General features: G+C 44.0%; 4 protein-coding genes across 12 annotated transcripts in view; 2 read left to right on the forward strand and 2 right to left on the reverse strand.

Moving 5' to 3' along the window:
- The first annotated feature begins 70,195 nt into the window (after positions 1–70,195).
- Positions 70,196–151,676, forward strand: LOC148518169 (uncharacterized). Of its 4 annotated transcripts, none has more exons than XM_088477485.1 (11): positions 70,196–70,322; positions 123,157–123,280; positions 124,862–124,948; positions 127,397–127,936; positions 129,556–129,681; positions 129,850–130,053; positions 133,730–133,825; positions 136,271–136,318; positions 137,052–137,187; positions 149,880–150,003; positions 150,967–151,676. In XM_088477485.1, the coding sequence occupies exons 2-11, from the start codon at positions 123,260–123,262 to the stop codon at positions 151,097–151,099; spliced, it is 1,515 nt and encodes a 504-aa protein (XP_088333611.1). In that variant the 5' UTR covers positions 70,196–70,322; positions 123,157–123,259; the 3' UTR covers positions 151,100–151,676. The 4 variants fall into 4 exon arrangements, with proteins under 4 accessions (XP_088333611.1, XP_088333612.1, XP_088333613.1 ...); XM_088477486.1 differs by having other exon boundaries at positions 137,052–137,178; XM_088477487.1 differs by having other exon boundaries at positions 129,862–130,053.
- An 8,293-nt stretch (positions 151,677–159,969) lies between these two features.
- On the reverse strand, positions 159,970–200,607 carry FAM161A (FAM161 centrosomal protein A). 3 transcript variants are annotated; one of them, XM_088477491.1, is made up of 7 exons: positions 200,206–200,372; positions 194,467–194,705; positions 181,418–182,572; positions 180,515–180,676; positions 165,811–165,910; positions 163,553–163,713; positions 159,970–161,015 (listed from the first exon to the last, which is right to left on the reverse strand). In XM_088477491.1, exons 1-7 carry the CDS (start codon positions 200,356–200,358, stop codon positions 160,874–160,876), a joined length of 2,112 nt encoding a protein of 703 aa, XP_088333617.1. In that variant the 5' UTR covers positions 200,359–200,372; the 3' UTR covers positions 159,970–160,873. The 3 variants fall into 3 exon arrangements, with proteins under 3 accessions (XP_088333617.1, XP_088333616.1, XP_088333615.1); XM_088477490.1 differs by lacking the exon at positions 180,515–180,676 and having other exon boundaries at positions 159,971–161,012; positions 200,206–200,607; XM_088477489.1 differs by lacking the exon at positions 180,515–180,676 and having other exon boundaries at positions 159,971–161,015; positions 200,206–200,607.
- An 8,463-nt stretch (positions 200,608–209,070) lies between these two features.
- CCT4 (chaperonin containing TCP1 subunit 4) lies at positions 209,071–229,470 on the reverse strand. Its single transcript, XM_088477204.1, has 14 exons — positions 229,142–229,470; positions 226,298–226,350; positions 226,120–226,209; positions 224,487–224,595; positions 223,854–223,996; positions 222,566–222,687; positions 215,060–215,192; positions 214,596–214,735; positions 213,013–213,109; positions 211,735–211,845; positions 211,506–211,636; positions 210,575–210,809; positions 210,373–210,486; positions 209,071–209,217 (listed from the first exon to the last, which is right to left on the reverse strand). Exons 1-14 carry the CDS (start codon positions 229,248–229,250, stop codon positions 209,203–209,205), a joined length of 1,602 nt encoding a protein of 533 aa, XP_088333330.1. The 5' UTR covers positions 229,251–229,470; the 3' UTR covers positions 209,071–209,202.
- An 11,263-nt stretch (positions 229,471–240,733) lies between these two features.
- Positions 240,734–288,358, forward strand: part of COMMD1 (copper metabolism domain containing 1) — a 160,335-nt gene continuing 112,710 nt past the window's right edge. For 2 of the 4 annotated variants that reach the window (XM_088477205.1, XM_088477208.1), the window contains exon 1: positions 240,746–241,009. In XM_088477205.1, the coding sequence (XP_088333331.1) occupies positions 240,779–241,009 (231 nt within the window). In that variant the 5' untranslated portion in view covers positions 240,746–240,778. Of the gene's footprint in view, positions 241,010–288,358 lie in introns of all 4 variants that reach the window. The other 2 variants (XM_088477207.1, XM_088477206.1) reach the window with 2 other exon arrangements.

The raw sequence follows: 288,358 nt of genomic DNA on the forward strand, positions 1-288,358 counted from the left end.
TACATCAGGGGGGAAAAAAAATCACAGAATTTGTGAATTGTTTTTTTGAGATTGCTTATGTAGTGAGCCTTTATTTCTAGTTTTGTTTATAATTGTTTTTTTGTTTATGCATGTATATCTGCTTGTCAAGTTTCTTAAGTGCCCATTAGTGATCGCAAAATACACGCTGTATCGCTTATTTACACGCTACAGGAAATGAGGGACTCACTTTTTAAAAATGAGCTGGTCCTGCAGGACGCGCTGTGTGCGCTCCGCAGCAGCCGGCTCAGTAACTTTCCCCAGCATCTCCCTAATCAATTGGTGCGGACGGCAATGCCTCCTTGTCCAATGAGGGAGATGTGTCCCCAGCTCGCTGCCCGCTATCTATGGATGACACAGTGTGGCAGTGAGCAGGAGCAGCGCACACATATCCAAGCACATAGACCTGCACCCACATCTGTCCCTAGGATCCCAGTCTATTCCACAGCCTCCCACGCTGCTTATTCCACCACACGATTTTGCATAGTGATTCTGGAAGGAAGGGTGGGCAGTCCAGCATGAGACAAGGATGATGCCAGTAAGAAAAGGTCCAGAGAGCAGATAACCCCTGCACTGTCTGGTGTGGCACAATTAATACCGGGAGCTTGAGAAGGAGATTTTGGAGAAGCAGGTGGCTTTTATTTCATTTTTATCCCCCACCGGTGGCTGGAAATGCTGCCTGAGCACAGGAGGCGGCATGGGTGGCTGGCAGATAATTTTGTCACTAACACGCATGTGATCTGCTGGTAAATAATGACAGGTGACATAGAATTCTACAGACTGGTCATTGTGCTAGAGGAGTGTGGGGTGCAATTTCTGCATGGGCACAGACCGTGTTTATGGCTTGTTAGCTCACAGCGCTATAGACTTATTCTTTCATTTTTAACATTGCATATGATGTCATGTCAGTATTGTAAACTAGTCGTACATTTTTTTTTTTTTTTTTCCATTCACCTATTGTTTTTTCTTTCAGGAATTGTAGTCACACACACACCCCAGCATGTCATCACTGCCCCGTGACCCTCCACCTCATCATGTCATCACTGCCCGTGACCCTCCACCTCATCATGTCATCACTGCCCCATGCCCATCCACCTCATCATGTCATCACTGCCCCGTGTCCCTCCACCATAATGTCATCACTGCCCCGTGCTTCACCATCCATGATGTCATCACTGCCCCATGGGACCCTACTGTGCAGTGCCAGTGTTTTCTGGAACACATCTGTGCAGTGCCAGAGTACTGCCAGTGTGTGGTGAGACCCTTCGGTGCAATACCATTGAAAGCCCCTAACCCCCTCCTTGCTCCCTAGTACTGTGCCAGCTATCTACCCTCGCCCAATCCCTACCCCAAGAACTGCCTGCCCCTAGCGCCCTCTTTGCCGCTGTCTGCACTTTCCCCCCCCTACCCCCAGCACTGCCTGCCCTTACTCCCCTCTACTCCAACTTCTCCCTGCATTTACCCCGGGTTGGGTATGAAATGCCGACGGCCGGGAAGCCGTCTGACAAAATCCTGACCCTGCAAGCCCGAACGCTGAAAATCCCGGCTGGGGCTGGTAAGTACCCTAACCCTCCCCTCACCCCCCACTAGCCATAACTGTCCCTTAGCGGTGTCTAACCCTAACCTCCCACCCGGTGGTGCCTAACCCTAACATCAGTATTTAGACGCTAGGATTTAGACAGATGGCCTCCCGGCCACCGGCATTTTGACTGTATCCCATGCTGGATTTTATTGTTTAATAGTTGATTTTATATTGTAACTATACAAATTTGGGTAATTTTGCAAACCCGCTGTAGATGGGGTGGTCTAGTTTGGGCTGAGTTTGCCTAATTTGCAAACATGAATCTTGGTAAATTTCTGTATACTGTTGATTCCTATTAAAAGTACTTCCGAGTTTGGCCGATGGTGTGTTTGATCGTATTTGCGTGAACACCCGTTTTGAAGTTTGAATTGATGCAACACTCCCATGTTTTACCTTTAGTATGAGATTAAAATAACAATACCCACTGCAAAAATGGGAAGATATGCCTGAGATTGCAAACACGGACCTTCATAAATTTACCTCTAAGAGTTTGGAAGCAAATGGGAAAGAGACATGGGGCGATAGTTTGAGAGGGATTCAGGATATATTGAAAGTTTATTAAGGATGGGACAGATAAAGGGCAGTTTAAAAGAGGGTGCAGTACCCACGGAGAGATGTTAATAAAGTGGGAGCAAGTGAGAGAAAGTGGAGGAGATGACAGGGAATGGGGTCAAGATGGCAGGTAGAGGGGGAGGACAAAGAATGAATGCTTTGGTACCAGTGACTAGAGAGAAGAATGAAAGGGTGGCTTGTACAGCGTTACAGGGTGTGTGCAGGGGAGAATAAGAGGCAGAAATGTCCTGACAGATTGTAGAACTTTTGGTGGAAAAGTAAAGTTGCAAAACCAAGTACTGTAAGAACAGAGTGGAATTGAAGGTGGCAAAGAGGAGTCTGGGGTTGGAGGATAGAGAGGAGTTTAGAGATTTGAAGTAAGATTGTTTTCAGAGAGCAGAGCTATAAGAGTTTAGCATGAATGAGTCCTATAGGAGGATCATCCACTACCAAAAATCCAACCTAGAACCTGCCAGTGGATTGTTTTTCTGTGGCAGCTGTTCAACATCTGAAAACAAAAAGTGTCCTTGCAAGAAGGAAAGATAAACTAATTACAGGGGCTAGTGAAATCTGTCTGATGCATTTTACATGAAGGTCTTAAGGATTGTCTCAACCTTCGTGGTTGTGCAATTTGCACAGTTCCATTCAAGGGCATTCCATTGGAATTCATTTCAAATTGAAACAAGTCACAGCATTACTTGACCGGCCAAGTTATCAGGCTTGCTTGAAGAGTACATCAGTCACCTCAATAAGGTTTGTCCCTACACCTTTTGATACTGGAGGATTGTGTCAATGAATGACCAACATTTGTTGTAATGGGAGAGCAAAAATGGCTGCTGAAAGCCATGTTTTGTTCAGTGCTTTTATGAATGTGTCAGGCATTAGGTGGTACAAAAAAATGTGAAAACTAAACACTTCATATACCTCCAAGGCATTGTCTTTAGTATCTATGCATGCATTAGTTTGTTAAAACTTTCTTATCAGTATTTAACCAATAGTGTAGTTGGAAACAGATTTATACCCATATATGTAAGTTGTGTTCGGAGCTCACTGGCAGGATGGTATAAAAGTTCAAGACAAGGCAAATTCATCAGCCTTTGCCTGATACTGATCTGCAGACCGTGACCAGGAATTGTTATCTTTGACTCCAGCTCCAAGTATGGAGATTGAGGCTCCTGGATCCAGTGTTTAACCATTTATATCCTAAGTGGTTGCACTAATGAGCAAGTTAAGTGACATTTTATAATACAGATGTGCCCAGCTAGTTTGTTGTTCAAGGCGTGCCATTTAGGGCTCTGAGTCGCACCATGGAACGTTACGTGATGGCTGGACTTGTGGCATACCGTGGTATTCTTCAACTAAGGATACGCTACGGCATGTAATATAGCGCTTAACCACTGGCTGGCTAGTGCTCCACTGTTGTAATTTATACTGAATACCAAACTGTTAAATTGGATGGATATCACATTCATGCACTGTACAGTATTTGCATGTTCGCACAACCAATATTTTTAATATCACATACATACAGTAAGCTCTTAGAACGGGACGCAAATTAGTACACATACTGTACATAACTGTACAGTAGTGAAGTTACCCGAGTTGTTATCACGGTATAACCGATACTGTAGATTAATGAGATGCACGCACAGCTTTCACTGAGATGGGATGAATTATTCTCTAATGGTGGGGTACTGTGTATATATGTACTAGTACTGTATAATATTTGGAAAGGAAGACAATTTTTTTATTATTAAAAACAGCAGCGGGTGGGTGGAGTGCACAAGGATGAACCTGCTATGTGCGGTTCTTAATATAGCTGGCTAGTGGTTAGGTGATCGCTTTGCAACAATGCTGGTCCCGGGTTCGAGCCATGGAAAATAATATTATTATTTTTTTGGCACTGTCGGCTCTGGACACTAGTGAAACTATTGTAGTAGTGTTGTTTAAAAGGCTGTTTAAAAGTAAGGCATTACAAACTGTGCATTTAAAAAGTGCAAACTTGCGTCAATGTCAGCGCTGTGGTGGCTGTCAGCTGCGAGGGGTTACAATGGGATTTCTGGCGCATGCCCAGTGGAGGGGTTACAATGGGATCTGTGGCGCATGCCCAGTGGAGCCAAGTCATATGCCATGTAGCGCTATGCCATGGCGTATGGAAGATCATCACTGCGCATGCTCAGTTGTCTATTACTATGCAGTTGAATTTTCATACTAGCACCACTCTGCGCTGTCCCAGACTTGTACACTTTAGCGATTTCATGAGTTCAGTAACTGGTAGTGGGCTCTGTTTGTGAGAGTGATCTCTGTATTACAAACTGACTGTGCGTTTAAAGCGCAAACTTGCATCAATGTCGATGCTGTCCCAGACTTGCACACTATAGTGATTTAATGAGTTCAGGAACTGGTAGTGGGCTCTGTTTGAGAGAGAGGTCTCTGCATTACAAACTTACTGTGCGTTTAAAGCGCAAACTTGCGTCAATGTCAGCACGGTTGGCGCTGGGTTGCTGTCAGCCAGCTCCGAGGGGTGAGTGGGCTCAGTTTGAGAGAGAGGTCTCTGCATTATAAACTTCCTGCGTTTAAAGCGTAAACTTGCATCAATGTCGATGCTGTCCCAGACTTGTACACTTTAGTGATTTCATGAGTTCAGTAACTGGTAGTGGGTAAGCTCTGTGTTTTGAGAGAGGGTCTCTGTATTACAAACTGACTGTGCATTTAAAGCGCAAACTTGCGTCAGTTACAATGCTGTTCCAGCCTTCGACACTATAGTGATTTTTCATGACCAGTAACTGGCAGTGGGCTCTGTTTGAGAGAGAGGTCTCTGCATTACAAACTGACTGTGCATTTAAAGCACAAAATTGTGTCAGTCAGCACACTTGGCGTTGTGGTGGCTGTCAGCCAGCTCCGAGGGGTTATAAATGGCATCTCTGGTGCATGCCCAGTGGGAGGGTTGCAATGGTTTTTCTGATGCATGTCCAGTGGGTCGGGAGTCACACACAGTGCATCAGGTCCCTTCCCCCGAAGCAAGCAAGAGCCTCTCATTACCATAATAAAGGACGCTCTGTTAGCCATTTACTGTAAGCAGTCAGCTCTGCCCTTGTGTCCTGAAAAGGCTACGAATAGTGACCATTGCCAAGGACACCATCCCCCATCTGCTAGGACAATTAGTGTGCCGCTATGAATGTGTCTGTACTGTATATAAAAAACTGTGCGGTTGAATTTGCACTCTTGCACCACTCTCTGCGCTGTCCCAGACTTGGACACAATAGTGATTTCATGACTTCAGAAACTGGTAGTGAGTCGGCTCTGTATGAGAGAGAGGTTTCTGTATTACAAACTGACTGCGCGTTTAAAGCGCAAAATAGCATCAATTTCAGTGCTCTCCTAGACTTGGACACTATAGTGATTTCATGACTTCAGTCTTAGTCTGGGACAGTGCCGACAGTACTTACATTGGCGCAAGTGTGCAATTTCAACCACACAGTCAGTGTGTAATACAGAGCTTAATGATTTAAAACTTTATTAGACATTCTTCTACTGCTTTATTATACATTCCTGATTCCATGTGGAAAACGCTGTACTACTGTATAGTGTACCGAATCACCGCTTCTGTCATCCAGTCATCGGGCGGTGATACAGAACATGCATTGGAAATCAGACGCATGCGCTATGTAGTTTAGGAAAAGTGACACCTGGTGGGCAAAAAGTTGTATTACACGTTATGACTTTTTTCCAGTGCTACGCTACATTACGATACTTTCTGTTTGGCGCGATTCATGGCGTGGTGTGTGGCGCGCCTTACGTGGTGCGCTTCATAGCGTATGGAGCAACAAACTATCTGGGCACATCTGTATACTTTGTTTTGTAATAAATATCTTTTTAACTGAGATTGTTTGGATTGATGAAAGTCTTCGGATCCTGGAATCTTATCTTGTTCCAACAGAGAACATTCATGGCTGTCACTCTTCAGTGTCATTTTCTGGGAGGATTCAAGGCTCCTGATAAATATTCTTAACTGAGAGTGGTATTAAATGCTCTTGCCAATGGACATTATCTGTTGCATAGTTGGCATACATCAGCCATCAGGAATGTACCAAGAGCTCCACTGCCATCAGCAGAATTTAGTGTTGGGCGAAACAAAATGCTTCAGCGGTTTTAATGGGTTTCATACCAGGAGTGGAGTACTGGGAAGTCTCTCAGCCTGCATGCCTTATTACTCTGGGAATGGTCTCTTCATCCAAAAGTGTTTCAATGGTGAAAAAAAAGTAAGGTCAGCCAGATAGCAACACAATGGTATCTTTGTTGAGCACCTGTGTTCAAGGAAGATGCAATCCAAAGGCATTTTTTTGTAGGTACTATGTTGATTCCCAGTAATTTGATTTACCTTTTCCCTCTGGTAGCAATGCTACATGTTGTAAAGAAGGTAAAAAAAAGATATAGTATTTAGGGAATTCTGGGGACTCTGAACTAGTAAAGACAGTTGAGGTACATTTTCTAAGTGGCAGAGGGACCGTGGGAGTGTCTTCCTCTAAAGACTTGTTGACAGGGACTTTTTCAACATGTTACTTTAGCAAGGCTGGCTTTAATGGTATTACTGTTAAGGCCTTCATTCTTAAGGCAAAAGGGCTTATTTGAAAGTGTGGTAGGGACTATGCTACAGCTAGAAAGATAGTTTTGGACAAGAATTATCATAGTGTGTTGAAGATTTATATTTCCTGGTTCAAAAAGAGTGTATTCTCTTTTTCTTTTCAGTTGGACCTTCTGTTTTTGCACCCTTCTGTGGTTTGAGACAGTTCCTTATTGGTTAATATCTCGGTTCTGTAATTTTTCTAAAAAAAAAGCTAGTACTTTTACTGAAGGTCAAGGGTTTTTTTTGTTTTTGCAGGGAGTGGTGTATGTGCAACCTCCATACATTCTTCCAATAGCCTCTCGGAATTTGAACCTATTCCTAACGGCTTCACAGCATCCTCCTTTCAGACATCCTTCTTTCAAACCTTTGGATTCTGTGGAGGTGAAGTTTTATACAGTGAAAGGAAGCCTTTCTTTTAACTATACAGAGAAGAGAGTACAGGGGTAAGGGTAAATCTCATTCAGGTCACCATATCTAATATTTCATGCAGATAGAACTGTTCCTGGGACAAGACCCTCTTTAGCCAAAAGTTAACTACAGTTTCCACTAAAATCAGGATATTAGGATTCCTACTTTAAACCATAGTGGAACTCCAGGAAAAAAAATAATATTCCCTTCACTTGTTGGATGTTGTCAGCGCTTTAAAAACTTATGTAAATAAGACACTTGAAACTTGCAATATGTTGGCCTGTGCTGGATGGATTACTTTAGGTTATTATAAATATTTTGATCATCAATGTGCACCTTCATTTTCCTTTTTGCTGCATTACTTTAGTAATTTGATAAGTTTACATTGGGACTGCAAAACATGTTCCTAAAAATATTAGGACATATCTGCCGGTGCCGCCTCAGCAGTATGGCAAGGATGCTCTGCTGAGCAGTTGCGTTGAGCAACTATTCTATAGTCATTCCTCATGTCTACAAAGTTTCTCAGATTCAATGTCTTTGCATGCCAAAATTTTAGATGTGTTGCACAGTGCAACGTCTTAACGTACTTATCCATAGACGCATCTTTTGGAACATTTGGATTTTATACTTGCATGAAATCCTTTTTTCTGAATCCAGTGGGGTACATTGAGCACCCACCTTTGTACTTTTTACAAGCACCATCATGCCCTGGTATCCTTGGATCACTGGGACCCAGGGGCGCAGCAAAGGCGGAGCAACCAGAACTTGTGCTCCAAGCAATAGCTGTTGGACGCTCCACACGCTCCTGCTCAGCTGAGAGTCTGAATCACAGCTGAGTAGTTTAAGCAGCGGTGCTCAGTGATCTCCTTTCTGCCCCTTTCCTCTGTGCTGTTTTGTACCTGCGTCCGGTGTGCATGCTGCCACCCTTGCCCTGATGTCAGCTGGCCTGGGTCAGTTACACAGGAGGGGAGAACATGGTGGCTGTGTTCCTACTGCTGAGGGGAGGCATCAGCTGAGTGCTGCTGCAGAGAGCCCAGGTCCCGGCACCCATGACTGGGAGGAATCTGCAGTGAGTCTGGTTAGGTCATGACTGCACATGCCAATAAGGGGCATTACTGTGGCATAATGTGAATAAGGGGCACTACTGTGTGGCATAATGCAAGAAATGGGCACTTTATTGTGTGGCATAACATGAAGTGCGGGCATTACTCTGTGGTGTAACATGATTAAGGAACACTACTGGGGCTTCCATAGCATACACTTGCTCTGGGCACCGTGACTCCAGGCTACGCCTTTGCTGGGAACTGTAGTGCACTGTGAATAACTACTGTTATAAACAATAAGAACATTGTGAATATATTTATTACAAATAATTACTCCCTCCCTCACACAAAAACTCATAAACCAATTTATTTCTCGCCAAATTTCTGTTATGTGGGTAGGGGGTCTTCTTGGCAATTCATGGGTTAAAAACAGAAAAAGCTCGCAGGACACAGACCACTTGCTGTAATAGGAGTGTTAATCCATTTATTACAACTGAGTTTTCTGTGTGTCCTATTATAGCTTCAGCCCCACGTCTTGTTATTGAAGAATAGGGGAAACCTTTTTCAGGTTTTTTTACTTTATAGGTGGGAGGGGGACACCAAGCATTTTTTATTTTTAATTGTAATACTTTGTTAACTTTTTAACCTAACAAAGCCTGCACAGATGATAGAGGAGTACTTCTGTTGGGACAAGTTTGTTGTCCTCTTTTAACTTTTTTAACTATTTGCCATTGGTTCTGAACTGAAAAGTCAAATACGAAGGACTTTAGAGCTGCAAAAAATGACTGATATCGATGTCAGGTTTAGATTGAAGCTGAAACTCGATGGATGATAAATACTGGTTTTTTTTTAGACAGCTAAACGCCATCGATGTCCATCGGTATTCGTCGGTTTTGGTTTAGACTGTTAGTAAATTTCCCTTTACGACTCATTTATAGGTCTGTCACAAGCCGCTGCGTTGCTAGGAGATGTGAACGCTGGGCTATCAATCACTGAACTCCTGCCTGTCATTCCTGGACTAACCTGAATGGCTCCTGTGGCTTTTTCTATCTTGTCCGTAGGTTGCTCAGGTGCCAGTGATAGCGTTTCACGTGTTTTCGGTTCTGGTAGTTAGTTCCTGTTTAGTCGAGTGTTCATTACCTCTGCCTGTCTTGTATTTCTCCTGCTGTTTGTGTCATCTAGGCGGCACGGACCGAGCCTCTGTATCCTGCCGTTTGTGTCATCTAGGCGGCACGGGCCTACACCTCGGCGTCCTGTCGCTTCTGTCAACCCGGCGACACAAGGCGCACACCAGTGTCACCTGTACGCGCAATCCAGTGTCCCTGCTGCTTGTCATCTAGGCGGCACAGGCCGCACCCCAGCGTCCGGTCGCTTGTGTCAACTCGGCGGCACAAGTCGCACACCAGCGATTCCAGTACTCACTATCCTTGTGTCAACCAGGTGGCACAAGTCGCACTCCAGCATCATCTTGTCAAGTATCACCATACCGCAAGGCTGTTGCTGGACTTTGTTCTTTATCAGCCCTCAAGGCTGCTACAACGGCCCAAAGGCCACATCTCGCCAAGCGTCCCCAGCCCTCAAGGCTCTAGCTGGACTTTGCTCTTTTGAGATACCCCTGTGTCATAACAAGGTCAAGTGCAAAAACACAGTATAAAAGCTTTTTTTTTTTTGTGACAATCTCCTTTGCACAAATTCAGTTTTTATAGACAAGCATGTGTTAGCAAGCCAAGGTGTTGTCGCCTGCATGCAAAATTGTGCCTCTTCTGACGGGAGACACTGGAAGGGTCCGTGGCCTTCTTTGCAGAGGGTAGATAACACCTATACAGTAAATGTGCATACTCAGATTGCATTTTGAGGAAAGAGAATATTTAAATGTGATACAGGGATTGAGAAGTTGCATGTAGGGGATCATTCCCTGCTTCCCAGAATAGGACACAATATTCTCCCTGCAAAAGCACTTGATTTTTCCACATCCTTTGAACTGGCGGAGAAGGAGACATGCCCTAAATTTTCAAAAGGATGCATTTTGCAACTTCAATCTCCACTTTTGAGGAAAAGAACATTTCTTGTCGTAGTTCAATCAATGTAATCAAACATTTGAAAAAAAAACAATGGCAAATGTAATACGGACAGATGCCCCTGACTCTCATAATTTAAGGTTTGAGGGAATCTAAGCCAAACAAAAGTTTTCTCATCATATTATGGAGCAGGGAGATGTGTATTTACCTTGAAATACACTTGGCAGACACATAGGTCTACATTTTTGCAGTTCATTTAATGACTCCTTATTGTCTAGAAGAACTCATATAACATTACCTAATGCTGTTAAATATAAAGAATCTCTCTTTGTACAGTCATTTAGGGAACTATTTGTCTCCTTTTGTTGGTTGGCATTTGTTTTTTCCTTTCTGAATTTATTTGCAGTTATTATATAAAAGTAAAATAAATGAGTATTGTTTCACAGGGCAGACATTGTTAGAACATGCCAACTCATGTCCCTTTCGCATCCTGATCACCTGTTGCATGGCAACCGGGATGCTGAATTATACCCTGCAACGGTCAATTACTTCGCCTGAAGACTCCTGTGTAGGAAGGTTCCGTTTGGGTCCTTTGAGTTTAAAAGGCGGGATTAGACATAAGCATTAAATAGCTTTAAGGGGAAGGTGGCTGTTATAAGTGAAAATTTGGGTTCTGCTTGTAAAGGTTTAGACATGCCCATCAACACTGTGCTTTATTTAGTGGGTGTGAATTATACAATGTAAATAGCTACAAAATTAATGCTTGCTGACAATTACCTACAGTATAATGTGGAGGCTAGAGCTGGTATTTATACACAGCTGCATACTATGCCCAAGCCCCAATCCATAAAGATATAAAGCTCCATTAAGAATGTATTCACAGATTCAGATATTCGGGGGTATCCAATTAGCAGCAATAACAATAAGTTTTCTCCAGAGAAAACTTTTTGGACCCATCACACTAATTTGCCGGTTATCACATCCTATTGCAAAACCAGCGATAACACATTTGCATGATAATTCTTGAAGGGATGACAGGTGAAAAGTACAAGTGAAATCAGCCTGTACTCCTAAAAAAGGTAAACTAATATTTGGCAAAAGTTTAGAAGTCTGTTAGTGGCCATAATCAAAGGGTTTGTGGTTCTTATATTGTGTCAAACAGCTGCTATATGCATTTTTCTATAACAATGAAAAATTATAGAAAGATTTTTTTTTTGGCCAAAGGTAATGCTCTAATTAAATTAGGGTTACATAAAATGGGGGTAAGTATATTTTAGGACACTTTTTATTTATTTATTTTTTAAATACACCTGTCACTGACTCCTGCAATGTTTAAAACACCTGCCCCATCCATACAGCCCCGCAAAATAGCTAACCCACTACTTTGAACCCATTTTCCTGCACTGTTTCCTTGTTCAACCCAAAAATAACATCATTATTGCCCCAAATAAGCTAATTAAAAAAATATTTTTTCCTAGTTAGTCATTAAGGGGAATGTCCCAGGGGTTCTACACCAAGTCCCAACATTTTCAGCCAAAAATGGGGATTTTGCACAACTTTTCAGATGGCGAAAACTGATTTGCTATAATTGATATGGAAAACTTTTCTGAAAAAAAAAAAACGGGTTGTTGCGGCTAATTTGATACCTCCCATTGTAAGGTAAGGTACACTTTACTAGAGTATCAAACTACGGGCCTGATTCAGCAAGGATCGCAGTTGCTTATACGCACGCAATCAGCCGATTGTTGCGTACTACGTATGCAGTGTGGGTGCGCGAGACGGTCGTTGTGATCGAGACTGTGACCGCAGAGGATACGCAGACACATGGCTGAGTGATTGACAGGATGTGCCGTTTCTGGGTGGTGATGGGGGGGTGAACGTAGGCCTGCCAGTGCGTTGGGACGGCATTGCAGGGGCTTGCATAAATTAGCCACTGCGAAACCAAACGCCGCCTGAGGCCTCATAGAGTGCGCTGAAGTAAGCAATTCCTGAGTGAGGTCTGACCTGCCTTAACTGTGCGTATGGGTCCGATGTTACTCAATGTAACCGATTGTCTTGCTAAAGTATACGGATATGAATAAGGGGAAGTGGTCGTCCTTATGCGATCGCAATGCGAATGCAATTATTTACATATCACCGCTGATATTAGCAACTGCATTGCGTGCGTGTAAGCAGAATCCTTGCTGAATCAGACCCTAAGACTGCAATACTCATAGAGGGTTGCACTGTGTTTGCAAAATAGACCATATACACCTACAACAATTATAAGAGAAAGCCAGATGTATGAACATCCTTTCATATACAGGTGCATTTCATGTTCCTATTCTTGCATCAGTAAACTGCCCCTAAACCACGATCAATGTATTTGCAGCCAATATCTGTAAGACTCAACATCAAGGGTGCCGAGAGGTATGTGCGGGAGGGTAGAAAGTGTACAGGCCTGTCTGGGGCTCATGGCGGCCAGGTTACTTTCATTTGATGAGCAGGTAACAACTATATCGCTACAAAGGGGCCTTGCTTTGCAGGTCCATCTGCTTCAAACATTTCAAGTGCTAATTACATTCATTGACTTTCATTTAAGATTGGATTCTTTTTATTTAAGTTAATTCTTATACTGCTGCTTATTGCCGTTTATTGGTTGAAGTGGTCAAAATTGTGGGACTTTTAATACCTACTTTTATGATTTCCGGACTATAATTTGTTTAGTGTCATTTATGCGTAATACAGTTTTTATTGAATACTGCTTCAATTTTATGATTTTGCTTCACAATAAACATTTTATATTATGTTACTGATTTGAGTGCTTTTATCTGTCTCCGTCAGACTCTGTAGCCCTCTCTTTAAGGGTAGTCAGCCCAGTTTCCTGAGCTCGATTATTGGAGAAACCAGTTATGCTCTCAAGCTTCCTGTTTACAGTGAATCCTTGCTCTTGTCTTGTTTCTCTGAGCCTGATTCAGAGGTACACGAAATGTCAATGCCACACGAAAACGGCTGATGTATTCAGTCTGAGCATGCATCCCGGTGGTTACCGCCAGGAGACGCATTGTGTATTTGCTTTAGTGTGCATTTCTGGGTGGTAACGGGGGTAGCTAGCCTGATGTGGTTGCCGTGGACAGCAACTGCATCTATGATGCAGTTGCACTGAACCTTGTGGCCATTTACAGGCGAGAAATGTCACCTCCATAGGGCTGGTGGATTTTCCTATATGCGTCTTAATATGCACAGGTGGATGATACATTTGACTGCGCATGCAGTCTCGCTGCGTAAAAGGACATAGTTGTGGCTGCAAGAGCATCTGCTTCTAACTCAGGCCCTCTGTATACCGAAGCCCAGCTGTGTATACCTTGTCTGTATGTCTCAAGTCTGCTTAACTCTACATGTACTGAAGACTTGCTCTCTAATCCTTGCCTGTACCTCACCAGCATTCGTTTGAACTTGTACTTAAACTACATTGGTTCCAGCCTAAAGAGTCCAACACCATCACCCTACTCACCACATGATAATAAAGCTGTCTTCAATCTGTTCGGCCCACTGGGGATTACAAATGGAAAGGTGCTAGTGAGCCTCTTGAAGACAAGAACTATGCAGTTTTACTAGCGTAAAATAATGTATATCTGGAAATATCCTTTAACACGTTTTAAAAAGCAGTGTCAAGTAATGATTGTGTTAATGTGTTTATTTTATTTCTTAATGTATATTATTATAAATAAAAATGTATGAGGGAGTGGCCTGGCAAGCCCCTCCCCCATACGGGGTGGCATCTTGCTTGGGTTCCTGCTATTGCACTGCCTCACTGTAAGAGGCTTCCTCATCCACCATCGACATCCACTTGTAATGCACTCCATACACGCTAGAGCCCGTGCTCTCCTCTGATGCCGCTTCTGTCCCACTCGGACTTCCTCCGGCAACCAGGTCCACCTATAGGCCTCAGAACACGGCCTGGCTTCTGGGACTTGATGTGCCGCCTCCTGACTCCCCTGCTGTAGTGGCTGTCTCTTATCTGTTATTTCGGATCTCTTGCTGACCCCAGCTGACGTCCTCTCCTGCCCATTCAGCTGTTGTACTCACTGCTGGTTTGCCCAGTGGTACACCTGCCATCTTGGGGGGTCAGCCATGGTGATGGTCCCAGGCCTCCTGGTAACCCTCAACCCTGCTTTGCCGGGGGCCTCTGCATCCACTGGAGTTAGTTGTGGGCATTTGCATCTGGTATTACAATGGTCTTCTGCCCTATCCCTTTGGACGTGCACTATCAATGAATACCCTTTGACATTGCTGGTTTGGGGTTAGTGAAATCAAGTACCCTTATGTTTCTGCTCCCATGCTATTCTGGTGAGCTTATGCTGGTTTGGGGTTAGTGAAATCCAGTACCCTTATGTTTCTGCTCCCATGCTATTCTGGTGAGCTCAGTCATAGTACATGTCTGACACGCGCAACACCAGGATACTAATCAAACATCTGTCAGCTTACCCTAGTGTCTGTTCTAATGAATATCTAATGCTCTTTGTTTATCACTTTATACTGCTTGACATATTTTTGTGAGCTTGCCCGAGCCATGGTCTCTATCTGCCTCCATTTGACTGCCGTAATGCTTTACGCCGCATACAGACTAGACTATCATTAACGTTCATCGTGTTCAATATCGTCCAGTGTGTATGCAAGACATCATTAACGATGCACACTCCCGATGTCTTTCAATGCCTGTCCTTGCAGGGCAACCTGACGATATCAGGTTCTGCAAGTACGGAGTTGAGGGAGGGTGCCGTCACTGAACGATATTGTTCAGTGTGTATGCTCAATGTTGTTAACGACATTGAGCCTGGAAGTGCAGGGGAAACACTTTACAGTATGCTCCATGAGCAATATTGTTAAGTGTGTACGCGGCTTCAGACCATTCAATGGGGACATGTTACCTCTACCAACCTCAGTTTTAGCCGTGTTCACTACTATTGCAAAACTTTTTGCCAAGCCTATCTGATGCAGAAGGGGAAAAAAATCCTTCATAAGGGAGATCTTAAGAGACCTCACGGCCAACCCCCTCCTTTTGCCTTATCCCCTTTTTTGGAAACCACTACCAACTCGGAGAACACAAGATCCTTCACTATTAGATCCAGCCTCTCCCGCACCAATGGCACAGGCCTCCACAACAACTGATCCACATCCTTTGATCCTTAACTATAGTGAATGCTCAACGATTTTAGATCCCTCCCCTCCATGAAGGACAGTCTCAACTCTCAAATGTCCATGCGTATCTTACATCTAGGTGCCACGGTCTCTACCTTGGAGGAGGAAAGGGACAAATCTGTTGAGCTGCTTTTGCAGCTACATTATACTATTATGCAACAAGTACTTCAATGATGGCTATATAATCGAAATCTAAAGATTTAATTTTATTGAACATTTACATTTGTATTCCCGGAAATGGCTGGATAGTGGCCCCAGTGCATTGCTTTGCCCAGGGCCTACAATGCTGTGCTGTGGGCTCCATAGCAACCGCACCCACTGTAATTACTCTCCTGCAAGCTGCCATCTCCTCTTGATACACGTAGACAGGGATTCCTAGGCTCTCAGAGGTAATAGCTTAGAAACACCTTTCTCCAGGATGTAGTTATAATACCGATGTTTGGGATGCCGTCTGTTGTAATCCCGACCCGGGATTTAACATAGGCGGCTAAATCCCGTCGCCAGCCCAGTATGCAGTCGGGAGCCGGCGGACGTAATCCCGACAGCCGGCTTCCCGACTGCTTTATACCAGCGAGAGTTAAATTATAGGCATCTAAATGTAGACGCCTGTCATTTTACCGATGCCGGTAGACCGGCGCCCAGCATCCCGATCGAAGTGATGCAGGGCGCTGCTGCGGACAGTTTAGGGCTCCCGGGGGGGACTTAGGGTTAGGCTAGGGTAAGGGAGGGTTAGGCACCCCCGGGGGGGACTTAGGGTTAGGCACCCCCTGGGGGACTTAGGTTTAGGTGGCGGGGAAGGGGGGGTTAGGTTTAGGCACTTAGAGGGTGGGATTAGGGTTAGGCACTGGGGGGAAGGTTAGGTTAGTTAATACTTACCTTGGGACGATCAGGATTTTCAGCCATGTCAGCCAGCCACTGTCGGGATTTGAACCGCCAGACGATTCCGCCAACCCACAGACCAATGTTGAAATCCCAACTGACGGCATCCCGATCAAAGGTAAGTGGGGCACTCTTAGCTGTTAGTGGCGGGGGGGAGGGTTAGCATTAGACACCATGAGGGGTTAGAGTTAGGCTTTTGGGGGGGGTTATGTTTAGGCACCAATGGGGGAGGGTTAGGATAAGGTTGCAAGAAGGGAGGGTTAGGGGGAAAAGGGTTAACATACTTACCCGACCCCTGTCGGGATTGCCTGCATCTGGATGCTGCTGTCGGCATTTTGACAGTAGGCATCCTGACTGCCGGGATTTCATACCAACCCTCTTTCTCCTTACGCAATTTAGAAGAGGCTACTAAATCCACTCCTTCAGGTAAAAGTCTCATGCCAGATGGCTTCAAAATTAGCTACTACAAAGCTTTTTCAGATCACCTTGCCGCTCTATTACTACAGTAGATGCCTGTAACATGATTTCCGAGCAAACTCACTTTGGAAGCCCACATTTCAGTGATGCCCCATATATCTTCTTAATGTTGAACATTATGCCACTTCACTGATTAATAGACTGAAAGTACTACTCTCCAGCTCATACATAGTGACTAGGTGGGCTTTGTCTCGGAACAAGTTGCCCGTGATAACACCAGCAAGGTCATATCACTTTTCTAATTCCGGCTTCCCGGTGATTCTGTTATTGACTAATGCCAAGAAGGCTTTCAACAGAGTGGTTTGGGATTTTATGATAGGGACCAATCCCATGTGATCAAGCACACCTAATTGTTATAAGGAGTTCATCATATCCATTCAATTTTTGATTGTAATTTTAGCACCTGAATTAGTTTTTGTTTATTGTATCCTTAGCACATTATTGCTGGCCCTGGGACCGAGACTTCCTTGTATCATTTGCCCTTTTTATTTTTATGGTTACTGGTTACATACTCTATATCGCCTAGGCCCAATTAAAAGCTCTGTCTACTCCTTGTTCTACTCACCTCACCCTTGTCCTGGACCTATAACCCCTCCTGGCATTTACTACTTTTGTTATTACCTCTGCTTTGCCTTTTACTGATGGTGTAACTGTAAGATTATAAATTCTCTACTTTTATGTATGAAAATCAATAACAATTTGTACTAAAAAAAAAAAAGTTTATTGTATTAATGTACTCATGTATGACTGATATGATTGCTTGGTCTGATGGTGAAGAGGATTGACCTCAGGGTTTGCTGTACATGTGTGCCGGATCCTACAAGATACAACTAGAGTAGTGAGTCTATAATAGATTCCAATTGGATTTGGATTGGGCCCATACTTTGATTTGCATATGTTTTGGTCTGAAATGGTCTAACTGGCTGTTAAAATTGTTTCGTGGACATCTTCAGGATAATGTTTTCATTTTGAATTAAGAAAGATCTCTTATGTCCATGAAGGTAACTTTTCAATAAAAAAAAGTGATAAACGTTTCTATCATTCATGATATATAATTCAGCCGTTAGATGTAAAACATGATGATGTTTAACTAATTTGCCCCAATGCATATGGCAGTGTTCTATTTTATAATACCCTTCATCATCCAGTCTAATCTCTACAATGTAATGGTACAACTCCTATGAAGCTGCAGGACCATTATATTTTCACTGGAGCCAACAGAAATCCTATTGTGGCTATTTTTGAGTTTAATGATTACTAGAGCTGAGGTTGGATAACACTTGCAGTTCCACCAGTCTACCACCTACTCCATTCGATGTAATTAAAAGTGATCTTTCATCCAAGCAGTATAATTGCTTAGGTGTTCAGAATGAGAAGTGCAGAGATGGCTGCTGAGCATGATTCACTGTTTTACATATATCCTTGTGTCAAACATCTAAATTGTAACCTCTCTGCTGGGTACAACCCCTAGTTTGCCCTGCCATCTTAATATGTTCAGTAACTTGCTAAGCTGAAAATAAAAACATATTGTCAACTCCTTTCCTTCATTGTACAAACGTGATTAAATTCGTAATGCAGGCAATTTGGCTACAACAATTCTTTTTATACATAAAATATAATCCAACTCTCTTTGTCAATGTCAAGTTTCTTCTGAAATGTAATTAATGGAAACTATAGGACATTCTACCTTTGCTGTTGTCTCACAGTCCGACAAAGTTGCACATGAACTATAGTCACATTTTGCTGCAACAATAGAAAATGTGCGCGGACCCCTGTGTTTTGGATCTGGATTAATCTTCATGTTTTGATTTTGCAAAACCACCTACAAGTGTTTTGGATCTGTTTTTTTTTTTATTTAATTAAATAAATAAAAGTTTTTAAAAACAGCTAAAATCGTGTTATTTTTGCAATCTGGATTTAAAATCCTAATACCGAACTGCCGAAGAACAGAACCGCAACTCTGATTTATCCGAATCCTCTCAGGAGATCAGAATCACGACCCTGATCTGTCTAGATTCACGAAATTCGTGAGGATTCGGATTTCTGGAGAACTGAACTGCACATCTCTAATAGAAATGTTAATGAATATTGCAGAAGTTTAAAAAAAAAAAAAAGGTTAAATCTGTAAATTGCATGCAGTTACATGTTATACTCACATGTAATTTGTTGCTTTAGCCTTTAATTTTCTCTAAATATGCTATAGTTTGAATATGTTAACTTCTTGGAGCAGATAATGTAAATATTTTAAAGTAAGGCAAAGGTGAATTCCACCCATCTGGAAATCTTGTGCCATCTTTCCTGTTACTCTGTCGCCATCATGTGGGGACACACAAGGACAGATAGAGAGGCTGTGTTCGCTTCAATATGTTGAGAATAAACAATGCATATGAAAGCCCTACGCTATCTGCTGCTCCCTGTCTAAACCTAGAGCTGCTGACATGTGTCTCCAATATCCAGTTCTGTTTTACACAAGTTTATATCATGTAATAACAGCCTCAAATATAATACTATAATATTGGCAGACATCAACTAAACAACAGTAAATGGTGAACACTAAATTTTGACTAGTCACCAGTAAATTATGTTGGCTCCATCACTCCACTTTGGACCTTTCTGGAGGGCATTGATCCAGACATGATGATATCTTAAGACGTAACTATAGAAGCTCGTACCATTACAATGATATTTGGGAAGAATGAGGCTCTGCCTTGGTTACTCTTTTATGAAAGTCGTACTAATTTGCTTTCTGAGGGTATGGGCCAAATATGAGATCTTAGCAGTAAACTCGCACACTTTTTAAACTCAAACAATGTAATAGAGTCCGAGAACATGCAAACTTCCATGTTTTTAGGCTAAAAAAACCTCACGATTTAAACGCTCATCCAGATGTTTTCCCATTTTGAAGATAAAACCTGACCAATGTGAGAGTTTACTGCTAAACTCACATGTTCTAAACTCTCACCCTATTACATTTGACCCTAAGACGTTAAAATTTACCTTTCTGAAAGGTAAATGTTACCCAAATGTCATTATTGTATTTCATTTGGTTCTATTTTGGAGTTGTCGGTTTAGATAATATAAATTTAAAAATAAATAATACTTCTGTTGCCCACATTGTCTATAAGAGTTTTATTTGTAATTATTTGCTCATAATTTGTATTTCATTCTGGCATCAAGGTACAGTATTTTTGGTAAATTATTCTGCTAAATAAAGAGATTTTTTTTTTTTTTTTTACCCAAATGTGGGTACATTTTCTGGTATGCCTACTCCTGGGAAGATTGGCAACCGTTTTCAGTGGTCTCTCTTTGTTAAAGATCTTTTTAATTGTGGAAGCCAAAAATATGGTCAGGACAAACCAGGATCAGTGTCATGAGATGTGATTGAGGTGAGAAACAAACCAATGACAGGAGCACAGAAATAAATCACAAGGGAGCTGCAGAAATCAGACATGCTAGAGTTTGGGGACCTAACACTCAGGTAGAGAGTAATGCAGGAAACACTGAATAAAAACCAAGGCATACTTCGCCCCCTATATCAATATATAATGTAAGAAGACTGCATAAGGAGGTATCTGCCTCTCTCAGAATGGGAGCTGAAGAGAAGGCCTATTTTAGGAGACTGAATGCTTGAGGTGCATCACAAAGTGATTTTCCAGATCAATTCAGTGATGAAAGTGGCTGGAGAAAAAAAATCCCTTGATGGGCTGCCAATAGTAATTAGCAGTCCCAAAAAATATTGGGTCACCTGGAGTGGGTTGGTGCCAGGTCCAGATAGCTTTTACTTTGTGGTGATCTTCTGGAGACCGGAACCATACACAAAGTATCCCAGAAAAGATAATGGATGTTGTTCAAAGAACCACTTTGCCAGCTTAGAGTATAAATTATTAGTTCTAACGGGGTATATTTGCTATGCCATAGCATGTCAAAGCCACTGATAATAAAAGGAGGATATAATTTCTCTGCCTTCTATTTACTGAAGATGTCAGCAAAGGATGTACACTGTAAGATAAGAGATTAGCATTTTTGTGATAGAAAAACTCAGGAGCAAGGAACCACCTTATGCAAATGATAGCTGGGATCCCAAGAAAAACCTGTGTGGACCTGACAGTTGAGCACTGAGGAATACTGGCACAAAATTAATAAACCATGTGCTGTATTGTTGCGATCCTCAACAATTGCTGTGAATCATTAAGTCCTGCCTTATGTATTCAGCAGTGTGTTGGAGCGATTTATGGTCACTGTATCCAGCGTGCTGTGGTAGTCACCATCGACGTGTTTTTCAGCACAATGTTTTTTTATTTTTTTAGGACTAAGGCTGGGTACACACCTAAAGATTTTCTGTCTAACTAGTTGATTGGTTGGAATGACAATCTGGTAAGGTATGAAAGCAAGTGACAATCAGCAATTTGCACCCAAACGCCGGAAAATGGAGAAAAACTTGTTTTAACAAAGTATTTAGATCAAACATTTAACAAACTTGTCTGACGACCATGTTCATCTGTTTTCTGGCATTTAGGAGCAAATTGCTGATCATCAGTTACTCCCATACGTTACCAGATTTTCATTCCAACCAATCAACTAGTTGGATGGTTGGACAGAAAATCTTTACGTGCGTATGCAGCCTTAATGATAAGAGTGGCAACTGAGATAGCAGGACCATATAGAAGGCTGATAGTGGCCATAAGGAAAGTACTGTAGGTTCCTAAAGGTGTCCAATGGCTGATTTTCAATTTTTTTTATTAATGGTGGAAAAATTATAGCAAACAAGTGTTTTTCTTTAAAGTCTTTCCTGCATCTTGAGATACATTTAACCCATTATTGAGCTTCTCAGTAAAATTAACCTGAAAATGGACATGTCTTTTTATTGGCCAAATTATGCTATTTAAACCCCTCCAAGTGTGTGATTAGTCACTGGGAGGGTGTACCAGAGTTTTTGCATAGTGTCCCTACATTTTTACATTAAAAAAAATCCCTATTTTTTTCACCTGCTCAGTGGAGTGCGGATATAAAAAAATTAAATACACACAATCTTAGGAACAAAGGCCCTCATTCAGAGCCACTCGCTATTTGCGGTCGTTCGTTCTAAAACAAGGGGTGGCTATTCAAATGAACCGTTCGCTGTTTGCGGTCTGTTCACGCCTCTAGGTCTGAACGAGCGAACAAAACTTGCGTTCGTTTTTTGGAAAAATACGCCCCCTGGCCGCTCGCATCCTACGTCATGTCCGCTATTTATTAGATTAATCAAGTACATCGACCAGGGTATGAGCTGCTCGCTATTCTTGTGGTTGGTTTTTGCTACCACAATTTTGCGAGCAGTTCTGGCTATAAAAGAACCCAGTGACGTGGTCAATGACGCTGCTGTTTTAAATATGCACACCCATAAAACGCCCGTTTTGACCTTTAAGCACGCCTGCGGTCGGATCTCCATTCCCCGTTTTCAAGCACCTTCCCCTGTTACCACCCACATACGCCTCTTTCTGTCACTCAAATTATCAGGCATTCGCTATTTTGCGAGCACATGAATTTCGGCCGCACTGAGTGGTTCGCACATGCGTATAACAATCCGTACGCATGCGCAGTTGGGCAAACATCACTCGGAGCGAACGAGCAGCCACTTGCATACAGCTCTGAATGAGGGCCAAAGTTCCTTGTTTTCAGGTGGTCATGTAAAGAAACCAATTTATATTAGCAGCAGTCACCTGTGGAGAGCAAACTATTCAAAAAAGAAAACTTGGTACTGCGCGTATAAAAAGATTCTACTATGGCAGAAATTACCAACACCAAGACACAGGTATGTATATAAATAAGGGAACACTTTTATTCCATCTAAAAATATATAAATGTAATGCATATATAAAAAAGATTGCACATTAATTTTTCTAATAATCAATGTCTATAATCAAAAAAGTACAATACATATTTTAATATTCAACCAGGGAATTATTGGAAAAAAAAAAGGAGTTCCATAAAATTGAATTATCCAGAAAGCGGTGATAAATGGATTTCAAGATATAAATTCTCTTTAGTGTGGTTAAAAAGGTGCTCCTCAAACAAACAATACGATATCCACAGTCCACGATCTATGGAGCTGCAATGATGTGAACATAAATAGGAACTGTCCCAGCATATAGAGGGCTCAGCCGTTAGTAAGTAAGCGGCATTCACTAACAGGCTGGCCGCAAATCAGTACAAACTGTTACCTGGCTCTCCGGAGATAATGGCAGTGTTCAGCTGAGGTCCCAGCCGTCTGTTGTTTATGGGCTTTATCAGAGTGATGTCAGCACTGCCATAGTATGCAGGTATTGAGTAGTAAAATCTTTAACGTGTCTGTAGAAATATAGCCGGGGTCCTTTAAATCAGTCCAGGCAATGAAGTCCTATTCCTCTGACATGTTTCATTCCTATTATGGTAGCTTTATTAAAGAGTGAGGGACTTCTAAACTAGTGCTGTTTATATACCAGCACTCCTTTTGTTATTGAGTAATTATTGATAGCGCCTGTCACTCCAGGTATACCCAGTTGGATCATTTGCTGCTCTGGACAAACTGAATTAAAACCTGGACATAGTAATAAGAAACACATTTACTATAACATCACTTTTTGTATATGCTATAAAATGTTTCAATATACACCTATTTGATTTGTAACATCACTGTGTCTTGGGTATTATTATAATAAAAAGAAAGAAATGCAGAAAGGAAAAAAATAAACCAAATGAAAATAGAGACATTCAAAATAAATATAATTCCTCCTGACCTACATCGAACCTATGTTGCATACATTCTAGTACAATGCACTACCTCTATTCTATCCGAGCTGTGTGTATTTGTTAGAGAAATTCCCATATAGTAAGAGATAGCCAATATAAACAAAATTAAAAATAAACACAAATATATCTTAGCCTCTTATTGGGAACAGAACTCAGGTTTCCCACATGTGTAGTTGAAACCTTACACTACCTTTAGTTAGCATAGCAGTGTAGTAAATATATGGAATAGAATGTTGGAATGGATAAGAAAAACTAGATAACAAATAGTAAATATAATAAAAAAAACATGTAATTATATATACCCAAACCTACCTGTATTCAATATAATACGAAGAATCCAATATAAATAAGACAAAAATTGAACATGATAATAAGTTAGCCCCTTACTGGGAATAGAACTCAGGTCTCCCACATATGTCATTGAAACTTTACCTCTACACCAGTGGTTCTAACACTGCGCCACAACACCCTGGGGTGCCTCAGGTTGCTGGTCCAACTTCAAATCAAATTCTCTATGGTCAATGTAATGTAATTATGTGGGCAAACAAGGGCAAACCTGTCCAATACTATATAACGAAACCTTAAAGCTGCATACACACACAATGATTTAGTTAATGAACGATTTTAGTAAACAATTTTTTCCCTTGAAAAAATTAACTAAAATCGTTTACTAAAGTTGTTCATTTCCTAAATGTAATGAACGATTTTTTTTAACTACAAACGATTTTTGCATATTAACTTACTGAAAATCGTTCAGTTGACAAGTCTGACTGAACTACAAACTACAAATGTGAACGCGAATGAACGATAATCGTTCGACTCAGAAAGTGAACGATTTTTACAAATGATTATCGTTAAACGATATCGTTTAACGATCATTTATCAAAAAATCGTTGTGTGTGTATGCACCTTTAAGGTGCATACACACACAACGATTTAGTAAATAAACGATTTTAGTAAACGATTTTCATAAATTTTTTCAAGGGAAAAATGAACGAAAATAGTTTACTAAAATTGTTCATTTACCAAATGTAATGAACGATTTTTTTGAACTACAAACAATTTTTGCATATTCCCTTACTGAAAATCGTTGAGTTGGTTAGTCTGACTGAACTACAAACGTGAACGTGCATGAACGATAATCGTTCATCGTTTTAAATCAGAAAGTGAATGATTTTTTCAACGATTGAGCAATAAACGATATAGTTATCGATAATCATTCAAAAAATCGTGTGTGTATGCACCTTAAGGACGACAGGTAAGCACATTTTATTTCACTGTACTACTTTACTACATTTTTTCTGAATTTCTCAATAACAAACTTTTGGCTTAGGGGTGCCGTGAAAACAATGCTGATACTCTAGGGCGCCGTGATTCAAAAAAGTTTGGGAACCACTGCTCTACACTAACAGCCCCTTCAGTTGACACATCAACTTAATAAGTAATATCTTTGAATTATTTCGTTGAATTACACTACTTCATTAGAAATTTATGCAGAAAAAGGTATTTTGCCAGCAAATGGATTAACACAACTGAATAGTCACCAATCATTCTAGACAGTGGTGATTCAAGTTCATTAGAGGTATTAGAAGAATCATGGGAAGATGATCATGTTGAAACATCACCAAAGATTAAACCAATATACAATTATAACAGTATCAGTCGGGAAAAGTTTAAAATGAAATCTTTTAATACAGTTACTCATAAATCCAGTTCAATAATGTATTTTTATTTAAAAAAAAACACAAGATGATTTTTAAAATATTTGTTCTAAGAAATCCAAGTGATCAAATTTGTCATATCATGAAAAATTAGCTGTGAAGAAAGTAGAAAAGGACAACTCAATAATTATCCGCAGTGCCGACAGGTGGGGGAGTAATGCTCATGACTAAAGAATACTATCTGGAGGAAGCATTCTTCAAACAATTGGATGATCCACTGTTTTATTGTAAAATTTTACAAGATCCAACCAATGAATTTAAAAAAACTGTTGGATGAAGGATGGCAAATAGAGGTTATCTGGATGAGTATAAATTTTTGTATATTAAATTTCCTATAACACCAATTTTTTATCACATTCCCAAAATTCACAAATCACTCACTTCACCTCCTGGGTGTCCTATTATTTCAAGTATGGGTCGTATTTTATGTCAGTTGCATAAAATTACTGTTTCATGTACAGGAGCACCACTCTTCACACTTAGGGTTAAATTAACTAAGAATCGAGTCTGGGAGAATTTGCAAACTCTGGAGAGTTTGGGCATTATTTCCCACTCGCAAATTTACTAATGCAAAACTCGGGAGAGAGATCTCCTCTGCTACATGAAAATACTGGCGAGTTAGCAAACTCTCTTCAAATCACCATTGGCAAAACTTGAGAACTTTTTCACTAGTGAAGATAGGATTCGGGAATTTACCAAGCAGAGAGTTTCTAAACTCTCATGAGAAGGGAGAACTCTCCTGTAAAAACTCGTGAAAAAAATTCACCTGCCTGTGATCTGCGAGTTTGTCAGAAACATACAAAGATCACTGTGATCCATGTATGTTTCTGCCTGTAAATAGAAAAAAAAGGTTAAAAGTTTTTTTTTAAAATGACATAGGGTCTCCCCCCTAAAGCTTAACCAGCCCCGGACTTGCCAGCCAGTCCTGGTTTCTAAAATTATGGGGAAGAAAATGTTTAGGGTTCCACCGTAAATTAGAAACCAACACCAGGCTGCAAGGCCAGTCATGGTTTAAAATATAGGGGGAAAAATGCGTAGGGTACCCCCTATATTTAAAACCAGCAACGGACCCAAAACGGCTGGGCTGTGATGCCACAGCCTGGAGACCCTATTACCGGGGCTCCATGGCCAAAGCATTAGCAGCTGATAAATCTGTTATTAAACTATCCACATAAGACTCCATCTTGTCACAAGATGGTGTGTGCCTTTAAGTATTCATAGCTTTAAATGTATAATATTACAAAGACTTATTTCTGCTGAGCTATGAGCTGAAGAACCTTGAAATGTATAAACATGCAGATAGTGTTATGAATAAGACTGTGTATCCTTACCTCCCTAACACTCCCACATGTACAAATAACAATGACTGCTATAGTGAGATATAATGGGTGAATATTCTGATATGTTACAAAGTAGGAACGCTGTGCTTTATATTATTGTGCAACATGCAAATATATCCAGAGGGAATCTTGAAGCCAAAACTGATGTTGTGTTGATTCCATCTCCTGAGATCTCAGTAATGCAAGGGTCTGAAATACACTAATGAACTTAGACTGGTGATTAATTACAATAGTTTGGTTCCGATCTATCACAGCCCAAGCCACTCAGGCCAAGCCGGGGATCTCAGGGGAAGTGGGGTCCCCCCAAGTAGCCCCCCCCCTGGAACCCCAGGCTTGGACTGAAGCACCCCTGGAGCATTGGGTACGGGGGTAATAAGTGAAAAATAGAATGAAACTATTGTATTTTACAGTAGGACTACAGGTGCCAGCATGCCTGCCCTTTGGCACTTGTGGAACTACAAGTGCCAGCAAGTGGCCCGGCACCTGTACCCCCACTGTAAAATATATAGTTAAAAAAAGACAAAACACACACACCGTGACAAGTATAACTTTATGTCATACCCCTACCCACTCACACATACTTACCTGCTGCTAGATGTTTCTGTCCTCCAGTAGAATCCTTAATGAATGGCCCTGCAAAAAAAATTGCATAGTCAAATATATCCTGGCGCTGGTCTCCATAGCATCCCCGGGACTTGGCAAAACAAAAAACGACTTACCTGAGCCACAGACCAGTATCTGTATGTGTGTTGCCACACATACAGATAACTCGCGAATGCCAGCTGACGGGACTGCACGAGGTTTGAACGTCCCACCAGCCAATCAGTTAGCGGCCGCTGATTGGACTTGCTGATATGTGCAGGCTGCTTGCTCGGGAGAGTTTTGCAGAGAAGACACTGCAATCTCGGGTGAGTAATCTCCTGCAAAACCTGCTACTCAGGGAGATACCTCGTTCTGCTTCACTCTCAGCTAAACTCACTTCTTGGTAAATTTGAGAGTATCGGTGAAGCTAATCGAGTTGAAAAAAAAGCAAACTCTCCCAGACTCGATTCTTAGTAAATGTACCCCCTAATATGAACTTCCTGCAAGTTTTTGTTTTTAAGGAGCAAACTAGGGGCCTGATTCAGCAAGAATCCCTGATGCGATTGAGACTGCAATCGTATACGCAGTTCTGCTGCGAAAGTATGCTAATAATTGCAATTGCAAAGCACTCGTATGGACAAAATGCGCTTCCCCTCTCACATCCGTAATACTTTGCAATACATCCAAAACATCAGTAACATCGAAGTACATCGGAGCCTCTCGCACAATTACAGCAGAACAGACCTCACTTATAAATTGCTAACTTTCCTGTACGCAGTGAGCACTCAAGCTGCATATGGCATCGCAATGGCTAATTTATGCACTCCCCTATAACGGCGTTCAAACGTACTGGCATGCTTGCATTTCTCCATCATCACCCCCAAGCGCTTTCTGCCTGTCGATCACCCTGTGATCGCAGTGCGTGATCGCAATGCAATCGCAGTAAAGAAATAGTGCACGCGCACTGTGATGCATGAGCAGTACACAATAATCATCCGTCTCTGTATGCGATTGCAATAGCGATCCTTGCTGAATCAAGCCCTAAGAACAATGATAGTCAAAATAATCCTGATAAACTCTACAATTAACATGGAGTATAAATGAGGTTCTTAGTACATGTTTGGCCAAAAATGTTTTCCCATCCACCACGTCAAGGTGAACCCCATCAGATGGGTCTCTAACATCCCAGTTGTGGATTTGCAATTCTCTAGCTTGATACTGAACTTTTGCAGACAACCAACCATTTTTTGGAGCATGCTTCTTTTTCTCTATATTTCTCCGCACACATCAGGGGCAGATTGGGCCACCGGGAAATCGGGAAGGTTCCCGTTGGGCCGGTCCAATGCTCTTCTCTGCCGGGCCGGCTGCCACTGCCTGTCAGCCTGGGCAGACTCATATGTTGCCGGGGCCGGCTGCCGCGCTTCTGGGATTTGCATTCCACTGTGGAACTCAAGCTGGAAATTCCCAAATCCTGTATCCCCCCCCTCAGTCTCTGCCACTTGTCCAGACACCCCCTGTCTCTGTGGTATGTTACAGTAGGTCCCCACAGGGGCTGTGCAGCAGGACAAGTCACGTGTCCTTCCCTGTGATGTCCGCCGCCTGTGAACTGTGTGGGGATTTCCTGTGAAAGGAGCCCAGTAGCATTGCAGCAGCGGCAGCAATGAGGGCATGATGCCCACATCTTACACAGCATCGCTACCTGGTGTCAGCGGCCGATCCCCGGAGCAGTCTCCCTGCTACTGCTCTTTAGTCAGCAGGATAGTCTCCTGTCATCAGGTGATGCCGCATGGTGCTTACATGGCATGCAGTACTGCCTTCTGCCCGACCTCACAAGTAATAGTAGGGGTGAGGGCACACAGCCCAGTAACTCATGAGAAGCCAGGGGGGCTCTCTATAACATGTTATGCATATATTGTAGAATTTATTCTACATCTTAAGAAAACTGCAGTGCCAGTCTATAGAGCACACTGGGCTTGGTGATGCCACTTACAGCAGCTGCTGATTCCTGTATTTCAGGAAAGGGTCAAGCAGAAAATTGACTCATATACTGTATCAGGTAAGATAGCTCACTAACCAGCCCTACCCCCTGGCCTCACAGTACAGTTCCCACCCCTAACCACTACCCCCACCTTTGGAACATACCAGTAACCCCCCCAGCTCCCTAGATATACAGTATCCACTCTACAACCCCCCTAGACACAGTCCCCCCAACCCAGGAATATACACTCCCCCCCCATCTTTCAGACACAGTACATCTCCAACCCAGGGACATACACTATTTTTTATTTCCTGTCGGGGGTCAATGTGTTTTTTTTCTCCTTTTCTGTGGGAGCCGAGGTGTTTTATTGTTTTCTGTGGGGGCCAATGTGTTTTATTTTTTTCTTGTTGCGGTAATTGTGTTTATTTTCTGTGGTGGCCAATGTCCCGCCCATTATGTTTATTTACTGTGGGGGCCAATGTGTTTTTAGTTTCCTATGTGTTTGCACATAGAAGGCCCTAGTGTTTGTTTTGTTTTGTTTTTTTCCTGTGGGGGCCAATGTATATATTTTTTTCTTGTGCAATACTTTTTGTCTGCGCATGTGTGTGAGTTGCACAGCGGATGCATCCTGATGCTGTTTGTACAGAGTAGCAGTATGGATTTAGGTGCAGGCACCAAGAAGTGTTGGGCGTTCCTGAGCAGTTATAGGGGGTTGGCTAATCAGACGCAGATGTAGAGTAGTACGGGTGGGTTACTGGAGTGACATGGGTGCATTACTGAAAGTGGTTGCTTATACTATAGAGATGCTGAATCACTCACATTAGAGGCCATACTCAGATGAATGATCTGCACCTAGCATAGGGCTGGTGCAAGTTTCAGTGGTGCGACCATTGACGGCATCTAAAGATGCACAAAGCATGGTTGCACAGTCTGTACACACTGACAGTGAGCATCACAGTCCTTGCACATTTTAATGTACACCAGAAAAGGGCAGACGCAACTGCTGTAAAAGAAGCACGGAAGAACGCAACTGCACCCAACTCAGTATCAGGCCCTACAAGGAGGGAGTATCCAGCCCCCCTCAACAAACCCCACCCCTTCAGAGCCAGAGGCGTCACTTACCTTACTGACACCTGGTGCAGGGATTCTTTGTCCTTTTGTGAGCTGAAGGTGCATGCTCATGGGAGGGGCTTGGCTTCACGGGAAATGGGGCGTGGCCGTGACCCGCAAAGCCATGCCCCATTGTGTGCCAAACTTGGAGGCATTACCGCCTCCCGTTCTCGGCACATAGTGGGCTTCCCCAGTGCTCCTGCAGCTGCTGGGGCAGCTCACAATCTCTCCCTGCCTGTCTCCGTGTCTTGGCTTCACGGTGACACCAACCGAAGGGGTGACACCAAAATAGCAGAGCAGCTCTGCTATTTTGGTGTCACCCCCTCAGATGGTATCACCCTGTGCGGCCCGCATCCCCCTAGTGATGCCAGTGAACAGACCCCACCCCGATTAGGGCTGCTTCCATAAAATTCCCGGGCTGGTTTTCCATCCCAATCTGTCCTTGACACACAATATATACAGGAACAGCTTTTCTTGTTTTAAAGTATCACATTTTGCTTTCAAAAGAATTGTCAGCACAGCAAACCACTTTACTTGACACTGCAGATATGGCACTACAATTACCAGCATGTGTCACAGTAACTGTCCCTTTAATTGTCTTTGCAAAGTATCTTGCACTGCACCATACACAACTCTGATGAGGCAAATTAAAACATTTGATTTCTTCAGCAGAAATACATCACTTCACAAACACTTGCTTTTATTTGCAGCGACTCCTGAACTACTTTAATGACACATTTTATTTTTCTCTCCAAAGAAAAAAAGTGTCTATTTCACACTTGTGATTTAACACACTTGCTTACTAGCAAATTCTGCATGATCATTTAGGCATACTTGCCTACTTTATTTTTTCTCTTCCTGGGAGAAGCCCGAGTAAGAGAAGCAGGAGGGTGGCGATGGGGGCGGGGCCTGACAATTTGAGTCATTAAGTCCCACCCCCTCACTGCAAATTGGCGCACATTTAAATAGGGGGAGGGGCTAAATGACACAATTAACTAATCACGTCATTAAGCCCCGCCCCCTACATGGAGGAAAATGGCCCGGCTGCCATTTTCCCTGCGATTTCCCAACTGCACATGCACAAAACATCGGAAAATTGGCAGTGGCAGCCATATTCCAGGCGTTTTATGCATATCTGCAATGGCTGACGTGGTGGTCGAGGTGAGTATTAGAAAATATGGGTGCACCGCACACCCTGTACCCATTATAGATACGCACCTGATCTTACCACTTTACAACCACCTCTGTACTTAAAATAAAAGTTGGGGGTAACGTTGGGGGGGGGGTTCTTTTTGCGCAAAATTAGCTAATCCATTTCGCAATCACAGTGAAGGTGCAACAAAAGTTAATTCCATGGTGTGTGTGTCTGCTTCTGTTTTTCTTGACCTGAGTGGCAGGCTGTGCATATTTATAAAATATGTCTGTTATGTAAGTAACATATATAGCTGACCAACCTTATTTTCACTGACTCCCATTTCTTTTACGTCTCGTGCATAATATGCAGAGCACAGGTTTGATAATTATTGCATATGATGGAGGCAGCTAGATTTCACATTGAAGTTTCATTACTGCAGATTTATTTTATAAAAACAACAAAACTATGTGGGCACATTAATATTTTGCCTCAGTCGTGCCTTTGAAAGGTGTTCGAAAACAATTAAGGTTTCAACAACCTTTTAATCAACAGTGTTAAAGGTTGTTTCTCAATTAAAAAAATGACAGGTGTGGTTATGTTTAGTAGAAATGTATTGCTTTATCCAGAAATGAAACTAAACACTATGGGGTAAATTTACCGAAAGCTCTAAAACAGACAAGAGGCGGTGTTGCCCATAGCAACCAATCAGCGTCTGCCTATCATTTTTCTAGAATGCAATAGAGAAATGATCAGTTACGGGTCCAAGAGTGGGGCTGCAGTGCACAGGGCCGGATTAAGGGGGGGCGACAGGGGCAGTCGTCACACATGGAGGCGCCCCCACACAGGGTCGGTGTGACCCTGCTGAGAACAGGTGTCCAGTGGCACCTGTTCCCGGATTGAGGCTCGCTTCCGCGATCCACAATGCCGCTGCATACAGCGCAGAGCAGCTCCCGAGTCCTCTCACCAGTGCCACGTGACACATTACGTCCGTGACGCTGATGAGAGGACCAGGGAGCAGTTCTGCTGGGAGGTCACGCCCGCATGCCGTCACTCAGGTAAGTCAGTAACCGAGCAATAGGTTTTGGGGGTAGGAGGGCAATAGGCTTAGGGGGAAGGGGGGGCTCCGTGTGGCTTGAAAGGGGCCTCCACAATTTAGTTGCCCTGGGGCCCTACACCAGCCTTAATCTGGCCCTGGCAGCGCAGTCCAAACTTCAAATAGGAGAGCCACACTAACTGCCAGTGAGTCCCAGCCATCTATATTTGGCACTGCTTGAAATGGCAGTTGGTGGGGCTCCCCTATTTGAATCTTGGACTGCGCTGCAGCCCCACCCCTGGAGCCGCCACTGGAAATGATAGCTAAAATCTGATTGGTTTCTATGTCTGTTTTAGAAGCTTTAGTAATTCTACCCCTATGAAACAGAAACTTGCTATCAAAACAAAGAGCATTTCATTCACACATATACAGTGCCCCCTTCCTTATTTCTTCTATTTTTGCATATTTGTCACACTTACAGTATTTGTTTAACTTTCTGTCTGCTCCCAGCTCATCTGCTCGCATTACATAATGATAGCCACATCAACCCTAACAGGTTGTGTCATCCAGGTTGCTATCACCGCTTACTCTGCTAATAGGTCATGGGCCCTCAGCCACCGGCTAGCAGACATCATCCCTAGACTAAACATCTCTCTAACCACTAGGTTATTGCGAGTGGGATCTGTACCAAGGACATCACTATGCACAAATCCGGCTGCCAAAACTCCAGATACCCTTGGTGTGGAGTTTTGGCAGCCAGATTTGTACATAGATCCACATCAAGGAGCAGTGAAGCCACTGATTTACGGATCAGCTGTCTCCGCACCGGAGCAATGGTGAATTGTTCTGGCGCTCACGGCAAGTTAGTATGTTATTTATTTGGTTCTGTTTTGACCCTGATAATTAACATAATGAATAGACCCCATAAACGTAATGTTATTTATCTCTCAACAATTGACTTCAGTTGGCATCACAATAGATGAAGAGAATGCTTTGGTGATGCTGCAAAATCTTATGCAAAAGTACGACATCTTAATAGTAGCATTCAAGTACTAAAAAGCTGACTATAGAGACTGTACATGCTAAATTATTACAGTTTCAAGAATGCATACCTACTAAAATACATACTGAGAATTTGGTTCTGTTGTCTAAAAGTTAAAAGCACAGAAAGCCTAAGATCAGATATTTCAAGTCTCACAAGTTGGGACATAAGACCTCAGATAGCATATCAAATGTATCAAGTGGCACCTTATCACTTATGTGTGAAAGCAGGAATGAGTCACCCTTAAATGTAGCAGCACCATAAGAACTGCTGGTTCATGGACTAAGGAGCCAAAAGGTATTTCAGCTGTAATGAAAATTGGTTCAAGTCATTAAAGCTACAGTATGTGAGTCAACCAAAGTCCGAGGTATAGGAGGGAAGGTTCTAAATGCCATTGAAGTCAGGACAATAACACTATGCTTAAAAGTGAGAGGCAAGGAAGTTGTCATTGACGTGGAAGACGTACTATTTGTGACTTGATTAGGAACTAATTTAATTGCAATAAGTGTTTTAGAAAGGAGAGGATACAGAGTCCAGTTTGCTAAGGGTTGCTGTGTTGTGTACAATCAAAGAGCGACTGTTATTTCTGCAGCAACCCGGTATCAAGAACTGTATACCCTAGAATCTGTGGGATGTAGTGCAATGGTTGCAAAGGAAGCCACTTAATGGAACTGTGGCACAGGCAGTTGGGCAATCTAGCCTATGGCAATGCACAGATGCTTTGGAGTGGTATGGTGACTGGGATGTCAAAGGACAGTCCTGAAAGACCATCATGTGAGAATTAAGTGAAGGACAAACAAACTTGTTGCTCCTTTCCTAAGTTTGAATCCAGAAATGCCGTTGGCGTTAGTGCATTCTGACGTGTGGAAACCAATGGAGGTTGGCTTCAACAGTGGCAGGTGTTACTTTTTTGACATTCATTGATGATGCTACAATGATGACACAAAAGCAAACAGGTCAAAAGTTGAAAGTTCTAAGATCTGGCAATGCCGGAGAATATTAGAATGGAGAGTTAACTAAGTATCTGAAAGAAAATGGCATACAACATATGCTAACTATTTCCTATACAACAGAACAAAATGGCATTAGTGGAAGAGCAAATAGAACAATAGTTTAGAAAACACGAACTATGCTGAATGATTCAAATCTGTACAAGAAATTTTTGGGCTGAAGCAGCAACAACAGCTGTTTAACGTAACAATCTATCTCCTCCAGTGGCAGTCAGGGAGATGGCACCATTGGAAATGTGGACTGGTAAAAAGTCAAACAGCAACCAACTACGTGTATTCGGAAGTAAAGCTTACACTCACGTACCTAAGGAGAAAAGATACAAACTTGATTTCAAGTCCATTGAGTGCATCATGCTAGGATACTTTAATCAGGGCAAAGATTACCATCTTTGGAGCCCTAACAATAAAAAGCTCATACTGTCATGGGATGTTGTTTTCACAAGACTACTGCAGTTAGTGTTAACAGGAGTATCATACAGCCACAGGGGCATGTGTCACTGGATATGCCTGCAGGTGGAAGCGTGTCAGAAAGTGAAATACCTAAAGGGAACAACCATTCGGATAACAGGAGTTTCATGAGGAGCAACAAGGGGAAACCCCCAAGAAAGTTTAGTGAGGAGCAGCAGCGGCTCCTGCCCTTTTACCTGAGCAAATGCACCAGGTATAGATGTGTAAAGTGGCTAAACCCGTGCAAAGTAATGGGCGTGCTGCCCAAATAACAGCTTGTGTACCCAAAAGCCTGACTTTTCACAAATTTCTGCTCACCACCTATGAAGGTGCAAGCAAAAATATTGGGCTCCTGTGCCACTTGCGCCCATTAGCATAAACAATGGAATAGTTCCTGGTCATTTTAGTTGGGAGATCGGGCACCCAAAAACAATTGAATTTCCCGCAATGTATCCAGTGAAATGTTGACCAAAAGTCTGATTTTCCATGTCTTTTCTTGCAGGAATGTGAACTGGAATATATTTGAATTGTTAATACTTTTTTGTTGAATGTCATTGCCTAACCCTCAATGTTTTTCATTAGTGGAGAGAGCTGTCAAATGCTCATTGTGTCCTGTGATGGATGGAGGCCTTGAGCAAGGGTGGGAGTTGGAAGGTGTGCACTCCTGCGCTGCTTCCTTCCAGCACCCTGACAAGGTAGGCTGACTTGGGGGTCACTAGGAACTGCCGCAATCAGTTAGACAGGCGGCATGTGCGGCATCTCGGTGCTTCTTTACTAGTCTTTGGAGTTCCATGGGGATGGTCAGACCCAGGATACTTACAGCATACAGAGCCATACAGAGCAGCAATACCTAACAGCAAGAACACTGTCATCTAATGGTTAAGCTACACCACGTGTGGACTAGCCAGCACCAACAACTTCGTTACATATTTAACACCACATGTACATTGCCCAAAGTTTTCCAAGTATTGGAAAGTATTGCCCAAGTATTAACTTTCAACAGGACTACTGTTCCCAGCCAAAGCCGCCAATAGGGGGGGGGGGGTGAGCGGGTGCTAATTACCTGGGTCCGGCTTCGCCCCTCCCCCCCTCCCTCTTATCTCACAGTCACAACAACCCAGCACATGCTGCTATGTGCTGGGCTGCAATGGGAGACTGCTCGGGGCTACTGAGCAGCAATGGCAGCAGTCTCTTATGCCTGTGGGGGGAGCGATCACATTAATCAGGCCCCCCCTGGCTTTGCGCCGGGCTTGGGGGCTCACAGTGCCCTCTCCCCAGTGTGTGTGCTGCAAAATGTGTTTTATATTTATTTTTTTATCCTAAGAGGGTATGGCCACGTCTCCTGCAATAAGGCCATGTTCCCTTCCCCGGGCCTGGCACGGCTCTCAGTGCCCCTGTTTCCAGCAATCCACTTGCATTTCACATTGAAAGCCACATTAACCCTAACAGGTTGTGTCATCCAATACGCTATCACCGCTTACTGTGCTAATATTAATTACTCTGTAATCATGCATAAACTGCAGTTTGGTTCACTTCTCCACCAGCCCTCACAGTGCACATACGCGGCATACTGTAAGCTGCATATTATTATTATCATTTATTTATATGGCGCCACAAATGTTCCACAGCGCCTTACAAAGTACATAAACAAGTTGTAGACAAGCGACTTACAGAACAATACAATACAGGACCAGGACATGGATAATATATATTTCTACATTAGTGACCATAACACCCAGATAAGCAACAGAGCATAAGCAGCCAAGTGTTAGGTGCCCTAGTGGTGAGTAAGAAGTAGGGATGTGCAGGCTCGGATAGGTTCGAGTTTGCACGCCGAGTTCGGATTTTTTCCTCCAAAAAAACGGGACTCAGAAAGAGGCAAAACGTCATCTTGCATGGACAAACATCATCATTCCTGGCATTTTTTTTTAGGGAAAAATCCGAACTCGGCGTGCAAACTCGAACCTATCCGAGCCTGCACATCCCTAGTAAGAAGTAGATGAAACTAAAGTAGGGAGAAGTAAAAGAGGTTAGAGGGCCCTGCTCATAAGAGCTTACATTCTAAAAGAATACACTAGACAATGTCTGTATGCAGAGACATCGTCAGCGGTAGGCCCGGTGGGGGCTGACCAGCGACGAACGACGGTGGAGGGTGCATTCAGCAGCATGGCATCACTCACGATATCCCCAGATTGGGCTGCATGTACAGCCGACAGGGGATATCGTTAACGACCGGCGGGAGCACGCATCTTTGGTCGTTCGGACCAAACACGCTTGACGATATGAACGATATATCGTTGATTATCGTTATCGTTCATATTGTTCAGTTTTATCGTCTAGTGCAGTGGTTCTCAAACTCGGTACTCAGCACCCCACACAGGTCACGTTTTCCAGGTCTCCTGGCAGGTGTACAGGTGTAGTCATTACTCACTGACACATTTTAAAAGATCCACAGGTGGAGCTAATTATTTCACTAGCGATTCTGTGAGGAGACCTGGAAAACATGCACTGTTTAGGGTCCTGAGGACCGAGTTGGAGAACCTGTGGTCTAGTGTATAGTTACACCCCTTTAGATCACACATACGTAGCAATGCTGCCAGGATGGAGCCCAGCAGTGTAAACTTTTGCTGCTACAATTAGCATTGAAAGTGTAACTGTTTGGTTTAGCCTTTACAGCTGCTTATTAGACCAGCTGTCCCAGCACCAGCCAATGGTAAATTCTCGCAAAATGTGTTCCAAAGTCGCTGTGAATGGCGGCAAATAGAACTAAAAGTTTTGGTGCATTTATCACTATTTTGAAAAATAGGCCCCTTAGTGTATCTGCATTTGTGATTATAATTGTAGGGGTACTTAATTCATACAGAATTACAAATAATCTGAATTATTACACCACTGAACACCACAGTGTTGTTTGGCGTACTCTAGTGGTGGCCAGTGGTGTTACAATCAAAATAATGTTTAAACTTGTCAAATTACTTTAAAAAATATATATACTTTGAGGTTGATTCAGTTAGATGCGAGTTGGGTTTGGTGAGCTGTTCTCATGGCGAACTCTCACTTTAGTAAATATACCCCTAAGAGTATTAATGTTTGTGTCACCGTCAGCATTTTGCCAAAAACATTCTCATATTATACATTTGCTACTTACTTCGAAACTCGCATCTCTTTTTCTGGGGAAATTCACGATTCTTAAGTAAGGAAAAATATTTAAGGTAAAAATGAGGGACACAATGCAGAGCCTCTGGTACACCCCTCCCAATTACAGTAATAATCACGCACTTGAAGGGTTTTAAGTAGTTTTCTCCTATAAATACTTGTTAGTTTCATGGGGAATTTCTCTAAAATGCTCAATAATAGGTTAAATGATGTGGAACAGGTAAGTGGAGGTGTAAATGATGTGGGACAGCTATGTGGAGGTGTAAATGATGTACAGCAGGTATGTAAAGGTGTAAATGATGTGTGGCAGGTACGTGGAGGTGTAAATGATGTGGGACAGGTATTTGGAGGTGTAAATGATGTGGGACAGGTAGGTGGAAGTGTAAATCATGCGGGACAGGTATGTGGAGGTGTAAATGATGCGGGACAGGAATGTGGAGGTGTAAATGATGTGGGACAGGAATGTGTAGGTGTAAATGATGTGGGACAGGTATGTGGAGGAGTAAATGATGTGGGACAGGTATGTGTAGGTGTAAATGATGTGGGACAGGAATGTGGAGGTGTAAATGATGTGGGACAGGTATGTGGAGGAGTAAATGATGTGGGACAGGAATGTGGAGGTGTAAATGATGTGGGACAGGAATGTGGAGGTGTAAATGATGTACGGCAGGTATGTAAAGGTGTAAATGATGTGTGGCAGGTACGTGGAGGTGTAAATGATGTGGGACAGGTATGTGGAAGTGTAAATCATGCGGGACAGGTATGTGGAGGTGTAAATGATGCGGGACAGGAATGTGGAGGTGTAAATGATGTGGGACAGGAATGTGTAGGTGTAAATGATGTGGGACAGGTATGTGGAGGAGTAAATGATGTGGGACAGGTATGTGTAGGTGTAAATGATGTGGGACAGGAATGTGGAGGTGTAAATGATGTGGGACAGGTATGTGGAGGAGTAAATGATGTGGGACAGGAATGTGGAGGTGTAAATCATGTGGGACAGGAATGTGGAGGTGTAAATGATGTGGGACAGGTATGTGGAGGTGTAATTGATGTGGGACAGGTATGTGGAGGTGTAAATGATGTGGGACAGGAATGTGTAGGGGTAAGTGATGTGGGACAGGAATGTGGAGGTGTAAATGATGTGGGACAGGTATGTGGAGGTGTAAATGATGTGGGACAGGTATGTGGAGGTGTAAATGATGTGGGACAGGTATGTGGAGGTGTAAATGATGTGGGGCAGGAATGTGTAGGTGTAAATGATGTGGGACAGGAATGTGGAGGTGTAAATTATGTGGGACAGGTATGTGGAGGTGTAAATGATGTAGGTCAGAAATGTGGAGGTATAAATGATGTGGGGCAGGTATGTGGAGGTGTAAATGATGTAGGTCAGGAATGTGGAGGTGTAAATGATGTGGGGCAGGTATGTGGAGGTGTAATTGATGTGGGACATGAATTTGGAGGTGTAAATGATGTAGGACAGGTATGATGAGGTGTAAATTATGTGTGACAGGTATGTGAAAGGTGTAAATAATGTGGGACAGGTATGTGGAGGTGTAAATAATGTGGGACAGGTATGTGGAGGTGTAAATGATGTGGGACAGGTATGTGGAGGTGTAATTGATGTGGGACAGGTATGTGGAGGTGTAATTGATGTGGGACAGGTATGTGGAGGTGTAAATGATGCGGGACAGGTATGTGGAGGTGTAAATGATGTGGGACAGGAATGTGGAGGTGTAAACTATGTGGGACAGGCATGTGGAGGTGTACATGATGTGGGACAGGAATGTGGAGGTGTAAATCATGTGGGACAGGTATGTGGAGGTGTAAATGATGTGGGACAGGTATGTGGAGGTGTAATTGATGTGGGACAGGTATGTGGAGGTGTAAATGATGTGGGACAGGAATGTGTAGGGGTAAGTGATGTGGGACAGGAATGTGGAGGTGTAAATGATGTGGGACAGGTATGTGGAGGTGTAAATGATGTGGGACAGGTATGTGGAGGTGTAAATGATGTGGGACAGGTATGTGGAGGTGTAAATGATGTGGGGCAGGAATGTGTAGGTGTAAATGATGTGGGACAGGAATGTGGAGGTGTAAATGATGTGGGACAGGTATGTGGAGGTGTAAATGATGTAGGTCAGAAATGTGGAGGTATAAATGATGTGGGGCAGGTATGTGGAGGTGTAAATGATGTAGGTCAGGAATGTGGAGGTGTAAATGATGTGGGGCAGGTATGTGGAGGTGTAATTGATGTGGGACATGAATTTGGAGGTGTAAATGATGTAGGACAGGTATGATGAGGTGTAAATTATGTGTGACAGGTATGTGAAAGGTGTAAATAATGTGGGACAGGTATGTGGAGGTGTAAATAATGTGGGACAGGTATGTGGAGGTGTTAATGATGTGGGACAGGTATGTGGAGGTGTAATTGATGTGGGACAGGTATGTGGAGGTGTAATTGATGTGGGACAGGTATGTGGAGGTGTAAATGATGCGGGACAGGTATGTGGAGGTGTAAATGATGTGGGACAGGAATGTGGAGGTGTAAACTATGTGGGACAGGCATGTGGAGGTGTACATGATGTGGGACAGGAATGTGGAGGTGTAAATCATGTGGGACAGGTATGTGGAGGTGTAAATGATGTGGGACAGGTATGTGGAGGTGTAAATGATGTGGGACAGGTGTGTGGAGGTGTAAATGTTGTAGGACAGGTATGTGGAGGTGTAAATGATGTGGGACAGGAATGTGGAGGTTTAAATGATGTAGGACAGGTATGTGGAGGTGTAATTGATGTGGGACACGAATGTGGAGGTGTAAATGATGTGGGACAGGTATGTGGAGGTGTAAATGATGCGGGACAGGTATCCGTAGGTGTAAATGATGCGGGACAGGTATGTGGAGGTGTAAAGCATTGTGGGACAGGAATGTGGAGGTGTAAATGATGTGGGACAGGTATGTGGAGGTGTAAATGATGTGGGGCAGGTATGTGGAGGTGTAAATGATGTGAGACAGGTATGTGGAGGTGTAAATGATGTAGGACAGGTATGTGGAGGTGTAAATGATGTGGGACAGGTATGTGGAGGTGTAAATGATGTGGGACAGGTATGTGGAGGTGCAAATGATGTAGGGCAAGTATGTGGAGGTGTAATTGATGTGGGACACGAATGTGGAGATGTAAATGATGTGGGACAAGTATGTGGAGGTGTAAATGATGTGGGGTAGGTATGTGGAGATGTAAATGATGTAGGACAGGTATGTGGAGGTGTACATGATGTGGGGCCGGTATGTGGGGTGTTGTATTTATGGGTAAGAGGTTTTAGAACTTGCAGATGAGAGGTAAAAGTGTTAATTCAAACTTTTTACAAACTTCAGACATTTGTCTGTACCCCAAAATACTTTAATTTGAAGGAAAAAAACACTTGCTGGCTATCATTTTTCAAACAATAAAAAAACGCAAAAATCAGCCATTTGACACTTTCCTTACGGCCACTAACAGCCTTCTATATGGTCCTGCTATCTGAATGATATTGTATTACGATCATGGAAATTTGCAAAGAAAATAACGTATGTTTTAATGGGAAAATAAATAAAAAACCCTTTTTTTTATAGATGTTTATTTTTCCTTAGAAAAAAATTTCAGAAGAGTTTTGGCCAAGTTAATGGATAAACAACACTAGTATTTATTTTTTCAACAGTTCATAATATTATATTTCCCCAATCTGTGGACCAAATATTCAAATTATTTCATACTGTAGCAGGCAGATTAAATAATAATTTGATCTATCTACTTCATATTAAATGATCAGCTATTGAAGTTATTTACAAACCAGTACAGGACACAAGGACACTAAATTATATAAACATCTTGGGCCAAATGTCATAGGGTGAGAGTTTAGAAAATGTGAGAGTTTAGCAGTAACTCTCACACTTTTTAAACTTGCGCAATGTAATAGAGTCCGAGAACATGCAAACCTCTCATGATTTAAACTCTCATCCAGATGTTTTTTCCATTTTGAAGATAAAACTCAACCAATGTGAGAGTTTACGGCTAAACTCTCACCCTATTACATTTGGCCCCTTATGTGAGGAATGATGCATGATGGATATATTTTTAACATGTGTCATCAGTACCGTAAGTGGGTGTTATGGCGCCCTGTGGAAGCCACACCCCCAGCACATGGTGTCATGCTGAGAGGGGCTGGGCTGCCAGCGCCCAGGAGAAAATGAGGGGTCTATTTACTAAGCAGAGTTAGGAGATGGAGTGAAAAGTGATAAGAAAGTGATAAGGTGCCAGCCAATCAGCTCCCAACTGTCATTTTTCAAACACAGGCTGTGAGATGACAGTTTGGAGCTGATTGGCTGGCGTCTTATCACTTTTCACTCTCTCCTAACACTGCTTAGTAAGTAGACCCCTGAGTGCCCGGAGCATCCTCAGGATGCGTGTTCTGTCGGGCAGCACCTCACATATACCCCTAGTTACGGCCCTATGTGTCATCTCTTACACACAGTGGTGGCAGCCATTTTGTGGGCTTACCCAGAATGAAGATTATCAATCCAGTAGGAAGTAATGATGCAACTGAGGCACACTGCAGGCCTGCAAAGTCAAATAGTTCCATTGTTTGACATATAAAAAAACATACATTACACACAACTTCACCAAAATTAATGCAAATATAAATAGTAGAATAACTAAGGACCTGATTCAGAGCCACTAGCTAGATGTGATCGCTCGCATCCAGCGTATGCAAATTTTTCAAAGTGACGCCATGGGAAGCAATCGCTGGCCAAGGCATAAGCACACCCACTTAGGCTTTGCGAGCGACAGCTCTGTGTATGCAGACACACATTAGCGTATGTAGAGATGCCCACTAGCGCACGTCATCTCCAGGAAGTGTATTAAAACATCGGTACATCGAGCACCATCGGGAGCGATCGCAGCGCTTGTGGTTGCCTTACCCTACCGCAGGCACTGCGAGGACTTTAGTGTAAAAAACAGGCAAGTGACGTGTACTATGACGCTGCCTGTTAATTATGCACGCCTTAAAAACGGCATTGAAACACCCAGGCACGCCTGCGTTCGCACCTCCACTCCCCCGTTATCAGCGTCCTGCCCCTGTTACAACCCACAAACGGTCTCTCCTGTCACTCATTTCACTGGGCTGTCTTTGCTGGGCGAGCGAGCTGCCTGCGATCTCACAGAGTAGTTCACGCACGCGCAGAAGGAAACATACGTATGCGCATTCGCAAACCATCGGGCCGATTGCGCACAGCGCTAGCGAGCGGCTCTGAATCAGGTCCTAAGAGTATTAGCAATGCTGCTTTCCAGCGCCAAATTTGCACAATTCTTATATATCGTCTGATATACAGTCTGTTTTTTTATTTGTTTTTTGTTATTTTTTATTCCAGCCGGTCTATTGGCCAAACCGAGGACCTCATTCAGAGTCGGTCGTTGCGGTCACACGGTCGTACGCCACCGATGTTCGCTAAACTGCGCATGCGTAAAGTTTGCAATGTGCGTGCGCAAACTAGCTGCTGCGCTCAGAAATTTCTCTCTCCTTGAACACAGCCAGGTCGGTAGTTTGAGTGACAGAATGAGGCATTTATGGGTGGTAACAGGGGAAGGTGCTTGAAAACGGGGGAGTGGAGATCCGAACGCAGGCGTGCCTAATTATGCGAACAGCGTTTTATGGGAGTGCATAATTAACAAAGTAGTGTCATGGCACACGTGACATGGGTGGTTTGTACACTGACCTGATCGTAGTGCTTAAGAGAGGGTATGGTCAACCTTAAGCTCTACGACCAGTTCCGATGGTTACCGATGGTCTCGATTAATCCTTATATGGCCGGAGATGACGTGTAAAGCGTACGAGAATGGGGCGTATTTTTTGTCTTACGGCCGCATCCTCCCCTTGGTCGGCCAGCTAACGATTCGATCTTAAGGACGCAACTTGCGAGTGCATCATTTGCATATCCGGCCCCTTTTCCCTTACGACCGTGTGGCTGCAACGACCGACTCTGAATGGGGTCCTAAGTCCCTGGCATAATCTTCATCGCACCCCACCCCCTACCCCTATGCCTTCACAATTGTTCTGCCCTCTACTTATCCATAACCTCTGATGTGAACAGGGAACTAGGATAGAGAGGAACAATATATATATGCATAACCCATCCCAGATGCCAATGGGATTAGAACCATGTCAGGCATGAGGCTCTATTATATAGTCTTATATACCCCAAATTGTGGTTTATGGAGCATAAGAGGCTATAACATAAGGGTGATATGAGACTATATGGTGACATCTCTTCTACTGTAATCAGTTAGCAAGAGAGCAGCGTGCATATGTAGAACGAAGTGGGCGAACGGGAGTGTAATGGGAGATAAGGTCAGAGATGTAAATAGTGAATTCATTTTGTGGTGTGCAGTACACTACATATATTATAATAATAATAATAATAATAATAATAATAATAATGTTATTTAAATAGCATTTTTCTTCCAATAGGACTCAAAGTGCTTTCCATTTGCATTTAAAACACAAAATAATCAGAAAAGAGAAACATTTGTGAAGAACATTAGTGAAATGTGTGAATAAATAGGTGAGTCTTGAGTCTGTTTTTGAAAGATTCTGGAGTGGAGGCTTATCGAACTGTGCAGGGAAGTGAGTTACATAGAGTCGGAGCCACAAAGCTAAAATCTCAACCCCTCAGATGAAGTCAGGGAGACTCTAGGTACTGCCAATAGTCCTTCATCTCCAGATCACAGTAATCCAGCAGGCCAGTAAGGAGTGAGAAGCTGCTTCAGGTGCATTGGACCCTGGTTATGTAGGGCTTTGAGAGTCAGTAAGACAATCTTAAAATAGATTCTCCATCTTACATGCTGCCAGTGAAGGGAATAGAGAATGGGTGTTATGTGGCTGGAACGGGGCTGGTTGGTTAATAGCCTGGCAGCTGCATATTGTATCTGCATACATATATCATTTTTGTCCCATGTTAACATTGTCTTGTTAATTTGATACATTCATTTTGCAGAATGTTACGGCATAAAAGTCTGGCTGCGTGCTTCACAAGCCATATTAGTTGCCATATTAGTTGTTCTTGTTCTTGCAATTAAATAAGCAGAGGCAGCCGGGCTTACTTCACAATGATGATCACACTGTAGAATAATATTGAATTTGGCAGGTATGCTCTTTGTACCTCATGCATGAGGTCATTGCCTCATAGTGTGAAGCCAACAGGTACACTTTAAAATAATAATTTATCAGTGTGGTAAAGGAACAGATCTTAAAATGAATCTGACTGCTATGAAAATATATAACGCATAAGTTATGACAAAAGTGTAAGTATTTGTTATAGCTCCATTGTAAACACATTAGTGTTACTCTATGGCTGGGTTTCTTTTTATTCTTCCGATTCTCAGACATTTTGCAACTATAATATTTATTGATATTACTGAATAAAATGACTTCACCAAAACTTATCTTAGCCCAAAATAAAGGACCTGTTTTTCTAGACTGTACTAGATAATGCAATATATGGTTTGCAATGTGGGGATATGTTTCTGCAAATGCTTACCTACTCATATTCCAATTTTTGGAACTTGGATGGAAGCAAATTTAACCCATCGCATGAGCAGGAGTGACTATCATGGTCACATACTCTGGGGGTTATACCTATTTACTCTGAGGCACTGGTTGCTTCTAACCCTTTCTGTCCCCTGAAATCACTTTTGAACTGCCACACACACCAATGGCAGATGCACGCCCACCTGCCCAGTGCTCTACTTGGTCGAGCAGTATTCCCAGCAGTCGGGACAAGCATTCCTAGTTATGGGGTATAATGAGCAGTTTACCAGAAGCAGTATGAGTATGTGATTTAAAATGGGATTGGAGAGTGTATGCGTCTCTTAAAGGGAGAAATGTGCTAAGCTCTGGAAAGTGATAAAATACCAGCCAATCAGCTCCTAACTGTCACATTGCAGGCTGTGTGTGAAAAATGACAGGAGCTGATTGGTTGGTAATTGGTAGTTTATCACTCTCCAATTTATCACTTCCCAGAGCTTAGTACATCTGCCCCTAAATGTGTCTCCGACTATTTAGCCTCGATATTTGATGTTTTCACTGTTACCCTCCCCCTCCCTAGTTTTTCTTTCTGTATCCTCTACCTCTTTATTGTTGTTTTTGTTTATGAAAAGTTCTTCATGAAAACATTAAAGCTAAAACAATATATATATATATAAATATATATATATATATATATAAATATATATATATATTATTAATAAACATATTATGCGCCCCTAACCATTGGCACACCAGTTAACTGCTTAGGGACATCTCAGCATAGCTGACGACAGGAGTCAGGACCTCATTCAGAGTCGGTCGTTGCGGCCGCTCGGTCGTATGCCACCGATGTTCGCTAAACTGCGCATGTGTAAAATTCGCAATGCGCATGCGCAAACTAGCTATTACGATCAGAAATTGCTCTATCCTTGAACACAGCCAGGTCGTTAGTTTGAGTGACAGGATGAGGCATTTGTGGGTGGTAACAGGGGAAGGTGCTTGTGAACGGGGGAGTTTAGATCCGAACGCAGGCGTGCCTGACTATGCAAACGGCGTTTTATGGGAGTGCATACGGATTATGGGAGTGCATAATTAACTAAGTAGTGTCATGGCACATGTGACATGGGAGGTTTTTACACTGACTAGATCGTAGTGCTTAAGAGAGGGTATGGTCAACTTTAAGCTCTACGAGCAGCTCCAATGGTTCCCGATGGTCTCGATTAATCCTTATATGCCCAGAGATGACGTGTAATCCGAACGAGAAGGGGGCGTATTTTTAGTCTTATGGCCGCATTCTCCCCTCACTCGTCCAGCTAACGATCCCATCTTAACGACGCAACTTGCGAGCGCTTCATTTGCATATCCGACCCCTTTTACCTTACGACCGTGCGGCCGCAACGACCGACTCTGAATGAGGTCCTCAGAGCACTGTGTGAATGATGCCACTCTATTATAACTGTGCAGCCTTCCACGAACATCCTGCTGTAGAAATAAAATGTGACTTCTCCCTGCAGAGCATTGGTGGAACTCCCGGAGGCAGTGGAGTCATTGGCCAACTGTCAGGGTGGCCGCAGGGCTTACCAATCACCAAAGAGGTCTGAGGACAATGGGGGAGATGTACTAAGCCTTGGAGAGAGATAAAGTACCAACCAATCAGCTCCTAACTCATATTACAGGCTGTGTTAGAAAAGTGACTGTTAGGAACTAATTGGTTGGTACTTTATCTCCATCCACTTTATCTCTCTCCAAGCTTTGATAAATCTCCAATGAGAGTTTCTCTCCTTTTGAAGGGGTGAACGTTTGATTCAAAAACAATACCAATGCAATACTAACATTAGTTATAGTTAAGCTGTACTAACATTCATTTAATGAATGTCTGTCCAGATTTAACACTATCAGACCCTCCAACATGACCCGTTCCATTAGGCTCTGTTCCTGGACTTCTCTCTTAATTTATGATTGCAGACATCTGTCTCATCAATTACCTAGTTCAACACAGGTGACTGCAATCATAAATTAGGTGGGAAGTCCAGGAGCAGAGTGTTTTGTACCTAATGGGACGGGTCATGTTGGAGGGTAGGCACTATCTTGGGATAGCAAACATTGTTTATTGCCTCTCACTATTCTAAATTCAACATTGCATTGGCTAGTAAATAATTCTCATTGTCTGTGCCTGGGCTACATTCACTAGTTTTTATCCTAAATTCAACATTGTGGCAATGACCTTTGCCCTTGTATGTACTAGAACTATTGGAATAACCAGATCCATAACAGGGCACGGCTGTGCCCTGTGCCGGCCCCGCCCACTGAGCATGGTGCCCGTCTGGAGCAGGACGCTAGCTGCAGGGTGCCGCTCACAGAGCCTCTCCCCTTAAATGACAAACAGGCCTTCTCTCCTTAGGATGCTAAATCTTATCCTTGTGACACAAAAACTTGCCTGATATAATGCGGGAACTTGAGGCTAAACATGTACACATTCAGGAGTGTGCTGAATTCAACAAGAGAGACTCGATCCACCAATTAACCACCGTGTTCTTGGACGGTCCTGACTCCCTGACCTATAGGAGACTGACCTGTGTACCTGAAACCTGATGTTTGCAATGATGTAATTTATGGCCCTATCTCTATGTATATATTGTACTATTCTGGGCGGCAGAGTACCTCAGACCTCAGAGACGGTCCTGTGCTAGGGGGATGTAGTTTAAATCCCAGCTGTCTGGATGCCGGTGCTGGAATCCCGACACCAGTCGGAATCCCTGTGCCAGCATCCTGATCACCGGCATCCTGACGGTAATTAGTGTGGTTAGGGGGAGGGTTAGAGTTAAGCACTAGGAGGAGGGTTAGGGTTGGGCATTAGGGGAGAAGGTTCGGTTTAGGCTGTGGGGGGAGGGCTATGTTTAGGCTGCGGGGAGGGAGGGGTGTCGGTATCCTAACAATGTCGGTATGCCTGCACCGGGATCCCGAGCACCGGCATCCTGTACCCATCTCGTGCTAGGCTAGTGTGCATGCTAGTATTGGTGACATTTTGTTCTGGTCATTCGCCCTTTTTTCCTGCGTCTGATTATTCTCGTAAGATCTGTTTGCTTTGAGTGTGCGATCCCCTCACATCTTAATAATTTGTTTTGTGCTTTGAAACCACAGCAATCAGGTCAATCACGTCTTTGCCTTTAATAGAACTCTTATGGCATTCAGGGAAAAGTTTAAACCAATGTTCAGCTCAACCTCTTCTACAACATTTCATGTTTTTATGGTTAAGGGGGAATTTAGTAAATAGTGACTTGTAGAAATTGGCATGAAATCCTCTGTTTTCTTTCTTCTCAAATAGCTGAATCTATCAAAGGAAAATGCCATTAAAAATACCACTTTTGGAAACCTCAACATCTAAAAATTTTGGAACATTGCAAAATCACAGAAACCATTCACTTCTGCACTGCAAGGTATAGGCCAAGGGCAATCTGGTACACAGGCATTTAGTAAATGTCTATGGAAATCACCAAATATGATCTCAATAGTTTCAGTCAGTTTTGTCTCAAAACCAATGAGATAAGCGAGCTGTACAAAAAAAAGAACAAACAAACCATTTCCTGCATGTACCCTACTTTTCCCATTCATTTCAATGGCCCAACTGACCATTTCAAGGTGATTTGCACATACTTCAAACACAAGTTAAATAAATGATCCATTTAAGGAGAAAGCTCCTAAATAAATACAGTACCCTCCCCCATGCTCCCAAATACTTCAACCAGAGAGCTTGGGATGATTTCCACACAAAAAATCAGCCCTGATTTCCACTATAATGAAAACCACCCCCAGGCTAGACTGTAGCATTCCCCTCTAGAGACTACCAGCCTAGGGCTAAAAAGCATAGTACTTTCTCCACCCCCTGGATTGTAGAATCTGTAGTGGCAACTTTGCCACCTCAGTGATTTCAGAAAAATGAAATGAAGTCCTTAAGACCCCTGTTCATTATATTGAAATGACAAAAAAAATTTAACCTCTTGTCACTGAGAAGATAGTATGAGTTATATGAGTAGCCAGTGTCTTGATCTGTTGCAGTACTACTGGTCTACCAGTGGTGCTGTTCTCCCCAGTGGTGTAACTCCATCATATTCTAGACCAAGGGTTACTAAACTTGGTCCTCAAGCTACCCTAGTCCAGGTATTAATTAAGTTAACTATGCTTAAGTATGGATAACCTGAAAACATGGACTCTTAGGGTGCCTTCTGGACCGAGTTTGGGAACCACTGTTCTAACCAGTCTGATCCTATGCTGTCTGTGATTGTTGCAAGTCTGGGTTAATTAGCTGATTCAGCAGCTGTGGGCTGCACCTGTGACTGCCTTATTTAAACCTGCTTATTAAGTCCATATGGGCCGGATCATCATGTCAGAACTTTGGTGTCAGACTCCTGGTCTCTGACTCTCCCTGTCTGGCTCACAGATCAGTACCTTAGCTCCTGATTGTAGCTGCTATTTCCAGTCTTTATTTGCCTTACCAAGTGCATCTGTTAATCCAGCCTCCAGGCTTGTCTGAAGCTACCAACTGCTATTTCCTTGTACATTTCCATTCCTAAGTGCATTTTGCTATATTTTACAAGACTCTGAGCAAACCTACATTTCCTTTGCAGTCTTTCTTTACTGTTTTTTACAAGTTTATGTTCAAACCAGCATATCCATCAGCATTGCTCTGGTATTTAAGTATCCCCTGCTGCCACTCACGGCAAGTTGGATACTCACATTATGGGCCATACAGCCCCCAATGATGAATAGGTCCTTAATCACAGCTCTGCTTCTCTGTATTCATCATAACTGTCACTCAAAGCTCTACATGATGTTCTCCACAGACTTTCGTGCACTTCTGCTGCCCCAGTCCTTCCTCACTTAGCACATCCCACCCTCTTTTCCTCTGTTATAGAGCTTCCATCTTCCTATTTAATGTAGACACATTGCCTCTGCAATGACCCTTTACTGGTTGCTGAGGGCTTCTACATCTGGGTCTCTCCCCCTCTTTAGTCATAATGTGGGCATAATCTGTTCTGCGAAACGAAAAGAGCAGGGAAGTTGAATACTTTCCTACTGTCTGCCTGGCACTCGACATTGTCTCTGCCTCCTTTAGCCCAGCTAAAGGAGGGATCCCCTGTAAATTCAATAACCAGCACCGTACTCTTTTTAGCGGGGGCTGGGGGGGGTAATGCCACAGCTAGGGAAACCCTTTCACAGCTGGGGAGGTGGGGACCCCCCAATAAAGGATCCCCCTCTCCAGGGCACCGCAGGCCTAGTCTGATAGCCCAGAGCTATCCCCAGCACCCCTGGCCGGTGGGTGCCGGGTTGATAGTGTTAGTGTTTTGTAAAAATTGGATGTGAAAATATTGTCTTTAGCTGTGGAACTACAGGTCCCAGCAAGATTCCCCTGCATGCTGGTACTTGGAGAACCACAAGTACCAGCATGCAGGGTATTACGGGCCTGCTGGTACCTGTAGTTCCACAGCAAAATAAATAGGAAATGGTTACTTGAGGTGAACCTTGTAGTTACATCATTGGATACAATGTAGCGGTTTTCACCATAGACTTCAATGGAGATTTCACCCCATTGAAGTCTATGGAGGAGACAGGCTGACTGCGCACAGCCAATCAGCGGGAAGCTCTGACGGAAACACCCACTGATTGGCTCCTGCAATGACTGGGCACACGTGAGCCCCAGTCATTTTCGTGGAGGAAGGGTATGTGTATACACATACCTTTCCTCCTGTCCAACATGGTTTCGTGTTTCTGCGTTTTTTTAATTTTAACCCCCTGGATGTCTACATGGACCGAAGAGGACATGAACGCATAGGAGAGGTGAGTATGGATTTTTTATTACAGGTATCCTATGGATTCCTACTGGACAAGGGGACATGATGGCATCAGGGATACTAGGTGAGTATGTGTGAGTGTGTGTGCATGTATGTTATAATAAACTTTTACTGTCACAGTGTGTGTGTTCTGTGTTTTTTTTAAGTATTTCCTTTGCTGTGGAACTACAGGTACCAGCGGGCCCGTAAATCCCCGCATGCTGGTACTTGTGGTTCTCCAAGTACCAGAATGCGGGGGATACTTGCTGGGACCTGTAGTTCCACAGCTAAAGACAACATTTTCACATCTAATTTTTACAACACACTAACACTATCAACCCGTGCCCACCGGCCAAGGGTGCGGGGGATATACCTGTGCTATCAGCCTGGAGTGCCCTGGAGAGGGGGATCCCTTTATTGGGGGGGTCCCCACCTCCCCAGGCCTGGGCTGTCTAGCTGTCAGGGGTAATGCTTTGGCCAGGGAAACCGGTGAAAGGGTTTCCCTGGCTGTGGCATTACCCCCTCGCTAGAAAGAGTCTGGTGCTGGTTATGGAAATTACAGGGGACCCCTACACATTTTGGCCCATGTATTTTAAAAACCAGCATAGGTTGTACAGAGCTCAGGACTGGTTATACTTCTGGGGAGGGGGTGCACAACTTTTTTTTTTTAGAAAAAAAGTATTTTCATATGTACACACAGAAACATGCATGTATCTCATGGATACAGTATGTGCATGTATCTGTGTTACTCTGACCTGCTCAGGATAAACTCGCTATCCTGAAGCTGGTCACTTGTTTTTGCGAGTGATATGTGCGAGTGAAGCACTTGCACTCTATTACATGCAAGTGCCTGAGTTCTATCTAGAGAATGGGAAAACATCTGGATGAGAGATGGTTTTTTTGCGAGTTATAGTAAAGCCATCAAATTGTGAGTTTTACTATAGTCGCACCCTATTATATTAAATTGCGAGTGAGTAAAAAATGCGAGTTTAGTGCTAAACTCGCATTTTTTACAAATTCGCAACCTATTACATTTGGCCCATAGTGTTGGATACAGTGTGGGTTGGATACAGTGTGAGTCGGTTACAGTGCTAGTCGGATACAGTGTGTGATAGAGAGCGGGTCTGATACAGTGTTGGATACAGTGTGGGTTGAATACAGTGTAGGAAACAGTGTGGGATAGAGAGCGGGTCTGATACAGTGTGGGATACAGTGTGGGATACAGAGCGGGTCTGATACAGTGTGGGATACAGTGTGAGTTGAATACAGTGCAGGGTACAGTGTGAGTCAGTTACAGTGCAAGTCGAATACAGTGTGGGTTACAATGTGGGTTGAATACAGTGCAGGGTACAGTGTGAGTTGGTTATAGTGTGGGTTGGATATAGTGCAGATCGGATATAGTGTGGGTTGAATACAGTGTGAGCCGGATACAGTGTGGGTTTGATACACCAATAGTGCACTTACTGTGACAGCAGTGCGGGGTGCTGGCAGTGTCCTCAATGGGAGAGTACCAGTGGTGTCCTTGATGCGGGGGTGCTGGCGGTGTAGGCAGTGAGGCGGTGTTGGCAGAGTGGGGGTGCTGGCAGTGTCCTCAGTGAAGGGTGCCAGCAGTGTCCTCAGTGTACGTGTGCCAACAATGTTGGCAGTGCGGGGGGTGCCGGTGGTGTCCTCAGTGTGGGAGTGCCGGCAGTGTGGGATTGCTGACGGTGTCCTCAGCACGTGAGGAGTGTGAGGGTGCCGGCGGTGTCCTCAGTGTGGGAGTGCCGACAGTGTGGGATTGCTGACGGTGTCCTCAATACGCGGGGAGTGTGAAGGGTGCTGGCACTGTCCCCAGTGCAGGGTGCCGGTGGTGTCAGCAAAGCGGAGGTGCTGACAGTGTCGACAGTGCAGGGGTGCCAGTGGTGTCCTCAGTGTGGGAGTGCTGGCAGTGTTAGCCGTGTGGGGTTGCTGACGGTGTTCTCAGTACATGGGGCAGCAGTGCAGGGGTGCTGGCAGTGCCCTCAGTGCAGGGTGCCGGCGATGTTGGCAGAGCGGGTGTGCCAGCGGTGTCCTCAGTGTGGGGGTCCTGGCAGTGCATGGGTGCCACCAGTGGGGGTTGGGTGCCGGTGGTGTCGGCAGCGGGGGTGCCGGCGGTGTCAGGCAAGGGTGATGGGCGGCATCTTCCTGCTTTCCTGTGCCCATTGAATTCAATGGGCTTAACGCTGATTGGCTGAGAGCCATAACAGATGGCTTTCCCAGCATATAAGCATTAAGCCAATTGAATTTAATGGGACTTTCTAAAATGGCTGCTCGAGGCAAAACCACGAGATCCAACAGCGGGATCGTGAGGATTTGCCTCGATTAGGGATCCGGGGCAGGCAGGGAGATCCGAGCTGTATCCTGGATCCCTGAAATTCGGGTGGGTCCGATTCCCGAAGAACCGGACCCGCTCATCTCTAATTTAAAGGCATTTAAATAAAGTACTCCCCAAATAACCCCCATTTCCACTTAGAGAAAGAACTTTTATATTTCTTAATCGATGAGAATTCAAATTGTTTATTTGTCCTTAATCAACTGGAACTAGAAAATAATCTTCTGTTTCAATTCATAGTAATCCAATGCAGTAAAAATAACATCCAAACACTATCGCTGCCCACTGGCATACAATTAGTCAGGAGTCTATACTTTGCTACCAGCCAATCCAAAGCGGTTTCCAACAATGTCTGCTTATGATTGGCTGCCTCTCTGTTTGACTCATACCACACTTGTTAACATTTTTATAATTTTCTGTCCCATAAAGTAAAATGGGTGAAATTTACAGTATTTTGGAAGCTGAATCCAAATTTGGTTTTAGATTTTTTTTTTCTATCAGGCATTGTTTTTGAAAATGAATGGAATTTTACAATCAGTGTACACTTTTTTTTTTTTGCCAATATGGCTATTATTACATATAAAATATATATAAATTTACATTCAAAATGAAAAATCATACGATTTTCGCTTAGATTTCACTGCAGGAACATCTCTTTTCAGTGTCCAGCAATAGTCTGCCAACATAGACAGGCTCCACTTTTCTTTGTACCACTTTTCCATGTCGAATATATCCTGATGAAATCGCTCACTGTGTTCATCACTGATTGCCCCAAGATTTTCCAGTGAGAGAGTCTAATGGGGAATACACACTAGACGATAAAAGTGAACGATATGAACGATAACGTTATCGTTCAACGATATACTGTATCGTTCAAATCGTCTAGTGTGTATGCACCAAACGACCAATGATGCACGCTCCCACGGGTCATTAACGATGTTTGCTGTCATGCAAACATGCAGGCCAATTTGACGATATCGTCAGAAAGTGCCTGTTCAGGGATGTGGCAGGATTACGTCACTGAACTATATCACTAACGATATCGTTCAGTGTGTACACCCAATATCTTTCACCAATATCTTTCAGCACATTGTCTAATGTGTGTATGCCACTTAAAAGTTCTACAAATGAGAGGCATCCAAGAGCTCTAAACAAGGTCAGAAGGTCGTTTATAACGTCATGGTAGTTTTCTGATTTGTGGTATCCCAAAAATTCTTTGCAAATTCTCTTAAATGACAACCATGCAGATTTTTTCACGTTCATTAAGCTCTGCGGCAAATTTTTTTATCTCAAAGCAGTTCCCTGATTTGATGTCCTGCAAAAATACCCTTCTTTATTTTTGCTTCACTGATTTTGGGGAGTTTATCCCTCACATAGGTGAATCCACAACCGGTTTTATCCATAGCTCTGACGAAATTCTTCATCAAGAATTAATGTGCAACAGAGGCAGATAAATTTTCTCTGGATAAACAAGAGGAGTATTAACTAAATTTTTCTGCCCTGGGTGCACTAAGCTCTGGAAAGTGATAAATTGGAGAGTAATACACTAGCAACCATTCAGCTGATAACTGTCATTTTTCAACATGACAGTTAGGAGCTGAGTGGCTGGTAGTTTATCACTCTCCAGAGCTTAGTACATCTCCCCTGGAGTCAGTTTAGTTTTTTTTGGCCACACTTTCTTTATATAATGATTTCCACTCGTATTTATGCAGGCTTCCAGTGAATCATTTATCTTAGCTCTTGCAGTTAATAATACTTCTCTTCAATTATAATCGATAATTAGAAATTTATTTGACTGTAATCCTTTAAACAAACTACGAAAAATGCTTTTGGCTATTTTGGCTCCAAATGATCTAAAGAAATTTTGCTGGAACAAAAAAAAACCATGGGCAATAGAAAAATTCTGAAACCAGTGTGTAAAAGTATATCAGGTATTTTTTTTTTCAGGTGAACCAGGTATTTTTGTTTTCGCGTGGGACAAATTCTTTGTTAACCAGTGTCATTAGAGACTGACAACTTATGGGAGAAAAAAATGCTTAACAATGGCGAGCTCCATACACATCAATTATATGTTCAGGTCAGTGGGATTACTACTTCCAACACATGAACAGGAAAGATTAAATTTTTAGAAAGAAGTTTAACATTTTCCTGAACTGATCAAAAAAAAAAGTCACAATTCCAATTATTTAAGAAAAAAATCTCTATTTTTCAGATTAGACACTTATCAGTGAGTTCATTTTAAACTGATGAAAAAAAAGTACTGATTCCCCTCTTAGTTTCCAGTTAAAGACTGTAACAAGGATATGCTCACACACAGAGTAACATGTCTTAATTTAATATGTTACCAAGAAAACTCCAGAGGGACTTTTTATTATTGCCCAAACATATTGTAAAATTGGAAGAATGCATGGCAAAGCTAAGTAAACCATCGGTATAAACATAGAAAATACCTTAGGTACACATATAAATATCTGGGAAGTTGCACCAGATTTTATAACCTAACACAGAAGTTCACAAACTTTTTTGAATCACGGCGCCCTAGAGTATCAGCATTGTTTTCAGGGCATCCCTTAGCCGAACGTTTGTTATTGAGAAATTCAGGAAAAATGTAGTAAAGTGAAGTAAATTGTGCTGACCCGTCATCCTTAGGTTCAGTTATGTTGTGGTGGACAGGTAAGAGCTTTTGTTTATCCACATATTTACATTACATTGGCCATAAATAATTTGATTTGGTGTTGGACCACCAACCTGAGGCACCCCTGCAAGCATCCTGAGGCACCCCAGGGTGCCACGGTAGACAGTTTCGGAACCAGTGACCTCACATATAATTTTATTTACAACTTGCAACTTTGCTAGCTGGAAAAATGGGATAGGAGTAATTTAGTAAACTGTCAAATATATATATATATATATATATATATATATATATATATATATAAATAACATGTTGCAGGAATGCAAAAAGTTGGCCAGCATTCTTACAAATGTCACAAAGGAAGTCATTTTAATGAAGGAAATCTGTCTGCACATTCTTCCTGTAAAATTCCTCACTACTGTTTACTAGGTTCAAACACAACAAGCTCGTCTGTGTGCCGGACTATCAGGAAAAGGTGGGGGGGAACTACTTTAGGCTTCCTAGCATTTTAGTATCTAAGTGATTACTGGTATTTTGGTATCCACTGCAAGCTTCGTCACTAACCAAGCGACTGTTGTAAGGGGATGTTATTTTAGATACAGGTTTGTCAATTCCCCTTGGGTCAGAGCTTCTTATGCATTGTAGAGACAAATAGACTTTAAATGACTTTCTTTCTTGTAGGGAGTCAACATTTCCGAAGCAGTTTAACCTGACTCTAAGGTAATATATTTCTTGGAAGAGAATAATATAGTTTTAGCCCCATAAGTTTATCTGTAGGAAAGGATCTATACTTCTATAAGCCAAGCCATATAAAACAAATGCATTTGGTACCACATATCCGGTCATATGGCACTATGGGCCTGATTCTGAGTCAGAAGCAGACATGACCGTGACTACATATTTTGCTTCAGCTGAGTCTGCATCTTATTCTAATACCACAGCCGATTTCTTCTAAACTGAAGCATCCACTTGCATCATCTTTGAGATGGTACATTTCTGTTTCAGTGCACCACCGGTGCACTATAGTAACTTGCACCAGCCCTATGGCAGGTGCATTTTCTCCATTTAACTATAGCCTCTTGTGTTAGTGGCTTTGCATCTTTGGATGCAGCCACTATCAGCAACACGCACACGTCTGCTTAGCCACCCCATGTAAATGCCCACAGAATGCCCACCGAAAGCCACAACTCTAATGTCCAAATCTGTGTGGTACACAATTGGGACACATGCGATGTGCGTACATAGCTGCATTTGCGATCGCTGCTGAATCAGGCCCATTACCCCTTATTATAGTAAAGCTCATTTTCCTGTGCACCTCTATGGGTTGCAAGTAAAAATTAGTGGAGCTACATCTATGGAATGCCTTCACAACTGTTGCAGGGGAACATTACAAACAATTGAATGCCCCTTCAGTGATCAACGTCTTTTAATAATCTATTACAGGTTGAGTCTCCCATATCCAAATATTCAGAAATACGGAATATTTTTAGCATGACTGAGAAAGTGAAACCTTTGCTTTCTGATAGTTTAATGTACACAAACTTTGTTTAAAGCACAAAATTATTAAAAATATTGTATAAAATGACCTGCAGGCTGTGTGTATAAGGTGTACATAGAAGATAAATGCATTCTGTGTTTAGATTTGGGTCCCATTCCCAAGATATTTCATTATGGTAAGCAATTGTTCCAAAATACGGAATATTCCGATATCCAAAATACCCCTGGTCCCAAGCATTTTGGATATGGGAGACTCAACCTGTATACAGTACAATCATGTATGGTGTCTGCCTAGTGCTGGCGTGCTGGACACCAGACACTCATATGCCCCTTGCTGACAGCTGCGCTACCTGCAGGCCATAGCAGGATCTTTGAGAGGAAGCGACTACAGGAGAGGCAGGAACTCAGTGTGCATTACGCAATGTAATCTGAAAAGATGTAATCAGTTGATTATATATTATAATTAACTCCTGCATCCAACATAATTGTATAAACCCAGGCTTTGAATGATAAAAAACGGTCACACTGCCAGGGGTGGAACAGTTTCAGACCCCTTAGCAAAGTTTGGGTAGGGTCCCAGCGATGCCACTTAGACTATCCAAGCAGCTCTCAAAAGAGGGGGTCCTCTTCTGAGAATGTGTCGTGAATGTTCAAAAGTAGTAGGCTCCAGTCTTTGGAAAGTAGAGCAAGTGCCTCAGGAGGGTGTGAGGAGTAGTAGAGGCCTTTGTTAGAAGCAGCAGGGCAGTTGCCTGACAGATATACAGTAGAGTGCTTTTCTTCTCCCTTGAGCTGTCTCTGAGGTGCTGCTCATCATTCATTAGGAGAAGGCTGGAATACAGACTCCACTTCATTTGCCAACCAGCCTTTAAATAACTGCCTTACCATTTCACCTGTGCTGGTTATAGTTCCTGCTAAGTAGTTACTATCTGTCCTGCCTTGACCTATGGTGTGTTTCTGAGGTTGGTTAGTTTACCTTGTTCAAGTAGTATTATTATCATTTTACTATTCTGTGGGTATTGAGCTGCTGCTGAATCTCTTACATACGATTTTATTGTTAGAACCGGCACGAGGGGCCGCATTATTCAGGACACTGTGACCCAGAGATAATCTTCAGCTTCTATATGTTATTCAGTGCATCCTGTTGCCATGGTGATCCTGAGCTTCTGCCATGGGCTTCAATATTTTTAAAACTCTCGGCTCAAACCAATTAGCTGGGAATGGGGCGAGCTGCTGTTGGAATGGCGTAGAAACACCGGTAACTTACATGCACCACAAGAGAACTCAAGCACCTAATTGGACTGAACCCTAATGGTGCGTACACACTACATTATATGCTCCCTGAGCGATATCGTGTAGTGTGTCCCCGGCAGGCTGTGCTCAATGTCGTTCATGACATTGAGCACAGCCGCTGAACAATATCATTAACTATATCGTTCAGCGCCGGGCTCTCTCCCCCATTCCCCAACATGCAGCAACTTGACGAGATTGTCAGATTGGACTGCATGTCAGCCCGATGAACGATGATGACGAACGACCCGCGGGAACGAGCGTCGTCGTTATTGTTCATCGTTTTGGGGTTAAAAATGGATGACAAAGTGGACGACTGAACGATAACGATATCGTTATAGTTCAGTCGTCCACTTTATCGCCCAGTGTGTACGCACCTTAAGTGTGTGCAGCTGATTTTGTTAATCATGGGAGTGAGCCAGGAGAGTCAATCAAACTTCTTTTTAGCCTGGCCTCACTTGCACTTCTGTGCTTGCTGGTGATAATCTTACCTCCCTTGTCAATTCTTGTACTTTTGTTATGTCCTAGTCTTCAGCCTGCCTTACTTTGTCTGCCATATGGATTATATTGTCCTCACTTACCAGCAGACCTCTGCATGATAATCAGGATTCCTTGCCTGGTTCCACTCATCTCTGCAAGTGAAAACAGTTTCCCTCATCTGCAATTACAGACCTCTGCATATTTATGGGGTATTCTTGTCTACAACCTTTAGACAGCCAGATCATTGACAGGTGCTGTCTAGGGGGGTTATATCACATATTTTTTCTAATTGGTTTGAAAAATGCCAAAAAATGACCAGCTCAAGATCACTATCCCAATATTTACATGCAAAAAAATAAATACATATGGCCTGATAGTTTAACCTGCACATACCACAGGGATATTCAGCCGAAAAGAAAGAGATTGCTGTGAGTGAGATTAAACTGCAGTCAGTATAGGCGTGCGCAGGCTCATTGAAAGGGGAGTGCGACACCCCTCCCTGACATGGGTTAACCCACTCCCCCAGGCCATATATTATCTTCCAACACCCCCCCCCACCCCTGTGACATACTGTACACTACCATTCCCCCACCTCTCAGGACACTAACAACCATTCCCCCACCTCCCACAGTCTCATTTTCAAACCGAGATTGCTGATGTGAAGATGCAGTATTCAGATTTCGCAGTTTCACATTGGTCATTGTGGATTCAAAAAGAAGTTGTGGGTTTTTTGGTCTTATTGGGCGCACATGGGGTGTCGTCTTGATATGAAAAAATAAAAAAAGGTGAATATTTGAACTGTGGGGGTCATTCAGACCCGCTCGCGAGCGGCAGTACGCTCGCAAGCGGGTCGATGTTCCCCACTGCGCATGCGCACGACGGAGGGAGCTCCATCGTGCGCATGCGCGAGACCCGGGGAGCGACGGGCTTCCGGGCCCTGCACCACCCATTTGCCCCTAAAATGTGCCATATTGTACTGGAAGCAGGGCCGGATTAATAATGGGGCTGATGGAGCTACAGCTCCAGGTCCACCACCAGAATAGGCCCACAGCAGCATCTGCCGTGTGGGCCATTACACAGACAGGAAAAATTTTCCTGCTTCATTAGCCTGCCAGTCCAAGGCCACGCCCCCTCAACCCCAGCCTCAACCACCCTCCCCCCCTGCATTGCTGCTGCGCCGGGAGATTACAAGATGGTAGCATAGACAGCAGTGCAGTAGAAGGCTTAATTAGTCTTCCCTGCACCGCTAATGCACAGTGACTCGACGCCGCCTCTGCGCCACGTGACGTCACTGCATCTGACGTCACTATGATGCCGTCCGCCACCACCGCGCCCAGAAGTATCCTGGCCAGGTCCAGCAGTACAACCAACACAGGCACAGCAGACACAGCTGCTCTTTGAAGGCAGCCCGGCAGCGGAAGGGTGTCTGATCCTCCTAACTGAGGTGAGGTGTCAGTCCTGCCGCCTGGCTGTCTTTTTGTGGAGCTGCGCGGCGGTGGCCGCTGGGAGACGCACCCATGGCCGCCAGGTGTATTTGGAGGGCCAGCACCTGGGGAGGGGGAGTTGCCGGGCGGCTGTCGATACACGCCGGCCCGGCAGCATGGAGTGTCTTCTGTGACAGGCAGCCTAGTAAACCATCAGATTGGCTGCCTGTCACTACAGTGCGCCGGCCTCGCGGAGCTCAGTGTGGTGAGCAGGGAATGTCCAGAGACTACTCACCACACCGATATACAAAGTGCTGCAGAGCCGACTGAAAGCTCCTCGCAGCCAGTGCACTGTAATGACAGGCAGCCTATCCAATGTCACGGCTGCCAGGCCCTGGGGAATATGGAGAGCTGCCCCCAACACTGTGGCTCTGTCCAGTGTCCCAGCCCTCAATGTGTGCCTCTGCATCAGTCCCTCAATGTGTGCCTCTGCATCAGTCCCTCAATGTGTGCCTCTGCATCAGTCCTTCAATGTGTGCCTCTGCATCAGCCCCTCAATGTGTGCCTCTGCATCAGTCCCTCAATGTGTCCCTCTGCATCAGCCCCTCAATGTGTGCCTCTGCATCAGTCCCTCAATGTGTGCCTCTGCATCAGCCCCTCAATGTGTGCCTCTGCATCAGCCCCTCAATGTGTGCCTCTGCATCAGCCTCCAATGTGTGCCTCTGCATCAGCCCCTCAATGTGTGCCTCTGCATCAGCCTCCAATGTGTGCCTCTGCATCAGCCTCCAATGTGTGCCTCTGCATCAGCCCCCAATGTGTGCCTCTGCATCAGCCCCCAATGTGTGCCTCTGCATCAGCCCCCAATGTGTGCCTCTGTCCAGTGCCCAAGCCCCCAATGTGTGTCTCTGTCCAGTGCCCCAGCCCCCAAAGTGTTTTGCTGTCCAATGCCTCTGTCCCCATGTGTGCCTCTGCCCCAGTCCCCATGTGTGCCTCTGCCCCAGTCCCCATGTGTGCCTCTGCCCACCCAGCCTTTGTGAGCATCTGCCCGCTTCCCCCTATCTGTGTGCCTCCGATTGGGGAGCCCTACTTGTTTAATTTATACTGGTCCTATATATGCTGATGTAAGCCTGCCTGCACCCACAGTTCTGCATCCTTTGTAGTTTGGCAGCGCTGGACTTTTCCATGGGACTCTGATGCAGCCCGATCCTGGCATGACCCAGAGGGGGTGACGTGACGTCACGTACCTGCATTCCGCCTCCATCTACAGTGATGCAGTGACACAGCACTCCAGGCGGCAGTGCAATGAAGTTGAATCAATGTGTTTATATTTTTTCCTGTGGGGGCCAATGTGTTTGTATTTGTTTTATGCTATCGGGGCCAATGTGTGTGTTTTTTCTTCATGTGGGGCAAATGTGTTGTTTTTATCCTACTGGGGCCAATTTGGTGTTTATTTTCCTACTGGGGCAAATGTGTTGTTTTTATCCTACTGGGGCCAATGTGTGTGTTTTTTTTCCTACCGGGGCCAATGTCATCTGCTACATGCTTCATGGGATTTAGATGGGACCCAGAAAATGTCAGGTAGGACCCTGATTTTTTTAAAGTGAGGGGTCCCTGGGACCCACATTTTTTTTGCTCACCCCGATCACTGATATTATAAATAAATATATATGTGTATATATTATATATATAGAGAGCATGTATGATTTTTGTATGTCGGAAACAATGGCAAAAAAGAGCGCAACATTTGTATGAGATATGAAGGGGCAGGTGCATGATTAAAATTTTTGTCAGGGTGCATACAAATTTTTATTAACAAGTTTTATCATCTCGATGTATATGATAAATGGTGCTCCAGCCAATCAGCTCCCAACTTTCATATTTCAAACAGATGCTGATTGGCTGGAGCACCATAATCATATGCAACAAGTTTTATCACTCTTTGTGAATTATAAAACTCATTGAGGCCCTTAATGCTTACCAAGCTTAATGCCTACACTGCACTTTATGCTAAAGGTAGTTTCCATTCGGCTAATGCAAAAAGCTGTGCGTCTGCAAGCTGGAAGCCGCTCCGCCCACTGTTTTTGTGTTCAGAGCCACAAATGTCATCATTAGTACCAGCACCAGGGAGATTGAGATGGCTGAAGGTAGGCGGTTAGCTATGCCCTCCATGGTGCTAGCCACACCCATCAGCACAGACCACACACACCACATCACTGGTCACACCCCCATATCAGAGGCCACACCCCTGCCATGCTGGTCACGCCCTTTGCAGCATCACACAATAGGCCCTTCATAAATTTCAGCTCCAGGCCCATGTGGACCTTAATCTGGCACTGACTGGAAGTACGGTAGTTACTTACAATCGTCTTCTTTTCTTTATCTGATATAATCCATGGGGTAAAAATAATAAAAAAAACTGAGTGAGAAGGACCACCTAAAGTAAAGCCCACCAAAATTACGTAATGTCCTCTATGTCCGTCTAATTAAGACAAAAACCTCCCAGCACATTGCCGGGCAGCTGGGAGGTGTTTACTCAGCTGAAATGTTTTTAGGCTACAGCGGGGAGGGGCGCACCCACTATATAGTGTGGTCACGTCCCACAGCACACGGCAGCCACTCCCCCTTTGCCGACTCCAAAAGTTTGCCAAGAATGCAGATGGAGAACCGAACAAGAGTACTGTCAGTCTCTTGTGATTTTTTTTTTTTAATAGTTGATAAAAATTCCCCCTAGCACTTGTAAATGTCACATTGGCATTATTTAAAGACCAATTTGGAAAAAATGATCCGTTCAGCAATAACTGTAACAATCACAATCATAAAGCTGCTGAATACTTTTTGTCCAAAAGAGTAGTTTCATATTCATCATAAATTAGGAGCCCATATTGAATTAATTTATTTGATGTTTTAAGCTAGTTCTGTGTGTTTTTTCTTGAGCAGGGTATTTTCACATCGTTGCAGTGAAGTGGAACAAATTTTCTCAGACTAAACACAAAATGCCCCTAGACAATTGCAGCAGGCAGTGGTTACAGTAATACTATTCCGTATCAAGCCAGCACAGCTGGGACGTAACAGGTGAAATCTGGGAACATGTTTGTTTGCTTAGTAAAACATTCTTACATTTACTTTTCTGTAAAACTTGCAATGTGTACAAGATTTTGTGCATATTCAAGAGCACATTTCTGTCTACCTGTAGACCAGCATTATTTTTTTATTGTTACGAAAGGGTTGGCATACTAATATTTTTTCCTGCTTGATGGACCCCTTTTCATCTCCTTACACACGGTAAAAAGGTTCAGTTGTTGCTCAGACCAATCATTAGTGTGGGGAAGAAATGTGATCTATGTGACTTTGGGACATATTTATCAAAATAATTCTGCCCTTGAAACATGTACAGACCAATTCTGCATTTTTAAGAACAGAGGGCCTGATTCAGACCCACTCGCGAGCGGCTGTCCGCTCGCAAGTGGGTCGATGGTGTGCACTGCGCATGCGCACGACGGAGGGAGCTCCGTCGTGCGCATGCGCCAGACGCGACGAGCGAAGGACTTTCCTTCGCTCGTTGTGTCTGATCAAAGGGGGCGTGCTGTCGATGTTGATTGACAGCACGCCCCCTTTGGTGGGCGTGCCGGGGGCATGCCTGCCAGACGGAGGCGTTCCCAAGGGAACGCCTACCGTCAGAAGCCGGCCCCACTGACATCACTAGTGATGTCAGTGGGAGTGATTTTAGCTCTGATAGAGCCAAAATCACTCCAGGGCTTGTGGTCGAAAACCCCGACCACAGGCTTCTGGTCGCACTGGCGATGGTCGCGATGGTCAAGACCATCGCGACCATCATCCTGCACGCTCGTATGTGCTGTGGGTGGTGACCCACAGCTGTACGAGCGTCCAGGAGGACGCTCCATTTTTATGGAGGGCGGCCCTCATTCAGAGCGAGCGCTCTACTCAGAGCGTCCGGCTCTGAATGAGGGCCAGAATTAATTATGACTAGTATGTAACATGATAGAAAGCAGGAAATATCCTAGAAATCTCCTACTTTGCGTTCGCCAGCCCTCGCAGAAGCCTTCCCCTTAGAGTCCTTGTCACATCAACCGCAGGTTCATACAGATGGGCCCAGCTAGTTTGTTGCTCAAAACGCGCCATTCAGGCCTCTGTGTCGCGCCATGGAACGTTACGTGATGGCTGGACTTTGTCGTACCGTGGTATTCTTCAACGAAAGATATGCTATGGCATGTAATACAGCGCTTAACCGCTGGGTGGCGAGTGCTCCACTATTGTAACTTGTACTGAATACCATACTGTTAAATTGGATGGATATCACATTCACGCACTGTATTTGCATGTTCGCACAACCAATCTTTTTAATATCACATAAGCTCTTAGAACGGGACACAAATCAGTACACATAGTGCACATAACTGTACAGTAGTGTAGTTGTCGTGTTGTTATGACGGTATAACTGATACTGTAGATTAATGAGATGCATGCACAGCTTTGTTTGAGATGGGATGAATTATTCTCTAATGGTGGGGTACTGTGTATATATGTACTAGTATAATATTTTTAAACATTTTTTTATTATTAAAAACAGCAGCGGGTGGGTGGAGTGCACAAGGATGAGCCTGCTACTGTAGGTGCAGTTTTTGATATACTGTACCTGTAGTGTGGGCTAGTGGTTAGGTGATCACTTTGCAAAAGTGCTTGTCCTGGGTTTGAGCCCTGGAAAATAATATTATTATTTTTTTTGGCGCTGTCCAAAACTTAGAGACTATAGTGAAACTAGTAGTGGGCTGTTTAAAAATGAGCCATTGCAAACCAATTGTGCTTTTTAAAATGCACACTTGCGGCACTGTCGGCACGTTGGCGCTGTGGTGGCGGTCAGATGGTTGCAATGGGATCTCTCGCGCATGCCCAGTGGAGCCGCTCCACACGCCAGTGGGGTACAGAGGATCATAGAACTACACATGGGTCAGGAGTCACACACAATGGGATCAGTTCATACCCCTGAAAATGTTTTATTTTTTTCCCACAATATGAGGTGTTAAAGAATGTTATTTTTTGGGGACAGACCACAACTTTTAATACTTATGCCATATTAACTGTAGAATGACAGACATAAGTGGTTTGATTATCTCACAAATTGTTAATCTCCTGGGATTATCAATCACCAGTGGCGTCACAAAGGGGGTGATACCAAAGTGCCCACTCCTCAGTGACAGGAGCCGGGTGCTGCACTGTAGCATTAAGTGCAGCACTCGGCTCCTGACACAGGGCCTGATTCAGAGCCACTCGTAAGTGGCCGCTCGTTCGCTCTGAGCGATGTTCGTATGGGTTGTAATGCGCATGCGCCAACCAGTCGGTGCGGCCGGAAATCGTGCGCTCGCAAAATAGGGAATGCCTGCTAAATTGAGTGACAGGATGAGGCGTTTGTGGGTGGTAACGGGGGAAGGTGCTTGAAAAAGGGGAGTGGAGATCCGAACGCAGGCGTGCCAAACGGTCAAAACGGGCGTTTTAAGGGTGTGCATAATTAACAAAGCAGCGTCATCGGCAACGTCACTTGGTTGTCTTTTAGCCTGAACTGCTCGCATGATTGCGGTAGGAAAATGCTACCACAAGCACTGCGAGCAGTTCATACGCCTTTCGATGTACTCGATTAATCTAATAAATAGCGGAGATGGCATATGATGCGAACGGCCAAGGGGCGTCTTTACAAAATAGTGAGCGCATGTTTCGGACGCTCGCTCAGACATTGAGGCGTCAACAGACCGCAAAGAGTGAGCGCTCAATTTAAATAGCCAGCCCCTTTTTCTGAACGAGCGAGCGCAAATAGCGTCCAGCTCTGAATGAGGTCCTCAGTGTGGGAGCCGTCACTGCAAACAGACCGGTCCCCAGGGGCAGTGACAAAAATGCCCCGCCCCGCCACAGCAAAGCCACGCACACTAAAAGCACGCCCGCCCCTACCTGCACCGGGGGTCGCCAGAGGTAGGGATGCCACTGTCACACACACCTGTTTATAAAGTTTACAGGAAATGGTGCACAAAACAAAAAACAGCCAGTGAGTGTCAGTTCTGTGGGTGAAAAAAACATGGGGTCAATGTACTAAGAAAGATAAAGTGAACGGAGGTAAAGTACCAACCGATCAGCTCCTAACTGTCACGTTACAGGCTGTTTTAGAAAAATGACAGGAGCTAACTGGTTGGTACTTTATCTCCATCCACTTTATCTCTCTTCAAGGCCTAGTACACAGACCCCATGTTACTGGAGGATGACATAGGGGAATGGTCAGCCTAGTTCTAGCTTTGTCAGGTTACAGTGTACTGTATTTAAATAAATAGGAAAAAATAAATATTTTAATATATTTTTCTTAGGAAAAAATAGTTTTTGTTTATGTCTTATCTGCTATCATCATACCACCGGGATCGGTATCGCTGCCTAAACCTAAGCCTCCCGGGGGGGTACCTAACCCTAACCTCCCCCCCATGGGTGCCTAACCCTAACCCCCCGCTTCCCCTAGCCTAGCTCTCCCGGGGGGCTGCTTAACCCTAAGTCCCCCCCGGGAGCCCCTAACCTAACCCTCCCCCCCACCTCCCGCGGTTGTCCCCAGCTTACCTTTGATCGGGATGCTGGGCGTCGCATAGGCAAATGCAGGGGGGGTTTCCATCTGCCTGGAAACCCCCCTCCCCAGCCCACACCATGACCACAATAGAAATAGTAATATAATAGATTGTTACTAGTGCTGCATGTTCTTCTCAGTATCACAAATGAAATAATTAGCACCACCTATGGATCTTTTAACATGGATCAGCCAGTAATAAATAACCTGTGCACCAACTAGAAGATCTATATGTACATATATGTCCAGGGCAGTGCTAGGTTCTTCTGCTGCTCCTCCAGACTCCCGGACTTGCTCCAATAGTCTGGAATGGTGCCCACATCTAAAATAAATACGTTCTGCTCAGGAAGGATGGCTCTACTGCCGCATCTAATGGCTTCCTGTGATCACTGGTCCTGTATATGCTGGAATTATGACACACAATACACTATGTATGACACATATAATGGGTTACTGTGATCACTGGTCCTGTATATGCTGGAATTATGACACACAATACACTATGTATGACACATATAATGGGTTACTGTGATCACTGGTCCTGTATATGCTGGAATTATGACACACAATACACTATGTATGACACATATAATGGGTTACTGTGATCACTGGTCCTGTATATGCTGGAATTATGACACACAATACACTATGTATGACACATATAATGGGTTACTGTGATCACTGGTCCTGTATATGCTGGAATTATGACACACAATACACTATGTATGACACATATAATGGGTTACTGTGATCACTGGTCCTGTATATGCTGGAATTATGACACACAATAGACTTTGTATGATGCTTATTAAAGCTGGTTAAGTACTAATTCTGCCCTCTTCATTGACAGGACACACTCGCTCTATAATTAAGCATTTGGAAACCCCCATCTGGAAATCCTGCGTTTGCCACTGCGTCGTGCTCCCGGCGTAGGTTAAATGACAGGCGTCAGGATTTTGACGCCTGTCATTAGACACTTGCCAGGATTAGATGGTCGGGATGCTGACGGTCGGGATTTAGGCCGTCGGCATCCCGACTGTATACCATACCACCAGCTATACAGTAGGTGTTGCTGGGTGATACCTGTTGATAGCTATCACCAGCCTGGGGGCTTTAATAGATAAGGTAAATGTTTTTTTCACTAATAAATAGGCTTATATAAGATATGTACTAAAGTGCAGACTTTTTATTAGATTTACATTACATCTATAAACTAGGGCTTGAGACTCTGAGTAGCACAGAACGTCCTTGTCGGTCACAGTTGGGAGATTTGCTTTTCTGCTGCTAGTGCAGTGTGTCTAAGTCACCCTGCGCATGCATCCAGAGTCCGCGCGCACAGAGTTGCGGTTGCAATTGAGACCTCTTGAAGATGTTTTGGTCGTTACTGGGTGGTGATAGAGATGGTCCATCTTAATGGCGCGTTATGGGAGTGGCGCATGCGTGTCACTTAAGTGGTTGCAAACTCAGACGTATAATTGTTGTCATTGGAGGCCATACTCTAACGGACACTCTGCACCTAACATGGAGCTGGTGCAAGTTTCGATGGTGGTAAAGTTGCACCATTTGGTATTTGAGCGTTTAAAGATGCTCCAAGTAGGCGTCTCAGTCCTTGCACATGTAGATGTACGGCTGTACACCAGGGAACGACTTGTAGCTGCATTTGTATATAGTCGCAGACATAATACTGGCAAAGGATGCACACCCGCATCCGACTGATGCGGGCCATACACGGTGCGATAAAGCAGCCGATCCGACGGATTGGTACGATTCGGCTGCTGTATCGCACCGTGTATGGGCATGATATCGGACAAAGTGCGCTACCCTTGGGGTCATACATCGCACCCCCTGATCTTACTGCAGGATCAGTCGATCAGGAGATGCGATGTGCGATCCCATGCAGTGCTATGCGGGAGGAGGAGGGGGGAGCCGGCATGTCGGCCACCGTGTGTGGGGACCGCCTTATATATCGGACGTCGGATCCCCCGTTGCCTCGCACGCTGCCAACGCACCGTGTATGGCCTGCATGAGAATCAGGCCTATAATGTCTAACTCATCCGTATACCTTAGTTGGTACATAAGTCCCATTTTGAATTGAAGGCATGTTTAGGTATACAGTCACTTTTGGTACACAAACATTTTACTATATACAGACAGAATTAAACACGTTAATGCTGCGTAATACAATCTGCTCCCGGGTTTGGCAGTCTCATGAACTTGTCAGTGGGTTTGAAAGAGGGGTGGTCACTGGCCTGTGGTAGAAGTTCAGTGTTGCTGAAAAAACAAAACCACTTTGCACTCCTGCTTTCCTAGCCCACCCCCTCTCTCCTTCCTCCCCTGCCTTTTCCCCAAACCTCCCCTTATTCACATGAATGAGAAGAGAGTCCGGGAACCAGTCACACAGAGCAGCAGACACTGCAGTCCCTGGAACCAGTCACACAGAGCAGCAGACACTGCAGTGCCTCTTGTCCTGTGGTTCTTCTGCTGCTCTCACTCCAGAGATGCTGAGAGAAAGTTTATGCTCAAGTCATGTGACTCCGCCATCAGGTAAGTCGAACATAGGTTGTTGTTTTTTTGTTTTTTTTTAAATTAATGCTTTGACTTTTCCATATATTGCAGCATTTAGTATAGTTTTACTACTTATTTGCCACAAAAAGTAGGCAAAACATGATCAGTTTAGAGAGGCAAGAATTTTAAAATGTAATCAACCAGGGACTATGTAGTCACACGTCTCTGCATTTTATTCATTGTAATGATGTTATACCATAACTAGTAAACTAGTAAATTGTTCACAAACGGCAACTAGTTTATTAGAACAGGACAAAATAAATAGGTTTTCATTAAAAGACTTGTAGCTTTATTTTATATTTTTCAAGTAGTTCCTCTGTGAAATCTGTGAAAATTGTATCCTATCAGTGTTTATTAATTTGACTTGTCTTTAATAAATAAGGTCCGGTGCATTGATAATCATCACCATGGTTTTTTGCAAATAATTCCATTAATCTTGCTCACTTCTGGAATTTAGCACTGCTATTCAGAGACCAGGGGGTAAATTTACTAAGAGTCGATTTTCAGTTCCATTTTATTTTGTGGTGATTTTGATGTGATTGGGTGATGATTACGACAATCAGATGTTTACTAAAGGCAGAAACAACTCAAAATCCCCAGAAATGTAACTTCACACACAAATAGAACCTCAAATAGACCATTGTTACTTCCCCATAGCCATCAGTAGAAAAGCTCATTTACTAACAGTCGATTTGAAAATCGACCCAAAATTAACATAAAATTGACCCAAAATCGACAAATTCAGTAGAATCATCAGAAATAGTTCTATTTGATTTTAAGTCATGTAGAATTGTCTGAAAACTCAATATGATGGTAAAAAAAAACATGGGAGAGAAGCATGTAGGGCACTCTGGCTGTATAAATCAGGCATTTAAAGGCATAGCAATGATTTTCAAAATTGTGGATATGCAAATTTGCACTGGGATGAAGGTGTACGTAATACAGTGCATGTGACGTGTTTTGACCAAAAGGACTGCTTTTGTATAATTTTGGTTCCATTTCGGCTTGATTTTTGGTCGATTTTTGGTCAATTTTTGGTCGATTTTGGTTAATAGAACACATTTAGAATTTCATATAGAAACCAATGTACCATTGAAATCAGAATGGAACCCAAAATCGACTGTTAGTAAATGACTTTTTCTGAATAGAAACACTGTGGTCGATTTTGTGGGGGTGTTGGTTCTATGTTGGTCGATTTCCAATTTTGGTTGATTTTTTTGGTCAATGTTGGGTTGATTTTTGGCCGATTTTGTGTCTCAGGGTCTAAATCACACATTTACTAACATGATTTTTTACATCTTTTTTTAAAATGATGTAAAAGAATCATCTATAAGTGATTTAGACCCTGCAACACAAAATCAACCCGACATCGAACAAAAATCGAATAAAATCTACCTTTAGTAAATATACCCCCTAGACCAGTGATTCCCAATCTCGGTCCTCAAGGCACACTAACAGTCCTGGTTTTGGTGATATCCATGCTAAAGCACAGATGGTTTAATCAAAATAACTGAGGTACTAATTAAGTTTGTGGTGCTCAAGTATGGCTATCCTTAAAACCTGGACTGTTAGTGTGCCTTGAGGACCGTGGTTGGGATCCCCTGTCCTAGACTCTAGTGCTTATGTTTGTGTTGTTCCTGCTCATAGGGTAAGCAGACATGAATCCATGTTAATAAAACGGTTGTCATGTTATACAAAATAGTGGTTGCTCATATCAACCTAAGGTTTTTTTCACAGGTGCCTGTAAAGGGCAGGGATTACTCTGTACTACAGAAAAAAAAGAAAAAAGTTTCCCTCCAGCACACTGCAAAAAAAAAAAAAACAGCAAAAAGGCTTGAACACTACATGATAATAGAAATCCTGAGGTCTTTGTTGTATATATTTGCAAATACATGGTTAAGCGCTGGGCCGCATCAAGGCTCCTCTATACCGGCGTCCTTAATGCTACATAATAACAGCACCCGCTCTGGGTCATCATTGCATACTGTTGTGCCACATGATAGCAGTACATACATAAATATAGTTAAGTTGCAGTGTTGCTGGAGGGAAAATTTTTTTCTTTTTTTTCTGTAGTCCATGTTTATCCATGTTGACAGAAAATTTGACGATTCAATATATTGTTTATATATTATAAGACTCATGGCTTTGAAACTGATAAAACAATCCATCCGGGTTAGTAGATTGTTAAAAACAAAAATGTTGTTCAGTAAGTTGGGAAAAAAAAATCTTAACATTAGTAGCAATAGGGAGATTGTGTCTTCCATGTTGTCTCCATAATGTGTCATCCATTTTAAAAATGCCAGTGTATAAGCAACGTGCATTCCTCAAATGTAACAATGATCCCTATATTTGTATGTGTGTTCCTGTCAGGAAATGATTTATACTTTCTTTTGTTGAAGTAAAGAGGTTTGTTAAACTACATTGCTGTACCAAAGTATACAGCATTTATACACGCAGGAAAAAATATGTTTCTATAAAACTTAGTTAAAAGATATCTCTGCAAGGATAAAATGTATAAAAATAGTACCTGAAACCCTCTTCCACCAGCTACTAGTCCTTGGCACATGCGGTTCAGGAGAGTCTCCCATATCTCCAGTGCTTGCATTCAATATACAGTATAATACATAATATTGCATGCAAAACCTACAGATGGGCCCAGCTAGTTTGTTGCTCATAGCGCAACATTTGATGGCTGTACTGTGGCGCGCTGTGGCGTTCTATAACGAAACAGCATCCACGGAATGTAATACACTGCTTAACAGCTGGGTGGCGAGTGCTCCACTGATGAAATTTGTACTATAGTACCATACCATACTGTAGAAGTGGATGACAAGCGGGCCAATCAAGTTCCCGCAGTGTATAGTATTTGCATGTTGCATGTTCGTACAACCAATCTTTTTAATACTGTAATCTTTCTAATGCTCGGGACGCAACATTAGTGTAATTATCGTGTTATGACGGTATAACCAATATATTAATGAGATGCACACACAGCTTTCAATGAGACGGGGTGAATTCTTATTCTCTAATGGTGGGGTTATGTGATTACATGTACAGTACTAGTATAATATTTTGAAAGGAAAACACATTTTTTTAATTATTATTATTATTATTATTATTATTATTATTATTATTATTATTATCATGCTTCCCTCACTGCGCCCTCCCTAATTGCAGTGGGTGGGTGGAGTGTACAAGGATTCCATAGACAGATGAGAAAGCCGTCTTGGCCTAGTGGTAGTGCAGTGGTTTTACATTGTAGTGGTCCGGGGTTCAAATCCCACCACATCGCAATGATTGCTTTAGATCATTCCTCTGTATTTTATTTCTTTATAAAGTACAGTGATACGCCCTAATCGAGTTTCAGACGCACCCAAAGGTGTAGAGCTTCAGGGGACTCGAACGCAACCTTTTAAATAAGACCACATGATTTCCTGTTCAATAATGTTGCAGTGGTGGACTGAAGGCACTGCATTGCTCCCAGTGGCGTAACTAGGGTATTTGGAGCCCAGGGCAAATGTAAAATGGCGCCCCCGCCACCCCCCTATGTGCGTGCGCCTTCGGCGCGTGCAGCAATAAATGGGCATGGTCTCCTAAAAATGGGGTGTGTCAACATGACACACCCCTTTATTGTCACTGTGAACATTCCTTTCCATATGCACCTTAACCCCAGTAGTGTCCCTTATACAATGTCCCCAGATGTGGTCCCTCTTATGCAGGCCCATAGTAGTGCCCCGTATACAGTACCCCCAGCAGGGCCGCCATCAGGGGGGGACCGCCGGGACTGGAGTCCCGGGCCCGGACACTCGGGGGCCCGCCCGCTCCTACCCCAGTAGCGTTAAGACCCCCCCATCCACCGGCGGACCACAAAGGCAGCCAGGGACAGACTGGGCTGGGGGCATGCAGGCAGAGGACGCTACCCGGCCGTTCCGATTGTGTTTATAAATACAGTTAGAGTGGTCGGGCAGCATAATACTGCCTGTCACTGACACTCACCAGTACACGCAGCACCCGGCGGCCGGCAGCTCTATTTCGCTATGCGATGCTGATTGGTTAATGGCTCCAGCCATCCACCAATCACAGTGATAGGATGTATTCATGCACTGATTGGTGGATGGCTGAAACTATCCACCAATCACAGCGCAGGAGGCTGTGTGTTACTGTATTCAGGAATCAGGAGCAGGAGGACTATCATGAGATGGCAGGGCCAACCACAAGCAGCCAGGTGAGGATTAAAATAGATATTTTAATATTTAACAAGAGGTGAGGAGAAAAGTGTGGGGGTTTTAATCAGCGAGTGGGGGCATTGTAGTCTTGGGACATGTTTTTCAATGATGGATGACAAATTGATTATGGATTTGATGTTTAAGAAAGGAGAGGGACTCTGATTTGGGGTGTGATTTCTCATGATGGAGTATGGGTGTGTGTGTGTGTGTGTGTGTATATATATATATATATATATATAAAATATATAACTGAAGGGCGAATATAGAAACCGCTCCCGACAAAATTTGCACTTGCTACTATCCCCCCACCACATAATAGCAGTGAGCTACTGACAGGCCCGGCCCAGGGTTGCCCTCCCACTCCGCTTCCTACCAACACCGTGGCCAGACACTTGAGGGGCTTGCTCGCATCAAGTACCGCCCGCCTGCCTGCTACTACTATCCCCTTGAAAGTGAGGTGAGTGACAGGCCTAGCCGGGAGCCGGCTCCTACAAGCACACCACCTACTGCTACCCACCTGCATGAGTCACTTCTCACCCAGCTGCCCAGGGCCGCCCTCTTGCTCCGCCTCCTACCTACATCACAGTCGGCCTGTGGAAAAAACGTTTCCATGTAAGCCGGCATGGGCGCTGCTGAATGAGAGAGGAGTCACGGTGTGTGAGGGGGGCCCTGCCTTTTTTGTCAGTCCCGGGCCCCATAACTTCTGATGGCTGCCCTGACCCCCAGTATGCAATGCCCCCAGTAGTGGTCGCCCTTATGCAGTGCTCCTTTATATAGTGCCCCCAGCAGTAGTCCCCCCCCCCCCCTTATGCAGTGCCCCCAGTAGTGGTCCCCCTTATGCAGTGCTCCTTTATATAGTGCCCCCAGCAGTAGTCCCCCTCCCTTATGCAGTGCCCCCAGTAGTGGTCCCCCTTATGCAGTGCTCCTTTATATAGTGCCCCCAGCAGTAGTCCCCCTCCCTTATGCAGTGCCCCCAGTAGTGGTCCCCCTTATGCAGACCTCCAGCAGTGATCCCCCCTATCCAGTGCCCCCTGTAGTTTTCCTCCCTATTTAGTGCCCCTAGTGGTCCCCCCAATGCAGTGCCCCTAGTAGTAAGCCCCTTATATAGTGCCCCCAGCAGTATCCCCCCCATGCAGTGATCTCCCCTATCCAGTGCCCTTATACAGTGCCCCTGTAGTTTTCCTCCCTGTTTAGTGCCCCCAGTAGTGGTCCCCTAGTAGTAAGCCCCTTATATAGTTCTGCAGGTGCTGGGTAGGGGGTCCTGCTTTTCTGACCGATCGGAGCAGACAGAGGGGGAGAGGGTGCTGACAAGCAGAGGGACCGGAAGGTCCCCCTGAATGCAGCAGCTGCGGGAAGACTCTCTTCCTGCAGCAGCACTCACGTTTATCTGTCTGGGCAAAATTTTACGTCCAGTACAGATAAAGAACTGCCTGGTGTGGACAGAAGCTAACGTCCATGCCAGGCAAGTGATTAAAACTAGATTAGTGGGGATGGATGGTATAAAAAAAAGGAGAAAAAAGAATGTAAAGTGATCATGATTAGGAAATAATATTTGCTGTGGTGGGACTTGAACCATGGCAATGTAAAGCCAATGCGCTACCACTAGGCCAAGAAGGCTTTCACATCCATTTACTGAGTCCTTGTGTGTACTCCACCCACCCGCTGCAGTTATGGAGGGCACAGCGAGGGACACAGTACCTGAGCATTAGTAAATATTACAGTAATTAATCCCATCTCATTGAAAGCTGTGCATGCGTGTGACCCCTGTCTGAACCACTGAGACAAAATAAAATGTTTTTATTTTTTTTAAAAGTACAGGACTCACACACATACTATAATGATTTAAAACTTTATTACACATTCTTCTACAGCCCTGATTCCATGACGAAAACGCTGTACTATAGTGTACTAAATCACAGCTTCTGTCAGCCAATGGTGGGGTGGTGATACAGAAAATGCTTTGGGTATCGGATACATGAGCAGTGTAGTTTATGAAAAGCGACACCTGGTGGACAAAAAGTTGACTCTTTCCAGCGCCATGGTACGTTACGTTGTGATTAATACTGAAAGGCGCAACTCAAGGCGTACCGTGTGGCGTGAGATGTAGGGTGCGCTATATGGCGTATGGAGCAACAAACTAGCTGGGCCAATCTGTAGGTTGCATATATTCTACAGACATGTTGGCCTAGAGAATTGAATCCATAACTCACTCAGAGTGTCAGTGGCAGCTGTTCATGTGCATTCAGCTGTACTTGACACACTGGCTGAATCCCAATCAAATCAAAAATTCACCGACAACTGTGCTCGAAAAATACATTGGGTGCAGGTGCCAGAGAATATGTCTCTCGTTAACCAAGGGGGTGACACACTAAGGAAGAGGGAAAGAAAATCCATACTTTATGTGGAGTTAATAGATTGTGATACATATGTAAATCAGCATTGCACAATCATAATTTTACTCTGTTAGTGGGCATGATGTATGAAGGCAAAAGGGTGTAATCAAAGTCCTCTGTTTACTTCATAGCTAAATGGTAGGTGCTTTTTGAAATAAATTACAGTGACTTGTGTTCTCTGTGTATTTCTGTTAAGACATTTTGAAGTGTGTTACAAAAACATTTCCTATATTTATTGCAGAAATGATTGAAATCATAATGGTCCTGTTTTCGGCTGGACAGTCCCAAGTTGAGGGGAATGTCCCATTATCTGTGTTTTTGTCCGATTTGGGAATCGTTCGGGTAAATGTCCCACTAGGTGACGCACATTCAATTCTGCGTGCACATGCGTCAACATGAAAGTAGAGATGTAAGCCGACCCCCGTGTTTTGGTTTTGGTTCTAATTCATCATTATGGTTTGGTTTGGGTTTTTGGCGAAACCACCCTCAAGTGTTTTTGTTCGGTTTTGGATCACTTAAAAATCGATGAAAATCGATTAAAAAATATCAATAAACAGGTAAAATCATGTAATCTGGACCTGTTTACTGTATATGCAATTCAAAACTCCAGTTCGATTTTTTTTTTTAATCCGAGTTCCGAACTGACAGCAGAACCGAACCCCAAAGTGATTCTGAACGTTGACTCAATTCAACTTGGAACCCCTAAGTTCGGGAGTATTCGTATTTCAGGAAAACCAAACTGCACATCTCTAATTGAAAGGGTGTTTTGTTGTGTCTGGGGATGGCTGCAAAACTGGCCCTACACACACTTTGTCCCGATCTATTTTTTTATTTCTTTTACTATCAATGCCAATTTTATTACCATGGCATACACCAAGTGGCAAAATTACATAGCAAACATGCCATAAAGTTTACAAGAGACAATCAGGTCATAGTAGCTCTGTCAAAAATATTTTAATAAACGAGGAAGGAAGGTGAGGTAGGGGGGTTGGGATTGAGGGCCTCCCTTATTTCTATGATAAAGGGAGTAATATAATAGCCGGCGATTTGTAAGAATCATATCTATTGGGACCGATGTATATAATGGGTTATTTCATGGTAACCCACGTTACAAAGTGACATAGCAAACAGTTAGCAATTCCTGTATATAGTTTTTAAAACATGACCTGTCTTATTATTTTCTCAGTAAATAAAATTCATGTTGCATAAATTCCTTTTGCTGTTGATAGCCATGCATATACTTGCTATGTCACTTTGTAATGTGAGTTACCATGGAAAGGCTAAATTGCTGTAATATCACCAGAAAACCGCAGTTTTAAAACATGTAATAAGGATCAAGGGCCTGATTAGCAAGGATCGCAATTGCAAAGCTGCACTCACTTGCGATTCTTGCTATTATGCAAATGCAGCAGGCAGTGTATGACATCCCCTGTTGCATTTGCGGTCGCAGGCTGGGATCACCATCGCTACCATCGGTGGTCGCAATGGTGGATGGCGCCGGGCCGCCAGCCCGCTGAGTAAGCCTCAGCTTACTAAGGCTGGCCGGCTTACGAGCCCAGGACACTGCGTTGATCAACGCAGATCCTGGGTTGGCCACTCCCGGAAAACGGGGAACACTGGCAAACCCGGCCCCCACACCGCCCCTTAAATGTTTCTGACTATCAATCTGGCAGAGGGATTCAAGGGTCTGCGTGCGACTACACAGGACCCATTCTGCACACTCGCATAATCGGAATCTGCGATCAGCAGTGCACTTGTGAATCAGGCCCCCAAGTACAAAATTCACAGCCAAAGTTGCCAAAATGTTAGAAGTTGTGACCGAGAAGAGCAATAAGAGCAATAATTCTGCAAATAAATAAATAAAAAATAAACAGCTCCCTCCACCCTTTCATAAACAGGACGAAGCTAATCAGCTGCTGACTCTGGGCCTGATTCAGACCCGCTCGCGAGCGCTGAGCGCTCGCAAGCGGGTCGATGTTGGCCCAGTGCGCATGCGCACGACGGAGACGGCTCCGTCGTGCGCATGCGCAAGACCCGGATAGCGACGGGCAAGCCGTCGCTCCAGGTATCTCTACAAAGGGTTTGTGCTGTCGATGGTGAGTGACAGCACGCCCCCTTTGGTGGGGGTGCCGGGAGCGTGGCTGCCTAGACGGATGAGTTCCCATGGGAACGCCTACCGTCTGGGGCCGGCCCCACTGACATCACAAGTGATGTCAGTGGGAGTGCTCCGGCTCTGATAGAGCCAAAAGCACTCCAGGGCTTGCGGCAAAGAGACCCTACCACAGCAGCTGCCACTGCGCTGCAGCAATGATGAATTGCTCCGGTGGCCGCGGCGATTTAGGGTGTTAATTATCGGGGTCCGTTCGGACCCCGATAATTAACATCATGAATAGGCCCCCCAGACACTGCGGTTCTGCTTTGGCATAAGCTGATGCTGTGTGCACAGGGCCTGATTCCTATGCGCTCGCGCGCGGGTCAATGGTGGGGCACTGCGCACGTTTCATGTGTGCCGTGCGCAAGCCCCGTAGTGAGTGAGAAATTCACTTGCTCCGGGGCTCGCTACAAACGGGGCGGCTGTTGATCTTGATCGACAGCTCGCCCGTTTTGTAGGCGGGGAGGAGGGTGGCTGGACAAACGGAGGCATTCCTGAAGTGAACTGACTCATGATGTCAGTAGTGAGCTTCCTGCTCTATTAGAAGCTCACTGGGGCTTGCGGGAACGAGACCCTACCACAAGGGTCTCCTCGCAAGCCCAATGGTCGCAACCATCGCGACCATCACCTGGCCGCCCGCTAAAGCCGTGGGTGATCACCCACAGTTTAGCGAACGGCCTGGAGGCCGGGTAAAAAAAAAAGGCCACCCTGATTCAGAGCGAGCGCTCACAAAGAGCGTCCGGCTCTGAATTAGGGACACAGTTTGGGGGTTCTGAAGGTACTGATCCATAATTTGCCCCATTCTGCCCTGCCTAAATTCAAGCTTGGATATAAAGTAACCAGAACAAGGCAACCACAGTTTAAATGGTCTGTTCTGCAGAGGCTAGCAAGCTCCACAGAACCTTTGTTTTGCTTGTTCCGGACACTAAGAGGTTCATTTATCAACAAGTTTTATTATATGCAATGAGTTTTAAAACTCATTGGGTATGATAAATGGTGCTCCAGCCAATCAACTCCCAACTGTCATTTTTCAAACAGATGGCAGGAGCTGATTGGCTGGAGCACCATGATCATACACAACGAGTTTAAAACTAGTTGCCTGGGATAAAACTCGTTGATAAATGGGCCCCTTAATCAGGTCAGCCACAGTGTAAGGAGTCTGTTCTGCTACTCAAAACAGGACAGTACTTATGATAAGTGCCCGCTCCTGCACCCAGAGAGGGCAACCAGTGTAAATCGCATGTTCTGGCTCAAGAAACATGGTACATAGTTAGTTTATGGCACCTGTGATATGCCTATTCCCATAAATATCACCCACAGTCTAGAGGCAAGTCTAATGTCAAGGAAAGACAAATATATAAAAGAATGCTCAGCTGTCGGATAGATAAATTCTATGAAGGAATAAAACACTATAGAACAACAGAACTGTAAATAATAAAAAATGATGACAGATGAGACTACTCCTGGAGGCCTGTATCACCATTAAGGGGTCAATCCACTTAAGGTGCAAGTTTTCAAATGCAAGTTTTTTTCACGGAACTCGCACACTTAACATGAATGCATGCTACCGAGAAACGCAAGATCCAATTAGAGATGCCAATTCGAGTTACAGCAGGTGGGGGGGGGGGTGAATTTTGTACATAGGCCCTGATTCAGAGCGGGACGCTCTGACAGAGCGCTCGCTCTGAATCAGGGCCGTCCCTCTGAATTTTTAGAGCGGCCTCGTATAGCTGTGGGTGACCACCCACAGCTATAGCGAGCGGCCAGGAAGATGGTCGCGATGGTCAAGACCATCGCGACCATCGGGCTTGCGACGAGACCCTTGTGGTAGGGTCTTGTTGCCGCAAGCCCTGGAGTGCTTTTGGCTCTATCAGAGCCGAAAGCACTCCCACTGACATCACTTGTGATGTCAGTGGGGCCGGCCCCAGACGGTAGGCGTTCCCATGGGAACGCCTCCGTCTGGCCAGCCACGCCCCTGGCACGCCCACCAAAGGGGGCGTGCTGTCACTCAACATCGACAGCATGCCCCCTTAGTAGCGAGACCTGGAGTGACGGCTTGCCCGTCGCTATCCGTGTCTCGCGCATGCGCACGACGGAGCCGACTCCGTCGTACGCATGCGCACTGGGCTAACATCGACCCGCTTGCGAGCGCTCAGCGCTCGCGAGCAGGTCTGAATTAGGCCCATAAAGCAACTGGGAGAAGTGCTTGAAAAAGTGAGGAAACCACATTACTAAAATAATGTGAAAAGGGTGTGAAAACACCCGTTTTCACATTATTTTAATAAAAATAATATTGATAAATATGTCCCTAAAAGTATTTTTTTTTACATTTCTCAGTATTTAAAATGCCAAAAAGTGATTAAGTCTACATTATTAAACTGTTTATTTTTATGATCTATGTCACAATCACATATATGTAACATACATTCAACCGTAACCAATAAAACAAATTGTATAGCACTGATCTTGAAATTGTATTGCTGGAGGTTTGTGGCCAAGACAATACGTGTATTGAGGTTATTATACCATTTTCCCGGCCTTCCCCACCCTCAATGCCTGCGAAAACACAAGTTCACTCTAAATTGTTCCAGATGTTATAAATGTAGAAAAGTGTGTGTTTATACTTTTTATACCAGTCTCATTCTTTGGATTATTTAACTTATACTTAGTACGTAGCCATATGGAAAGTTTTGTTATGAAAATAAAATTCTGACTCGTCAATGATTGAAATGCTGTCCTGATATCCTGAAAGCGATATATACTAACTTGCTCTTTAGTGTGAAGTGGCTTTAGACTTTACAGGGGGGTGATATGGGGACTTCTCTGAGCGTTACAAAGGCCACAGTGGGAGATGTTGATATACACATCCTCCCTCTCCTTTTATATTTTCATGCTTTGTGCGTGAGGGATAATATTGCTCTCGCCACACAGGACACATTCTTGCATTCCTGGGAATATAAACTGGTGTAAACCAGGAGAAAATAATATGAAGTTGTTCCATAGTGGAAAAGATATTTATGCATGAAACAGTATAGAGCAAATCAAAGGTACTGGATGTTCTCGTCAGCCTTGCTTCACCCAATAATCAATTTTACTCATCAAATTTGGGACTATTGTACACAACGCCTTAAATTAGTTTCTTTATATCCTCTCGGGGCAACCTTGACGTTGTTTCAGACCCAGGCTCAATAAGCATCAAGTTCATGGTAGATCTCTTGGACGGTGGCTCCTGTATCATAACTTCCAAAGAGGGCAAGTGGATGTCTTTCCCATAGCAATCAATCAGATAATACAGATTCTAGCTATCATTTATCTAGTACATTCTGTAAGATTATAGTTCAAATATAATTTGTTGCTATGAGTAAAACCTTGGCTTGTCTTCTTTAGAAGGTTTGCTAACTCTCACCCCTTCTCCCTAATGACATTTATCCAACTCCCATCCCAGAAATTTGAGCTACAGTGGGAATCTGATCTGTGTAGCCACATGAAGGAAGACTCTACTTCCTCAATCCTCACACAAATTAAAGAAAACTCCTTTAAGTTATACTATAATTGGTACTTGGTACATACCAGCTTACACAAATTGTGCAGGCCAGAAATGAAACAGGCTCTTTCCTCCACATTTGGTGGAGATGACCTAAGAGCGCATTGGATGAAATCTCGGATCTTCTAAATAAGATGAACAAGACCATAATCACCAAAAAAATATGGTCCTTTGTCCTGGGGCTCCCCATAGAAAGTCTAGACAAGCCATAAAATAAGCAGGCTACTACCCAGGTCATCAATGCAGCTAGTTGCCTCAAAGCCTTGCCCTGAATGTGCCTCGATCCTCCCTCGTTACAATGTCATCAATAAAATTTTTCACTTGGCTGCGATAGCAAAAAAATCACAGCGTACAGTACATGCCTTAACATTACACCACACAAATTCTCCCAGACGTGGTACATCTGATATGCTTTTAGTGCTCCCTTATTCTAAACCTCCTTAAGTGTCTCCATAATGCATGCATTTTCTACCTATTTGCTCCTATTAGATCCACATTGGCCTTTTGGGTTAGGGGTAGTGTAGGGGTGCAGGGTTAGCAGCAGTAGTGTAGTGTAGGTAAGTGTGTGCGGGAAGTGGGTGCAGGGCAAGTGGCGGTAGTGTAGTGTGTGCAGGGAGGGGGTGCAGGGTTAGCGGCCGTAGTGTAGTGTAATTAAAATGTATTATAAAAATTATGTGGGGTCCCCCCTAAAAGCACAACAAGCACCGGGCTTTTATGAGCTGGTCTTGGTTGTGAAAATATGGGGGACAAAAGACGTAGGGGTCCCCTGTATTTTGCACAACCAGCACTGTGCACAGTGAGCCGGTCCTTGTTTTGGAAATATGGGGGACAAAAGACATAGGGGTCCCCTGTATTTTCCAAAACCAGCACCAAACTCCTTCTAGCGAGGGTGTAATGCCCCGCCTCTCTCAGCCAATAAATGGTTCCCACAATTTACTTCAATGGTGAGAAGCGCTAGGTTACTAAAGGTTACCTAGCAGTTCTTACCATTGAAGTCAATGGTGGGAAACGGTCATTGGCTGAGAGAGGCGGAAGTTTGCTTCTCTCAGCCAATGAACGCTGAGCCCATGCATTCCTAAGTGAAATGCCGCGGTTGAGCTGTCATGCCGGTGCTGGTTGTGCTTTTAGAAGGGGACCCCACATCATTTATTTTTTTATAAATTCTATCACTTTATAGCCTTTTTACACAGAAGCATACACGGATCTCACTGATCTGTGCATGCATCTGTGTAATTCATGCCTGCTCTTGCAAAAAGCACTAGCATGAAGCAGATCTATTATTTTGGGGGTTTGAAGTTCGATTTTGAGTTAGATTTGGTGTTCCTTTTCAAATCGAATATTAATAAATCAGGGATTTGTATGTTGGTGTACATAAAAGTACCAATGTTTTGCCGATATTCCATTTTGAGTGGTATTTGACTGGGATTCGGTTTTAACTTTGAGTTTCATTCGATTTTGCCTTTAGTAAATCTCCAAATGTAAAATCAAATACAAATCGAATGGCAAATCACACAAAACCAAAATCAAATTTTTATAAATATACCCCATAATGTGCTAAAATTGAGTCATAAAATTAGTGAATCCTGAATACTTGAATACAAACAAAAGGGATCTCATACCAATAAAAATGCCTGGCTCACTAGTATTTCTCATGTACATAGAAAACATAACAACAGATTAACTAATAGTGAATAGCTGTTTAGAAAGTATTCAGCCACTTAATTGAATAACACAGGAATGCTGGGCGTTTTAGAAATATGCTCTCTTGAATAAATCCAGCAATAAAATTGATTAATTTGTAACTTAAAGTGAAGTTATCCATTACATAGTCATATTTCATAAATATTGTGTAGCAAACGCGATAATGCACCCTGGGCCTGCACCCCCCGCACATGTGACATCATGACATCACAATGAGGGGATGGGGTTGCCAGGACGAGGAAGAAGCTGAGTGCTCGGAACGTCCTAATAATGCATAGGGACGTCACAATAAGGGGGCAGGTCCACCGGGAAGAAGATGAACACCCAAAGTGAGACGTCAGGCGGCTTTGAGGTGGCTGTCTAGGCACCCTGCAAGCCAAATACAGATGCCACGGGAGCAGTAATGGTGCCATTCCTCTAGGCCCTAGTTACTGCCCTGGCTGTTTGTACTATGTATTATTCAGCTGTCAGACAGAAATACTATAGCCCAGTGGTTCTCAAATGCTTCGGTCCTCAGGACCCCATACAGTTCATGATTTTCAGATCACCTGTGGATATTTAAATTGTGACAGTAGGTAATACACCTGTGCATGTATTGGGTGGTCTGGAAAATGTGATCCTGGGGTTCAGAAACAGCAAATTAGTTGATACAGTATGTAATAGGACACAGATGTATTACTAGCTTTCACAATTTAAAGACCTACTGGTGGCCTGGAAATCGTGAACTGTTTGGGGTCCTCAGCAGGGGCATTTCTAGAGAGGAGGGGGCCCATGTGCAGTTTCCAACACGTGTCTCCTCCTCTCTGTCCGGCGCCGGCAGCGCACTGAGCTGTTCGCGGCCAGCGCCGGAGTTATGGACTCTGGGCACTAGAGTGTGCCCAGAGTCTATATAGAATATGCGCAGGTCACTGGGAAAATGGCCACGGCGGACATTTTCCCTGTACTGCGCATGTACAAATGACGGGAACATGGCTGTGGCAGCCATTTTCCAGTTGTTTTTACAACGCCGGACCCCCGTGCCAATGTGGGACTACGGAGAGGTAAGTAATACCATGGGTGCAGGGTGTGCAGTGCAGGGCTCCCCTGGACCCAGGGGCCCATGTGCCCCGCACACCCTGCACCCATTATAGATATGCCCCTGGTCCTGAGGGCCGAGTTTGAGAACCCCTGCTGTAGCCCATAGGCCACAGTGGCAAACACTTTCTGTAGTTGGCATAAGCTGTCAAGTAAAGCTCTGAAAAACTATGGGGAGCTTGGGACTTTGACACAGACCGCAGTCCCCATTTAAAATAATTTCAGCTTAATGTATAGGCCCTTAAGAAAGCCTTCTATAATTGAGCCCTCTGTAAAATTTAAGTAGGGATAATTCATGAAGTTAGAGTTCTATTAACTTCTATAGAATAAAATAGTTATAATTCATTGTCAGTGTTCTGTGACTTAGATCTTGGGGGAATAAAATAATGACAGGTACTTAAGTCTACATTCTATGGTGTAGCTTTCTATAGAAAAAAAGTTTTTTATTGGATGATTTGATCTTGGTTGCTAGTCAGCTATTCGTTTCCTGTATGTATAGCTTTAGTTGAAGCATCGCTGGCTATTGTTAGTTAACGAGTTGTCTGGAATGTTTATTGCTCTATGTTGCTAAGCACTTTATAATAAGAAAGGATGTACTGGGAAAGGCCTATTCACATGATCTCTTTTGTGACTATACTAAAGTAAAACACAACATGACCCCTCTCAGCTTCTGCTATAGATTGTTTTCTAACTTACTTTGCAACTGTTAGTTTCTTTAGTGGTTTATGGACATACATCACTTTACTTATAGACACATTAAACAAAATGTGGCAGAAACATCAAAAGCTTACAAGTTAGTGACACAGGAATGGGATACAAAATCCATGTTCATGAGAATTAAGCACTCATGTAAATGGCAGAAGGGTTTCTAGCAAGCAATGTGATTTCATCATGAGATAGAAAAGAGATGCACTCAGAATGTCAACAATGTTATGATGTTGACATGGTTAAAACGTTGCCATAATGTCGACACCATTAGTCTTAGGGTTAGCGTTTAAGGTTAGGATTAACATTAGGGTTAAAGTTAGGGCTAAGGTTAGTGTTAGGGTGACTGTTAGAGTTAGGATTAGCATTATTGTTACAGTTATAGTTAGGGTTAGCATTATTGTTACAGTTATAGTTAGGGTTAGCATTATTGTTACAGTTATAGTTAGGATTAGCATTATGGTTACAGTTATAGTTAGGATTAGCATTATGGTTACAGTTATAGTTAGGGTTAGCATTATTGTTACAGTTATAGTTAGGGTTAGCATTATTGTTACAGTTATAGTTAGGATTAGCATTATTGTTACAGTTATAGTTAGGGTTAGCATTATGGTTACAGTTATAGTTAGGGTTAGCATTATGGTTACAGTTATAGTTAGGATTAGCATTATTGTTACAGTTATAGTTAGGGTTAGCATTATGGTTACAGTTATAGTTAGGATTAGCATTATTGTTACAGTTATAGTTAGGGTTAGCATTATGGTTACAGTTATAGTTAGGATTAGCATTATTGTTACAGTTATAGTTAGGGTTAGCATTATGGTTACAGTTATAGTTAGGATTAGCATTATTGTTACAGTTATAGTTAGGGTTAGCATTATGGTTACAGTTATAGTTAGGGTTAGCATTATGGTTACAGTTATAGTTAGGGTTAGCATTATGGTTACAGTTATAGTTAGGGTTAGCATTATTGTTACAGTTATAGTTAGGATTAGCATTATTGTTACAGTTATAGTTAGGGTTAGCATTATTGTTACAGTTATAGTTAGGGTTAGCATTAGGATTACAGTTATAATTAGAGTTAGGATTAGTTTTAGGGTTACAGTTATAGTTAGGATTAGTATTAGGGTTATAGTAAGGGTTAGGATTAGCATTAGGGTTACAGTTATAGTTAGGATTAGTATTAGGGTTCAGGGCCGTAACTAGGGTAGTGCGACCTGTGCCATGGTACAGGACACCGCAGGGCAGGGGGCACTGTTCGGGTCTGTCAATTTTCCAGTTTATTACCATTCTTACTTGTAGCTTCCTCTTATTTTATCCCCAGCATCTCCGGGCTGCCCCAGGAATACCCTATCACTTCCCTGGCCCTTCCCCATTAAGCTAAGGCCCTTTTTCAGGTGCATTATCTTATGTCCCTATTTAAAAAATGAAGGGGAGGGGAATCGCCAATGCTCTCTCTGGCACAGGGCACCAAAAAGTCTAGTTACGGCTCTGTTAGTGTTACAGTTATAGTGAGGGTTAGGATTAGCATTAAGGTTACAGTTATAGTTAGGATTAGAGTTACAGTTATAGTGAGTATTAGGGTTACAGTTATAGTGAGTGTTAGGGTTACAGTTATAGTGAGTGTTAGGTTTAGCATTAGGGTTACAGTTATAGTTAGGATTAGCATTAAGGTTACAGTTATAGTGAGTGTTAGGGTTACAGTTATAGTGAGTGTTAGGTTTAGCATTAGGGTTACAGTTATAGTGAGTGTTAGGGTTACAGTTATAGTGAGTGTTAGGTTTAGCATTAGGGTTACAGTTATAGATAGGGTTAGGATTAGCATTAGGGTTACAGTTATAGTTAGGATTAGTTTTAGGGTTACAGTTATAGTGAGAGTTAGGTTTAGCATTAGGGTTACAGTTATAGTGTAGGTTAGGATTAGGGTTACAGTTATAGTTAGGATTAGTATTAGGGTTACAGTTATAGTGAGGGTTAGGTTTAGCATTAGGGTTATAGTGAGGGTTAGGTTTAGCATTAGGGTTATAGTTAGGATTAGCATTAGGGTTACAGTTATAGTTAGGATTAGCATTAGGGTTACAGTTATAGTGAGGGTTAGGTTTAGCATTAGGGTTATAGTGAGGGTTAGGTTTAGCATTAGGGTTATAGTTAGGATTAGCATTAGGGTTACAGTTATAGTTAGGATTAGCATTAGGGTTACAGTTATAGTTAGGGTTAGGATTAGCATTAGAGTTAGTGTTATAGAGCGAGATGCACTAACATCTCGCAGTACTTAACGCCGGACACCGCCTCCCTGCTGATCGCATATGCACTAACATATGCGATCAGCAGCACAAAGGATCAGCTCTTCCGATAAGAGCTGTCCTTTGCGATCTGCCCTGCACCGTGGACTTCTGGGTTTATGACCAGGGAGTCCATCTGCGCATGCGCAGAGTGACGCGACGGCCGCGGGGCATGCTGGGAGGGATCCGATCGGATCCCTCATAGCAGCGCAATGCTGTAGAAAAACGATGCATACGGAAAATGCGGTAAGCAGGGGTTTTACCGCATTTTCCGTTTAGTGCATCCTGGTGTTATAGTGAGGGTTAGGATTAGCATTAGGGTTACAGTTATAGTTAGGATTAGTATTAGGGTTACAGTTATAGTTAGGGTTACAGTTATAGTGAGGATTAGGTTTAGCATTAGGGTTATAGTGAGGGTTAGGTTTAGCATTAGGGTTATAGTTAGGATTAGCATTAGGGTTACAGTTATAGTTAGGATTAGCATTAGGGTTACAGTTATAGTGAGGGTTAGGTTTAGCATTAGGGTTATAGTGAGGGTTAGGTTTAGCATTAGGGTTATAGTTAGGATTAGCATTAGGGTTACAGTTATAGTTAGGATTAGCATTAGGGTTACAGTTATAGTGAGGGTTAGGTTTAGCATTAGGGTTATAGTGAGGGTTAGGTTTAGCATTAGGGTTATAGTTAGGATTAGCATTAGGGTTACAGTTATAGTTAGGATTAGCATTAGGGTTACAGTTATAGTTAGGGTTAGGATTAGCATTAGAGTTAGTGTTATAGAGCGAGATGCACTAACATCTCGCAGTACTTAACGCCGGACACCGCCTCCCTGCTGATCGCATATGCACTAACATATGCGATCAGCAGCACAAAGGATCAGCTCTTCCGATAAGAGCTGTCCTTTGCGATCTGCCCTGCACCGTGGACTTCTGGGTTTATGACCAGGGAGTCCATCTGCGCATGCGCAGAGTGACGTGACGGCCGCGGGGCATGCTGGGAGGGATCCGATCGGATCCCTCATAGCAGCGCAATGCTGTAGAAAAACGATGCATACGGAAAATGCGGTAAGCAGGGGTTTTACCGCATTTTCCGTTTAGTGCATCCTGGTGTTATAGTGAGGGTTAGGATTAGCATTAGGGTTACAGTTATAGTTAGGATTAGTATTAGGGTTACAGTTATAGTTAGGGTTAGGGTTACAGTTATAGTGAGTGTTAGGTTTAGCATTAGGGTTACAGTTATAGATAGGGTTAGGATTAGCATTAGGGTTACAGTTATAGTTGGGATTAGTATTAGGGTTACAGTTATAGTTAGGGTTATGATTGGCATTAGGGTCACAGTTATAGTGAGGATTAGGATTAGCATTAGGGTTACAGTTATAATGAGGGTTAGGATTAGCATTAGGGTTACAGTTATAGTGAGAGTTAGGGTTAGCATTAGGGTTACAGTTATGACGGTTGGGATTAGCATTAGGGTTACAGTTATAGTTAGGATTAGGATTAGTATTAGGGTCACAGTTATAGTGAGGGTTAGGATTAGCATTAGGGTCACAGTTATAGTGAGAGTTAGGATTAGCATTAGGGTCACAGTTATAGTGAGAGTTAGGATTAGCATTAGGGTTACAGTAATAGTGAGAGTTAGGGTTAGCATTAGGGTTACAGTTATAGAGAGAGTTAGGGTTAGCATTAGGGTTACAGTTATAGTGAGAGTTAGGATTAGCATTAGGGTCACAGTTATAGTGAGAGTTAGGGTTAGCATTAGGGTTACAGTTATAGTGAGAGTTAGGGTTAGCATTAGGGTTACAGTTATAGTGAGAGTTAGGGTTAGCATTAGGGTTACAGTTATAGTGAGGGTTAGGTTTAGTATTAGGGTTACAGTTATAGTTAGGGTTATGATTGGCATTAGGGTCACAGTTATAGTGAGGGTTAGGATTAGCATTAGGGTCACAGTTATAGTGAGAGTTAGGATTAGCATTAGGGTTACAGTTATAGTGAGAGTTAGGATTAGCATTAGGGTTACAGTTATAGTGAGAGTTAGGGTTAGCATTAGGGTTACAGTTATAGTGAGAGTTAGGGTTAGCATTAGTGTTACAGTTATAGTGAGGGTTAGGATTAGTATTAGGGTTACAGTTATAGTTAGGGTTATGATTGGCATTAGGGTCACAGTTATAGTGAGGGTTAGGATTAGCATTAGGGTTACAGTTATAGTGAGGGTTAGGATTAGCATTAGGGTTACAGTTATAATGAGGGTTAGGATTAGCATTAGGGTCACAGTTATAGTGAGAGTTAGGGTTAGCATTAGGGTTACAGTTATAGTGAGAGTTAGGGTTAGCATTAGGGTTACAGTTATAGTGAGGGTTAGGATTAGCATTAGGGTTACAGTTATAATGAGGGTTGGGATTAGCATTAGGGTTACAGTTATAGTTAGGATTAGGATTAGGGTTACAGTTATAGTTAGGATTAGTATTAGGGTTACAGTTATAGTTAGGGTTATGATTGGCATTAGGGTCACAGTTATAGTGAGGGTTAGGATTAGCATTAGGGTTACAGTTATAATGAGGGTTAGGGTTAGCATTAGGGTTACAGTTATAGTGAGAGTTAGGATTAGCATTAGGGTCACAGTTATAGTGAGGGTTAGGATTAGCATTAGGGTTACAGTTATAGTGAGAGTTAGGATTAGCATTAGGGTCACAGTTATAGTGAGAGTTAGGGTTAACATTAGGGTTACAGTTATAGTGAGGGTTAGGATTAGCATTAGGGTCACAGTTATAGTGAGGGTTAGGATTAGCATTAGGGTCACAGTTATAGTGAGAGTTAGGATTAGCATTAGGGTTACAGTTATAGTGAGAGTTAGGGTTAGCATTAGGGTTACAGTTATAGTGAGGGTTATGATTAGCATTAGGGTCACAGTTATAGTGAGGGTTAGGATTAGCATTAGGGTCACAGTTATAGTGAGGGTTAGGATTAGCATTAGGGTTACAGTTATAGTGAGGGTTATGATTGGCATTAGGGTCACAGTTATAGTGAGGGTTAGGATTAGCATTAGGGTCACAGTTATAGTGAGGGTTAGGATTAGCATTAGGGTTACAGTTATAGTGAGGGTTATGATTGGCATTAGGGTCACAGTTATAGTGAGGGTTAGGATTAGCATTAGGGTCACAGTTATAGTGAGGGTTAGGATTAGCATTAGGGTTACAGTTATAGTGAGGGCTATGATTGGCATTAGGGTCACAGTTATAGTAAGGGTTTGGATTAGCATTAGGGTCACAGTTATAGTGATGGTTAGGATTAGCATTAGGGTTACAGTTATAGTGAGAGTTAGGGTTAGCATTAGGGTTACAGTTATAGTGAGGGTTATGATTAGCATTAGGGTCACAGTTATAGTGAGGGTTAGGATTAGCATTAGGGTCACAGTTATAGTGAGGGTTAGGATTAGCATTAGGGTTACAGTTATAGTGAGGGTTATGATTGGCATTAGGGTCACAGTTATAGTGAGGGTTAGGATTAGCATTAGGGTTACAGTTATAGTGAGGGTTATGATTGGCATTAGGGTCACAGTTATAGTGAGGGTTAGGATTAGCATTAGGGTCACAGTTATAGTGAGGGTTAGGATTAGCATTAGGGTTACAGTTATAGTGAGGGTTATGATTGGCATTAGGGTCACAGTTATAGTGAGGGTTAGGATTAGCATTAGGGTCACAGTTATAGTGAGGGTTATGATTGGCATTAGGGTCACAGTTATAGTGAGAGTTAGGGTTAGCATTAGTGTCACAGTTATAGTGAGGGTTATGATTGGCATTAGGATTACAGTTATAGTGAGAGTTAGGATTAGCATTAGGGTCACAGTTATAGTGAGAGTTAGGGTTAGCATTAGAGTTACAGTTATAGTGAGGGTTAGGATTAGCATTAGGGTCACAGTTATAATGAGGGTTAGGATTAGCATTAGGGTCACAGTTTGTCATGGGTGGATAATGGATGCAGCCCGTATTTTAAAATTGGCGAGACCTATTTCTGAGGCACGGAGTCTAATGTGCCGGCGGTATTCACCAGGGACCCTCGCCAGAAGGTATGGACTTGGCTGCGTCCGACACACAGGTCGCCGCCCTCTGGATAGGTTCCCCTATACAGGAGCTGGTTAACTCTTGATGGAGCGGTAAATACTTTCAACGTAGTTGACAGGCCAGGTCAGAACCAAACGGACAAGATGGTACCAGGGAGCAAACGTATGCAGGTCATGAAGGATAGCCAAGGTCAAATCCAGATATTCAATGCAGTACCATGGGTCAGATGAAATCATAGTCACAAACAAGACAAGGTGAGGAACAAGTAAAGAGATATACACAGGAACGCTGGAGTAAGGTAATGGAGCCTATACTCTGGCACTGGAGTGCTCCCAGGATCTTCCTTACATAGGTCAGGGTTCAAACCAGCCCCAATCAGTTACTTCCTAATCCCGCACCTGTCCATTTAAATCTTTAACAGAGTGGCGCGCGTCCCTATGGGAGCCGCTGCTGCCTGCACACAAATCCGCTGAAGGAGAGAGAGCAGCTGACAGCGGGTGCCGGGGATCTCCCAGCCCCAGTGTCTCACAGCCCCAGCCCCAGTGTCTCACAGCCCCAGCCCCAGTGTCTCCCAGCCCCAGTGTCTCACAGCCCCAGCCCCAGTGTCTCACATGCGCGGTTTAAAAACATTGCTGCACTGCGTCCAACATCGGCAGTGAGTGCAAATCGGGCCCATTGTCTCTTAGGGGTAAATTTACTAAGCATTGGTCTGCAGAGTCTGCACAGATCCTAATGATCTGTTCAGTGCTTGACAGAAAGTCGCCTACGAGAAGCAGGTCTATTATTTGGGTTTGTTTCTCGTTGGTTTTGAAGCAGGTTCTAAACCCGCCGCATTGTAAATACAGGTTTCCTTTACTTCTACTGAAAAAAAAAAAAAACATCGATAGTGAGCCGATATTTAACTGTGTTCTAAAATCTAAATTGACGGCAGATTTCCGTCGGTTTTTCCTTTTAGTATGTCAGAGGATCGCTGACAAATCCACAGCTAAACCCCTAATCGACGCTTAGTAAATTTACCCCTAAAGTGGCAGACCCATCCAAACTTTGTGCCATTATCTTACAGGGTATTATGATTGATAAGAATAATGTAGAAGTCCTTTTATTAATATGTTATTTAATATGCATTTTAAAATGGTCATTTTTTGTTTTAATTATCACTAGTTTATAGTTGTTTTAAAGTCAGCAGTATTCCAGGCTGTCTCCTTCCAGGATTCTTACCTAACGTCTGCAGCCTGGAGTCTGAGATAAATTATTCGTGATATTCTTTCTAAAAAATAAACCTGTGAATTATTTACTCTTTTAAAAATCCGCTGCCAGACCCACATACAAAAAGGCCCTGTGCATATCCACTAAACCACAACAGATACTGTGAATTTGTGATTTGGATTTCCTTGGCATTCTTATCCTACATATAACTTGGATGGTAAATACAAAACTGCCAGTAAACTGTAAATTAATAATACTGTACTAAAGCATTTCCTGCTGATAATTTAATGAAAGATGAATGGGCATACATATATTAAATGATTCAATAAAGTTTGTTACTGGAGTAAAAGTGACAATTTGTAATGTAACAAAGACTCATACAGTTATTGTATTTGTCTATGGATACAATAAACATCTGGTCCAAACTCCATCAATTTACCAGGATAATTTTACAAATGAAGCTGGCCCATACTCTCCGAACTATACAGGATTGGATTTACCTTTTAGGCAAAACCTACACTCATTCATTTTATCTGACTCAATACTGCAGCCCTATTATATTAAGGAATATCATACAGGCAACCTGTGGCTTTTCAGCTACTGTTGACTTGAGAGTGTTAGAGTGTGCCCCACATAGAAGTACTTTTTTTGCTCTTTTTCTTGAAACATTGTTTTGCTTCTGGGAGCACCTCCTTGTTAACACCCAATACTACTTAGTTTTTGGGATAGGAATTTATCCTACAGATACGGTGATCTAGTGCAGGGACCTACCTTTTCTCTTCTTCCGTAGCTACTGTTGAATCATAAATGTCCCAAAATGTCTGGTAGACTCCCAAATTTCATGATAGTAGACCAGCCCCCAGAACCTACCCAGTAAAGTGGGCAATATGGGGGTTTGATGCAAACTGCAGTGAAACAAGTCACAGGTTCCCTGACCATAAGTTTCAGCATTGAGCAGAGGGTGGGCGATTTTGTTGAGGCACAGACATAGCATGGGCAGAGAGATCAGAGAGGCTGGGCAAACAGGGCAAGGGCAGATAGTCTGTCACAGACTGGGGATAGGCAGAGATGTCAGTGCAGACTGGAGATGGGAAGAGATACTACGCAGACTGGTGATGGGTAGACAGGCCAATAGAATTGCATGGATATGGACAGGCGGTGAGGCATGCACATTCAGAGGAAAGGTGGACAGACTAGTGCACACAGGCTGGCACAGGAAGATGAAGGGTAGAGGGGCTGGTACAGATAGAAGACAGTAAATTGTTTTAAGCTGGGTACACACTGACAGAATTGATCGGCTAATATATCTGGTGCCCGACGGCTAGTGTGTAACAGCGATAGGTCTGACATATAGCGTCAGCTGTGCTGCACAGCCGATGGGCAGATATATGCAGACATATCTGTCCATCGGCAAGTGTGTAAGGGTGATCAGCCAACTGCCCAGACACAAGCAGCAGCAGCCGCAGGGGGGGCGGCCAGTGGGACCCTCAGCTGCCTGGAAGATGATGGTCAGTATATATGAACGACCATCATCTACAGATATACTTGCTAGGTGTGTACCCACCTTTACAGTCCTTCTTGTCCAGGAGGAGGAGGAGGAGGAGGAGGAGGAGGAGGAGGAGGAGGAGGAGAGATATACCCCCAGCTCAACCTTTCCGCTATGTATCTGACCTCTCCTCCCCTCTCGTCACCATCTCTCACTCATGTCCTATTTTATGTCTTTATAATTATTATCTGTGATTGTTATCATTTGGGGTTTAATCATTTGTACTTGTTTATTTGTACTTGTATCTGCGCTCGCATGTGCTTTTATTGTGTTTGTGTATATGTTTTTTGTATCCGTATGATTTGTATGTTAACTGTACAAACAAATCATGATATTGACAATATTGAATTACTATTATTGTTACTTCTAGTGATAATAATGACAAACCTCTGACTAAGAAGCTGCACATTACTGGGTACGCATACGCATAGCTCCTTTTAATGTGTCATATTGATAAAACAGAGATCCAGTCAGGTCCATTTATATATTGATAGTTGATTCTGATTAAAGTGGCCATGGTACAAGTCTAGATTTGGGGGAATACCATGTCGGCCCAGACAGGATAAGAAGGGTAACATTCGGGTATTAACAGTATTGTTCTTATACCCTGCAAATGTCCACACCATGGCCATAATCGGGGGTCCTGGGGCTTATATTGGGTACTTGCAGTTGCTGTTGGTAGTAATAGGATTGCTGCTAATGTGCAGTGTTGCTACAGCCTGGAAGATACATGCATAGTTACTATGGACACATTGCAGTTCTCAGCGTGTCACACACAGCACTGTCTAGATCAGTGTTGGCTAACCTTGACACTCCAGCTGTTGTGGAACTATATATCCCAACATGCCCTGCCACAGTTTTAGCATGCCCTAATAGCAAAACTGTAGCAGTGCATGCTGGGTTATGTAGTTCCATAACAGCTGGAGTGTCAAGGTTAGCCAACACTGGTCTAGATGAATCTTCCTGATGAAATGTCCCATAATAATACATTTGCTGAGATTTGTCACCACAACCTCCTTCCCCTCCATCATTAACCATGCCCTCATCCATTCTGTCTTCAAAAAACCATCTCTTGAGCCATTCTCTATTTCCTGCCTTCTCTTTCCAAACTACATTAACAGTTTGTATACAACCACCTGGCATACTTTCTCTTCACTCACTCTTCTTGACCTGGGGGGAGATGTACTGAGATTTGGAGAGAGATAAAGTACCAACCAATCAGCTCCTAACTGCCATCTTACAGACTGTGTTTGAAAAATCAGATAACGTGGTGCTTAGCGCTCACTGTCAGGTGGCAGCAGATACCACCATGTCATTTTAGGGAGGTCCCCACCTCCCTAAAATGACATAACAGTATAAAACAACAATTGGATCTGCGTCTGAATAGAGAGTGGTGCCTTATATTAAATTCAAAATATTAGGAAGATATGACCAGATAGTTTTGGTGGTGCATAAAACCTTTTATTATTTTGGAGTCACAATGCTCCGGGGTTTCGGGTGTTTCTATAAGTGGCTGTGTGATGTATCTCTCACCACAGGTATCCTTATTTCCTTGTCATTTACAAGGGCAAAGTATGTAATGAAATGGTGCCGGGGTTAGCCGGTCGTTATCTCCCTTTTAAATAAGGGAAGGGTTGGGGGAGTGGATGGGCTAAATTAGTATGGGGTAGGTAAGTCTCCAAAGTTCTAGTTCTGGGTATGTGTGGTAGGTGGGCGTCCCTCACCTCCACTAATGTCCGTGTAGACCACAGGGTGGCGTCATGATTAAAAAGGAATATAAGATGCAGTCTCGAAAAGTGTGAGCAGTTCTGGTGAGGCCTCACCTGATCATCCGTGTGCTGTCTTCTTCTTGTCTTCGGGTCACCTGGATGGGCCTGGACTGCTGCACAGACGAGCTGTTAGCTTTCTGGCGTGGTCCCCGCAGTGATACTTACGCTTCCGAGTGCCCGCGGCTTTCCTTCCCGGAGTCACATGGACGCGGTTGGGTGGATCTGCTCACACTATTCGAGACTGCATCTTATATTTATTTTTAATCATAACGCCACCCCGTGGTCTACACAGACATTAGTGGAGGGATGCCCACCTACCACACATACCCAGAACTAGAACTTTGGAGACTTAGGGGCCTATTCATCATAACTTAAAATTCGATGGAGGTAATTAGGTTTAGAACTCACATGGAGTTCTATCTAATTACTGGAGGAATTCATCATTCCTCCTCTCCAGCTTTTCAGGAAATAGGTAGTTTTCCCTCTCTACACTAACTTACCGCAGCTGGAATCAGTGCTGCGATGCGCTGTTATGTCCGTAAAACCAGCGCATGCACAGCACTGCCTACAGCTGCGGTAATTTTGTGTGTCCCCTCCAACTCCCCCTCCTCCTTCCGCATACCTCTCCCCTATCCCCGAATTACTTGCCCGCTGCAGCACCTCCGGCTCCGGTGTCTGCTCTGACACGTGTTCTCCCAGCAGACCACAGTACAGTTTAGAATTTTTTTTTTTTAAAGTTTGTTTTTTTTCTTCTAAACTTTATTGTGTTCTGATGGGACAACACAGTATCCGAGCAGACACCGCAGCCAAAGCGACGGAGGACCTGCACACGTTGACACAGGTAAGTGTCACCTGCTATTCGCCACCTCACAGTGGCGGATAGTAACGCCATCAAATTCTGAAAATACATCATTTTCGGAATTTGATGAATAGCATAATTTCCATAATGTATAGGGAGTGTGGAAAGGGGACTTAGCCAGGAGAAACTGTATCAGTGATATCTCCTGTGTTAAGTCTCTTCATGAATTCTAAAATAATGGTAATTAAGGAAAATGTCATTAAAAACGTTATTTTAGTGCTGATGAATAGGCCCCTCACCTACCCCCATACTGATTTAGCCCATCCACTCCCCCCCTTCTCTTATTTAAAAGGGAGATAACGACCAGCTAACCCCGGTACCATATCATTACATACTTTGCCCTTGTAAATGACAAGGAAATAAGGATACCTGTGGTGAGAGATACAGCACACAGTCACTTATAGAAACACCCGAAACCCCAGAGCATTGTGACAATAAAAGGTTTTATGCACCACCAAAACTATCTGGTCATATCTTCCTAATATTTTGAATTCTAATATTCAGGCGCAGATCCAATTGTTTTTGAAAAATTACAGTTATGAGCTGATTGGTTGGTACTTTATCTCTTTCCAAAACTTAGTACATCTACCCCCTGATCCTTTGGTTCTTCTGTCTATACTCCACTAAGACTACTTTAAGGTAAAGTGACCAGTAAAGGGTCACTTCTCATCCTCCTCGTCCTCTTTCCTGCTTTAGAGACAGTCAAACTCTTGGTTCACCACCTATCTCCTGAATGTTCCTTCCTGTCTCCACTACTGACACTTCCTCTCCTCTTCTTCCTCTATCTGTTGAGGTTCCCCAAGACTCCTGTCCTTCTGCTTTACAATTTTTATGCATCTTCTCTGCTTTGCTTACATACATTATACAGAGACAAGACTAAACCCAATGATATTATGAGAATATACTGCTTAGACAATAACCCCCCCAAAAAATAATTCTAATACTTCTCAGTTAAAAAAAATTGTTCACAATAAGAAAGGCTCATAACTCAATAAAATAGGTATCCCAGCACCAAATGCAGGTGGCACATCCATGTACCCGAAAGAGCAAGCAGACAGACTAGTAAAAGCCTCCTATGGCCGTGGTTTGCTCTTCTCAGTCTCACAGACCCTTCTCACAGAGCAGACTCATGTTTTGAAAAGAGTTGGCTCCTTCAGAGAAAAGATGGATCGTGGATTGTCAGAGAAACTAGTTAGGATTGCTTTTGAGATGGAGACTTCTTAATTATTCTAGAGATTTGCTTAAGAGAGCAGCATTCGGGTTTATAAGAGGGCTCCTATGATACTGCTGATCTGTGGATGATTGGATTCAAAAATACTACCTGATATATCACCACTCCCATAAGACGGGCTGGGAGAATGTTGCTTTTGGGGAACAAGACTGCAACATACAGTGCAGTGATCACTGGAGCTCATTCAGACCCGCTCGCTAGATGCGTTCGCTCGCACCCTGCGTATGCAGATCCAGCGCACGCCCAGCAAGGCGATCACACAGCAAGGCATTAGCACGCCCACTATGTCTTGGCGTGCGATCACTTAGTGTATGCAGACGCCCACCAGCCATTCTTAAGGCGCCCACTTGCGCACGTCATCTCCTGGAAGTGCATGACAATATTGGTACATCGTACACCTTCGAATGCGATCGCAGCGCTTGAGGTTGACTATACCCTGCCGCAAGCACTGCGATCACTTCAGAGTGAAATCCCACCAAGTGATGTGTACTATGATGCTGCCTTTTAATTATGCACGCCTCTGAAACGGCGATGAGATGCTCAGGAGCCTGCGTTCGCACCTCCACTCCCCCGTTTCCAGTGGCCTGCCCCTGTCACCACCCACAAACGGCTTCTCCTGTCACTCACACTGCTGGGCAGTCTATGCGCAACGAGCGAACCCATTCTGATCTCTCGCACTGGTTCGCGCGCGTGCTTTGCGATGCGTACTCATGCGCAGGAAGCGACTATCGGCCAGCTACGAGCGTTTGCATCATAGCGAGCGGGTCTGAATCAGCTCCATTGTACTCCACTGGTGCCAAGAGGGATTAAAAGATTGTTGTTCTTTAGCACAGTGGATTTATGATTTCCATGTATTCCATGAGAAGGATGTTTACTAGATACATTAAGTAAATTGTAAGACAGCCAGCTGGAGAATTATTAGCAATAGAATCATCACTTATGTTCTTATTCATAAGTAATACGTCTCATGCTTGTTTTTACAATATAATAAAACTTGATGATATTAATAAATAGTTAACATATACGATTTGTGGTTTATCAATTATTAACGAATATGTTTTGCTACCACCAACGCTCTTTGGGCCTGATTCAGTATCTTACGCAACTGCGAATATGCATGCAATCAGCCGATTGTTGCGTACATGTATATGCATTGCATGCACGTGCATGAACTAGCCATTGCGATTGGGACTGCGATCGCAATGACCACGCAGACCCATCGCAGAGTGATTGACAGGAAGTGGTGTTTGGGGGTGGTGACAGTGCGTTTGAACGCCATTGCTGGGGCGTGCATAAATTATCCACTGTGATGGCATACGCAGCCTGAGCTCTAACTGCATGCTGGAAAGTTAGCAATTTAGTTATAGGGAAAGACCTGCCTTAAATGTGCGAGTGGTTCCGATGTACTTCGATGTTACTGATGTTTTGGCTGGATTGCAAGGTATTACAGATGTGCAAAAGCGGAAGTGGGCGACTACTTGCTGTCAGTAAGAGTGCATTGCGATTGCAATTATTAGCATACTTTCATAGCAGAACTGCGTGCGTGATTGCTACCGCGTTCGCAATAGCGATCCTTGCTAAATCAGGCCCAGTATTTAGTTCTGATGGCTGTGGAGTATTGCTGATATCAGTCAGTCTCAGACATCCCTGCTGCCCTGCATCACAATGCGCATACATGAACTAGCCATTGCATTCGGGACTGCGATCGCAATGACCACGCAGACCCATTACAGAGTGATTGACAGAAAGTGCTGTTTGGGCGTTTAATTGGGGGGGTGGTCAGGCGAACGCAGACCTGCCAGTACATTTCAACGCCATTGCAGGGGTGTGCTTAAATTATCCACTGCGATGCCCTGCGCAGCCTGAGGCCTGATAGCCTGCGATGAAGTTAGCAATTTCTGAGTAAGGTCAGAACTTGTGCAAGTGTGCGTGAGGCTGTGATGGTACTCGATTGTACCAATGGTTACGCAGTCTTGCTAAACATTACGGATGTGTATAGTAAGTAAAGTGGGCGTCCTTATGTTGTGCTGCGAGGGCATTGCGATCGCATTTGATTAGCATACTATCACAGTACAACTGCATGCTTAATCGCTGTTGCATTCGCAGTTGCGCACAATAGTGAATTAGGCCCTTTGTTTTTTTTAAATCAGTTATTTACAGAGTGCTTATATGTAAATCCACTACTTATCATTGCAGCGTGCTTAGGGCCTGTTTCAGGTTAGCTGTGCGCTAACCCGATGGTTAGCGCACAGCTCCGATATTTAGGACCCATTCTGTGCATGTGCAGAACGGGTCCTGCGATCTGGCACACAGTTCCCCCAAGCCTCTGCCTGTTTGACAGGCAGCAGTATTTGGGGGCAGTGCGGGGACGTCCTGCATTTCCGGAAATGGGGTCATGTTGCTCCCTTGTTCTTGGAGTGCTGAGGCCAGGGTTTCGCAAGCAGCCAGGAGCCGGCCAGCATGAGTAAACTGATGCTTGCTCAGCTGGCCAATGTCGGGGAACATCACGACCATCGGTCGCGATGGTGAACCAAGGCTGCAACCTAGGTCACAGCGCTGAGCTCGCAGATGCTGACAGGAGGTGTCTCTTCTCTTTAGACGTCTCCTGCACATTTGCATTTTAGATGGACAATATTGCACATCCGCTTATGTGCGGTTGTGCAATACCGTCCATCTCTGAATCAGGCCCTTAATCCGGACTGCAAATCCTGCACACATAAACTTTATTTAATAAACGTCTGCATGAAAAAAATCCATGGTCATTTTTAACAACTGCAATAATATATTATGTAATATAAATATATATATATAATTTTTTCCTGCCTAAATAAATTATATATATATATATATATATATATATATAATTTATTTAGGCAGGAAAAAAGGACAGACCTTTAAATCTGGGCCTGAATGAAATAATAGTGTTCTCTAAATGTACCGTTATATATAGTACACCTCTCACTTACAGACACTGACATGGTATTTATGTAGTTATTACAGGGCAATTGGAGTAGAATTAGTAAAATTCTACTCCAACCCCTAATTATCACTTATTTTTAGTAAAGCAGATCGCATTTCCCATAATTGTAATGGGAAATGTGATCCGACCATAGTTACTAAAAATAAATTGTAAAAAAATACCGGGGGAAGCCCTGTGATAACGCCACCTGGAGGTGGCGTTATCCAGGGTCTCCCCCGGTTACGGGCTCCCACTCTGCTCTAACGGGGAGAGCAGAGGCGGGTACCAGTAATCAGCTGTGTGGTCTAAACAGACCTCAAGCTGATTGCTGTAAAAAAAAGAAAAAAAAAATAGAATTTTTTTTTTTCCTTACCTGAATCCAGGGACCGGTGATCGGGCCTCCGGTGATGGCTCCTCTCCGGTCAGCTGGTCTCCCACAGTGCACTGCTGTCCGGTCATAAGGTGATCATGTCCCAGTGCAGTATGGAAGATCACCTGATCGGGAAGCCCGGAGAAGATCACCGGATTGCAGTAAATAGAGCCCATAGGGCTCTATTTATTAACATTATTTTTACTAGAAATAAAGTGAAAAAGGGAGTTTTCACATTATTTTAGTATCATCTAAAGTTACTAAAGGGCAATTGGAGTAGAATTCGTAAAATTCTACTCCAAGCCCTAATTATCACTTATTTTTAGTAAGCAGATCACATTTCCCATAATTGTAATGGGAAATGTGATTTGGCCAAAGTTACTAAAAATAAGTTGTGAAAAAATACCGTGGAAAGCCCTGTGATAATAATGCCACCTGGAGGTGGCGTTATCCTGTGTCTTCCCCAGGTACCGGACTCCTGCTCTGCTCTAAAAGGCAGAGCAGAGCCCGGAGCCAGCCCCAGTGATCAGCTGTGTGGTCTCTAAACAGACCACACACTGATACACTGTAAAAAAAAAAAAAAATAGTAAAAAAAAACCATACCACAGTCCAGGGATCGGATATCGGAGCTTCAGTGCTGTCCTCCCTCCGGTCAGCTGGTCTCCAATCCTGCACTGTGACCTGGTCATCAGCTGACTGGGTCCCAGTGCAGGATGGGATGTCAGCTGACTTGAGCCACGGAGTACATCACCGGAGCACCGATCACCGGAGGTAAGTGTAATAAAGAGAGGGGGGTCGCGGGGGGAGGGGAAGTGTCACAGGGGGGGTCGCGATCGTGGGGCTTAGCGGTTGCCGGGCACTTGTCATGGTATTTTTTGTGAAAATACCGTGATAAGTGTGCGGAGGGGATTAGCAGGGACAGAGCTTTATTGCAAGCTCTGGGCCTGATTCAGAGCTGAACGCTCTGACCAGAGCGCTCGCTCTGAATCAGGGCCGTCCCAGCTAAATTTGGAGAGGCCTCCTGGCCGCTCGCATAGCTGTGGGTGACCACCCACAGCTTATGCGAGCGGCCAAAAAGATGGTCCATCGCGACCATCAGGCTTGCGACGAGACCCTGCGGTAGGGTCTCGCTTCCGCAAGCCCAGGAGTGATTTTGGCTCTATCAGAGCCAAAATCACTCCCACTGACATCATTACTGATGTCAGTGGGGCCGGACTCAGACGGTAGGCGTTCCGATGGGAACGCCTCCGTCTGGCAGTCACGCCCCTGGCACGCCAACCAAAGGGGGTGTGCTGTCACTCACCATCGACAGCACGCCCCCTTTGGTGCGAGACCCCGAGCGACGTATTTCTCGTCGCTCGCCGGGTCTCGCGCATGCGCATGACGGAGCTCCCTCCGTCGTGCGCATGCGCATTCACCAAACATCGAGCCGCTTGCAAGCGAACTTCCCTCGCGAGCGGGTCTGAATGACCCCCTCTGTCCCTGCAAGGGATTTTTAGTAAATCCCTGTCGGTAATATCACACTACAATATGCATTCAAATGCGGATTGTAGTAAATAGAGCCCTAAGGCATGAGGCACAGAGGATACAAGGGGAGATGTATCAACCCTTCGAGAGAGATAAAGCGAAGAAGTTGCCCATAGCAACCAATAAGCGTGCAGCTATCATTTATCTTGCACAGTTTATAAAATGACAGGTGGGGGTATTCAATTAGCCGCAGAGTTTACCCCGCGACTAATTACCGGCAAAAATCCCCACGGCGTGGGAAAAGGCTACTCTATTAAATAGCCTTTTTCTTGCACTGAAACATCGGGATTCACGTGCGGAAACCCACTGATTCCGCCTAAACTGTGGAATCAGTAGGTTTTTTTCCCCGCACGCGAACCCGATTTTGTGGGTTTTTTTCGCTGAGTTTTCCTAGCACATGAGCTGCGAGGTTCAGTCTGATTGCGGGGACTCGCGCGCGGGGTAATCCTGGATAATTGAATAGCTCCGGAATGGCAATTGGCCTATTGAATACCCACCTTAGAAGCTTTTTGGTTGCTACAGACACTTCTGCACATTATATTTCTCGAAGGTTTCACACATCTCCCCCACGGTGAGGTACATAGGGGGGCATTTTATTAAAACTTGAAGCAGGCTTGCCTACCCTCCCGATTTGGTCGGGAGCCTCCCGAATATCGGGTGCCGCTCCCGACCCCCCGGAAAGGCAGGCAAGCCTCCCGGCTGCCGCCTACCCCCCCAGACTACTAGTAAAAGCCCCCGCTGCCGGGGGGCCCGATGACGCGATTCGCGCTGAATCGCGACATCGTGGCTCCGCCCCCTGCTTCACAATGCCTTTTTCCGGCATTGTGAAAAGGGGGCGGGGCCACGATGATGCTATTGTGCGGCCACGCCCCCAAAACGGCATCATAGCCCGGCCACGCCCCCCAAAGAATGCAGGCATTCAGCTCCCTCCCGGAAGGAGGGAGCTGAATGTCGGCAAGTATGACCTGAAGAGATGAAGTGGAGACGTTGCTCATAGCATTAGCAACCAAGCAATGTATAACTATGTCATTTATCTGGCACAGCCTGTAAAATCAGTTAGTAGCTCATTCGTTGCTATTAGCCACTTCACCACTTTATCTCTCTCCAAGATATGATAAATCTCCCCAATGAAGGGGCATATCTATAATGGGTGCAGGGTGTGCGGTGCACATGGACCCCTGGGTCCAGGGGGCCCCACACACGCACAGACGCATACCGTGCACCCATATTTTTTAATACTTACCTCTTCGAATCCCTGCGTCGGCTGTAGCAGTGCTGCACTAAAGGCTGGAAAATGGCCGACGCGGCCATTCTCCTGGTGTTTTGCGCATCATCATGCGCAGTGGGGAAATCACCAGGAAATTGGTGGCCGCACAGTTTTCCTGCACAGACTAGTGCCCAGAGCCTAGTGCTGCGGTCAGTGTGCTGCCGGCCTCCTCTGTTAATATGCCCCCACCCCAATGGTTACTAATTAATTAAGCCTACTTTCTCATGAATAATAGTTCAGACTGCAAAATTGCTTTCTCCAGTTCAGGCCCATTGGGCCTGATTCTGATTCGGAGGCAGCGTCGTCCGTGTCTTTTGCCAGTTGCACGTCTGCGACTTTACGCAAATACCGCTACAAGCCCTTCCCTAGTGTACAGCCGTGTATGTGAATCAGCAACGACTGAGATGCCCACTTTCTGCTTGGTGCATCTTTAGATGCCACCATCTTTCGCACCAAGCTAGATGCAGAATCTTCGTCAGAGTATGGTCTACAACGTTCCTGATTATGTGACTGAGGGGTCTATTTACTAAGCAGTAGTGATGAGCGGTTCGGATTCCTCCGAACAGGTGGAATCCGAGTCCACCCGAACGCAAGTTCGGGTGTTCCCGCCTGACTCGGATTCCACCTCGAGGCCGAACGTCACCCGTCCGGCGTCGGATTCTCGCGAGAGCCGGGTGACGTTCAGCCTCCATAAAAAGGCGCGGCGCCCGGCAGTCGGCGCCATTTCGCGTGTGACGCCGCGTAGTTAGGTAGTGCGCTATCTGTGCTAGTGTTAGATAGATTAGAGTAGGCAGTGTTCTTGCCGCTGTGACTTTACTGGGCATAAGCCCTTTGTGTGTGCTCCGTGACTGGGCATAATAAGCCCACTGTGTGTATGTGTAGTGTACTCACTGTATTATACAAGCTCCGTGACAACTGACAGGGCATAGCCCACTGAGTGTATTATTATACAAGCTCCGTGACTGGGCTTAGCCCACTGAGTGTATACAAGCTCCGTGACAGGGCATAGCCCACTGAGTGTATTATACAAGCTCCGTGACAGGGCATAAGCCCACTGAGTATTATACAAGCTCCGTGACAGGGCATAGCCCACTGTGTCTATTATACAAGCTCCGTGACAGGGCATAGCCCACTGAGTGTATTATACAAGCTCCGTACAGGGCATAAGCCCACTGTGTCTATTATACAAGCTCCGTGACAGGGCATAAGCCCACTGTGTCTATTATACAAGCTCCGTGACAGGGCATAGCCCACTGAGTGTATACAAGCTCCGTGACAGGGCATAGCCCACTGAGTGTATTATACAAGCTCCGTGACAGGGCATAAGCCCACTGAGTATTATACAAGCTCCGTGACAGGGCATAGCCCACTGTGTCTATTATACAAGCTCTGTGACAGGGCATAGCCCACTGAGTGTATTATACAAGCTCCGTACAGGGCATAAGCCCACTGTGTCTATCATACAAGCTCTGTGACAGGGCATAAGCCCACTGAGTATTATACAAGCTCCGTGACAGGGCATAGCCCACTGAGTGTATTATACAAGCTCCGTACAGGGCATAAGCCCACTGTGTCTATTATACAAGCTCTGTGACAGGGCATAAGCCCACTGAGTATTATACAAGCTCCGTGACAGGGCATAAGCCCACTGTGTCTATTATACAAGCTCCGTGACAGGGCATAAGCCCACTGAGTATTATACAAGCTCCGTGACAGGGCATAGCCCACTGTGTCTATTATACAAGCTCCGTGACAGGGCATAGCCCACTGAGTGTATACAAGCTCCGTGACAGGGCATAAGCCCACTGTGTCTATTATACAAGCTTCGTGACAGGGCATAAGCCCACTGAGTATTATACAAGCTCCGTGACAGGGCATAGCCCACTGTGTCTATTATACAAGCTCCGTGACAGGGCATAGCCCACTGAGTGTATTAAACAAGCTCCGTGACAGGGCATAAGCCCACTGAGTATTATACAAGCTCCGTGACAGGGCATAGCCCACTGTGTCTATTATACAAGCTCCGTGACAGGGCATAAGCCCACTGAGTATTATACAAGCTCCGTGACAGGGCATAAGCCCACTGTGTCTATTATACAAGCTCTGTGACAGGGCATAAGCCCACTGAGTATTATACAAGCTCCGTGACAGGGCATAGCCCACTGTGTCTATCATACAAGCTCCGTGACAGGGCATAGCCCACTGAGTGTATACAAGCTCCGTGACAGGGCATAAGCCCACTGTGTCTATTATACAAGCTTCGTGACAGGGCATAAGCCCACTGAGTATTATACAAGCTCCGTGACAGGGCATAGCCCACTGTGTCTATTATACAAGCTCCGTGACAGGGCATAGCCCACTGTGTCTATTATACAAGCTCCGTGACAGGGCATAGCCCACTGAGTGTATTATACAAGCTCCGTGACAGCGCATAGCCCACTGAGTGTATACAAGCTCCGTGACAGGGCATAAGCCCACTGTGTCTATTATACAAGCTCCGTGACAGGGCATAAACCCACTGAGTCTATTATACAAGCTCCGTGACAGGGCATAGCACACTGTGTCTACTATACAAGCTCCGTGACAGGGCATAGCCCACTGAGTGTATACAAGCTCCGTGACAGGGCATAAGCCCACTGTGTCTATTATACAAGCTCCGTGACTGGGCATAAGCCCACTGTGTCTATTATACAAGCTCCGTGACAGGGCATAAGCCCACTGAGTCTATTATACAAGCTCCGTGACAGGGCATAGCCCACTGTGTCTATTATACAAGCTCCGTGACAGGGCATAGCCCACTGTGTCTATTATACAAGCTCCGTGACAGGGCATAGCCCACTGAGTGTATACAAGCTCCGTGACAGGGCATAAACCCACTGTGTCTATTATACAAGCTCCGTGACAGGGAATAAGCCCACTGTGTCTATTATACAAGCGCCGTGACAGGGCATAAGCCCACTGTGTCTATTATACAAGCTCCGTGAAAGGGCATAGCCCACTTTGTGTATATAAGCTCCGTGACTCCAGTTCATAGTGATAAAGTAATATGGATCACAAGAATGAACCGAGAGGAGAGCAGAAACAACATGTAAATGCTAGAATTGCAGCGGCTGGAAGTCCATCACTTTCATCTAAAGCTGATGCTCAAGGGCATAGAGGCTTTAAAAACTTAGGGAACCTGAAATCAAAAAATTTAGATTTCACATGGGTAAAGACAAAAAAAAAACCTCTAAAGACTACTACTATTGCAGAGAAACAGAAAATTGGCAACATACCATTCACCACACGTAGCGGCAAGGAAAGACTCAGGCTTTGCCCTTTATTTCTGAGTGGTGGTTCTGCAACTGTCAGTGAGGCATCTTGTGCCTCTCGTGATGATAAAAGATCTTTTCAATCAGACTATAGAAGTGTGAAAAAATTTAAAACCAATAAGGCAGTAGAACAAACTGTGTTTTTTGAAACACAAATGTCAGAAATCCATGAGGAGAGTCTAAGTGGGTCCTCGAGTGGCATTTCTATGTGTAAGCCTGACCTTTCAGAGAAGCCGCCCTCCACAGTTTCTTTTCCATCTGTAGTTGTGGGGATGAGCAGTATTGCCGAGGACATAGAAATTGAGGATGCCACCGTGGAATTGCAAGAGAATGAGAGGAATATATGTGCAGCTGACGCTGGCACTAATGAGGATGTTGAGGATGAGGATATTATTTGTATAAGTCAGGCACCAGTGGAAGCAGCTCTTGGCCAAGATAAGAAGGCCATTGCCATGCCTGGGCATAGAACCAACAAATCCACATCTTTTGTGTGGAATTACTTTTACCCAAACCCTGACAACGTTTGTCAAGCCATTTGTAGCCTCTGTGAGACCACAGTTAGTAGAGGTAGGGACGTTAAGCATCTAGGAACCTCTACGTTATGACGTCATCTGCAGCGAGCTCATGGCAGGTGTTTGATAACAGAAACTACTGCAAAAAAAATAACAACAAGCAGTCCAGCATTAGCTAGATGCCTTCTCTCTACTAAATCCCAGCACCTGCAATCTCCGCCAACAACACCTTCCTCCTCAATATCCTCAGGAATGATCAGTGGTAGTACAACATCCAATTTGTTAGTGCTAAGTCACGGTGACTCCTCTAATTTCCAGGACACCTCAGAAGAAACTGAATCTTTGAGCGCTAGGCCTGCTGCTGCTGCTGCTGCTGCTGCTGCTGCTGGTGGATCTTCATCCCAGAAGTGGACCAAGAAGACTACTAGTAGTATACCAAAAAAACAATTGACTGTTAAAGAATCTCTTGCAAGGGGAAGCAAGTATGACAGCTCTCACCCTGTCGCACAGCGGATCACTGACGCCATGACAGCTATGCTAATATTAGATCTGCGTCCAATATCCTCAATGCAGTGGGATTTACGCAGCTTATTGAGGTCATGTGTCCCCGGTACCAAATTCCATCTCTGTTTCATTTTAGCAGAAAAGCCATTCCTCGGCTGTACCAGGACGTTAAACAGAACCTAATTATTGGTCTGCAAAATGCTATTGTACCCACTGTCCACTTAACCACAGATATGTGGTAGAGATGAGCGGTTCGGATTCTGTGGAATCCGAACCGCTCCGAACATTGGGGATCCGAGTCCACCCGAACCCTGTTCGGGTGTTCACCGCCTGACTCGGATCCCCGTTCGGGGCCGAACGGCGGCCGCCTGATGTCGGATTCTCACTAGAGAATCCGACATCAGGTCTCCTCGCGTGTAGGGCAGAGCGCAGTGATAGCGCTCTGCCCTACACAGACACAGACACACAGCCGCCAGCGGCAGCTGTGTGTTTGTTACAGCAGCCAATGAGAGTCACACAGACTCTCATTGGCTGCTGCACGGAGGGAGCCGGCTGGAGCTCACACATGAGCTCCGTCTTCCGGCTCCCTCCTCAGCGTGTGACAGAGCGGACGGCGCGGGAGCGGGGATACAGGTAAGTTTTTATTTTTTTATTTGTGCAAGGGCCGGGGGCACTACTGGGGGGGGTCTGCACTACTGGGGGGGCTATACTACTGGGGGGGCCTGCTACTGGGGGGGGCTATACTACTGGGGGGGTCTGCACTACTGGGGGGGTCTGCTACTGGGGGGGCTATACTACTGGGGGGGCCATACTACAGAGGGGCCTGCTACTGGGGGGGGCTATACTACTGGGGGGGGTCTGCTACTGGGGGGCCATACTACTGAGGGGCCTGCTACTGGGGGGGCCATACTACTGGGGGGGCTTACTACTACTGGGGGGGGGCTGCTACTGGGGCAGCCTACTACAGGGGGGGCCATACTACAGGGGGGGCCCATATTACAGGGGGGGCTACTACTGGGGCAGCCTACTACTGGGGGGGGGCTGCTACTGGGGCAGCCTACTACTGGGGGGGCCATACTACTGGGGGGACCATACTACTGGGGGGGCATACTACTGGGTGGCATGCTAATGGGGGGCATACTACTGGGGGGGCCTGCTAATGGGGGGCATACTGCTGGGTGGCATGCTAATGGGGGGCATACTACTGGGGGGGCCTGCTAATGGGGGGCATACTACTGGGGGGCATTCTACTGGGGGCACTGCATAGTGGACCCTACTACTAAGGGGACTGCATAGGGGGCACCACTGCTGGGGGACATTGTGTAAGGGACACCGCTACTGTGGGCATTGTGTAAAAGGGTCACTACTGTGGGCATTGTGTAAAAGGGGCACTACTGTGTGTCGTAACATAAATAAGAGACACTACTTTATGGTGTAATGTGAATCAGGCCCTATGTGCGGTGTATTGCTAATAAGATTGTGCACTGTGACTCCTAGGGCCGTAGCCCACTTTGTAAACAAGTACTGTGACTCTGCTGGCCGTACCCCACTGGGTGGGTGCACTACTTTTCATTTCTGCCACTGCTGATGTGCTTTATACTGTGGTGTCTGTGTCGTTGTGCCGCTGCTTTGTCGCTTAGTAACCAGTCAGCTCACTGCAACCTTTGGCCAATAATGTTGAAAACAATATTATAAGCTGTGATATGGTCTAAATTGACTGGAAATGAATGTTATTGAGGTTAATAATACTCTAGGAAGAAAAAAAAGACCAATTTATGTGATTTTAGCTTTTTTTGTCAATTTTTGTAAAAAAATCCAAATCCAAATCCAAATCCAAAGCCAGTCACCGCAGTTTGGCAAATCCAAATCCAAAGCCGGACGACGAATTAGAACCAAATCCAAATCCGGCAAAAATGGTCCGGCGCACATCCCTAATATGTGGACAAGCGGTAGTGGACAAACTAAAGATTACATGACTGTGACGGCCCACTGGGTGGGTGAATCGCCTTCAGCAGCAGCAGTATCTAACAAACAACACCAGCTCATTCAGAGGCAGGCAACTCTGTGCATCACCGGATTCAATAAGAGGCATACTGCTGACAACCTCTTAGAAAAACTAAGAGATGTCATAGAAACATGGCTTACCCCACTTGGACTCTCCTCAGGATTTGTGATTTCTGACAATGCTACAAATATAGTGAAAGCATTACAGCTGGGTGAATTCCAACACATCCCCTGTTTTGCTCACACAATAAACTTAGTGGTGCAGGGTTTTTTAAAAAACGACAGGGGCGTGCAGGAGATGCTGTCTGTGGCCCGAAAAATTTCGGGACATTTTCGGCATTCAGCAACAGCGTGCAGGAGATTGCAGCACCTGCAAGAGCAGTTTAATTTGCCCTGCCATCAACTGAAGCAAGAAGTGGTAACGAGGTGGAACTCAACCCTGTATATGCTTCAGCGGATGGAGGAGCAGCAAAAAGCCATCCATAGCTATAGGACAAGCCATGACATTGGGAGAGGAGGGGGAATGTACCTTACCCCAGCACAGTGGAGAGTACTTTCTGTCTTGTGCAAGGTGCTCAAACCATTTGAAGTTGCCACTTGTGAAGTGAGTGCTGACACTGCTAGCTTGAGTAAGGTGATTCCCCTGATTTCGCTTTTGGAAAAGCAGCTGGAGAAATTGAAGGATGAGATTAAACAAAGTGATTCCGCAAAGTATACTGGACTGATAGATCAAGTCCTTTGTTCGCTTCGCCAGGATCCACGGGTGGCCAAGATCTTGAAATCTGATCATTATATTTTAGCAACCATTCTTGATCCTAGGTTCAAGTCATATTCTGTGTCTTTCTTTACAACTGACCCAGATCTTAAAAGAACCAAAGCGCTCCTGGTGAGCAAGTTGGCAGCTGAAGTGACACATGGCACTACAATGACGTCTCCTCCTTCGGTTTCTCCAGCAGCAGCCAGAAAAAAATGCACCTTTTCCAAAAGACCCAGTGGTGATGCAGATAAGTCAAGTCAACATTTTGACATCTGGTCGGGTCTAAAAGATTTGCCCAACACCAGTGACACCTCTACCGCAACTCCATCTAATATGATTACCATCCAAAGAATGGTGGAGGATTATTTTCAGGACACCGTACACGTAGACATGTCACAGAGTCCCTTCGAATATTGGAAGAAAAAAAAGGCAATTTGGAGACCCTTGTATAAACTGGCTTTGCATTATTTAAGCTGCCCACCCTCCAGTGTGTACTCGGAGAGAGTTTTCAGTACAGCCGGGAACCTTGTGAGCGAACGACGAAGGAGGCTACTTCCACAAAATGTAGAAAAAATGATGTTCATTAAAATGAACTGGAAATTTCACGAGGCAAACCTTTCCCACCCATCACGTCACAGTACAGATACTTCTGTAATGGTGGATTCCAGCGGGGATGAACTGATATTGTGTGAGGAATCGGATGATGTACACACTGATGAGGGTGAGGATGGCAATGATGGTGACATCATGCCACTGTAGACCTGTTGCCTTTAGTAGATTGGAAGATTTTTTTGTGGGGGCCCAAACAAACCAAGCACTTCAGCCACAAAGTGGCAGTACCTGTCGCTGAAATGCTTTGTTTGTTAAAGTGTGCATGTCCTTTTTAAGATCCAACATAAAGGGTGGGTGGGAGGGCCCAAGGACAATTCCATCTAGCACTACCTTTCATTTCTGTCACTGCTGTGTGGCATAGTTTCATAGATGTGCTTTAAACTGTGGTGTCTGTGCCACTGCGCCGCTGCTCTGACACTTGGTCACCAGTCAGCTCACTGCAACCTTTGGCCAATAATGGTGAAAACAATAATTTAAGCTGTGAGGTGGTCTAAATTGACTGTAAATGACTGGAAAATAATGTTATTGAGGTAAATAACACTCTAGGAAGAAAAAAAAGCCCAATTTATGTAATTTTAGCTTTTTTTGCCAATTTTGGCAAAAAATCCAAATCCAAATCCAAAGCCAGTCACCGCAGTTTGGCAAATCCAAATCCAAAGCCGGACGACGAATTAGAACCAAATCCAAATCCGGCAAAAATGGTCCGGCGCACATCCCTACTAAGCAGTGTTAGGAGACAGAGTGAAAAGTGATAAGAAAGTGTAAAGATGCCAGCCAATCAACTCCCAACTGTCATCTCACAGGCTGTGTTTGAAAAATGACAGTTGGGAGCTGATTGGCTGGCACCTTATCACTTTTCACTCTGTCTCCTAACACTGCTGCAACCACTTCTGTGACACACCTACGACACTCCCATTACACACCCATAAGACGGACTATCTCCGTGCATTTGAATAACATCCTCCCAATCATCACTCAGTAGTCCTCAATACATTTTCAGTACGTTTCCAAGTCCGTGTTTCTCAATTGATACTGCAGCTTTGTATGCGCACACCATTTGACACATCTGATGTGTGTCTTATTTGCGCAGTTGAAAAACATCGGCCAATTGGGTGAATATCGTCATTGTGTCCGATTCAGAATTAGACCCATTGTTTACCTTGCTTTGTGCAAATGCATCTTGATTTCATGCATTGGTTTATTGAGTAAGATGGCAGCAATTTGCAGAGAAACAGAGGTTTTCACAGACATGTACAAAGCCTTGGAGAGAGATAAAGTATCAACCAGTCAGCTCCTGTCATTTTTCAAAAACAGTCTGTAAAGTGACAGTTAGGAGCTGATTGGTTGATACTTTATCTCTCCAAGGCTTGGTAGATCTTCCTCTAAAAGGAGATTGTTGGACCAAGGGTGCTCATTGCAAAGTGTGGGGTAGGTACAGTACAAAACAAAGATTTCATTTTGTGGATGGAGATTATTGGGCCTAATTTAGATTTGTACGGAATGCCGATGTTTTTAGCAAGCAGAGCAATTTTTTGCCACTGCGCATGCGTCTGAGTCACACAACGCATGCGTCATGCTACATTACCGTATTCACATTGTGATTGACAGGCAGGGAGCGTTTGGGGGAGGAACGGGGATTGTCAGACAAAACACGACTGCCCTCATTTCAGGCGCGTATCAAATCCTGCATCTGCGAACCCACAAACGCGAAACATGGCTCCAGCGTCTCAATTACGTCGGCAATAGACTCGCTCAAGGAGTCGATGGTTGCCTGATCTGCGTCCGATGCTGCGTATGTGTGCACAGAAATGTTTTTGGAGTGGCCCTCACCTCCGGGCCCCATAGAAGCCCTATTCCATCTGCTTTTGTAGTTCTGACACTGGACTAAACAGAGCTGTATTTTTTTTGTATTGTGTTTATTGAAAGAAACAAACAATTGAAAAGAGCGAGACACAATTTTCTGGCCTCTCTACAGATTTTCACACATTTGCGACCACTTTCCACAAATCGAAGGCATGAAAATTTCCTTCCACTAAGCACATACTGTATTGTAATCACTGTTTATACAGCTGTAAAGTAGATTATATTACTGTACGATACAATAAGGGTAGAGGTAGCCCACCACCACAATCTGTGGTTATTGTCTGACAAGGTATCTCGTTACGCCTAGGAATTAATGTATAGTATTTCAGGATTATGCTTCAGCCAGTCTCCTGGCTCAAAACCTTCTATGCCGGCTTCCAAATTCAGAGCTGAGTGACCATAAAGTCATTCCCCTTTAATGTAAACGGGTAAAGTGAAGGAGATCACTTAACAGATCTATTGCAGGGTCTGAAACCACAAGTCTTGACAGATGCTCATGTCAGGTCATTATTGTCCATTCTTCATCCTCTGTCTGGGCACAACTTGTGATATGGAGGCTTATTCCAGATTCCACACTGCAAAGAAATGTTAACCTTTTACTGGAAAGCAAGTAACACAATTTGGGAACACTGCTGAATCCTGGGGCACAGAAACATTCTGTAACCTGACTTTTCTAGTTTGTATGAGAGAAATGGAATGATCTGTGCTATGGGTTACACCAAATTCTTTTCCAAATTCTTTCATTTCATTGATGTTCCTGGATGGCACAAAATTCATTTCATGGAAAGCTCAGGCTGTTTGCAGCTTACTAGTACCAGGATAAAGATCAGGTCTTCCAACAACAGCTAACGTAAAATAGAACACCCCTTGTATTTTCCGTTACCTTGAACTTTTTTGTAGGTAAAAATGGGAAAGAATTACAAATTCCAGCTGTGTGAAATGTATATAAATTTATTAAAAGAGAACTCACTGCCATAGGTGTGCGCAGATTCAAGTTGTGTGCAACAGAGCTCCCCGCCCCCTGTTCCCGGTCATAGAATACTCCATCGAGGATATAGACCACTCCTCCATTGATCATAGAGACACAGGGCCTGATTCAGACCCGGACGCTATTTGCGGCCGCTCGCTCTAAAAAAGGGGCCGGATATTTAAATTGAGAGCTCGCTCTTTGCGATGTGAGGACGCCTGTATGTCTGTGCGAGCATCCGCTAAATGCGCTCGCCATTTTTTCATGACGCCCCTTTGCCGTTCGCAAATCACGTCATCTCCTGTTTTTATTAGATTAATCGGGAACATCGAACGGCATCTGAACTGCTCGCAGCGCTTGAGATAGGAATTACTTCCCGTAATCACTGCGAGCAGTTGAGGCTAAAAGACAACCAAGTGACGTGATCGATGACGCTCCTTTGCTAATTATGCACTCCCATTAAACGCCCTTTTGACCGTTGGGCACGCCTGCGTTCGCACAACCACTCCCCCGTTTTCAAGCATCTTCCCCCGTTACCACCCACAAAAGGCACATTCTGTCACTGAAAATAGCTGCCCCTCCGTGTTTTACGAGCGCACGATTTCTGACCGCAATGACTGGTTTGCGCATGCACATTGCGAACCATACGCATGCGCAGTTGTGCAACCATCGCTCAGAGCGAGCGTGCGGACGCTTACGAGCGGGTCTGAATCAGGCCCACAGATCACACTCACCCCGGGGCATTGTCCATTCACCTTCTTCCCCCCCAGCCAGGCATTGACTACTCATTTACCTACTCCTCCTAGACACAGACCCCTCATTCACACATACCGGACAAAGAACACTCACCTGATTTCTGGATCTTCTTCCATGCTAAACTGCGGACACTCTGCAATAGGGATGGCCATCGGTCACCATCAATGGTACCATTGGTGGATGACATTGATGATATGAAACCATCAGCTGTGAACCACCGATGGTGATCCCTGTTTTAATACTGGCCAGGCAGAGGGTCAATAATATAGAATTTTCCTACCAAAAGGACTTAGGACCTCATTCAGAGTCGGTCGAAACGGCCGCACGGTCGTACGGGAAAAGGGGCCGGATATGCAAATGATTCCCTCGCAAGTTGCGTCCCTAAGTTCGGATCGGCTGCTGGCCGAACAAGGGGAGGAAGCGGCCGGAAGACAAAAAAATACGCCCCCTTCTCGTACGCATTACACGTCATCTCCGGGAATATAAGGATTAATCGAGACCATCGGAACTGGTCGTAGAGCTTAAGGTTGACCATACCCTCTCTTAAGCTCTACGATCATATCAGTGTAAAAACCTCCCATGTCACATGTGCCATGACGCTACTTTGTTAATTATGCACTCCCATAAACCGTATGCACTCCCATAAAACGCCGTTCGCATAATTAGGCACGCCTGCGTTTGGATCTCCACTCCCCCATTTTCAAGCACCTTCCCCTGTTACCACCCACAAACGCCTCAATCTGTCACTCAAACTACCGACCTGGCTGTGTTCAAGGAGAGAGAAATTTCTGATTGTAGCGGCTAGTTTGCGCACGCGCATTGCGAACTTTACGCATGCGCAGTATAGCGAACATCGGTGGCGTACGACCGTGCAGCCGCTTCGGCCGACTCTAAATGGAATCCTCAGAGTGCTTTACATTTGCATTTAAAACCCCCCCACAAGATACAAAATAAGCTTAACAGAAAAGAGAACGAAGCATTTGGGTAGTATTTTGTTTAGAAACTAAAGGGACATGCATGCATAAACAGGTGAGTCTTGCTTCTGTTTTTGAAGGATTTTAGAGTGGAGGCCTTTCGAACTGTGCAGGGAAGTGAGGGCCTGATTCAGAGACAGAGCGCTTGCTCTGAATCAGGGTTTTTTTTTTTTTTTGTGGAACGGCCTTCTGGCCGATCGCATAGCTGTGGGTGACCACCCACAGCTATAGCGAGCGGCCAGGTTGATGGTCGCGATGGTCTTGTGGTAGGGTCTCGTGGTCGCAAGCACCAGAGAGCTTCTGGCTCTAATAGAGCCGGAAGCTTTCCCACTGACATCACTGGTGATGTCAGTGGGGCCGCCCACAAACGGCAGGCGTTCGCTTGGGAACGCCTCCGTTTGTGAAGCCACCCCCCGGCCACGCCTACCGAACGGGGCGAGCTGTCAATCACCATCGACAGCTCGACCCCTTTGGTGCGAGACCCGGAGCGACGGAGCACCCGTGGGCAAACATCAACCCGGTTGCGAGCGCTCAGCGCTTGCGACCGGATCTGAATCAGGCCCTGAGTTCCATAGAGTTGGAGCTGCAAAGCTAAACGCGCTGTCCCCAAATTAACTGAGGGGCATTCGAGGTACTGCTAATAGACCTTCATCTACAGATCACAGTAAGCGAACAGAGCAGTAAAGAGTGAGAAGCTGCTTCAGGTACATTGGGCCCTGGTTATGTAGGGGTTTGAAAGTCAGTAAGACTATCTTGAAATAGATTTTCCATCTTACAGACATCTAGTGGAGGGAGAAGAGAATGGGTGCTATGTGGCTGCAACAGGACTGGTTAGTTAATAGCTTGAAAGCTGCATTTTGTATCAGCTGCAAGCGGTGCAATTCTTTTGTTGGGAGACCCAGGTAGTGGGCATTGCAGCTTTCTAAGCATGATTATACAAATGCATGTATGACTTTAGGCAGATCTTCTGGGGGAATTTATCTAGTTCATTATTTAAAATGATAGGTAGAATCTGATTGGATGATATGGACAACACCTTTACTTTTCCTTTTAAGAATGTTTCATAGCTCTCCCTTCAGTGTGAAGTAGGGCTAATGGGTATTGCAGGTGTGATGTTACCCAAAGTGTCAAAAGTGTTGCCACAGGGAGATGCAGGTGCCCAGTGTTGGGTGTGATGCAAATATCATCGTGGCCCAGCCCCCTGCACTGCGTTGCCACAAACTGTGGCATCATGACAATGTTGATTCGTAATAATTCAAAAGATTACCCCTTATCCATGGGCGTAACAACCATAGGTGCAAGGGGAGCATCTGCTATGGGGCCCAGAGCTTAGGGGAGCCCGACGCCCTTGTCAGAGTTACATGTGTAATATACATTTTTCACCATTAGGTGGTACATATGGGCCCTTACAAACTTTTGCAATGGGGCCTTCAAATACCTAGTTAAGCCCCTGCCCTTACCGCCCATATCAGTAGGATGTGGACAAGATGCGGGCAGGTGATCTGCTCTTCTGGGGGTCCATGGATATTACACAAAATGTGTGAGTCTCCTGGCTGCTCTATGCAAATGCTTGTATCAGCCCTTCCCCTGGTATACGAGTGCATCTGAATATGAAAGGACTGAGACGCCCACTTTCAGTGTCTCTGTGTGCTGTAACACCGTTGTGCAAATCTTCAATACTTCCACCAGCCCTGTCAGGTGGAGTCTCACTGTCTGACTCTGGCCTCCTGTGGTAGTGGTTGTGAGTCTGGGGACTGTCACAACTCTCGGATGGCAAATGGATGCAACCCATATTTGGGGATTGGAGTGACCTATTTCTGAGGCGCGGAGTCTAATGTGCCGGTGTTGTTTACCAGGAACCCTCGCAAGAGGGTATGGGCTTGGCTGCGTCCGACACACAGGTCGCACCCTCAGATTAGGTTCCCCTATACAATTGCTGGTGTACTCTGGATGGAGCGGAGAAGATTTTCAGCATAGTGTACAGGCAGGGTCAGAACCAAATGGACAACAAGGTACCAGGGAGAAAATGTGTGCAAGTCGCAGAGGATAGTTAAGGTCGAACTAGATTACCAAACGCAGTACCAGGGATTAGACAGAAGCAGGTCAGACACAAAGCCAGGGTCAGCAACAAATTTGCAGAGGCTGATTGCAGGAATCCTCTAATCCGTGCAGCTGGTGATTTCACTGAGCTGGATAATAGACTGCAACTGATGTTTGCTGAGTAAAGCTGCATACACACACAACGATTTTGTTACCAACGATTTTCTGAACGATTTTCTGTCAGATTATCTGTCAGATTTTTTAAAGTGTGATGGACGATTTGTTTGAACTACAAACGATTATTTCATATTCCCTTAATGAGAATCGTTCAGTTGGTCAGTCTGACTGAACTACAAATGTGAACGCGCATGAACGATAATCGTTCATCGTTTTAACTCAGAAAGTGAACGATTTTTTTAACGATTGAACGATATCGTTATCGATAATCGTTCAAGGAATCGTTGTGTGTATGCACCTTAAGTTCACTGGAACAGCTTGTGATTCCTAAACTGGAATACAGCAGCACACAAATCAGGACACAGAAACTGTAGATAATGAGCCAGATGGCAGTGATGGTTTTCTGCACAAAGGAGCCACAGGATAGAACTAACACTAGGAAGTAACTCTTTGCTCTGGCACCAGTGGGAGTTCTCACAGGGGATATGAATCTGCTGCAAGTCCCTGATAGGCTGCTGAGGTCAGCTGAGGCAGGAGCACTCCCACTGGAAGAATGCTATCAGCTGACATAGTGTATGATGGTGATGTCAGTGCATGGTGCTCGAACAAGGTTAGGCAGAAATCCTGACCTGCAGCAAATGGCAAAGTAAGTCACACAATTTGAGTGTGACAGGGACGCAGCTGTTTGCACTGTCGCCCACAACACTCCCATAACATGCCCAAAGGTGCACTTTTTTGACATTCACATCTAGCCACCTCCCAGTTAGGGAGGCCAATCCCGGGAACGGGATTAGGGGGAATCCCGGGATTTTGGCCTAAAAATGGCCGTGATTGAAAGCCTCCAATCCCGGGATTCGGGTTTGGCCTCCCTAGCGGTGACTAGAGAGGTTTGCCTGACTCCCTCCCTAGTCACTGCTGCCAGGCTCCTGGCTGCTGTGTGCACTGGGAAGGTGGGCAGGGGGACGCAGAGCTGTGCAGCGTGACCTCTGTCACGCTGCGCTGCCATGTGCCGGCACTGCAGGAGGGCCCGCCCAACCCTCTACACGGATGGAATATAGTGTCCTAGTGTAAAACCCAGCCGCCCACCACCTGGGGCTGAGCGGCGGGCATTTTTTTTAAAACAAAGCCAATCCCGGGTATCCCAGAAATCCCAGGTATACTGGGAATCCTGGGATTGACGTTTTTTCAATCCCGAATCCCGTGATTGAAAAACAGCCCGGGATTGGCCTCCTTACTCCCAATCACTACCCAGGAATGCCCATCACTTTTTTGCCCCATTTCTGATGCCATCTGTCCCGACAGCAACAGGACCTTTGTGCATACACTCTGTTTCACACATGCGACGTAGGGGTTTTTAGAGAATGCACAGTTGGTAAAAATCGCTCAACTATATGAACATTGGCATTGCATGACCCCAACTCTCTCAGAGGTTAGATACATCTCCCCCTTTGTGTGATGTAAAAGTTTATGTACTTGCCGACTTTTTATTTGTAGATGATCATTCCGGGGGGTGGGACAGGGTTCTTTGAATCATTAATTAGGCCCAACTCCCCATCACGGCAAAATGCATTGATTCATGGATCCGCGGGGAGGGGGGGTAAAATGATTGCGTCATTGCCCCTCTCCTGCCCTACAGACCTGCAATTCACAGTATTATCTCCCCATCCTGCCCACTTCATTAGGAAGTAGGCGGGAGATCCACCCAATCTTCTGGGGGTCAAGGAGACTGCCTCAAAAATGGGGAGTCTCTTCTGAGAGCGTAGGTAAGTATGTGTATCAGTAAGAAGGAAATACTATGCCTTTTCTATTATCTGCCCACTCTTTTATTTTTGTTACATTCAGGACTCACAATTAGCATTAGACAAGATGCTTTGCTGCTTTTGTGTTCCTGTGATTTTCAGCTATTCTAATTCTGTAATTATATTTGATCAACAGTTTAGAATCATGTTTAGAATAGGTTTTAATTTGAAAACAAGACCGGTTCACAGGACTTCGTATCCCAGAGAAAGAAAATGCAGTAAATCCCTTGAAGCCGCAGTGTCTTTTGTGTAATGTTGTGTAATTCCTACATACAGCTCTTAAACCGATTTGTAGACACAAGCAGAGGCATTCGGGAAGTGTGCCAGCCTGCAGTTACTGGATTGCTTGGAAGGTGTTGCCAAGCTAACCAGACCTAGGGAACCTTATAATACATACAGTTCTTCTGGGTTACATTCCTATCTGATATTACATTACCAACCTGGTTTTGCCTTTAAACTAATTGCTGCTTTTAATCTAGTGACAATCTCGCAGGAATAGTGACGGATTCCGCAAAATGGGGCATTTTGTGCAATTTTACTGTCTGTAAGCAATTAATTTAAACTTGCCCTAACAAACAGCGATGGCCCATTTATATGTAATGTTGTATTCCAATGGGCGTTTACTAAACAAAATTATTTTTTTAAAGGATAATCCACCTTTTTAGAAAAAAAAATAAATTAAAAAATTAAACACACCCGTATTCATACGGGCCCAAATTCTTTAGGGTTCTTTACAGCAAAGAAAATGGAGATAAAAGGAAAGTTGGAAAATAAGGCTGGGGGATACTTTTTAAAAAGGTGGAATTCTCCTAAAAATACAGTTATTTTTTTTTTAACATGAGCATGTTGCCCCCTGCTACTTTGAAAGGCGGAGACTGTAGAACTGATGTGAGTCTGTACACATTGGGCCTGATTCAGTAAGGATCGCTATTGCGTTCGCAGCTGCAAATTTGCACGGAACGCAGCAGCGAAAGTATGCTAATGCTTTCCAAAGCTCTTACTCACATCCGTCCAATTTCGCTCTTCTGTCTAAACATCGGTACCATTGACGCACAGTTACACAGCATTTACACCAAGTCTAACCAGCCGCAGAGACTGCAGTCTCCTCACACGCAGTGGGCTCTCAAGCTGCGTATGCAATTGCTGTGGATAATCTATGCACGCCGAAGCAACAACGTTCAAACGGACAGGCACGCCTGCAAGTTTCCGACCTCTCCTCGATCACTACCCTCAAACGCTCACATACTGTCACTCACTCTGCAATGGATTCCTCTGTGCATACGTAATCCATACTTGCCTACCATCCCGGGACCTGCGGGATGCTCCCGATTTTTCGGGTACCCCCCACACTCCCGGGAAAGTAGGTACTTCTCCCTCATTCTACCCACCTCCTGGCTTTGGTCGGATTGTTCACAAAGTCGTGTAATGGATAGGCCGCTTAAGAAATACTCCTGAAACTGTGCAGGTTCCGGCCCTGTATATCTCATTTTAATAATCTCGCTGATTACAATGAACTCTCCTTTCTGCGCTGCTCCATATAATGAGGATTCTTCTTGTGTGGAAATGGTGAGCCTAAATGCAGTATTAGTAGATTAACTTTACTGGCTTGTAAGATGGAGCTGTACAAAATATAAAATATAAATATTACTAAAGTTTTCATGTCTCCACCAAGACCCATTTGGTACATTGTGATGTGGACGGAAGCATTATGATCACTGGTCAGATTATTTGGAATCTGCAGCAGAGAACACAGCTGACGAAGCAGCACCAGCTTGATGCAAGACATTATTGAGCAGGTATTATGAGACGAGTGAAAACACCTATTTATTTTAAGGGGAAATATTGTCTATTTTGGGTTTAGTCTCACTTTGTTTGGAAACATACTCTAGAAAATATGTAATTATTTGTTAGCGATAACCATAATTCTACAATTTACATTAAATTGTAAATTAAAAAAAAAAAATAAAAAAAAAATATATATATATATATATATATATATATATATATATATATATAAAAAAGAAACTAGACAGAATTTTAGGGTTATTTTCCATCACCATATTCTATGTTTCTATGCATCAAAGATTTCCAAAATACAAGACATCCCTCTCAACTGCTGCTGGCTAATTTTTGCACTTTTTTTTTTTATAATACTTTTATATTGTAAAATAATTTTGAGTAACTGGGACTTTTGTGTAGTCCCATTTAGAGAGGGATTGGCCAATACCCATAATTACTGCTAATAAAATGTAAGATTATTATATGACATGCCTAAATGGGGAAAAAAATAAAATAAAAGTATTTTCCTCTACTATGCGTCCCTGGAAGCCCAGATTCCCAGATGAGGTGCCTGTTAGAGGTTTAGTTGAACCATTATTACCCAATAGTAGTGCTTTGTTCTTTGTCTTGCAGTCTCCTCCATGCTTACTGGTGGAATTGGCTAATTGTCTTTTGACCTAATTGGTTGAGCTTAGCTCTGCAGTGCAGGACTGTAAGACCCCATTCTACCTGCACCCTCTTACAATTGTGCAGACAGTCCTGCAAATGATCTCACCTGCAAACCAGGTAGACAAGCACATATAGGGAAATATTCGTCAACAGGGGCCAGGTGGCTCCTGATAATTAAGCATCCAACTTGCCGTGAGTTGTAGCGAGGACACTTAAGTACTGGAGAAATTCTGTATTGCTCAGGTGCAGGGACAGCTGCTCCAAAAAGCAATTGTCCCCATGATCCATAACTTTGCTACAGATGTAGCAGTGGTGCTTACCCCTGCCGACCCGGCTGACTACGTATGCATGCGCACATCCACAGGTCTCACAATATGGAGGCGGCAGAAGTATTCACTTGGACTCCTCATCGCAACCCCAGACCTCCTTTCCACAGAAGGAAGCAGTTGCCACGGGAATCAACGCCATCTGAAGATGGCATTGGTTCCTGCAAGCAACTTTTCATTTTTCTGAGTGTGCTGAATACCCATTGAGCCCCTAATAAAAAATAGGCCTGTTGCAAAAAACATGTGGAAACTAGAATTTCCGTGTGTGTAACGTGCCTATGAGGGATCATGAATAGACCCTACTAGTCGTAAAATGGCTCTTTGGTCAACACTTATCCCGCTCCACCAGTTATGTGAGTGATCAGGGCATGAAATATATGGTAGGGATCGCTATAAAAAGAGGACAGCGGAGGGAACGACTAGCGACCAATAGGAGACAGATAACCACTATAAGGACCACTTGCTCCAAATGGAAGCCGACTGATGCCAATTTGCATTTCTGGAATAATATAAAGTGTGTTTGCTAAATGTATCCATAAATCACAAACAATATGTCAGACATAAAGTAACTTGCTGTGGATGGTAATGATGCTTTGTTTTTAGAGAGTAGGTGCTTGCCCTTCCCAGAAGAATAATAGGCGAATGGGGAGTGGGTCCTCAGATGAAAACATAAGTACAAGAAAAATTAAGGTAAATGTTTCCATTGCAGATTATAATATGTGATATAGTTTAATACATTCAAAATGTATTGTGGTTATTTTCTTTTGTTGTTGTTGTAAGTAAATTTCTAGAGTGAACTTTAAAAAGTTTGACTTTGGCTTCTTGTAGTTTGATGCTTTTTGTATAAAATATGCTTTAATGATAACAGTCCAAAAATTACTGTTAGAGAATGGACCTGTACACACCCTAAGCCCCCCCGGGGGTGCCTAAACCTAACCCCCTGCCCACACCCTAAACCTAACCCTCCTGGTGGGGGGTGCCTAACCCTAAGTCCCCCCGGGGGTGCCTATATCTAACCCTCCTATCCGCGCCCTAAATCTAACCCTCCCGGTGGGGGGTGCCTAACCCAAAGTCCCCCCGGGGGTGCCTAAACCTAACCCCCCTGCTTGCACCCTAACCCTAACCCACCTGGTGGGGGGTGCCTAACCCTAGGTCCCCCCGGTGGTGCATAAACCTAACTCCCCTGCCCGCACCCTAAACCTAACCCTCCTGGTCGGGGGTGCCTAACCCTAAGTCCTCCCGGGGGTGCCTAAACCTAACCCCCCTGCCCGGACCCTAAACCTAACACTCCTGGTGGGGGTTGCCTAACCCTAACCCTCCCTCCCCCTAGCCTAACCCTAACCCTCCCCGGGGGTGCCTACATCTAACCCTCCAACCCCCCCCCCCTCCGCGGCTAACTCTAACCCTGTCCCTGCTTACCTTCGTTCGGGAAGCCGTCTGTCGGCATTCCGTCGTCGGGCTAAAGATAGGCATTGAGATTTCGACGCCTATCTTTAGTCCTATGTCGGGATTTCGACACCGGGATTCAGTCTGACGGCTTCCCGGGTGTCGCCATTATAACTACATCCCGTACAGACATCCTTTCTGACCGGTTTTTGCTTTGTAACAATTATGGTTTTGCCTGCAACATCCAGAAGCATTGTTGCTCTGTAAGATACAATGATTTACAATATATATCTCATATATAGTCATGAATTTACATATAATAATAATAATAATAATAATAATAATAATAATAATAATAATAAATAGTAGAGTAGATTTTTTAAGTTTTATTATTTTTTTCTTGGAATATATGAAAAAATGAAAAAATTTCCCGAAATGTTCTGTTAATAACTTGGCGAGGTTTACAGCACCTGCCAGAGCTGATTCAGATCTCAGCTTGTCGGAGTTATATTGAGCACAGTGTGATCGTATTAGAGCTGTGTACCCAGAATATTAATTATCTTAGGGTATAATTGTATCACCATGCAGCCTACAGTGTAAATGTGGAGTAACCCTTAGCACCCATTAGACATTTTCACTGTCATTGTCTGGTTTTGCCAACAAACAGTACATTTCCTGACATGTTTTGAAATTTAAATCCATCATTAAGACAAAACTATGGGGTAGAGCAGCTTGCTATGCAGTATGAAACCAGCCTCATATAAGCTGCACTTTCAGTCCCAAACTGCAGGATTTACTGCTTACTAGAGGCTGGAAGCTTAAACCACATGTATGACAGACAGTTTGTCGCTCCTTAAACCACATCTGGTTTTGCCCCATATGTGCTAATCAGCATCATGCCCTATTATCTAGGGGGATGCGAAAACTACATCAGCCCCACATTCATAGATGACTGCCCTAATAGTGCCGGGCCATCCTTGTAGCCTGACTTGTGGATACCTACAGTAGGTGATTCTGTGACAATAGAGTCCAAGCACTAAGCGGCTATACTAGTGTATGCATAAACTCACAGATCATGACTTCATGCATGCTGGAGTTTGTACAATTAGAAGCACCAGCATATTGGAGCTTGTAGAACTACAAGCACCAGCATACGCATAGGTACAAATGCGTAATAGCACTTGTAGTTAAACAAAAGTGCACTACAAATGTTACCCCCAAACAACTAAACTAAACCCATAGGTGACTAAATAATGCATAGAGCCCTCATAGGCAAATTAATGATTCATAGTGCCCCAAGTATTATTAAAACAATTAGTTATAAATTAATTGTGCCGTTGTACTACAGAATTAAATATGATCTTCTTAATTTCTTAATAAATGTCCCTCCTGACTAAATACTTACCTAAAATCTTCTTTTCTTGCTCTGAACTAATACAAAGGGAAGATGGATAATCCATATGGGAGATTAGAGACTACTCCCAACCCAGAATTAAATAATCTCAGGTGAGCCCGCCTACTTAATAGCTATGCAGCCAATCAGCAGCGGACTCTTAATACTAAAGGACTGAGTGGTGTAAGAGGCCACTCTTTATTGATTAAGTAGGTGGGCTCACTGGAGTTTAACTCATCAAGTGTTCTTATGGCTTATTTTCCATCCATGGTGGGGGGGGTCCTCTCCCACAAATCTGATATGATTTTGCAAAAGAATCAGTCATTATAGTGTGTCTCTCATATATATTTGTCTTACAGCTACAAACGTCTTTCCCACCAATACACCTCAGTCTTATCTCCAACGCTAAACCCCTGGATAAGAAAACCAAGGACCATGCATCAAATTCAGATCTCTCTAGACAAACGCGAGGAGAAAAAATCAATTTGCCGCAGGTGGAAAAAGCGTCAGAGAAAGCCTCTAAGCCTGCTAAGTCATTCCCTGACAAGTGTAAATATCCCAAGGATTATGGATGCAACATTACCAATCTGGTAAGCATTCCTACATTCCCATGTGAGGGACAAAAGGACTGTAGACAGGAAAAGCAAACATGGCTGGAGGTTCCAATTCCCAAAGCCGCCTCGGAACGATTGTCTCCTGAGCTTGCCAAGGTCCCAGATTGCCAGTCCTGCAAGAATGAGAAGAGAATCAGAAGTAATTATGACAAGATCCTTTTGCAGACAAAGATAGAAAAGGAGGCCTTGCAAATGAAGGTCAGTGAGTTAGAGGACGAGCTGAGAAGACGAGAAGAAGTTAGTGAGAACGCAGAGGTAGAACAAGATGCTGTCTCTATCAATGTGGTGAGTAGAACTTACATTAACCACGTGTTCACTCACGTTGTAAAATGTATTTATTTTAGGTGGAGTTTATTAAGATACAGGTCATATTAATCTTCTGTACAGCCTTACCCCAATCTGGCAGGTCCTCTGTAGGCGGCAGATGTGCTGGTGCAGCAACGTTCCCTACTTCTCTTCCCTACAACTATATGTGTAATAATATATGCTGTACTGAGTTGTAACAACACCATAGTAGAAAAGGAACGCACTGCTTTGAACACTGATATTTACTTAATTGCAGATTTTGAAAAGTGGAGATGTTGCCAATAGCTACCAATCAGATTTTGCTTAACAGTTATCTAGCACCTTCTAGAATAGCTAGAATCTGATTGGCTGCTATGTGCAAAATCTCCACTTCTAAAAACCTGCACTTTAGTAAATATACCCCTTAGAGCCTGATTCTGAGTTGCGTGCACAGCGATCGCATCCACGATTGCATTACGTGCGTGGAAATCACAAATGGACTCCTGCAGGCACATAGCTCGAGGCTGCACCACTCCCATAAACATCCAGAGCAAAGAGCAAGTATCATCATTATCACCCAGACTTATACTTGACCGTGCTGGGCACAGAAGATCAGTCAGAAAGAAGTGGGCGCACAAACCAGAAGCACACCGGAACTCCACAGACATGCCCGCAGAACACCCCTTCCACATTAGAGTATGTACAGTACACATGCCTACTTAATGCCCACTGACAGAAATGTACTCGTAAGTGGAGAGCATTGCCACTTGCGTAACGGTCATAATAACTACATACAGTACATAATGTTCGAAGCCAATGTACTCTATTGAACATTTACTTTTTTAATGTTTGCAAGTCCAGATAGGGTTTGCATGTTCCCTCAGTGGCTAATTGTGTAATACTAAGGGGTCTGTTTACTAAGCAGTGTTAGGAGACAGAGTGAAAAGTGATAAGATGCCAGCCAATCAGCTCCCAACTGTCATTTTTCAAACACAGCCTGTGAGATGGCAGTAAGGAGCGGATTGGCTGGCACCTTATAAATTTTCACTCTGTCTCCTAACACTGCTTAGTAAATAGACCCCTTAAACTCTCTTTGCCCCACAGCACAGAACTTTTCAGCCTACAGATGTGTCCACATACATCTTACCTCCATGTGCTACAAGTCACATTAAACATATAGTGTGAGCGCTGTGCGACTCTGCAGCGCCGAGCATCTTTTCATCCAACTTTTTACCGTCAAATGCGGCTATGACACTGTAACGTAGCATTTCGCATGCAGATACACCCGCAGTCGCACACAGAATATAGGCATGGGACATATTTTAATCAGTAGAAGCTGCTTGTGCGTCCTTATTCATAATAAGATACATTTGACAGTAAAAAGTCACAGGAAAAGACGCTTGGTGCTACCGAGTCATGGCGCGACTAGAAGGGCTGTTTAATGTGCAAGGAAATAAGATGTATGTGGACACATCTGTACATCTAGTTAATTCCTGATGTTCATACCACGATTCCGGTTTGGGCTTTAAAATAAAGGCAAAGAAAATGGTTGAAGGAACCAATACATCTTTTGTGTATACTCAATATGACTTGATTTTATCACTTTGATTTTGGCTTAGGATCAGACAAATGAAGGCTGTCTCATCATGGAAGGCTGTGAAAATAATCCCAGTAATATATGTGCTATTGATTGGGAAAAATATAGAAAACTGGAAAAGAGTAACAAAGACAAACAAGAGAAGATTGTGAGTAATTTTAACGTATATGGTGGGACAGCCAGAGCAGGGGCGGGGACAGCCAGAGCAGGGGCGGGGACAGCCAGAGCAGGGGCGGACACTGAAGTGATTCGGGTCCATTAAACTAGCATTATAATAAATGTTTGTCATTTGTACATTTTGCCTACATTAAAACAGTTTACCCCACAGAACTGTCTGCTGATAGAAATTGAGAAACTAAATGCAACCCTCAATACAAGAGTGCATGCTGAAAGAAACCAAGAACAACTGTTTAACAGTAAGAAAAGCAAATTAGTTTGTGATGTGGAAGACTTAAAGTCACAGCTTGAGAAAGCGAAAGAGCGTGAAAGGCTGAAAGTCTCCTGCCTGGAGAGAGAGAAGGTAAAATGGACGTGACACATCATGTCAAAGGGGTGCCGTAAATCTTTATTTTCTATGGTACCACTCAATGTAACCAAATATCACCTGAGCATTTATACCTTAAACAGGAAGGAGACCTTATTATATTTAGTGACTATCTATTATTTCATCCCATTGCTGATTCTGTGCCTTCTGATCTGATTTGAGAGATGTTTTATCATCAAACAAAATGTGCAATTGCATCTCTGTCCTTGCTATGCAGACGGAGGCTGGGATTAACAAGATGACTGTTGCTATCAAGGTCGTACATACTTCAGTACACGGTAAAAGTCCCTGTATTATCTTTCCTTTTTGTTCTAAGGAAATACAGGAGAAATCAATTTGTTATATCTTTGTGAGATTCTATTCCCTGATTTAGACAATATATCATTTGAGAAAGGTACTTCAAGTAATACGATAAAAAGACACATTTCTACCAACTATTGATGGACCTTAAGCAAGCGACTAAATCCAGAGTAAATAGAATACATAGAATAAAATAAATCCAGGATTTAGAAAGTTATCCAGAAACTCTTGGTAGAGATTAGAAAGTGTGATCTGTCTCAGAAGTGTTTTTCTTCCCAATGGACAAAGCAGGTTTGAGCTAAATTGGAAAGTTATGTTACCAAATAGTTATGGGGCATGCTCCTTTTTACACGTACAGTCCTATGGAGCATTTTGGGGGAGATGTGTCAAACTTTCTAATGAGGACAAGTGGAGGTGTTTCCCATATCAACCCAGTACCGTAACAGGGCTTAAAGGCGCCCAGTGCCGTAACAGGGCTTAAATGCGCCCAGTGCCATAACAGGGCTTAAATGCGCCCAGTGCTGGCCCGCCCCCTTGGCACCCAATGTCATTATGTTACGCAGAGAGGGTCGGTGCCAGCAACATTGGTAAGTGCAGGGCTGACTGGAGGATCTTGAGGACTGCAGGGAGCCTGTCTGGAGCATCTATAGGACCGCAGTGGTGATCCTGGCTACAGTTTGCCATTCCAGCCACCCTGCTCGCCAGACACAAGGGCCGTGGGGCTGCGACGGTACTGCCCATAGAGCCCTGAACTCTGTGCTGTGGCACCAGTTGCACACCCCTAGTTACTGCCCTGTATTAACCAATCAGTTTCTAGCTATCATTTATCTTGTACGTTTTTAAAAATGGTAGATATTATCTGATTGGTTGCTATGGACAACTCCTCCACTTTTCCTATTTAGATGGTATGACACAACTTCCCCTTAGTCTATCGACATTGTCTATCACAGTAAGTTGATTTTACACTTAGAACCATATTCAATTAGAGGCAAAGTTTTCGCCTGTTTGACTGTTCGCTTCATTCGCCTGTTTCAGAGGCGAATTTATTCTGTGCTCGTCCCCGCTTTTTGCCTAATTCAATTGCAAAACAGTCAAAAACGGAAATAGGCGAATGCGGAACAGGCGAAAAGTACTGAAAGAATTGGGGAAATCAGTCTATACCCCAGAAAAAGATATATTAACCTAGGGAATCAATATAGATGTGTACTAATAGCCCTAATAAAACTATTTTGCGTACTTAAGTTGTGTAAATTGCTTGCTATTAGCGTCTTTGTAAAAGTGGTGAAGAATGGCATAAAGCTGTATTTTTTGGTGAAAATAAGTAGTCCTGTCAAATTTGGGGTACATGAAAATGGGTACTAGCATATTTTTATGTCTCTAAAGTGAACATTTAAAAAACATGAAAAATCCACCTGCTGCATGCACCTGCAATCCCAAAATCACCTGACCCATACTTGGGGACCTCCAAGAAGTCTATTTCGATACTTTTAATGTTTATCCCCCCACTTTTTAAATTTTCACCCCAAAAATGACATGTCTGTTTTGGGGTGTTCTTAGGTTTTTGTTTCTGTTTTTTTTGCGTATTTGTCCTTTGGGGGGCTGTCCCAAGGGGTCTGAGTTGTTTCCCCATGTTTGCACCCCAAAATAAAGATTTTGCATTTCTTTTCACCAGCTATTGATTGGAGAATCATTTTTGGAGAATTGTTTCCACTTAGGCGAAATTGTCCTGGAATTGAATTTGTTGAATTTTTTTTAGGCTAATTTTTCGCAAAAAAACAGGCGAATATGGCTTTTCGTCTCTAATTGAATTCCCCTATTAGTGTATAGTGTAATACAATCTAGTAAAAGTGAACATCATAAGTCTGTGTAAAAGATGTGTAGCAGATACAATAAATGTCAGTGCTGATTGGTATATCCCAATGAGACTCTATGGGGAGAGCCAACACTTATAAAGCAGTAAAACGTAACATAAGAGCCTTTTCCGGAGGTCCTTCTTTGCGCAAAACAGCCCCTGGATTATTATTCCCTGCACTATACTTTATTAATGTGGAAGGTTTTTTTTATGCATTTCTGATTTTCTTATGTGCAGAGAACAGATCTGTATCTTTTGCTCGTCAAAGCACTTAGTTTATTTTTAAAAAGTAAAAAATATGAAACACCAGGTAAGTAATAGGCATCAAATAAATTCAGAACAAATACTGTGTGGTGTATGTACTAAGCAGTGATAAGTGAGAGAGTGAAAAGTGATAAGTCTGTGATAAGTGCCAGCCAATCAGCTTCCAACTGTAATTTTTCAAACACAGCCTGTGAGATGACAGTTGGAAGCTGATTGGCTGGCACCTTATCACAGACATAACTTTTCACTCTCTCACTTATCACTGCTTAGTACATAGACCCCTAAATCACATAAAATTCCAAGCTGACATATGGGCAGAGGCAGCTATACAGTACAGATGTATTGTTTCTGGTGTTGCTTGACTGAGCTATGAAACATAATAAATCAGAAGTTCCCCCTCCCAAACTCCGTCATTACAGTCCAGGTTTTCAGGATATCCATGCTTGAGTGCGGATGGTTAAATCAAGTTGACTGACCTGTGCTCAAGCTTGGATAGCCTTAAAACGTGGACTGTAATGGTGGAGTTTGGGAACCTCTGTGTTCAATTATAATAAAGTGACTGTGGAGCCCACTTGGAAATTATGGCTGATATTTTATTTATTTTCCTTCATGCCTTGATGTCACTTAATGCAAAGTAAAATAATGTTAAGAATATTATACAGAAAACCATAATCCCTAAGCATTAGGTATAATACATCCCATGCCTGTATCATATGTGTTTCTAATTAGTATATATGAAACTGACACAGCCCCTACGGGATGCAGGCAGGAAGCCGACGGTCGAAATGCAGAGCGCCGGCTTCCCGACTGTCTAATCCCGGCAGGGGTCTAATGACAGGCGTCGAAATCCTGACGCCTGTCATTTTTCCTACGCTGGGAGCCCGACGCCCGACATACCGATCGAAGGTAAGCCGGGCGGCGGGCGCAGATAGGGTTAGGCACCCCCGGGGGGAGGTTAGGGTTAGACACCTCCCAGGGAAACTTAGGTTTAGGCTGCGGGGAAGGGGGGGTAGGTTTAGGCACTTGCAGGGGGGTTAGGGTTAGGTTAGTGAACACATTAAATAATTACCTGTCGGGATATTCACTGCCGATCTTCCAGCGTCTGGATTTGAACCTCCCGACATGCATCTGGCCGTATTTCATATCGATCCCGCCCCTACCTACCTTTCTTATACCCAAAGGTAGCGCGGTAAATCTTTCTTTTCTAGTTAGTTACCCACATGCCATATTTTACAGGTAGAAATACTTACACAACTGGACAATGCAAATACGGAACTGGAGAAGCTGAGGAAAAGACGTTCGCTAGTAATAGCAGAGTTACGCAAGGAAAAGGTGTGTTATATAATCTATACATATTGTTCATGTTTTTCCCCAAACTAAACCTTATTCTCCAAATCCAACTTAAATAAGATAAATTATTATTAACATTTAATCATCGCTTAATACTGTGCTGACCATTTGTTTCCCAAGCAAAAACCCCTCTATGCGCAGGTTGAATATGGATTTTCCATTCTGCTCTATATAATAGGAAACTTGTCAGCTACATGCATGCAAGCCGGGGACAAAGCTGTTACTTCATCCTGAGCACATACAGCTCCATTCCTCCCACCTGTCACCATTTAGGTGAGACTATAATGGTTTGTCTCGATCTCTTGCCACTCAGAACTTTTGTCCCAACATCCATATTGTGAGGTAAGTCTGTCACGTGTACTAGTTGCAAGTGGGCGCAGAAATCTGAGATGTATTTCGGAGAGAATATAAGTGGTCATTCGGGCACTAGAGATGCCCAAGGAGCACACTGCAATGGCACAATGTAATGCGCCCACACCCCAATGTGGCATTGAACTCTTTTGGGAGGCAGCATGGTAGTGACCCAAATCCTCACTGTTGATTGTTGGGAGATATGTATGGCTCAGCTTAGCCGACCAATAAGTGGATCTCCGCTCTCTTACCTGGTCTCCTTAGTGCTTTCAGATGCACCCAGACAAGAAAACCTCCTACAAATACACAGGAGTCAGTGGCCATTACTTTAGAATTGCCCCAGGCTGGGACCCTGCAGGGATGGCAGTGTGGTTGCTTAAAGTAATCATGGCCTATGTTCTGGACAAAAGTTTCAATCAAACAGACTGTGCCTTCCCGCAGATCAGTTAATTGAATCCATGGCATTATCGACATCCACTAGATAAATATTTTATTCTTCATGTCATCCCCACAGCAGTTATTTAATAATTTATTGCCTACATTATGCTCTTCAAATATTCATTCATTCAATTCTATAGTGAGATTATGTCCTAAACTATTTGAAACATGTTGAACTCACCTGGCAACTTATCCACTCTGGTAGTATCGTCAGTGGACCATGCGTTAGAAGAGTAGACAGCTCTGTATTATGGCCACATCTGAAACAGTGGTTTATTTGTATTCAGAAAGACTAGCAGACTAACATTTACTACAAGTGGTTGTGATTGGTGAGATTGGTCAAACGCTTGTGCTTTTAGTATGTTGCCTATACGTACATGAATACATAAATCTTATGAAATATACATGTTAAAATATAGCATACAGACAGGGGCATAGCCAGATGTTTGTGGGCCCTATAGCAATGACACCCACTATAGCTATGGCCATGCATACAGATGTATCCAGGGCAAGTAAACGTATACTGACACTTTGCAAAAAAAATATATTAAAGATACAATAGTCAAAATTGGATGCACAAAGGACTGAATATAGAACATTTTGGCTTGAAGTTTGGTTTGCAGATTTGTAGTTTTGCTTTAATCCAATACGCACCAGACACACAGCATAATAAATGTAACGGTTTGTGCCTGAAACCGCATACGACTGATGGCCGCATCAAAATTGCTTTTTAAAAAAAATATTCTTTGATACATCTTAATGCAGTCTTATGGGTAAATTTACTAAGATTCGAAATGGTCCCGATTTTCAAAGTGATTTATCTCGCTGGTACTCGCCAAAACTCGGGTGATTTAATCCCTCTTTTTATTCCAAATGTACCAACAGGCGATTTGAGGCTAAACGAGTTTGCCGATGGTGATGCAGATATCTCTCCCAGTGTAACTCGTTTTGCAGGAGATTACTCACCCGAGATTGCAGTGTTTTCTCTCTGCAAATCTCTCCCGATAACAATGTACGAGTATAATCTGAATGCACAGTCTGGAACCTGACCTCTAGAAGAGGGGATGGGCCCTCAGGCAGTGGGGCCCACTGGGGATTTCTTCTGTACCCCTGTTAAATTTAGGTTTTAGTACTATTGTTCAGGTATATACAGTTTACTCATCAGAAAATTCTTGACGCCGATGGTTATTCACTGTGGTCATGTTTCTCTATAAGGTCTAAGAAGTCATCACCAGGTTTTCTGTGTAAAAGGTGTTTGGATTTATCTGTAACTTATCTCTAACAAATGACTGAATACCACAAATACTGTATGGGCGGAATTCAATTGTTTATGCGGTCCGGATCTCCTGTCTAAAGTGACAGGAGATCGCGTGCCGCTATTCAATTGCTGCCGTTTTTTGCACTGATCGCGTCGGGTTTAGCCGCGTAAAGCAGCTACCCCCGACCAAAGTGTTGGGCGCGACCGCGAAAAGTGATGTTTGGACGCCCAAACAGGTCACTTTTCGCACATTTCAGCTCGCACCCCGCTGGGGCTGCGAGCTGAAATGGACCGCTGGCAGCTGCTCGCGCCCGACAGGAGAAACAATTGAATTCCGCCCATCTTAATTGTTATTTTAAAGATTCTATGTTCCTTTGCAGGATTGCGGTTTACTGGAGATTGAGAAACTGAAAGCGTATTCTGAGAAGGTACAAACTCTTCAATTATAGATTCATATTAGAGACAAAAGTATTATCAAAATGCATATTTCCAAACAATATAAATTAAAAATGTAACTAAGGGGTTGATTCATCCTCAGGACGGAGATGCTATCGCAGCTGCTAACATTGTAGCAGCTGCGATAGCACTATTATGGTATGCATTACTGATCCAAGCTGCGTCAGATCATCTGTGGGATCCTCGGCCAGCTGAGTGACCAGGGGGTCACTCAAGCCGACCGACACAGATGCACAGAAGAGGCCAGGACATTTCTGTCAGCTGATGCAGATCCTGGCCTATACCCTCCCCCTCAACGGCAGCGACACGCCTCCGTTTGGGGAAATGGAGGCCGTCACCAGAAATGGCAGCAGACTGTCAATCGCTGACACTCTGCTGACGCTCGCTGCACATGCGTAGTACGGGTCTGGCGTCTCCGCACGGCACTGGCCATCGCAGATGTGCGCTAACTATCGGGTTAGTGTACATCTCTGAATCAGCCCTGAAATTCACTATATACAGAGTATACACTGTTCAATTATTGACCCAATCAGATGATTATCGGCTACTTGGGCCGATATATGCCCAGAATTGCTCTTCTGTTTGTCGGTTTTCTTTTCCAAAAAAAGAAACGTTGTCATAGAACAGGGCTATGAGAAAGGATTCTTACTGTGTTAATCATTTATGTAATAAACATTCAAAGTATAAACTTGAAATGTGTTGCAGATGAAGACAGAGAACGCGTCTCTAACAGAGACCATCAGGGTCCTGCAGCAGGAAATGGAGAAGAGATCAATCAGAGCGGAGGTGCTGCTCATTTCCCACCAGACCTTTCCAGAGAACGCTCATGCAGGTGCCGCAGGTGATGGAGTAAGATATTTTATTGTTGTAATTGGCAGCTGCGATGAGAGCAGAACTGGATGATTTCCTTTCCTATAGGATCTGGAAGTACTGCGCATTATACTTTATGACTGACCATCCCTTTTAAACATTATTAAATTGCAGATTTAGGGGGAGATTTATCAAAGCTTAAGCTGTGTATTCACTGTACGATATCTATGAACGATATTGTTCAATGATATATTGTTCATATCATTCATTTTTATGCAGAGAACGACCAGCGATGTGCGCTCCTGCATGAACGGTAATGATATCTATGATCGTCCGTACATGCAGGCCAATTTGCACGATATTGTTAACTTTGCCTGTTCAGGGATGTGGCAGGATGACTTCACTGAAAGATATCTATCAGGGGGGCGTGGCCTGGCTGGTCTAGGGAACAGACGTGTGTCACATCGGCTCCTGAGATAAAGAGTCAAATTGACCCGCTGGTGACTTCCCCCTGGACTCGAGGGGTTATCCACCAGCTCTAGAAGCTCATCTGAAGCTAGAGGGACAAGGCTTAGCAGAGTCGGGAAACACCTTATGTGATTTTGCAGACTGCGGCCTGACTGTCCCCTCACAGCCTTGGACTAAATTTCCCACCCAACCCGAAGAGAAGATCCGGCACCCTGGTCGCCATCTAACCTGCATCGGGTACCCCCGGAGTTTCCTTGGAGCTCCCGCAGACCCCAGCGCTGCCTGTACTTACCTTGGGTGCAGAGGAGTGACCCCGGACTGGTGTACCTGGCCGCGATCTCCGTCTGCCCTCAGACGCGGCTTCCAGCTCCCTGCTGCCGCCCGGCTGCTAGATTGGGGCCGCTGTTCCCGGATCTCCTGCACCACGCTGCTCACCCTCAGACGCTGCCGGGTCCCTGCCGCCGCCGCCCGGCTGCTTGATCGAGGCCGCTGTTCCCGGGTCTCCTACATCACGCTGCCCACCCTCAGTCGCGGCTTCCGGCTCCTTGCTGCTGCCGCCCGGCTGTTTGGCTGAGGCCATTGCTCCCGGCTCTCCCATATCACGCAGCTCACTCTCAGACGCGGCTTCCGGCTCCCTGCTGCCACCGCTTGGCTGGGGCTGTGGCTATCGGCTCTCCCGCATCACTCCATCCACCTTTGGACGCGGCTTCTGGCTCCCTGCTGCTACCGCCCGGCTGCTCGACTGGGGCTGCTGTTGGCACCTCCAGCTCTGGGCAGATTATTTGCAGCACGACCAGTGTTGCCGCTGTGTCCTACACCCAGTCGTGGGGTGGACTGGGCACGACTGAAGCCCTAGGGACTATTGATGTGCGGGGTCTGATTGCTGCTGGAAGAGATCCGGATTGGACGCCCCTGAGGTCCTGCTGATTCCCTGACTCCACTGGTGAGTGTTAATACTCAATTACTAATCTCCCAGCCAGCTGATCACTTCAGAGGAGTTAAATAACAGCTACTCTGCAAGTCGCCCACTTCTAATTCTCCTTGACTGAAGATTTGGCGCCACCTTGTGGTACACAGTTATAACCACAATTTATACATATTACAAATCCTCTTTTACTAATACCAATTATTTCAGTTTAAAATATTGAGGGGTTTTTTGGGCTATATATACCTCATATACTACTATATTAATATATGGACTACTCGAGACTCTGATACTAGCTTCATTGAAAATGTGATATTGGCTTTCACCATGAATACCTAGCCAGCAGCCTAGGGGGGTCTGTGCTCATTTGCAGTCCCTCTATGTGACGTCTTTTTAAGTATTACATTCCGCATGCCCACTTCGCCTTCATATGATTTTATTATCTCTGAACATGGGCAAAGATAAAAAATCTGCTCAAAAGAGGGAGGACCCTCGTCCCAACCCCCTCCAAAGAAGTTCCTGCACTCAATCCATCAGATTCACTTTCAAATTCTTCTAACCTGCCAAGCCCTTCCTCAGTTGAGGATTCCGCCCTTCAATCCTCTTCCAAACTGAGCAGCGAGATTAAAGAAATCTTGACATACATCAAGACATTGCCTACCAAACAGGACCTACAAACTACCATCAGGCAGGAAATGGCATCTGTCAAGCGGGACTTGTCAATACTTTCAGATCGCCTCACGTCATTGGAAGAGACTCAAGAGTCTACGGACACAACACTATCTAAGTTGACAGATATCATCTCATCACAGTCAGCTGAGCTGCATTCTCTAAAATCCAGGGTGGATGATCTAGATAACAGAGGGAGAAGAAATAATATCCGTATTAGAGGCCTTCCCGAAGATGTCCAAACCCCTAGCCTTATCGACGCCCTGACTAAGATTTTCAATGAAATCCTCGGCAATGACCCGCATGATAAAATTGTTTTCGACAGAGCTCATCGGGCCTTACGTCCTCGGGGTCTTTCATCTGACAAGCCAAGGGATGTAATTTGTCGCTTGCACTACTTTTCTCAAAAAGATGAGATCATGCGTAAAGTCAGGCAATTGGAAGGTGTCGACTTCAATGGAGATACTATTCACATATATCAAGACTTATCTTGGCATACACTTCAGCTTCGCAGAGCCTTAAAACCGCTAACAGACAAAATCTGCAAGCGGCAGTTGAAATACCGATAGGGCTTTCCGTTTCACCTTCAGGTTACTTTCTCCGGTAAAACACATCTTCTCCATAATCCCTCAGATCTTCCAGCGTTCTGCTCTATGCTAGGCCTACCACCTGTTGAAACGCCTGAATGGAAAGATCCTTTGGCCCAATTGGTCTTACCTCCTCGCTCAGAGAACCACTCTTCTTGACATTCGGTTCAGCATTCCAGAAGGCGATTGAAAAATCATCCTCATCCGCCTTAATTGGAGGACACTTGAGGTTTTTTCTTGATAGTGTATTTTTGCTAGAAGCTTAATGTTTTCCATTATGTTCAGGTTTATTATTATATTCATAACCTAGGAAAATAATTTATGATGTAATATCTAAATTTTTGCTGTATTATAATTACACTGGCTATGCCAATATGGTCTTGTAGGTCTCAACTATTTGTTTCTTGTTCTACATTTCGGGGACGATTGATTACCCTCACTGTAGCTACATGTTTTCATGTTATAATTCCAATCTTTCTAACATTTTCTAGTTTATAGATATTTAGTATCCGCATCTGTCTTTTCTATTGCTAAGATGCCACTGTTTAAATTTATTTTTGTTTTATATTAGGACTGCGTTTGACTATGACCCCCTATGACCCATTAATCCGCTATCCATGTTACCATTTACTGAGATATTGGTTTGTTATAAATTTTCCACTGTCTCAGATGCGGGAATTCTAATGTTCTTGATGTTGTATAACATTGTATTTTTATGCTTTTTTGTTTTTTCTCTATTTTTTTTTCTTTTGGTTTTTTTTTTCTCTTGTTCTTCTGCCTTTTCTTTTTCTTTCCCTTTCTTTATCCCAGGGACCACTACCATACTTCCCTACAAATCTCCTCTGATGACTACAGCTGCCAAGCTTATTGTTTCCTCCATTAATGCTGGAGGCCTAAACATCCCTGAAAAAAGATCCAAGCTTTTGCGCTTTTTATGGGCAGATAAAGTCGACGTGGCTATGATTCAGGAAACCCATTTTAAATTTGGGGTTCACTACCCTTCCTTTCTTGACCGTCATTATCCTACTGTGTTCTTTAGTAATAGTCCTGAAGGGAAATCTAAGGGAGTTGCAATTCTTTTTTAAAAACGATTACCCATCTCCGATGTTAAAATTTATAAGCTGATTCCAGGCAGAGTATTTCAAATTACTTGTCAACTTTTCCACCAGGACTTTACATTTATTAATGTATATGCCCCTAATCAGGCACAACATAACTTTCTGAAATCTGTTTTGGACCAGCTCGATTCTCGGTTAAAGGGTATTATAATTTCTGGGGGAGACCTTAACTGGACCATGGACCCTATACTCGATGTTTCTTCTAACTCCCCTCGGTTCTCACAAGCTAAATATAGACAGGTTAAACAGAGTTTCCATGATCACCAGCTGGCCGACTCCTGGAGAATTTTGCATCTCACAGGTCGTGACTATTCATTCTATTCCAACCCCCACAAGAAATACTCTCGTTTGGATTATTTATTTTTGAGTCACAGACATCTCCACATGCTCGCTGATGCCAATATTGGTCCCATAACGTGGTCGGATCATGCAACTGTTTCTTTGACATTGACACTGCCTGGTCTTTCTCTTGGACAATGGTCTTGGCGGCTTAACGAATCTCTTTTACAAGATCCCTATTGTAAGACAGAGGTTGACATGGCTCTCTCGGAGTATCTGGCCTTTAATGTTACTCCCGAAGTTTCACAGGTTACTATCTGGGAAGCTCATAAATGTGTAATTAGAGGCAAATTTATTCAACTCGGCTCTTACATTAAGAAACAGAAATCTGCACGGATCTCGACCCTACTCCAACGTATCAATCTACTTGAGACTTCACATAAATCATCTCTATCTGGCGATATTTATTTGAAGTTGTCAGAGGCTCGTGCAGAACTTAATAGGATACTTTCTGACAACATACAGTTATCTTTACGGAAATGTAAAAGCCGGTTTTATCAGTGGAGTAATAAACCAGGGAAGCTTCTAGCACGGGCTTTGAGGACTCAGCGAGCATCTGGATTTATCTCAACTATTAAAGATAGTTCAGGCACATCTCACTCATTGACATATAAAATTGCTTCCTGTTTTCGACAATATTATTTGACTCTCTATAACCTGGCGGGTTCCTCTTCTACATCATCACCACCTGCTTCTTCCCAAGACATATTAGACTACCTCTCCACAGCCACCTTTCCCACCTTGTCTCCTTCAGATAGAGACGCCCTAGAGCTTCCCTTCACAATGAAAGAACTCGATTCTGTCTTATCTTCTTCCCCTTCAGGTAAAAGCCCAGGCCCAGATGGTCTAACCATCGCCTATTATAAAACTTTTAAAGATAAACTGGCCCCTATGCTTTTAAATGCCTTTAACACAATTTCTGCAGACTCTCAGTTTTCTAGACAATCTCTAGAAGCATATATTTCGGTAATCCCTAAATCAGGCAAGGATCCCTCCCTGTGTCCGAGCTACAGACCCATTTCACTCCTTAATGTTGACCTTAAACTATACGCCAAACTCATAGCCAATAGATTACATCCACTTCTCTCACAGTTGGTTCACAACAATCAAGTAGGGTTTGTCAGGAGCAGAGAAGCTCGTGATATACAACTAAAATTCTCAACCTGATTCAGTTAGTATCGCAGACAAATGTGCCTACCATTCTTCTATCAACTGACGCTGAAAAAGTGTTTGACAGGATTAGTTGGCTATTTATGAGGTCTGTTCTCGGTCACGTGGGATTGGGTCCTCTCGCTATACAGAGGATTTTAGCCCTATATGAGTCTCCATCAGCAAGAGTGAGGGTCAATGGCACCTTATCAGATCCCTTTTTAATAAGTAATGGTACTCGACAGGGATGCCCATTATCCCCGCTAATCTTTGTGCTTTGCATGGAAGCTCTAGCGAGGTCTATTAGAACCAACCCTCATATCTCAGGTGTTCAAGTATAAACTCGCATTATTTGCTGACGATCTCCTAGCTATTATTTCTCAACCGATCACATCTTTACCACACTTGATGTTGGAATTTGAAAAGTTTGGGAAATTATCCAACTTTAAAATTAATTTCTCGAAATCCAGTGCCCTTAATTTATCTGCCCCCTCCCCTACAGTAGCGAGTCTCCAAGGTTGCTTCCCATTCACCTGGCACCTGTCCCATATCACATATTTAGGGATTAAATTTACTAGAAATCTGTCACAATTATTCCAAACAAATTTTCTTCCCTTTCTTTCCTCAATCCGCTCAGATTATTCCCAATGGCACCTGAAGCAGCTTTCTTGGTTAGGAAAGATTAATGTGGTGAAGATGAATACACTACCCAAACTGCTCTATGTTCTCCAGACGTTGCCAATTGCTGTGCCGGAGTCTTGGTTTCGATCACTTACTTTAATGATCCGTCAATTTATTTGGTCCCAAAAGAGACCTAGAATCAGACGTGATTTACTATCACGCCCAAAACAGTTGGGTGGTCTTCAGCTCCCAGACATTAAATCCTATTATCATGCCATCCACCTAAATAGAATCCTTGAATGGACTAGAAACAGAGATATTAAACAATGGATTGCCATTGAAGGCTGCTTCATGAAACAACACCCTGAGATAGTTCCATGGTTGCCGTCACTTCCTAGGATATCCCCTCTTCACCCAACTATCTCTCCCATCCTTTCTTTATGGAAGACTTTAAGGCTTATCCTTAACATCTCCTCACTTTTTGGCCCTCTCACTTCGTTTTTGGCTAATCCAAGGTTCCCGCCAGTTATTGACCCTTCCCATTTTCCCAACTGGACTGAGGCGGGTCTCTTCAGAGTTGGTCAGCTGGTAAATGCTTCTGGCATTAAACAGTTCTCAGAGATTCGGGAGAGATGGAACATTCCTCAGTCGGATTTCTGTACATTTTTGCAAATACGCCATTTCCTTACCTCAGATAATAGGTTTACCTTAGCAAAAAGGGACCTTACTAATTTTGAGAAATTATGTGTCACCCCACTATCCCCCTCACATACAATATCTGCCCTTTATCAATTATTATTATCCAGTCAAGTGTCTAGTATTCCACCTTGGGCTAAGGCTTGGGAGAAAGATTTAGGTCTAGCTCTTTCTGATTCGGACTGGCAGACTATCTTTCTTAAAACCCACACTAGCTCTATCTGTATAACCGTTAGGGAAACACAATATAAGATCTTAATGCGATGGCATCGTCATCCTGTCATATTACATTCCATGTTCCCATCAGTTCCCAATACCTGTTGGAGATGTTCTACCGCTGTGGGCTCTCTCTGACATATTTGGTGGGATTGTCCTTTACTATCAAATTTTTGGTCCGATGTTATCTCTATCTCCCAACAAATTCTAGGCTTTCCCGTTCCCACAGGCCCCGAATTCTGGTTAATTAACCATTCGTCAATCCCAATATCCCAGCTCAAGAAATCCCTGCATTGCCATCTTAGTAACGCAGCTCATGCTGTGATACCTGTGCTCTGGAGATCTCCTACATCCCCTACACGTAAAGACTGGTTTTGTAGGCTTGATTATTTTATGTCAATGGAAGATATGTTATATTCTTCACTAGATAAGTCTTCTGAATTTGCCAGTACCTGATTTACTTGGCAGGACTATAAGTCTTCAGATATATATAGGAATTATATGTCTTCCACCTCATCTACCATATAAATTATGATCCTCAGAATAATAACTATTATTTACTCTTATGCACACGATAGTCCATCCTCTTCTCCTTTCTTCTCCTCCCTTCCCTTCTCTTCTTTTCTATTCTTGTTCTTCTCTCTCTCACTGTTTTTCTACTTTTCTTATTGTTTTGTCTTTTTATTTGTTTTCCTTTTAAAAATCTATTTTTGTTTGTTATGTGTTTTTTCTTTTTTGATCTTTTATATATCTGATATAGATTGTGTTATTTGTGCCATCAAGCCTGATCTTTCTAAGAAAACGAGTATTTAATTATTATCTGTTTCAGGTTTATCAGATGTGAAATGTTTATATCAACTGTATTTTTTCTAAATATTCTAATAAAAGCAGAATATATAAAAAGAAAGATATCTATCAAGTCATTGTTGGTACAGATCGTGCTGTGTGTATGCAGCTTAAGGCTTTATCCACTAGGCAATTAAAATGTGCAATTAAATGATAACGTTATCGTTCAATAGCTCATTAATCATTCACAAATCAGGCACAGCGATGCGCGCTGGTCATTTTCAACATCAATCATCGCCTGAACATGCCGGTCAATCTGCCGATAACGACAGACTGGGCATGTTCGGGGATGAGGGAGGGTGTCTGCACTAAAAGACATATTGTTCAGTGTAGGCACATTACAGGATGAGGAACGACTGTACGATTACAATGTTGTAATCGTACTGTCGGTCCTCTATTTCCTAGTGGATATGCACCTTTAAAGAGAGACAAAGTGGATAGAGACGAACTACTAACCAATCAGCTTCTAACTGTCATTTTACAGGCTGTATTTGAAAAGTGACAGCTGATTGGTTGGTACTTTATCTCTATCCAAGTTTTGATAAAGCTAGAGATATGTAGGACATTGCCCTGGTTCTAACACAACTTGCCACACAAGTATATTTTGCAGAGTATGCAATACTTCAAAGAATCATTCATCCAATCTAGGTCAACATTCCATCTTTAAGTCCTAAAACCTACTTACACCATATAGCAACAAACTGGAGGTCGGAATATAACTAGACACCAGCAACCATGGACTAAGACCCTAAAGTCAGAAAAGGCATATCTTAAATCCATTCCCAGCTGAATCAGCATGGGATATGTGGAATGAATGCACCACCTGATTGGATGGTCACAGATCCTGTCCAGTCAGGATCCTTATTCTCAGTCTGATCATTTAAGTTGCATGGATATAAGAGCTGAAGCTTGCACTCTCTGCCTTCTCTCATACAGCACCCAAACCTAATGCCATCACATGGACATTTTCTATACAAGACTGAAACAAGTTCTTTCTGAACATCCGCAGTTGTTAGGATAATTTTTTCTAAGAGGAACTCCACTCTTGACCATCTGTTTTCACTTCATAAAGCTACTGTAGATAAGAAACTGTGTGAATCTGTCATGAACCAATAAGCCTTCCTGAGGCGCTGTAACAAATATAAGTAGAATATATAGAGGTGGTGTGCTGTATATATTCCACCTGTATTTGGTTTTAGGGTATACCTGGGTGTGATATAAGCTTGCTTACACCAAGTGAAGCACTATATTTATATTCCCTACAATTGGTTTTACTTGCCAGAAACAAATATGGCTCCTAGTGTTTGCCAGACAGGAGATTTTTCCATATTCCTCTACTGCACCAGCTAATAATCAGATAAATAATGCTTTTAATAGTCATAGAATAACTCCAAAGTAGAAGAAGTGAAAGCAATGATGTACTGAGAATGCCATGGTGGAAAAGAATTCGTCTATGTCGGCATGCCCAACACTGAAAGCATACTTTACATCACAAAGGAATACCTCCTTGCAAATAAACAAAGTACAGCTCAGTACAAATATACATTTCTATAGAGAGAGAAGCACACATGTATTAATATATGGGAAGAAATAAACTTCCTATGCACGGAAACAGAGATCTGGTGGACAACTAGCACTGCCTGGGGGACAGTCTTGAACAGTGTACACAGGAGCATTCTGTCCACCAGTATGGCTACAAGGAATCATAGTTGTGGATAGTTGAACCCAGTAATAGGTATTCACAGAAACACAATATGGCGCACAGTATAACAGCCACAAATCATTAATGTATATACTGTATGCATGTGTGGATGTGTGCATGTGCATGCATGTATAAAGTAGACATCTGAGCAGTTACCGCTGTAGAACCCTTCTACAATTGGTTGCATGGGAAGTACCAGGTGACCTTGTGTGCTGTGTTCATGTATTATATAGCACAGAGATAGGCAGCCTGTTCTTGGGTTCATAATTGTTAGATCTCAGATATGCAATATATTAATTTGGAAATCACTCCTTTGGTGCCTAAGAACACTTACTTGTAGTCCCAAAACAATGGGACGCTAATATTTGTGGTCTAAGAACAATGGCACACTAATACTCGTAGTCCTAGAACAATGGCACGCTGATACTTGTAGTTGTAGAACAATGGCACACTGATACTCGTAGTTCTAAAACAATGGCACACTGATACTCGTAGTCTTAGAACAATGGCACACTGATACTCGTAGTTCTAGAACAATGGAACACTGATACTCGTAGTCCTAGAACAAGGCACACTGATACTCCTAGTCCTAGAACAATGGCACACTGATACTCGCAGTCTTAGAGCTATGGCACACTGATACTCAGTGCCACAGCAGGGCAGCACTGCGCTTATGCCAGGCCAAACCCCTGAATATGTGACATCATGATGTCACATCGAGCAGATGGGCCGCAAGCTCTGGGAAGCCCGGAGTGCTCTGGGCAGCTCTGCAGCAGCAATACTGGCTGCAAGGGTGCAAGCCAAATGCAGGTGCAATGGCACAGCTCGAACACCCCTACTTACGGCTCTGGTGATACTGTTAGACCAAGAACGGAAAAACAAAACTTTTAGTCCCAGAACAATGGCATACTGATACCTTTAGTCCCAGAACAATAGAGCACATACACTTGTTATCTAAGAACAATGGCACACTGGTACTTGTAGTCCCAGAACAAAAGAGCACTGCTACTTGTAGTCCCAGAACAATAGAGCACTGATACTTGTGGTCCCTGAACAATGGCACAATGATACTATTAGTCCCAGAACAATATAGCACTTATACTTGTTGTCCCAGACAATGTAACACTGATACCTATAGTCTCAGAACAATGGAAACTGATACTTGTAGTCCCTGAACAATAGAGCGCTGATACTTGTAATGGCACACTGTTACTTTTTAGTCCCAGAACAATAGAGCACTAATACTTGTAATCCCAGTACAATGGAACACTGATGCTTTTAGTTCCACAACAATTGCACACTAATACCTTTAGTCCCAGAACAATACAACACCGATTCTTCTGGTCCTAGAACAATAGGGCACTGATACTTCTGGTCCCAGACCAATAGGGCACTGATACTTCTGGTCTTAGAACAATGGGAGACTGATACTTCTTGTCCTAGAACAACAGAGCACTGATACTTGTAATAGCACACTATTACCTTTAGTCCCAGAACAATAGAGCCCTAATACTTGTAATCCCAGAACAATGGAACCCAGATACTTCTGGTCTCAGAACAATAGAACACCAATAGTTTTAGTCTCAGAACAATGGCACACTTATACTTGGGCTCTCAGCTATATAGAAGACAAACATAACTGCTATAGGACACCTTTAACAGCCATTGCTTTAATAGTGCATTAGTTTTCATGGTGGTTCTGTAACTGCTGTTATTTATGGTGATCTTATTTTATTGTTTCCTTCCATCAGTCCCGATAATGACTTTATTTTATGCTGCCGACAATAGCATAACAGCTTGATGAGGGTTAATGCATTGCTGATAGAGTACCACAATGCCTACTGCTGGATAGCTAAAACCCATTGTGTCATCTTTTTGTAGATACATTTTCTTTCATATTAGCTTAGTAAAGTGTTTTTTAAACTGTAGACACAGCAGCCAGCCAAGCGGATCTAACTACTGATTGTCAAATAAGCTCTGTTAGAAGAATATAATCTCGAGTGCTTTGCTGCATTTTTCTATAATTATTTGTCACAATAATGCCTGTCTAAGCCATTGAAATGTGTTTCTAATTACAGAACAACAAGGTAATGTCATGTCAGGATGTAATTGTATTGTTGGTTAACATTCAAATAATATCAGTGACTCCATTTATTAACTACGCCCATCCCCACATTTTCTTTAGACCTTCGCTGACTGGCTGTGATCAGAGCCACAATAAGACTAGATAGTGACTAAGGGCCTGATTCAGCAAGGATCGCAACTGCTAATACGCAGGCAATCGACGATTGTTACGTACTGCGCATGCATATGCATCGCAGTGCGCAAACCGGCCACTGTGACCGGGACTGCTATCGCAGTGACAACGCAGACCCATTGCAGAGTGATTGACAGGAAGTGCCGTTTGTGGGAGGTGATGGCGAAAGTTGTGCCAGGGCGTTTGAACGCCGTTGCATGGGCGTGCATAAATCATCCACTGCGATGCATTACGCAGCTTGAATACTCATAGCGCGCGACGAGGTTAGCAATTTCTGAGTAAGGTCAGAGCTTGTGCAAGAGTGTGTGAGGCTGTAATGGTACTCGATGTTGCCGATGGTTTCGCAGTCTTGCTAAACATTACGGATCTGTGTAATGTAAAGTGGGCGTCCTTATGTGCTACTGCGGCGGCATAGCGATTGCAATGGATTAGCATACTATCGCAGTGAGACTGAGTGCGTAGTCACTTTTGCAATCGCAGTTGTGATCCGTAATGAATCAAGCCCCAAGTTATTTAGCAAGAGGACCCTTCCTTTCATCTCCTCCCACCCATTACTATGTACCACTACCACATTGCACAGGCCCAGCCCTATTGTACATACCAGCAACACCCAGGGACTCACTTGCTTAGGGGGGTCCTCTTTGTTCCTGGAGGGAGGGTGTACATACCAGCAGAACCCAGGGACTGACTTGCTTAGGGGGGTCTTCTTTGTTCCTGGAAGGGAGGGTGTACATACCAGCAGAACCCAGGGACTCACTTGCTTAGGGGGCTCCTCTTTGTTCCTGGAGGGAAGGGTGTACATACCAGCAGAACCCAGATCCTTACTCACTTAGGAGGCCCTCTTTGTTTCTTGGGGGGGGAGGATGTACATGGCCCTGTGGTCTTGATGGTGATGTCTACCTTCTGCCAGGAACCTCAAATGTATGTATGGTGATTATACTGAGGGTCTAGTTCAGCACTACTGCCATCACTCATTATTGTATATGCAGATAGATGATGTTGGAGCTTAACTGTGGGACCACCACATAACCAATATACCCATCACCTTTAAGTTCCAGGTAAAATGTAGATTCAGCCTTATGGGTGACTACTGGACTTACTTTATGAATCTGTGTTTTGTGGTCTATCAGATTATACATTCCCTGAGATTTGCAGTTGTGGCAGAACCCTCCAGAGTTTAAGTTCATCTTCCAGTAAAAGTGCAGTGACTCCAGCAGAGGAGGACGTGACGGTGACAGAGAGCTATAAGCAGATGTAAGAATTTTTTTTGAGCCTCTTTTTCATGTTGGGCTCCCTCCTTGCCAGGTGCTTAGTTCTTAATATTCCAGACAGTAAGATATTTTCTACACATCACTATAATTCATATTTTAAAACTTATCTTTCTAAGTAATAATTATTTTCTACACTCAATTTATTATGCAGAAACCCCAAATTAATCATTTATAATAGATGCAAATAGAATTCGTAGAATGTGATTTAAAAAAAGAATATAAAAAAAAACATCTGAACCTAAATTTAAAGACCACTACTTCTCATGAACCTGGTGCATTTGGCGGTCAGCCATTCACCTCTTATACAAACCCTGTATTCCCTTGGTCTTCAGGACACAATCATATTATGGTTCCCATCCTCCCTATCAAACTGCTCCTCTAGGGTTTGTGTGGGCCCTGAAAGGTATCAGGTTGTTTATCACCAGTTTAAACAGTCAGTTTTGATGTTAATGTATCATAATTATATGCTGGCACTACATAAATGCTAATAGCAATAATAATAATAATAATGTGTTCAGTTAAATAGCAGTGAAATATATACATACAACATACCTCCCAACATGACCCTCACCAGGAGGGACACAATGCTCTGGTCCTGGACTTCCCTGGTAATTTATGATTGGTGGCGGCTCCAGAGGCGGGGCTGCAGCACAGTCCAATATTCAAATAGGGGAGTCACCAACTGCCAGTGAGTCCCAGCCAGTGATGTATGGCAGTGTGTGACATGACAGTTGGTGTGACTCCCCTATTTGAATTTTGAACTGCGCCGCAGCCCCACCTCTTACCAGGGAAGTCCAGGACCAGATCATTGTGTCCCTCCTGGAGAGGGTCATGTTGGGAGGTATGATACTATACTGTCTCCAGGTAAAGTGCACATGCAACTGACTGCTGCAAACAAGACCTAGATCCATCCAGTGATCTTGATATCTTGATTCCATCCCTGCAGGAAACGAGAAAGGAACCTGTTACAGGATGTCATGGTTATCATGTACGAGCGGAGATGGTTCGTGGATGAAGCTATCCCACACGTCAGGAGGGCCCTCAGAAAATGTGGAGCACTATCAGCTCATACAGACTAGAAGTGGACAGTGTGTGATATTTATCCAAAGTGTCAGCAACTATGCGCTATGCCAGTACCGTAGATTACTGTGCTACACTGCAGACACTAGGCCCAGAGCGGACGCTGTTTTTGGTTATATTCTCCAGGAATTTTTAAACGCCTAAAAATGCAATGTGGCTCTACTGTGATTTTTTTTTATGTCTGACTAAATGTTTTTTGTTGGAAGAGTTCACTTGATTACAAAAGATGTATAGTACCAGTTATACTATGGCTACTAACAGTTACTAATGTATTAGGACAAGTATAGTAGATTGACATTGGCATACTATGTGATGACTGAATATACCGATACATTATGATTAAAACCTAACGTCGGACACCAAATTAACTTTGAGATTGGATAACTAAAGACAAAATACAGTATTTATTTTCACTGTATTTTTCTACATATATGCAGCAAAAAGTATAGGTACAAGTTTTCTACAGGAAGATTAGTACATTTTTTTTTTGCATATTGTAAAAGCGCAACAGAAATATATATATATATATATATATATATATATAGATAGATATGCAGGTACTGTGCAAATGTTTTAGGCAGGTGTGGAAAAAATGCTGCAAAGTAAGAATGAAGTGTTAATACAGGTCGAGTCTCCCATATCCGTAATTCTAAAAACCGAAATATTTCGGGGCAGCTGTGATGTCATGTCGTCACTAGTATCAATGGCCAATGACTAGCGGCATAGGCGTCGTCCACACACTGGACTGCCCCGCCACAGCCCACGCGGGACCCTTCCGCAACACCCGCCGCACCCCCCTCGCCGAACCCACTGCGACACCCGCCAGAAACCCCCCACCACCCCCAACGACACCTGCCGGACCCACCCGCAGCACATGCTGGGCCTCCCGTGACACCCGCCGGAACCCCCCCTCCAGGTATTCAGAAAACCAAAATAATCCAAAATCCGAAATGCTCCTGGTCCCGAGCATTTCGGATATGGCAGACTCAACCTGTAGTTTATTTTTATCAATTAACAAAATGCAAAGTGAATGAACTGAAGAGAAATCTAATCAAATCAATATTTGGTGTGACCACCCTTTGGCTTCAAAACAGCATCAATTCTTCTAGGTACACTTGCACACAGTTTTTGAAGGAACTCGGCAGGGAGGTTGTTCCAAACATCTTGGAGAACTAACTACAGATCTTCTGTGGATGTAGGCTTGCTCAAATACTTCTGTTTCTTCATGTAATCCCAGACAGACTCCATGATGTTGAGATCAGGGCTCTGTGGGGCCCATATCATAACTTCCAGGACTCTGGCTGTATGTTTGGGGTTGTTGTCCTACTGCAGAATAAATTTGGAGCCAACCAGACGCCTCCCTGATGGTATCACATGATGGATAAGTACCTGTCTGTATTTCTCAGCATTAATCCTTAACACCATTAATCCTGACCAAATCCCCAACTCCATTTGCTGTAGTGCAGCCCCATATTTGCAAGGAACCTGCACCATGCTTCACTGTTGCCTGCAGACACTTATTATTCTACCGCTCTCCAGCCCTATACTATACAGCAGAATGAAATAACCGTGGTGGTCCCAGCTGTATTCATAGACTGTAATGCTCAGCAGGTTACTCATTTAATATGCTTACTCTGCTTTTGGAACAAAGAAGTGCATCTAGGTTTCTGGAGAGGTGGGAAAATCAGAAGAGGCTCAGGGGCAGATTTAGAGTCATACACAATTTGTCCGCACCTGCGGAATTAGGAATGAGGGGAGATTGGTCCTGCTTCTATTACGTGTTACCTTTGTAACAGCACAACTATAAATAGGCTACTATGCCTAAAAGGATTAGGCAGGGAATTTAGAATAGTGGAGCAGGGTGGGAGAATGAGGGGGGGGGGGGTTAAGGGTGGAAGCTGGAAGAGGGGTTTGGATTTAGGGTGTGGAAGGGCAGAGAAAACTTTGGTATAGGGGAAGAAAGTATGCTGCACAGGGCCTCAATATTGGCATAAGGTGGGAGAACGGTTTGGGAGGAGAAGGAGGGAACTGGGAGAACATTTCTGGGAAGCAGAGGTCTTACGTGTCTGGTGAGTAAGGAATTAATACCACACTCATACTACGCGCCTTTACTGTGAACTTGGGCGTCTACAGTAGTAAATGACAATTTTGCGGAAAGTGGTAATCCCCATCTTTTGTCAATTCAAATGTATTCACAAAACAGAGGTTTGAGTATAACGTTAGAAATGGTCTCATCACATCAAAAACCAACTGGACCATTACACACTTTGCGGCATATTCAATTAGCGCTTGACGGGATTCAATTAGCGGGGATTCCACGCTCGGGTGTCCCTGAGACCCCGCGCGCGAGTTCCCGCTGTTTGACTTTACCTCGCACCTCATGTAGATGCGAGGTAAAATCAGCGTGAGGCCGCTCAATTCGGCCTCGCGCGAGAGGTTATTACACACTGATTCCGCAGTTCTCGCGGAATCAGTGTGTTCTCGCACGAGAGTCACGGTCTAATGACGCGGGGAAATAGCTATTTAATTGAATAGCTAATCCCCGCGTCACGGGACTTTAGCCTGTCAATTAGCTGCGGGTGAAATCCGGCGGCTAATTGAATATGCCCCTTTGTGTTACATTTATACAAGGATGTAAATAATGTTAGAACAGAAAAAAAAAAAGAAACAACTAAACAACCCCATAGCAGTAAGTACAGAGTCTACACCTCCTATTTCCACCTTCATGGTCTTTATAATCACTGTGGGCCTGATTCAGTGGTGGGCACTAATGCATGCGCGGCTGCGGTTTCCTTTGGATTCAAAGCTGTGATAATATACCAGTGCTAGTCTCAGCCTTTCCCTTGTGTACTCGCCAGAGGCGGACATTGCAAGCCCGGAGACGGCCACTTTCCATGTCTGTGGACAGCGTTAATCCGCCAGTGGACTCAAACACTACACCATCGACACCTACGACGCCCTATGGCTGGCGCAGTGTTTCCGCCTGAACTTTCACTAACCATGGCCTCTGTAGCTGCGGCTATTTGAGTACAGAGCCGCATTCACCGACGCACCTGTGACACTCATGAGGTGACCTTTTTTCACGTTCACTTCAAGCCACCTCCCAGGAACACCCATGGCTGTCTGCCGCCAGCTCTATTACAAGTAACAGTGATTGCTGCGTACACTCAGTGGCACGCACGCACGCACATAGGGGTTTCTTGGACTATTCGCACATGTGCAGTAGCAAAGGAAAAGCCGCCCATCTGTGCCAACATCTACACCGTCCTAGCATCCAAATCAGGCCCGGAGTCCTATTCACGAGTATGGCTGTAAATGTGACCTACATATTGTAGTGAATATGCCCTAAAATAGTAATTATGCATTGTACAGCCTCTTATCTTAACTGAGAAATATATGATAATAAAGAACATAATATAAAAACATATGTAAGGTCCCTCTGTAGCGTGGCACCAGGCATGAGCCTTGTTTGCCTGTATGTCAGTTCTATCAGTCACTCCTAAAGGTGACAATCTCCTGCATTACTTATAATTAGGCAGAATGACTCGGAGCAAAATGGTGTCATTGGCTACTATTTACTATATCTGTAATATGTTATATAGCATTTAGTAATGTGTCAAAATGTTAAAAAAAAAACTACATTTTTGCATGTTTCTGATTAAACAGTCTTGGACATATTAATCCAGTTCTGGTGCCCATTGCAAAACATAAAAAGCCAGACACCGTCTGGCGCAAACTCATAAGGCTATTTATTAGGACCCACAGCAAAAAAGCAGACGTGAAGAGTGCAGTACAGCTGGGATTAGTATTCACCAATACGGAAGAATAGCTGGCATTTTTACATGATGCAAATAAAACAAAATGCTAAATTTAATTGGTTTTCATTACCATAAAATGAACAGTTTATTTTGTGGTATGTGGAATAAAATATGTCTTAAACCAAGTTATCACCTATAGGATAGTGGGTCCACTTTTTACTTAATGCACTTGACGTATCACTAGATGGCACCATATACCACGCAATAAAAAGACTGCCCCCTTAATAATAACACTGTTATGTTGATAAAGTAATACAAATCCAGGATATCTGCGACGGTTTGTCCAATCCATAAATCAGCCCATGTTTCTTCTTGGTTGGTAAACCAGTTAAGGTTTATAATATAAAATAGTGTGTGGTGTACTGCGCTCCTTACTTTAGTCTGCTCAGCGTATTATATGATAAGTGGGAAAAGATTGGAAAATGAGTAATGTATTATTTAGAAATACTCCTGTGCAGCCTTAAGTGCTAATGGTCTCTCCTGTGCCACCAATGTAATTTGAATAGCGCACAGTAGAGTAGAAGTATGATAATAGTATAACAGATGGTATACTATAACGCTTGTACATAACATCGATTATACTATTAACATACTTTACTCCACTGTGTGCGCTATTAAGGCATATAACCCAGATAAGAAACAGCAAAGGGTATCCCACCAGCACTCAGAATCATCAGAGAAGTCTTCGCCGCACATCGGAGCTTTTCCATCGAAAAAGTATCGCGCGCGCCCCTGCTTATACCCGTATTCAATTTGATATCGTCGAAAATGGCACCCGGCGAAAGTGAAATCAGCGAAAACTTCGCTGATTTTTGGGGAAATGACCCTAACACCCCCAAAAAGATGGTCTGACATGGGGGATCATACCCCCGATTAGCCCTGCTGAAGGTTTTGGGGGTCTTTAAACGGGCTCGATAGCTGCTATTTTGGGGATTTGGGAAGGTGGTGAAGAATAGTATTTAGAATTTTTTTTTGCAGAAAATAAGTAGTCCCAGCAAATTTGGGGTATTTGAAAATGGGGGTGAGCATATGTAAAAGTTACTAAAGTGAAGTTTTAAAAAACGTGAAAAATCCACCTGCCGCAAACACCTGCAATGTAAGAAACACCTGGGGCATACTTGGGGACCCCCCTAGATTGTAGTTCGCTAGTTTTTAACTTTGTACCACCCAATTTTTGTTTCGCCCCAAAATGAAAGTGTTTTTTTGGGGGGTCTTCTGAGATATATTTTTTACACAGTTTACCTTTGGGGAACTGTCTGAACGTTGCAGTTTGGTTTCCGAAATGTTGCACCCCAAAACCCCAATTCTGCACTTTTTTTCGCCACCCATTCCTTGGTGACACTTTTTCGCAGGGTCGAATGCAATATACTTTTCGCACCGGCAAAAAGTTTTCAAATTGAATACGGTGTAAAAGTAAAAGCGGCGAAAATGTCATCCGAGCGAAAACATCGCAGAAACTGAGTTTTTCGCTCCATATTGAATACCCCTAAAAGTCTGGGATGCGGAACCCCAAAAAGGCAAAGGCCAGCCACTCCAGGGCAGCACACTAGTGAGAGACTAAGGTGTTAGTAAGTGTTAATAATAATAATATTAATAAATCAAAAGCTATGTGTTAAAGGGTGATACACAGGTGAAGGGTGTAGTTAAAATGCTACATAAAGTAGTATTAGTAGAAAAATAAGTGTTAAGAAAGTGCTAAATAGAGTGATCTAGTGTGCCACCCCAAAGCAGTCCAGTCATACCAACCCAGGGAGAACCGCACCGCAAACTCATCCCTAAAAATAACATACAATCTGGGGCATATAATTGCCCAATATAAGAGGCATAGATGGGACCAGCGTTTGGAGGGCATGCTGGTTCCTGTAGTGCCATTAGGAGGACCTAGGGTTGACTCCAAGGTAAGCTGGCTCTCATTTTAGATAGGTTTGTGTATGTGCCAATATTATGTGGCCTTATATTGGGCAATTATATGCCCCAGATTGTATGATATTTTTAGGGATGAGTTTGCGGTGCGGTGCTCCCTGGGTTGGTATGGCTGGACTGGTTTGGGGTGGCACACTAGAACACTCGCAATTTCGTGAGCCGGGTTGAACCCGTGTTCAACCTTGCTCATTACCAGGGTGAAATGTCAGATCGCTAGACCCGGCTTATTTCAAACTGGTCCTTTCACATTTCACAGTAACCCAGGTTGCTGTGCGTTCACATGAAATAACCCAGGTTATTGCTGGCAGTGCGAAAGGGGTATAAACCTTTAGTAAACACACTCAATTAAATTAAATGATCTTTTATTGAAACATATAATTGAAGAAATAATACATTTAATTTCATGTTTTAATATATTAAATACAATAAGTTATTACAAAAATAAATCTACATTTACCTTTTATCACAAATCAAGGACAAGATAATAATATCAGATAATTTCCATATCAGAATCTATGCATATTACATGGTGAAACTGAAATATAAAAACTCTCAGCTATATCTTGAATACTCAGCTACAAAGTATGCTAAACTCATTAGTAGGTCTGATGAATTATTTAAAATTGAGATTTACGCTAAATTTGGTAATATTATACATGAATGATATTACCATTCTAATTACAATAACTGGTTGCATGATTTCTGGATTTTCTGTTTTACACTCAGATAAAATGATTACACATACAGTACATGGTTACACAGCAATTTGTGACTGTATCCTGACAGGTCAACAGCTGAACCATTCTGGTCAGAAATAATCTGGGTCAGCAGATAACCTTCATCAGCCAAATCAGCTGAGGGGAGTGTAGAGCGCACAGGTAAATGGTATGATCCAACTATTACCCCTGGCCATGGGAAACTCGACTTCTGTAATGTGGCCACACACCTATGCTTACGTTCCAGCCAAACAATGGGCTATCTATCAACTAGTGCAGCGCTTCTCAATCTCGGTCCTCAAGGCACACCAACAGTTCATTTGTAAAGTATATCCATGCTTGAGCACAGGTGACTCAGTGCGTAATTCAGCAAGGATCGTAATTCTGCTTATACGCAAGCAACGCAGTTGCTAATATCAGTGGTGATATGTAAATGTCTGCATTCGCATTCCTATCCCTAACATGAGAACGCCCACTTCCCCTTACTCGCATCCATATACTTTGGCAACATTGCAAAATAATTGGTAACATCGGACCCATACGCACAGTTAAGGCAGGTCAGACCTCATTCAGGAATTGCTTACCTCAGCGCACGCTATGAGACCTCAGACTGCGTGTGGCATCGCAGTGGATAATTTATGCACACCATGCAATGGCGTGCGAATGCACTGGCACGCCTGCGTTCGCCCGACCACCCCCCCCACGTCACCACCCACAAACGGCACTGCCTGTCAATCACTCTGCCATGGGTCTGTGTATCCTCTGCGATCGCAGCGCCTGGACATGTAATATCTTCCCTGCATGGGGGGAAAAATGCATTTGCAGCCTAAAGTTTTTTTTACCAGGGGTAAATTTGCACCTATAAGCTGGATGTACTCCTGACTGTAAGGCTGGGTACACACTGGACGATAATTTGGAATATTTGACGATTTTAGATGAATTGGAATGTCAAATCGTCCACATCGCCTAGTGTGTACGCAATATTGCGCGCTCCCGTGCTTCATTCCTCGCACCCTCTGATCTGCTGTACATGCACGGCAGATGAGTAGATATCTTTAGCGATTTTGTGTAAATCGTGAAGTGCGTACGCTCAACCGGATGACCAGGCGATATGTTAACCTTATATATTCCTTATATCTTAACGTTTTAATGACCAAATGATGCAAGATATATCATTTGGTTGTTTGAAAGCATTGCACAGTGTGTACGCACTATACCGTTTGTTCTGGGGATGTAGGGAAATCGGGACGATCATCGTGTGATTTGCACATCGTCTAATTTGTACCCAGCCTAAATGAGGCCCTAAATGTGTAACTGGTTATGCTTCTCCCCTACACAGGTAGGATTTTATTTGCTCTGCACTTTTTCGCTGGAGCGCTGTCATATCATCACAGACTGCAAGGGGGCGATGCAGAGCAAGTACTACACCGTATTACGTTGTTCTCCGTACATGCCCAGGAAGCGGATATATATGCCTATGCAGGCCTGCATGACCCTGGGCCCACTTGGACGTGTACAAATGCATCACTGGCGCTTAAAGGTGCTTTCTTCTTTGCTAGGGTATATATTATGTTTTTGTGTGTGTACTTTTATCAATTTTGTATTTTTGTTGTACACAAAACAATTATTTTGCTGTATTAGAGGTTTCTCAAATGTTATTGACGCTGAATAAAGTAGGTGTGTTATGTAAGTAAATAGCAGCGTAAGTGTATATGACATAATGTGTAGCATAAACTGGACACAGAGGCTACTGGTGCCAAGCTGCATGGATCTGGTGATGCATACTGTACTGCTCATCATATGGGCATAAAAAACTATTTTAAAAGTGGAAATTTAAATGCTCCTAAACTGATCTCCTCATAATGAGAAAATACCATGACCCAATAATAATTCACTTCACGCACCTGATCGGTTAGAACGTTTCTTACAACAACTGGATTTACAATTTTTCTTTAGATTTAAGAGTTTACAAGCATGGCTCTTATTCCTATTGCCTCTCTATTTTTCTGTACGTTTAACATGGAAATCCTTAAAACCTGGAACACTAGTGTGCCTTGAGGACAGAGTCTGGGAACCATTGACTTAACACACAGGTTCTAAAGCTGGCCACATACTAGACCAACTTACATCCAACCAGCCAACTAGATGATTGGTTGGAATGAAAATCTGGTAAGGTATGAAAGCAAATGACAATCAGCAATTTGCTGCCAAACGCCGGAAAATGGACAATAACTGTTGTTTGACCAAATTGTTTAGATCAAACATTTAACAAACTTGTCTGACACCATTTTCATCTGTTTTCTGGCATTTAGGAGCAAATTGCTGATCATCATTTACTCCCATATGTTACCAAATTTTCATTCCAACCAATCAACTAGTTGGATGGTTGGATGAAAGTTGGTCTAGTGTGTGGCCAGCTTAAAACTCGATCCCCAGAACCCCAAACAGTGCATGTTTTCCAGGTCTCATCACAGAACCACAAGTGAGATAATTAGCTCCACCTGTGGATCTTTTAAAATGTGTCAAAAGTGAGTAATGACTACACCTGTGTACCTGCTGGGTGACTTGGAAAACGTGACCTGTGTGGGGTCCTGAGGACTGAGTTTGAGAACCACTGACTTAACAGATATCATTCAAACTCCTTTTAAGAATAAATGGAAAATACATAGCTAGGTCAAAAGCAAGAAATCGTACATGTATGAGGTGGAACAAAACAACCAACAAAACCAACATTTGTTTCCTTTGATGTATGAGGGGGTGCTCATATGTTGGTTTTAATGACAGTTATGTTTACCTTCTTACCTTCATGATTCTAGATACCATGTGTTGGAGACGGATGTGTCATCAGCATTAAGAATGTTCTATTGTCTAAAGGAAGGCAAACAGTGATGCGATACTAAATTTTAATGAACTCATCTTACATCCCTTGAGGTACCAGCAGCCTGCAGCCATGTGTTGTGATTAGTACAGTTTTATACTCCTCACAATACAATGAAGTTGTTGTAGAATGGCTGTGAGACACCTCCGTCGCCTAATGGTAAATCTGTGTGCGGCTTTGTCGATATGGTGGTTGATAGACTGCATTTCCTGCGTCGCCTGACACCATCCTGACAGATGAAACAGGATCCATTTAGATCAGGATTGATCTGTCAGGGTGATAATCTGGATCAGATCATATTCTTCATCGGCACATTGCGTAGCCATCAGCCAAAGTAGCAAGGAACATAGAGCGGTCAGATGTACAATACAATTTGGTATCTCATCACTGCACCGGTACTGTCCTAGTTTAACCAGTGTTCAGCAGACATACAACGTATTATATTACATCTTCACTGTGATCTTCATCACTGCTATAATCTTCTGGCTTCTCATCTTCAGATTTATTCCTAAAGACCTTGTCCTCCCCGTCACCGCCATCTTCCTGCAAATCCTCTATCTCCAATGTGCCTTCTGTGCTGCTGAGAAGACAAGAGAACTGAATATACAGAGAATGATAAATGAACATATACCCTTTCCACAAGTAGTGTTCATTATATATAATAAAGCGAAGTGCTGACAAAAATTACATCAGTACGTATGCACATCAGACATAATGTGCAATGTGCACGCCTGTTGATATGGCTGCTGAGACTGCCGAACATAGTGGGACTCAGCTGCGAAGTAGATGGAGGCTGGGCGGTACTTAGGGAAGGGGGAAAAGAGAGACACAGAAAGCTGCAGAGAAAAGGGTAGAAGAGATATAGGCCCGTATTCAATGTGGGGCGAAAAGTCAGAGGTCGGACTTTTCTCCCTCATTGCCGTTTTTTACTGGGATAAAGTATCGGGAGCGTGCCCGCTTATCCCAGTATTCAATTAAGATCCGGCGAAAACGGGACCCGGCGGAAAGGTCAGGATCGCAAAGTCCTGGGAATGTTCGAGAAATCATCCTGGCACCCCCCTTAAGATGGTCTGACATGGGGGATCACTATGGGTACCCCCAATTTTGCCTGCTAAAGGTAGTCAGGGTTTTGGATGTAAAGAATAGCACTTTGTTTTTTTGGGGCAGGGGGGAAACTAGTCCCGTCAAATTTAGGGTACATAAAAATATGCTTGCACCCATTTTCAAGTCCCTAAAGTTATTTTTTTTAATTCTTCAAAAATGCACCTGCCGCTACCACCCGCATTCTAGATAACACCTGCCGTATACTATACTTGGGGATCCCCCATGAATCAATTTCGCTAGTTTAAAACTTTGTTCCCCAATATATTGTTTTCGCCCCCAAAAGTAAAGTAAATTTTTTGGGGTGTCCTGAGGATTTTTTTTTTGACACAGATTACTTTTAGGGACATTAAAAAGGCTACAGGCTATTTTTATTTTATTCCACACCCCTAAGCCCCAATTCTGCACTTTTTTTCGCCATGTATTACATGGTGAAAACTTATCCCCGTTTTTTAACAAAGACTTTTCACACCTGCGAAAAGTCTTTGAAATTAAATACGCAGCCTAATTGAATACCCCCCACAGTCCCAGAAGTAGAAGAAAAAGAGATACTGGGGAGGGATTAGAATAAAAGGAAAGATATAAAACAAAATACAAAACAAAAATAAAAACAGGCAAAGCTTGGGCCAAAAGCTAGTTTCTCTTCTAGATCAATAAAGCATACCATTAATTTCACATGAACGCGATTTATGTAAGGAGTAAGTAAACCTGTGAAGCGGTGTCTGTCTATGTAGTGAATATTCTTGTGTTATGTTTTATCAACTTTCCATGCTCCAGTGTGAATTTTAAATCTGTGTGGAAGAGTGGGGTTAAGAGTAGTTTAAAAAGTGATGTTGTTGAGGATCAGCGTTATCACAGGCAAGGTTTATTACACTAAGCAGTTTTTAGTGATATGATATTTCTATTTTGCGCAAAAGACTTTATAATGAAGAGTTTTTTGTTGGAAGACTGACATATGTTTTACTACTTTTGCAAACCAATTTTCTAATATCAAACTTAAAGACTTAATTTACATGCAAACTAATAAAACGTTACCTTTAACGAATTATCACTAATACATATTGAACAAAATGTAGCAAAGATAAATTAGAAAAAGTAATTGTTCCCTTATTAAGTGAGTTGCATAAATTGTACAACGCAACTATCAAAATGTGGTAAAATATGTACAAAGATAAGAAAACGAAAGTATAGAACACACTGAGGCCCCTATTTACTGCAATTCGCATTTAAAATGTGGTTGTAGTGTGATATTTCTGGCTAAATTGGCATTGCAAATTTAGGAAAAATCACATGAATGTACTAACATCGGCATGCAGAGACAGAGGTGGCGGTAAAGCACTGTCCTGCGCCCCTCCCCCCCCCTTCCCCGCTCAGATTACACTTCCCCTGATGATCCGGTGATGAGTTCTGGGGCTCTGGTCAGCTGGTCTCCCGCACTGTGACCCCTTTCAGCTGCTCTATGTCCCATGACCATAGCCCCAGAGGACATCACCGGAGCACCGATCACCAGTAAGTGTTTCACCACAATCTCTAGGTGGCACTATTATCACGGGGCTTCCCTCGGTATTTTTGCACAGTATATTTTTAGTAATCTGGGCAGATCATATTTCCCATTACAATCATGGGAAAGGCGATCTGCTTACTACTCTTCTACTCTCCTGTTTGCACAGGCAGTGAACAGGGGATGAGAGAACGGAGTTACCTATGCAGATTACAATTTAAAGAGATCGTTTCTACTGTTGGTGCTGTGGCTCCAGCAAGCACCCTGATGTGTGGGACACAACAAAGGGCATTGCTCGACTAAAAGCTTCAATGAGAGTGCAAAAAAAGAGTAAAGGGGTAAATGGACATGCAATGGAGACATGCTGAACCATAGTGAAAGGAGTCCCACATACGCACAGTGGAAACCACTAATGCACAAGACACGCGTTTCATCGGATGGCTTGTTCACAAGTCGTCAATTTAGTAACAAGAATTTTCAAATTTACATGTAATTGCATGTATGATGGGTATTACCTCTCTTCATCATCATCATCTGAGTTTACATCATTCTGCTTTGTATGGACAGGGTCTTGCAGGGAAGCAGCTTGCCCTTCTTCGGACACAAAATCACCACGTAATCCCAGATCTCTCAGTATATTGGAGTAATGCTTCTCAGCACACAGGCGAGCGTTTTTCTGCAACAAAATCAAACATATAAAAGTCTTCTAAAAGTAGGAAAAAGTTGTAAAATTATATTTATGTCTATGTTACAGAAGGTTTTTTGAGAGTGGACTGTTTAGTTCCTGCACTGCAGCCTTTCTTAGTATAGCTACCTTTAACTTGTCTGCCTTCAACCAATGGGAATTAAAAACACTTTACAGAACAAATGTTAGAAGACCAGATTGTTAGAAATCATATCTCACACAAAAGCATTTTGATGTATGTTCTGTACACAGGTGGATATTCCTATTGCTAGTCTCATCCTAAGGGGAGTCACTTCCGCCTGGACTACCTCCTGCTATCCAGCACTCTCCTCCTCAGTTAAGCTTATTAAAATGAGCGATTGAACGTTATCGTTCAATTGCTCATTAATTGTGCACAAATCAAATGTTGGAAACGACCAGCAATACGTGCTCCCGCTGGTCATTTCGACATCAATCATCGCCTGAACATACTGGTCAATCTGCCAATAACGACAGATTGACCATGTACAGGGATGAGGGAGGGTGTCTACACTGAACGACATATCGTTTAGTGTAGGCACTGCAGGGGAAGAGGAATGACTGTACGATTTTAATGTTGTAATCGTACTGTCGTTCCACTATCTACTAGTGGATACGCACCTTTAGTCTCTCTTCTGTATACTGTACATAGCATAAGAGCTACTTATTGCACAAAAGGTATAGATTGAAGTAGGACTAAGACAAGTATTTAGACCTTACATCAAAATTAAGGACATCCAAACTCTTGCCTGTACACCCAAAATGACAATTAAGAACACAGTGTAAGACATTTTTGATTCTCGCAGTGGCAGATCCAGGGCGTGGAAGGGGTTGAACGGAGCGATTGCCCCCCCCCCAGCACAGTGCAGCTTAAGTACGTGGATGCCACAGGCAGCTGTAGGGGGACCACCAAGGGGCTGCTGAGCAACAATCAGCAGTGACTGCAGCAAATCACATACTGTACACACACACTATATATATATATATATATATATATACACACATACATACATACACTCTCTCCGCTCATTTCACATGTCTTATATAACGAAAGAAAAGAGAGCAGTAGTAGTTTTAGATGGTGCACTAATTGTTAAAATCAAAAAAACTTTTAGGGCTCTATTTATTATCATTTGTAGCCACCCCCGAAAATAAAGATTCCTTTTTGCAGTAATAAGGAGTCTTTACTCTCCCAGATTTACCATTGGTGAGTCGCTGGGACAGGGGCTCAGATTAGAGACCGCCCTGGCAATCACAGTGGCGTAATTTGATTGCATAGTGATCACATTTCTACCTCCTTAGCTGTGCCACTGAGCATGGGCCACATGCGCAAGCCGGATCCACTGGGAGGAATCTTTTGGATCCCTATCCCGAAACAGCTTGTGATATGTAGCCCTTGGGCTACTATAGGCTAACACCATCTGGCGTTAGCAGCCGAGGCCAAGATCTGGCAGCACAGCAGACCCCATAGAGACCTAACGGGGGAAGGAGGGGGATGGAGTGCTTTTACTGTTTCCTGTTTGTACTATGTTTATTTATTTTAATTGTATGTTAATTGCTTCTTATTATACATTACATATTATTTCAACGGAGCTTGATTCCCATACTTCCTGGATGCCCTATGCAGCCACACCAATATGCTTGGAGCGACAATATCCTTAATTACTCATGTCTCTTGTATGTTCCTTATACCTGATTTTAGGCTTTTTTTCAAAATATTGATATATTTTGAAAAAAATTAAATTCTCACTTTGCAGCTTCCATGTTACTGCTCCTATATGCTGGGTAATATGCTCAGCTGCTTCTGAGAAATTAGAGTATATAGAGATCAATTAACTTAATGTCTAAACTTCACTTGTTACTAAAAGTATAAATAAATGAAGCGGTTCTAATACACAGTGAACACGACATAATGTTTATCATTATGCATGTTTGCCCAAGGTGTTAAGAGAATTTAGACCCCAAAGCCTCAGTGACTGGTGTGAATAATTACATAATCCCTGTACAGCGCTGTGTAACAGAGTGGTAATATATAAACAATAATAATAATAACACATATAGATAACAAACCTGTGTTGCCCTTTCCAGTAACAATGGTGTCTGGGACACGCGGTCCTTCATTGTTACCAGCTCCTGCATGTACTCTTTTGTCCTCCGATTTTCATTTTTCCTGTTGTTCAAATCAGAGAGTAGCGACATATTGTTCATTACAGAATTAGATTTACAGCTTCAACATTCTTCATTGTATAAGATGTCTGCTAACGCACAGAAGGTTTAAAATAAAAATATATATATTTTTTTTACCTGCTATAACATTTAGGGATTAAAGAGGGACACAAACACATGTGCCCACAAAATGGCAGTGTGCTCACTATTTACTGAATGACTGCACAAATATCATCCAGCACATTTTTCTGCCAGTCCAATTAAACTCTGTGTTGCATGTTATGAAGTAAAGCTACTTCCATCTTATGCTGGGTACACACTGGAGCTGATTCAGACCCGCTCGCTAGATGCTTTCGCTCACTCCTAGCAAATCTAACGCACAGCCAGCAAGGCAAGCTATTGTACGGCAAGGCATTAGCACGCCCACTATGTCTTGGCATGCTATCACTTTGCATATGCAGACGCCCACTTGTGCACCCACAAACGGCCTCTCCTGTCACTCATTCAACTGGGCTGTCTATGCTGGGTGAACGAGCGCTTCCTGATCTTTCGCAATGGCTCATGCACTCGCATTGCGATACATACGCATGCGCAGATTGCAAATATCGGCCAGCTACGTCGAACGCATCCTAGCGAGCAGATCTGAATCAGCTCCATTATACGATCCATCGTACGATATATATCGTTCCATCGTGGGTTGGGATGATACATCGTACGGATCGTGCAGTGTGTATGCCCGATCCATCGTTCATCGCATCATCCCATCTGTGCTTCTGCACACATGTAATGAACGACGTGGTGCAGGTACATACCGCAGTGTATATGGCACACGATGTATCGATACATCACTTCATTCCAACGCTGGCTACAAGCCTATCACAATTTCCAGCCAGGCAAACCAACAACTAAATGCAGGGCCGTTACTTGGGAGGTGCGGCTGGTGCTGACGCACAGAGTGCAGTATGCCCTGAGGGTGGAAACAGCCGCCGCAGCAATCTGTAATTGCCGGGCGCCCATGGCGATGTTGTTACTAGCTCCTTCCCTGGCGTGTAGTGTGGGCGCAGTCACTGGAGCTCACTGTGTCGGTGTCCGAAGCTGCCCTATTACAAGCTGGCCCTCTGATAGTGAGTGGCTTGTTTCCTTGGACCGTCCCCCCCTCAGGGTCCAGTCTCCTGCTCTAGTTACAGATTCATCCCCCTCCTTACTGTTACTCCCTGCCACCTTCTTTCCTTCTCTTTCCACCCCTTTCCTGCTCCCCCCCTCTCCCCTTCCCATCTGTAGCACACCACCTTCCCCACACCTTCCCTTTCCTGCTCTCTCCTCACACAGCTTCAAACTCCACCCCCATCAACTGTGCCCCCGACTCCCTCCACCACACACGTTCCCCTTTCCTGGTCTCCCTCCCTATACAGCTTTAACACCCCCCCCCCCCCGAAACCCTCCCCCAAACCAGTTCCTGCTCTCTCCCCTCACAGTTCCAAACTACGCCTCCTGCTGTACACTGGTTCCCTTTCCTGCTCGCTCTCCTCACACAGCTCCAAACTACGCCTCCTGTACACCGGTTCCCTTTCCTGGTCGCTCTCCTCACACAGCTTCAAACTCCACCCCCCATCAACTGCGCCCCGACTCCCTCCCCCACACAAGTTCCCTTTTTCCTGGTCTCCCTCCCTTCACTGCTTTAAACTCCCCCCCCACCACAACACCCTTCCCCCACACCAGTTCCCCTTTCCTGCTCTCTCCCCTCACAGCTTCAAACTACGCCACTTCCTGTACACCAGTTCTCCTTTCCCGCTTTCTCTACCCTCACACAGCTCCAAACCCCCATGTGCGGCACCTCCAACACCCCTCCCCCGTCAAGGTTCCCCTTTCCTGGTCTCTCTCCCCTCACAGCTCCAAACTCCCCCCCCTTCTCCCACACAAGTTCTCATTACCTGCTTTCTCTCCCTTCACACAGTTCCAAACTCCCTGCCACCACCATCCGCAACACCCCCTCCCCCACACAGGTTCCTCTTTCCAGGTTTCTCTCTACTCACAGCTCCAAATATCCCTTCTCCTATCCACAGCTCCCCAATCCCTCCCAGTTAAGGTAGGGTTAGGATTAAACTGCGTCTAGGATTAGACTGCAGTTATGGTTGAGCTGCAGTTAGGGCAAGGTTAGAATTAGGGTGCGGTTAGGAGAAGGATGCGATCAGAGGCGCTGAGAGGGGGTGGGTGCTATTACCCGAGTCCGGGCTTGCTGGAGTGGCCCGGGTCTGGCGCTGCCCCCCCCCCCCATTACTGTACAGGAGTCCAGCACACGCTGCTGTGTGCTGGGCTGCAGTGGCAGACTGCTCGCGGCTGCTGAGCAACACTGCAACAGTCGCCTAAGCCTGTGGGGAGGAGAGATCACACTGATTACGCCAGCCCCCCCGGCTTTGCGCCAGGCTGAAGGGCTCACAGCACGCGGCCCCAGCCCCATCCCCAGCACGCGGTGCTGCAAAAATATATTTTAAATACTAAGGGGGCATGGCCTCAACTCCGTGATTAGGCCACACCCCCTTCCCCGAGCCCGGCATGGCTCTCAGTGCCCCTGGATATGGTTATGGCCAGGCTGCAGTTAGGGTTGGTATTAGGCTGTGGTTAGGTTGCGACAAGAAAAAACATAGGAACTACAAAAGGTCTTTTTAAATAAAAACTATAATGAAAATATATTGTATTGCTCTGTGCCAAGTTAGTAAAAAGTAAATGTTGCCAAGTGTTTAATTAGAGATGTATGTATAGTTTAAAAAATGTACCACACTTCTGCTTAATATTTTGCTTTTGGTGGAAGCATGGTTCATGCTGCTGTCAAATTGATACTCCTTCTGGAGCATTAGGGTAACTCCTCACAAGTTCATATACTGGATAAGATGGGCTTCACCTGATATTCGCCCATCTAACCATGAACTATACTATATTTATATTAAACAACTTAAGGGGCCGGATTCTGAGGTGGGAGAAAGCAAAAAAGAGCAAGTAAAGGCCCCTATACACTAGCGATGAATTGCTGCAATTCCCTGATCCCCAGACACCGGGGTTGGATTTCACTAATTTGCCAATCACGATCAAAATATGATCGTGATCAGCAAATCGGGGATTTTTAACATGTAGAGTTTCACCGATTCCCCGACAGATCAGTAACCATCGATGGCCGGCAATCGGCATTTCTGACCGGTGGATCAGTGATTTTGGTCCGATTCGGAGAATTGCCCGCCGGATGTATGGGACCCTTTACTTTGCACCTGGACAAGTCAATGCAATTCAAGGGGTACAAATACATTTATTATTTTGCATGCTGTGTAAATACGGGCTGCTTTTACATGTAGCCCAGAAATACTGCACAGATTTATTGTTATGGTGCATTCACACGGTCAGACTTGCTAGATGAACAATGAACGATTTTACCAACGATTTCATGTATGATGAACAATTTCTGACAGCATTTAAATGAATGAAATCGTCCAAATCTGACTGCAAACAGTCAATGTCAGATATCGTTATTGGACATGTGGGCACACGCATCGTTGGTCGGTTCATGCCCTACATGTCAAAGATATGAACGATTTTTACAATCATTATCGTTCATATCTGATAAGAAATCTGACCATGTGTATGCACCATTACACTGCAGTTTAGATTTGAGTTTGGATACGCCTCTCCCAAATCTAAATCTCTCTGCTCATCTTAAATCTGCCCCACCTGCCGTGCAGCATGGTTTTACCAAGGTGCAGTTATACCCCTTTTCCACCAAAATTCCAGGTCTGACCTGGAGTTGGAACAGGGAAAAGAGTATTCTGTGAAAGAGTATTCTAGTCTTCATCTACTTGTCACATTATGAATTATATGGATAAATACACTAATCTGTTTCATATGTAGAAGAATTAGTTATTTAGAAGTGCGAGGAACTTACACTCAGCTTAGATATCAACGGCATAAAGAGATAAAATTAACTGTGTATATAGTTGATATAGCCTACAAGCTTTGTAAGAAAAATAATTTGATTTGTAAATATATATGAGGAGTATAGTACCTATTAGCAGTAACTAATGAGTGAACAACTCAAAAATACAAAAGCACAGTGTTCTTATAATCTCGCAATAAGCACAATCACCGGCAGGAAATGTCCAAAATCAAATATAGGTTGAATTGTGTAACTAGGGGAAAGAGTGGAAACGTAAGAGAAGGAAACTATAGGCAAGTTGTTAAAACAGGTTAGTGTAATCCACTTGTTCTCAAACTCGGTTCTCAGGACCCCACACAGGTCATGTTTTCCAGGTCACCCAGCAAGTGCACAGGTGTATTCATTTACTCACCAATTAATTTTAAAAGATCCACTGGTGGAGCTAATTATTTCACTTGTGATTCTGTGAGGAGACCTGGAAAACATGCAGTTTGGGATCCTAAGGACCGAGTTTGAGAACCTGTGGTGTAGTCTGATTTTCATGGTACCTCCATATTACGATAAAGATAAGCAAGCTGCAGCTGAATTGTTACACAGATGGGAAAGGTTTGGGTTCTATAGTTCAGGTGGGACGTGCAAAATCGAGCCAAGGGCTGCGGACCAAGACAGATGTTTCTGCCGTACCTGACTCTTTCCATGAATATGATGTGCCATATAAAGTTTCGTAAGAGTGGACGCTGATAACAGGTGGAGGATTAGTCTGTAGAGGGGTGCAAGTTCTTGGTACAGGGTTCTTTAGGGATACAGTAGGTGACTGCAGCAAATAATGAAGAGGACTATGGGTCTTGGTCCCAAAATGTAGATATATATGGGCTGGACTACCAAATATGGTAGAGTGTTACCTGTGACCACACATTTATTTATTACCAGTTATTTAATTTGGCACACACATACTTTGCAGCATTTTACAGAGAATATTGGTCATTCCCATTAGTCCCTGCCCCAGTGGAGCTTACAATCCATATTCCCTACCACGTGCACACATATACACGTTGAGGTAAATTTTGTCGGGAGTCAATTAACCTACCAGTATATTTTTGGAGTGTGGGAAGAAACCTGGGGAGAATATCCAAACTCCACATATATCATCCAACATCCAGAGGTGGAAATATTAAAATATTGTGATTTGTGCAATTGGGGACAGAGGGAATAGGTCTCAGGTGGGAGTCTGACAGATTATTTACTGCATCCACAGGGTCTGTTAACGGGATGCTACAGGAAAAGTTAATAAGGTGTGTTCACATCACCTGTTTAGCAGTAATACAGATAACATAGGTGGCCAAGAGCACCAAGATGACACAGTTTTGTAAGAAAGGTCAAGAACTTTTTTTTTCTTTTAAATGAAAATCTCATATGTAATTGATACTGAATGTCCTGCTCCTCTTACTCAGTTGAGCGGATTCAAATAAATTATAACATCACAGAAGAGAAAACAGGCGCAATACGCACACACACCGGTACTAAAACACAAAAGCAAAAGACTTTCCATGGGCAGGGCACCCAGCGCGGCTGCTTTTTATATGGGCTCCGGCCCCTGCTGCGTAAATCAGCTATTACACTTTAGATTTACTCCAGAATTTCCTAGCAATTGCCTACAGCTAATCTCAAGCCTTGGTGTAGCTTTTGTCCTGGTCTTGAGCCGTTTTCTATTCACCGGAGTTAAGCATGTGAAGTTTCAGGTGCCTATGACTGCCCATAGTAATCTTTGGGCACGACTGCTTAGGAACGATTGATAGCTTCCCTCTTTCTGCATTCACCTGTTGGCATGGGAGCTGGACTAGACACACACGCAGCCCCTCCAGTAGCTGCCTGTCATCCTCACGGTGGCTAACGGGACCCTTTTTGCCGGTGGCTCGACCCCAGCATTGGGTGTGCTGCCATGCGATCTCCTTCCTGACCATCCAGTTAGGAGTTCTCATGACCACTCTTGGCATCAGCCCCCCTGGCTTCATGAGCCCCGTTTCAGCAGTGAATATTGCCCTGGAAGTAGAGGTGATTTGGGAGTGTGTAGTGTCCCTGTGCACTTATCTGTGCTGCCCTCCACCACTCCCGGCCAGAAGACTGGACAACACTGAACCTTCTATGCGTGAACCCTGTGTGTCTGGGATGCTTGTCCTCTCTCCTCTAACTGCATTGAGCTCCTCGTGAGCCCTTAAAAGCTGGCTCCTCTTCTGTCAAGGTGCAGGGAGTTGCACCTTTCCACTGGGATTGTTACCCATATCTGAGGGCTCATCATCTATCTACAGAGGAGCACTGACTTTCCTTGAGTACTGGAGTTCTGTGCAGTGCTGAATATGAGTGCTGTATTTGATTATCGCGTATATGCCATTCGTCTGTCACAAGCCACCGAACTGTGAACGCCGGCCGATCGGTCGCTGAAAAATAGAAAAAATTAAGGTAGCGCTAGTACCAAAAACACAGGTGGCAGCCCAAAAAGGAATTAAAATAGGGGCTCAACTTCTCTTTGGATACTGTATGTAAAAAAAGAGATATCCTTTGGCGCCTCCTGTAGATTCCGTATCGGTCGCTGAACTCATCCCATCCCATTGTCCATCATCCCTGGCTCGATCTGGATTGGCTCCTTTGGCTATTTCCTGCTGGTGCGAAGGCTGCTCTAGTGCCAGTGACAGCAATTCATGTGTTTCCTGTTCTGGCTTAGTCTCCTGTTTGTTCAGCTTTGTTATTCTGCCCATTTGTGTCATCCAGACGGCACGGTCAAATACCACCTTCCTGCTGTTTTGTGTCGTCCAGGCGGCACGGACCGCACTCCTGTGTCCAGAGTGCGCAATCAAGCACCTAGCCGCTTGCGTCAACCCGACAGCACAGGCCGCACTTTAGCATCCAGAGTACGCAATCCAGCGTACTGCCGCTTGTGTCAATCCAGCGGCACAGGCCGCACTCCAGCGTCCAGTGTGCACAATCCAGCGTACTCCCCGCTTGGGTCAGCCGAAACTAGCCCTCAAGGCTGCTTCACAGCCCAAAGGCCGTGAAGCATCTTGTTCTACGGCCCGCAGGTCACAACTAGCCAAGGCTTACCAGCCCTCAAGGCTGCTTCACAGCCCAAAGACTGCATCTTGTTCTAAGGCCCACTGGCCACAACTAGTCAAGACTCACTAGCCCTCAAGGTTGTTACACGGCCGCAGCTAGCCAAGTTATCCAGCCCTAAAGGCTGTTGCAGGACTAATTCGTGGAGGTACCCAAATCCATAACATGATCACCGGCCAAATAAAGAGAACTTTTGTGTTTACGACAATAGGGGTATCCATCCTTATTCTTCTATTGTCATGGAGCCCACTCAGAATGCTGCACAGATACTTGCAGCTCCAATTCAGGTTCTGACCCAAAAAGTGCAAGAACTTTCCCTCCAAGTTGAGGAGACTTGGGCTGCTCCTACTCATTCTACAGTTATGGAGCCTAAATTGAATATGCCTGACCAGTTTTCTGGAAACCGTAAGGACTTCCTAAACTTTCAAAGAGAGTTTTCTAAACTCTATTTTAAGCTCAGACCCAAATCCTCGGGCTCGGAGGTCCAACAAGTTGGGATAGTAATTTCCCTCTTACAGGGAGACCCCCAGACTTGGGCTTTTGGCCTTCCTTCCGCCTCAGCCGCACTACAGACCGTGGACTACTACTTCACAGCTCTAGGTATGCTTTATGATGACCCGGACAAAGCAGCCATGGCTAAGGCTAGCCTCCGGTTTTTGGAGCAGGAGAACAGGGCTGCCGAGGATTACTGTACGGAGTTCCGTAAGTGGGCAGTCAATGAGTCAGTTTAGATGGGAACTTTCAGACCAGATAAAGGACATCTTGGTTAAATATCCTTCTGCAGAGAGCCTGGATGATTTGATGAGACTGGCTATTCGCATCGACCGACAGCTCCGGGAACGCAGGGTAGAAAAGAAATTGCCTTCTCTGGCTCCATAATCTCCGGTTTGGATGTCTTCGGCTGAACAAGAAGAGCCAATGCAATTGGGGGCGTTCAGTCTTCCTATAGAGGAGAAGCGCAGGAGACGCACATTGGGCCTTTGTTTGTACTGCAGTGGTAAAGGACATATAGCTCAACTTTGTCCTGTCAAGAGCCTTATTCAATTTGATTTGCACCCGCGATACTTTTTCGCTTCCCGGACACTTCGCCTGTTTTGGAGGCGGAAAAGTATTGCACGCGTGCCAGCTTATCCCTGTATTCAATTTGAAATTGAACGTGAAAACGGGACCCGATGAAACTGAAACAAGCGGAAAGTCATGTCAGATTTGTGGAAATCAGCATGACGCCCCCAAAAGATGCTCCGACATGCGGGTTCCCTATGGTACCCCCCGATTTGGCTTGCTGAAGGTATTTGGTGTTTTTAAAATTGCTGAATAGGTGTTAAATTGTGTTTTTGCATAAGTGGTGAAGAATAGTATTCTGGAGGTTTTTTTGCTGAAAATAACTTAGACCAGCAAATTTGGGGTACTTGAAAATGGGGGCCACCATATTTAAAAGTTGCTAAAGTTAAGTTTAAAAAATCATAAAAAATCCACCTGCCGCAAGCACCTGCAATGAAAAAAACCTGGGGCATACTTGCGGACCCCCCTGGAGTATCGTTCGCTAGTTTTTAACTTTGTCCCCCAACTTTTTATTTTTTCGCTCCCAAAATGAAAGTGATTTTTTGGGCTGTTAAGTGTTTACATTTTTTTTACGCAGTTTACCTTTGGGGGACTGTCTTAAGGCTGCACTGGGGTTCCCGTAATGTTGTACCCCAAAAACAGAATTCTGCACTTTTTTTCCGCCTGCTATTCACAGGCGAAGCATTGACTTCCCGAAATGACGTCACTCCCAAAGGTAAACTGCGTCAAAAAATTTTTTTTTTAAAAATCACTTTCATTTTGGGGGCGAAAAAATAAAAAGTTGGGGGACAAAGTTAAAAACTAGTTAACTAGACTCCAGGAGGTCCCCAAGTATGCCGCAGGTGTTTTTTCATTGCAGGTGCGAAACTTTTCCGCCTCCAAAACAGGCAAAGTAGGAGGAAAGTCCAGGAGGCGAAAAAGTATTGCGGGTGCGAATCAAATTGAATACGGCTCTGAGTCGGGAAAAGGCAAAGTCTAGGTGTAAGTGGAGAGTTGCATCTAGGCCTTGCATCCATCTCTCCAGAAAATTCAGTCCTTTTCCCCACAGTAATTAAGTCACCATGTGCTCAAGTTCCTGTTTTTGCTTTCATGGATAATGGAGCGGCAGATAACTTCACGGACCTGACATTTTTTTAAACTTTGGGAATTACTCCTGAACCCTTATCAAGTCCAGCCACAGCCATTGGTCTCGATGGCAGAAACCTCTCTAAGGTTCCTGTTGCGCACCGGACTCCTCTGTTACAATTGGCTATCGGAGATCTGCATCTTGAAGAATTGTCGTTTCTTCTACTTCAATGTCCTCTTGCTCCTGTGGTGCTGGGATTACCTTGGCTTAAAGACATAACCCGGTGATCCAGTGGCAAACTGGTGAAATCCTTCAGTGGGGTTCCTCTTGTTTTTCTCATTGACTCTCTTGTCCCATTCGTCTAGCAGCAGCCATTCCATCTGAGTCCTTGTTAATTCCCACTCCCTATCATGATCTGGCCGAGGTATTCTCCAAGAAGAAAGCTGACGTCCTGCCACCTCATCAACCCTTCAATTGTGCTATTGATCTTTTACCTGGTACCAGAATTCCTAAAGGCAGGTTATATGCAGTGTCTGTCCCCGAGAGTAAAGCTATGCAGGAGTATATCCAGGAGGCTCTGGAAAAGGGATTTATTTCGACCATCCAAGTCCCCGGTACGAGCAGGTTTCTTTTTCGTTGAGAAAAAAGATGGAGTACTCAGACCTTGCATAGATTTCTGAGGTTTAAACAAGATCACTGTCAAGAACGCGCATCTTCGATCAACTGCGGGAGGCTTCTATTTTTCTAAGATCGACCTTTGGGGAGCATATAACCTCATTCGCATCAGAGAAGATGAATGGAAGACAGCATTCAAAACTCATTCAGGGCATTTAGAATATTCTGTCATGCCATTTGGTCTCTCCTACACCCCAACCATCTTCCAAGACTTTATCAATGAGGTCTTAAGAGATTTTCTTGGAGTCTTTGCAGTTGTCTACCTAGATGATATTCTCATTTTTTTTCAAGTCCTTGAAACAGTATAGACAGCATGTGAGACTGGCGTTGCAGAGACTTCTTGACAATTTATATGCCAAGTTGGAAAAATGTGAATTTGAGGTGGAAGAGGTCTCCTTCTTGGGTTACATCATTTCCTCTCATGGGTTCGCCATGGATCCGAACAAGGTGAAGGCTACCCTGGATTGGGAGCAACCCACTTCGCTGAAAGCCATTCAGCGTTTTCTTGGGTTTGCAAATTATTATCGCAGGTTTATTAAATCCTTCTCTTCAATTGTCTCACCCATCGTAGAACTGACGAAGGGGGCTTATGTAACTCATTGGTCCTCCAGCGCCATTCAAGCTTTCAATCTTCTCAAGACAACTTTCGTGTCTGCTCCTGTCCTTCGACACCCCAAACCGGATCTCCCATACGTGGTTGAGGAGGACGCGTCCAAGATCGGAATTTGCGCTATCCTTTCTCAAAGGGATATTAAATATGGCAAATTGCATCTGTGCGCTTTCTTTTCTTGGAAATTTGATTCAGCGCAGAGGAATTATGATGCTGGCAACAGAGAGCTTTTGGCCATTAAATGGGCCTTTGAAGACTGAAGACACTGGTTAGAGGGGGCTAACCATGTGGTTTCTGTACTGACAGACAATAAAATCTGGTCTATATCGACACTGCCAAGAGGCTGAATGATAGGCAAGGACGATGGGTCCTGTTCTTCACTCACGTCAATGTTTTCATCTCCTTTTGACCGGGTTCTAGGAATTTGAAGGCGGATGTCCTTTCACATAGTTTTTCGATCGTTCAGTCTCCTAGTGTTACAGAGGAAACCATCATTCCGACTTCTGGGATTCATCTAGCCTTGACTAGAACCTTGGCTGATTTCCTCAGGCAATGACAGTCTGAAGCTCCTCCTGAAAAGCCTCCAGGATTGCTGTTTGTCCCTGAGAAGTCTCGTAAGGCAGTCTTGAACGATTTCCACTCGTCCAAAGCTGTTGGGTCATCCAGGCATCGCTAGGACTCTTGAACTACTTTCCCGTTCAGTTTGGTGGCAGTCCATGTCTCGGGATGTTCGGGAATTTGTAGCTGCTTGTGACATCTGTTCCAGGAACAAGACTCTCCGGACTTCTCCATCAGGTCTGTTATGTCCACAGCCTACTCCTTCTAAACCGTGGACCCATATTGGTATGGATTTTGTGGTTGATCTTCCATGAGCTTCTCGCTGTTCGGTCATCTGGACCATTGTGGATCGATTCTCAAAGATGGTTCATTTTGTTCCCCTCGTCAAATTGCCTTCAGCTAAATAGTTGGCAGTACTCTTTATTCAACATGTGTTTAGACTTCATGGGCTTCCGTCAGATATTGTCTTGGATTGAGGTACCCAATTTGTTGCTCGCTTTTGGAGGTGTTTTTGTGCCAATCTGGGTATCAATGTCAGTCTGTCATCAGGATACCACCCACAGTCTAACGGACAGACGGAGCGGGCTGATCAGTCCCTGGAGCAGTACTTCTGCTGTTTCGTCTCTCTTCTGCCTTTTGCTGAATTTGCTTACAACTTCTGCCATTCTGCCGATTCAGTGCCTCCTTTTTTTCTACAATTTCGGGACTCATCCTAGAAGTGATTCCTTTGAGACTACATGAACCAGAATTACTTAATCTTCAACTGTTTCTAGGTTACGGTCGGTCTGGAGAAAAATGCACCATTCTCTCCTCCAAGCATCTGGTCGTTCCAAGGTTTGAGCGGACAAACGTCGTAGGCCCTGTAACTTCAAAGTTACAGAGACTTGGCTTGACTGTCCTCCAGGAACATTAACCTACGCCAGAGGTCACAGAAGTTGGGCCCCAAGTTCATTGGCCCATTTAGAATTATTTCTCAAGTTAATCCTGTGGCCTTTCGACTGAAGCTACCCAGGACTCTCAAGATCAATAACACATTTCATTTTTCTCTCCTGAAGCTGGTTTTCTTTTCCTCCAGGTTTACCCTTAGGCGTTCAGTCAGGCCTCCACTGGTGCTCGTTCAGGGTCGCCAGGAGTTTGTTGTTGAAAAAAAATCCTTTCACGAGGTCGCCTTCAGTTTCTCGTCCACTGGAAGGGGTATGGACCGGAGGAGCACTCCTGGGTTCCCGAAAGGTCTTTGCATGCTCCTACTCCAAAGAAAAGATTTTTCGAGAACTTTCCTGACAAACCAGGGTCTAGGGGCTCTTTAACCCCTCGTGAAGGAACGGGGGGGGGGTACTGTCAAAACCCGCCGCTCTGCAAACACAGGGCGAGGCGAACGCCAGGCATTCATTCGCTCAACTCCTCCTACCAATTGTCTATCATCCCTGGCCCGATCTGGATTGGCTCCTGTGGCTATATCCTGCTGGTGTGAAGGCTGCTCTTATGCCAATGAAAGCGTTTCACGTGTTTCCGGTTCTGGCTTAGTCTCCTGTTTGAGTACCCAGTTCTCCTGTCAGCTTTGTTATCCTGCCGTTTGTGTCATCCAGGCGGCACAGTCCGCAAACCACCTTCCTGCCGTATTGTGTCATCCAGGCGGCACGGACCGCACTCGTGCCCAGAGTGCGCAATCAAGCGTACTGCTGATTGAGTCAACCCGGCGGCACAGGCTGCACTCCAGCGTCCAGAGCATGCAATCTAGCATTCTCCTGCTTGGGTCAATCCGGTGGCACAAGCCACACATCAGCCACAACTAGCCAAGGCTTACCAGCCCTCAAGGCTGCTTCACGGCCCACAGGTCACAACTAGCCAAGGCTTACCAGCCATCAAGGCTGCTTCACGGCCCAAAGACTGCATCTTGTATTACGGCCACAGGCCACAACTAGCCAAGGCTTATCAGCCCTCAAGGCTGCTTCACAGCCCAAAGGCTGCATCTTGTTCTACGGCCCACTGGCCACAACTAACCAAGATTCACCAGCCCTCAAGGCTGTTACACGGCCGCAGCTAGCCAAGTTATCCAGCCGAGTAATTCGTGGAGGCATCCCTACCCATAACAGTGTGGCTGTGGAACGGAGTGTCATTTCGTCACCATATCTGGACGACCGCAGTGGTAGCTTGCCGTCACATGTGAGACCGTCTTCTGGACACTAAAGCTACACCCCTTCCTGTAATGAGGCTTCTCTGGGAGATGTAGTTCAGCATCTGACCCTATTCCAACTACTGTAATCTCCATGTTTACTGCTGTAGAGCCCCTCCAACAGTAAGGATATGGTCGCTGTGTTCCATCCCATCTCCAGGACACACTCGTTGACCACTCTTATGGGTGTTCGGATGGCCTGGACCCTGCCTCTCTACTGACACAGACCTTAACTCCCGACCTGCAGATGATGTTGACAACAGACTCTTTTTGAATTTCACAATGGGTCCTGTCTGAGGTCTGCAATCATACTTCACCATCCATTTGTTCTATTCCCCAAACTATCAAAATGGCTGCTATGTATGCTCTACCTCTGTTTCAGGGTCTTTTAGGCTCAGTAACATGACTGCAATGCTATTTCTCTGTTTACCTTCTGTCCCGGTTGAGACTCTCTCAGGACAATATTATAACTAACATGTATTTTTTTTCCATGTAATTGTCCACATTACTTTTTTTATTTCATTTTGCAGTCTACTAAATATACATACTCTAGAGGAATTACCATAATCTTGGCTACGCGTGCTATACTTATGTTTTAGGGTCGCTTAGATGCCGGGATATGACAGCTATGTTCTCTTTCTATACACATACTCTCCCGGCTAGGTCTCCCACTAGAAATTATGTTTAAAACACAATAGCTTAGTAGGATCATGGAGCAGCTAGGACGTTAGCCCTCTTTTTACTGTATTCCAAGTCATTAAAGCAGACAGGCAGGGATATACTGCTTTCTTTCGTCTTTCTCACAGATCACATCTGTCAAGATATCTCTGTGACACTAAATCCATGTTGCTTATAACACTTGCAGTGTTAGTTTTCCCATCAGTAAGATTTTATTGCAATATCTACTATTCCACGAAGTCTATTTAATAGCCAGGACATACGCCCCAAGGACTACAATTGCTAGGGAGAGACGGGACAGACTTAACCTAGGAGGAGGACCTGGCAGGCTGCCAAAAACAGTGTAAGTATGGGAGAGGGACGGAGATGGGGATGCTGGAATGAGCAGGGGAGGCGGGATGAAGCTGCAGAGAGGTGGAGCGGCAGACAGATGGGGCAGAGCCTGGCACAGACTGCCTGGTCCTTTTATTCTCACGTTCTTCTCCTTCCCTTACTTATACTATCATGTACTCCTAACTCCCCAGTTGGCACCTACCACTTGATGGAGGACACCCTGCTGCTGGTGCTATGCAGCTATGTGTATAAACCATGTCCTTGTCCTGCATTGTTTTGTAAGGCTAATAACCATTTTTCTTGTGTGCCCATTTACTGTGTAAGGCGCTGCAGGACTTTTGTGGCACCATATAAATAAAGGATAATAATAGTACTGTAGAAAATTTATAAACATTAAATAAAAAAAATCCATTTACTAGGAATTATTACCTCAATTCTTTTAATTTACTATGTGGATTTTGGGTTTGCCCTGGATGAAGAGCTTTAGCCTTTCTACTTATGTGTTTCTTCAGTATTTTCTCTTTCTGTTTCTTCTTTGCTTGTCTCGTTATTTCATCGTCTTCCATTTTTAGTTTCTCTTTAACAGACGTCCTGGTTGGGGGATATAAACCGACTCAAAATCGATTTAATATCTAACTTGGGAATCTGGAAGGAGCACACTGGGAGAAGGCTGAACTCTACGTGGGTGCTAAATCCCTTCTCATAACTATAGCTACACTACTAATGGTGGGGACAGTGGGTGAGAACTTATAATATTAAGGATGCACTGAACACCGCATTTGGTTTAAATGAATACAAATGGATTATTAACAAGGTCCTTTTACCGACACCACCTTACCTTAATCTGAAAATGTGCCTACCATTATAAAGTAGTTGGAAAATCAGAGTTATTGCTGTTTTGTTCATAGGAGTTTCTTTGGCCGATTTCTTAAACTCAAAATTAGGTTTCAGACTTGAGGGTGGATTTACTAAGGTGCAGTTTGTCAAAACTGTCGATCATCAGTTTCTTTGCGTTTTAAAATAGCAATAGGAATAAATGCTATACCAGGCTTGTTTAGCATCTATTTCTATATATATTTTAACACTATCGGTCAAAGCCGCTGATGATCGTAGTCAAAACAAACCACATCCTATTTAATCCACCCCATGGCTTCTAATTTCCTATTAAGGAATTTGGTAAAACCCTAAATAAAGATTCAGTGCATCCCTAATTTATACAACACTACTACAGATGATGAACAGAAAAATTATAGCAACAGACGGCTATCCCGTATCTATGCTTTATTATAGTGTATGCACTCCCCGATAGAAAATGAGCATTAGCTAGGTTACCTAATAGCTTGCTCTCTTCGTTTAGAAGACTCTGTGGATCTCGGAGTGACGACTGGAGACTCTACATGTGGAGATATCCCTGTGGGTTTTTTCCATGACTGGCTCCTTGGAGATTTATATGGCCAACGAGTCTCCTTTAAGACTTGCTCATCTTCTTCAATGTCCTTGAGAATTTTTCCCTTATGAGATGAAAGGTTTGCAGTACGTAGCTGAAAAGGGTCACAAATGGTCACATGCTTGCTATTTTTGTTTAAGGAGCATCTCCGTTGACTCTGGTGTAGAACTTCAAAATTAGGTATCTGGGTATGGATTTTTGGCCTGTGCTGTTCCTTTTCTGGTTCATAACATCTTGTTTTTCGACTTCTACAAGCTAGCGTGCTGGTGGGATAAAAAGAGTTGTGCAGAAGTTCTTGGGATCTCATATGTATCCTAATCTCTCGGTACAGTTTTTCTTCTTTCACTCTTTCATCAACAGACGTTCCATAAATGGATTTTGGCACTGGTTTGGCTTTAAAATGCTTAGACTTGGTGAAGGCATCTGGAAGACTAGCGAGTTGCACTTTTCTCCCTTGTTTTTTGCGCTCTTCTCGGTTAATGAACCAAAATGGTTTTTGAGATGCTAAAAGTATCTCCTTGCTCCTCTCTTTGACAAACTTGCGTCTCTCCTCATTTCTTTCCACTATTTCTTGATACAGAGGTAGGTAAACAAAAGCTGGAACAGGGTTTGCTCGAAACTTCTTTTGACATTCTGCCTCTTCTTCCAATCTCTTCTTCAGCAAGTTGTTCTCCATCTCAATTTCTGATTTTGACTTGGCATTTGTCTCTTTTTTCTTTGATTCCCTAATGGTCATCTCAAAAGGTTCAGGAACAGTAAGTCTATGTGTCCACTCTTTAGACTTACTTTTATTAGTTTTGTGTTTATACCTCTGCTTGGCAAATCCTGTGTTCTTGATGTAATCTTCCACTGTAAATCCATTCCACATTTGAACAATTTTCTCCCTGGCAGATGTAGAACCTTGAGTATCACTGTCACCTTCTCCATCGGTCAGATCATCTAGAGATGCTTCCGATAAGCCAGAGGAGACATTGTGGCTAATATCATGCTTCAAAAAGCAACAATCAATTTCAGATGGATGTTGGTGCTCCCAACCGGCCCTAAAAAATATGAAATTAAATAATACATTCTTAAATGGATATATCAACCATTAATCACATACACAACTAAAGAAATAGCGGAGAGTGTCAGAGACAATTAATTGTATAAACACAACAGTACATGCATAGTTCAAGCAATAGTCGTGTGATGGCACACCTGTATGTTTAGAAAGCCAAATACATGTTCTATAAAGTTTTCTATTACTATTGTTGTACTGGTATTTTTGACCCATCGGGTCAGTAGAGTGGCCGCCCCCCTGTGTCTCTTTCATGTACCTTCTCCAGTCTCTCTCTCTCTCTCTATCACTCCCCATCTCATCCCTCCTCCCCACAGCTCCCTGTGATCACTGTCCCCCCTTTGGACAGGAAGGGGGTATTTTTGCAAATTGGGGGGGGGGTGCAGATGATGCACTGGGGGAGGATGGCAGCGCCAACCGCCAACAGATGTCTTCCCCCACCACGTCCTCCCCCTCCAAACTGTCTCTCCTCTATATAGCCTGCAATTCCATTTCCACGGCCACAACCTGCCCACGGCATACTTTTCCTACATGCGAATGCCCCATTGCCGCCCAGTTACACCGACTTATCCACAGGCGTAGATACAATTGAGATCTGTACAACACTGAATCACTGTAAATGCTCTAATCTGTATATGCATGCTGCGAAGCATGCAAGGTTTGCTAAAAATGGCAAATTCCGCCTGCAGACGGACTTATGTGCAACACAGAATCAGCTCTCCTCATGCTGAACAAGAGTTATGAAGTCTTGGAGGTGTAGGCTCTTTTGTTAATCCCAGGGTGGATGGATTGTTGTTACTGTTCTTTGTTCACTATGGGCCCGATTCACAGGTGGACACAGTGTCTGTGTCAGACGCAGAGGAGAGATTTTTGGTTACTGCGCACAAGCAGTGATCGGTGTGAGACGGCAGTCGTGGCGATGATTTTTTTTGCAAAGTGAATGACAGGTATTCAGTGTTTGGGGAGGTAACAGGTTGCTACGAAACCACAGGTGTATTGGGACCATTTTCTGGGTGTGCCCTAGTGAGCCTCTGCAAATTTGTACACAGCTGCAGAGGCCCCAGCTTCTTAGGTGAGATAGCATAGGGTTGCTCAGAGGTTCAATCGAGTGCGACCGATGTTTCGTCTTTTGTACACAAGTGACGGATGCAAGAAGTCAGAGGTGGGTGTCTCTGCGCACAACACATCAGCTTAGTCAGCAGCATATTTTTGCAAAACCGCACCGTAAGGAATCACAGTTGCGACGAGATCAGGCCATATACTACTCCCATCTCCAAGTGCACCTAAATATGGCTACAAATACAGAACTTGCAAAGATATAATCCATGTTTTAAAGAAAAAAAGTAGGGGTTTCCTTTACTCAGTGCACTTTACTCCTATTGCCATACATTATCATCTCTTGTAATTATCCTATTACAACATGATGGCGTCTTTGAATTTAATATAAAAAGTAACTTTTATTATAACATGATGGTGTGTTTAGAATTTAATAAACGTAATTATATTTATATTATATATAAAGTTACAAGAGATAATAATGTATGTCAATAGGAGTAAAGTGCACTGAGTAAAGGAAACCCCTACTTTTTCTTTTAAACAGGTTATAGATAAGGGGTATCGGTGGCACTTCTGTCTTTAAGATAGGAATTGGAATTAATAGATATTAGATAATAATACAACAATTTTCCAAATTGTTGATACAACTATACTTACACAATACATTGCAAAAATGTAACTATCCATGTGTGAGAGGCATGTGGGTGGTGTATAATATATATAATATATATATATATATATCAGTCAGGTGCATAAATATTGGGACATTGACAGAATTTTCATATTTTGGCCTCTATTCACCACCACAATGGCTTTGAAATGAAACAAACAAGATGTGCTTTAACTGCAGACTTTCAGATTTAATTTGAGGGTAATTACATCCAAATCAGGTGAACGGTGTAGGAATTTCAACGGTTTCTATATGTGCCTCCCACTTTTTAAGGGGCCAAAAGTAATGGGACAAACTAAACAATTCTAAATCTAACTTTCACTTTTTAATACTTTGTTGCAAATCCTTTGCAGGCAATTACAGCCTGAAGTCTGGAACGCATAGACATCACCAGACGCTGGGTTTCATCCCTGGTGATGCTCTGCCAGGCCTCTACTGCAAATGTCTTCAGTTCCTGCTTGTTCTTGCGGTATTTTCCCTTCAGTTTTGTCTTCATCAAGTGAAATGCATGCTCAATCGGATTCAGATCAGGGGATTGACTTGGCCATTGTATAACATTCCACTTTTTAGCCTTAAAAAACTCTTTGGTTGCTTTTGCAGTATGTTTCGGGTTATTGTCCATCTGCACTGTGAAGCACCGTCCAATGAGTTCTGAAGCATTTGACTGAATATGAGCATATAATATTGCCCGAAACACTTCAGAATTCATTCTGCTGCTTTTGTCAGCAGTCACATCATCAATAAATACAAGGGAACCAGTTCCATTGGCAGCCATACATGCCCACGACATGACACTACCACCACCATGCTTCACTGATGAGATGGTATGTTTTGGATCATGAGCAGTTCCTTTCCTTCTCCATACTCTTCTCTTCCCTTCACTCTGGTACAAGTTGATCTTTGTCTCATCTGTCCATAGGATGTTGTTCCAGAACTGTAATGGCTTTTTTAGATGTTGTTTGGCAAACTCTAATCTGGTCTTCCTGTTTTTGTGGCTCACCAATCGTTTACATCTTGTGGTGAACCCTCTAAATTCACTCTTGTGAAGTCTTCTCTTGATTGTTGACTTTGACACATATACACCTACCTCCTGGAGAGTGTTCTTGATTTGGCCAACTGTTGTGAAGGGGTTTTTCTTCACCAGGGAAATAATTCTTCTGTCATCCACCACAGTTGTTTTCCGTGGTCTTCCGGGTCTTTTGGTGTTGCTGAGCTCTCCGGTGCGTTTTCTTTTTAAGAATGTTCCAAACAGTTGATCTGGCCACACCTAATGTTTTTGCTATCTTTTTGATGGGTTTGTTTTGATTTTTCAGCCTAATGATGGCTTGCTTCACTGATAGTGCCAGCTCTTTGGATCTCATATTGAGAGTCGACAGCAACTGATTCCAAATGCAAGTGTCACACCTAGAATCAACTCCAGACCTTTTACCTGCTTAATTGATAATGAAATAGCGAGGGAATAGCCCACACCTGTCCATGAAATAGCTTTTGAGTTGATAGTCCCATTACTTTTGGCCCCTTAAAAAGTGGGAGGCACATATAGAAACCGTTGTAATTCCTACACCGTTCACCTGATTTGGATGTATTTACCCTCAAATTAAATCTGAAAGTCTGCAGTTAAAGCACATCTTGTTTGTTTCATTTCAAAGCCATTGTGGTGGTGAATAGAGGCCAAAATATAAAAATTCTGTCAATGTCCCAATATATATGCACCTGACTGTATGTGTGTGTGTGTATATATATATATTTATTGTGATAGGATCACTGGTAAAGTGGTCTGTGGCAGGTACATTTGTCCCAGATTCCTGTCTTTTGTGTTTTAAACCCCCAGGAGAAAGCCTGCAGTGTAGCAGGCTTGAGTTTCGGCTTTTTGAAAAGCCGGTTTGGGACCTGGGGGTTGTGGGTGAGAGGAGGCTCCACCCACGGCCACTCCAGGTTTTGGTTCTCGCAGCCTGGTAACAGGCTTGTTAGTTTTCCACCTGAGAGTGGCCAATATAAACCTAGTGTGTTTAGGGCTGATTGTCTCACCTGGGAGAGCAGGCAGGGAGTTTGCTCAGAGACACTTGGATACCTAACTGAGTGTTGTGCTGTGCTTTTGTTGCTGGCGAGGGCATTAGGCCCTGCCAGGTTCTGGTAGTGAGGGAACTACCTGTGAAGTTAGTGCCCCGACAGGGCTAGGATTTATATTTATGTTTTCTTTATGTTTCTGACATTGTACAATAAAGACTGGCGCCGACCAGCTTGTACTTGCATCCAGACTGGTGTGCTGCTTCCCTGCTGCTGTGTGTGTGTGTAAGGAAGGAATCCTCTACCCAGGAGAGGGACCCCCTAACCTAACTGTGTCACAATATGGTGGAGAATGCGGGCACCCACACACACTGAAGTTGCAGCAAGAGGAAAACTTTCCATTTAAAAATTAAAGGGACAGACACCCAATTTGTGAGTGTGGAAATAACACTGTGTCCTTGGAGTCCCATAGAGGAGGCGTCAGCCAATGCTCAGAGAGGCAAGGTTCAGCTTCCAACCTACACCCCAGGACAAAATGGAGGAAATTGTGAAGGCCTTGCTCCAAGCTACAGCAGCTCAGCAGGAATCTACCAGGGCTCAGCAGGAATCCACCAGGGTGCAACTGTTGGCCTTGGAGACAGCCCAGAGGCAACAACAGGTCGCCATCGAGGAAACCCGCCAGGCCTTAGCGGAAAACAGCCAGGCCATAAGAAAGGTGGTACAGCACCTGGTCGCCCGGCCCAGAGATGTTACTACTGGTCCTCCCACCACCACTCACTCCGTACGCGCCAGACTTCCTTCAAAAGATGACTTCGGGCGATGATGTGGAGGCCTATCTCGCCGCATTTGAAAGAACGGCCGAAAGGGAGAGTTGGCCCAAGGAGCAGTGGGCAAGTCTGGTGGCACCTTTTTTGTCTGGGGAGCCACAAAAAGCATATTTCGACTTATGCCTGGCTGATGCCAAGGACTATAAAAAATTAAAACAGGAGATCCTAACTCGCTTGGGAGTCACCACCTTTGTTCGTGCCCAACGGGTCCACCGCTGGGAGTTCCATATGGACAAGCCTCCACGTTCACAGATGCATGACCTCGTCCATCTGTCCTCAAAATGGCTACAGCCCGAGACACTGACGGGTCCACAGATCGTGGAAAGGGTCGTGATGGACCGGTACCTGTGATCATTACCCGCGACTCTGAGCAAGTGGGTGAGCCATGCAGACCCTAAGTCCGCGGACCAGTTGGTCGAGCTAGTGGAGAGGTACGTGGCGGCTGAGGAGCTGATGAGTATGCTCCACCGAGCCCCGATGGCGCACCGGCAAACTCCCACAGACACTGGTAAGACTGTTCCAGGGGAGAAGGGTGCTGGGTGGTGGAATGTACCTAAGACTGAGGGTGTAGAACCTGGAGACAGGCCTGCCAGGCCGGGAAGGTTCTTGCCCCATAAACGACTAGACATTAATATGACTCAGTGTTTCCGATGTGGTGGCTTCGTCCATATTGCCGCTAATTGTGCACTTACAACTGAACCTATGCAATGTGATACTGCTCATGTCTACCGTAGGGGGTCTTTCTTTGCACAGATAGCCTGTACGGCTGACCGGCAGGCTGAGACTGATAAGCACATGTGTGTACTCACTGTAGATGGCAACCGAGTAGAGGCACTGTTAGACTCTGGTAGCTTGGTGACACTTATAAAAGCTGAGCTGGTGAACCCCTTGAGGCATACAGGGAAAACTGTTGGTGTGACCTGCATACATGGGGATACTCGATATTATGTTACGGCCGAGGTGAACATCGAGACACCATGTGGTTCTGCTATAGTTTCTGTGGGTTTGGTGCATGGTCTGGTGTACAATGCAATATTGGGGAGAGACTTTGCTCACTTCTGGAAGTTGTGGGAAAGCCGTTTTGTTCCAGAGGTGAACATCCCCGATCCATTTGAGAAGGTTGTCGATGTAGTGGAGGAGGGAGTTTCTTCTGAGTCAGAGTTATTCCCTTTTTCTACTATGGTTGGCGAACTAGAGAATGCGGAACGTGACGGTGGCCCGCCAACTGATGTGCCTCCCATTGAGGTGGGAAGTGTTGTTGGGCCAGGTGATCGTCTGCCTGATTTAGAGGTCAGAAGAGAGGTCTTTGCCGTGGAGCAGTTGAATGACCCTACTTTGGTAAAAGCCAGGGAGAATGTAAAAGTAGTTGATGGTAAACCCGTAGACCCTGATAGTCCTTTGTCCTATCCCCACATGGCAATGTGTCAGGATTTGTTATATCAGGTGACTAAGAAGGGGGAAGATGTTGTGGAACAACTAATAGTTCCCAAAGCCTACAGAAGAACAGTGTTGGATCTGGCCCATGGTCATATAACGGCAGGCCATCTAGGGGTAGAGAAAACCACTGAGCGAATAATGCAGAGGTTTTTCTGGGATGGGCTTCATAAAGAGGTATCTGACTTTTGCGCATCCTGCCCTGAGTGTCAGTATCATGCTCCCAGGCCACATTGTAAGGGTCCACTAGTTCCATTGCCTATCATAGAGGTGCCGTTTGAAAGAATAGCGATGGATTTGGTTGGACCCTTAATGAAGTCTGCCAGGGGACACCAGTATATTCTGGTCATAATGGATTACGCTACCAGGTACCCGGAAGCGATCCCGTTGCGCAATACGTCAACCAAGACCATTGCCAGAGAGCTATTTCATGTCTTTAGCAGGCTGGGTATACCTAAGGAGATACTAACTGACCAGGGTACACCGTTTATGTCCAAAGTCATGAAAGAGTTATGCCGCCTGTTCAAATTCGAACAGTTAAGAACTTCGGTTTATCACCCCCAAACCGATGGGCTGGTCGAGAGGTTTAACAAGACGTTAAAACACATGCTTAGGAAAGTGGTCGACAAGGATGGTAGGGATTGGGACTACTTATTGCCGTATTTATTGTTGGCCATAAGAGAAGTTCCCCAGTCCTCCACAGGGTTTTCACCCTTCGACTTGTTGTATGGGAGACACCCAAGGGGGTTACTAGACATTGCCAAAGAGACATGGGAGGGGCAGTCTAGTCCTTACAAAACGGTGATTGAGTATGTTTCCCAAATGCAGGAGAGAATTGCTGCGGTAGTGCCGATAGTGAGAGAGCACCTGGAACAGGCTCAACAGGCACAGCAGAGGGTATACAACCGCAATGCTCGGTTACGCAGCTTTGCTCCTGGGGACAGAGTGTTAGTATTGGTTCCCACTGTGGAAAATAAACTTTTGGCTAAATGGCAAGGGCCCTTTGAAATCTTAGAAAGAGTGGGGCAGGTCAATTACAAAGTTTACCAGCCGGGGGAAAAGAAAGCCGGAACAGATATACCATATAAATCTGTTAAAGCCCTGGAAAGATAGAACGGTACTGTCGGCCGTCCGAGACCCTCCAGTAAGTCCAGGGCCCTTAGTTCCCGAAGTGACAGTGGCAAAAACCCTGCCGGCAATTCAACAACAAGAGGTCAAGGAGTTTCTGATTAGAAATAGGGTGCTGTTGTCTGACGTACCTGGGAAAACCTCGGTCATTAAACATGACATCATCACTGACCCAGGGGTTAAAGTTAATCTAAAGCCCTATAGGTTACCAGAAGCACAAAGAGAATCGGTGTCGAAAGAAATTAAAAATATGCTAGAGTTAGGGGTTATTGAAGAATCACATAGTGAATGGTCAAGTCCCATTGTGTTGATTCCAAAGCCCGACGGGAGTGTGCGTTTCTGCAATGACTTCCGAAAGTTGAACAGTGTTTAAAAATTCGATGCCTACCCGATGCCAAGAGTGGATGAACTGATTGAGAGACTAGGGACGGCAAGGTATTTAACCACTCTTGACCTAACCAAAGGGTATTGGCAAGTACCGTTAACCGAGAGCGCCAAACAAAAGACAGCTTTTTCAGCGCCAGAGGGCTTGTTTCAGTACAAGATGTTGCCCTTCGGGTTACATGGGGCACCTGCTACCTTCCAAAGAATGATGGACAGGATTCTAAGGCCCCATAGACGGTATGCGGCTGCTTATCTGGATGACGTGGTCGTTCATAGTCCTGATTGGCAGTCTCACTTACCCAGGGTACAAGCAGTGTTGGACTCCATCTATAAGGCAGGTTTGACAGCCAACCCAAAAAAGTGTTGTCTAGGCATGGAGGAAGTAAAATATCTGGGATACACCACTGGCAGAGGCCTGATAAAGCCTCAGCTCAATAAAGTTGATGCCATACAAAACTGGCCATGGCCTCTGAAAAAGAAGCAGGTGAGAGCCTTCTTGGGAATTACGGGGTACTACAGGAGGTTTATACCCAACTTTGCCACCATGGCAGTCCCATTGACTGATCTGACCAAAGGCAAACAAAAAGTCATGGTAGAATGGAGTCCTGAGGCAGAGAAATCTTTTCAGGAGTTGAAAGTAGCGTTGTGTTCCCAACCAGTCCTTATGACTCCTAATTTTGAAAGGGAATTCATAGTACAAACCGATGCATCAGAAGTAGGTATAGGAGCGGTCCTGTCCCAGAACAAGGAGGGTGAGGAACACCCTATTTTCTATCTTAGCAGAAAGTTGAATGTACATGAGAGAAACTATGCCACAGTGGAGAAGGAGGCGTTGGCCATAAAGTGGGCGTTAGAGGCTCTCAGGTACTACTTGGTCGGAAGAAAGTTCAAATTGATCACTGACCATGCCCCTCTGAAGTGGATGTCTGAAAATAAGGACAGTAATGCGAGAATTACAAGATGGTTCTTGGCGTTACAAACTTTTAAATTTTCAGTGGAACACAGGCCAGGAAGCCAGCTGGCCAATGCTGACGCGTTGTCACGCGTTCATTGTTTGGGGGCTTCAGTTGTTCCGCCCCACAGGTCGAAACAAAGGGGGGGGATATGTGATAGGATCACTGGTAAAGTGGTCTGTGGCAGTTACATTTGTCCCAGATTCCTGTCTTTTGTGTTTTAAACCCCCAGGAGAAAGCCTGCAGTGTAGCAGGCTTGAGTTTCGGCTTTTTGAAAAGCCGGTTTGGGACCTGGGGGTTGTGGGTGAGAGGAGAGGGAGGGCTCCACCCACGGCCACTCCAGGTTTTGGTTCTCGCAGCCTGGTAACAGGCTTGTTAGTTTTCCACCTGAGAGTGGCCAATATAAGCCTAGTGTGTTTAGGGCTGATTTTCTCACCTGGGAGAGCAGGCAGGGAGTTTGCTCAGAGACACTTGGATAACTAACTGTGAGTGTTGTGCTGTGCTTTTGTTGCTGGCGAGGGCATTAGGCCCTGCCAGGTTCTGGTAGTGAGGGAACTACCTGTGAAGTTAGTGCCCCGACAGGGCTAGGATTTATATTTATGTTTTCTTTATGTTTCTGACATTGTACAATAAAGACTGGCGCCGACCAGCTTGTACTTGCATCCAGACTGGTGTGCTGCTTCCCTGCTGCTGTGTGTGTGTGTAAGGAAGGAGTCCTCTACCCAGGAGAGGGACCCCCTAACCTAACTGTGTCACAATATATATATATATATATATATATATATATTATACACATACATACATATGCAGATACCTCCCCTTACAAATACTGCATTTGCCCCTGGACCCAATAGAAACCTGTGGAATCTGCTCTTAACAATTGAAAATAGAGGAACCACAGCTGATATCTCCAATATCTGCTCCGGTCTCATGTTAGTACATTCAAGGGATACTGAAATCCTCAGGAAACTGCAGTTTTCTGAGGATATTCTGCGAAAACACTTTCATAAATATGCCCCTTAGGGAGCATAGGCTACAGCAAAACTAGTAAAAACCAAGGAGGAATAGCAACTGCTGATGGCATTTCATCTTTTATTATCTACCGCTTGGATTTCAGGTGCAATGGATGATATTTTTAACTATACATAATCAGAGACAGTCACAATGACCAATAAACCCATCAATTAAAATTTTCATAAACTGTAAAGCAGGTGCCCTAAGGAGAGCTCAGGGAGGCCAGAAACCTCCCGTGGAGCAGAATGTAAAATAAAATTTTCGGTGGTAGCCCCATGTTACAATACAGATCTAATAAAAACTAATATTACAACCTCCACATTACACACGGCTCTGGGATGCATAGAGCATGTGAACATCCAAACTGTCGACAATCATAATGTCAACATCGTTGAGATGACGACAATAAACATGTCGACATGTTTACAATGACAACATGTGAAAAGTCAACATTCTACAGGGAGCAGCGGGTTTTGGCTAGGGGAGAGAGGGGTAAGGTTAGGCTGCAAGAGGGGAGGGTTAGTGACTGCTGTACTGGAAAAACACTGCTTTGTCGATATTCTAATAATGTTGGCATTCATCAGTGTCGACATGATGAATGTCAACAAAATATACCCGACCACACTGCTCCTCTTTCATCTTAGGATATAGTGGTCTACTCTCCCAGAATGTCTTGGGGACTCATGAACTAAGTGAAGACAGGCAATTTTCTTGCAAAGTGGACAATGCAATTCGCATCAAGCCACAGCCACACTGAGTGGGCAAAGACATGAAAAGTGATATAACATGATCAAACACATTGGCCCACCTGTGATTCCAATGGTGTCATCAAAGCAGGCCCACTACAGTGAACACTTTGTTATATATTAAATACATCAGTGCTCCACAAATACCAGTCACCATGGCAACTAAAACTTCTGACCTGCCGGCTGTATTTTCCGGTGGTGGACGGAGCTTCGAAGAAGATCCTCAGCAACCCCAGCAGACAGCCAATTCAGCTCCACTCAAATTATAGTGGGGGAATACAATTAACAGCGGAATAAACCCCACGACTAATTACCCGCGCCACGCAAGGAAATGCTATTCAATGAAATAGCAGGTTTTCCTGTGCGGTAAATCAGAGGTTAACACACGAAAACCCACTGATTCTGCGTAAACTGCTGAATCAGTAGGTTTCCCTGCACGCAAAACCCCCTGATTCTGCCTTTTCCTCGCAGCTCCTGAAGCTGTGCAGAAAAGTCCACCTAGGGGAGATGACGCGCAGGGTTAATCCCGCAGCTAATTTTTTTTTTTAATGTTTGCAAATGTTTTTCAAGAACTATATACTAAAGAAAAATATACTAAATTCCTTTATTGATCAAGTAGAAAACAATTCTCTCCTGACAATATTATCTATAATCTAGCACTGTCTTTACTGTAATGAACAGGTCTATATTCCGGAATCAGCATTTAATGCCTCCCCTCTCCCCCCCTAACCCTCCCTTAGTGGTGCCTAACCCTAGCCTCTCCCCGTTAGTGCCTAAACCTAACCCCCCCTCCCCACACCCTAAACCTACCCCTCCCGGGGGGGGGGTGCCTAACCCTAACCCCCCCCACTCCCCTCCTTTCCCTACCCTAACCCTCCCGGGGGTGCCTGACCCCAAGTCCCAGGGGGGTCCCTAAACCTAACCCTCCCCCTCCCCCCCCGTGGCTAGACGCCAAGACATCCGGCTTACCTTCGTTCGGTATGCCGGGTGTCGGTATTTTTTAGTGGGGCTAATGATAGGCGTCGGGATTTCAACACCTATCTTTAGTCCCCTGTCAAGCTGTCAGTATCCTGACTGCATCCCTTATATTCCATCTATATTATGCTGCCATGTGTAAATTCTGTGAACTTATGGGGCGTATACATCCAGCCTGTATGGGGGCAATTCTACGCTCTGCTAATGCCGGAGTATCGGAGAAATGTTGGACAATATCGATTCACCAATTCCAACCTAGAAATGGTTGAAATCGGCGAGTAGGGAATTTGAGTTGAATTTTCACAATTCCCTGATGGCTCAACAATCATCTATGTTCGCCGATTGCAGTTTTTGATCGCTGATCGACAGATCGGATCGGCGCCTTTAGAACAGGGAATCGGGCCATAGATGTATGACCCACATTAAATCACAGAAAAGGCAGCCTTTATATGGAACGAACCAATAGATTTAGGAATGAAGTCTAGTGTATTGAAACATATCAGGCCATAAATTAGTTGCCTTCATTATTTCTAGGAAACCAGTACATATTGTTTTGTACTATGCTGAATAATCTATGAGAAAATAAAAAATATATAATCAGTAGTTAGGAGAGCAGGAATTTATACAATGACAGTGAGAAAAGATACACAGGTCTGCACAAAGCAATGATCGAGCCTGCTTACCAGGAACCTTTCATGGCAGTGGCTGCAGTGTCCTCCACCCCTGTTAGGTGTAGTTTATGCTCATACATTTCCTCCAGCTGTTCCATGTTGTGCACGTGGGCATTTTTCAAATGCTTAAGCTGCTTATAGTATTCTTTGTCTGAGTGATGGATTTTGGAGATGTCAAAAACCCAGTCCTTACAGTTCCACATTTTGCAGGGCTCGTTTCCATCAGTGTCAGAATGTGAGTCAGAATCATCCTGTTGAAAATGACAACGTGTAGGTGATACTGTGGATGCAGCCAAGTAGAAGAGGAGTCAATATTGGCACACAAAACACTGAGTGTAAGGTTCTAGTAGCTCACTATGGGGACTGGTGAAAACAGCAGACTACCTTTTTATGGCATGTTGTCTTTTATTCTATGCCATAATGAAAGCTCATTCCTACCATACGTCTCACATGTGCACTTACAATAATACATATGTCACAGGCAAAAATAAGATTATATTGAGCACAGGAAACAAATGACATAATGACAAAGATTGCTGTGTCTCACATAATACTGTAGTACAAGATATAACAGCATATAATACCACAAAACAATATAAAGTGGTCTAAGATTTTTCGGGCAGTCCCACGGATCTAAGATGAGTGCGTGGATCTCCCGCATCCTGCCTGCGTCCTAGTGAAGTGAGCAGGATGGGGAGAGAATACTGGGAATCACAGGTCTATAGGAAGGTGGCTGGGCTAAATGACGCAAATTGTGTCATTTTAGCCATGTCCCCTCCCCACAGACCAGCAATATGGGGACGGGGTCTAAAGCCCACCTCCAAGATTTTGCATGGGCTGCTTCCTACCTCTGGAACTCTCTCTTTCCCTATCAGACTCTCCACAAATCTTCAAACGGGATCTCAAGACCCACTACTTCATCATAGCATTCCAGCTCCCACCCTAACCAGCTGCACCATGCTCCTTCCTCACAGTCTACCGCATCTGTGTTACCCGTCTGTATGCTCCTTCCCTTTAGAATGTAAGCTCTCACGAGCAGGGACCTCTTTCCTCATGTGCTGCTTCTTCTTCTCATACTATTATCTACTCCTAACTCCTCACAACGGCACCTAACACTTGGATGCTTACGCCCTGCTGTTTGTTGAGTGTTATGATTGCTAATGCAGCAATATGTATAAACCATGTCCTTGTCCTGCATTGTTTCGTACTGTAAGTCACTGTTTCACTTCGCTCATTTGTTAATGTACTTGTAAGGCGATGCAGAACCTGTCTGGCACCATATAAATAAAAATATACAGAATATTGACCCTTTGGCGCTATATATAGGGTACTCTATGTCGAATGGATGATATAAAAATAGTTTTATTGAGACATATAAAACATGTACATGAAACAAAATAGTAATAAAAGGTATGGAGTATCCAATAAGCAGTTCAGGCTTCCCGACCTGTGCCTGGACCTTCTGGAAATATACTTACCTGACTGTAGTTGACTTTTGAGCCTATGCAGGATACTGCAGAGGTGCCTAGCATTTATCCACCTGTGGTTCCAACACCTATGCTGGGTAGGAACTTTCCACTTATGTCCACGATTTGACATTGCATTTGCACTTGATTGAATCATTGGAAGTGCTTATTGGACGTTCCATAGGAGTAATGAACACTATATATAGGTGTTCATCTGCCTGTGTTCCTATTTGTATGTTGCTTCAACATTCCTAATGAATTTTTATATCAATTTTATATATTTTATCTGTACCTTTTATTACTATTTTGTTTCATGTACGTTTTATGTCTCAATAAAACTATTTTTATATCAGCCATTTGACATAGAGTACCCCCATATATAGCGCCAAAGGGTTAATAATCCATATATTTACATCACTTGTTCCCCAAGGTCTTATAGGGCAACCGCACAAATTAACTCCTCAGGCTGCAATACATTCTGCGTTAAGGATTTAGTCACACCATCATATACATAGACCATATAAATAAAGTATAATATAATAATAATGCCGTGAAGAGCCCGGATACGCTCCCTAAGCTGTCAGCTGCATCTTCTTTAGGGCTTTTCCCAAAGAGGAGAAACATAGAGTTGGCAAATACTTGTACTACTGATGTGTATCATAAATTTCATTTGCAATAACTATAAATGATCCCAAAATCAGTTAGTCTGGCACAGTGAGAGTTGTAAGGGGAGGGGGTGGGTACTCCAAGCTCTTTACTGGACTTGCGCTAAAGGCACACTGCATTGGATCTATATAATATTCTGATAAAGTCTGTCCCAGATTGCGGGAGACACTTCCTCAGTTTTAGCCTTTGAATTAAATACTATGAGGACGCACGCGGAAACGCTGACAGCGAGGTGCATTTCATCTCATCACAGCACCAGAACACAACTTGTAAATAATATTGGCATAAACAAGTGTTAAGCCGCATACACACTTAAGCGTTTTCCCTGAACTGCCGGGATCAATGTCAGGAACGACATTGAGCATACATACTGAACAATATCGTTTTGTGACGTCACCCTCCCTCACCCCGGAACATGCACAACCTGATGATATCGTCAGGTTGGCCTGCAAGTTCAGGTGATGAAAGACATTGTTAACGATTCGCGGTAGAACGCATCGTTACCGATATCTTGCATACACACTGGATGATATTGACCGCTATGAACGATAACGATATCGTTATTGTCAATAGGGTTCAATTTACCGTCTAGTGTGTAAGAGCCTTTAATGTCCACGCCAGACGCCCCCCTCCACACACATGCCGCCAGAGGGCAGGCAGTGCGCTGAAGTGCGGATGGAGCTTCCATGCGCATACCGAAGACTTGTGCACTCACAAAAAGGGAGCGTTCATCATGACACGTCCCCCAATTTGTCACTCTTGGGCATCTATTCACCCGGCGGCGATCAGAAACCACAACTTTTCCCGCCAGATGGAGCACTGTGGCACGCGGGTGGGGACTGCACAGGGCAGGCTGCTTTAGCGGGGTGCACGCTATAAGGGCAGGGTGCATTTTGGCCACTTTAAAATCGGATAAGGCACGGCGCCCCGCTAAAACAGCCTAGTGGGAACATGGTCTGATGAAGCGGGCAGCGTACCCAAAACAGGTTTATAGAATTTTTCCACGTGACTTATAGCAGTTGATGGTTTTTCTATCCACTACTGTGACACCGGATTAATTCATCTTAATTTGCAATTAACAGTAAATTTGAAGCCAATTCCAACAAATTGGAGCTGATTTTTCAATTGGTTATTGGTAGGACCTGTGCTAAAAGGAGCTTTCTAATAATGTACTGAGCTCGTCTGCTGTCACCTGACACTAATCCCTGTCACTACATGTAATTCCCGGGTGCAGCAGATAACAGGCCGCCAGCACACAACCACGAGTAACACACATTTACTTCTTCAATTATATGTTTCAATAAAAGATCATTTAATTGAGTGTGTTAACTAAAGGTTTATATCCCTTTCACACTATCAGCAATAACCCAGGTTATTGCACGTGAACGCACAGCAAACCTGGGTTACTGTGAAATGTCCAGTTTGAAATAAGGTACCAACCAATCAGCTCCCAACTGTCATTTAGTAAATAGACCCCACTCATACTGTAGTTGCCAAGTCCGCTTATAACAAGCGGAATTGGGCTTCTTTTTTTTTGCAAGTTGCTTCCTTTTTTTTGAAGTAGTTTGTTGCTTGTTTTGGGGATTATTTTTTTGTGTGCATTGCTGAGGCACCCCTAGAGGTAAGTAAGGGTGTCTGGGGCCTATTCATCAACACTAAAATAACGTTTTTAAGGACATTTTCCTTAAATAACGTTATTTTGGTATTCATGAACAGACTTAACACAGGAGATATCACAGATATCTCCTTGCTAAGTTCCCCTGCGTTAATTTCCACACTCCCCATACATTAGTATGGGGATGTGGAAATTATGGTATTCATCAAATTCCGAAAATTATCAATTTTCGGAATTCGATGCAGTTACTATTCGCCACTGTGAGGTGGCGAATAGCAGAATCCACTTACCTGTATCAGCGTGTGCAGGTCCCCCGACGAGTCTCTCCGGCGCTCTGCTCCGTCCTCAGGCTCCGGAGGCTGGTCTGTCATGTGTGCTCCCCAGCAGAGCACAAGAAAGTTTAGAAAAAGAAAAAAAAAAAATCTTTTATTTTTTTCTAATCTGTCATGTGGTCTGCTGGGAAACCACATGACAGACCAGCAGGGAGCCGGAGGCTGCTGCGCGGACAGGTAAGTCGGGAGGGGGGGGGGGAGGGGGGTGGTTACGAAACTTACCGCATCTGTAGGCAGTGCTGCGCATGTGCTGGTTTTACAGATGTAACAGCGCATGCGCAGCACTGTTTCCAGGCGCGATAAGGTAGTGTAGGCAGGGAAAAGTATCATCGCAAAAATGACAGCTTTTCGGAATAGATACTTATGGAGAGGTGGAATGATGAATTCCACCTATAATTAGCTAGAACTCCATGAGAGTTCTAAAGCTAATCATCTCCATTGAATTTTTACGTTTAATGAATAGGCCCCTCTGTGTGTTTTGCACTGGTAGCGACTAAGGGAGGGGGGAAGGAGAGGTAAACTAGATGATAGAAATGAGGCAGGTACATAGGGGCGAGTTAAAATTACTGAGGCTGTTAAAATGAGGGGATAATGGAATTAGACAGGTGACAGGAATGAAGGAGGTAAAGAAGAGGGGTGAGAGAAATACAGAGAAGAAGAGTCAGGTAAAGGAGAGCTGGGTACACACTAGACGATCCTGCTGATTGGGCCGACATATCGTCCAAATCGGCAAGTGTGTACCAACTACGCGTGACCCTGCGCACTCCTGTGGGTCATCCATCGTGGTAGTTCCGTCGGCCTGCATGTAGAGCCGATGGAACGACTAAAGGTGCGTACACACTGGGCGATAAAGTGGACGACTGAACGATAACGGTATCGTTATCGTTCAGTTGTCCACTTTATCGTCCATGTTTAAGCCCAAAAAGATGAACGATAACGACGACGCGCGTTCCCGCGGGTCGTTCGTCATCATCGTTCATTGGGCTGACATGCAGGCCAACCTGACGATCTCGTCAGGTTGCTGCATGTCAGGGAATGGGGGAGAGAGCCCGGCGCTGAACGATATCGTTCAGCGGCTGTGCTCAATGTCATAAACGACATTGAGCACAGCCTGCCGGGGACACACTAGACGATATCGCTCAGGGAGCATATCGTCTAGTGTGTATGCACCTTAAGTTGCCGACGCTGGCATAGTGGATGCAGTTGGTGCCCGACATATCGGACACCACATCGTGCAGTATGTATCGACCGCCCAATATATATTGCGTGGTCGGGCGTCGCATCACTGGGTACACACATCGGCCAGTATGTACCCAGCTGAAGACTGGCAAGGGAATGAGGGATGAAAAGAGGGAGGAGGTAAAAATATGGAGATTGGTGTAGAGGGAGAAAAGCAATATAGGCAGATAAGGCTGTGGACACACTAACATATTTAGGTTAGAGAAGAGGGGGAATAAGGGAAGTTAGGCAGGTAGAGAGTGAGGACAAAGAGACACCCCCATAAATTGGGCTTTTTTATTGGGCTTTTTTAGAATTGGGTTGGGCTTGTTTTTTGCTTATAGGTTGCTTGTTTTCCATTTCAGAGTTGGCAACACTGACCCCACAGTGACAGAAGACTGGCAGCACACTCTGGGATATGACCGGTGCTGGCTAGGGCTGAGCAGGGTCTCACCTCTCCTCCTGGGGGCATCCGGCTGCCGCGGCTGAGCCGCTGTCTCTCTGCCTCCTGCCTCTCGTACAGGGTGACCGGTCCCCGCGTGTGGGGATGCACGGGGGTCTGGACACACGCCGCGGCCAACACAGAGTCCCGGTGAGACCTCGCCATGGTGTTCGGCTTCGGCGCCGTCGCCTGGTAACAACTCCCAGACCCGTCCCAAGTCCCTGCTGCTGCCTGGTAACCGCGGACGCCGATACGGGACGCGGGAGGGGACAGGAGGCTGAGAGCGCGGGTAGCAGGGCGGCAGCTGGGAGACAAAGCTGCTTATAGTAAACCAATAGTAATCCCGCACCATCTGGCCCGTGTGAGACTCAGCTGCAGCAAGAGCTGGGAGGATCAGAGGCAGTACATGGTGGAAGCCTCAGTAGTCAGTACAGACAATGTACTTTATATCTATCAGGGCACAGTCAGCCTTTAAACACCTGAGATCTCCTTCCTTATGGTCACACTTCTACCTCCTGGGAATGTTGTATAGTAACATAGGCTATGTATTGTCAGACTTTATTTATATAGTATCTGCATTTATAAATAATTGCTTCCTATCTCATAGCTTGGAGCCCTCATACAAGTCCTCTCTCTTCCCCTGAGAAAAGCAAAACAAATATGTATTATACCATGCACAAAGGCCTAACTGCTACATTAGCAGGCGGTGCAGCTGCTTTTGGTGCCCAGAGCCAGCGTTACCATTAGGCAGCTGCCTACGGTTCCAATAGTTAAGGGGGCTCCTAAAACATTGAGACCCTCATTTATCAATGAAGGTAAATACCAGCGCAATTCTTCATTTAGTATCATTGGAATACGAAAATGAAAAATCCACTGGTATTTACCAATACTTATCCCTCTGGCGATGTCTTCCACTGGGCTGTTGGCAGCCTAACGCTGCCAGCAACAGGGGTCTTGTGTACTGCCCATTCCCGACGGGCCATCTGCACATATGCATAACATGGGGACCTGGCTGTGCCAGGAAGGCTTCGCTGAAGACGGAAGGGCAGCGCCGGGTCTCCATTGCCAGCAATGGAGACTGCATCGCTCTCGCCCTCTAAACAGGGCGACAGCGATGCTGTGACGGTTGAGTATGAAATCCTGGCAGACGGGATGCCTGCTGTCAAAATGCAGACAGCGTCATCCTGATGCTATGTTAACCTCCCCCTAACCCTTCTTGCACCCTAATCCTATCCCTCCCCGTTGGTGCCTAACCCCCCTCCCTCTTCTCCCTGTGGCTAACAGCTAAGTGCACCATGGCTTACCTTCGATCGGAATGCCATCTGTCGGGATTTAGCTGCCTATGTTAAATCCCGAGTCGGGATTCCGACGCCGGGGTTTCAACAGACAGCCTCCCGCCCGTATGTATTTTAACTACATCCTGCTGTGAAAAACAGCGGTAATCTTAATTACCACTGTTTGTTAAATCCAGAAAGGATGACCTAACCCCTTTAGCGAGCACTTTGTTGACAAATGGAGACCTGACTGAGTAACAAAAAGGGGGCATATTCAATTGGGAGTGAGAATACAAAAAAAATCCCACACCTGTGGGCATTTTCCTGCAGGTGCAGGATTTTAACTATTCAATTAGGTGCTCATTTTTTCCTATTTTGATAGCCGGAAGGTTTTTTTTTTGCGAACCTACAGAGCATGACCAATTTTTCCTAAAATCCACAATTTTAGAAAAAGAGGTCAGGAAATGCTCTGGGACCCCAGCAGCATCCCTCCTTATGACTAATTAAGCAATTGGAAGTTACCAATTAGCTTAAGTAGTCAGTAATACTCACCTTCTGAAGGGCTGGTCTTCTGCATCTAGTGTCGGGACCTTGTCTCCTGCAGCAGTGGTGAGGAGGTCAGAGAGAGTGTGCGTGAGACACCCCCGGTGTGTAAGCCCCCTGTAATGGGCGCTGGGAGAACTACATCTCCCACAAGCCCTTGGGTCTCTCTGGAGCCTCCCAGCAGCCCCCTCCCCAGTAAAAAGACAGAGGGGAGACCACCAGGCATGTAAGTGTATTATTTATTTTTTACGCAGCACAGAGTTTTCAGCTCTGAAAATCCTGCAACCACTTTTTTTTAATTGGTCACCGCGTGAATTGGGAGAGCGCATACTCGCGGTAATCCAAAATTGGGCACAAGGTTTCTTCCTCGCTAAACGTCATGCCCAATTGAATATGCCCCAAGTTCACTTATCCAGCATTAAGTCTGTGATATCCTGGGAGTATGGTGCTTGGCGCCCAGCATCACTTCGATCGGGATGCCGGGGGCTGATCTCCCAGCGTCGGTAAAATGACCGGCGTCTTGTGCCATAATAGAGTCTGGCACCACACAACCGGCCTGAGTGTATGCCTGCGAAATTGTCATACGAAGCCACCTTGCGCGGGTCTGTTTATTGGCTGGCCAGCCGTGCTTATGACAGCCATACAGCACAAAGAGAATCTATTTCCTCAAGCTGTTGGTGCGATCCACATAAATACGTAGCGCACGAACATCATCCAGAGAAGCCTCACCTACAGAGAGACCTGAAGCCTGAAAAGCTGGGACCACAATTTCTTCATTTTTGTATGAAACCGTGATACTACCTTAGGAAGGTATCCTGCTCTAGTACGCAGCACCGCTCTATCCTGATGGAATATCAAAAAAGGGGAGCAGACCTAAAGAGCTGCCAAGTCAGAGACCCTACGGGCTGAAGCGATGGCAAGAAGAAAAACCTGTCTTTGCTGTCAACCACTTAAGGTCTACTGATTTCAAGGGTTCAAAAAGGGGGAGCCTGTAAAGCCCTGAGAACTAATGTCAAATCCCACAGGGCTACCGGGGGAATAAAAGGCGGCTGAACCCTCAGAACACCCTGAAAAAAATGTCCTTACATCAGGCAGCGGGGCAATCCTGCGCTGAAACCAGACCAAAAGTGCAGAAACCTGAACTCTCAGGGAGGCCAGACGAACACCCCGCTCTAAACCAGACTGAAAAAAAAGGAAAGCACTCGGGAGACCCTAAACACCTTAGGGTCATATTTTCTCAGTTCACACCACTGAAAGAATGAGTGCCAAATCCTATAATAAATGCGGGCAGAGGAAGGCTTTCGTGCCCTTAACATTGTCTGTATCACCAAATCTGAAAACCCCTTGGTCTTGAGGACGGAGGCCTCAAGAGCCATGCCGTCAGACAGACGAGGAAGATCCAGGTACAAGCAGGAACCCAGTACTAACAGGTCCTGCCTTAGAGGAAGAGGCCATGGAGTGTCCCCGGAGAGACTCTGTAGATCGGTGAACCAATGGCGCCTGAGGCCAAGCAGGAGCTATCAGTATCACCACACTGTTTTCCTGCTTGACCTTCCTGATGACTCTGGGAAGAAGAGCCAGAGGCGGAAAGAGATACAGTAAAGTGGAATTGCGGTCTAGTGTAAGAGAGTCTATGAATTTGGCCAATGGATCCCTGGTTTTGGACCCGAACCTGAGCAACCTGTGGTTGTACCTTGAGGTCTATCTCTGGAAGACCCCATCTGTCCACCAGGTTCTGGAATACCTGTGGATGAAGATCCCACTCTCTGGCGTTTATATACTGCTGACTCAGGAAGTCCGCTTCCCAATTTAGGACTCCTGGTATGAACACGGCTGATATTGCTGGAAGGTGACGCTCTGCCCAGACCAGAATCTTTGGACACTTCTGCCATGGCCCCCCGTCTCAGAGTGCCACCCTGATGATTGAGAAGCCACCGTGGTGACATTGTCAGATTGTACTTGCACTGGTTTGCCCTGTAGTATCCCTTGAGCCTGCAACAATGCTCTGAATACTGCTCTCAGTTCCAGGACATTTATGGACAGACAACTCGCTGCCTCTGTCCATTTTCCTTGAAAAGTGTGCTGATCTGTCACCGCCCCCCAGCCGAGACTGGCATCAGTCGTGAGGAGTGCCCATTCAGATATCCAAAATGGGTGACCCTGGTTGAGATGGCTTGTCCGCAACCACCACGACAGGGACAACCGCACCTCTGGTGAGAGATGGATCATCTGAGATCTTATTGATCGGTACTCTGGCACGGGGAGTAAGAGGATCAACTGCTGCAACAGTCGGGAGTGAAATTGGGCATATTCCACCATGCTGAAGGTGGACACCATTGACCAAAGCACCCGCATTGCCGAGTGTACCGACACTCGTCTGTTGTGAAGCAATTTGCGTGTCCGCAACTGCAGGGCCGCAATCTTGTCCTCCGGCAGATACAATCTGCCCCACGGAGTCCAGGCGTACCCCCAAATGTACCAACTGTTGCACTGGCTGGAGTGATGACTTCTTCCAGTTTTTGATCCAACCGTGCCTATGTAGACAAGAGACAGTCAACTCGAGATGTTCATGCAACTCCTGTGTAGACTGCCCTAATAACAGGAGATCGTCCAGGTATGGCAGAATTCTGACGCCCTGGCGCCTGAGACGTGCTATTATTACTGCCATCACCTTGGTAAACACCCGAGGGGCCGTGGATAAACCAAATGGCAGTGCCTGGAACTGGAAGTGATCCTGCCCCACAGCAAACCGCAGAAACTGCTGGTGGGATGGCGCAATTGGTATATGCAGATAAGAATCCTGGATATCCAGGGATACAATTGATCGCAGTATCTCCATGTGAAACTAGGACACCCGAATAAACGTGTTGAGTCCCTTTATGTTTAAAATAGGTCGGTAGGACCCATTCGGTTTCTGAATCAGGAATAGGTTGGAATAATACCCCTTCCGTAACCGATTCCTTGGAACCTGGATGATCACACCTGCCATTAGCAGGGATTGTATAGCCTGCTGTAGGGCCAAGGCTTCCACCGAACCCACTGGGGGAGGAGGCCCGTCCCATCAGGCTTATCCTGGGACCTGGAAACCGGATGTTTATTCTGCCAGGGTTTTTTAGATTGTGGTTTTCTGCTGGAGCTGGCTCTTAGGATTGACCTCTAACCTTCCCCTGCGGCCGAAAGGATGATCTTTTTGGCCTGGGAACAGATGCTGAGGGTAGACCAGCCGTTTTAGAAGCTGCCACCGTAGCCACAATTTTGTCCAGCTCCGTGCCAAAAAAGATACCTCCCGCAAATGGAAGGGATTCCAAGGCCTTAGACCCTGAATCTGCTTTCCAATCCCTTAACCACAGGGCTATGCGTGCCACAACAGAGACAGCCGACGCTCTAGAGGATAATATCCCGGGAAACCAAAGCTGCCTCTCCTAAATAGGATGAAGCCTCCTTGACATAGGAGACAATCTTCAGCTGCTCCTTAAACAATTCTGGCGGGGATTCCGACTAAGTTTTCATCCATACTTCGATGGCTTTGGCAACCCAAGCCGTAGCTGGGCGAGTGGCAGCACCTGAGAGTGAGAAGACTGCCTTAGGACAGCCTTCCAACCTCCTATCCGTGGGATTTTTAAGAGAAGATGCAGACGGTATGGGCAATGTGGCACTCCTCACCAGATGTCCCACATGTGCGTACACCGACAGCAGAACTTCCCATTTAGTACACTGTTCCGAAGGAAACTGGTATAAAGCTGCAACCTTTCTGGTAAGATGGAACTTTTTATCCAGAACTTTCCATGCTGCCCCCAAAAGCTGACAAGTGCTCTGATTTGGGAAACTCCGCCTTCACCACTCTGGCGCTTAAACACAGGCGCCTTGCTTTGCAGTGGTTCTTCCTCATCTATGTTCAACACTGCTTTGACTGTCCTAATTAAAAAAAGGGACATCAACTACCGGAAATGATCCCCTTCTTCTCCAGAAAGAGAATCCTGAGAGGAAACATGCGTCTCCTCAGAGGACGTATCGGAATCCGTGGCTTGGCCTACATGTGAGGCCGAACGCCTTCTGGTTTTTGGCTGCATTGATCTAGCTGTTTGCAGCAGCTGCTGAAGATGAAGGCATAGGCTGACCCGCATGCGCATACATATCCATCCAGGATGGCAGCATAGGGGGCATAAACATAACTGGTTGCAGCGGCTGAGGATCTCTCATCACTGGGGCCGCTGGAACTGCCAAATGTTCCGCAACCTGCGCCATGATCTGGGAAAAAAGAAGCCCAAGGGGGCTCCTGTCCAGAGGCTGTTAAGTTTGACTGCTGTGGTGACTCCCTAAAACAGTGAGCACACAGCCCATTTTGTATAAAATCCTGAGGGGACAATCCCGCTTTACAGGCCATACAAAAACACCAGCACAGGGGCCTCTGCCACCTGTCTTTCAGATTCTTTAGACATAATTTCTTATGCAACAGAACTGAGTACATATGTGAATGTTTTCCCCCTAACTACCCCACACACCTGTAGTAGAGGGTTATAAGGAGAAACAGCAGTGATAGGTTAACACTGATAGTTATAACACACACAGCTTTCAAAAGTCACATGCAATATATAATAAATATATATATATATATATATACACATACATATACACACACACACCCCCCCTTTTATCAGAGCCTATGCATTCTAAGCTCCCAGTGCACTACAAACAGCCTAAAGCCTAGTAGCATATGGAGCTCTGTATGACCAGTCACCACGGGAGAGGCATACAGGGAGACTGACCCAACCTGAGTGTACAGCCATCGAGACCACCCAAGAGTAGTCTCGGTCTGACTCAAGTAGCTGGGAGGAGCAACCCAGACGCGGGAACCTAGAAGGGCCGGAGTGAGGGTTGGAGGAGGGGCCACCGGGGGAGAGCAAACCTCCCTTATGCTGTGTGAATCCACCCGGTTCACTGACATGGCCGCCACCATTAGCTCCCCCCGGCTGTCAGGAATATCAAGTCCCGGTGGTCTAGTGTAGGAGGCAGACTACCCCGGCTCCTCACTACAGCAGTCCCCCGGGCCAGTCTCCACGCCAGAGTACGGACCGGCACATAGCTCCGGCATCAGCGGCCGCCGCAACCACACTTACCTGCATCACTACGCATCCTGGTTGCGGTCCAGGGCCTTGTGCCCCTACCGAAATTACTGGCCTCACACCAGTGTCGCGGCGCCGGTAGATGGAGCAGGCGATCTGCGCGTCTCCCATGAGACTCTCAGCCGATCCACAGCACGTGCCCCCTGCTCAACTGCAGGAAAAAAAAAAAAAAAAAACTTTTCTCTGGGCCTGCTCCAGCAGTCCCACTGTCAGTGCAGTGCCTTCTCGCACCAAACAGAACAACTGACTGCCTCTAGCCAGGGGCGGGGTATATGTGGGGAAGACCTTGAGCATTCTGGGAGTTGAGAGCTTGTATTAACTGTTTGGTGCCTGGATACATCCACATACTCCAACGTAATAGCTATGGACTCCCGAAGAAGAAAGTGAGTCTTTATCTCCGTAATGCAGGGGTTCCCAACCACGATCCTCAAGGCACACTAACAGTCCAGGTTTTAGGGATAGCCATACTTGAGCACAAGTGACTTAGTTAGTACCTCAGCTATTTTGATTTAACCATCTGGTCACAATCATGGATATCACTTACAACCATGACTGTTAGTGTGCCTTGAGGTTGGTTGGGAATCCCTGCCGTAATGGATATACATAGGGTGTATTCTGTAATCAAAGCAGCACATTTTTATATTGTTGTAAGTCAGATAAACCTATTTAAGGGGACTATGTCCAGAGGAATGGAATATATCCACAGGGCTAGTATTCGGAGTGGAAATCTGAGACAGGAGAGAGTTATATTGGCACTATGGGATGATTTAAAAGTGATGGTTTTATTTTGAAATGTTATTTAAATATTTTTTTAATAAAATATTGAAAGTATTATAAAAAAAATTGTCTTAATTCTAAACTTTTTTTTTTTTTTTTTTAAATACACATTTTTCACACAGAACACCTAGTCGAATAGTCTCTATAGATAGACCTGTGCATTTATATTTTTAAATAGATTAACATATGATTATCTATAAATGTCGATTTTGATTTTGTGTGCGTGTTTTGAATGGAATGAGTATTTTTTAATTATTTGCACTGTTCCAACAGTAGTGATAATAAATTAAGGAAGCACGCCCAGGACAGTGCATGAATACAGAATTAATATGCTCACGTGCGCATGGTGGTTTGGGTGTACAAATTTAAAAAAAAACAAAAAAAAACACTGTACAATCTTCAGTTTGTTTCTTTTGAATAACTACTTACCATTAAAAAAAAGCACATTTTGAAATGCAAGTATAAAAATAAGATGTATTGCAAGATGCAAATTAGATAAAAAAATAAATAACTAAATATATATATATATATTATATATATATTATATATATATATATATATATATATATATATATAAAAGGCATTGATTGCCTATAGCAGTGGTTCTCAACTCCAACCTTTCAGTACACCCAACAGGTCATATGACCTGTTAGGGATACTGGAGAATCACTGGTATATATAGCACAGTTAGAATTCCCCTGCAGTCAGCAGCCATGGGCTTTTCACCATCAAAGTAAGAGAATTGGGGTAAGAGTATGGTATTAGTGGACCAGTTGCCTAAAGGTTTGCTTTATGTAGTGATTGTTTAATGAGATTACAGCGGAAGCAGCTTTGCTAATCATCCTCTTGATCAGGGGTCTTCAAACTTGGCCCTCCAGATGCTGTGGAACTACACATCCCAGCATGCACTGCACATAGTTTTAGCATGCTGTTATATCAAAAAGGTGGCAGTACATGCTGGGATGTGTAGTTCCACAGCAGCTAGAGGGCCAAGTTTGAAGACCCCTGCTCTTGACGAAACAGTGACAATCCCATCAATTAATGAAAAGCCTCACTGCTCCTATGGCTATTTTTAAATATAGACTATCAAAACATACAATAGTCAAGCATTCTTCTATCTTTATTCATTCTCCGTGATCAGAAAATAAAATGAAGGCAACTTTCTGAAGTTCATGTAACAATTTTATTAAATTAAGTGCTGACAAAGTTATACAGCCAGCTTTGATGCCGACAGAAAGCAACAGGACGCTATTTCTTTAAGTCGTTCGTCGACAATGCAGCATAAGCAGAGTCTATCGTGTGTTTACCTGCAGGAAACAAAATATATACATATTAAATAACGCAGCATTCAGGACTGAGCCCTTTCACCAATATGACTCCGTATTTATAGAGAATTAGTGCACTTTCATAGTATGTGCAGTGCTCCCCACAGAGCTCCAGTAGACTGATCAGTTCATTTATACATTTTCCTTCATATCTTGGATCCAAAATTAAAATGAAAGGCTAGACAAAATAGAGGCATACCTCTTGGGATAAAAGTATTGCATAACAGCAAGCTATTGTGTAGTGTACTGTAATCACACTAAAGAACGATACAGATATAGCAACTGGATTTGCTGAAAGACCTGAACTTATTGTGCACAATGATAGATTGTCATTTTGAAAGGACAAAAGGTATATTACTGGGGCTCCCTAATTGCCTGTCAGTATTAATGAAAAGATGATGCTGGAAAACTATTTAGCTGCTATGTAGTTCGTAACACACACACGCACACACACACACGAAAAGTCATGGCAACATTTTTAACCGCAAATGTTTTACTTGATCTCACTTACTGCTGTCAAACTGAACAATGTATAAAGCACGTTGTATAAAAATGTTACTTAAAAATGTCTGTCCTACCCATGATTAGTGCAAAGGTTCCCAAACTCAGTCCTCAAGACACCGTAACAGTCCAGGTTTTAAGGATATCCATGCTTGACCACAGGTGACTTAATTAGTATCTCAGTCAATTTGATTTAACCACCTGTGCTCAACCAAAGATCTCTAAACCAAAGTGTTGGGGTGCCTTGAGGACATGCGTTTGGGAACCTCTGGATTAGTGGAGATATACACACACACTCTAAAGGGCAGCACCTGTACTTTTTTTTGTTCAGTAACCTTTAACCTCACAATATTGTTAAATGTGTACTGATTTCAGCCATTACTTCTCAGAGCAATGGAAAATATTCAGAAATTGTACATTCAGCTCAGATTTTCCAGTGCGCAAAACCACAACTAAATATTAACCATTGTGTTGAAACAAGACCCACTCCCCGTGACTGTACTATACTTACATAAATAAAACATAGAACAGATTCCTACAAATTTTTTTTTTTTTTTTTTAGAAAACATGTTAGTATTACTGTAGTGGACACATTAGTATATTCTTATTTACGAAAGAAATTAGTTTAGTACTGACCACATCATCGATCTTGAGGATACTACGAACAGTTTCTGTAGCCAAAGTCAGACAGCTGATTGACACCAACAGAGGTTGAACAACTAGCTCCTCCAAAATGTTAGAAATCCCCCCCTGTAAATAGAGGGGCATTTAGGATGTTTCAGACAGCAATACCATTGGTCAGGTGTGCACTGGAAAGCCAAGATACAGTATAATTTACCTTCCGCACATTAATCCCAGCAGTTTTCTCGCCCTGTGCATGCCGGTTCCTCAGCTCTGTTACAGTGGATATGGGATTAAGACCAGCATTTTCAGCCAGTGTGGATGGGATAACTTCCATGGCATCTGCAAATGCTCGGATACAATAGGATTCCATGCCACTCAAAGTTCTAGCATATTCATTCAAGCGCAGGGCTAATTCAATCTCAGGGGCACCTCCTCCAGCAATTAATGCTCTATTAAATGGAAGAAAATAATGAATCCTTTTACAAGCCCAAGTTATAAACTTAAAACAAGGCTTTGGTCTTCTGTCATTGGATTAAAACAGTGCAAAAAACGCCATTAGCCATTTATATACCCTCCGGAAAACAATTTTACATCTCAATTTTTAGCATTATGTAGTAACAAAAAATAAATAAATAGATGCCACGTAAAACCTAGTGTTCTCTCTAGCTCCGGCGGCAGGCAGGGCGCCGGAGCTAGAGAGGGCAATCTTGTGTGCGCGTCCGAAAAGGGGGCGTGGTTATGAAAAGGGGGCATGTCTATAAGACGCGTCCACCTTTTCGTCATACTTGGGGGCGTGCCCGGCGCTTACGGACATGCCGGGCAGCCCCCAAGCGCTGCAGAAAGGGAGAATAGATGCCGGGCGCATCCGGCGATGACCGGATCACCGCATGTTTGTCCACCCGCGGGACACTGTGTCCCGCGGGTGAGAACGGCTCCCGCAGGCTGTTAGGGCAGGGCGCTTTTTGCCCTCCTCCTGGAGGGCAGGGTGCTTTTTGCCCTCCAGAAGGAGGGCAGGGCGCCGCGCCCCGCTAAAACAGCCTAGCGGGAACGCTAAAAACCTTCTGCAGGTCAACCCTAGTTGACATGCTTCCTCAGGAGGCTGACTATGCCCTGTACTATGACACCATGCAAGAATAAAACCCTACCTTTTCTTAACCAAGCAGCGAATTACACAAAGTGCATCATGAATGGAGCGCTCAGCCTCTTCAATCACCAATTTGTTAGAACCACGAACAACTATAGTGACAGTTTTTCCAGGATTGGCACACCCAGTTACCTACAGTAGCAAAAACAAAAAAATTTACAGTACATTAAAAGGTGAATATGAAATATAAAAAAAAAAATTAAACAATAAAAAAAAAAAAAATTACTCACTTTCACAAGTTTCCCAGAACCATTAAGACTGACTTCTTCAGCCAGCTCAGCTGATGCCAACATGTCTGGGGCAAACTGGTCAATGTGTGCAACTGGCTTGGTTCCAATTGTCTATAGAAAAGGGAAAAATAAACACTTGAAATCAGAAAGGGGTCATCCCACCCTTTTTAAATCAATTCAATCCATCTGTTCTAACGAGTAGTATAATATACATGTGGGATAGGATTAAAGCAGCAATGCTATAAAAAAAAAAATTAAGGGGTATATTCGTAAATATACCCCTTCATGTTTCTTTTTTTAATGGTATTGCTGCTTTAATGCTGTACCGCATCAGATTCTACTTATTTATGTAGCACCTTCTAGAAGATAATAACTAGAATCTGATTGGTTACTATGGGCAACATCTCCACTTCTATAAACCCGGACTTTAGTGAATATAACCCAGTAGGCTGCATGTCGTCATGAGCAGATGTCTATACACACTGACATCTTATCCCTCCTCCTCCCTTTGCAATCACATGACATGCAGTGTTTGAAAAAAAAAAAAAAAAAAAGGAGATAACCAAGCACAATACAGCGGTGATTCAAATCCATTGTGGGAACTTAGCTCCCAGGCGCTATTTAATGACTTCCTGCAACTTAGCCTAGAGGTTTCACTTTGCGGATTTCTCCTTGCACCCTCCTGAGGTGCGAGCAGCACAGTGTTAAGTAGGACTCCGGGGGTAGGCGCGTCCTGACCGCTGCATCACCCGGCATTTAGCCTGGCAGCTGCAGTTTAATGCAGCTGATCCCAGACAATATTACAGGAAGAAGTGGCCGTCGCAGGAAGTAATTGAATATTTCCCGGGAACTTTCCTGAGAGCTACATTCCTGCAAATTGTTAGCACCGGCGGCTGTCAGTGTTGGGCGCCTGACGGAGCAATTCAACTGTTGCTCCATTTGGACGTGAACAGCCGCTGGCATTTGTGCTTGCCCCCTCCTGAGAAGGCAGGCAGAAATGTGCAGAACGTCCACGGTTTGGGCGCCCTAACCCGGACTTTAGACAGGTTTAGCTACTATATGCTGATAAACCCAGGCTAATTGGGCACAACAAACGCGATAATAGGCGCCCAAAACAATTGAATTGTATGCTTTAAAAGTGCTCATCTTGCTATTTAAAGAAACAAAAATAAAGAAAAAAACCTAGGAGGTAACCACCGCCTTAAGAATGAGAAAAAATAAAACACACTAAAAGGATACAGTATTACGATAATCAAACCACTAATTGGTGATTTTTACCTTACATATGAATTCAATGTCTTCCCGCTCTATGTCCTTAATGACCATTATCTTCATTTTATTCAGGAAGTGTAAGGCAAGATCGCTAAGTGCATCCCTGATGAAAACAAAGAAATATCAGAATTGCAATATAACTAAAGCCCAATGAAAACAAAGAAATGTACAATGTGGCAATGAATGATACTGTGAGTGTGGGAAATGCATTGTTTAAAAAAAAAAAAAAAAAACCCCATCATGAAATGTCCTTTGCGTAATAGTGCCTAGACAGGGGAAAAGTAGACACTAGACCTGGAGTGTCATCCTCGTGCCCATCCAAGCTGCTGTGCGACTACATATCCCAGCATACCCTGCCAGTATTAGAATGCTCTACTAGCAAAACTGTGGCAGTGCATGCTGAGATGTGTAGTTCCCCTGCAGCTGGAGGGCCGCAAGTTTGACACCAGTTCTCTATACACAATCCCTCTGGAAGCCTTGCACAAAATTGTGATAGTCCCCAGTATACCTGCTCTCAATTAGACTTTTCGGTCCTTTGCAAACTTCACCACCCCCCAACTCCCCCAATGATGACCTGTTTCCACTGCCACTAAAACAGAGGAAAGATTTAATCTAATGTGAAATAAAAACCCTTTTGTGGCCAGATCGTAACAAAATAGTACGAGGTGCGAGAGGAGATGCCCTAAAGAAAGTGCCAATTTCACTCAATTATCTTTTAATGAGAGAATTTAATACAGCTTGAAAAACTAATCGGTGCATGTACAAGGAAAGGAAGTTAAATCATCTACAACAGAAATAAATGGAGGGTAATGCAACTGTACCGAGATTAGATTAGCAATGAGGTTCAGTAGGAAACTCCTGCACTAATATAATGGGGGTTATCTGGGAAGGAAACATTGATCGTTTTTAGTCGCACCCGGCAGAGGTGTCAGCAAAAACTATTGCGGTTTATCCTTCCATAATTATATGCAGTGGGCGGAGCTCACGTTTAATGGAATCTATTCCCAAATGTTACTAATGCCAGGCCTAAGGCAGCATCACATGGGTATTTTAGGATGCCAACATTTTCCTAACACAAAATAGCCTTCTGCAGACAACTCCAGTTCTAATTTCATAATTAACTGTTGCCCATCCAATGTTTGCCGTTTTCTAGACGTACAATGTACATGTTCTAGAACTGGGGTGGCCAAGTTTGGTCCTCAAGTACTCCTAATGGTCCATGTTTTCCAGAAATTGGAGAGAGAAAATACCAACCAATCAGCTCCTGTTATTTTTGAAACTCAGCCTGTAAAATGACAGAAGCGGATTGGTTAATACTTTCTCTCTCCAAACTTTGATAGATCTCCCCCTAAATGCAATGCCTATGAATCTTTTAAATTGTCCGTTAGTAAGGAATAAACTGGTGCACCAGATAGGAGATCTGGAAAACATGCATTGTTATGGTCCTTGAAGAAACTTGTACACTTCTGTTCTAGAACATCCACCTGACACTGTAATTTCATAGCTACTCAGATAAAGAATATAACCAGCCCTTCACAACAAGGCTTGTGAAGTTCTTATACTTTTAGCACATGACAATTTTTTTATACCTTAAAATGGACTTTTGAATGAGAAGAACATTACAGCCTGCCTTCTTAATTTGTTTCACAAGGTTGAGGATGTAGGTTCTTTCTTCTCTTAAAACTCTGTCCATCTGTGCATAATCTGACACAACTATTTGATTGTCCATCTGAAATGAGGAAAAAAACAAAACAAAAAAACAGGTGTTAGAATTCTAAAAATCTAAACTTATAATGTACATTCTGTTGAAGAAATGAAGATTACATTTACACACGACTACATAAAGTATCCAAACAAAAATTTGCCCCTGCTGTAGAAAGAGGTCTAAAATTCTATCAGTATAAAATATTACTGCCCAGTTACAATATTATGACATTTATCACGTACATATTTAAACTGGTCGCAAGTCTCACTAAGATTTCAAATCTCGATAGCTTGTCACATACCTAAAAAGTACAGCCTTTTAAACCACATGGAAATTCAAGCTACTCACATCTGTTTTTGGGGAAGATAGACAGAACTGAATCAGCCCAATCTTTGCTTTCTCTACCCGAGAAACTCCAGTGTTGGACAATTTCTGTGTCAGCACAAGGCCATCAACCAGTTCACAGTCATCAATGGTGCCCCTGGGAAACAGACAGTTTGTTACTATATGGAACTAGACCTATTAAGCAGTCTTCTAGCATTTCCATCTAGGACAGTGCACATTAGATTTATAGTCCACACATAACCTCACATTTTCTCTTTCTTCACTTTCACATCCTCCTAACCCCTAGGCCAACTTTCCTGTGACTGGATCATACAGCTCACCAAGAACAATATGTAGCACCTATCCTTGTGTATCAACACCCATTACCCGACAGATTGCGGAGCAGGGCCCTCTTACCTTTGTGTCTGTTACTACCCAGTTTTGTTCTATTAGTGTTGTTTCCAATTGTAAAGTGCAATGGAATATGCTGCTATATAAGAAACTACAGGTTGAGTCTCCCATATCCAAATATTCCGAAATACAGAATATTCTGAAATAAGGAATATTTTTGGCATGACTGAGATAATGAAACCTTTGATTTTTGATGGTTCAATGTACACACACTTTGTCTAATGCACAAATTATTAAAAATATTGTGTAAAATTACCTTCAGGCTGTGTGTATATGAAACATAACTGAATTTCATGAATGTGCACAAACTTTGCTTGAGCCACAAAAATATTGAAAATATTGTATAAAATTACCTGCAGGCTGTGTGTATAAGGTCTATAATGCAAATGGTGAAATTCACCGTGATAGACTCTGCAGCGCTCTGTTAAATGTTTAAATCTAATATTATGTAGCAGATCACTATACACATAAACCACATAAAAAAAACAAAGAAAAAGAATCATGTGTCCATAAAGTCAAAAAAAATGTTCCTTGTAATAAACAATAGTGAAAGGTATTCTTTATAATAAACAACACTACGTAGCGTCTGATGATGTTTTATGGATACTGTCCGAATGAGTGGTAACTTCTGTATACAACTTTAACGTTATCCTGGCTGGTTTTATAGTCACAAAAACAACGTGAGACTCTGTTCCTTAAAACAATTTTCTAGCAGGTGAATTGAATGATTGCAGTTCACCCAAGACAAAGATTTTAAAAGTCTCGATGTTCTCCCAAAACAAATACTTTTAATAAAACTTCAAAGACAGTCACAGTAAAAACAAAAAACAGATTCCAAAGTAGATCTTCTTTAGAAAGAGTATATCTCTTTCAAAATACACTAATGTCATTCAATGATGTTAGCTCCGTATACGACAGGACTTGGAGTAGCTTACCGGACCTGCAGGGACCCACCGAATAGCAGCGTTATGAGCTCCGTCTACGATAGTAGGGATATCCCAGAGGAAATCCTATATCACCTGATGATGTCAGATTGGTAGATCCTCTGGGCAGTAGATGATATTCAGGGCTCGGCTCTCACCCGGTACCTGTCTGCTCTCCCCACTATCTACGACGTGCTGTTCTCGGCTCTCACCCGCGGCTCATGCGCTGTGTATTACCGTCTAAACGTGTGTGTTCTAATCAGCTCCGGCATCCAGCAAACATCTGCCACCTGTCGGCTGGGTTCTCCTAATCCCGCGTAACTCCAATGGCTAATGTAATTAGAATCTCCGTCTCCAAATCAGCTTACCAACGCGTTTCTACCCTGTATGGGTCTTTTTCAAAGGCATAGCTGACTTGGACACATCCCCTTCCTTTTATATTCCCACAGATCCGGTTAGCTAATTCCTGACATCTTATACAAAAGTACATCTTACAGGGTAATAAAAGCCAAAATCATCTATCTTATTATATAAATGATGTATACATATTCAAACACTACCATAACATTAATGGCATGCCTATCTAAAATACTAAGACGAACAATAACAAATTAAAATATGTGCAAAATGCAATATAGCTTGTATATAATGAAGAAGTACTAAGTGTGCAAATCAGATGTGTATACCAGTCAACAAGGAAAAGATATATTGTCATGCAGTAAATCACCTGACCTCATCCTCTCATAATAGATCCAACACTACAATATAACCTTTACATGTACCCATAGGTGTATAAGGATTACATGAACCATTTTGTCTCAAAATCGCCATTAAGGCCTCTTGGTTGTAAAGTCCTAAGTTCATGAATCCACTTCATCTCAGCTCTAGCTAATGTGGCTTTAAGATCACCCTGTCTGAACCTTCTTTCCACTCCCTCAATAGCTTTAACGCTCACTATATTCTCAATAGAGCAGCTATGCATATTTTTAAAGTGTGCTGACATATGGTGAGTTTCCAGGCCCTTACGGACATTTCTCAAATGTTCTGATATACGAACTTTGAAGGGGCGGCTAGTTCTGCCAACATATTGTTTATTGCAACTACATTGTATAACATATACAATGTTGCTGCTGTTACAAGTCAGAAATTGGTTATACTCCAAATGGAATCGATCAGGATCATTTGTATGTCTGTTCTCCCTCCAAAACCTTGGGGTGCGTCTCATCATACCATTCCCTTCATTTTCTCTTCTATAACTACCTATCCTATTTCCAGTCAGAATTGGTGATCTCTCAAAACCTGTTTTAATCCTCTTTTCAACTTTTTTAATACAATTGTTTGGAGTATAGAACAAATAATAGATTTGATGTGTTGGATAAAGAGCATTATGAGGAAACAAACCAAAGGGTGCCTTTTTTAGGGGGGGGATACAACAGACCTTATCAAAAAAAGAGGATGGAAAAAATACAGATTTTAAAACCCAAAAAGAAAAAGAGGTAAAAGGGGAGGAGGATTGAAAAAAAAGAAAAAAATATTTGGAAAATAAATTACTTATAAAGGAAGAAAGGGTTAAGAATAAGAATAAAAATGTAGTAACTAGAGACAACATCGGTTCCAGAATATATAACCTCTGTTCACAGGTACTTACAGATGGAGAGAACAAATTATTGAGTAAGGGGTTAAAATTTGCGCCGACAAATGATATGAAATCCTTACAGGTATATATAGATACGCAGAAGTTTTTACGAAGATTAGCCCTAAAAAGGTTCTTTTATAAAGAAGATGGAGAAACGAAAGAACCATCTGTTTATAATGGTAGAGAAAAATTTAAAGATAAATCTACCTTTAACCCTGTGGGCAGTAGAGGGAATTTTGTGGAAAGATATGGGAAATTGGTCACGGAAGATTTAGAGACATCGTGTGATATTACAAAAAAGAAAAAGCAAAGATATCCCAGATGCAATATTTCAAAGGTACAGAGAGATGCGTTAAAAGCTTTAAAAGAAAAGAAGGAAATTACCATAAAAATGGCAGATAAGGGAGGAGGTGTAGTTGTTTTGGATACCACTGCATACGAGAATAAAATGTATGAATTATTAGCAGATAAGGATACATATACACTTTTAAAAAAGAACCCTATTGAAGATATTAAGAAAAAATTATATGCTCTCATTGATAAATATACTAATAATGGTGTGCTATCAGAGAAAGAAAATATTTTTCTAAAGGTTGAAAATCCTGTGTTACCGGTAATATATGGACTGCCTAAGATCCATAAAAATGTAAATGATCCCCCCTTACGTCCGATTGTAGCGGGTATCGATTCAGCTACAGCTAATTTATCGGAAGTCAGACTTCTTTTTACAGCCGATTGCCCGTAAAGGGAAGGCATATTTGAGTGATACCACTGATGCGATCAAAAAGTTGGAGGCTATAGAGTGGAAGGAAGGAGATTTGCTCATTACTGCCGATGTATCGGCATTATATATCATCATTAAACATGAGGTGGGCTTGAGTGCAGTGGAAAAAGCCCTGGATATAGAAATATTTGATGGGGATACAAAAGCGTTTATTTTGGAGGGCATAAAATTTATCCTGGTGAATAACCACTTCACATTTAAAGATGGACATTATGTCCAGCGGTCCGGAACAGCGATGGGGACGAAATTCGCCCCCAGCTTCGCGAATATCTTCATGGGCATGTGGGAAGATTCCCATGTATGGCAGAAGCTGGGGTGTGGACTCGTCGCGTACCATCGATATATACATGACATCGTGATGGTGTGGAGAGGGGGTTTGAGTACATTTAAGACTTTCCAAGAAACCATGGATGATAATAACTTTGGAGTAATACTGACGTATACCATTAGTGAGAAGCAAGTACATTTTTTGGATCTAACGGTATACATTAAGGATTCAAGAATTTGTACTAAAAATTATTTTAAACCGACTGATAGCAACTCCTTCATAGATATAGAGAGTAGCTATCATCCAAATTGGCTGAAAGGAGTTCCTAGCAGTCAATTTCGTCCCATAAAACGTAATTGTACCAATGAAGATGTATATAAAGAACAAGTACAGCCCTTAAAGGAACAATTTTTGAATAAGGGGTATAATAAAGATACTATAGAAAAGACCCTTCAAAGTATTGATACTATCAAGAGGGAAGAACTTTTAATCAAAAAGCAGGTAAAACAAGATAAAGATTTTTCTGTTTCTTTTGTTACAACTTTTAATAAAGATTACAGAAAGTTGGAAACCGTGCTAAATAAACATTGGCACATTTTAAAGGCAGATCCTATCCTGAAAAAAATACTGCCAGAAAAACCTGTAGTAATTTATAAGCGAGCACCTAACCTGAGAAATGTGCTGGTTAAAAGTGCAATGTCACCTCCTAAAAGATTAGGTACAAGAATAACGTCTAAGGGTTTTTTCAGATGTGGTTCCTGTATAGGTTGTAGAAACATCAAGAGCGAAGAAGGGAATAAGATTAGTAATTTTGTATCATGTGTTACTAAGAAGAATTACAAAATTAACCAATTTCTGACTTGTAACAGCAGCAACATTGTATATGTTATACAATGTAGTTGCAATAAACAATATGTTGGCAGAACTAGCCGCCCCTTCAAAGTTCGTATATCAGAACATTTGAGAAATGTCCGTAAGGGCCTGGAAACTCACCATATGTCAGCACACTTTAAAAATATGCATAGCTGCTCTATTGAGAATATAGTGAGCGTTAAAGCTATTGAGGGAGTGGAAAGAAGGTTCAGACAGGGTGATCTTAAAGCCACATTAGCTAGAGCTGAGATGAAGTGGATTCATGAACTTAGGACTTTACAACCAAGAGGCCTTAATGGCGATTTTGAGACAAAATGGTTCATGTAATCCTTATACACCTATGGGTACCTGTAAAGGTTATATTGTAGTGTTGGATCTATTATGAGAGGATGAGGTCAGGTGATTTACTGCATGACAATATATCTTTTCCTTGTTGACTGGTATACACATCTGATTTGCACACTTAGTACTTCTTCATTATATACAAGCTATATTGCATTTTGCACATATTTTAATTTGTCATTGTTCGTCTTAGTATTTTAGATAGGCATGCCATTAATGTTATGGTAGTGTTTGAATATGTATACATCATTTATATAATAAGATAGATGATTTTGGCTTTTATTACCCTGTAAGATGTACTTTTGTATAAGATGTCAGGAATTAGCTAACCGGATCTGTGGGAATATAAAAGGAAGGGGATGTGTCCAAGTCAGCTATGCCTTGAAAAAGACCCATACAGGGTAGAAACGCGTTGGTAAGCTGATTTGGAGACGGAGATTCTAATTACATTAGCCATTGGAGTTACGCGGGATTAGGAGAACCCAGCCGACAGGTGGCAGATGTTTGCTGGATGCCGGAGCAGTTTAGAACACACACGTTTAGACGGTAATACACAGCGCATGAGCCGCGGGTGAGAGCCGAGAACAGCACGTCGTAGATAGTGGGGAGAGCAGACAGGTACCGGGTGAGAGCCGAGCCCTGAATATCATCTACTGCCCAGAGGATCTACCAATCTGACATCATCAGGTGATATAGGATTTCCTCTGGGATATCCCTACTATCGTAGACGGAGCTCATAACGCTGCTATTCGGTGGGTCCCTGCAGGTCCGGTAAGCTACTCCAAGTCCTGTCGTATACGGAGCTAACATCATTGAATGACATTAGTGTATTTTGAAAGAGATATACTCTTTCTAAAGAAGATCTACTTTGGAATCTGTTTTTTGTTTTTACTGTGACTGTCTTTGAAGTTTTATTAAAAGTATTTGTTTTGGGAGAACATCAAGACTTTTAAAATCTTTGTCTTGGGTGAACTGCAATCATTCAATTCACCTGCTAGAAAATTGTTTTAAGGAACAGAGTCTCACGTTGTTTTTGTGACTATAAAACCAGCCAGGATAACGTTAAAGTTGTATACAGAAGTTACCACTCATTCGGACAGTATCCATAAAACATCATCAGACGCTACGTAGTGTTGTTTATTATAAAGAATACCTTTCACTATTGTTTATTACAAGGAACATTTTTTTGACTTTATGGTCACGTGATTCTTTTTCTTTGTTTTTTTTATGTGGTTTATGTGTATAGTGATCTGCTACATAATATTAGATTTAAACATTTAACACAGCGCTGCAGAGTCTATCACGGTGAATTTCACCATTTGCATTATAGTTATTATTCACACCCAGCTGACGGGTGTTAGTGCTAGATGCAGCAGCAGTGTGAAGCGCTCTATTGATTATTCTTTGTACATTTTCCATTGTGTGTATATAACACATAAATGCATTCTGTGTGTATATTGGGGTCCCATTCCAAAGATATTTCATTATGATATGAAAATATTCCAAAATACGGAATATTCCGTTATCCAAAATACCCCTGGTCCCAAGCATTTTGGATATGGGAGACTCAACCTGTATATTATTAAGTTTGAAATGTTTTGTTTAATAGTTAAGTATAAGCTTCACATGAGCATACAGATGTGTCCTCACTTGTCTTTGCTGCAATCGTGTCAGAAAGTCCCCCCTGGCGTGCTGATCACGAGATTCTACTAGTATTGGGCGTCTTTTTATTGCCAAAACTGTGTCACAATGTGATGGAGACTGTGCTGAATCATTTGCTATGTGACACTTGCATATCTGTGTGTGACCGAGTCCCTCAATCAGAATGCGAAATGCTATGATGCAGTGGCCACAGCCTTTTCCCATGCCAAGTTCCGTGTACAGTCTCAGTCGCACACAGATATAAGTGTCACATATCAAATTAACCAGCGCAGTCTCCTGGTGCATCCCAGGTCCATCGCATCTCAGACACATTTTTGGCAAAAATAAGATGCCCGACGCTAGTAAAGCTGCACGGGACGCGATTGCTCACTCATGTCAGGCATATCGCACTGCGTGGTGTATTGAGGCTAGATGACCAAGGACACATCTGTATATTAAATCAGAATACTGGAAATAAAACAAGCTCAGGAAGACAGCAAGACGTGGCTGGTTATACAATAAATAAATGCTACAAATTTAAAAGAAAAGCCAAGTGAGTGGCGAGAAAAGGAATCACTAAAGCTGTTGCTATTATTCAAAGAGGGATTACCTATGTCAATATGTACATTTACTTTAATAAGACATTTCTTACCCAAGTTTTTTGACAATTTTAATATCCCGAAGATCAACGCCGCTGGCAGTCAATGGATCAATTACTTTCATTACTGCATCTACACTCATTGGTGCAAGCAAACTGGAATACTGAGACACCACCTGAAGAAACACAGAATGTGTAATGTTACTTGTCATGTAATCAGTTACTAGAGTCAGTTGTAAGCTGGCCATAGAAACGACAGCACGATTACGACATTGTAATCGTACTGTCGTTTGTATGTCTAGTGATGTGCCTACACTGAACGTTCACTCGTTCAGTCCAGGCACATCCATCATCCCCATACATGCTGAACCTGACGGGATCGTCAGGTTGACCAGAATGTACGGGCGATGATAGATGGCAAAAACGACCAGCGGGCACGTGCATCACTGGTCGTTTTTGTCATTTACATGCCAGATTAGCGGCCGCTTGCACGAGAACGACATAGTTATCGTGCAATCGCCTGTCAAAATCGCCTAGTGAATAACCGGAATTAGAATAAAAAACAAACAGAACAATTGTCACAGCAACACTCCAAATTGTACCATATCCAAACACTACAAGTTGTTGCCTCAGTGTTTAAACTGAAATTATAAAACATTCAAAACAATATTGTGGGTCTATAGAAGACCAACAGAGCAAAGGTATATTAACTCAATGAAGAGAACACCCCCCACTTATCGCTTTTATGTCTGGCATGTTGCTGCAGATAGGATTTTATTTGTTCTTCTAAAAAAATGCCACTTAAGTTCTGTAGCTGCAGCTGCAATAATTAGCAGCATGTTACTGATGGGGAGTCAATTTGCACTTTGGCAAAGCCATGTTGCACTGCAGTAGGAGGGGGCCTGCAGAATCAAAATGTGCAGATTAAAGACAGTATTTTCTCTGTATGCATGGGGTTGAATATTTGCACCCCTTGCATTGCAATATAATTGGTCTATGCGCAGAGTTGCTCCATTTAAAAAAATGTAAATTCTGCTTTGTTGAACAGCCCTACTACAAGCTAGATACACGTCACCGGGTGACACATGAATGGGCATATTAACTTAACTCTTTAAAACTACAATTAAACTTATAGTTAAAATGACATTTTTATGTGGTAGAGCCTTTAGTACACTCCCATAAAAAAATTATATACATACACACACAAAGTAAATATGGGGCTGAACATGTACCATGGACAGTGGGGTAAGATAATTGTCTAGCATATGTGCATTCAGCAAAAGCCTGGGTAAGGGCACCCAAGCTACAGACACCTCTATATATTACAGATTATAATATATACCTTTGAGCTTAGCGATGTTGTTGCACTGTTTAAAAGTGTTTCTCGGTCACTTAGCTCCACAGGCTGAGCCATATTGCTCAGAACTTCTATTCCTCTATCTGCAGCAAGCTGGAATGACTCGGAAATGGTAGTGGGGTGTATACCTATAACAGGGGGAGAGTGACAGTATTATAAACAAATTCCTAAACCACTTAGGGGCAGATAAACCCTATGGCTAAAGATCTGCCCTGAGCCAATTAGTGTTGTTACCCTGCATGGTAAGCCCAAAATGGTGCTCTTAACGCAGATTTGTTTTTTCTCTCACAGCGTCAGGAGCTGCAAGGAAATATCTTTGTTAAAAATGCACCCCCCGGGACTAACCAGGCGGGGTAACACAGATTTCAGCCACTTAACCCAGAATCTATGGGTTATTGTGCATTAGTGCGGATTTACCGTGCTGGAAACTTACCCAACAATGAAATAGCTCCAGGGCGTTAAATTCGTAACTTCAACCGCACGGCTAATTGATTCTGACCCTTAATGTACTTACACAATTACAGATCATGTAACATTCTAAAGTGCTTTACAAAAAAATACTTTTCCTATCGTCTATGGCTGAAATTGGTGCGATTTAAGTGGGATTGGTAATTTTACCTTTCTGCAACAGCCTAGAACAAGCATCTAGGAGTGCTCCGGCAATAACCACAACGGATGTTGTGCCATCTCCAGCTTCAATATCTTGGGCCTTGGACAATTCAACCAACTGCAAACATAAGACAAATCAAAATAATTTATTTTGTAAAGCAATTATGTTGTCTGGCAGAAACCATAGATGGAATGGTTTTATATCCTAAGTGCAGAGGCTCCCAAAAGTGGTCCTAAAGGCACCAGAAACAGATCAGGTTTTACAGCTAGCCATGGTTGAGCACAGGTGATTTACGAAATTGACTGAGGCAGTAATTAAGTCACTTGTGGTCAAGCATGGATATCTTTAAAACCTGGACTGTAAGGGTGCCTTGAGGACTGAGTTTGGGAACCTCTGTCTTAGTGCATCATTTCTGGAGATTTTCATCCACGTGAGAGAACACTCATACCTGGCAACTAAGGGCAGGACATATGTACGCTAATGTCATCACAGCTGTGATCCCGTACGCAGTTGATGTGTGAAAATATGCCAATACAGACGTCGCCTGGAAACGTATGGAGATGTCCACCGGCGGCTTCACAGATCCAAGCAAGTGCGTACAAACTCGCAGCGGTGGTCACAGATCCCTCTATAACCGATCATCCGAGTAATCCTATGGCCACGCAGAATGGGCGTGAGAACCGATACACTGGCACCATATTTTCTGCATACTGGATCACAGATGTAGGAAGGTACACACCACGCCCGCGTTTTTACCACCACTCCCTATTACCTCCTTACAAAACAGCATCTGTCTGTCAATCACTTGCAAATAAATCCTCACTACAAGCGTAGTCACATTTGATCGCAATTCAATTGCTGCAAGTTGCGCATTGCAGCTAAGAAAATACGCAGCCTGACGATAATCTCAACTGTGCAAATATCTGCATTGCATACGTATTTGAATCAGGCCCTAAATACAGCAAATTATTTATATGGTGAAGAAAGGCAAAGCCCCAAAAGTAGGGAGGCAGATGTAATGGAGTCATAGATGTTCCATGTGTCTCTTTGCCTGATGCATACATCATGTTCACAGAAGCCACAAAGAGAGAGCTTACAATGGAAACTACTGTGAAGACATGGGTGGAGAGTTACAAAGCAAATCATGTAAAGTGCTGAGCGTAGGACCAGAATTCAATTTTGCCACAGATATAAGCAGCCACAACAGAGGAGATGCAGCCTATGGCACTCAGCCCCAGCTGCCTTTTACCCTCATTTGTCCAATATCCCAGCACAGTACATCTGTGCTTGTCTCCTTGTTTTCGAGAATTATTGGATTGCACTGGTCACAACTGGCAGCCACCCCAAAAGTTAGAAGTTAATGTATACCAATGTAAAGACAAACATTCAATTGCCTATGGCTATGTTCATACAGTCACCCGACGGCTGCAAATTAGAGCTTATTTTACACGACCGTTTGCCTCAATCAACCTACACTTAACATGTGTTACCAGAGTTATCCGATTTGCAACTCACAGACTTCATATAAACGTGTAGAACATAGCAACCATACAAGAGTAACAATCTGCTCTGTAAACAGAAATGAAACACTGCGGGTTAACAGACTAACTACAGACCACAGATGTTTTAGAGACAACTCACCATCTTAGCTGCTGGGTGCAGGACTTGCATTTGCTTCAGAATCGTTGCTCCATCGTTTGTGATCGTTACGTCCCCTTTACCATCTTGAATCTTAAGCATAGAGAGACAAACAAAACAATGAAACAAAGGTGACCTCTAAGAGGGTTTATACAAGGATATAAGGGCGATATTATCTTACCATTTTGTCCATTCCCTTTGGTCCAAGGCTAGTTCTGACAGCATCAGCAACAGCTAAAACAGACAATTCAGAAAAGAACTTTACATAGATTTCAGAATTTACACACGTACTTTGTCAGGTATCCTGTGTGGAAAGTGCAAGCAACACAAAGGAAGTGATCAATTCTCAAGTTTATAATTAATAAAATGTTTTGCCATTTACAACTATCTTCCCCTTCTGTGTCACGCCTGTCTGCCCCTCCCCTTCTGTGTCACGCCTGTCTGCCCCTCCCCTTCTGTGTCACGCCTGTCTGCCCCTCCCCTTCTGTGTCACGCCTGTCTGCCCCTCCCCTTCTGTGTCACGCCTGTCTGCCCCTCCCCTTCTGTGTCACGCCTGTCTGCCCCTCCCCTTCTGTGTCACGCCTGTCTGCCCCTCCCCTTCTGTGTCACGCCTGTCTGCCCCTCCCCTTCTGTGTCACGCCTGTCTGCCCCTCTCTCCCCTTAGAATGTAAGCTCTCATGAGCAGGGACCTCTTCCCTCATGTGCTTCTCTTTACATTTTCTTCTACTCTCTACTCCCCATTAGGGCACCTAACACGGGACTGCCAACTCCCGGCAGCGTATTGAGAGTGCTTTAATCACTATTTCAGCAATGTATATAAGTTGTGTCCTTGTCCTGCACTGTAATGTACTGTAAGTTACTTGTTTCTTGTTCACCTATTAGTTCTATGTACGGCGCTGCGGAACACTTGTGGCGCCATATAAATAAAGGATAATAATAATATTGCTGTCAAATCAATTGTAATATTAGCAAAAGCATGCAAATGTGTATGAGACGACTGGTTCCACTGACCCCATGCCCACTCGCACCATCTGGACCATTTGCAACAGCCTCATTTACTTTCATTCACTACAAGTGAATGCATTCTGGTCAATTAAGAAAACAGTCAAAAAAAAAAAAAAGGAATCTTCTTCACACACATTATTATCCATGCAAATGTACCTGTATCCCAAAGCAGAGAACTGGACTGTGTTTAAAACAATGGCAGGTAAAGCCGTACAAGATACTGACACAAAGTGAGCACAAAATCCATTGGCTAAAATTTCTGAATTAACGCCAAAGTTGGTTTAATACTTTTTGTACAAGGCCCACGCATGTTCCCCACTTTGCAGCATTGCAAAAAAGGACACGGTCACCCTAGCATTAAGGAAGTACTGCAGTCAGATGTAACATGGGGAAACACCAAACTCACCCAAAGTAGCAGAACAGGACACTGTGTATTCCACAACTACAGCAGAAGACAGCAATGTTTTGAATATCTCACTGTCCTTGTGACACTGATCAGATAGTGCTACACAGAATCCCCAACACAGACAAGTCAGTAGGCGCGCTGACTTTTACCTATGCATACGCATTTTATTTTGTGTATGAGTAAAGTCAATGGCATGGGTCATTCAGACTGCAGTCTTCAGGCCACTCCTATGGAACAATAAAAAAAATATATACCTGAGGATTTACTACTGTAAGGTAACAACGTATGTGTACTCAGGGGCAGAACTATGGGAGACAATGGAGGCGTCTGCCGCCGGACTCCAGCTCTGAAGGGGGCACCTCCTACATTGTCCACAACACATTCACCCCACTTAGGGCTGTAACTATGTACCCGCAGTGTACAGTCACGGCTGCCCAATATATGGCACCCCTTCCCGGCACCTGAGAAGCCACCATACACTATTGGTGAGCTCTGTCAGACCATCAGCTGCTGCCTTCGTCTATCTATAGTAGGGCTTGACAAATTTTTCTAAAATCTAGGAGCCAGGATGAAAGTGTAGGAACCAGATCACTGCCCACCCCAAAAAATTACAGGAGTGATTTAGGAGCACAGCTTTGTGTGTTATGCAACTGTTATACACACTTTACTAGCCCACAAAATGGTCACCGTTGAATGGATACAGTAACATGGAGGCCCCCTCACTGCTCCCCTGCTCCACCCACCAGTAATAACAGACCACATTTCATATAAAACAAATGTGCCAGAAAGTACAACAGAACCCCCCTCCCCTAGTGGTCACACCACTATCCCTCTGAAGCCGCTCCGCAATCCCTGGTCACATATAGACCCTACTACTGGGGAGCTCTATGCAGCCGGAGATGTGGGACAGTAGACAGCCGGGACATACAGGAGGATCAGTGTAGACTGGGACAGACAGCAGGGATCAGAGCAGGCCAGGATGGAGAGGAGTCGTCAGAGCAGGCTGGGACAGACAGGAGGAGTCAGCGCAGACTGGGACGGACACAGGCACAGCAGTCACCGCAGACAACACTCAGCACGTGCACTCCTGTGCATGAAATGAACGCCGCAATACTATAGGCACTAATCTCCGCCAGAGCTGAGGATCTGCTTCCTCCCTCACTGCAAAATCTGGTAGCCATGGCGACCTGGGCCCTGGGATTTGTCAAGCCCTGATCTATAGCCTGTTTGAATGCGAATTGCTACGTTAGTGTCAGCGGCTGTGACGGAGGGTCTGGGAAACTTACTTACGCCACTGTGTGCACACACAGACGCACTACAGAGGGGGCATCATCCAGTCATTGCTGTGCCCATCACTCTGTACCTGGGGGCATATCCCTGTGACAGGGTCATGCTGGGGCCGCCCCTTCCTTTTGTCAACTCCAAATTGGGGCAAAGCCTATACGTCTGACTGAGTGCCCTATGTACGTGCCGTTGGTACTCCCCGCTATCCCAGGGCACACATACACCGGGGAGGCAATGACATGGCATCGGGCACAAAGCAGCACCTCATGTCCATCCCCTACAGGTCACATGCGGCTGCTGCATTAGGTCTCAGGCGGGGTACGGTCTCACCTTTGCCCGCTGAGATGTTGCTGAAGCGGATCTGAGCCGGCTTGTCCCGGTCCTGGTAGGCGCCCTTCTTCGGAGCCGCCATGAGTTTGGGAGCGGAGATATTGGTCATGCTGGCGCTGGGACGATGCGCGGGGAGGGAGGACGGTGGAGTCTGCGGGCCAGGGAGGGTCACCGGGCGCAGGATGGAGGCGGATAGTGCGAGACTCGGGCACCAGCAGCACCTGAACCTTCTAGAAAAGATTAGAAAAGCCGGTTGGAGGCGCAGCCTGGACGTCGGGAGTCTCTGCAGCGTGATGACGTCGCATGGCGCCCTCCTGCGCGCCCCGAATCACTTCCTGTACAGGTCTGCCCTCCCTTACTGCTGGCAGAAAAAAAAACTAACTGGGGCGCCTGGCGTGCTGGGTCCTGTAGCGCACATCACACATAGGTAGTTCTACATCTGCAGGCTATAACAATATCAGGCTTGGCCAACGTGTGGCTCTTCAGTTGTTGTGAAACTACACATCCCAGCATGCCCTGCCAGAATGTTAGCATTCCCTAATAGCAAAACTGTGGCAATGCATGCTGGGATGTGTAGTTTCACAACAGCTGGAGAGCCACAGGGGTGCAACGTTTCGTGCAGCCTTCAGACAGTCCCCCAAAGGTAATCTGTGTCAAAACATTTTGTAAAAAAACCTTAAAGGACACCCCATAAATTCACTTTGAAAAAGGGGGCATAAAAAAAATGTTGGGGTACAAACTTAAAAACTAGCGAACGTGACTCTGGGGGGGTCCCCAAGTATGCCACAGGTGTTTTTTTTATTGCAGGTGTTTGCGGCAGGTGGATTTTTCACGATTTTTTAAACTTTAAATGTGCTGACCCCCATTTTCAAGTACCCCAAATTTGCTGGGCTAAGTTATTTTCTGGAAAAAATACTCCTAAATACTATTCTGCATCAGGTATAGAAAAACGCTATTTAGCAGCTATTGAGCCCATTTAAAAACACCAAATACCTTCAGCAAGCCAAATCGGGGGGTACCATAGTGAGTGAACCCCCATGTCTGGGTGGTGGTGACAGGATGATTTCCCCAAAAATGACAGTACTTTCCGCTAGTTACAGTATCGCCGGGTGCCGTTTACGCGTACTTTGAAACTGAATAAGGGGTAAAGTGTGCACGCACGCGATACTTTAACGCCTACAAAACAGCCGAAGTCGGCGTTAGGTCCGGGCCGCGTTTAAGTTAACGCGGCTCGGCTCAAGTTGAATACGCCTCTAAATCTGTTCGTGAAATCAGAGTATTCATCTAGTTTGGGAGGTGCGGTGACACTATTAATTATACATACAGTTCCTGTCATAACAATAGTCCCTGCACTAATAAGATGTTGTCAATTATGGCTCCATTTAGCAAGCGTAATACACCAGCAACAACCAGCTGTACAGAATTAGGGGACTGTCCCAAATGCCGGAACTGCTGACAGTGGGCCTGATTCATTACGGATCGCAACTGTGATTGCCATAGCGATTACGCACGTAGTCTCACTGCGATAGTATGCTAATCCATTGCGATCGCTATGCCGTCTCAGCACAACATAAGGATGCCCACTTTACCTTACACACCTCCGTAATCCTTAGCAAGACTGTGAAACCATCGGTAATATCGAGTACCATCGCAGCCTCACGCACACTTGCACAAGCTCTGACCTTACTCAGGAATTGCTAGCCTCGTTGTGCGCTGTGAGTACTCAGGCTGCATATGGCATCGCAGTGGCTAATTTATGCATGCCTATGCAACGGCGTTCAAACGCAGTGGCACGCCTGCATTTTGCCAACCACGCTCCCATCACCTCCTACAAACAGAACTTCCTGTCAATCACTCTGCGATGGATCTATACGTAGTCACAGCGCTCGCAGTCCCGATCGCAGTGGCTGGTTTGCGCAGGACGCAACAATCAGCCAATTGAGTGCGTAATCGCAGTTTCGATCGCTAATGAATTAGGCCAAGTGTCAGAGATGTTGTACTGACCACAGTAGTTTTTGGGAAGGGAAATTGGGTTTGGGGGGTCTAACTTTTCTAAAGTGTCACACACATCCTTAAGGGGATTTCACATACCCCTAACATGATATGACTATGCCCCCTTTACACAAACTGTCCTTACAGATACACTTATAATATTGGACAGTATGCAAAAGTAGCAGAGTAGGTTAAACATTTATTTCAGATATAGCCTGACGCATATTAAGTAGATACACTGTGACCCTGCTTAATGCTATCTAGCATAGCACTGATCTATTGTAGAGATGTGCAATTCGGTTTTACTCGGATGTGTTCGGATCTGAAAAACGACATCATATTGGCTATTCGGCTGTCACGTGTTTTGGATAGCCAATAAGAGAAATCCGAACTAATCCGAACTTGCGATAATTTGTCGATAAGAACCAAATAAAACTGGACCCGCACATCTCTAATTTGCTGCAATGTACATGAGCATCCGCAATTGAATAATCCAGTGAGAATGCTTCCCATTTCATTGCATGATTCAATCATGGCCCCCAGGAACATATTGCATATGCATATTATGGTTACTTAGCAATGTGCTGAAATCATCAAGACTGGACAGATTTTAAAAATTGTACTATTTGTTTACAGTTCACACTTAGAAAGAGTCAAAACATTTATAGCTAATTATGGTTTCCAGATTATCACCCTATTAGGAAGGACCCCTGATGAAATCACCTGTATGTCAAATATAAGTAAGGCTGCGTATCCACTTGCCAATATAAATGAGCGATTGAACGATAACGATATCGTTAATTGCTCATTAATCGTGCATAAATCAGGCATTAAAATGTCGAAAACGATCAGCGAAGCGTGCTTCTGCTGGTCGTTTTCTACATCAATCATCGCCTGAACATGCCGATCAATCTGCCGATAACGACAGATTGGGCATGTTCGGGGATGAGGGAGGGTGCCTGCACTGAACAATATATCATTTAGTGTAGGCACTAGAGTGGATGAGGAACGACTGTACGATTACGATGTTGTAATTGTACTGTCGTTACCCCATCGGCAAGTGGATACGCACCATAAGTGTAAGAGACATTTAAAACAAGTGGAGGACAGATTTAGGCCTTGATTCAGAGCCGGACGCTCTGACCAGTGCGCTCGCTCTGAATCAGGGCCCTCCTCCATTAAAATGGAGCGTCCTCCTGGACGCTCGTATAGCTGTGGGTCACCACCCACAGCATATACGAGCGTCCAACAAGATGGTCGCGATGGTCTTGACCATCGCGACCATCGGACTTGCGAGTGAAACCCTGTGGTCGGGTTTCTCAACCACAAGCCCAGGAGTGATTTTGGCTCTATCAGAGCCAAAAGCACTCCCACTGACATCACTAGTGATGTCAGTGGGGCCGGCTTCAGACGGTTGGCGTTCCCATGGGAACGCCTCCGTCTGGCAGGCACGCCCCCCAAAGGGGGCGTGCTGTCAATCAACATCGAAAGCACGCCCCCTTTGGTGCGAGACCCAGAGCGATGGAAAGTCCTTCACTCGCCGGGTCTCGCGCATGCGCACGACGGAGCTCCATCGTGCGCATGCGCAGTGGGGAACATCGACACACCTGCGAGCATACTGCCACTCGCGAGTGGGTCTGAATTACCCCCTTAAGCAGAATATTGTGACATAAATACCCAAAACTAAGGTTTATTTCTTATATAAATGGAAAGAATAATTATCGTATTAAAGTACATGAGGTACATTTAGTTAAAAAAAGTGAGTTAATGAAAAGTTTAAGGGAAAATCCAAATCTGGGAATTTGCAAAGAATAGTGGACTTCATTCAGAGTCGGTCGTAAGCGGCCGCTCGGTCGTACGCATCCGATGTTTCCAAACCACGCATGGCACGGTTAGTTGTGCGCATGTGTGTACGAGGCTTTGCGATCCAAAATGCTGTAGATCGTACGGCTTACGAGCAGGAAGTGGCTTCCGAGAGTTGATTGACATGAAAGGCCGTTTGTGAGTGTTGACGGGGGTGGTGGTCTGAAAACGCAGGCGTTTTGAGGGCGTTTTAGGGGTGTACATACATTACCTGCTACGACCGACATAGAAGGCCGGATGTAGTAAAACGTCACTCTGTGAGCAGGTTCGAGGCCTGGCTGATCGTACAGCTTAAGGTAGGGTAGGAGCTCCCGCAAGCCACACAGTACAATCGATAGCATCAAATGTAACTGATGTTAGGATTGATGTTTCTATTTTGAGCCACACAATGCAAGCAGCTAATAATCGATTGTTGAAGCTAATAACACTGCTAATTGGCTTGTAATTGATTCAGCTGCGTTAGCATTAGCGAATAATAAGAATAAATAAATTTCATGGGGATGGCTTTTTCTATGCGTTTTTTTAAAATTTTTGTGGGCATCAACACAACACAAGCGGCCGCAACCATCAGAAGAAAATTAACATACAGCGACTGACAACGATTGACTCGATCGCTAGCTGCTATCACTCGTTAGCTAGAGGAGGTGCATTGTTCATGTATGGGTGTCACTTTGGTTGCGACCGACCGGCCGTGCGATTGCTTCCTTTTTTAGTTTCTCAGTCGTTAGGCGTATGACCGAGCGTCCGCTTACGACCGACTCTGAATGAGGTCCAGAGTCTGGTTCTCAAAGTAATGGCGTTACATGGATGGATGATGCTTCAAAGTGGGTGTCTCCATTTGCCCCTCCTGCTAATCCTCAAGAAAGGTGTATCTAGAGCTGTGTACCCTTGCTATAGTCTGTTGGGAGCTGCAGCTTTTGAAGGTAAAGCTGTGGTCTTTGGTATGACAGCAACTGGCTGGCTAATTTTAGCCTGGAGGGTGAACTCACAGCACTATCCCAAGGAGCATAAACAGCGCCTGATCTCTATGACCATGTGTATTATGTGGATTAGCTGTATACTATTGTAACCTATTGTTCGCCAGCCATTTTCCAATTACAAGTTCCAGCTTGGCAGAACATGCTGTGTTTTGTAGTTCCTTTAACACAAAATTACAGCAAAAAGATCAAGCTGTAGCGAAACACGTGTTGGAGCATTTCACAGACTTTATAGTTTAACTGCATACCACACAAGGTTTAATATCTATGGGAATCATAACCAGATCAGCAATAACACTGTAGTCAAAACGTTGTGTATTTTCTCGCACAAGATAAAAGAAGTATAATTAGAATAATTGAGATATGTATAAGAACCAGCAATATATTGATAGCAGGTTAAATGATATCTGATATCCTGCTTCTACAAAAAATGGCTGGAGGTGCCCCAGGAATACAAGTACTGAAATATAAGTAATTGGCCTCAGCCAATATACAGCTAGAGATTCCTGTGTGGGGCACTCTTTTAAGTTAGAAATATTTTTGTATTTAATTAAATCAATTAAAACTTAACTTTTAATATAATTTCCCTCTTTAAAATATTGGGGTACAAGAATTCTGTATCAAAGATATATTGACAGAATCACCCCTTAATATATATAGTAATTACAGACATCTCTTCTACGATCATCAGAATAGATGGCAAAATTAGTGCTTCAGTGGTGAGATTATTCAGATAAATGCTCCTGCAGGTTTGGTATGAAAAATCTTTGGTCCGATCCTTGAAGACCTCAGACAGCAGAAGGGTCCGAGACGCTGGTATCGTACTTTCTACACTTTCCTTATCTATAAGCCTGAGTCTTATCAGACAGCATATACTTACAGATCGATGTTATGAATGAATTCTAAATTTTATCTATTGTTATGGCGATATGTCACATGATATTTAAGAGTTGGTCAATGGAACAATGTGGATACGCACGCCAACGTCAGAATCAGCTATGGGTTCATGTCACCTTAGAGATATTCATAATCTTGGTGTTAGTGGATTGCCTCCATGCAATACTCTCTTGGAGACAACTATCCATTAAACTATGGGCCTTATTCAGACCTGGTCGCAAGCGCTGAACGATCGCAACCGGGTCGATGTTGCCCACTGGGCATGCGCACGGCGGAGCCGGCTCCGACGTGCGCATTCGCGAGACCCGGCTTGCGACGGGCGCTCCGTCGCTACGGGTCTCGCACCAAAGGGGGCGAGCTGTCGATGGTGATTGACAGCTCGCCCCGTTTGGGAGGCGGGCAGGGGGGGTGGCCGGCCAAACGGAGGCGTTCCCGATAGAAAGCTTGCCGTTTGGGGGCGGTCCCACTGACATCAGCAATGATGTCAGTGGGGAGCTTCCTGCTCGATCAGAGCAGGAAGCTCCCTGGGGCTTGCGCTTGTTGTGACCCAACTTTAGGGTCTCGTCGCAAGCCACGATGGTCCTGACCATCGCGACCATCAACCTGGTCGCTCGCTACAGCTGTGGGTGTTAACCCACAGCTTAGCTAGCGACCAGGAGGCTGCACTTCACACCACAAGCGGCCGCCCTCCATCAGAGCGACCGCTTGTATCTAGCGATCGACTCTGAATGAGGGCCTATGTCTCATATAGAATGAACCATCTTGTGCCTGTGCTATAGTATATTGTTTCCAGTGTATCAACTAAGGGCCTGATTCAGAGCTGAACGTTCTGACCAGAGCGCTCGCTCTGAATCAGTGCCCTCCTACCTGAAAATGGAGCGGCCTCCTGGCCGCTCGCATAGCTGTGGGTGACCACGCACAGCATATGCGAATGGCCAAAAAGATGGTCGCGATGGTCTTTGACCATCGTGACCATCGGGCTTGCGACGAGACCCTGCGGTAAGGTCTCGCTGCCGCAAGCCGAGGAGTGATTTTGGCTCTATCAGAGCCAAAATCACTCCCACTGACATCATTACTGATGTCAGTGGGGCCGGCTTCAGACATCGACAGCACGCCCCCTTTGGTGCGAGACCCGGAGCGACGGAGAGCCCTTCGCTATCCGGGTCTCGCGCATGCGCACGACGGAGCTCCCTCCATCGTGCGCATGCGCAGTGTGGCAACATCGACCCGCTTGCGAGCGTCCTTTGCTCGCGAGCGGGTCTGAATGACCCCCTAAGTTCTGAAGTTTTGTGTAATTGTTACTGTGTGCTCTGCATTTGGGACATTTTGTTACATAATTTCCTAGAGTGATATTGTATAATAAGGGTTATTTACATCCTGAATGAATATACGTTTCCATTTGACACTAAACTGATCATTTGCACCATGTGGCGATCATATGCGTTTCTGTGAATTTGTCTGTCATATATGTTTGATGACAATAGCGATTTTAGAAATGAGTGTGTAAGAGCACTGACTCTGAATAAGTATAGATGATTTTATTAGGTGGACTATAGTGATTCATACCAAACCTGCCATTATACTCATCTAAAGAGGAGCATTTATCTGAATAATCTAATGTTTTGCCATCTATTTTGATGATCGTAGAAGAGATGTCTGTAATTACTATATATATTAAGGGGTGATTCTGTCAATATATCTTTGATATAGAATACTTGTACCCTAATATTTTAAAAAGGGAAATGATATTAAAAAAAATTAAGTTTTCATTTATTTAACTGAATACAAAAATATTTCTGACTTAAAAGAGTCCCCCACGCAGGAATATCTTGCTGTATATTGGCTGAGGCCAATTACTTATATTTCAGCAATAACACTGCGCAGCTTTTAAGAGTACTTAAATACCTATGACAGTAGATATAGTTGAGTGTCCTGTCGAAGCTGAATAATTAGCTGAGACAAGTTCAGTTTAAAATTTAATCACGACGACGCCATTTTGCGACTGGCCTCAAGACACCATCTTGTGAATGGCAGCAAGACTCCATTTTAGAAAAGAAAGCTTACACAAGCGCCATTTTGTCAAAAATACATAGTACACAATCCACAGTGCAAAATTGCTAAAAGTAGCAATTTTGCTACTCACAACACAAAGTTGCTAAAAAGTACCACAAACAGCTTTTTCACAATCTTCCCCAAACACCTACCGACGATGTTTAGCAGACATAAAATAACTTTGCAACACATTAAAATCACCACAAACATATTTGAGCAGTAGCAAAGTAGTGGTGTTTTCCCCTGCATTCACATTAACACATACGCGATGTAGCAAAAAGTAGCAAATTAGTGGTGTTTTCCCTGCACTTCATGTTAAACATAGGACAACGCAAAATAGCTATTTAGACGCACAGCCAGCTTTTTAGTGATCTTTCCCAAACCCATACTGGCATGCTCACACACATACACAGAAGCCTTTCCAACTTAGTGCTGGTCGCTAAGTGCCCCACAGACCCTCAAACGCACAACACAATTTAATGTCATTTCTCACCGCATACACATTTAAAAGCAATGGTCCCGCAGCACGAAAGGAATGATTATTATTTGGTTTAATCGCAATGTCAGCATATGAAGAAATGAATGTTTTCTGTAACTATGGTTTAGTAAATGGCAAATGGACCGTGATTGGTGCCGTACTGATCTACTCTTTTCCCACAGCGTTCCGGTGGCATCGGTGAGGAGATCAGAACATGCGGCTATGAAATATGAATGATAGAGAGAATAACTCCTTGAAATGTTGTATGCCATAGTTTAGACTAGATTTATTATGCAGCGGGAAAGTGGACACAATCAGGCTGTTAGAGGTTGGTTTGAGTCTTTGCACTGACCTATGAATTGTACCGTAACGGACTAAGCAAGAAGAGGAACCAATGAGAAGCTGCCAACGTATTCTATTGTATTGCTTATCCCAGTACGGGTATATATGTGAGTGCTCTGAAACGAGATGCCAGTCTGCGGTGGTCCTGTTATGCTGTTTCGACGAAGGTTTCATTACTGATGCCGGTATCTGGTCCCAGAGCGCACGCGTATGTATTGACTGTACCTTATGACCTAAATGTTTGTACAATTTAGTTTGCGCTCATTGTTAGATCATAGCGTGGTAACATCTGTACTTTTACCTGAATAATAATCTTTAGCGCGTTGGACCGCTATTCCACTGTCTTAGAGTCTTATTAATGGTATATTTAAAACACAGCGCTAATTAGCGACACCTTATGGTTTTAGGAGGTATAGGCAGGTTTTGTCTTAGAGGTTCTAGGCAGATGAATCTTAGAGGTTTATAGGCAGGAATGTACTAAAGGTTCAGTTGCATGATTCAACAGTCCATTACTACTTAGGACACGGGGGACTGTACAGAGCAGTTGGGTCAATCAATATGTGTGGGATGACTGCATGTTTGTATTACCCTTGCATCCTTGATTGGTGTGTAATACTTGAATAAATTGTGTTCATAACACAGTAACAAAACAGACATTATCAGACAAGAAATATGGCATGTGAATTAAATTGCAAATAGTAAAAGCTTAATCCCGGTACATTTGCGAATAATATACTAAAGAAGAAATATACAAATATGATAAACAGTACGGGATCCATTGCAAGAGTAGCCTGGTAGCAGTTGGGCAACCTATGTCCATGAGAACTAGGTACTATAACTCGGGCAGCACAGATGGTGTAATGGTTAGCGTTACTACCTCACAGCACTGAGGTCATGAGTTTGATTCCCACTACAGCCCTAACTGTGTGGAGTTTGTATATTCTCCCTGTGCTTGCATGGGTTTCCTCCCAGACTCCAAAAATATACTGGTAGGTTAATTGACTCCCCACAAAATTTACCATAGTGTGTATGTTTGTGAGCATGTGGTAGGGAATATACAGTAGATTGTAAGCTCCACTGGGGCAGGGACAGATGTGAATGGTAAGATATTCTCTGTAAAGCGCTGCGGAATATGTGTGTGCTATATAAATAGCTGTTAATTAATAACATTAAGGTCAATCAGAAGGATAACTGGTACTTCTTCTTCCCAAAAAATTAAATGTGAGTAAATCTTAATTACCTCTGTGTGTAAAGTTGTCACACATAACAACCACAGAGCACCCTAACAGTGAAGCAAATACCCCAAGGCACCATTCAGTTCCAGTGTAACAGTAGGTTTTTTAATTGCTCTATCTTCTAGCAAAAGCTTATCTCCACATAAAGGATTACAATGACCCCCGAAGCATCTAACACCAGACCCGTTATTGTAAAACCATCATATAATAAGCACAGGGGCAATATAATTAGAAGTAGCAAAATACACAGCTGTCACCATTTTTAAAACAAAGACAACACCCAAAAATGTACTCAACCTTCCCCCCACCCTGTAAAGCAGGGGTCTTCAATCTTGGCCCTCCGGCTGCTGTGGAAGTACACATCCCAGCATGCACTGCCACCTTTTTGATATAACATCATGCTAAAACTATGGCAGTGCATGCTGGGATGTGTAGTTCCACAGCAGCTGGAGGGCCAGCTGCTGTGGACCCCTGCTGTAAAGTATACGTCAACCAGGGCATACCTGGAAGCCCCCCCTTTTGGCAATATAGTGCCTTAGTAAAAGCAAAATGTAACTAATTAACTAACACCATGACTCCCAGGAGACTGGAAGCTAAACAAACACCTCCAGTATGAGAAATGGAACTATAAAAGAGATAGGCATGGATTTTCCAGGACCATATAACCCACACATGCGTGCAGGCCCAACCAATCAAGCCGTGACATAAAGCCAAAACAAAAGATACAGAAAAAAAAGGTCAAAGCAGGGTCTCTACATGCAGATTCGGCCCCTAACCCGAACAACCCAGCACACAAGAACACAGTGAGAAAACAAACACAGGTAGTACAAAAGGATATTATAATAGAATCAAACATTGGAGAGATTTACACTACAAAGGGTCATAGTAAAAATGTTCAGGTAAAAGCAAATCACACATTGGAAGATGCACACGTCACATCAGAACGTTATAGCAAACTGGTCAAGTATAATGTGCACTAGAGAGCCCAACACAACAAATGGCTATGAAATAGGAAGAAAGTACTGCACGTTAATAGACCATCCAATACCATATTTGCCTACTTTTGGGGGGATGAGGGGGGGGGGACACAAGTGTCGCTATAAAAGGAGGCGTGGCATAGCAGATGATGCATCAATGGGGGTGGGCATGGGGGCGAGGCAGCGTGATTGTGTCCCCACCCTCTCTTCTCAATGCAGATATTAATGGCATTAATGGTATTGTGAAGCAGGGGGTGTGTCCACGATGATGTGATTCAGCACAAATCGCGTCACTGCCCCCTCCTCCCCCCTGCTGCCGGGATTTATACGATAACTGCGGGATGCCAGGAGGTTTGCGCCATCCGATTCTTAGGAGGTTCCGGCCAAATCGGGAGGGTAGGCAAGTAAAATAATAGGGGTAAGGTGCAGTCAGGGAGATTGGTAGACTCTTCAGGGAGTGAGGGAGATTGCTAAAATTTCAGGGAGTCTCCCTGACAATGAGGGAGAGTTGGCAAGTATATCCAATACATGTCAAATATAAGGCAGTACTTCCTAGTATGTTGCAAAAGCACACACAGCCTTTTTATGGTGGTGGGCACACTGGTTTATGGTTAATTAATATATATTTAGTAAACACAGGAGAAATTTGCAACGTGCATGCGGCTCGGCTAGTTGCTACAGATTAGAATGGGAGGCGGGTAGGGGAAAGTTACGGTATTGGATTTATAATTCGCCAACCGCAATATGGCTGCAGATAGGCTACAGTAGGCTATATAGGGACGAAAGTACTGCTAAACTTCCGCCATCCAAATCCTATTGGTCACATGACCGAGGTTTTCCGAGTCACATGCTACTACCTACCCTGGTTGGCTGTCATGGCTGATGTTGCAGAGAGCAGCACCAAGGCTTTGAGCGGGCTGCTGAATGGCATAGCCCAGAGCCTGTACTATGGAAACACAGAGATTACCGAGGAGCTGCTGAGGATGGAGCTGTACCCGGGGCTGCCGCTGGATGAGTTCCGGCCGTTACACAGCAAGATGCAGGGCATCATCAAGGTACTACATACAGTACATCTTAGTAATATCAGCTGCTTTAAAGGGGGAATGACGTCACAGCTCCTCCTTTTTTTTTAAAGACAAAATTAAACTTTTTGCATTGAGAGTGTTACTTTATGTTAATGTTGTATAATCACACAGCTGTTAAACAGCAGTACACAATATGTTGTTATTGTTAATAATGGACACGCCATGTCAACATTCATAATGTCTACTTTAGATTGACAACATGGTCCAACAAGTCGACAGGCACCAGGTTGACATCCTCAGAATGTTGACATCTGAAATGTCACCACGTGAAATGTTGACATTCTCAGAATGACTATGGTTAGGTTTAGGCATTAGGCACAGCCGGACGGGTTTGGGTAAGGCTGCTGGGGGAGGTGGGGGTTAGGCTGTAGGGGAAGGTTAGGTGTAGGCACAACCAGGTGAGTTAGGTTTAGGCTGCGGGGAGGAGGTGTTAGGGTGCATCAGATCTCTCTGCTGGAACAGACTTCTCCAGTGTAAGAAGACACTGGAGACCACAGGTCAGTAACTGCTGGGCCACCAGGGACGTTAGGTTGACATTCTATTATGTCATCCTTGTCGGCATGGTCACTGTCAACATGCTGCCACATCCAGAACTGTATTAGGTCACTGTGGTCATTTTGGGTGTGTATCATTATGTCTACAGTAAATAGGTAGACAATGGAAGTTAGACAGGCAATAGGTCAACAGGATCTGAAGGTCAACACACTAGAGGTCAACTGGTAAGAAGGTTGACAGGTACTGAAGGTCGACAGGGTCATTAGATTGACACACATATGGTCGACACATGTCCTTTTTTCTAGCCCTAATATTCACCCTAACCCTGCCCTTGGTGCCTGACCCTAATTGTCCCTTCTAGTGCCTAACGCTCCGGTAAGTGCCTAATCCTAACCGTCTCTCCTTGTGCCTAACCCTGGCCGTCGGGGTAAGTGCCTTACCCTAACTCTAAAAAAAGCACAAAAAAAAAACCCATGAAAAACATGTCGATCTAATGACCTGTTGACTTTCCAAGTTGACCTTTAGTGTGTCGACATTCAGACCCTGTCGACCTATTGCCTGTCTAACCTCCATTGTCTACTCAAACATTGTCTACCTATTTACTGTAGACCTAATGACTGGATTATTGATTTTGCACCGCAGATTTTATTGTCCTACATACAGGACTGGATAATTGCAGCTAATGCAGATCTAATTCTGACAAAAGTAGCTCATGACTTTATTTTCTCCTTTGAAGCAATAAGGTTGAGAGGGGTGACACATTTATGCATTTGCCTTTTTGTATCTCATTCAATTACAACCAGCATACAGAGAATGTTTTATACGCAGTTCTAAGAGCTGTTTATCCTGTTAATAATTGAATGGATTTTATTCAGAAGTATTAATACAATAAACATTTTGCAATTTTAATTAGAAGTATTAATACAATACATTTTTACTTTATGTATTTATTTGTGTCTCTCATGTCCAGTATAGGCAATTTGACGCTACCATTTTTTCAAACTGGTTTATAGTTCATTATTATCTGTTTTGTCAAGACGGGACAAGTGTATATGGGCTATGTGCTACAGATGAGGGCTATGTACATGGGCTATGTGCTACAGATGAGGGCTATGTACCTGGGCTATGTGCTACAGATGAGGAGAAGAAATGCCTTTGGGGGTGTTATAGGGTAGGAGTAGAGGGAAGAAATAGGTTACAGAGGTGAATTGTGTTATACAGGGCGGGAATTGCATATTCTGTGCCATAATGAGGCCAGTGCTGCCTCCCAGGGTAGCGGTCACTGTGCAGAGGGGACCCTGGAGTTGGCAGCCCTCCAACCTTTTCCGCCATGTGGGTGCTTGGAAATAAACGCTGCTACATAGAAAGCTGCAGGGTGGATCATGAGGACATGTCTGGCACCTGTCTTCCTGCTTCCAGTACCCCCCTGGTGCTTTTTACATGATGTGGTGGGGGTACCGCCCCACTGCCCCAAGGTGATGTGACACTGTCTGCTATGTGGCATCATTACATCTCTTCCGACACACTTCTGACCTCTACTGAGTTATTTTGTTTTCTTTTAGCAATGTTGAGAAGCATAACTGGAAAGAGGTTTGTCTTCTCCTGTAATAACTATATGAATTTCACATTGTAAGGAAGTTTAAATGGTTATTGCAGCTCCTTCAAATGAGTGCAGTGTCCCAGTGTGTCCTCAGACAAACTGCTAGAACAGGGTAAGGAGTGCTTACAATCTAAGGGGAAATAGGGAACGAATGAGAGAAGCTGGAGGCTGAGAAGGACAAGCCCAGTATGAGAGTGGGAAGCATTAAACAAGAATGGTGGACTCCGGAGTCAGTGTAACCTTTTCAGTTCTCAGTCATCACTTAATGGGTGAGAAGCTGGAGGTAATGTAATGAAACAAGTGTGAGAGTCTCAGTGAAGAGTGGGCATCCTAGAGACATGCATCTGAGAATGGAGGAATAGTGGATTTTAGGGAGAACAGTGTTTTCTGCTGGGAGAGTACTTTGAGATGATTCTTCCCTTGCAGAATGTATTTAATGGTACTCACAGGTCTGATCTCTATTGACTGGATGCAGTCAGGAAGCCGATGGTCGCAATACTGACCGCCGGGTTTCTGACTGTCTAATCCCGGCAAGGTACTAATGACAGGTGCCGAAATTCCGACACCTGTCATTAGACCTACGCCAGGAGTCCGACATCCGGCATACCGATCGAAGGTAAGCCTGGCGCGGACCGCTGCAGGGAGGGGGAAGGGGTGTTTGGGGCTAGGTTAGGAGCTCCCGGGGGGGGGGGGACACACTTAGGGCAAGGCACCCCCCCCCCCGGGAGGGTTAGGGTTAGGCTAGGGGAAGAGGGTGTAGGGTTAGGCACCCCCCCGGGAGACTTAGGTTTAGGCTGCGGGGAAGGGCCCCCCTTAGGGGGGAAGGTTAGGCACCTAAATTAGCAGTCGGGATCTTCACCCCTGCTGGGCTTCTGCTGTCGGGATTTGCGGCCGGTTGTATATCATACTGATTCCCTATTGACAGGGAGAGCTGCATACATGTCAGCCTCAAGTGCAGCATTTAAAATAGTTTTCTAACATCCGTAGTTGACCTGGGGTGGGGGGTGCAGAACACATGCAGAGTACAACCGAGCTTCCCTGATAAAAAGAAATAAAACATTTTCAGTTGCCAGTGCTGTTAGATGCAATACACTGGGGAGTGTATCTAACCATCTAAATGAGTGAGACAGAGGGCCTCATTCAGAGGCGGTCGGAGGATGCAAGCGGTCGCTCAGAAACTGGGCAGCCGCTTGCATCCTGACCGTCTGCCTCTGTTGCGGTCGTTAGGCTGTGGGTTAACACCCACAGCTCTAACGACCGCTCCGGTGATGGTCGCGATGGTCATAGACCATCGGGGCTTATGACGAGACCCCTAGGGTAGGGTCTCCCTTGTTGTAAGCCCCGGAGAGCTTCTGGCTCTGTCTGAGCCGGAAGCTCTCCACTGACATCACTAGTGGCCTCCGTTTGGGCTGCCACCCCCCCGGCCCGCCTTCCAAACGGGGCGAGCTGTCAATCAACATCGACAGCTCGCCCCCTTTGGATCGAGACCCGCTACGACCGGCGCTGTCGGTCGTAGCGGGTCTCACGCATGTGCACGATGGCGCCGTCGAGCGCATGCTCTGTGGAGGGCCATCGACCCGGTCCGAGCGCATCGGCGCTAACGACCGGGTCTGAATGATCCCCCGGGGTCTTCTAGTTACAGTGGTGATAAAGAAATTATTATTATTATTATTATCGTTTATTTATATGGCGCCACAAGTGTTCCGCAGCGCCTTACAAGGTACATATCCAAAAAGTGACTTACAGTAAAATACAATACAATGAAGGACAAGGACATGGATAATATACATTGATACATAGGTGGCCATAACACCCACATAAGCAGCAAAGCATAGGCACCAAGTGTTAGGTGTCCTAGTGGTGAGTAAGAGGTAGATGAACATATAGTAAGGAGAAGCACAAGAGGGTAGAGGGCCCTGCTCGCAAGAGCTTACATTCTCAAGGGGAGGGGCAGACAGATGGGTGTGATACAGTTGGGGAAGACAGGGAGGAGGGAGCATGTAGTAGCAAGTTAGGATGAGAGCTGGAAAGTGTTGATGAAGTAGTGGGTCTTGAGAGCCCGTTTGAAGGATTGTAGAGAGGTGGAGAGTCTGATGGGGAGAGGGAGAGAGTTCCAGAGGTGGGGAGCGGCACGGGCAAAGTCTTGGAGGCGGGAGTGGAAGGAAGTAATCAGCTGGCATGAGAGGAGGTGTGCATTTGTTGAACGAAGAGGGCGGACAGGAAAGTGAAGGGAGATGAGGTCAGAGATGTAAATGGGAGAGGAGTGTGTGAGGGCTTTGTAAGTGAGTGTGAGAACCTTGAATTGGGCTCTGAAGGGGAAGGGGAGCCAGTGGAGGGCTTGTAGGAGAGGGGAGGCAGATGTAGAGCGTTTGGAGAGGAAGATAAGCCGTGCAGCAGCATTAAGGATAGACTGGAGAGGAGTGAGATGGGATTTGGGGAGGCCAGATAGGAGAAGGTTACAGTAATCCAATCTTGAGATGACCAGTGAGTGTATTAACGTCTTAGTTGCATCCTGGGTGAGAAAGGGTCTGATCCTGGAAACATTTTTAAGATGGAAATGACAGGACTGTGAGAGGTTCTGGATATGTGGTTTAAAGGAGAGGGAGGAGTCCAGGATAACTCCAAGACAGCGCACTTTGGGGCTAGAGGAGATAGTTGTGCCGTCAATTGATAAAGAAATAGTGGGAGGTGAGGTTATGTGGGAGGGTGGGAAGATGATCATCTCAGTCTTAGACATATTAAGTTTAAGAAATCGCTGGGACATCCAGGAAGATATAGCAGAAAGACAGTTGGAGATCCGAGTGAGGAGAGAGGGAGAGATGTCAGGGGAGGAAAGGTAGATCTGAGTGTCGTCAGCATAAAGATGATGATGGAGGTCAAAAGAGCTGATGAGTTCACCTAGAGAGGATGTATAGAGGGAGAAAAGGAGTGGTCCAAGAACAGAACCTTGGGGAACACCTACTGTGAGAGGATGTGGGGGGGAAGATAGGCCATGAGAGGAGACAGAGAAGGATCGATCAGAAAGGTAGGAGGATAGCCAGGAGAGGGCAGTGTCACGTAGACCAAGGGAGTGAAGGATTTGCAGCAGGAGAGGGTGGTCCACAGTGTCAAAAGCAGAAATGAACGGTGACAAGAGCATGTGCCCCTGTGTGCTCATTTCTCTCCATCCACCCCCATTGCATTGCAGGTTATACAACCCTTTGCATTAGTCACCCAACATTTAGATATTGTGGAGTTGATTTAGAGTTGGGACCAAATTATTGAAAAAGAAAAAAAAGAAAAGTAGTAAATTTGCTCTTGGACAAACCATGTTGTAATTCAGCAGTAATGAAAATGCGTCAACAGTCATTTGGATCCAGATATTGTTACCATCACCGGTTTTCATTCCAAGACTTAGTGCACACACATTTTACATCTCTCTACCTGAAATTCCAGGTATAGCATTACAAGTGAGGCTGATACACGTCTGGTGGCTACACGTACTAGCTGATCAGGCCTAAGGTGCACACTAGAGTCTGTACCTCATTCTGCACCTTCAATAGTTGCCTGACAGTGCGCGTTACCATTACCACAACTCTAGCCTTTCCCTCCTGCGTCTTTAGCAGCTGCTGTACAAGTACTAGTTGTCCAATTACTACGTTTGCAGCCTGGTGGGAAATATTTAGGCACCGTTCATCTCATCGTCCCGTCTGCTGTGCTGCACAACGGATGGGACGATGCAATAAACCACCCACGTACACACTAAACGATCCGCACGATACATTGTTCTGATCTGCCTCAGACCGATATATCGTGCAGTGGATCGCCTAATGGGCACCCTGCTTTAGTTACAAGCTGCTTTATTATGGCTTACCTTCTTCAAACCTAAAGTTCAGTCAAAACAATTTGTACTGTGGGCCTGATTCAGAGCCGGACGCTCTGACCAGAGCGCTTGCTCTGAATCGGGGCCGGCCAACCTAAAATTGGAGCGGCCTCCTGGCCGCACGCATAGCTGTGGGTGACCACCCACAGCTTATGCGAGCGGCCAAAAAGATGGTCGCGATGGTCAAGACCATCGCGACCATCGGGCTTGCGACGAGACCCTTGTGGTAGGGTCTCGTCTGTCGCAAGCCCGGAGTGCTTTTGGTTCTATCAGAGCCAAAAACACTCCCACTGACATAACTAGTGATGTCAGTGGGGCCGGGCCCAGACGGTAGGCGTTCCCATGGGAACGCCTCCGTCTGGGCAGCCACGCCCCCGGCACGCCCACCAAAGGGGGTGTGCTGTCACTCACCATCGACAGCACGCCCCCTTTGGTGCGAGACCCATAACGACGGCTACCCCGTCGTTATTCGGGTCTCGTGCATGCGCACGACGGAGGCGCCTCCATCGTGCGCATGCGCATTTGGGTAACATCAACCTGCTTGCGAGCGTACAGCGCTCGCGAGCGGGTCTGAATGAGACCCATTGAGCTGTGTTCAATGCAGGCTAACAAACTGACCTATTGTACAGATGAGTCCACATACACCTAGTCTCCTTGCGTGTTAGACAGCCCTTCTAGTCACGCTATGGCGTGACTCGGTAGCGCCAAGTGTCTTTCTCATGCGACTTTTTACCTTTTAAAGTGCGAATAAGCACAGTGAAGCGAATAGGACGGACAAGCAGCTTCTGCTGATTAAAATGATATACAGAATGCCTGCGGGTGTATCTGCATGTGACATGCTACGTTACTACGTTACAGTCTCAGCGTCTGTGACACTGTATTTCACATGCAGATACAGCCGAATAAGACGCATTTGTAGGTAAAAAGACACACGGCGCTAGCAAGTCACATGGCACGCCTTATATTATAACGCGATTTGTAACACAACTAGGACAGATGTATGTGGACACATCTGTATATAAAACTCTCCTGACCAATACAAGTCAAAATGCTGGTTATATTGTATGCTGCCCAGTTTGGTGTGTGGTATGACCTGTCTGCATTCAGAATGTCAACAGTCAGACTGTCAACATAGGCCCTGATTCAGAGCCGGACGCTCTGACCAGAGCGCTCGCTGTGAATCAGGGCACACCTCCATTAATATGGAGCGTCCTCCTGGACATTCGTATAGCTGTGGGTCACCACCCACAGCATATACGAGCGTGCAAAATGATGGTCGCGATGGTCTCGACCATCGGAACTGCGAGTAAAAGCCTGCGGTTGGGTTTCTCAACCGCAAGGCCAGGAGTGATTTTGGCTCTATCAGAGCCAAAATCACTCCCACTGACATCACTAGTGATGTCAGTGGGGCCGGCTTCAGACGGTAGGCGTTCCCTTGGGAACGCCTCCGTCTGGCAGGCACGCCCCCGGCACGGCCAACAAAGGGGGCGTGCTGTCAGTCACCATCGACAGCACGCCCCCTTTGATGAGACACTCCGAGCGAAGGAAAGTCCTTCGCTCGTCTGGTCTCGCTCCCTCCGTCGTGCGCATGCGCAGTGGGGAACATCGACCCACTTGCGAGCGTACTACCGCTCGCGAGTGGGTCTGAATGACCCCCATAGTCAATAGGTTGACAATTAATATGTAAACCTATATTAAGGTAAAAATGTCAACACATTCAAAATGTCGCCATTTAACATGTCGATACCACAATGTTGACAACTATTTTTTTTTTTTTTTGTTATTTTAGCCTAACTCTAAACCTAACCCTGAAAATCAACAATGAAATCATGTCACCATTTTGGTTGCCGACATGAATGTGACCATGCCGACCTAAATTAATTTGTACATGTTGATTGACGACCTAATAACCATGTTGACATTTTGACTGATATTCTGATGTCGACCTTCTGAATTTCAACAAGTTGACCATATACCCACTATTGTGGACTAAGGATCTCATTCAGAGCCGGACGCTATTTGCGCTCGCTCGTTCAGGAAAAGGGGCTGGCTATTTAAATTGAGCGCTCGCTCTTTGCGGTCTGTTGACGCCTCTGTCTGAGCGAGCGTCCGAAACATGCGCTCGCTATTTTATAAAGACGCCCCTTGGCCGCTCGCATCATACGTCATCTCCGCTATTTATTAGATTAATTGAGTACATCGAAAGGCGTATGAACTGCTCGCAATTCTTGTGGTAGGATTTTCCTACCGCAATCATGCGAGCAGTTCAGGCTAAAAGACAACCAAGTGACGTGGTTTTTGACACTGCTTTGTTAATTATGCACACCCTTAAAACGCCCGTTTTGACCATTTGGCACGCCTGCGTTCGGATCTCCATGCTCCGTTTTCAAGCACCTTCCCCCGTTACCACCCACAAACGCCTCATCCTGTCACTCAAATTAGCAGGCACTCGCTATTTTGCGAGCACACGATTTCCGACCGCACTGACTGGTTGGCGCATGCGCATTACAATCCATGCGCAGATGTGCGAACATCGCTCGGAGCGAGCGAGCGGCCGCTTACGAGCAGCTCTGAATCAGGCCCTAAATTGTGCCATGAGTTGCGTAAACCAGTTTTTCTCAGTTGCAGGGGTGCCATGTGATAGGCTAAACCGTGGGGCTGGGGGCTTCTAATCATAAAATATATGGACAAACCCTGTCCAACACCACATAACTGAGCCTACGGATGACAGATGAGCACAATTTACTTAATTTAATAATTTTTGATACATTTCTTAATAAGAAACTATTTGCCAAGGGGTGCCGTGAAAAATTGCTGATACTGTAGGGTGCCGTGATTCGACAAAGCTTGGGAACCACTGGCGTAATCTGATGTGAGTTGTCTTCCTTTTATCTATTGCAAAGCGCTCTTTTCCTCTCAATTTGTGTAGAAACTGGCAAGTCCTGTTTGCCTGTCTGCCTACGCATGCTTCAATATTGCTGACAATATCTGCCAGTTTGCTTAAGGTGCGTACACACTGGGCGATTAAAGTGGACGACTGAACGATAACTATATCGTTATCATTCACTTTATCGTCCATTTTTTCACCTAAATGATGAACGATAACGGCGAACGACCAACGATGCCCGTTCCCTCAGGTCATTCGATTTTATTGTTCATCTGGCAAACATGCAGGCCAACCTGACGATATTGTCAGGTTGCTGCATGTCGGGAAATGGGGGAGAGAGCCCGTCGCTGAACGATATCGTTAATGATATCGTTCAGCGGGTGTGCTCAATGTCATGAACGAGATTGAGCACACCCTGCCAGGGACACACTAGACGATATCACTCAGGGAGCATATCGTCTAGTGTTTGTGCACCTTTAATGTCAACAAAAGTACCTGCAATGCCCCATAATAAATAATCAAAGAAATAGTTTAATTGTTACCGATACACATTGGTGAATGCAGTTAGAATGTGATGCACGTCCAACATCTAATCTTAGTGCTGTCATAAGTGATTTGACTGCTACCCGCTCAGATTCAATTGTTGGGCTTAATTTTTTTGTTCCATTCACGTCTGTACAAATAAGTGCTACCAGTGTGAGTAATAGGAGCAAGTAGAAGTGATGTATTGGGTGTTTTGGGTAATTTTCACCTCGGGTGGAACTGTGCCAATGTATCTATTTTTGTTACTCTGCTCCATGCACCTTTTCACCTGCTTTTGTAGAAATTGTTTTCTGGCCGTTCCTCAAAAAAAGGTAAAACAGAAGATATCACAAATATCTCCTGCTTACCTTTCATCTGCAATTTGGCCCGCTGTCCCCATACACTAGTATGAGGACAGAAATTCATCATGCCCCGAAAATATAATATTTTCGGAGCATGACTGTGGGAGCATTCACCATGGCGTTTACTACCCCTCTCGCCCCTCACCCCTGCTCCTTCCCTATGAGAAGGAGTCTCAGGTTGCGAAGAGGGATCCATTTGGATTTCTCCTCCCCTGTCCAGCTCCTTCCGCAGGCGCACAATCACCGCTGAGTCGTCTCGGCAGTGCTAAGTTTCACAGCTTCGAAAAGGTGCAGTGAAGCCGCTTCGGGATACAGTTGGTTTTCGGATCAGCTGTCTCCGCTTCGGAGCAATGATTAATTGCTCCGGCGCTCGCTGTGAGTCAGTATGTTAATTATTGGGGTCTGAACCCGATAATTAACATAATGAATAGACCCCTAAAAACTTAAGAGGGCAGAATGAATTAATACTGGTAGCTCTGCTTGCTGCACATAGATGAAAATGCCTTTGGAATTATTTTTCATTGCTCAACCATGATTGCTAAAGCATAGTTTATCCATGTATTTTTTCCTACCTTCTCTTCTATGTGTCTGCTGCTAAAATATATCTTAAAGCATACATCTCCCCTTAATACATTAGTGGCAGCCATTTTGTAGACTGAACAAGATGCATAATATGTATGCAGTCTTTCAAGTCAACAAGAACCAGGGACAGCCCAGAGCCTGCAATGATGTCTCCCAAAACAATATCCGTGCAAATGCAGGTTTCTGTTCACTTGGAGACCGCTTTGGGGCCTATTCATTAAGGTGAACGTTTTGCTACACATGCAGAAATAATAGTTTCAAATAAAGGGTGCATTCATCCTTGGAATCCTGATGTGGACTCCATTTATTCATCAAGCTCCGAAAACTGAAAGCTCTCAGAGCTTTATCGCGGGTACTAATGCCACGTTAGCCCCCACGGCCCAACTTCTTCCTATTGAAAGGACGTTCGCAGTGCAAAGAGGGATCGATCCCTACTCCTCCACCGGCCCCCTCTGTGCGCATGTGTGAACTAAGTTGTGCACTTAATATGCCTGTCGGTGTAAATTTTCACCGCTACTAATTAGTGGAGAAAGTGGCAGTATTAGCGATCGTGGGGCAGCTGCTTTTTAGAGCGGCTGTCCCGGAAATAGAGCAATGCTGGATTGATTCTGTACATTTGTATTTACTGCAGCAACTTGCAGACTACAGTTTTGTTTTTCTTCTAAGCTTTAGATGCCACTGTGCGTGTGTCACCAGTTTATTGTTATGTGTGAAAAAAATAAAGTGAGGTCAGAGGTTTCACCCTAATGGAGCCTTGTTGTTTTCTTTTATCTTACACCTGTAGCTATATCTTTCCTACACTAGGTGGCAGCAATGTGTCACAGAACAAGAGATGCATTTCACTATCCAGTGTTTTCTTCCCGTGTGCACTTCTGTAAAAATAAAGGTTGAAGTGGAGTAGAATGTGCTTTTTTTTTTTTTTTTTTTTTTCTAGGGCATTTAGAAACCTCATTGAGATCACAGTTAAATAGTCCTCATGGGTAGTTGATTATGAAAAGTGAACATTGATTGCTCGATTCTACATGTCTATTTGTTTCATGTATACTTTAACATTGTCTATGCAAACACACCATCCCTATCCATACGCTTGATTTCATATAGCCGTGCGCACATGCACTGGTCCCGTCCTTGCTACAAGAGACCCATTCCCTTGCATGCACGCTTCTGCATAGACCGCAATTCCATTGACGCACCTTCACTGACCTTACCACCAATGCCACCTGGTTACACACATTCAGCCGCAGGTGGAGATGCAACGGAGTTCCTTACCATTTTAAATTGCCTGTATATGCGCGTACTCAGATATGCAACTTGAGCGGTGAAAAAAATAGCCAGATCCGTCCGCAGAATAGACTTGCATGCAGTTCTGCATTTGGTTCTAAGAGGAGAATTGTTGAATAGATAGTGCTGGGAATGAGTTTCTGGAGCTATTCAATTGTCCCCATCGTGCTCTGCACCTAAGTCAGGAGATGCAGGTTATGGCGCCTAATGCCAGGTGTTTAGTCACGGTAACCTATATTCTATGCCGGCCACGATGCTGTTAGCGCACGCACTGCGATGGAACCATGCATCGCAGCACTAGTTTAGTCGCATTTCTGTAAGCAACTCACAAGGGTGGGAGCAGAAATTCTCTAGTCTGGGTTAACAGGGCGGCCAATTGAATAGCTTCCGGAGCTAATTTCCAGGCGCTATTCAACATTGCGTTTAATTTAGTAGGTAAATTATCAAGAAATTCTCTCCAAGGGGTCTATTCAGCAAGAGTGACGATGTTGCCTAGAACATTATCGGGCAACATTGTTACGAGTTTTCTCAATTATGATAATTTATGGCTGCTATCCAGCAATACTTTGAGCAGGGACAGCGGTTGCGGTAACGCGCTGTCCCTGCGATGTCACAGAAGGTATTGTTCTCAGGATTCCGAAAACAATCCCTTCTGTTTGTTCATCTGCGCATGCTCAGTCATGCGCTCCGGAATAGTCTCCGTCCCTGCTTACAGTGACCGCCGACAGGGAGAGTGCATCTCCAGCCTGTCCAAATCGATTGACATGTGTATACAGGCTTTATATTAGTCTGTATACATGTATACTTATGTGCTTTTATATTTAACATTTCTATATAAATAAATATAATCGCACATAAATGTATACAGGCTAGTATAAAGCTTGTATACACATTTCAATCGATTTTGGCAGGTTTAACATGCTCTAAAGTGACTTACCTGTCGGCGGTCACCGGAAAGCAGACGCGGAGACTGGGCGGACTTAAGATGTTTCAGGGACTTATGGGAAAATTTCCCTCTGTCCCTGCAGTTTTTGGGATATTTAAGTATTTTCCTCATATAACTCCATTCTGAGATGGCGTTATATAAAGTAAATATTTTTCAAGTGATTTAACACTTTTTGCTTTGCTGAATAGCAAAAAGCGTTAAAGCACTGTAGAGATCAATGGCTGATTCCTACAGTGCGTTACTCTGCGAGATGGGAATTAATGGAGAAGATAATTGCGTTATCTTCATTATCCCATTGCTGAATAGGGGATTTACATAAATACGGAAATCATAGTTTCCGTATTTCTTATGAAAAAAAAAATCATTGCTGAATAGACCCCCAAATTAGTTGCATATGTGAATGTACGAGTCGGTGACATGACTTACGGGAAGCCCTTACATACAGATTCGTCAGCTTCCACTTAGCATCGTGTAATGATTTTTCTGCTTAACCAAAGCTCTTCCGACATTGAAGGCAAAGCAAGGCAGCACAGTTTACATTCCCATACAGCAAAGACAATGCGTATGACCTGTACGTTTACTTTTATTTTTAAATATTTACTTTAACATGGTAGTGTTCACTCTAGGATATTTTAGGGCAGGGTGGTGATCAGAGGAGGGCACATTTGTTATTTTTTTTAGTTTGAACTTTGCGTCACTAAAACTACAAGTGCTAGTCGGCGAACAATGCACTGCACATATGTTCATAGTTTTTATACATATATTTCCCCTTCAGTGTATTGTATACCCCTACATACTGTAAATATAGGATTCTAATGGAACACCCAACATATGTACCCAGAAAAATACTGTATATGTCCAGTCTTCTTGAATGATCGAATGTGGCATATAAATAATAATTAGGGATGTGCGTTGACCCCCGTGTTTTGGTTTTGGATCTGTATCTTTGTGTTTTTGGATCTGGATTTAGTTTTGCCAAAACCACCCCTTGCGTGTTTTAGATCTGTATTTAAAAAAAAAATGATAAAAACAGCTAAAATCACATCATTTGGGCCTGTTTTTGTTCCTACAGTATTAGTAACATCAATAACTTTTATTCCCAGTCAATTTTTACCACCTTACAGCTCACAATATTGATTTTTTTTTTCCATCTAGTTTAGGGCCAAAAGGTTGCATCCAGCTAGCTAGCTGGCTGACTAAGCTAAGTGACAGCAGTGAGCAGCCCTAACATGTGGCAGTTCAGCTTCCAACATAGCACAGAGTGGCATTGCAGTGGTAGACAGGATGGCAGCTTAATAAACTATACGACCCCTAGGAATTTTAAAAAACAAGAATGTTTTCCTTAACTAGGTCAGAGGCCAGACGGAGTTGGAATATGTTTATGGACTGAAGATCCGGGAAAGGACAGAAAGATTGATTCGTTTTTAACTTTTGTTTTGATTCTTAAAAAAATGTGTGAGGGAAGATCAATGTAGGATCAAGTTCTTCATTTCCTAAAAGACATCTTTGATCTTGAGGAGGTTTTTTAATTTTTTATACATCTAATAGAAATGAGGTGGCCTTGCTTGTGGAGGTGCTGCAAGAACTTGCTGTAAACAGACGTTTACTTTTTTTACTCAGGGAGGTTGTTAGGGATAATGGAACCAAGACTTGCTGTTTACATCAGAGGAAACCAACGACAGGTGGCGTGCTTCAGGTTACGTCAGCCTGCTTTACGCACTGTATCACCATGTAAATCTGTATGTATGTGACCAATATACATAACTAATTTTTGTATTAAACGTATTTGCATTTTATTGTACACATACTGGCTGGAAGATGCTCTGTGCTGCTGCTCATATTTGCCCACCCCATCAACTTGGTGGTCCAGAATTTTTTTTTTTTTTTTTAAATGAAAGGAGCATACAGGAGAAGCTGTCTGTGGCCATTACAATTTCTGGACATTCATAAACCATAAAATTAAAACTGTCAGGCAGCAATGCCCCAACCAGCACATAAAGCAAAGAAAAGAGGTACAAGATGGAATTGTCCTTGGGTGCTCCCACCCACCCTTATGTTGTATATATGAAACAGGACATTCACAGTTTAACAAACCAATCACTTCAGAGACAGGGACTGCCACTTGTGGCTGAAATGATTGGTTTGTTTGGACCCCCACAAATCAAGCTGCCAATGTGCAGTGGACATTGGTGGCAATGATCCCATACACAAACTGGCTTTACAACATTGGTAAGATCAGATGTCATCGTCATCATCATCATCCCCATCAGAGTGTACATCCTCTTCTTTACACAATAATAATTTGTCCCTGTTGGAATCCACCATTACAAGCGCCTCTGTATTTTTTTTTTTTTTTTACTTAATTGCTGGTAAAGGTCTTCCTTGTGGAATTTACAATTAATTTTGATGAACATCATCTTTTCCACATTTTGGGGAAGTAACCTCCTACGCCGATCACTGAAAGAGTTTTCCTGTCAGTAGTTAAACGGATTGACATGCATATTTGGATGCTATCCCTAAAAATGGACTTTGTCTGACCGTATCAGACAAAGTCATGGTAGACATGTTACTAAATGTAGGCAGTTCTTTCAGACCCAGCCAGATGTCATTAGGTTTTGCTGACTGATCTGCATCACCAGCAGTGGGTGTCTTAGGAAAATTTAGTTTTTTCCTGGCAGCCAGAGAAGCCAAAGAATGAAATGCTGCCATGTCATGTGCCACTTGAGCTGACAATTTTTTCACCAACAGCTCTTTGCATCTCTTCAGATTTATGTCTGTTGGAAAGAAAGACACAAGGTATGACTTAATCCTAGGATCAAGTATGGTCGCCAAAATATAGTGATCTGATTTCAAGAGATTGATGACCCTTGGATCCTGGCAAAGCGAATGAAGGGCTTGATCTACAAGTCCGATATGCTTAGCGGATTCACTCCATTTCAGCTAATCCTTCAGTTTCTCCAGCTGCTTTTTTAAAAGTCTGATTAGGGGAATGATCTGACTCAAGCTGGCAGTGTCTGAACTACCTTCACATGTGGCAAGTTGAAAGGGTTTGAGAACCTTGCACAACACGGAAATTATTCTCTACTGCACTTGACTAAGGTGCATTCCCGCTCATTTCCCTATGTCATAGGCCGTAGTGTAGCCTTGGATGGCCTTTTTCTGCTCCTCCATCCGCTGAAGCATATAGAGGGTAGAATTCCACCTAGTTACTACCTCTTGCTTCAGCTGATGGCAGGGCATATTCAACAGTATTTGGTGGTGCTGCAATCTTTGACACGCATTGCTTAATGTCGAAAATGTCCTGAAATCTTTCGGGCCACCGAGAGCATCTCCTGCACGCCCCTGTCATTTTTAAAAAAAATGTTGCACCACCAAATTAATTGTGTGAGCAAAACATGGGATGTGTTCGAATTCCCCCAGATGTAATGCTCGCACAATATTGGTGGCATTGTCCGAAATCACAAATCCCAAGGAGAGTCCAAGCAGGGTAAGCTATTTTGCAATGATTTCCCTACCTCTTAGTGAAACCGGTGATACACAGGGTAGCCTGCACTGTTGGAGGCAATACACCTACCCAGTGGGCTGTAAGTCATGTAATCTTTAGTTTAACGTGTCCCGCTTGTCCACATATCTGTGGTTAAGTGGACAGTAGGCACAACGGTATTTCGGAGGACACTAATGAGGTTTTTTTTTTAATGTCCTTGTACAGACTGGGAATTGCTGTTATAGTGAAGTGGAATCTAGAAGGGACATGGCAGCAGGGACACAGGACCTCAATTAACTGTCTAAACCCACTGCATTAATGGCGGATCTAATACCAGAATAGCTGTTGTGGCGTCAGTAATCCGCTGTGCAACTGGGTTACTGCTGTCATACTTGTTCCCCATTGCAAAGGATTGTTTGACAGTCAATTGTTTTGTTAAACTACTAAAAGTAGTCTTCTTCCTGGTCCTCTTCTGGGATGATGATCCACTCGCAGCAGCAACAGGCGTAGCACTCAAGGATCCTTCTGATGAATCATGGATCGGAGAGGAGTCAGTCATTCTTATGAAATTGGATGCAGGACTACTTCTGATCATGATTGAAGATGTTGATGGTGATGCAGGTGTTGGTGGTGGAGATTTAAGGTGCTTGGATCTAACAGAGAGAAGGGAGCAGCTAGGTGGCATTGGACTGGTTAAGTTCCTGAATTTGAAAAACACTTTTGAATTTGATGAAGGCGCTGTAAGTGATGTAACAGGGAGGAGGTTCCTAGATAGGTTCCTTACCTCTACTCTTGCTTGGCAAAGGTTACAGATGGCTTAACAACTGTTGTCCGAATTTGGATGGAAATAATTCCACACATGAGAAGTGTATTTTTTTTTTTTGTCTTTTGCCCCGGCATGACAATGGGCTTTTTCATACCATGGGCAACAACTGTTGCCTGATTTTACACAACATCATCCTCGGCATCAACATCCTCATCATCCTTGTTAGTGCCAACTACAGAAATATCCTCCTCATCCTCCTGGTGCAATTCCACAGAAGCATCCTTGATTTCAACGTCGGCATGTTGACTTGTGCTGCCCATCCCCACATTTGCAGATGGCACACAAATGGAAGGAGGGTCCTCTTCAAGTACAGTATTAGAAAGGTCAGGCTCACACATGGCAACCGAGGGGACACTTGGACTCCACGGGGATCTGTGACTTTTCTGAGCACACAGTTGGTTCATGTGCCTTAGCGATTTTTTATTTTTTTTGACACTTTTACAGGGAGAAGTGGTTCTGCATCTTATGATTATGGAAGCCCAAGTCATAAATAAAGGCCAAGGCCTTATCCTTTCCTTGCCACTTCGTGTAGTAAATGGCATATTGCCAATTTTTTGTATCTCTGCAGCTAACTTGGCTTTTAATTTTTTTTTTCTTTAACACTGTAAAACATTGCTTGTTTGATTTTGACTTAAGCCCTTGGGCACTGGCCTTCGTAGATGACGTTGGCGGCCTTGCATCATCATCATGACTGCTGGCAGCAGCTGCAAGACTGGTATGTGGTTCATGCTTTCCTCTCATTTGATCGTCTTCCATATCAACAAACGTACACTGCGGCCTAACTGGCAGTGCCATGGAACAATATTTTATTTGACACAGGGGAAGAGCACCCCTGAATGAGGCAGCAGCCCCTTGATGAACAACACAGACAGCACCCATTTTTTATGGACAACAAAGCACCCCTACCGAGTGTGGACAGACCACCTGCAAAGTCACAAATACTTGGACGATAAACTGCAGCAGTATCACCAAACAATAATAGTGCAGCTAAGTTGCTGGCGCGCGCGCACGCACACACACACACACGCACGCACGCACACACACACACACACACACACACACACACACACACATAAAAAAAAAAAAAAACAAGTGAAAAAAGTTTTTTTTTTTTACACTGGGGAAGAGCATCCCTAATTGACAGAGCACCTCCCTGGACAACACAGCACCCATTTATGGACTGCAGCCCTAGCCTGATGGACAGGACAGCAACACAGCAGCAGCCACAGTTAATTGACGGAACAAGTGACACAGCAGCTGCAGCACCCACTGAAGGAAGCCCCCATTATATACTTCAGCCTAAGCCCCTTTATGTGGACAACACAGCAGCAGCCCAAGACCTCGACTGGACACACACTGAGTGCCTGACTACACATCTGCTAGCTTCTCTCTCCACAGCTGGTGTGAAAGTGGCGCAGATCGCGGGGTCCTTTTATATACTCCAAAACCAGCGAGAATCCGACAGCGGGAGGATGACGTTTTGCCTCGTTTTGAGATCAGAGTCACGCGGGGAAACCTCGAGCTGCGTTCGGATCTCGGTCCGGATCTCAAAGTTCGGGTGGGTCCAGTTCTAGGAGAACCGGACCCGTTAATCTCTAATAATAATAATAGATAAGAAATGTGCCCTCCATTGCTAAAGTGGTTATCATAGGCAAACGGGGGGGGGGGGGGGGGTTTCTGGTTGCCTGGAAACCCCCCCTCCCAAGCCCACACCATGACCACAATAGAAAAAGTAATATAATAGAATTTTACTAGTGCTGCATGTTCTCAGTATCACAAATTAAATAAGTAGCACCACCTGTCGCTGTTTTAACATGTCAGCCAGTATAAATACACCTGTGCACCAACTAGGAGATCAGGAAAACCTGCACTGTTAGGGGTGCACTGCTATAGACCATCAATAGGTTAATTTTTAATACTGTGTAATACACTATCCAGTGCCTAAGGAGACCAGTATGTACATATATGTCCAGGGCAGTGCTAGGTTCTTCTGCTGCTCCCCCTCTGGAATAGTGCCCACATCTGAAATAAAAACATTCAGCTCAGGCAGGATGGCACTACTGCCACATCTAGTGGCTTACTGTGGTTGCTGGACCTGTATATGCTGGAATTATGACACACAATACACTTTGTATGACGCTTATGAAGTGCTAATTATGCCCTCTTCATGGACTGGCCACACTCACTCTAAAATCAAGCATTTGGAAACCCCCCTCTAGAAATCCTGAGTTTGCCACTGGTTATACTCCTGATGTGTTGTAAAACAGATAAGTTAAGCAGAGGGTTAAATGAGATCAATTAGTTCCCTTCTTCTCAGGCGGAGGTGTTAAAGCATTACAGTCACTAGGATCAGTACAAATAAATGTCTGTTCCTTCTACTAGAGAAATAGTGTAAGCATTAAATGCTGATTGCTAACCCTGTTCTCTTACTCTCTTACATCAGCGCTGTGTTATGCAGGCGGCCGCAGCAGTGATGCCATTTACAGTCCCCTCTCTGCGATCCCATTCGCAGAGGATTGATTTGTGTTCCAGTTTCAGAGGTGGGGATGGAGTAGACAACTACATTGTAACATGTGGTCTGACCTGGTCTGCTGAAAAAAAGGCAGGGTGCTTTCTTTACACTTAACAAATGGGTAGGGTGCAGCACCCCGCTGAAACAACCTAGCAGGAACGCTACATCATGGTTGCACATATATTGCAAATGTATTTATTTAGGAGAATTCTTTGTGCTTCATCTGGGCATTGCTTAGGGTCTAAATGAGACTAAATAAAATATTAAAATAAAAAATAGATCTATTATAGGTCATGTACACTCTAATGAGCTAGCCTGATGCCGCAGATTACTATGTATCACATGGCTGTTGTGCATTTATGCACACTTTGCATTTTTTTTTAACTGATGGCACTTTCTTACTGGATAACGTGGTTAAATGTGCTATAAACCATTCATGTTACTTTGACTGGTGTGCTGGTCTTTTGGTTCTTCTGGAAATTTGTGTGTAATATATATATATATATATATATATATATATATTTGTTAACTTTTGAAACTGAAACTTGCAGAATTTCCCTTTGAAAGTGTGTAGGTGAACGAGGTCAGGACTTTAACTAGAGATTTGTTAATGTTCTGATTTGTCCCATAGCGTTGTGCTAAGAGCAAATTTGAATAATTCCTTGTTTCCTTATAAGGCTAAATATTCTGTGATCTGGCATAAGTGCTTACAGTTCCTTCAAGTATCTGTTCTCGTGGTTTGTTAGCTGTGGGTTTGCTATAATTTGTATTTGTAAGCGACTCTTCTTGTGTTTTGTTTCCCCATGTAAGTTTTTAAGACAGGCACACTTGGAAAAATGTAGCACATTTTGAGGCAAGGTCTCTGAGTTTTACACCATTACCTGCTTTAAACATTTACACTCCAAGGGAGGGAGTCAGTTGTTTTTAGTGCGACTTTGGTGTAATGCAGGGATGGGGAACCTCCTGCCAGGGGGCCTTATAAGGCCCTTGGATTCATTTGGTCTGGCCCTCTGAGCTTTTTTCTGCTAGCCTCATTTGGCTAGCCGGGTGCCTAGAATGGCACACTGCAACCAGATTCAATGCAACAGTGCCACCTGGAGTATCCTTAGGATGCTTCAGACGGTCACACCGCTGCCCTTATAGCTCCCCGAAGCATCCTCAGGATGCTCCGGGCATTGCTGTAATCACCGGCGATTGTGGCCCCGCCCCCATGTGACATCACATGGAGGGGGCATGGCCTGAACCAGACCCGCAAATATTGTTCTATATATCAAAATGGCCCTCGGCAGAAAAAAGGTTCCCCACCCCTGGTGTAATGGGCCCCTGACGGAGCACACATTTCTGCTGACACCCTCCTGAGGTGGGGGGCAGAAATGTGCGATAAGTCCGTGGGTGGGGCGGCCATACTGCTAACCAGGTCTTTAGATGGGTTTAGCCATTTTTTACCTGGCTAAACCCGTTCTATTTAGGTGCAACATGCATGATAAGGTATGCACTCCCAAAAACAATTGAATATCGCACCCCGATCTCCCGTCAGTTTAGATGGGAAATTGGGCGCGATAAAACAATTGAATCTCCCCCAAAGATAGTTATTCTGACATCTGCCATTAACATTTCTCAAATTCAGTAGAACATGGAGATTGATTACTTGTCCTGTCATCCTCACTCTAATGCCTTGCAAGAAAAGGGGGAGGTAGAATAAGTAGACATTAAATGAATATATATTTTTAAATTTATAATTGTGTTTATTCTAGCACCTGTTAAAACCTGTGCTGTTCCTCTTTCCTGCCTGGGGTGTCGCTCTCTGCTCTGGTGCTTCTAGCACATACAATGCTTAATCACAGCAGTTTGTTGCATCAGCTGTGTGCTAGAAGCACCAGAGCAGAAAGCAACACCCCAGGCAGGATAGAGGAACTGCACAGGCTGTGACAGGTGCAGGGTGCTAGAATGAAGACTTTATAAGACACCATAAAGTTCTACAGTCTCGTACAGAGCTGTGATACAAGCAGGGCAGAAATATACAAAGTTACAGGGAGACAAGCATTCTTATACACCATTACAAGCAAAATCATAAATGCTTGCTTATATGTAATGGCATGCTTACGTAAGCTATATGGTGAGGGATGATACAAAAGGGGGGAGGGCCCTGCCCCCTAGAGCTTACAGTACCAGTCGAAAGTTTGGACTCCCCTTCTCATTCAATGGTTTTTGTTTATTTAAATTATTTTCAACATGTTGGATTAATGCCAAAGACCTCAAAACTATGAAAGAACACATATGGAATTATGTTGTAAACAAAAAAGTGTTAAACAAATCAAAATATGTTTTATATTTTATATTTCCCAAAGTAGCCCCCTATTACTTGGATGACAGCTTTGCACACTCTTGCATTCTCTCAATCAGCTTCAAGAGGTAGTCTCCTGGAATGGTTTCCCAACAGTCTTGAAGGAGTTCCCAGAGGTGCTGAGCACTTGTTGGCTGCTTTTCCTTCACTCTGCGGTCCAACTCAAACCAGCTCAATTGGGTTTAGGTCGGGTGATTGTGGAGGCCAGGTCATCTGACACAGCACTCCATCACTTTCCTTCTTGGTCAAGTAGCCCTTACATAGCCTGGACGTGTGTTTGGAGTCATTGTCTTGTTGAAAAACAAATGATGGTCCCAGTAAACGCAAACCAGATAGGATGGCATGGTGCTGCAGAATGCTGTGGTAGACATGCTGGTTAAGTGTGCCTTGAATTTTGAATATATCACCAACAGTGTCACCAGCAAATCACCCCCTCACCATCACACCGCCTCCTCCATGCTTCACAGTGGGAACCACACATGCAGAAACCATCTGCTCACCTTCTCTGCATCTCAAAGACACGGCGGTTGGAACCAAAAATCTAAAATTTGGACTCCTCAGCCCAAAGTACAGATTTCCACTGGTCTAATGTCCATTCCTTGTGTTTCTTGGCCCAAACAATTCTCCTCCTCTTGTTGTTCATCCTCAGTAGTCGCTTCTTCGCAGCAATACGACCACGAAGGCCTAATTCACAAAATCTCCTCTGAACAGTTGATGTTGAGATTTGTCTGCTACTTGAACTCTGTGAACAGGGGCGTATCTACAATGGGTGCAGGGTGTGCAGGGAACACGGGCCCCTGGGTCGTTTCTGTTTACTGAGTTGAGTGGTTGGTGTCATAATATGGATTGCAACAGTAGTCAAATAGTGGTGTTCACTGTGTACAGCTGAGCATCATAAAGAAGGCAATGCAGTCTCAAGGAGTTGATAAGTGAGAAGGTTTAGAGTAAAGAGAGAAGCAGCAAGATGCACCGTCATCCGCTCGGAAATTTGCTTCAGCTCTATGCATGTATCAAAGTTACTAAAAAGCGTATTTTAAAGATGAATTATTTTCATCGCTAAGGGGCGTGGCTGTCTTGCATCACCATGAACTTGAACGCCCCTGACCCACCTCTCAGTATGCAGTGTAAGTATAAGACATATTCCACCTAAAATGCGTAAGATTTGCGCAGGGTGACAAATCTTGTGCAGCTTGCTTTTTTGCATGGTTCAAATTAATTGTAGTCCCTCTCTAAAATGGGCCAAAAATGTGCATGTTCACAGGATTGCTGTGCTCCCATCAGAATATTGCACCCAGGTGTTTTGTATTATTTGAAGGTTTTTTTTTTTTTTATTCTTTAAAAAGAAAAAAAGTCCAAAATGGGCATAAAAAAACCACCTATATTTAACTTTTTTTATTTTTATTGATTGTTTTTGGAGTTTTTTTATTTTCCACTTTCTGATTTTTTGCTGTGGATTCAAATTAAAAGGAATAACAAAGAAAACAAAACGAACAAGTTTGACTGGACGGTGCTGTCTTTCTGCAGTGTTTACCTTGGTACATTAGGAACATTCCCTAATCACAGGAGTCCCCAAGTACTAATTAAGTAGAGTGCTGGTTTGTTTTCAGAGCAGTAGAAGTTATTGTTGATGGACTTTGATGTTTAAGATAAAACAAATCCTAACTTACTGTATTAGTTAATTGTCCACAATGAATAGGTTGGCAGTCAGTAGGTCAACACCAGATGCTCAACAGGGACAAATGTTCAACACTTTTTTTTAAATGTTTTTTTTCAACATTTTTATGGTTAGGGTTAGGCACTAGGGGGAAGGTCAGGGTTAGGCACTAGGTTGAAGGTTAGGCACAAGGGGGGAGGGTTAGGTTTAGGCAGTAGGGGGAAGGTTAGGTTTAGGCACTAGGGGGGAAGGTTAGGTTTAGGCACAAGGGGAAGGGTTAGACACAAGGGGGGATGGTTACAGTTAGGCACAAGGGGTTAGGGTTAGGCAGAAGGGGGGGTTAGGTTTAGGGACTAGGGGGAAGATTATTATTATTATCCTTTATTTATATGGCGCCACAAGTGTCCCGCAGCACCTCACAAAGTACATTAACAAATGAACAAACTTATAAAACAGCAACTTACAGTACTACACAATACAGAATAAGAACATAGTTTATAAACATTGCTGCAGCGATCATAACCATTAAAAAAGCTGAAGGGCGTCATCTACCAAGTGTTAAGTGCCCTTGTGGAGCGTTTTGAGCAGATGATCGTATGAGTGAGGGAAGGAAAAGCACATAAGGGAAGAGGGCTCTGCTCATGAGAGCTTACATTCTATAGGGAGGGGAGACAGACAGGGGTGATACAGATAGGGCTCTCCCCACTACAATCAATTTTGAATGCAGCTGCGAGGTTGATATTTCTCACCAAACGTTCAGTGTCTGCTGATCCACTCTGTCAGTCCCTCCATTGGCTGCCGGTCTTCTACCGTATTAAATTTAAAATACTTACACTCACACATAAAGCTATTAACCAAACCACACCAACATACATCTCTTCACTTATCTCAAAATATCTTCCAACCCGACATCTCCGCTCTGCACAAGATCTGCGTTTCTCATCCCCGCGCATTACTTGTTCCCATGCACGGTTACAGGACTTTTTTCGGGCTGCACCCACCCTGTGGAATGCCCTTCCACGCACAATAAGACTTTCCACTAGTTTCCAAACATTCAAGCGTTCTCTGAAAACTCACCTCTTCAGACAAGCTCATCAGATTCCAGAACCGCCCACCTAACCTTTTTTTAGCTTCCCTATCTAACTCTCTTCTTATAGTACACACCTATCACATCTTCTCTTTCTTCAATTTAACATCCTCCTAACACTAGGCCAACTTTCCAGCCCACCAAGAACATCTGCAATCGGGCTGGACCAATTTGCAATATGTAACACCTATCCTTGTATATCAACACCTATTTCCCTATAGATTGTAAGCTTGCGAGCAGGGCCCTCTTAAGGTGCATACACACACAACGATTTTTCGAATGATTATCGTTAAACGATATCGTTTAACGATAATCGTTTGAAAAAATCGTTCACTTTCTGAGTCAAACGATGAACGATTATTGTTCATGCGCGTTCACGTTTGTAGTTCAGTCAGACTTGTCAACTCAACGATTTTCATTAAGTTAATATGCAAAAATCGTTTGTAGTTCATAAAAATCGTTCATTACATTTAGTAAATGAACAACTTTAGTAAACGATTTTAGTAAATTTTTTCAAGGGAAAAAATCGTTTACTAAAATCGTTCATTAACTAAATCGTTGTGTTTGTATTATGTATGTCTTTTTACGTATATATGTATGTATGTCTGTCTTTTACAACCCAGTAAAATGTTAATGTTGATTCAAATTGTAAAGGGCAACAGAATTTGCTGCACTATATAAGAAACTGTTAATAAATAAATAGGGTAGACAGTGAGGAAGAAGTATGTAAGCAGCAGGTTAGGATGAGAGCTGGAAGGATTTGAAGTAGAGTTTTGAGAGCTCGTTTGAAGATTTGTAGAGAGGTGGAGAGTCTGATGAGGAGAGAGTTCCAGAGGAAGGGAGCAGCACGGACGAGATCATGGAGGCAGGTGTGAAAGGAAGTGATCAATAGGCAAGAGAGTTGCGATGTATTTGTAGGAAAGGGAGGGAGATTAGTGTGATGTAGATGAAAGTGTGGTGAAGTGATAGGGTGAGGAGGGTGGGTGCTGAGCTTAGTGGTTGGGTCGTAGGGCCATTGTGGGGGAGAAAAGAATGAAAGAGGAGTAACGGGAGAGGAGAAGGAGGGAAGCAGAGGGGAGGCATACAGATAGAGGAGGGGAGAGAAGGGGAGGAGACTAGGGGGGGTAAGGATAGAGACGGGAACAGGGGGCAGAATAAAGGATTAGGTAGGCACTGAGTAAAGTGAGAATTTGAAGAAAACATGGTCACAGTGTGGATGAGGTAAGAATAGTGTGTGTGTGAGAACGACAGTGTTGAAGGTTTTTTAAAATACTGGTGAAAGTGGAATATGTGATTTTTAAAAGGTTTTGAAAATGAGTAATAAAAAAAGAAGTTCAAAGTTCTGAGGCTAGGCAAAAAGCAATGGTAAATCAGACCGTATATGCAAGGTTTAGAGGTTACTTTGCATTGGTACAAATAAGAATTTAGGGCCTGATTCAGAACCGCTCGCGAGCACATAGTGCTCGCAAGCGGGTCGATGGTGGGCCAGTGCGCACGCCCGGCGTGCGCAAGCCCCGTAGCGAGTGAGTAATCAGTCGCTCCGGGTCTCGTAACAAAACGGGGCAGCTGTCGATGTTTATCGACAGCCTGTCCCGTTTTGTTGGCGGAGAGGGGGGGTGGCTGAAGGAACACCTGCTCTATTAGAGCAGGAAGTCCACTCGGGCTTGCGAGACCTGAGACCCTACCACAGGGTCTCCTCGCAAGCCGGATGGTCGCGATAATCGCGACCATCTCCTGCCCGCTCTCACTACCTGTGGATGGGCACCCACAGCTTTGCGAGCGGACAGGAAAATAAAAAATTCCTCCCCGCCTTGATTCAGAGAGCGCGCTCGCAAATAGCAAGCGCCTCTGAATCAGGCCCTTCGTTTTTAGTGAAAAAAGAGGCAGCACAAATAGTAGCAAGTGAGATAATGGGCCATATTCAATTTTGGAACGAAAAGTCTGTGCTGGACATTTCGCTCCACATCGCAGGTTTTCCGGGGATAAAGTTTCGGGGCGCGTGTCCGCTCAGGACCCCAAACAGTGCATGTTTTCCAGGTCTCCTCACAGAATTACAAGTGAAATAATTAGTTCCACCTGTGGATCTTTCAAACTGTGTCAGTGAGTAATGAGCACACCTGTGCACCTGCTGGGTGATCTGCAAAACATGAAGTGTGTGGGGTCCTGAGGACCGAGTTTGAGAACCACTGTTCTAGCTCAACAACAGCTGAGGAGCTGCAGTTTCCCGTCCGAAGCATATTTAAATGCATTTGTTTTTTATTGCGTAGCGTGTGTGTGTGTGTGTGTGTGTGTGTGTGTGTGTGTGTGTGTGTGTTTATGTTTATAGTTGAGCTTACAGATGTACAGTAGTTGTGTCCTTAGCCTGACCCATATCCTTGAAACTGCCACCAATATTTCCGGGATAAAGATATTTGGCTGTGAGTTGCGTAGTAGAAAGGTTAGCAGAGAACATGTATGTTCAGTCCTATTTGTATTGCTCACATCTGGAAAAGAGTTCTGTTAGTTTTGGTGGGTGACACTTAACAAAGCAAACTCGCTCTTCAATTCTATAGGCAAAGTTCTATACTGGGAGTCTTTTGGTCCATTTAACCTTATTGACAATCATTATACCCCATGCATTCCAGAGCCAGTAGCCCAAGGCGATCCTTTCTGCTAGCAAAACTAAACTTTAAAATATCTAACATAAACATAATTTTTATATCCTATAGAGCAGTGCTTCTCAATCTAGGTCCTCAGGAGCCCAAACAGCACATGTTTTACAGGTCTTCTTACAGAATCACCAGGGAAATTTATTAGCTTCAACTGTGGATCTTTTAAAATGTGTCAGTGAAAAATGAATACACCTGTGCACCTGCTGGGTGACCTGGCAAACGTGACCTGTGTGGGGTCCTGTGGACTGAGTTTGAGAACCACTGATCTAAAGGTTAGTGTTGTTTTTTTATTTATTTATTTTTTTAACTTGGATCTATAAAGTTTATTTTTTAGATTTGAAAAAAAATATAATAAAAAAATCTATATAGATACAACAGCAAATCTGAGTACAGGATCTGAACATTAACAATAGAAAATTATATTGAAAGACAGAGTAAGAGACCGAGTTGTGGGGAGGTTGGGAAGGGGGGTAGGAGAAGTTGTTACCCAGGTGTCCGAGAGGCGTAGGGTGTGTTGGAATGAGAGTAACCTGGCAATGTTTAGTACTTTGGCTCAGTGATCTCATATGAGCTCAATGGCACAGGAATTCCTGCTCATCCAAATAATGTCTAAAGCTAACCCCAAACTGGGGGCGATCCTCCCCCTTGGCCTGAGGATACACATGCTTTATTATGAATTAATGTCAGAAGTGCCTTTACTTGCTCCTTAAGAGATTGTTTTCCATGTACCAGGCTGCAGATCCTCAATTGAGTCATACATGTGCTGAAACAATAACTCATTTTTTCTAAGCTTAATAAGGGAGTATATAGTTTTACAGAGATGTTCCAGATTCTCGAACGCTACATCATGCGACTGTGGTTTACCAATAGCAACTTGGATCAAAACTTTAAAAGTATCCATACCTTGTGTACTGTAACGTGAGACATTACCTCAAAGGTCACGCAGCCAATGTTGAGTGCTAAACATCCTTGGGGTACCATTCAGGTGAACTCTTTTACATAAGACACGTCTTTTGCAGAAGTATGACTTTTTGGTACAAGCCTTGGAGAGCGATAAAGTACCAACCAATCAACTCCTGTCATTTTTCAAACACTGCCTGTAACGTTAGTTAGGAGCTGATTGGTTGGTATTTTATCTCTCTCCAAGGCTTAGTACATCTCACCCATGGTCAGTGGGTTTAGTTAGGAAGCAATGTGGACAAGTAATCTATTAATCCACCACTAGGGGTGCACATCAGACATCAGATGCCATCCTGGGCTGTCATATTCTCTGTTAGATGTCTATACTAATTAGTAGACACACAGTTTTGTTGACCTCACAATTTGAATATAGCAGCTGTTCCCTTAATTGTTCTTGATATAATTTAGTATGAAATTTGGAAGGAGAGCTCTTGTAAACACACTCATGGAAATATTTATGCATTTGCAGATCTGTAATGTCTTACATAGTATAATGATCACAAAATGCTATCCAAGTTGTTTATTGAGGAGCGTTAAGCATTTAATTCAGCTAACAATAAAATAAACAGAAGTCTAGTAGAAATAACACTTAGCAACTTCTCATAAACATCACTTTCAAACAGTTGAACTTGCATACACACTGGAAACACCACATTCGCTGAGGTGCAGGTAATTTGGCCTCACTCCAGGGGAAATCTGAGAAGCAGCTCACCGGCCGATTCTGATAAGTGCGAGGTTCCAACGCGATGTGCGGCTGTGCTCATAATGAGTTACTGTGGTAGGAAAATCATTCCTGTTTTTGTTTCGCCCATCTATGGGATATGTATAGAAAAAAGCAAGGTTTTTCTGCCCGGGTAGCCCATGTAAACTTTAGGTGCAAGGTACGTAACCTCCCGGCCAATTGAATCCACAATATGTACTAAATTGCGAATCATCCAAAGTGAGCATAATTTGTTATATATATATATATATATATATATATATATATATATATATATATATCTGTGTGTGTGTGTCTGTGTATATAAAATAATTGATTGTTCAGGTACAAAAAAAGGACCTAATAACTGTACGTCTTTCTTAATCAGTTCCTCAAGTCAGAACTCCTAAGTGTACTTTATATTAGTGATCATTATCATTAAAGTTCCTCATGTTAGATACTTCTAAAGATAATTCAATGCTATTGTCAGAAAATGTTCCCTCTCCTCTCTGTGCAGCTCTGGATGGGCTTTTTTTTTTTGTTACTGAACAATCAATATGCTAATCAAATAGGAGAAGTCACTCAGAAATCATTTAAAAGTTCAACACCCCTGATGAAGGCATCATCGACGAAACGCGTTGTGTGAAAACATCATTAAAAACAAATTGAACTGGCTAAACGATAAGTCCGCTCATTAGACGGCACCAATATATGCAAAATTCTGTATAAATGATTTGCATTTACAGCATGTAAAAAAAGGTTTTAATTTTACTTATTTTGAATATGTTTTAGTGATATTAAATTGTTAAACTTCAATACAGGTATGAATTTTTGTATAACTAGTTTTGAGTGTACTCAGAAAGGTGCTAATTAAGGAACAACCATCACACTCACATCATTATTATGATTATTTTATTTCTCTTACAATAAATCAATGAGATGTTATTTCTCAGACAATAATATTGAAGCGCTCTCCAAAAACAATTTTTCTGATATATATGTGTGTGTGTATCTTAACGAGCGGGTCTGAATGACATATACACTATATAACTATATAATATATATATGTGTGTATATACTGTATGTCTATCGGTAGGATGCAGCACTCATAGGACTTGTGAGAAGTATATATTCCAAAAGTTAGACAATCTGCAACGTTTCAGTGCCTAACATACAAACAAAATGACATACCTTGGTGATGGGAGCACTATTGTATAGCAGTGATGATGTCATTTAGTATGCGCCCCCTGGTTTGGTGGTTAGCCCCGCCCCTGGAGACATTCACTTGTAACTGGTGTCTGTATTTAAGGTATGTAATTTTATTTGTATGTTAGCTGTTAGCCTGAAGACAGTGCCGCCACGATATAGGCACTGAAACGTAGCTGATTGTCTAACTTTTGGAATAAATACTCCTCACAAGCCCTACGAGATCTGCATCTTACTGATAAGTATCTAATTTCTACATGCGGACACCGAGGCATATTAATTTATACCTGGGAGAGCCAGGTGTGTGTGTGTGTGTGTGTGTGTGTGTGTCTATTAGGACGGCACTTCTTGGCTTTGCAAACACACGACTTTTTGAAGTCAACGTTTTAGATGCTTTCTTTTACATACTTTCATCAGGATAAATAATACATACACTTCTTCTTACTTTATTTATAGAACACCACAGTGCAGCTTACACCAGCGACGTCTGCTCACTTCCGGACGCTAGACGTAATGACGTCATACGTATCCCCGGTGGCAAGGTTACCATAACAACTCAGTGTAAACCATCACCAACAGAAAAACTGTATGGACACAAACACAGAAACACACTTAGGGAGAGATTTAATAAAACTTGGAGAGAGATAAAATTGGAGATAAATAGCCCCAACCAATCAGCTCCTAACTGTCACTTTACAGGCTGTGTTTGAAAAATGACAGTTAGGAGCTGATTGGTTGGTGCTAGTTATGTCCAATTATATCTCTCTCCAAGCTTTATTAAATCTCCACCTAAATGTGCATGAATAATTTCAATAGCTGCAGTCAACTAGTTACAATCACAACCTGATGACCGCTCTTAGAAACCTGTGACACTCCAGTTGCTGTGGAACTTCACATCCCAGCATGCCCTAACAGCAAAACTATGGCAGGGCATGCTGGGATGTGTAGTTTTAAAGCAGCTGGCATGTCACAGGTTGCCTACCCCTATGATGGAGCACGCTTAGATGTTAAATGGAATCGGTGGTAATTTGTCAGCCCGCATACACTGAGATTTGTGTGCAGTTAGATGTAAAAGGTATAATTGGCCTGGCTTGTGCCAATATAGCAACATATTGATCTACTAAAAAATTTAAAATAAGTAACTAAAGGGTTTATTTATCAAGCAGTGAAAAGCGTGGAGAAGTGGACCAGTGGAGCAGTTGCCCATAGCAACCAATCAGCTTCTACCTATTATTTTATAGACTGTACTTGATAAATGCTACTTCAAAGCTGATTGGTTGCTTTGAGCAACTTCTCCCTTGTCCACTTCTCCATGCTTTTCACTGCTTGATAAATAGACCCCTGAGTGATAAAGATGTCAACAGTTACTATAGCCCAGAATTGTGGAAAAAATACAAATTACAAATGACTCTTTGTGCAACCCCTTAGTCACATGTAAGTGGGTGTCCAAGCCATAAGTCTGTTTCTGCTAATGGCTATTACTAGCCACTTGTCCCCATGCCCTTGTATATATTATTACAAGCCACTTTAGGAGTGAGCTTGTTAAGTAGGAGAAGCTGTTCTTGGTTTCCTTGCTGACTGGAGCACTTTATAAGATGAGGCAGCGTCTTGATAACCTATATTGCAAATATCTTTTATTGAGCTTCTCTTCCAGCTTCTTGCCTGCCAAAACTGGGCACGCTCCATAATACTGCAGCACCTTGTGTTCAGCCAAATCTTCTTGCATTATGTCATATGAGGGTAATTGACGAAATGTGCCAATTTTTTGTGTATAAAAACGATGAGTAGAACAAAAATAACTTTAGTGACCTTGCACTGTATATTTTCAATTGTGCTGATTTATTCATTTTATTAAATGTGTACCAAGGATGATTAACTTTCTAGGCTACTGTGAGCGAATTAGTAAGTGTTATGATCGAGCATAGGGCCTGATTCAGAGCCGGACGCTATTTGCACTCGCTCGTTCAGAAAATAGGGGTGGCTATTCAAATGAACCATTCGCTCTTTGCGGTCTGTTCACGCCTCTATGTCTGAACGAGCGAACAAAACTTGCGGTTGTTTTTTGAAAAAATACGCCCCCTGGCCGCTCGTATCCTACGTCATGTCTGCTATTTATTTGATTAATCGAGTAAATCGACCAGGGTATGAACTGCTCGCTATTCTTGTGGTTGGTTTTTGCTACCACAATTTTGCGAGCAGTTCTGGCTATAAAATAACCCAGTGACGTGGTCAATGACGCTGCTGTATTAATTATGCACACCCTTAAAATGCCCGTTTTGACCTTTAAGCACGCCTGCGTTCAGATCTCCACTCCCCATTTTCAAGCACCTTCCCCTGTTACCACCCACATACGCCTCATTCTGTCACTGAAAATAGCAGGCATTCGCTATTTAGCGAACAAACGATTTTCGGCCGGACTGACTGGTTCGTGCATGCGTATTACGATCCGTACGCATGCGCAGTTGGGCAAACATCGCTCGGAGCGAACGAGCGGCCGCTTACGAGCGGCTCTGAATCAGGCCCATAGACCACTACCAGATTTACCCGTGCAGGGTCTTTGTTCTACTCTTTTGCGCTTACAGTGCTTTGTAATGTTCCAAGTCTGAAATCCACTGATATACCTGGCTGTTTATAGTGTACTAGATTATAATTTACTAGCATTACTATATTTATAAGATTCCACTAAGCAATGTTATACCGCTTTTACACTAATGTCCCAGGTCTGACCCGGTATTTGGAACAAGGTACCAAATACCCCCTTTAGACCGTGGCGCTGACCCAAGTTATTCCCGAGTCGGCGCTGTTCAAATTGCACATGGGTGCAGTGGAACTGGTCTGCCGGCGCTTGGAGATGACAGCCGGCGCTTGGAGATGACATCATCTCCAAGCACTGGAAACGGGACCCGGGTCAGACGTGTTAAACCCTGCAAACTACCCGAATTGGATTGCTGTGTCACTCGACCCGGGGATCCAACCCTGGACCCTTTTACCCCTAACAGCAACCCTGGGTAACCCAACAATAACCTGTGATTTAGCTGTGGTGTAAAAGGGGTATAACTGACTCTTTTCTGGGCAGTGGTATCTGCATCATTATACTGGACAGGAAAATGGCAGCCATGATGTGTAGTAGTTTTTTAGGATGTGTAATGTGTTGGTTAGTGTTTTGTAGATTGTGACCAGATATGGGGGACCCTGGATCAGATTTTTCACCGAGGTGTACAGAACTATTTTATTAATTTCTTGCGTACTGTGGTCCCTATTTCCTAGAGCAGAGGTTCTCAAACTTCTCAGGATCTCAAACAGTTCACGTTTTCAAGGTCACCTACAGGTGTATTTGTTACTCAATGACACATTTTAAAAGATCAACAGGTGGAGCTAATAATTTTGCTTGTGATTCTGTGAGGAAACCTGGAAAACATGCACTGTTTGAGGACCGAGTTTGAGAACTTGTGACTGAGCCGACTAAACAGAGGTCGCAGAGTGTCCAAAAAGCAATTCGCACTCCGTATATCAGGCAAATGGCTAAATAATGTGTGCTAGAGTGAGGATTCCCTATTAGTGTGGATAACATAAAATATTCAGTGCGATTTGGGGGGGAGGGGGGGTTTATTGGGGGGGCTGCTTTTTGTGGATCACAGGTGGTCTAAACTAATGAGGCCACAAGGCTCATATTTGTAGCAGTAACATAGTGAGCTTTTGCTAGAAGATAGAGCAATTAAAAAACCTCCTGTTACACTGGAACTGAATGGTGCCTTCGGGTATTTGCTTCACTGTTATGGTGCTCTGTGGTTGTTATGTGTGACAACTTTACACACAGAGGTAATTAAGATTTACTCACATTTGATTTTTTGGGAAGAAGTACCAGTTATCCTTCTGATTGACCTTAATGTTATATTATTTATTTATTACCAGTTATTTATATAGCGCACACATATTCCGCAGCGCTTTACAGAGAATATTTGGCCATTCACATCAGCCCCTGCCCCAGTGGAGCTTACAATCTATATTCCCTACCACATGTTCACGCACACACATACACAGTAGGGTTAATTTTTGTTGGGAGCCAATTAACTTACCAGTATATTTTTGGAGTGTGGGAGGAAACCGGAGTACCCGGAGGAAACCCACGCAAGCACAGGGAGAATATACAAACTCCACACAGTTAGGGCCGTGGTGGGATATCACTGCCTTTTTTGGGGGGTACAGGCAGATTTCCCCATTTTCACCTCCACTTATTGTGGGTAAAAGCACGAATGCCGCATCGCACCTTTTGTAATTTAATTGTGTGAAAAACGGGTGCACGAATAGACATGATAAGCAGAATTTGCATGCAAAGGGTGCAAAAATTTAGCGCGAGAGCAATCATAGCATTATCGCGGCTAATTCAATTCCTCCCATAGTAGGAGATATTATGAGCAGAGTGGAGAAGTTGTCCCATACCAACCAATCAGCCTCAAGGTAGCATTTATCATGTACACTCTATAAAATGATAGGTAGAAGCTTGTTGGTTGCTATGGGTAACTTCTCAGCTTGTCCACTTCTCCACACTTTACACTGCTTGATAAATCTCCCCCTGTGTCTGCTACTGAGATGGTGAAGCTGTGAATGGGTCTCTGTGGATAGAAGTACAGCACTGCACATCATGTCTCAGACCACTAGATGGACAAAGCTGCTATAGATGAGTTCTAGCAATAATGGTCTCCTCATTAGTATTATAAGATTTAATAGGAGTGAAATAGAAACATACAATTTATGTAGCCAGTAACTTGGTGTCCCAGCATACAGTCTACATCTATTGGTGTTTTCTTATAGCTTTGAGCTCACTAAAGTGAATAGTGTCATATTGGTTTAATATAGTTTTTAATTCGCAATGAACTAGTAGAAAAGCTGATTTTATTATTTTAGGTTATACAGTGCTTGGTAACTGGTACAGGATTGAGAGACACCACTTGTCCTTACAGTATGACTTGCAGGTGTATTAGGTGTACAGCAGTATAACAGGCCTGGCACTGGTATCCTCAGCCCAAGCCATCTCCTTTGGTTGTTTAATTTGTAGTTTGCTAATAAATGAGGAAATCAAATTTCACATAGGTAGTTGATTGGTGAAAACGGGTATAACTGCTGAACTGCGGTATTTAACCCCATGTAGAGAGGACACAACGGAACTCGGTTGATTATATAACTCTAACATAGAAATATGATCCTGTGAATAGACGTTAGAGCAAGTAATATCAGTATATGTAACCTTAATAGGTGTGATTATATTGTGTACTGCAGCGCAAAGTTCAATGTTTATACCCCCCCCCAACTTGTGGCTCCAAACCCCCCCTCCAACTCACACCACCAGAAAAGATAGAGAAAGAGGGGGGTCAGAGATAAAAGAGAGGCAGCCAGGGGCAATAAGGGACATATATCAGAGAGACCGCAGGAGGGGTTGGGGGAGGGGCACCTGCAGTTCCTGATGGCTGTAGGCCATCCATACCACTCTCCTGTGTCCGAGTACTACTTGGTCTATTACAAATAGTCTTAGGGCCGTATTCAATTAGGAGCGAAAAGTCCGTATCGCCGATAACGTCATTTTCGCCATTTACACTTATCCCCATATTCCATTTCAAAGTCTTTCGTTGCAGGTCCGAAAAGTCTTTGTAAAAAACCAGGGATTAGTTTTCACCACTGAATAGGTGGCGAAAAAAGTGCAGAATTGGGGTTTTGGGGTGCAGCCTTAAGAAAAAGAAAAAGTACCCTGCACCCCTTGGAATGTCCCCTTAAAGTAATCTGTGTTAAAAATGTTTAAAAAGTTCGATAGGACACCCCGAAAAAAGTGGTTTAATTTTGGGGGCCAAAAAAAAAAAGTTGGGGGACAAACTTACAAAATAGCAAAATAGACTGAGGGGGGGTGGGTCCCCAAATATGTGGCAGGTGTTTTCTAGAATGCGGGTGGTTGCGGCAGTTGGGTTTTTGAAGAATTTTAAAAAATCACTTTAGGGACTTAAACATATGCTAGTACACATTTTCATGTACCCCAAATTTGATGGGACTAGTTATTTTTTCAATACATTGAAGCTAAATGCCATTCTTCACCACTGCTTCACAGACACATTTATGCACCTGCCGCGGCTGTTTAAAAACCCCAATTACCTTTAGCAGGTCAATTTGGGGTTACCCATAGTGATCCCCCATGTCAGACCATCTTTTGGGGGGTGACAGGCTGATTTCCCCAAAAGTGACAGGACTTTTCGATACCTTTCCGCCGGGTGCCGTTTTTGTCTATTCCTAATTGAATACGCGGGCACGCGCCCGATACGTTATCCCCTGGAAAAACAGTGATGATATAGAAAAGTCCGACCTCTGACTTTTCGCTCCTATTTGAATATGGCTCTATGTTGGTGTTGTTCCTCACCACCTTCTATTCATACAATTAGGAAGTAACTGATATATGTTCTGGGGCTTAAAGAAAGAATTTCACTTGATTTATCTCATTGGAAGAAGTGGAGCTAATGGTTAAGATAAAAAACAAACTAAAAAACCTTGGGCCTGATTCAGACCCACTCGCAAGCGGCTGTCCGCTCGCAAGTGGGTCGATGTTGTGCACTGCGTATGCGCACGACGGCGGGAGCTCCGTCGTGCGCATGCGCCAGACGCGACGAGCGAAGGACTTTCCTTTGCTCGTTGTGTCTGATCAAAGGGGGCGTGCTGTCGATGTTGATTGACAGCACGCCCCCTTTGGTGGGCGTGCCGGGGGCGTGCCTCCCTGACGGGGGCGTTCCCAAGGGAACGCCTACCGTCAGAAGCCGGCCCACTGACATCACTAGTGATGTCAGTGGGAGTGATTTTGGCTCTGATGAAAAACTCAACCGCAGGCTCCGGCTCGCAGTGGCGATGGTCGCGATGGTCAAGACATCAAACTGCACGCTCGTATGGGCTGTGGGTGGTGACCCACAGCTATACGAGCGTCCAGGAGGACGTTCCATAATTATGGAGGGCGGCCCTCATTCAGAGCGTGCGCTCTGCTCAGAGCGTACGGCTCTGAATGAGGGCCCTTGTTTGCATTGCGTTCATATTAGACAATTGTTATTGCATTTTGTTTAAGGCAAATTGTGAAGCATTTAGTACAATTATGTGTTAAAACAGAGTTTTGCAGTGTAGCCCTATTATCATATAACTCAATGGGCCTGATTCAGGTGTGGACACAAATGTACTTGTAATTTCTCACGGAACACAATTGCAAAAATATGCTAATGACCCACTCGCCTTCCAGAGTTTAGAGGTGCCCACTAGAAGCATCTTACATCCGCCACTTGCGCACAAAACCAGAAGCATCGCACACCGATCAGGCGGCCATCAGCTTTCTAAGTAAGTCTAATGCTGGCCATACACGGTGCAATGCACCGTGTAGTGCGTCTGCCGATCCGTCAGCAGACGGATCGTGCTGTCACTGCCGGCATTCGTGCGGTCCCCGCAAACTGCACGGTATGCCGGCTCCCCCCTCCACCATTTGAATGGGATCGTACATCGCATCCCAGGTCAGATGGTTTTGCAGGAAGACCTGGGGATGCGATGTACGACCCCGTGGGAACGCGCAGCACGATATTGGGTACGATATCGTGCCCAAACATGGCACGATATAGCACCTATATCGCGCCGATCCGTCGGATCGGCACGTATATCGTGCTGTGTATGGCCGCCGTAAGGTTCCGCAGACACAGCGGGTCTCCAGACACACAGAGGGCTGCCTCCTGCTGCCAGCAAGAACACACTGGACAATTTAGGCATGCCCTAGAAACCGTGTGTAAACGGTCCCGACATACCTGCGTTTTTCCAGCCACTTCCCGTTACCTTCCCAAACGCTGACTACCAGTCACTCACTTTTTGAGTGAATCCTCTGTGCATGATCGCAAAACAATCGCTGCGTGTGCGCAGTATGGCTTTCATGCATGCGCAGTGGCTAACGATCGCTCAAACTGTGTAAGTATCGGCATTGCTTGTGGATCTGAATCAGGCCCAATGAGTTTGGCATTTTCATGCAATCATTTTGGAATGTGCGCCTCTCGGTTGAAGATAAAGCACATTTTGTTTTCTGGTTAAGGGATTTTTTGCGTGTGCTCAAAATATTTTAAAGTAAAAGTGCTGGAGAAATAAATGCCCTTCACACCACCCTGAAACACAAACTAAGCTAGAAAATCAAAGGACTTGTTCATTGGGAAACATTTAATATTGTCATTCCTTTCAGTGGGACTGTAATTGAATTTCCTTGATGGAAAATATTTGGCAGACGTGCTGAAAATATTTAACTAAAGAAAATCCTGTCCACTTTGGCAAAGAATGGGGCTTGGTTTGGTACATTTCCACTACTGTGCATAACAAAAGATTTAATTCCGAGCTTGTCAGACAAGATCTAATAGGCAAGCTGCTCTATTGTAACAATCCTTCCAAACCGCAAACAACATTTTTGTGCTAAAATCTCCGTCCCTGCTCCCTACGGTCAGGAGGTGAATTGAGGCCGTAGCTTCTAGACAGATACTTGATCTGAAAGCATTGTGTGGGCCTGCAGAAGAATTGCCATTGTCTGACCTTATTATGGATACAACGCTGCAGTCACCGTATGCGAGTTATCTTAATAGCTTTATATTCGTGCAAATAAAAACAAAAAAAAACGCTGATCTCAGTACTCCACGTTTAATAGGGCCCCACTGTTTGATGCCTATCATCTATAATTTACACCGGTCTTGCTACTCCCAGCTATTTCTGCGACTTGAAGCTATTTATATTATGCAGAATTTACAGTGCAATATGTTTTTCCAGATTTTTTTCCCCCATTCGTTCTTTCTAGTAAAGGGAGTTTTTGGAGTTTTTCATAGGCATTCATATTACATTACTCATTGTCAGACCTGCCCACCTCAGCACAATATCCAGGCCATACAGTCTTACTCATTTCCCATCAACTCTTCTCTTCTTTATACTACTCTCCCTTCCCATCCCTTTTAACTCATGATTCAGCCAGACATCTCTTGCTTCTATCTTTCTTGCTTAAAATAAAAATCTGATTAATGAAGCCTAAGCAAAGCGTAAATCTGGATATATGAAAGTACCAGACAATTAATCAGTCTGCTGAAAGAAACTAGTATCAGCCATCTAACATAATATAGACTATGGCCCTCATTCAGAGCCGTACGCTCTGAGCAGAGCGCACGCTCTGAATGAGGGCCGGGCTCCATTTTCATGGAGCGTCCTCCTGGACGCTCGTATAGCTGTGGGTCACCACCCACAGGCTATACGAGCGTGCTTTTTGATGGCCGCGATGGTCGAGACCATCGCGACCATCGAAATTGCGAGCCGGAGCCTGCGGTTGAGGTTTTCAACCGCAAGCTCCGGAGTGATTTTGGCTCTATCAGAGCCAAAATCACTCCCACTGATCACTAAATACAATGGGAACGCCCCCGTGGGAACGCCCCCGTCAGGGAGGCACGCCCCCGGCACGCCCACCAAAGGGCGCGTGCTGTCAATCAACATTGACAGCACGCCCCCTTTGATCGGACACAACGAGCGAAGGACTTTCCTTCGCTCGTCGCGTCTGGCGCATGCGCACGATGGAGCTCCCTCCGTCGTGCGCATGCTCAGTGCATAACATCGACCCACTTGCGAGCGGACAGCCGCTCGCGAGTGGGTCTGAATCAGGCCCTATGTAGACAAATGTGATTGGACACTGACACCAAATAGATTAACGAGATTTTATTGGCATCAGTACTTTCACTGCACGTGGTGGACCTACAGACACCCTTCTTGGTAAACTGTCCACAAGTTCCTGGACAACAGCAGGCGGTATGTTTTGCCATTCCACCTTAAGTACAGTGACCAACTATGACACTGGAGAAGGTGGAGTCGGCCTAGAACGCACCATAGCTCCAATTTTTCCCAGAGGTTCTCAATGGGGTTTAGATCTGGACTCTGAGCTAGCTAGTCCATCCAGGTTACTGAATTTTCTGTATACCAATCCATGCCCTGGAAACATAACAGGTGGCATTGTCAACCTACTAAAAACCTTTCTGTTGAACTGCAAGTCCATGGGCCTCCCTACAAAGTGTTCTTGTCAAAACCGTCATATTAGTGACCATGTGAACCTGTGTGCCCATGTAGGCATTTCGCTTCCGCTGGGGTGTCCAATCACTTTTGTCAACATAGTGTATAGGAGCAAGGGAAGCCATTTAAAACATCCTGAGTACCCACGTGGGACCGAATGTAAAGAGGAATAAACCTTTCTTATTAGAATTGTATTTAGAAAATCTACAACCTAGTTCACATGCTAGATATGGAACGTTGGGGTCTATGTACTAAGCCGTGGATGGAGATAAAGTACCAGCCAATCAGCTCCTAACTAATTTTTCAAACACAGCCTGGAACACAGACACCTTAATCACAAATATAATCAGATCACAAGCCGCTAACATTATTTTATTTGTGGTTAGGATTCACTTGCCAGTTACCGTTTGCAACATTTTGCCTGAGAAGATAATTTCAGTTACTCTCTCTATTTTGACATAATTATATCTTACAAAAGGGCTTGATTCAGACATACACACCGTTCATGTGCGGCTGCGAGTTCTTGTGGATTTGACAGTAGGAAAATATGCAAATGTCAGCTTGAGCATTCCTCTTGATTTCTTCTGTGCGACGGTCTGAGCTAACCCTGCGATGCCCACTTTGCATATGTGAGCAGTGCTCAACTGCACTGATGGATGTGATCTCTCTACCATCAACGCATAGGCCCGTATTCAATTTGGAGCGAAAAGCCGAGATCACCTGCCGGAAATGTATCGCCATATTCAATTTCAAATACTTTCCGCCTAGGCGAAAAGTCAATTCAATGTAATATGCAAAAAAGTTTCGTTTATGAATAGCAGGCGGAAAAAGTGCAGATTTGGGGTTTTGGGGTGCAACGTTGCGGGAACCCCTGTGCAGCTTTAAGACAGTCCTCCAAATGTAAACTGCGTAAATTTAAAAAAAAAAAGACTTAAGAACACCCAAAAAAATTACTTTGTTTTTGGGGGTGAAAAAAATGAAATTTGGGGGAAAAAGCGAAATAGGCTCCAGAGGGTCCCCAAGTATGCCCTAGGTGTTTTTATGATTGCAGGTGCTTGCGGCAGGTGGATTTTTCACGTTTTTTTTAAACTATACTTTAGCAACTTTAAGATATGCTACCCCCCATTTTCAGGTACCCAAAATTTGCAGGGACTAGTTATATTCTCCAGGAAATAAAACAAAATGCTATTCTTCACCACTTATGCAAATACACAAAACAGCGCCTATTGTAACCATTTAAAAACACTGAATACCTTCAGCAGGCCAATTCGGGGGTATCCATAGTGATCCTCCATGTCATTGCATCTTTTGGGGGTTGCCAGGCTGATTACCCCACTTTGGAGAGGAATTTCCGCCTGTTCAAGTATCGCCGGGTGCCGTTTTCGCGTACTTTCATATTGAATACGGGGAATCGCGGGGACGCTGGCGAAAACGCGATATAGGCAAAAAGTCCGCCAGGCGAAAAAGTATCACGGGTGCGAAACATATTGAATACGGGCCATAATCGGTTGCACATAGACTCCCCAAGCAACCCTTGCCTGGCTCACAGCCTCCCTTGTAACTTTCCCAAAATATGGCAACAGTAGCTGAAGTGCCGCGAAAGAAATCACAGCCACGCACCGAAATACTCCCATAACACGCCAATGACTCTTCCGTAACGCCCATGACGCTCCCATAACTCGTCCATGACACCTTTGCGATCACTTTAGGTCACCTCCCTGTCTCCACCCTGTAATGCCCATGGATTAGACGCCGCTTCAAGTCATAGCAATGCGCAGTAAAGGTTTTGTAGACTTTTCACACATGCGCAGTAGCAAAACATCGCTCAGCTGCCCAAACATCTGCGCTGCCTGCACTTCTTAATCTGATGAAAATGATATGCAGCATGCCTATGTTCTGTGCGCGGCTGCAGGTGTATCTGCATGCGAAATGCTACGTTAGTGTCAGCGGCTGTAACACTGTAACGTAGCATTTCACACGCAGATACAGCCACACACTGAATATAGGAATGCTGTATATAATTTTAATCAGCAGAAGCTGCTTGTGCGTTCTATTTGCATCACTGTGAGGTTGACGCATTTGAAGGGAAAAAGTCTCACAAAAAGACGCTCCACGGTATGGCGTGACTAGAAGGGCTGTTTAACTAGCAAAGGGGGCTAGATGTATATGGATACATCTGTATAGGTGCGAATTGTGTTTAGGATTAATTTTTGCACATATTGGAGTGCACTCACCAAAATAGCTTGTCTGTGGAGAGTGCAGGCTCCTGTCTCCCCGTGTTCCCTGCCTCTGTGGTCAGGTTATACATTTAGCTCCTTTCCCCTCTCTTGGGGTGGATTGTTGAGGATTTATTTCCTTAAATTTTGAATTTGAAATTTTAGAATGTGTCCTTGTGTTTGACGATTTATTTTACTTTGCTATAGTCTGTGTCTCTGCATAGCCCCACTTATATTTCTATTTGTGGTGCATTTACATTCATTGCTCTACCCTGTGTGGCACATCACGGTCTCTTGCTCTGGTGTGTGGGGTCCTCCTGGATTGCTATACTATGTCTTCCAGGGGTAAAGTTCCCAAGGAGACGGGTGCTTCGGTACTGGGTAATTGCAGGGCTTGTGCTGCTGTGTTCTCTTCACAGGTTCTGGACCATGATGGTCTTTGTGTTCGCTGTTTTACAACCCCACAGCAGGCGGGTCCTTCAGCTTCACCTACCCAAGAACCTGCTTGGATTGTCTCGCTAACCCAGGTAATGTTAAAGGTAGTGGATAGGCTTTCAGCCCCTGGGCCTCTATTCCGGAAGATTCCCAGCCTCAGGTAGACTTAGTTTCCTTGATAAAGCAGTTGTTGCTTATCAAGAATGTGGATCCAGCTCCTATGTCCAATGCTACAGTAGGCAGTTGCGGAATTTCCTTCTTCTGCACAGCTTGAGGTCCTTTTGGCAGAGGCCTGGGCCCACCCTAATAGGCGCTTCCTAATTTCTAAGCACATAACTTCCTTTGCCTGCTGCAGATCGGGCTAAATGGGAATTCTCATGTACCTGTTGAGGGACTCCTAAGTTCCGAATGGAATCGCTTCGCTCCATTATTCTAGCCATGGAGCCAGGGGACTTCAAGGCCTCCTTAGACATCCAGGATGCCTATTTGCATGTTCTCATCCGTCTCAGACACCAGCGGTTCCTCAGGTTTGCGGTCCAGGAGGATCATTTCTAGTTTCGTGCTTTGCCTTTTGGACTCTCCATTGCTCCTCGGGTCTTTAAGAAGATCATGGTGGTCATAGCAGCTCATCTTCGGTGCAAGGGAATTAGAATTTTTCCCTATCTGGACGGCTTGCTTCTCCTGGCCCAGTCCCCACGTCCGGATCACAGTGGATCTTCTCCAGGTTCACAGATGGGTCATCAATTGGAAGCAGTTGTTTCTGATTCCCTCTCAGGAAATGGTGCATTTGGGGCCTCACTGGACTTCAGGGCTCAGTGGGTGTTCCTCCCGGCAGACAAGGTTAGGGACTTACAGTCCAAGATTCACTGCATCACCGCCGGATGTCAATTCACTCTTGCATGCAGATTCTGGGCTCTCTGGTCTCCATCTTCGACATGGTGGATTATGCCCAGTTTATTTCCCGACCTCTCCAATTGGAGACTCTAGCCCGGTGGGAGAAATTCCATCTACGTCTCAGGTCTCAGACAATTGCTCTCTCTTAGGAGGTACTCCACTTCCTATTGTGATGGGTCCTGGAGTCCCGACTGACCAGGGGTCATCCCTTTTGGGTTCAGGACTGGATACTCCTTATCACCGACACAAGTCTTCAGGGGCAGTGTCCTGTGAGCAAACTTTACAGAGACCGTGGTCAGCTCGGGAGACAACATTCTGGAACTCCGAGCGTTTTACAGGGCCCTGCGTCGGGCTCTACCTCTGCTTCGGGGTCACCCTGTCCAGGTACAGGTCGATAACGTGAAGGCTGTCGCCTACATAAATAATCAGGGCACTACTCTGTCATGCTGCCATGAGGGAAGTCAGCCGCATTCTTCTTTGGCCAGAGAGGCATCTTCCGTCCATGTCTGCGGTTTACATTCCCAGAGTACAAAGTTGGGAAGCGGACTTCCTAAGCCGCCAGGACATTCATTCGAGTGAATGGGCCCTACATCCGGACGTCTTTCATCTGGTTCTTCGCTGGGGATTGCCGGACATCGACATGATGGCGACTCGACACAATAATCACCAGGTCCCGAGGTACTGCTCGTACCAGAGATCCAGGGGCCTTTCTGGTAGATGCTCTGTCGGTTCTGTGGACTTTTCCACTCCTGTACATCTTTCCTGCAATCTCTCTAATTCTGCGGGTCCTCTGCAAGTTGAAAATAGCGGGCGGCATGGTGATCTTAGTGGTTCACGATTGGCCACGGAGGGCATGGTACGCGGATCTACAGGGTCTCTCCGTCAACGCTCCTCTGCACCTTTCACTGTGATCTAATCTTCTGTCTCAGGGCATCTGGATCTGAACCATTTTGCTTTGACTGAGTCGCTCTTGAGACATCCGTCTTGAAAGCTAAGGGGTTCTCCAGGTCGGTTATTAACTCAATACCCCTAAGCCCTCTTCAGCTATGATTTACCATCTAGTTTGGAGAACTTTTACTGGTGTTCGGCTATGAATCTTAACCCCAGGTCATTCCGACTCTCTTGAGTCCTCTTCTCTTTGCAGACGGGGCTGGATTTGCTTCACTAAAGGTGCAGGTTTCAACTTTTTCGGTCCTCTTTCAGAGGTAGATTGCACTGTTGCCTGATGATCAGACTTTTTTCAGGGTGTCCTCCCCATAGAATCCCCGTTTGTACCGCCGGTGGCTCCTTGGAATTTGTCCCTGGTTCTTAGGGTCCTTCAGTCTTCGCCTTGTGAGCCCTTGGATACTGTAGACATTTGTTGGCTTACCTGGAAGACTGTCTTCCTCCCTGCCATAGCCTCTGCCCGACCGGTGTCTGACATGAGCACATTGTTTTGTCGCTCTCCGTTTTTAATCTTTCACCAGGACAGAGCTGTCCTTCAAACACGTCTAGGCTACCTTCCTAAGGTTGTTTCTTGGTTCCACATCAATCAAGAGATTGTGGTTCCTTCTTTCCAGGTTCCGGATTCCTCACCAGAGGAGGTATCTTTGGATGTCGTGCAAGCTCTCCGGATTTACGTGGACAGGACAAAGGACTTGCGTAGGAAAGATTCTCTTTGTCCTGTATGATTTTCGCAAATGAGGCTGGCCGGCTACTAAGTAGTCGCTGGCCAGATTGATCCATTTGACTATTCGCCGCGCTTATGCGGCAGTGAATATTTCAGCACCGGGTGTGGTGAGGGCTCATTCAACCTGCTCGGTGGGAACTTTGTGGGCAGTGCGACGTGGTGCTTCTGCGGAGCAGCTGTGTAAAGTGGCCACGTGGTCCTCTGCCAATATGTTTCTAAAGTTCTATTCGTTTGACACCTTCACCTCTCCTGATGCGGCTTTTATGCGAAGAGTTCTCAGCGCAGCCCAGGAGCGTCCCCTCCCTTAGGGGAACGGCTTTGGGACGTCCCAGCGTAAAGCCTGTGTCCCGTATGGAGGAAGAAGAAAGGGAGATTTATGTGTTAAATCCTTTTCTTCTAACCCATAGAGGACACAGGGTGGCCTGCCTGACGCACCTGACCTGCAAGGGCTCTGCTCTACTTCCGGTTCTCCTATTCACATTTCTTGTGTGTATGGACCCCAGTGCATGCCAGTCTTTCTTTTCCTCCTCCTCGCCCCTGGCTTTAGGCTTGTTAACTAAACTGAGGTGGCTGGGGGCGGGGTATAAGGGGAGGGGGAGTCTGTGCTGTGCTCAATAAGTTTATCCGTGTGGTACCCAGAATCCAACCCACAACCTATACCCTGCATAAGGCCTCTGTCCCCTATGGAATCGAAGAAAAGGATTTAACAGGTAAGCACAAAAATCTTTTTTTTTTTTTTTTTTTCTTTCTCTTTCAATAAAATACAGTAATTAGAAAAGACAACTCTCCTATGTATGGGTGGCCATAATTACACTTGCCCTATTCAGAGCTGTCAGTTTTATCTAACAACCAGAAAGTCACGAAATTTGGTCGGGGGACTGATTAGGACATGGGAAGCGGGATGCTGTGAGAATAAAGTAGTGTAAAAAGTCGCTGATAGGGGAATATGTCGCTGTACAACGTGACAACAGCATGCACATGTTACAGCTGACGGTAATGACACCACAGCTTTATAGGGAGTGCAGTATGCTGCAGGGTTACAGGAGTTCCGTATATTATATCGACATGCACCATGAAACCCTTGCTCACATGTCCACATGGTCGGTATGTCGACAATGAATGTGTCAGCAGTGCACATGTTGACACTGATGAAATGTTGACATCCTGACCATGTCAACATTTCATCAGTGTGCTTGTGAGGTAACCCTAATGCTAATGTTGACATTTTGACAATGTTGATATTCCATATATAGACATTCTGTCCAATGTTTTTCTTTGCTGTCTGTTTACACAACGTAATGTTACATGTGGCTTCAGTCTTTCTCTCTCATACACTTCGGACTTGAGGCGAAAAGTCTGTATCCACGATACTTTTTCGCCATTTTCGCCTGTTTTGGTTTTACTCCGTATTCAATTTGAAAGACTTTCCGCCTATGCTGAAAGTCAATGCAATGTAATAGGTGAAAAAGTTTCTCCTATGAATAGTAGGCGGAAAAAAGTGCAGAATTGGGGTTTTGGGGTGCAACGTTGCCGGAACCCCCGTGCAGCCTTCAGACAGTCCCCCAAAGGTACTGTGTCAAAAAAATTTAAAAAAACACTTAAGGACACCCCAAAAAATGACTTTGAAAAAGGGGGCCAAAAAAAAATGTTGGGGTACAAAGTTAAAAACTAGCGAACTTAACTCTTGGGGGATCCCCAAGTATGCCCCAGGTGTTTTTTTGATTGCAGATGCTTTCGGCAGGTGGATTTTTCACAATTTTTTTCAGCTTTACTTTAGCAACTTTTAAATATGCTGACCCCCATTTTCAAGTACCCCAAATTTGCTGGGATAAGTTATTTTCTGGAAAAAATACTCCTGAATACTTTTCTGCACCACTTATAGAAAAACGCTATTTAGCAGCAATTAAACCTGTTTTAAAAAGACCAAATACCTTCAGCAAGCCAAATCGGGGGGTACCATAGGGAACCTCCATGTCAGAGCATCTTTTGGGGGGTGTCAGGCTAATTTCCCCAAATCTGACAGTGTTTTCCGCCTGTTCCAGTTTCGCCGGGTCCCGTTTTTGCGTA

The sequence above is a fragment of the Taudactylus pleione genome, unplaced genomic scaffold (genome assembly GCF_031769625.1).
Source record: "Taudactylus pleione unplaced genomic scaffold, aTauple2 ptg000201l, whole genome shotgun sequence".
Taxonomy (NCBI): Eukaryota; Metazoa; Chordata; class Amphibia; order Anura; family Myobatrachidae; genus Taudactylus; species Taudactylus pleione.

Excerpts from the sequence above, each read along its gene's own strand:
- CCT4 (XM_088477204.1), bottom strand. The coding sequence starts at position 229,250 with ATGACCAATATCTCCGCTCCCAAACTCATGGCGGCTCCGAAGAAGGGC. Across the intron at positions 223,997-224,486 it reads TTCTAGGCTGTTGCAGAAAG|GTATACACCCCACTACCATT; the intron begins GTAAAATTACCA and ends CCCCTGTTATAG. Across the intron at positions 210,810-211,505 it reads CGCTGCTTGGTTAAGAAAAG|AGCATTAATTGCTGGAGGAG; the intron begins GTAGGGTTTTAT and ends TCCATTTAATAG.
- LOC148518169 (XM_088477485.1), top strand. The coding sequence starts at position 123,260 with ATGCAAGACATTATTGAGCAG. Across the intron at positions 123,281-124,861 it reads TGCAAGACATTATTGAGCAG|AGAGTAGGTGCTTGCCCTTC; the intron begins GTATTATGAGAC and ends CTTTGTTTTTAG. Across the intron at positions 130,054-133,729 it reads CCTGCCTGGAGAGAGAGAAG|GTAGAAATACTTACACAACT; the intron begins GTAAAATGGACG and ends CATATTTTACAG.
- FAM161A (XM_088477491.1), bottom strand. The coding sequence starts at position 200,358 with ATGGCGAGGTCTCACCGGGACTCTGTGTTGGCCGCGGCGTGTGTCCAG. Across the intron at positions 182,573-194,466 it reads ACTGCCATGAAAGGTTCCTG|GGCCGGTTGGGAGCACCAAC; the intron begins GTAAGCAGGCTC and ends CATATTTTTTAG. Across the intron at positions 180,677-181,417 it reads CGAAGAGAGCAAGCTATTAG|GACGTCTGTTAAAGAGAAAC; the intron begins GTAACCTAGCTA and ends TCCCCCAACCAG.